The sequence below is a fragment of the Macaca nemestrina genome, chromosome 18 (genome assembly GCF_043159975.1).
Source record: "Macaca nemestrina isolate mMacNem1 chromosome 18, mMacNem.hap1, whole genome shotgun sequence".
Lineage (NCBI taxonomy): Eukaryota > Metazoa > Chordata > Mammalia > Primates > Cercopithecidae > Macaca > Macaca nemestrina.
Window position 1 is genome coordinate 700,808 of NC_092142.1, and position 276,010 is coordinate 976,817.

The 276,010-nt window shown below is 55.8% G+C and overlaps 9 protein-coding genes and 1 long non-coding RNA gene across 22 annotated transcripts; 6 read left to right on the plus strand and 4 right to left on the minus strand.

The window, feature by feature from the left end:
- The first annotated feature begins 2,138 nt into the window (after window positions 1-2,138).
- Window positions 2,139-4,471, plus strand: LOC105485920 (Rho GDP dissociation inhibitor gamma). Its single transcript, XM_011748545.3, has 6 exons — window positions 2,139-2,303; window positions 3,219-3,398; window positions 3,503-3,586; window positions 3,774-3,850; window positions 3,945-4,008; window positions 4,097-4,471. The coding sequence occupies exons 1-6, from the start codon at window positions 2,231-2,233 to the stop codon at window positions 4,294-4,296; spliced, it is 678 nt and encodes a 225-aa protein (XP_011746847.2). The 5' UTR covers window positions 2,139-2,230; the 3' UTR covers window positions 4,297-4,471.
- Window positions 4,472-4,504: 33 nt separating this feature from the next.
- Window positions 4,505-8,287, plus strand: LOC105485921 (protein disulfide isomerase family A member 2). Of its 2 annotated transcripts, XM_011748546.3 has the most exons (11): window positions 4,505-4,825; window positions 5,816-6,022; window positions 6,088-6,221; window positions 6,303-6,440; window positions 6,509-6,625; window positions 6,737-6,862; window positions 6,969-7,166; window positions 7,407-7,527; window positions 7,608-7,789; window positions 7,898-8,008; window positions 8,131-8,287. In XM_011748546.3, the coding sequence occupies exons 1-11, from the start codon at window positions 4,630-4,632 to the stop codon at window positions 8,173-8,175; spliced, it is 1,575 nt and encodes a 524-aa protein (XP_011746848.1). In that variant the 5' UTR covers window positions 4,505-4,629; the 3' UTR covers window positions 8,176-8,287. The 2 variants fall into 2 exon arrangements, with proteins under 2 accessions (XP_011746848.1, XP_011746849.1); XM_011748547.3 differs by lacking the exon at window positions 8,131-8,287 and having other exon boundaries at window positions 7,608-7,781; window positions 7,898-7,997.
- A 209-nt stretch (window positions 8,288-8,496) lies between these two features.
- On the minus strand, window positions 8,497-77,329 carry LOC105485918 (axin 1). Of its 3 annotated transcripts, XM_071083764.1 has the most exons (11): window positions 76,975-77,329; window positions 71,346-72,304; window positions 37,713-37,853; window positions 32,376-32,472; window positions 26,550-26,687; window positions 18,685-19,214; window positions 18,113-18,283; window positions 14,354-14,599; window positions 12,214-12,321; window positions 10,503-10,670; window positions 8,497-9,288 (listed from the first exon to the last, which is right to left on the minus strand). In XM_071083764.1, exons 2-11 carry the CDS (start codon window positions 72,221-72,223, stop codon window positions 9,162-9,164), a joined length of 2,604 nt encoding a protein of 867 aa, XP_070939865.1. In that variant the 5' UTR covers window positions 72,224-72,304; window positions 76,975-77,329; the 3' UTR covers window positions 8,497-9,161. The 3 variants fall into 3 exon arrangements, with proteins under 3 accessions (XP_070939865.1, XP_070939867.1, XP_070939868.1); XM_071083766.1 differs by lacking the exon at window positions 12,214-12,321; XM_071083767.1 differs by lacking the exons at window positions 8,497-9,288; window positions 10,503-10,670; window positions 12,214-12,321; window positions 76,975-77,329 and adding an exon at window positions 12,328-13,059.
- A 13,454-nt stretch (window positions 77,330-90,783) lies between these two features.
- Window positions 90,784-94,097, minus strand: LOC105485917 (mitochondrial ribosomal protein L28). Of its 2 annotated transcripts, none has more exons than XM_011748539.2 (6): window positions 93,968-94,097; window positions 93,262-93,556; window positions 92,446-92,598; window positions 91,885-92,019; window positions 91,712-91,798; window positions 90,784-91,173 (listed from the first exon to the last, which is right to left on the minus strand). In XM_011748539.2, the coding sequence occupies exons 2-6, from the start codon at window positions 93,547-93,549 to the stop codon at window positions 91,066-91,068; spliced, it is 771 nt and encodes a 256-aa protein (XP_011746841.1). In that variant the 5' UTR covers window positions 93,550-93,556; window positions 93,968-94,097; the 3' UTR covers window positions 90,784-91,065. The 2 variants fall into 2 exon arrangements, with proteins under 2 accessions (XP_011746841.1, XP_011746842.1); XM_011748540.3 differs by lacking the exon at window positions 93,968-94,097 and adding an exon at window positions 93,836-93,926.
- A 146-nt stretch (window positions 94,098-94,243) lies between these two features.
- Window positions 94,244-104,894, minus strand: PGAP6 (post-GPI attachment to proteins 6). Of its 5 annotated transcripts, none has more exons than XM_024794140.2 (14): window positions 104,622-104,894; window positions 103,961-104,026; window positions 100,984-101,161; window positions 100,692-100,899; window positions 100,351-100,478; window positions 99,888-100,156; window positions 99,480-99,799; window positions 98,701-98,791; window positions 98,490-98,613; window positions 98,114-98,250; window positions 97,582-97,760; window positions 97,368-97,514; window positions 96,033-96,104; window positions 94,244-95,709 (listed from the first exon to the last, which is right to left on the minus strand). In XM_024794140.2, exons 1-14 carry the CDS (start codon window positions 104,740-104,742, stop codon window positions 95,413-95,415), a joined length of 2,337 nt encoding a protein of 778 aa, XP_024649908.2. In that variant the 5' UTR covers window positions 104,743-104,894; the 3' UTR covers window positions 94,244-95,412. The 5 variants fall into 5 exon arrangements, with proteins under 5 accessions (XP_024649908.2, XP_024649907.2, XP_011746840.2 ...); XM_024794139.2 differs by having other exon boundaries at window positions 96,033-96,149; window positions 104,622-104,893; XM_011748538.3 differs by lacking the exon at window positions 104,622-104,894 and adding an exon at window positions 104,131-104,396 and having other exon boundaries at window positions 96,033-96,149.
- A 483-nt stretch (window positions 104,895-105,377) lies between these two features.
- LOC139359790 (uncharacterized) lies at window positions 105,378-117,675 on the minus strand. 2 transcript variants are annotated; one of them, XR_011616220.1, is made up of 3 exons: window positions 117,242-117,675; window positions 107,266-107,441; window positions 105,378-106,660 (listed from the first exon to the last, which is right to left on the minus strand). It is a non-coding gene; the product is annotated as an uncharacterized lncRNA (long non-coding RNA). The 2 variants fall into 2 exon arrangements; XR_011616221.1 differs by lacking the exon at window positions 117,242-117,675 and adding an exon at window positions 111,266-111,290.
- Window positions 116,488-120,148, plus strand: LOC105485915 (NME/NM23 nucleoside diphosphate kinase 4). The gene is made up of 5 exons (XM_011748534.3): window positions 116,488-116,639; window positions 118,396-118,529; window positions 118,790-118,891; window positions 119,021-119,133; window positions 119,617-120,148. Exons 1-5 carry the CDS (start codon window positions 116,549-116,551, stop codon window positions 119,738-119,740), a joined length of 564 nt encoding a protein of 187 aa, XP_011746836.2. The 5' UTR covers window positions 116,488-116,548; the 3' UTR covers window positions 119,741-120,148.
- Window positions 120,149-121,077: 929 nt separating this feature from the next.
- Window positions 121,078-131,687, plus strand: LOC105485914 (2,4-dienoyl-CoA reductase 2). Of its 3 annotated transcripts, none has more exons than XM_024794138.2 (9): window positions 121,078-121,272; window positions 124,352-124,420; window positions 125,856-125,907; window positions 127,117-127,252; window positions 129,329-129,453; window positions 129,633-129,726; window positions 129,908-130,099; window positions 130,595-130,812; window positions 131,158-131,687. In XM_024794138.2, the coding sequence occupies exons 1-8, from the start codon at window positions 121,193-121,195 to the stop codon at window positions 130,810-130,812; spliced, it is 966 nt and encodes a 321-aa protein (XP_024649906.2). In that variant the 5' UTR covers window positions 121,078-121,192; the 3' UTR covers window positions 131,158-131,687. The 3 variants fall into 3 exon arrangements, with proteins under 3 accessions (XP_024649906.2, XP_024649905.2, XP_011746834.2); XM_024794137.2 differs by having other exon boundaries at window positions 121,079-121,272; window positions 131,123-131,687; XM_011748532.3 differs by having other exon boundaries at window positions 121,080-121,272; window positions 129,908-130,012; window positions 131,123-131,687.
- A 6,996-nt stretch (window positions 131,688-138,683) lies between these two features.
- On the plus strand, window positions 138,684-237,822 carry LOC105485913 (RAB11 family interacting protein 3). Of its 2 annotated transcripts, XM_011748528.3 has the most exons (15): window positions 138,687-139,471; window positions 177,424-177,517; window positions 188,221-188,315; window positions 199,889-200,100; window positions 207,178-207,327; window positions 209,455-209,589; window positions 214,512-214,547; window positions 221,238-221,331; window positions 223,979-224,082; window positions 228,227-228,367; window positions 234,249-234,330; window positions 235,067-235,204; window positions 235,437-235,592; window positions 235,776-235,916; window positions 236,043-237,822. In XM_011748528.3, exons 1-15 carry the CDS (start codon window positions 138,758-138,760, stop codon window positions 236,154-236,156), a joined length of 2,406 nt encoding a protein of 801 aa, XP_011746830.2. In that variant the 5' UTR covers window positions 138,687-138,757; the 3' UTR covers window positions 236,157-237,822. The 2 variants fall into 2 exon arrangements, with proteins under 2 accessions (XP_070939877.1, XP_011746830.2); XM_071083776.1 differs by lacking the exon at window positions 209,455-209,589 and having other exon boundaries at window positions 138,684-139,471.
- A 14,510-nt stretch (window positions 237,823-252,332) lies between these two features.
- On the plus strand, window positions 252,333-274,704 carry LOC105485912 (calpain 15). Its single transcript, XM_071083777.1, is given in 13 exon segments — window positions 252,333-257,411; window positions 264,952-266,422; window positions 269,581-269,789; window positions 269,886-270,069; window positions 270,190-270,413; window positions 271,370-271,394; window positions 271,396-271,496; window positions 271,581-271,733; window positions 272,122-272,283; window positions 272,367-272,596; window positions 272,671-272,837; window positions 272,930-273,110; window positions 273,400-274,704. Coding segments are annotated over 13 exon segments (3,462 nt in total). The 5' UTR covers window positions 252,333-257,229; the 3' UTR covers window positions 273,573-274,704.
- The last annotated feature ends 1,306 nt before the right edge of the window (window positions 274,705-276,010 follow it).

Below are 276,010 nucleotides of genomic sequence, written 5' to 3' on the forward strand. Positions count from 1 at the left end.
GGGTTCACGCCATTCTCCTGCCTCAGCCTCCCGAGTAGCTGGGACTACAGGCGCCGCCACCACACCCGGCTAATTTTTTGTATTTTTAGTAGAGATGGGGTTTCACTGTGTTAGCCAGGATGGTCTCGATCTCCTGACCTTGTGATCCGCCCGTCTTGGCCTCCCAAAGTGCTGGGATTATAGGCGTGAGTCACCACGCCCGGCCTATTTCTGCTTTCTTGGAGGCAGAGTACCTCTCCCCATCCTTACCCACTCAGGGGTTGCTGGGGGCTGGGCAGGGTGGGTGGCTGGTATTGGTCTAGGAGCCCCTAACATAGTGGCCAGCGTCCATTTCCATTACTGGAGAGGCCAGGTTCAGTATGAGCTGGGGCAGGGGCTTGTGGGGTCTCTTACTCCAGGGAACCATCTCCCTTGGATCCCAGTGAGCCCTCCCATGCCCCACACACAGGTGGGGTGAGGTGGCCCAGGTCTGGCTGCCCTGTCTGCAGGGGTGGGCATCTATGGTGGCTGTGAGGCAGAATAGGGAATGAGGGTAGCCAAGGGTTGGGCAGAAGCAACAGAACAGCAGGTGCAGCCAGTTGTAGGCAGGATTGGGCAGCACACAGGCCACATCCTGGCTCCTGTGATAACGAGACAGAAGTTTCCACTTCACCTCTGATTGGTCTCGGGCCAATCCTTCATAGAGTGTAGCCAATTGGAGGCTCCTAAAGGGCATAAGGGCTGTGGCCAGGTTCCTTTGCTTGATAAAAATCCTAATTGCGGAGGCTCTGGAGCTACTTGCTGGAGCCCACGCCCATTCTGTGAATTGCCTTCCATAAATCTGTGCTTTCTTTACTCCGTTCTTCTGACTCAGTTCTTTTGTTGCTTTGTGTTTCCTTGTTCTTTTGTTACTTCGTGTGTTTGTTCATTTCTTTGTTCAACCCACCAAGAGCCTGGACAACTCATCTCAAGACCTTCTATCTGGTAACAGCTGTAGGAGCTGGAGCTGGCAGCCTGGAGACAAGCATCCTAACAAGCCCCGGCTCCCTACAGTGAAGGGTCAGCAGAGGTGGGGCTCTAGAGGGGCCTGGGCCCAAGCTCATAGGATCCTGCCCTGCTAAGCTTGTGTGCAGGTGGGGGGCCAAGGGAGACAGTCCCCACCCAAACCCCAATGCCCCCGAGCACCCAAGGTGGTCTTCTGCTCAATCAAGGAGCTCCTTGGCAAAGGCGGGTCTAATTTCTGGTGTCCCTGGAACCAGGAATAGGGGGCCAGGGGTGTCTAAGAAAAAGGGACTCAGGCTGGTGTTTCGACCTCTTCTCCCTTATTCAGACTCAGGTCTTTGGTCCAGCTGTCCCAGCCAGGGCCTGCTCACCCCTGTCCCCTGCCTGGTCCCATCCCACCCACCCACAGGTCTCAGTTTAGGTGTCAATATCAGAAGCTCCCTCTACTCCGGCCCCGGTGTCAGCGTCCTCTCCCCAAGGACAGGGGGTTCGGAAATTGGGTTTCCAAGAGCCCTGCAGGGACACCCCCTCTTGGGAACTCACACAGCCCAGCCAGGTCACTAAGCCTTTGAGGGGCCCTTGTTGCTTCTGTGGCCTCCAGACGCACCTTGGTGTGTGTGGGACTCGTGCCCACTGTGGTCCCGCCCTACGGATGACCGTGAACCTGTAGGGTGTTGGACCAGCCCCTCACCCCAAGGCTGGGCAGGCCCCAGGAGTACCCCTCGGCCCAGACAGAAGCTCCGACGGGAGCGGGGGAGGGGAAGGGGGAGCACGGTTCGGCCCCAGGTGTGGCCGCGGATAATGAGACCCTGGGGATGGGGGCGCACCTGCGCCTCGGCGCCCTGCAGAGGGTTTCCCAGGAGACCCCCACCCCCGCCAGGCTCCCGCCGCGCCGTGGGGGTGGGGCAGCGCTGCCGGCCAGAGCCGGGCACAGGCCAGGCGGGCGGCGGGGATCGTGACCGCGGCTGCGTGCGTCCGCGTCCGGGAGCTTCTGTGCGGGGTACTGGCGCGCCGGCGGGGCGACCCGGGTGCCGGCGCCGTGCGGGCAACACGCGCGTCTCTGCGGGGCTGCGCGGGGTCCGGGAAGCGGCTGGGGGCGCGCGGCGCGGGCGCGGCGCTGGGCGCGGGGGGCGCTCCCGGCCGGGATGAGCTCACCGCAGTCGCGCCGGGGCTGAGCGCCGAGCGGGGCGGCGGCGGGGCGGGCGGCGGCTCCTCGGCGGCTCCGCGGCGGCCCGGGCCGCGCGCCACCATGCTGGGCCTGGACGCGTGCGAGCTGGGGGCGCAGCTGCTGGAGCTGCTCCGGCTGGCGCTGTGCGCCCGAGGTGAGCGGGCCGGGCAGGGGCCGGCGGCCAAGTGGGCGGGGGGCTCGGCTGGGTCTTAGCCCCGGGCGGGGAGCAGCCCCTCCCCCGCGGCAACTTTGGGGGCGCGCGTGGGGATCTCGCGGCGCAGACCCCCGGCCGGGTCTGGCAGCGGTGGGGGACTTCCTCCAGGCTCCACCCCTGTGGGGAAGGGAGCCAGGTGCTGACCGGTCCGCTTGTGAAGCCGCGGGGCTGGGACCCTCTCCCCCTGGGCACCGCCGCCTGGAGCCCCTCTCCCCTGGGTGGGGCTGGGGCTCGGGCTCGGGCTCAGGCTCCGTAGGGCGTGTGTGATTCCCGAGAAGACTGGAGCGAAGTGGGCAGGGACTCAGAAACCCCTGCCCAGGGCACCAGGGAGAGGGGCTTCAGGAGACCACCAGCCCGGGGCACCATGGAAGGCGGCGCAGAGCCTGAGCCCAGGGATTTGGAGAGAGCGGCTCCCAGCCCCCCAGCACCATGGGGAGGAACTCCTAGACTGTGGGAAAGTGTTCAGAGACCCCGGCCCAGAGCAGGATGGTAGAGGGCCCCGGAGCTACTAGGGGCGGGGGCTGCTGAGGGCCGCTGCTCTCAAGCAGGTAGTCCCTGGCCCTGGGCTGCCCTCATTTGAAGTCTTATTCCCCCACCCTTTGGTCTTCGAGTCAGGGAAGGGGCCTTTGTGGACATCTGGGCCAGAGGAGCTGCAGGCTTGGTGGTTTCTGGAGGCCCCTCCTGAAGGTCTGGGTGCGGTGTGGCACCTCCCCAGGCCGCCTACCCTCTCCCAGAGGCTTCCCCTTGAGTCCCTTTGGGTAGTGGGAGGTACAGCTGGCCAGAGGGGGCTCCAGCCTGGTGCTGGAATGCCAGGGTCTGCTAGTGGCCACTGCTCATGGCCCTCCCCATCCCCAGTCCTCCTGGCTGACAAGGAGGGTGGGCCACCAGCAGTGGACGAGGTGCTGGATGAGGCTGTGCCCGAGTACCGGGCGCCAGGGAGGAAGAGCCTCTTGGAGATCCGGCAGCTGGACCCGGACGACAGGAGCCTGGCCGAGTACAAGCGGGCGCTGCTGGGGCCCCTGCCACCGGCCGTGGGTATGGCAGGGGCCTGGGCTTGGAGGGCTGGGTCTGGGGGTGCTGGTGGGAAGCCCAGCGGGGGTAAGGGGGGGGCATCCTGCAGACTTCCAGTTTCTCCTCAGACCCAAGCCTGCCCAATGTGCAGGTGACCAGGCTAACACTCTTGTCGGAGCAGGCTCCAGGGCCCGTCGTCATGGATCTCACAGGTAACTCGCAGGGTGCTGCACCCTGAACGCAGGTAGGGCCCTCCCAGGCACACTTCTGCACCCTTGAGTTCCACACCCTGGGCCATCACAATCGCAGACCTCATGGGCACCACACCGCACGTGGGGGCTCCTGGAGCAGGTCTCAGCCTGTAGGGAGTTCCGACCCTAGCTGCAGTTTCCCCAATAGGGGACCTGGCTGTTCTGAAGGACCAGGTGTTTGTCCTGAAGGAAGGTGTTGATTACAGAGTGAAGATCACCTTCAAGGTGAGAGACAGGGCAGTGGGCAGAGGGGTTGGGGATGGGGGCAACAACCAGAGGCCTGGCCCCCAGAGGGAACTCCTAATGCCTCTTTTCCCAGGTCCACAGGGAGATTGTCAGCGGCCTCAAGTGTCTGCACCACACCTACCGCCGGGGCCTGCGCGGTGAGGGCAGCGGGTGGGGGGGGAACAGGGCGGGGGGGAGAAGTGGGGGGCGGACAGAGGACAGCCCTGATGCCCTCGCCCTCCCTAGTGGACAAGACCGTCTACATGGTGGGCAGCTACGGCCCAAGCGCCCAGGAGTATGAGTTTGTGACTCCGGTGGAGGAAGCGCCGAGGGGTGCACTGGTGCGGGGCCCCTACCTGGTCGTGTCCCTCTTCACCGACGATGACAGGACGCACCACCTGTCCTGGGAGTGGGGTCTCCGCATCAGCCAGGACTGGAAGGACTGAACCCCCAGTCCTTGTCTCCCCCACCTCCCTCAGCTGCTGCACAGGGACTCCCAAGCATCCCCAGCACCCCTCGTGAGTGACCAGACCCTCCCCTGCTGCCCCTGCTCTGTCCCGGAACCCCCTGGGCCTGGCGCTGTCCCCTGAGCTGTCCCATTAAACGTGGCCCTGTCTCGGTGCCCTGCGTGTTGTCTCTTTCTGCCTCCCCTCCCCTGGGGGCTGGGGGGGCCGCACGGGCCTTATCTTTGCTGGAACCAGGCCTGTGTGCCACGTGGCAGCTGCTGCTTGGCTTCTGGCCCCCTTATCTGCCCCTGCCCCACGGGCCCTGGCAGCACCATGAGCCGCCAGCTTCTGCCTGTACTGCTGCTGCTGCTCAGGGCTTCGTGCCCCTGGGGTCAGGAGCAGGGACCCAAGAGCCCCTCAGAGGAGCCTCCAGAGGAGGAAATCCCCAAGGAGGATGGGATCTTGGTGCTGAGCCGCCACACCCTGGGCCTGGCCCTGCGGGAGCACCCTGCCTTGCTGGTGGAGTTCTGTGAGTGCTGGGGCCAGTGGAGCTGGGGACCGGAGGAGACTAGCAGGGCCCACCTGGGGGCCCCACCCTTTGCCAGCAAATGCAGGGCATGTGCCTGAGAGAGTCCTCCCCGCAGGCACTTGCCCCCGCTGTGCCCAGAAGCTCTCTAGGAGGGTCCTGGGGGTCCGGTTGGGGCAGGCAGGAGCAGTGGTAGTACTGGGGGTACCCACAGGACATGAGAGCACCTGTACCTCCCTGCTCAGCCAGCGGCCGTGGTGCCCAAGTCGCCGCCTTGTCAGCCACTCCTCCAGCTGCCAGGGCATCCCACAGACTCTGCAGAGGCCCAGGCAGTGTTCGGGCTTTGGGGGCCCACAGAGGTCCCCGATGCATGTGCTCTGTGGTCTTTCTACAACCCTTGACACAGATAGGAACCGTTCTTGCCTGGGACGTCTTCACAGGCAGCCACATGGGCCTGGGAGCCCCAGCCTTACAGGGCAGGAAAGGGAGGGTCTTTTCCTTTTTAGAAACGGAGTTCTGCTCTTGTTGCCCAGGCTGCAGTGCAATGGCACGATCTTGGCTCACTGCAACCTCCGCCTCCCAGGTTCAAGCGATTCTCCTGCCTCAGCCTCCCGAGTAGCTGGGATTACAGGCGTACGCAACCAATCCTGGCTAATTTTTTTTTGTATTTTTAGTTGAGATGGGTTTTCTCCAGGTTGGCCAGGGTGGTCTCTAACTCCCAACCTCAGGTGATCTACCCGCCTCTGCCTCCCAAAGTGCTGGGATTACAGGCGCGGCTGTAGGGAGGGGGGTCTCTCAAGCCCCCCCAAGCCTTGTTGGTCCCTGTGCCGCAGCCGGGGGGCCACAAAGAGGCGCTGGCGCTCAGCTTGGCCATGGCCAGGGCTCAGGGCAGAATGGAGGAGCACGCTTGTTCCCTGCTGGGTTGTCAGGTGTGGAGAGGAGGGTGCTCCTGGGGTTGCGGTGGCCTGGGGCACTCACGGCCCCGTCCCCCAGATGCCCCGTGGTGTGGGCACTGCAAGGCCCTGGCCCCCGAGTACAGCAAGGCAGCTGCCCTGCTCGCGGCCGAGTCAACGGCGGTCACGCTGTCCAAGGTGGACGGGCCCGCGCAGCCCGAGCTGGCTGAGGAGTTCGGTGTGACGGAGTACCCTACGCTCAAGTTCTTCCGCAACGGGAACCGCACACACCCGGAGGAGTACACAGGTGCGGGCGCAGGCCGGTCGTTGGGGGGTGGTGGCCAGGCCCAGGCTGAGGGGGACTCCCTGCAGGACCACGAGAGGCTGAGGGCATTGCCGAGTGGCTGCGACGGCGGGTGGGGCCCAGTGCCATGCGGCTGGAGGACGAGGCGGCCGCCCAGGCGCTGATCGATGGCCGGGACCTGGTGGTCATCGGCTTCTTCCAGGTGAGCCACTGGGTGTGGGGAGCTGGGCTATGGGGGCAGTGACTGTGGAACCTGGTGGCCTCACAGGGCCGGGCCCTTCAGGACCTGCAGGATGAGGACGTGGCCACCTTCTTAGCCCTGGCCCGGGACGCCCTGGACATGACCTTTGGCCTCACGGACCGGCCGCGGCTCTTTGAGCAGTTTGGCCTCACCAAGGACACCGTGGTTCTCTTCAAGAAGGTAGGTCAGGCCCAGGCGTGGGTTGGGGTCCGGCTGCAGCGCTCATTGACCCATCTGCTGCTGTCCAGTTTGATGAGGGGCGGGCAGACTTCCCAGTGGATGAGGAGCTTGGCCTGGACCTGGGGGATCTGTCGCGCTTCCTGGTCACACACAGCATGCACCTGGTCACGGAGTTCAACAGCCAGGTACGTAGGCTGCAGTGCCTGGGCTGGGGGTGTCCCAGGGTGGAGGAGTCCAGGGATGGGGGTGCCTAGGCTGGGGGTCCTGTGGAGTCATGAGCACCCTCCCTACTGTAGACATCTCCCAAGATCTTCGCGGCCAGGATCCTCAACCACCTGCTGCTGTTTGTCAACCAGACCCTGGCTGCTCACAGGGAGCTCCTAGCCGGCTTTGGGGAGGCAGCTCCCCACTTCCGGGGGCAGGTACTGGGGTCCGGGGTGAGGGGCAGCTGGATGGCGGCAGGTACTGGGGTCCGGGGAAAGGGGCAGCTGGACGGTGGCCGGTGCCAGTGTGGACTCCTGGCCTCAGGTGCTGTTCGTGGTGGTGGACGTGGCGGCTGACAATGAGCACGTGCTGCAGTACTTTGGCCTCAAGGCTGAGGCAGCCCCCACCCTGCGCTTCATCAACGTTGAGACCACTAAAAAGTACGCGCCTGTGGATGGGGGCCCTGTCACCGCAGCTTCCGTCACTGCTTTCTGCCACGCAGTCCTCAACGGCCAAGTCAAGGTCCGCTGCAGACTGCTCATAGAGGGAGGGGAACCCTGACCTCATCTACCAGCCTGGCAGGGGGTGGGAACAGCAGCTCTCAGGCCCCGACCCCTGCAGTCCCCGCAGAGGAGCCCCTAACTCTGCTGAGGAGCCCCCAACTCTGCAGAGGACCTCCCTCCCCCCCAAGCCCCACAGAAGGCCTCCCCCCTGAGCCCTGCAGAGGACCCCTAGCAAAGCGCCTGGCCTGGTCTCCCCCAGCCGTATCTCCTGAGCCAGGAGGTACCCCCTGACTGGGATCAGCGGCCAGTGAAGACCCTCGTGGGCAAGAATTTTGAGCAGGTGGCTTTTGACGAAACCAAGAATGTGTTTGTCAAGTTCTGTGAGTGCTGAGGGAGGCACGGGGTGTGTGGGCTGGGCAGGGGGTGCCCAGATGGCCGCGCTCAATGGCCCCTGTCCTAGACGCCCCATGGTGCACCCATTGCAAGGAGATGGCCCCTGCCTGGGAGGCGCTGGCTGAGAAGTACCAAGACCATGAGGACATCATCATTGCTCAGCTGGATGCCACGGCCAACGAGCTGGACGCGTTCGCCGTGCACAGCTTCCCTACCCTCAAGTACTTCCCAGCAGGGCCAGGTCGGAAGGTATGGGGGACAGGTGCCTGGGGAAGCTGGGATGCCATCCTCCTGGGCATGGGGCTGGGCATGGGGCTGGGCCTGGCCTGTCCTCCAGAGCCTCCTGCCTCTCCTCAGGTGATTGAATATAAAAGCGCCAGGGACCTGGAGACCTTGTCCAAGTTCCTGGACAACGGGGGCGCGGTGCCCACGGAGGAGCCCACGGAGGAGCCGGCAGCCCCGTTCCCGGTGGGTGTCCCTAAGCCAGGGCTCCAGGCCTCTGCACAAACCGTCTTTACACGGGGCTGGCGGGGCGGGGGCAGGGGTAGGCTGGGAGCAGAGCTCCGAGCTGTACTTGTGACCTGTTCTAGGAGCCACGGGCCAACTCAACCGTGGGGTCCAAGGAGGAGCTGTAGCTACCCCCGTGTCACTCCCCTCCTCACCGCTGGACAGGAGGGCACCTCCTTGGGTGCTGGAGGGAGCTGTGCATTGTGAATAAAGAGCTTGGTTCTGGACTGTGTGTGCCTGATCCCTCAGCAAGGCTGGCCTGATGCAGCTCTGCCCAGACGTGGGCTCCTGGGAAGGAAGGTGGAGCACGTTCATGCTCTAGCTTGGCCAGCCTCTGAGTCACAGGACGACCCCCATGCCTGCTGGAGGCCAGCATGACCTTAACCACAGGGGCTGAGGCTGGGAGACCCAGGCCAGGCCCCACTGGCAGCAGACACACCACAGCCAGGGCAGGTTCAAAAACAGTTTTATTTATTATCCAAGTACCTTTGAAAAGATAATTGTACAAGTGTCATCGCATGAAAAACAGACCTGGGCAGCCCCTGCTGGCCCTGGCCTGAGAAATGTACATATTTACATGGGCCCTCAGAAAGGAGGACCCGGGACCGCGCAGCCGGCAGCTGGAGGCAGGTGCAGTACCCCGTCGCCGGCTCACACAGTGGCAGGCAAGAGACAAGCTGTGTTGAAGGCACTCGGTGGCGAGTACAATTGACAGAGGCCCTGCAGGCCTCTGCGCCCAGGCCTGGGGCTGCGCCCAGCCAGACCAGGGTACGTGGGCAAATCCCAGAGGGAAAAACAGATCCCAGCACACGTGCCCAGGGGAGGCGCCGGGGCGTCGCTTGAAGCCGGCAGCAGGGACCCTGGCTGCCCCACTTGGGCTAGGCCCTCCAAGTATTGCTATGGGGAGTGTCCGGCTGCCTCCTTGGGGGCAGGACAGAAGCCTGTGGACCACGCGGAGGGACCCCTACCCGCCCAGAGACGGCGAGACTGCAGGGGTGGGCGGCGCCCCCACGCTGTTCTCTATCGGGCTCCTGAGTACGAGGTCATCCGCCTGGCTGTGACACCTGTGCCCACCGAGGGCCTCGCCTGGTGCAGCGGTCAGCCCGCCAGCTGGTCAGTCCACCTTCTCCACTTTGCCAATTATCTTCTCCTCAAAGACGGGCAGGACGGCCTCATCCTCTCGAACCTCCTCGAACACCACCCCACAGTCAAACTCGTCGCTCACTTTCTTGAAGTAATATCTGCAGGATGGAGGTGAGGAGCACAGTGAGCCGGCAGTGCCGCAGATGGGAGGAGGCCTGTGGCGGGGATGGCGTGTCCACACCCCCATCCCGAGGAGCCTCCTGTCCATGCCCCACCGCCCCCACCACCCCCACCACGTGCGCCCCTCCCAGGGCAACAGTGAACAGTGCAATGACCGCATGTGGGTGAAGTGGCAGCTACAGGGGGTGAGTTTACTGCCTGCTGGGAGGCACCCTACAGCCCCCTAGGAGTACCTGCCTCAGCCTCTCAGGAGGTGCAGGGGGGAAGTGGATGGGTGTGGGGTATCTGCTTCCCAAGGGCTGATCCCTGTCATGGAAGTGACCCCGACTAGGGCCCTCCCTCAGCACCACATCTGCAGACACAGTCCACGGGTGTCTGCAGTCGCTTGTGGACAGAGAGAACCACCTCTGCCAGGCTCTTGTGGTCAGGCCCCCTCTGCTCACCCCCCAGTGCTCACTCAGGAGCCTCCAAGACTGGCTGCAGGCAGGTCCTCAGGGCTGAGGGGCCCAGGCCCAATGAACGTTGGTAGGATGGGGCCTGGCTTTTCAGTTGGGCAAAAGGAGCTGAATCCAGAGCCTAGAGACAAGGCTGGCCCAGGGGAGCCCGACACAAGGTTCAGACCATTGTTATCTGCGCCTCTGGCTGTTTTCTCACCCAGAAGCTGAGGGCCCTGGAAGGAGTCCCTTAGGGACCCTCTCAGTCCTGTGGGGCCGAAGGCCTGATGCCATCCTCAGCCCAGGGCTTGGAGAACTGGCGTAGGTGCAGATGAGGGACAGGAGCTGAAACAGCCGGAAAGCCTTTTTTTTTTTTTTTTTTTTTTTTGGATAGAGACGGAGTCTCGCTCTGTCATCCAGGCTGGAGTTCTGGGGAGCAGTGGTGCGATCTCGGCTCACTGCAACCTCCGTCTCCTGAGTTCAAGCAATTCTGCCTCAGCCTCCCAAGTAAATGGGATTACAGGCACCCGCCACCATGCCTGGCTAATTTCTTTTGTATTTTTAGTAGAGAGAGGATTTCACCATGTTACCCAGGCTGGTCTCGATCTCCTGAGCTCAGGCAATCTGCCGGTCTCTGCCTCCCAAAATGCCAGGATTACAGAAGTGAGGCACCATGCCTGGCTAGAAACCCTCTTTTTCGTACTGCTGGGCACCCACGTACCCCTGCAGGGAGTGGGCACCCCAGCCCTCACACTCACCTGTAGCTGCCCTTTTTGGTCAGCAGCTCCTTGAACTGGCCCAGGGTGACAGCGCGGCCCCTCACCAGGGTGCGGTAGGGGATAGGCTCCCCACAGAAGTAGTATGCCACAACGATGCTGTCACACGGCTGGGCACTCCCGCCGCCCGCCTTCCTCTGCGATCTCGTCCTGGGGAAAGAGATGCAGCAGTGGTCCCTGGTTTTGGACTGAGGTCCCACAGGGTGCCTCCTGCTGGCCTCAGGCTGCCAGCAAAGGGTGGGGCAGGCCTGCAAACACCTGGGGCCCCAGGCCCCACTGCCCCCCCGCCGCAGCATCTCAATCTGGGGTCTACTCCACCAGCAGTGGAGTCTGACTCCACTCACTGGGAGCACAAAGGTCTCCCCGCTGCCTCACAGCCCCACCCTCGACTGGACAGGGCCTGGCCACTGGGCGCACTGCAGCTCTCACCTCTAGGATGGCAGGGCAGGCTACATGGCTCCTATGCCAGGAAGACCTACGGCCCCCAAACCTTAAAAACATCTCAAGGGCAGGGATTGGACAAACAGAACTATGCACGATTTCTGGATGAGCCTGACCCCACAGTGAAGTCTGTCCCAGGACTGTTGCGGGTGCGGCCAGCAGGCCCTTCAGAGGGGGTGGGGCTGGCACCGTCTCCTGCCCAGGCTGAGCTGGGCCCTCCTCTTACAGGGGCTGTGCTTCCACTCACACCCTCTGCTTGGCTCCCCTGCCACCACCTGTCCCTCAGATGACTCCAGAAGCTGCCCCTGGCCCACTGGGGTTCAGGCCTCGGGCCTCCTGCTGGCTGCGTGCACTAGAGGCTGCCAGAGCCGACATCATGGCAGGAAGGCCTCACGGCCACCTCAGCCAGGTGACCGTCCACTTCGCACACCAGGCCCCCACCCACCTGCATTCTTGGACTTTCTCCCAGAGCCACATCCTTGCAGCCCCCTGGAGCCAGGCCCATAGGAAAATGAGCCAACATGTGGGGGCTGCCCCAAGGACGGGTGAAGGCCCCTCCAAGACCCCCTAGAGGATGACAGCCACAACAAACCTGCATCTGGAGCAAGCCTGGTAAGGCCTGGGGGACCCCTGTTCTCAAGGCCCCTTTTGGGATATGCCCCTCCTGCCACCTTGAGCACACAAAGGCGCCACCGACACAGCCCATGTGGGATCACGTGGTATGGACACAGTAAGCCTTTCTCACGGGCTCGGAGTGGTCAGCACTGCAGGTGGGAGCAGAGCCCTGACTCACGGACTGCACGGACTGGACAGACGCACATAGTGGAGACCCACACTGCGAGCTGACGCACCTCGCACACCTCAGCACCTGCAGCCCCGACCCTGCTCCAGCCAGGTCTGCGGGGACCAGCCAGTTCCAAGCCGGGTGGGGCCAGGGGCAGGGGTAGGGCTCTGCCCCACAAGGGGCCTCCCATGACACCTGTGTGGATACAGGGCTGGCTGTGCCCAGGCCTCCAGCCGGGCCTGTTGGTCACGTATCGTCATGCTGGACAGTCAGCATCTCCTTTGATGGAGACGGGAGAAGGCTCTTGGGCAGCTTGGAGTCTGATGCCGTGGGACCCTCTCCTGCCACAGCTGCTTCTCAGCGTGGTACCTGAGCTCAGGCCCCAGGACGGCGGCTCTACCATGGGACCTGGCTTGAGACGCCTGGGCTGGGTGGGCAGGACCAGGAGGACCCTCAGGACGCACGTACTCTGTCTCGGAGAGCTCCATGTCCGACACGGCTGGTACCACGCGCAGCACTGGCGCGCACGCTGGCCTGACGCAGGCGCGTCCCCGCCGCATAACCTCCTGCACATACCTAGGGAACAACCCGCGTCAATGGTGGCTGCGCCGGCGGCCACCAGCCCTGGGGAAGGAGCCTCGACCAATGCTGCCGCGCAGGGACAGACGGAGCATGAAGGGGCTGTACAACCTGCCCCGTGAAGGCTCCAGTTTGCAGGGTGGACAAGACACCAAACCCCCTCCTAGGCCTCAGTGGTGCCAGACACTGCAGCACACTCCACACTCACGATCTGGGTACCAACCCCCCTGTTCCCCAGACCGCACTTTGGGAAGCTTCTGATCTGGGGTCCTGGGATCCTACCACCTCATCCCCTCTGGTGGGACGCCATCTCCTCCCGAGAGCCTGTCCTTGGGTCTCTGGCATGAATTCCCCACCAATGGCGTGGACACTGGCTCTGGGGTGTGGCAACTCTGTCTGCACCTCAGGGAGGCTGAGAGCCCCCCGGCGCCACAACTGAGGCCATCCTGGGGCAGCACGGCAGCTCCTCTCACGTGGACACCTCCACCGGGGTGCACTGGGCGACCCTGATGGTAGTTTCTACTCTACAGCTCGACAGGGCCCAGCACCCGACCTGCCTCTGGGCCTTCACTCCAAGTCTCCACAGCTTCTCGCAAAAACATGTGTCCCCTGGACAGACAAACCCAGCAACTCTGGGTTTCCCCACAGCATCCAAACAGGGGCAGGAAGGTCGTGTCTCAGAACGGCGGCAATGGTTCCACGGCTCAGCGGGCATCCCCTGCCATCATGTAGGGCCTGTGGGTGCCCGGGGAAAGGGCAGATGCAACTCGAGAGACCCCTGCTCAGCCCAACAAGGGGGCTCAGGAAGCCCCAGCAGGAGAGAACACACAGGCCCAGGGCCTTGAACCTGCTGCACATGATGCCCACCCCCGGCTCATCTGCCAGCCCGGTCACACGCCCCAGCTCCGAGCACCACACACCAGGCTCCTGCATGGCACGGGGCTCTGGCTCCTTGTTGGCTGAACAAGATCACAGGGTCACAGACGTTTGGCCATAAAGTGATCACCCTTTGGGTTTGAGGTAACTGTGACCCTCTCTGGCCCCAGAGCTGTCATTAGGCTGAAACTTTAATGACTTGAGACCACACAGGCTTTCGGCTGGGAAGGGTCTGAACCCTGATGCTGGTTTGGCAGAATAGGGCCCCTGGCCCCAGCCTCCCTGGAGTGGCACAGCCCCAAAGCTGGAGGCCCAGGAGGTGGGCCTGGACCCCAGGCCCCAGGTGACCCAAGGTGGACAGGAGGAGCTGGTGACCTCTGAAGGCAACCATGGCCTCTGTGACCACAGCCCCAGGGCCTGCATGAGCAACAGGCTCCCAGGACCCTCACAGAGACCCTGATGTGTGAGGAATTCCAATGACCCAGGATGGCCGAGAAAACTGGCCTCAAGAGCAAAAAGCTGAAAGTGGAGAAGGCAGGTTCTGGCCTGCAGCGAAAACGCTGCCGGAACAAAGAGGCGGCCTCGCTGCAGCCCAGGCAGAAGGCTGCCTGCTCTGGGGAGAGAACAGGGTCTGGCTACTGGGGCCCAGAAGGCCAAGGAAGGCTTAGCGAGGAGGGGCTGGGGGCTGGACGTCCAGGATGACAACTCTACATCTGCACAGGTTGCAGACCCACGTAGCTTTCCAACCGCGTAGAGCCACTCAGGGCTCGTGGGGTGCGATTGTCAAGAGGCAGCCTCCATGCCTCCAGGACCCCTGCCCAGCAGTCAGCAGCCTCTGGCTGGGACCAGTGTTCCCCACACACTGGGGCCCTGCAGACGCGGCTCAGGTTCAGGAAGGACCCCCCTCCACAAGAGCAGTGAGCACAGAGGCCTTGGGTGTGTGAAAGCTCCGGCCCCAGCCCTCCGTCCACCGCAGGGTCGCCTGCCACATGGCTCCTCAGTGGTTCTCAGTGGAAGGAAGGGCCCAGTATGGCTGGGCGACACCAGAGGGCCGTTTTTCCCTTGAAGACCTCAGGCCTTGGGGAGCTTCAGCCCCAGGAATGGTGCTGTGGTAACTCCCAAGACCCACCCCCACCCCACGATGCGGCCGTACCTCTGTTTGGAGGGTGCCCGGCTGGCTCTCTTTTCTTCCTCCTCCAGACGTCGGCGCGCCTCCTCCAGCTGGGTTAGGGGGTTGGGAGCTGGGTGGGGTGGCATCGTGGGGTCTTGGATGAAGAGGTGGGAGGGCTGCACGGAGGTCCGGAGCTGAGGGCCGGCCCAGGGGTGCACGGCCCCGGGGCGCTCAAGGGACAAGGGTCTGGAGTTCTCATGGGGCTGTGGCTTCCTTGTCCCTGAGGACCTTGGGGAACAAGAGAACAAGCTGTGGCTGTGGCCAACACCCTGGCCAGGTGGCCTGGTGGGGCTACACCCATCTCACAAGGGCAGCCTCCTTCAGGGGTAGGATAGGATGGGCTACTGGGGCCTGGCCACCAAGACACATGGATGTCCTCCTCAGACCACACAATAAAAACATCCCGGCCGGGCACAATACCTCACGCCTATAATCCCAGCAGTTTGGGAGGCTGAGGTGGGCGATCACCAGAGGTCGGGAGTTTCAGATCAGCCTAACATGGTGAAACCCCGTCCCTACTAAATATACAAAAGTAGCCGGGCGCCTGTAATCTCTGCTACTCTGGAGGCTAAGGCCAGAGAATGGCTCGAACTGGGGAACTGGAGGTTACAGTGAGCCAGGATCACGCCACTGCACTCCGACCTAGGTGACAGAGTGAGGCTCGGTCTCAGAAAAAAAAAGACAACAAAAAACCATCCCTGATTTGCCTGTAATCCCAATCCTCTGGGAGGCCAAGGTGGGCGGATCGCCTAAGGTCAGGACTTCAAGAAGAGCCTAGCCAACATGGCGAAACGATGACTCTACTCAAAAAATACAGAAAATTAGCCAGGTGTGGTGGTGGATACCAGTAATTCCAGTTACTCGAGAGGCTGAGGCAGGAGAACTGCTTGAACCTGGGAGGCAGAGGTTGCAGTGAGCTGAGATTGCACCACTGCACTCCAACCTAGGAAAGAGTGAGACTCCATCTCAAAAAAAAACAAAAAACAAAACAAACAAACAAAAAAACTGGCCAGGCACGGTAATCCCAGCACGTTGGGAGGCCGAGGCGGGTGGATCACCTGAGGTCAGGAGTTCAGGACCAGCCTGGCCAACATGGTGAAACCCTGTTTCTACAAAAATACCAAGTTTACTGGGCATGATGTTGGGCGCCTGTAATCCCAGCTACTCGGGAGACTTAGGCAGGAGAATCGTTTGAACCGGGGAGGTGGAGGGTGCAGTGAGTTGAGACCGGCCTATTGTACTCCAGCCTGAGCAACAGGAGCAAAACTCCATCTCAAGAAACAAAAAAGGCTGAGCGCAGTGGCTCACGCATGTAATCCCAGCACTTTGGGAGGCCGAATCACAAGGTCAAGAGATGGAGACATCCTGGCCAACATGGTGAAACCCCATCTCTACTAAAAATACAAAAATTAGCCGGGCGTGGTAGTGCACGTGCTGTAGTCCCAGCTACTTGAGAGGCTGAGGCAGGAGAATCGCCTGAACCCAGGAAGCGGAGGTTGCAGTGAGCCGAGGTTGTGCCACTGCACTACAGCCTGAGCAACACAGTGCAGCTCTGTCTCAAAAAAAAAAAATCCTTTCATGGTGACTTTTTTCTTTTTTTGAGACGGAGTTTTGCTCTTGTTGCCCAGGCTGGAGTGCAGTGGCGTGATTTCGGCTCACTGCAATCTCCGCCTCCTGGGTTCAAGCGATTCTACTGCCTCAGCCTCCCTAGTAGCTGTGATTACTGGCACCCGCCACCACACATGGCTAACTTTTTGTATTTTTTTTTTTAGTAGAGATGGGGTTTTGCATCCATTAACATTTGCATCCATTTAACAGCTTTACTGGGATATAAATTATATACTAATCCTAGGGGCCGAGGCTGCAGTGAACTGTGTAATTGCACCATTGCACTTCAGCCAGGGTGACAGACAGACTCTGTCTCAAAAAATAACAAAAAAAAGTCTTAATGAATAAAAATCATAAATATGTTTCAAAGTAGAACGTATTAATACTTATCCTAAAATATGGGACATGCAGTATTTAGTATATACAGCTATATAAAAAAAGGATTCGGATGGGCACAGTGGTTCATGCCTGTAATCCCAGCACTTTGGGAGGCCGAGGCGGGTGGATCACCAGAGGTCGGGAGTTCGAGATCAGCCTAACATGGTCACCCCCTCCGCTGTCTCTATTAAAAATACAAAAATCAGCCGGGCGTGGTGGCACACACCTGTAATCCCAGCTACTCAGGAGGCTGAGGCAAGAGAATCGCTTGAACCCGGGAGAGGGAGGCTGCAGTTAGCCAAGACTGCACCACTGCACTCCAGCCCAGGGGGCAGAGCTAGACTCTGTCTCAAAAAACCAAAAACAACAACAACAACAAAAAACGCCAGGCGCGGTGTCTCACGCCTGTAATCCCAGCACTTTGGGAGGCCAAAGCAGGCGGATCATGAGGTCAGGAGATCGAGACCATCCTGGCTAACACGGTGAAACCCCGTCTCTACTAAAAATACAAAAAATTAGCTGGGCGTGTGGTGGGCACCTGTAATCCCAGCTACTCGGGAGGCTGAAGCAGAAGAATGGCGTGAACCCAGGAGGCAGAGCTTGCAGTGAGCTGACATTGCACCACTGCACTCCAGCCTGGGCGACAGAGCGAGACTCCGTCTCAAAAAAAAAAAGATTCAAAGGCCAGGAGTGGTGACTCTCATGCCTGTAATCCCAGCATTTTGGGAGGCCAAGGTGGGAGGATCGCTTGAGACCCACCTGGGCAACACACTGAGACCCCTATCTCTACAAAAAATGAGCCAGGCATGGTGCTGTGCACCTCCGTTCCCTCAGGAGTCCCAGAAAAACGACGAGCCCATCCCCATCCCAGTCAGCACCGATGGGGACCCCAAGGCCTCGTGGGACGGGCTTCCAACACAGGCAGAAGCACCGCGCCCCAGGTGCTCGGCTGCCTCAAAAGTTCTCACCAAGTAATGTGGAGGGAGGTGCACCCTGGCTAGGGTCTGGGTGTGGGGGGGCAGATGAGGATCTAAGACCGAGAAAGCTGGGGCCACCTACCCACCAGGGCTGACACTTCCCAGCTGACCTGCCTCTGACTATGATGGGAAAATGGGGGGCACCACCTCTGTGGGGCCCCTGGCCCTCCTGCTGGGTTCTGGGCACAAGTGCAGGCCAAGGAGGCGAGCAGGGGCAACACCAAGACCGGCCCGGCGGGCAGCGGCAGGGGCTGGACCTGTGGTGCCAGGGCCTTGCTCCACACCTATACGAGGCCTCTGCCCTGCTGGGAGGAGAGTAGTGCTCAGGCTACACAAGAGCCTTTCCCAGCCCTCAGCAGGATGGCCAGGTGTGAGCACAGAAGGCTTCTCCATGGGTGCCCTGGGAGTGATGGCCAGCGGTGGCCTTCCCAGGTGACTTAGGTCATTCTCATGTGGGGGTCAGACTGGAAATGACCTCCCGAGAGCATCTGTGCTACCTGTGGGGTGACAGCCACGTTGGCTTCCCTCCCGCTCAGGGCTTCAGGGACAGTCCTCTCTGGGGACACGAGATTTTCCTCCTGGAGACGTGAGGCCTCTCTCCCAGGCCCAGGGAGCCTGCTGGAGGATGCCCAGGAGAGTGCCACAGTGAGAGGGGAAGTGTGAGGCATCAGAGGCGACACTCGCCGCACACACTGAAGCCGCACACACTGAAACTGTGCGGAGGCCAGAAGCGGCAAAGCAGGCCCCACGAGGCTGGCTGTGTGTGGGGGGTGCTCACCCGTGGCCGGTCCTGCGGTGCCTGCTGATCTCCTTCTCCCCCTCAATGATCCACTGCATGATCTTCTGGTTCTTCTCTGCATCCTCCGAGGCACCTGGCACCTCAGCGCTGGCGCTCTTCCCTGACTCGGCCTTCTTGGCATTTCTTTTGCACGCCATGCCCGCCTTCCCACTGCAAAGGCAACAGCAAGAGTGGCGAGTCGCCCTGGCCTCCCGTGGCTGAGGCTGTGCCCCCACCCGGCCTCTGTAAGCCTCCCGAGGCACAGCAGCTGCCTGCTGGCTGTCCTGGTGCTGCCCGGGGTGTTTCCTCTTTAAACACACAGGCGGTCACTGCTCATCCCTGAAGACTGAGGGTCAGAGTGGGAGCCAGGGTCGGGCTGTGGCCCCTGATCTTCATCTCCCACCTGGCGTGGACTCCCCTGACCCGGGGCCCAGCCCACTCCCTCCAGCAGAGAGGGCTCCTGCCTGTTGCTGGTGGTCCTGGATTTCCTGAGTTTTACAGGGAGGTTCTGGCCTTCAACAGGGACACAGCCTCACCCCGAGCCCCCTCCTCACTGACAGGCACCTGCTCACCTGTGGGCCAGGCCATCGCTAGCGTTGGGGGCAGTGCCCACACTCTCTGAGTAGCCTCGGGACTTTGCCCCATGGCTGTGTGGTTCCGGACCCCACGCGAAGCTGCTCTGGGCCCTGCGGGCAGCCTCGGCCTCCACCTGCTCCTTGGGTCGGGCTGTGCTGTGGTGGACGTGGTGGTGGACGTGTCGGTGGTGGTGCAGGCCGGCCGCGTCCAGCTTCACCCCTGACTTGGGCGCATGCTTCCCGTGCCCCGAGGCGGCACTCCCCAGTGCCACCGGCATCTTGGCCATGTGCCCACTGTCCGGGGAGCGGTGGCCAGGCCCAGGTGACTGGCGGCCAGGTGTCCTCAGCACACGCTGTACGTGCTCGTCCAGGATGCTCTCGGGGTTCTCCTCGTGTGCATCCCGGAGCCCGGCACAGCCCACGTCCACACAGCGGGGTGGGAAGTGGTGCCAAGCAGGGGCAGGAGGCAGCTTGTGACACGGCCCTGGGAGCCCTGAGGATGGATCGCCGTCCTCACCTTCCTCCTCCTGTGTGGGGACAAGCAGCACCATCACCTCTCAGCACCAGCTGCACACTTGGGGAAAACAGAAAGCATCAGGCCTGGCCCAGCAGCCCCCAGCGATGCCGTCCCAGCCCAAGGTGGCTGGGAGCCCCTCCCCGCCAGTCCTGTCCCTGAGGATGGAGAGGCAGGATGGGGCATAGACAGAAGGAGCGGAGACAGCAAGGCCTCAAGGAATGCAGTGTATGTGTCGGCTGTGGGCGGAGCTCTGCAAGGATTTAGTTTAGTTTTATTCCTTTTTTGAGACAAGTTCTTGCTCTGTTGCCCAGGCTGGAGAACAGTGGTGTGATCACAGCTCACTGCAGCCTCCGCCTCCCGGGCTCAAGCGATCCTCCCACTTCAGCCTCCAGAATAGCGGAGACCACAGCCGTATGCCACCATGCCCGGCTAATTTTTTTGTATTTTGGGAACAGATGGGATTCTCACCATATTGGCCAGGCTGGTCTTGAATGCCTGAGCTCAAGCAAATTGCGTGCCTTGGCCTGTGTGTGTGTGTATATATATACACACGTTATATGTGTATATATATGTTATACATATATATATATGTGTATATAACTTATATATACATATATAAGTTACCCAGGCTGGAGTGCAATGGTGCCATCTTGGCTCACTGCAACCTCTGCCTCCCAGGTTCAAGTGATTCTCCTACCTCAGCCTCCCAAGTAGCTGGGACTACAGGTGTGCACCACCACGCCCAGCTAATTTTTGTATTTTTAGTAGAGACAGGGTTTCACTATGTTGGCCAGGCTGGTTTCGAACTCCTGACCTCGTGATCCACCCACCTCGGCCTCCCAAAGTGTTGGGATTACAGGCGTGAGCCACTGCGCCCGGCCTCCCCTTATATTTTAAGGAGAACCTTGCCCTTATACAGAAGGGCTCTTGGGCTTTGTACATGCTGTGATGCTTCTTGACGAACTTCCACATTAAAGCCAGTGGAGTTTCACTTGATTCTCCAAGTTAACAGGTGGCGAAGCTTATCTGTCAGAGCAAACATTTGATCGCTTTAATTCCAAGTTGCATCTCATATTTATTTTCTTTTTTTTTTTTTTTTTTTTTGAGACAGAGTCTCGCTCTGTCACCCAGGCTGGAGTGCAGTGGCCAGATCTCAGCTCACTGCAAGCTCCGCCTCCCGGGTTTACGCCATTCTCCTGCCTCAGCCTCCCGAGTAGCTGGGACTACAGGCGCCCGCCAACTCACCCGGCTAGTTTTTTTGTATTTTTTAGTAGAGACGGGGTTTCACCGTGTTACCAGGATGGTCTCGATCTCCTGACCTCATGATCCACCCGTCTCGGCCTCCCAAAGTGCTGGGATTACAGGCTTGAGCCACCGCGCCCGGCCTCATATTTATTTTCTCATCTTATTGGATTGACAAACTAAAAGTGTTGAGTAAATATGGTATTAATACAATAGAAAGGGAAGGAACTAAGCTACCACGTATGTATGTATGTATTTATTTATTTAGAGTCAGAGTCTTGCTCTGTCAGCCAGGCTGGAATGCAGTGGCACGATCTAGGCTCACTGCAACCTCCACCTCCCGGGCTCAAGCAATCCTCCTGCCTCAGACTCCTGAGTAGCTGGGATTACAAGAGTGTGCCACCATGTCCAGCTAATTTTTTTGTATTTTTAGTAGAGACGCGGTTTCACCATGTAGGCCAGGCTGGTCTCCAACTCCTGACCTCAGGTAATCCACCGCCCTCGGCCTCCCAAAGTGCTGGGATTACAGGCGTGAGCCACCGCTCCCGGCCTATTTGTTTTTATTTTTTATTTTATTTTTTGAGACGAGTCTCACTGTGTCGCCCAGGCTGGAGTGTAGTGACACCATCTGAGCTCACCGCAACCTCCGTCTCCTGGGTTCACACCATTCTCCTGCCACAGCCTCCTGAGTAGCTGGGACTACAGGCACCCGCCACCATGCCCAGCTAATTTTTTTATATTTTTAGTAGAGACGGGTTTCACCACGTTAGCCAGGATGGTCTCAATCTTCTGACCTTGCAATCCGCCTGACTCGGCCTCCCAAAGTGCCAGGATTACAGGCGTCAGCCACCACGCCCGGCCTATTTTTATTTATTTATTTATTTTCATTTGAGACGGAGTTTCGCTCTTGTGACCCAGGCTGTACTGCAATGACGCAATGTTGGCTCACTGCAGTCTCCGCCTCCCAGGTTCAAGTAATTCTCCTGCCTTAGCCTCCTGGGTAGCTGGGATTACAGGCACCCACCACCATGCCCAGCTACACTTTCTGTATTTTTAGTAGAGACGGGGTTTTACCACGTTGGCCAGGCTGGTCTCGAACTCCTGACCTCAGGTGATCCACCCGCCTGGGTCTCCCAAAGTGCTAGGATTACAGGTTTGGGCCACTGCACCTGATCGCGGTGGTGCGATCACAGCTCAATGCAGCCTCAACCTCCAGGGCTCAAGCGATCCTCCTGCTTCAGCCTCCCAAGTAGCTGGGACTACAGGACACCACGCCTCATTAATTTTTTTTCTTTCTTTTTTTTTTTTTTGTAGAAATGGAGAGTCTCACTATGTTGTCCAGCCTGCTCTTAAACTCCTGGCTTCAAGTGATCCTCCCATCTTGGCCTTTCCAAGTGTTGGGATTACAGATGTGAATCACCGTGCACAGCCTACCTCTGTGTTTTAATATAAACAAACCCCCCAACGTTTAGCACCAAACTCTCACACCTGCAAAAGTGTCCAAACGCAACTGAACAGGCATGCTCCAGAGTTGCTGTGGGCTTGGCTGTGGGCATCTGCACCGGGACTGAGGGTGAAATATGGCACTACAGAGGATAGACAGACGCTGGGGCAGAGCCAGAGGACAGGCAGGTGGTGGGCATCCCCTGGTGGATGTGGCTATGCTGCCTCCCTTTCCTTGTTTTTGTAGGGCTAAAAGGCCTGGGCACTCTGGGGAGAATTCTTAACCGAAGGTCTTCCAAGGGACTAAAAGTGTTTCAAGTTTTGATGCTGTTCGCCACCTCAGTCAAGGTCTGCATTGGCAGGAATTCCATCATGGGGCTGTGAAATGTTACAGATTAACTTAACCGTTCAGCTAATGGTTTTCGTTTTCTTCTTTGTACTTTAATTTCCCAAATTTTATGATGAAAATAGGTTTTTAAAAAATCTGGAGTTCGGCCGGGCGCAGTGGCTCATGCCTGTAATCCCAGCACTTTGGGAGGCCAAGGCGGGCGGATCATGAGGTCAGGAGATCGAGACCATCATGGCTAACACTGTGAAACCCCGTCTCTACTAAAAATACAAAAAATTAGCCAGGCATGGTGGCAAGTGCCTGCAGTCCCAGCTATAGGAAGTCTGAGGCAGGAGAATGGTATGAACACGGGAGGCAGAGCTTGCAGTGAGCCGAGATCGCGCCACTGCACTCCAGCCTGGGCAACAGTGCAAGACTCCGTCAAAAAAAAAAAAAAAAAAAAAAAAGAATCTGGAGTACACGCCTGTAATCCCAGCACTTTGGGAGGCCGAGGCGGGCAGATCACGAGGTCAGGAGATCGAGACCATCCTGGCTAACACAGTGAAACCCCGTCTCTACTAAAAACACAAAAAAATTAGCTGGGCGTGGTGGCGGGCGCCTGTAGTCCCAGCTACTTGGGAGGCTGAGGCAGGAGAATGGTGTGAACCCAAGAGGCCGAGAGGCGGAGCTTGCAGTGAGTCGAGATCGCGCCACTGTACTCCAGCCTGGGTGACAGAGCAAGACTCCGTCTCGAAAAAACAAAACAAAGAAAAACAAAAATCTGGAGTTATTCCTTTTAGGGAAGGACCACCACTCCCGGGCCCTGGTGGTGCTGGACAGAGCCAGGACTCTGCCGTGCTCCCTGTTGCTGGGACAGAGCCAGGACTCCATGGGGTGGGGAAGCCTTGAGAGTCAGAGGTGAGAGCCACACACTCAACACCTGTGGCTACACCTGCCTTTAACATGTCCTGCCCAAGGCTGGGCGCAGTGGCTCATGCCTGAAATCCCAGTGCTTAGGGAGGCTGAGGTAGGAGGATCACTTGAGCCCAGGAGTTCAAGACCAGTGTCGGCAATATAGCAAGATTCCATCTCTACAAAAATTTTTTTTTTTTTTTTTTGAGACGGAGTCTCGCTCTGTCGCCCAGGCTGGAGTGCAGTGGCCGGATCTCAGCTCACTGCAAGCTCCGCCTCCTGGGTTTACGCCATTCTCCTGCCTCAGCCTCCCGAGTAGCTGGGACTACAGGCGCCTGCCACCTCGCCCGGCTAGTTTTTTGTATTTTTTAGTAGAGACAGGGTTTCACCGTGTTAGCCAGGATGGTCTGGATCTCCTGACCTCGTGATCCACCCGTCTCGGCCTCCCAAAGTGCTGGGATTACAGGCTTGAGCCACCACGCCCGGCCAAACATTTTTTTTAAAATAAGTCTCACTCGGCCGGGCGCGGTGGCTCAAGCCTGTAATCCCAGCACTTTGGGAGGCCGAGACGGGCGGATCACAAGGTCAGGAGATCGAGACCATCCTGGCTAACACGGTGAAACCCCGTCTCTACTAAAAATACAAAAAACTAGCCGGGCGAGGTGGCGGGCGCCTGTAGTCCCAGCTACTCGGGAGGCTGAGGCAGGAGAATGGCGTAAACCCAGGAGGCGGAGCTTGCAGTGAGCTGAGATCCGGCCACTGCACTCCATCCTGGGCGACAGAGCGAGACTCTGTCTCAAAAAAAAAAAAAAAAAAAAAAAAAAAAAAGTCTCACTCAAAATGTGAACCTGCCCTACCAGAAGCACACACTGCAAATGGGTCAAGGCACAAAGATCAGCAGAAAATTACAGAGGCCAACACGGCAGCAAAACAGCAAAGGCTTTCCTTTCCTACGTTTCTTTTGTGAGCATGTTTGTTTAAGGGCTGGTAACCTTCACCTGCCACCCAAATGATGATGCTGACATCACAGCCCGTGGACCCGGGTGTGGCCTGCCGACGTTTCCGTATTCGTGGCAACTCTGTTCCCAATGTTTGGTTTTCAGACAACAGCCCAGTAAGGCCCCCAGGCAGGCCCCAACGCCGCTGACCTCATGTGCGCACAGCCAGCCTCCCCAGGGCCACCCCAGGAAGCAAGGGAGCTGCTCCAGTGACCACCAGGTCTGCAAGGTGAGGCCTCACTCACCGCCACAGGAACCACGTGGCACTGATGCTGGTCCTGCCAGCCCTGGCTAGGTTCAGGATCTTGGAAGACAAATTCCCTGAGTCCTTTCTTTGGGGGACTGTGGAGAAGGTGAACTCGGCACCTGCAGAGCCCTGGAGCTGGCACCACCCACACCTGTGCCCTACCCAGATGAGAGTGACCCTCAGACCCAGGGCCAGGGGAGACGAGAGGATGCAGCTCCACATGGTGGCAGAACAATTTACTAAGGATAAAAAATTGATGTGTGTGTGTGAGACATTTTCACACAAACCCCTTCATGGAGAGCTCCACCACCTGCAGCGACCACACCTGGTCCCCGACATGAATCTCAGCTACTCATTGAGCTGTGTAAGGTCTTCCCACCATCTCAACACAGTGCCCGGCGCTTGGTTTCCAAGCTCGGTTACCAGCTGCACCCTGCATCCACCCTCATGGTGGCATCTCCAGGCTTCAGGGCACAGCTCACCCGGGCTGTGGGTGAAAGAGTGGGTGCACCAAGGGGTCTCCTGTGGTCTGAGGAGAGCTGAGGGTCTGCATTTTACATCACAGATCAGGTGAATGGAAATGCTCAGAAGCGTATACGTTTTCTAAGTATTCATATTCACGAATATTGAAAGAATGAAGGACCCCCCCCCCCAGTTGATGGTGCCCATTTACCTCCCATAGGAATTAATCTGGCTAAGAGAAAAGCAACGGCTTTTTTTTTTTGAGGCAGGTTGCTCTGTCACCCAGGCTGGAGTTCAGTGGCACAGCCTTGGCTCACTGTAGCCTTGACCTCCCGGGCTCAAGTGATCCTCCCACCTCAGCTTCCTGAATACCTGGGACCACAGGTGTGTGCTACTGTGCCCGGCTAATTTTGAAATTTTTTCTAGAGACAGGAATTTGCCACGTTGCCCAGGCTGGGTTCAAACTGCTGGGCTCAAGTGCTTCACTCGCCTCAGCCCCCCGCAGTGTTGGGGTCACTGGTGTGCACTGCCTGCCCAGCCCACAAGGGCAGCTCCGCAAGTGAGACATCCAGGTAGGAAGGGGTCTCCAGAGAAACTCCAGGCGGCCCGTGCACTGCGAGGAGCGCACACTGGGGTGGAGCCCACACTGGGGTGGAGCCACAGAAGTTTGCGCCATTTGCAGTGGGGAGGAGCCTGGCCCCGCCTCTTCCCGGGTGGAACCTGGGATTCAATTTGCCAGGCAGGAAGCATACTAGCAGAACTCTGGCTTTGTGTGAAGTTTTTTTTTGAGGTAGAGTTTCACTTGTCACCCAGGCTGGAGTACAGTGGCTCAATCTCGGCACAGTGAAGCCTCCACCTCCCAGGTTCAAGCGATTCTCCAGCCTCAGCCTCCTGAGTAGTTGAGGTTACAGGCGCCTGCCACCACACCCGGCTAATTTTTGTATTTTTCATTAGAGATGGTGTTTCGCCATGTTGGCCAGGCTGGTCTGGAACTCCTGACCTCGGGTGATCCGCCTGCCTCAGCCTCCCAGAGTGTTGGGATTACAGGTGTGAGCCACCGTGCCTGCCTGTTTCCCTTTTTACCTTTTCACCCAATAAACTCTGTCCTTCTCACCCTTCAAATTGTCTGTGAGCCTAATTTTTCGTGGCCATGTGAAAGGGACCTGTCTTTAGCTGAACTCACCAAAGAGTCCTACAACACAAGTGCCTAGAGGCTCGTGCACCATGGCCCTCAAGGAACCAAGAGTGACCAGGAGGTGGTGGAACTTCTCAGGCATCGCAGCCCCTGAGTGCACGTAGAAGAAAACTCCTGCATGCCACTAGCCCTTCCTGCTCTGCACATGCTCATCCCACTTGCCGGCCTCATGGGGTGAAGAAGTTGAGATCACCTGCTGCAGCCTCAGCTTGTGGCCCTGCTACCCACGAAGGACCAGGTACAGCAGGCAGCTGTGTCACCCCCGGCCCCTTCAATGCGGGTGACCAAGGTGTGTCTCTGGGCCTCTGAGGGTGGGATGGGGCCGCTGGACATCCCATCCTGAGCTGGGGCTCGGCTGCGGAGAAAGGGGCATGGGGGATTCAGCAGGGAGGCCTCATGGGTCAGCAGGCCTCGGCCAGCCCTGGGCATCCCCGCGAGGAATCGACGCCAAAGCTGTCCTGATCATCAGGACATCCTAGCTGTAAGAGAACAGCAGGACACCACCGAGGCCCACTCACCATGCGCACGCGCTTCAGCCGCTCCTCCAGCTTCTCCTCGGCCTCCCGTGTGCGCTGCACGGCCTCCAGGCGGTGGATGAGCTCCTCAGCGAACTTCTGAGGTTCCACACGGACTTCCTTTGGCACCCGGTACGTGCGCTGCGAGGGAGAGGACGGTGAGGCATGGGGGTTGAAAGGTCACTGCCAAAACATTTCTTTGTGAAGGGAAAGGGCGTGTGCTAGCTCTGTTGTATTTTATTTTTTTATTTTTTTGAGATGAACTCTCACTCTGTCGCCTAGGTTGGAGTGCAATGGCACGATCTCAGCTCACTGCAACCTCTGCTTCCCGGGTTCAAGCGATTCTCCTGCCTCAGTCTCCCAAGTAGCTGAGACTACAGGTGCCCGCCACCGCGCCTGGCTAATTTTTGTATTCTTAGTAGGGATGAGGTTTTATCATGTTGGCCAGGCTGGTCTCCAACTCCTGACCTCAGGTGATCCGCCCGCCTCAGCCTCCCAAAGTGTTGGGATTACAGGTGTGAGCCACCAGGCCCAGCCTTTGTTGTATTTTAAAGCAAGAGTTTACTTTTTCCTCCTTTCAGTTGGGAATCAACTTCCTCACGGCCCCCCTTTTCCTGTCCGGCTAGTCTGTCCATCATTCCCCCCCAGACCCAGGAGACAGGGCTGCTTCTTTCCAGCATCTCCCCACTACCAGATCAAGAGGCCTGAGCAGGGCAGCTTCAGGACACACAGCCAGCGCTCCCCATCCGCTTCAGAGAAACACTCGAGGAGACGCCCGCAGTGGGTGTGAGCAGAAGACCCCCGAGGCCCCAGGGCAGGGAAGGACACACAGGATTTGGAGGACAGGGGAGGTCTGGGAAAGGCGGGCTTTCCTTTTTAAAATAATGTAAAGGCCAGGTGGTGGCTCACGCCTATAGTCACAGCATTTTGGGAAGTAGAGGCGAGCAGATCACTTGAGGTCAGAAATTAGACACCAGCCTGGCCAACAAAGTGAGACCTCGTCTCTACAAAAAAAATTTTGTTTTAATTAGCCAGGTGTGGTGGCATCTGTGGTCCCGACTACTTGGGAGCTGAGGTGGGAGGATTGCGCAAGCCCTGGGAGATCAAGGCTGCAGTGAGCCGAGTTCATGCCACTGCCCTGCAGCCTGGGTGAGAGAGTGAGACCCCGTCTCAAAATAATAATAATAACAACAATATATCTGCAGTGTATTTTACAGTAATGCACCATATAGCTTTTTAAAAAAATAGAGATGGGGGTCTTGCTTCCCAGGCTAGCCTCGAACTCCTCCCACCTTGGCCTCCCAAAGCACTAGATTACAGGTGTGAGCCACCATGCCTGGCGCTGTGTAACTTTTGAGGGTACTTCATTTTAAATTTCAAACTTCAAAACAGCTGCAAAAATAGAACAAGGAATTCCCGTCCACCTTCACTCAGATTCCCCAAGGGCTGACATTCTGCCATAAGTACTTTATCATCCTCGCACCGGCAGGCACACACACACACATAGGCACACACACAGGCACACACACACGCCCACACATGGGCAGGCACACGCCCAGGCACACACACACACAGGCACACACACACACAGGCACACACACAGAGGCGCACACACATACAGGCGCACACACATACAGGCACGCTCACTGCTCTGAACCAGTTAGAGTGTATTTAACAAAAGCAAGGTCGCTCTCATACCTAACCACAGTACAAATATAGATGGTTAAAAAAACTGACCCCGATACAGTAACATCATGTGGCAGATATTATTCCAATTTTGCCAGCTGCTCCAATAACATCCTTCACGGCAAAACATGCTTTAAAATCCAGGCTACCAGTGTCTAAGCCATGGAGGGATGGAGCCAGGGACAGCTCCCCTGTGACTGCGAGCAGGGTGGCAGCTGGGAGGTGGGACCCTCCATGTGTGTGGCCTTCCTGCCCTTCCGCCATGGGCTCTGGCGCAGTCCTGGCTCTGTGCACTCCAGTTTCTCAACTACACAATGAGAGTAGAAACAGCACCTAACCCTCAGAACGATGGGGCGAGGCGGGACACGGAAGCTATACAAAGGGCCTCCTCCGGGCTCAGATGCTCCACAGTAGACGGGGCTCAGAGAGAGGCTGGGCCTGGAACCACAGGCTTCACTTCAGGGAACATGGGAGTATGAAGGGGCCAAGGGCACGCCCAGGGCACTGGGTGATGTCTCAGAGCTGGGAGAAGTCACTGCTGGAGTCTCGGCCGTGCCCAGTGTCGGGAAGGGTCTGTCCCGGAGCCAAGGATGAATATCCAGTGCTTCTAGAAGATGATGAGGAAGGCTGGGGCTGGCACCAGCAGGGACATGGGCCGATGTGTCCAGATGTGTGGACAGCAGGGCATCCATACAGATGACAAGGAACTAACAAGCCACCCTTTCCCGCTGCAGCCGGGGCCTGGAGGCTGGGGGGCCATGCCGGCTTTTCCGTGCCCAATGCTGGGCAAGGCGCAAAGGCGGGAGTGGCACACACAGGACTGGGAGCTGCCAGTACTGCAGGGACCACAGCTGCTGTGTCTGCAGATAGCCAGAGGCACAGACAGGAGCACTCATGGTCTGAACAGTCAGCACCACAGAGACCAAGAGCAGGACGAAAAGCCCATCATCAGGCCCACACAGCAGCACGGCTGAGGGGCCAAGAGGAGTGCTCAGGCCGCCACGCAAGCTCCATAAAAAGACTCCAAGGGGGGCCGGGCGCAGTGGCTCACGCCTGTAATCCCAGCACTTTGGGAGGCCGAGGTGGGCGGACCACGAGGTCAGGAGATCGAGACCATCCTGGCTAACACATTGAAACCCCGTCTCTAATAAAAATACAAAAAAATTAGCCGGGCGTGGTTGCGGGCGCCTGTAGTCCCAGCTACTCAGGAGGCTGAGGCAGGAGAATGGCGTGAACCTGGGATGCGGAGTTTGCAGTGAGCAGGGATCACACCCCTGCACTTCAGCCTGGGCAACAGAGGGAGACTCCGTCTCAAAAAATAAATAAATAAATAAATAAAAATAAAAAATAAGACTCCAGAGAGCAGCACAGCTGAGGGGCCAAGAGGAGCACTCAGGCCGCCACGCGAGTTCCATAAAAAGACTCCAGGTGGCCCTGCAGGCTGCGTCACCACGGTTCTGAGAACAGCAAAACTGTCAGAGTCATCACATTTACGAGAATGGCAACCTCTCCAGCTTTGGAGGAACAGAAAAAAATACCATAAAGGAAAAAGCCAAGTAAATGAAAACGTGAAACTTCAAAGTAATTACAAAGGCCAAAGATCACCAGGGATTCTGGGACCAGATGCGGCAAAGCCACGGCCCCCAACCTTTCGGCACCAGGGACCAGTTTCATGGAAGACAATTCTTCCACGGACAGCTGGGGCGGGGGGGTTTCGGGATGAACCCGCTCCACCTCTCATGGTCAGGTGTTAAAAAGTCTCACACGGGGCATGCAGCCTGGACATCCATGGGTGCAGCCACAACAGGGTTCTGCTCCTATGAGCATCTAAGCTGCTCCCATCCTGCTGTGCCTGCTGCAGAGCCAGGGACCCACCAGAGAAACAGCATAGCTTTCGCAAAAGCAAGGCCCTCAACAGAGCAGAAGCGGGCGGTGCAGCCATGGCACGTCCTGCTAGCCCATCGGCTTCCTGGGCCTCCCCGCCTCGGCTCACCACCATCCTCAGGTGCAATTTCCCAGTAGCAGCAGTCAGCAGGCCCCGGGCAGCTGTGCTCGTGCTGTGGGTTTCTCACTTGGGCCTCTGGCTGAGGGACTGCCCACCGAAGGTTCCAACCACAGCCCCGCCTGACAGGCCACATGGACTCGATCCAGGTTCCTACAGAGCCTCTGATGAGGTCGTTTGCTGCAGGCTGTTCACACAGAAACGCACGGTGGCCCCCACCCCACCACACAAGGGCCCTCTGGTAGTGCGGCATGTGGCAGGGCCTGCTCCTGACTGTGCCTGCCGCCTCTGATGGCTTCATCTTCCCGGTGACTCAACTGTGACCCTCCAGGACCTGAGGGCTCTGTGCTTCCCTCGGTTCTGGAAGGTTCTGATGACACCAGGGACTCGCCATCGGCCTCCTCTTTTCTCTGTGTTGCATCCTGAGAGGTCTTTCCAGGTCCACGTTCCAGGCACCAACGCACTCCTCAGCTTTTGTCCTTCCTGACCCTTCCAAGGGGAGGTTGTCTGCCTGACGCCCCCTCATTCAGAGTCCGTGACATGCACTTTCTACACATGAAGATTCTGACCAGCACCCCAAAATCGGGGCACCCCTGTGGACAGAAGCCTTCCACAGGTCTCAGCCCACTCAAGCCCCATCCTCAGGGGCACACAGGGCTGGCCTGGGCCTGTGGTCGCTCAGCTGTCTTGTCTCTCGGGCCTCCTTCATCAGGGCGGCTCTGCGGGTTCTGGACGTTTGGGATCTGTGACTTGAAAATCAGAGGCCGGTGGCTGTGCAGGAGCCGTCGACTTGGGCTGTGACCTCATGATAGCTTTCGGCCATGCCTGGCAGGCAGGGCCCCAGACCTTCCAGAGCACACGCACACACGCACGCACCCACACATGGCCTACAATATCATCTGCTTTTTGTTAAGTAGACACCATGAGCGCCTAGTTTTAGCCAAACCTGAGTCAAGGGTTGGCTGGCATCTTCTCAGAAGTGAGAACAAACCAACATCCTTTCTTTTCAACCATAAAGAAATTCCTGACTTGGAAACTGATGTCTGCAGAAAAGCTAAAAGGCTAAGAAATCCTGACCAAGATTTCAATGTCAATGTTGTCAATGCTCTCAAAATGCCTACTTCCCTGCACAGACACACATATGGTCACGTGGTTCACCCTCAGACACCGCAGCTAACAGTGGGTTGAGAACAACCCACAGTTGAGGCTGGGTGTGGTGGCTCACACCTGTAATCCCAGCCCTTTGGGAGGCCAAGATGGGCGGATCACGAGGTCAGGAGATTGAGATCACCCTGGCTAATACGATGAAACCCCATCTCTACTAAAAATACAAAAAAAGTAGCCGGGTGTGGTGGCGGGCGCCTGTAGTCCCAGCTACTCAGGAGGTTGAGGCAGGAGAATGATGTGAACCCAGGAGGCATAGCTTACAGTGAGAGCAAAACTCCCGTCTCAAAAAAAGAAACAAAAAAAACAAAAAACCACTGCTTTTCTCACCTTCTCATAAACATCCTTCCTGTTCAGTCAACCCATCAAAATAAGGACAGATCATTAATCTGTTCATCAACACAGGAGTGCTCTGGAGACAGAGTCAGGCTGTGCTGGGCTCCAGCCGGCACTCAGCTCTGTGACCTGATGACCAGCCAAGCCCCCATGCCCGAGACTGGGCAAAGGCACCATTATTCTATCCAACAGTGAAAGCCGAGGCAGCTTTAAAATCAAGACGTTCACCCAGAGGTGACCCTCGTTCAGCCACAAAAACACCAAGTTTTCCCCAAGCGCTGTGCAGGGGCCAGGTCTGGGCTCTGAGTCATGAGAAAGGCTCAGAGTTCTCCCCTTGAGGGGAAGCACCCAACTTCACAAGGCAAGACACTTCCTACCACCAGGGAGGGTGTGGCCTCAGGGCGTGGGGGCCCTCTTGAATGAACAGCTCCCTCTGGGCCCTAAATGCTGCCTGAGACTTGATGTCCCCGGCCACCCTCAGGGACTGGCCACGTGCAGATGTTTCTGGGATCACACGCTTACGCCTAGAGGTAAGCCCGGCTCGTGGGAAGTCTGGCAAGTGCCTTTCCCGCGCGCCAGTTCACCAGGCCCACGCTGAGCGGGGAGGACGATGGGCTGAGGGCCGCAGAACCAGTACTTACGGGAATGTGAGGTAGGGGCACCCGCCCGTTGACCTGCACGCTCTCCTGCATCTCCCTGCGGTGCTGCTTACGGATCCTGTACGGAGGGATCCCATCCCTGTCCAGGAGAAAGAGGCAGCCGTTAACTCAGAGAGGAGCAGGAGGGCCAGCACCGTGCCAGTAGGGCTGCCGGCCCCGACCGCCAGTCAGCAGGCAATGGTGATGACACCCGTGAGCCACCACCGAGACACGTGCACACGGGTGATGCAGGCACCCATATGTGTGCAGGGGAACACGTGCACACTCATGTACACACAAAGGTTCACATGTGACGGTAAAGCCCAGGTGCCCAGACACGCACCCTCCCAGCTGGTGTTTACTGGGCACCTCCATAAAGCCTCCTTGTGCCTGCCTGTTCTTTAGGGCCTGACAGCTGAGAGTGATTTCTACACACTTTTAAAGGGTAGGGGAAGAATCTGTGACAGGGACTGCATGTGGCTGCAAAGTCTCACATATTCACTGCCAGCCCTGCATGGGAAACGTTTGCTGGTTCCTGCTTGTGGCCTAGACCATGGTGCAGTGTGCCTGCCTTGGAGGGCATTGCTAAATGGACCAAAAACATTTCAAGGTTTGCACAGTGAGCAGCCAGGACAACCAGCGCCCCACGGAAAGGTAAGAGATGCCAAGGCTGCACACTCTGCTTCTCTCCAGGAGCTGGCAGGGCAGTGTGGTCTCTGAGGGAGGCACAAGGTAGCTCTTTCGCAACAGGTTTTTTTTTTTTTTTGAGACGGAGTCTCTCGCTCTATTGCCCAGGCTGGAATGCAGTGGCGCGATCTCGGCTCACTGCAAGCTCTGCCTCCCAGGTTCACACCATTCTCCTGCCTCAGCCTCCCGAGTAGCTGGGACTACAGGCGCCCGCCACCACGCCCGGCTAGTTTTTTGTATTTTTAGTAGAGACGGTGTTTCATTGTGTTAGCCAGGATGGTCTCGATCTCCTGACGTCGTGATTCGCCCGCCTCGGCCTCCCAAAGTGCTGGGATTACAAGCATGAGCCACCACGCCCGGCCCACAACACGTTTTCTTTATGAACCCTTTAGAAGATCATAAAAAACACATAAGTCAAATTATATATGGTCTGAAAAATGACCCCAGGGTTAAGATAACTCACTCACAACCATCCTTCAAGAAAGCCCTCGCCCTCTCCCCGCTATTAGAAAAGCTGCCTTCGGGCCAGGTGCAGTAGCTCACGCCTGTAATCCCAGCACTTTGGGAGGCTGAGATGGGCGGATCAAGAGGTCAGGAGATTGAGACCATTGTGGCTAACATGTGAAACCCTGTCTACTAAAAATACAAAAAATTAGGTGACTGTGGTGGCGGGCGCCTGTATCCCAGCACTTTGGGAGCACTACTCAGGAGGCTGAGGCAGGAGAATGGTGTGAACCAGGGAAGCAGAGCTTGCAGAGAGCTGAGATTGCGCCACTGCACTCCAGCCTGGGCGACACAGCAAGACTCCGTTTCAAAAAAGAAAAAAGAAAGGAAAGAAAGGAAAGAAAGGAAAGAAAAGAAAGAAAAGAAAGAAAAGAAAGAAAGAAAGAAAGGAAGAAAAGGAAGAAAAGAAAGAAAGGAAAAGCCGCCTTCAGAAGCATGGCAGCTCCACGGATCCGTGCCGCACCCAGGGGCCTCCCAGAGCTGCCAGGAGACACAGGGCAACGTGAGAGAGCGCCCAATCCAGGGCTGCATGGCAGACACGGCACCTCCTGAGGCATCCTCAGCTGTCACAGCACCACTAAGTGCTGTGGGCAATGGTGAGCCAAGTCCAGGTCTGGCTTGGTCACGGTGGGCGTCAGGAACAAGCGAATCTACAACTCACCTAACACTTGCCTCGGGGGTTTGTTCAAGGGCCCTGAAGCCACCACTCTACTGGTTTCCCAGATGTGACACTTGGATGGGGAAATTTCACAGGCCTCTGTGGATAAGGCACTGTCCCCACATCTGTGTCCACAGCCCACAGCCTCTGGAGCGCCATGTGGAACAGTTGTGAGCTCGCCCCCAGCACAAAAGCAGAGCCCAGCTGCCCCACCGGAATGATGCTCTTCACCTGTCCACTTTTTACCTCTGATGTACTTTCAAGTATGTGTAGCAATTTTACATGCCAAATTCTTAAACACTTCAGTACAAACCAAGATGAACAGAATATCGAGGAAAAAAAATATCTATTTATTTTAGGTCCTCCCTTTAGGAAACATATGTCCCTTTTCTTAGAGAGAATTAGGAGACTTTTTGAGAAAACTGAGTTGGCAGGTTAATTTTTGTTGTAGTAACGCAGTTTTGGGGAAGAGGGAAACCAGATGCTAGGATGCGTGGTCTGCTCAGGCGCTCTGTGGGCTGCTCTGCACCCAACCATCTGGCCCAAGGCTTCAGGGCCATGGCAGGCACTGCTTCAACTCCAATAACTTCAAGTGAGGTGCTGCTAAAAGCAAGTCAACATTTTATTTTGAAGATTCAAAATTAAAAGAGGATGAAAGAAACCAGGAGAAGCCACACAGAGTAGCTCTGCCGGGAAGGGGCAGGGAGCTGCCCCCGCACCACCACAGTTACCTGGGGAAAAACGAAGGGGCCAAGACCTATGGCAATGTGGGCTGGCTGAATTTGGTTCAGAAATAAAATCTGACAACTTGTTCTGCTCATCTGAAATTCAGGTTTTGGAAAAATGTTTAAAGATAGACAAATGAAAAGAACAAACCAGCCAGGCACAGTAGCTCATGCCTGTAATCCCAGCACTCGTGAGGCTAAACTGGGTGCACTGTTTGAGCCCAGGAGTTCGACACTGCACAGTAAGGCCTCGTCTCCACAAAAACAATAATCACGGCCGGGCGCGGTGGCTCAAGCCTGTAATCCCAGCACTTTGGGAGGCCGAGACGGGTGGATCACGAGGTCAGGAGATCGAGACCATCCTGGCTAACACGGTGAAACCCCATCTCTACTAAAAAATACAAAAAACTAGCCGGGCGAGGTGGCGGGCGCCTGTAGTCCCAGCTACTCAGGAGGCTGAGGCAGGAGAATGGCGTAAACCCGGGAGGCGGAGCTTGCAGTGAGCTGAGATCCGGCCACTGCACCCCAGCCTGGGCGACAGAGCAAGACTCCGTCTCAAAAAAAAAAAAAAAAAAAAAAACAATAATCACTAGCCGGGTGTGGTGGCGCATGCTTGTAGCCTCAGCAACTCCGAAGGGTGGGGTGTACATAGGCCCCAAAAACCCAGCTGCGAAGCACAGGGGAAGAGGTCATAAAGCAAGCACGTTCTTACACATGGGGTTTCCCTGGACAATGAAAGAATAAGCTTCCGCCTGACACCTCAAGGGTCAGACATGTGTAAGCGATTTTGTTTGTTCAGGGCCCTTGAACAAACCCTCAGGCCGTCCCTGGGCCACTGAGGCCCTGGCCTTAGTACAACCACAAAACCTTCCCTCACTCCTGCTCCCAGCCCCTTGCCAAGTGGGTGACAGGGACAAGACAGGACCCTGTACTGCCTGTGCCTGTCTTTTAAGCTGAAACCCCAGACTCTGAAAACCAAAGACCAAACTCTAGCCTGGGGAGCCTACAGACTGTCTTAGGTTCACCCTCAATCCTTCCTCGTGGGGAGGTCCCAGCAGCCCTGGTCACAGAGAGAAGCAATCGACACAAAGCTGAGCCCTCGCTTGCGCTGCTTGGAGGACAGCCTCCGCAGTGCAGCCTGCTGCGTGTCAGATGCACTCTCATCGAGACCTGGGGGGCAGGAAACGCTTTCCCTGAAGACAAAGCCCAGGCATCGCTGGGTCAGCACGAAGTCCCCTCAGCTAGCTGTGCTCTGCAGCAGGGCGGGACTTACATGCTGTCCGCGAGGAACAGGGTGTCTGGGGCGGGACTTACACGCTGCTGTCCGCGAGGAACAGGGTGTCCGGGGCGGGACTTACACACTGCTGTCCACGAGGGACAGGGGATCCGGGGCGGGACTTACACGCTGCTGTCCGCGAGGAACAGGGTGTCCGGGGCGGGACTTACACACTGCTGTCCACGAGGGACAGGGGATCCGGGGCGGGACTTACACACCGCTGTCCACGAGGGACAGGGGATCCGGGGCGGGACTTACATGCTGTCATCTGCGAGGGACAGGGGATCCGGGGCGGGACTTACACGCTGTCATCTGTGAGGGACAGGGTGTCCAGGGCGGGACTTACACGCTGTCATCTGTGAGGGACAGGGTGTCCAGGGCGGGACTTACACACCGCTGTCCACGAGGGACAGGGGATCCGGGGCGGGACTTACACGCCGCTGTCCACGAGGGACAGGGGATCCGGGGCGGGACTTACACGCCGCTGTCCACGAGGGACAGGGGATCCGGGGCGGGACTTACACGCCGCTGTCCACGAGGGACAGGGTGTCCGGGGCGGGACTTACACGCCGCTGTCCACGAGGGACAGGGTGTCCGGGGCGGGACTTACACGCTGCTGTCCACGAGGGACAGGGTGTCCGGGGCGGGACTTACACGCTGCTGTCCACGAGGGACAGGGGATCCGGGGCGGGACTTACACGCTGCTGTCCGCGAGGGACAGGGGATCCGGGGCGGGACTTACACGCTGCTGTCCGCGAGGGACAGGGGATCCGGGGCGGGACTTACACGCTGCTGTCCGCGAGGAACAGGGTGTCCGGGGCGGGACTTACACGCCGCTGTCCGCGAGGAACAGGGTGTCCGGGGCGGGACTTACACACCGCTGTCCACGAGGGACAGGGGATCCGGGGCGGGACTTACATGCTGTCATCTGCGAGGGACAGGGTGTCCAGGGCGGGACTTACACACCGCTGTCCACGAGGGACAGGGGATCTGGGGCGGGACTTACACGCCGCTGTCCACGAGGGACAGGGGATCTGGGGCGGGACTTACACGCTGCTGTCCACGAGGGACAGGGGATCCGGGGCAGGACTTACACGCTGCTGTCCACGAGGGACAGGGTGTCTGGGGCGGGACTTACACGCTGCTGTCCACGAGCGACAGGGGATCCGGGGCGGGACTTACACGCTGCTGTCCACGAGGGACAGGGTGTCCGGGGCGGGACTTACACGCTGCTGTCCACGAGGGACAGGGTGTCCGGGGCGGGACTTACACGCTGCTGTCCACGAGGGACAGGGTGTCCGGGGCGGGACTTACACGCTGCTGTCCACGAGGGACAGGGAATCCGGGGCGGGACTTACACGCTGCTGTCCACGAGGGACAGGGGATCCGGGGCGGGACTTACACGCTGCTGTCCACGAGGGACAGGGGATCCGGGGCGGGACTTACACGCTGCTGTCCACGAGGGACAGGGGATCCGGGGCGGGACTTACACGCTGCTGTCTGTGAGGGACAGGGTGTCTGCATCACTGGACAAGCTCTGCTGCTCGCTGTCGTTGGCACTGGTGGCTGGGGCCAGGGCGTAGCCGGCATTGACATAATAGGGGTTGACTGGCTCCCGCCAGGATCCATACCTGCGAACAAGCAAGCAGGGCACGTTAGTGACAGCCTGCCAAAAGTCTCTCATCTTATTCCACATTTTCATATTATCTGAATATCTCAATGTATTAATTTAAAACATGGAGCATGGATAAAAGACCAGCATCTCCACCTGTCCTCTCGTCCCTCTGTCCTTTCCAACAGGGTGCATTAAAGCCAGATCTCTCCCCTGATTTTAGGCGGAGGCTTTGGCGCACACACAGAGCATCCACACATGATCACTTGGGTTTGTTTTCCATGCACGGCACTAGAAATGGGACGCAGATGTTCTGCTCATTCCGAAGTGCACGTCAGGAGAGGACAGGACGATGATCAGGACGAGGCCCTTGGGCTTCAGCTCAGACGTCTCTGCACCTGTGCCCAAGTCCAAGCACGGCCACGGGACTGATGTCAGGGCCGATATGTGACAGTGTGTGTGGGTGGTGCCACCTCCTGTTCCCCTACCTAGAGCAGCGGTTCCTCCTCAGCTCCTGGGACAATTTACCTCATCTTGTTACCACAAAATTAGCCAGGAAATGACACCTTGTTTCAATCTGCATTTCCCTGATTAATGGTCACATTGGCAGTTTAGGGTATGTGTCATTTAAACTTCTTCCTCTTTATCTGTTCATATGGTTTGCCATTTTCTATGGAGTGGATTATGAGTTTCTTGGTGATTTAAAGAAGTCTTTAAATAGACTTGTTGTTAATCTCTGGTTATATATGTGAAAAACATTTTCTCCCTAAACATCATTTTTCTTTTCAACATTGCTCATGTTGATTTTGGTCCAACAAAAGTTTTTCATTTCTATGAAATCAGACAGGCCGGGCGCAGTGGCTAATGCCTTTAATCCCAGCACTTTGGGAGGCCGAGGCGGGTGGATCACTAGGTGAAGAGTTCAAGAACAGCCTTACCAACATAGTGAAATCCCATTTCTATTAAAAATACAAAAATTAGCTGGGCGTGGTGGCACACACCTGTAGTCCCAGCTACTCGGGAGGCTGAGGCAGGAGAATTGCTTGAACCCGGGAGGCAGAGGTTGCAGTGAGCTGAGATCACACCACTGCACTACAGCCTAGGAGACAGAGTAAGACTGTCTCAAAAATAAAAAAATAAAAATAAATTTTAAAAAATCAGATATTCCAATCTTTTTATTTATTTATTTATTTATCTATTTTTTCTATTTTGGAAACACAGTCCTTCCTTATTCCAAGATTACAAATATATTCTATTTTTCTTTGTTTTTTTTTTTTTTTTTTTTTTTTGAGACGAGTCTCGCTCTGCCACCCAGGCTGGAGTGCAGTGGCCGGATCTCAGCTCACTGCAAGCTCCGCCTCCCGGGTTCACGCCATTCTCCTGCCTCAGCCTCCCGAGTAGCTGGGACTACAGGCGCCCGCCACCTCGCCCGGCTAGTTTTTTGTATTTTTTAGTAGAGACGGGGTTTCATTGTGTTAGCCAGGATGGTCTCGACCTCCTGACCTCGTGATCCACCCGTCTCAGCCTCCCAAAGTGCTGGGATTACAGGCTTGAGCCACCGCGCCCGGCCTCTATTTTTCTTTATACGCTCCAAACAGTTTTTTTAGACCTCCACCTGAAATGTGTGTATACAAAATCTAGCCCAGTCCAGGAGAGCCTAAAGGTAAAAAATAAAATAATAAAAAATAAAATCTAGCTTACCCCTTCACATCAAAATGGAGAGCCAGCTGTTAGCATTAAATACTGAATAATCCATCTTGTCCTCAATAATTTTAAGCGCCTCTTTCCACCACATCTCACTCCTGTCACAGGCATGTGCCCCTTCCGGGTGCTCTGCTGTGCCGCCAAACAACTGGCGTGTGGAGTTTGCAGGGTCCCTAACTGCCGAGGCCCCACAGTGTGCCCTGAGGCTGCCTCTCCCTTCTAGCGGCTGCCCCCACTCGGCTTTGCTTTCCCTGGTTTCAGTTACTTGTGTTCAACCAAGGTCTAAAACTAGATGCACACAGAGCGGTAAGACTGCAAGAGAAAGAGACCAGCTTCACAGGGTATTTATCACAGTGCACCCTTACAGTCGTCAGCCTCACAATGTTTATTTATCACAGTGCACCCTTACAATCATTCCGTTTGATTCACAAATGTCTTTAGTCTCTACTGTTCCTAACTTGTAAGTTAAATTTGATCAGACATGTGTTCCCAGAGGGGAAAACAGTATATACAGGGTTCAGCACTATCGCGGTTTCAGGCATCCACTGGGGTCTTGGAATGTGTCCCACAAGAGGTGACGACGACCTCAGTTGGATCTTCACAGATCACAATCACACAAGATAACCAAGACAGCTCCCAAGGCTACCACAATGGACCGCCCTGCACGTGCATATGGCCGGAGGAACTGCCATGTCGGGGGTGCAAGCACACCTGCATTGGTGACTGGGCACCTGTGCATTAGAGTCCTTGGTGTGGAGGGAGGGACCAGCATGGCTTCCAGCTGTACACCTGATGAGCAGAACCTAGGGAAAGCCCCAGTTCTACTCACGCCAGGAAAGGCCCTTTGACAAGATGGGAGGGGGGCGGGCAGCCTGGCACCTTGGACTCTGGTGACATGAGATGCCTGGGGAGATGAGCTGGCACTGTGAGCTGGGGACAGCCTGTGGCACTGGTGGGTGGGGCCTCGTTGCACGGGGCCATTTCCCCTGGGGTTGTGGCCTCCAAGCACTCTGGAGGGCATCACATGGGGCCACACACACAAGCAGGGCCTTTCATACGGACAGTGTGGCTGACTGTGCTCAGCTGCTTGGGAGGGAGGCGCAGGGCCCCGCGCCACAATGGAAAACAGGGTTCACGATGTCAGGCCCCTGCCAGCATCAACGTCCGCGAGTCCCTCTGACCCATCCACTGTGGCCTGGTCACTCACTGCAGGCCACGGACAGTCATGGCCGGGTGACAGCAGCCTCAGGCTGACAGCAACCACAGGGCCGCTCTTGGGAAACAGGTTCTCTGGAAACACTAACCACCAGTGGCTGGGCTGCAAGTCTGGTTCACTCCTCGTCTCCTCTCTCTACCTGACATAGAGCAGATAAAATGATACCAGCCTGCAGCTTTAGGCTCTTTAAACATCATGCAGTATTTTTAAATGACACCGTTATTCCTTTGATACTTAAAGCCACAGCTGCTCAGCAGCTACTGATATTATCCCTCTAACAACCACTGCAGCCAAACTCAGATCTCAGGTTAAGTACTCAACTGTTTCCCTGTTATGAAGGAACACTGAACTTTGTTAACTTTCCATAAACATCTATTTGGCCAAATAAAAACATTTCAAATTTAAGAGAGAATGCCACTGCTGCGCAGAAGTTTAAGAAGTCTACGTCCAAAGCATACAGCGCGTCTGCAGCCCACGACACACGGGCGTGTCTGTAGCCCACGGCGCACCTGTAGCCCACGGTACACGGGCGTGTCTGTAGCTCACAGGACACGGCACATCTGTCTCAGCACGCGGGTGCGTCTGCAGCCCACGGCACACGGCGCGTCTGTCTCAGCACACAGCAGAAGCACGCGCCCTGCCCTCGTGCTGCCATGGGGCTTACACCTGTCCCATCACTTGGGAGCCACATACAGCAGAACGAAGCCTTCCGTGTTCATGTGTCCAATTCCAAATCCTTCTCCCACTTTGACTTCCCAGGTGTGCCTTTCATATTTGTGGAAAACCTGTTTGTCTTTAAAATCAGAAGCAGGAGAAACGCAGGTTTCCAATTTTCCACAAGCTCCAGCACACAGCAAGTTCCACTGCACACAAGCACCAAGGTCAGGCAGCAAAGGGGAGAGAAGCAGGAGAAGGCGGCTGGGAGGAAAGAAAAGGAAGAAGGGCAGGCTGTTTACTATTGATCTTCGTAACAATCCCGGACAACTGCCCTAGCTCCCAGATCTGCCCTCAGCGCTCAGATGGCTCCTGAATTTGAAGACACAGGCGGCCGGGCTTGGCCTTCACTACCAGTGGATGTGACCAAGAATGTTCTGGTCAAACACACGTCCAAGGGGAGGTCACATGGGAATTCCAGGATCCCCCCAGATATAGCTGGGATCCAGCGGCAGGGGGGGCATGTGCTCGTGTGCCTGCCTGTGCGTGCACCTATGGATGTGTACTTTGTGTGTGTGTGCCCATATGTCCATCTGTGTGTGCATCTGTGTGCCTATGTGTGCTCGCCCCTCACGAGCACCTCCACCTGCTCCTGCACTTCTCAGACACGTGGAGGTGCTGTGGGCGAATCTGACCCCTGGCTGTGCGGTGAGGATACAGCCGGGGCCTTGGTGAGAGCGGATCTGACCCCTGGCTGTGCGGTGAGAATACAGCCGGGGCCTTGGTGAGAGCGGATCTGACCCCTGGCTGTGCGGTGAGAATACAGCCGGGGCCTTGGTGAGAGCGGATCTGACCCCTGGCTGTGCGGAGAATGTGGCCAGAGCCTTGGTGAGAGCGGATCTGACCCCTGGCTGTGCGGAGAATGTGGCCAGAGCCTTGGTGAGAGCGGATCTGACCCCTGGCTGTGCGGTGAGAATAGAGCCGGGGCCTTGGTGAGAGCGGATCTGACCCCTGGCTGTGCGGTGAGAATACAGCCGGGGCCTTGGTGAGAGCGGATCTGACCCCTGGCTGTGCGGTGAGAATACAGCCGGGGCCTTGGTGAGAGCGGATCTGACCCCTGGCTGTGCGGTGAGAATACAGCCGGGGCCTTGGTGAGAGCGGATCTGACCCCTGGCTGTGCGGTGAGAATACAGCCGGGGCCTTGGTGAGAGCGGATCTGACCCCTGGCTGTGCGGAGAATGTGGCCGGAGCCTTAGTGAGAGCGGATCTGACCCCTGGCTGTGCGAAGAGAATGTGGCCAGAGCCTTAGTGAGAGCGGATCTGACCCCTGGCTGTGCGGTGAGAATGCGGCCAGGGCCTTGGTGAGAGCGGATCTGACCCCTGGCTGTGCGGTGAGAATACAGCCGGGGCCTTGGTGAGAGCGGATCTGACCCCTGGCTGTGCGGTGAGAATACAGCCGGGGCCTTGGTGAGAGCTGATGTGACCCCTGGCTGTGCGGAGAATGTGGCCGGAGCCTTAGTGAGAGTGGATCTGACCCCTGGCAGTGCGGTGAGAATGTGGCTGGAGCCTCGGTGAGAGCAGATCTGATCCCTCGCTATGTGGTGAGAATACAGCCAGGGCCTTGGTGAGAGCTGATCTGACCCCTGGCTGTGCGAAGAGAATGTGGCCGGAGCCTTGGTGAGAGCTGTGCCCAGCCCCCCCGCACTGATGACCTGAAACAGGAAAACGGGCACAGCTCTTCTGGAACAGGCAGAGTCCAGGGATACAGAGGCTGGCAGACCCTGCAGAGCTAGGTGGCGACAGACTCCCCGCAACTCTTCTGTGTGTTCAAAGGCTTTCTTTAGGCACCGGTGTGGTGGTGCACACCTGGAATCCCAGAGACTTGAGAAGGTAAGGCAGGAGACCCGCTGGAGCCCAGGAGTCTGAGGCTGCAGTAAGCCACGATCACGCCACTGTGTTCCAGCCTGTGCTCCAGACTCTGTCTCAAACAAAAATGTTGTGGAGAGGAGGCATGAGAAGACATGGCGACTTAGGGAAAAACGTGCCCATCACAGAAGAGAAAGTCCAGTGAAGTGGTGAGGAGGGGCTGATGGCAGAATCAATGCCCAGGAGCTGTGTCATAAACAAACACCTTGTGGGGTTTGACAGCTACAAGGACCCTATTAGCCTCAAGGCAACAGGAAATGAGAAGCTGAGAGGCGGCCAGGGCACTTCAGGATGGCCTAAGAGGGCCGAGTGTCAGGGCCACACAACAGGTCTCCCCTGCCCAGATGTTCATACATGGTGGAGAAAGGTGCTCCTCCTGCCGCAGGAAGGCACCTTGCTGGGACTCCTGCAGCTGCTCCCACATCCAGCATGGTCACGGCACCGGCTCTCTGGTCACTGTGGTACTTTCATCTTCCGTCTTTTCACATTTAACCATTCTATATTCTTGTACTTGTGTAAACAGGCTGCCTTTTTAAAAGATAGCTTGACAGTTTTTCCTTTTAATGAAGCTGTCTGGTCCGGTTACATTTAGTGTGATGTGGAGGGAGCTGGGCCACCGTCGGATCGGGTTGGTTTATCACATCTGCTCTACTTCCTTTTGCTCTTTCTTGCCTTCTTTGGGGTATTTTTTGCTTTCCATTTCCTCCCTCTGAAAAAGTAAATGTTGTACAGTTCTTTCATTGGTTCCTGTGCGTGGACATGTCTCAATCCCACACATCACACCTGCCACTTCCCAGGCCGCATGAGAACCTCAGAACTGACAGCCCCCCACACACTCATGAGCAACACATTTCCTGCACTGACATTTTCTTTTTTTCTCCCTGGGCTCCCACCTCAGCCTCCTGGGTAGCTGGGACTACAGGCGCACGCTACCGCGCCCAGCGACTTTATCATTTTTTATATAGATGAGGTCTCACTATGTCACCCAGGCTGGTCTTGAACTCCTGGGCTCAAGCAGTCTGCCTGCCTCGGTGACCTAATGTGCTGGGATTACAGGCATGAGCCACTGTGCCTGGCCACAAATCAGATCATTTTAATTATTGAACTGCAAAGGGGTAAATGCTTTAAAAGGATTCCAGCAAGGTAAGATGACAACACCAATAATGCGACATAGGGGCAGATAAAATCTAAACAGAAAAGTTACACAAAATTATGAAGCTTCACTGTGATGGTTTCATGGAGAAATTTAGGAACAGGTCAAGCCTCACACCATCCCACCACATCCCTTAACACACACGGGCAAGTTTAAGAGAGTTCCAGCTTTCCTCACAAAATACCTTTAGAATTACTGAGTACACTCAAGAATATAGAAATTAAAATGAAACAAAACAAAACAAAAACATACATATATATATATATATTTTTTTTTTTTTTTTTTTTTTTTGGAGACGGAACTTCACTCTTTCGCCCAGGCTGCAGTGCAGTGGCACGATCTCGGCTCACTACAACCTCCGCCTCCTAGGTTCAATAGATTCTCCTGCCTCAGCCTCCCGGACTAGCTGGGACTCCAGGCACGCGCCACCATGCCTGGTTAATTTTTGCATTTTTAGTAGAGACAAGGTTTCGCCATGTTGGTCAGGCTGGTCTCGAACGCCTGACCTTGTGATCCGCCCGCCTTGGCCTCCCAAAGTGCTGGGATTACAGGCCTAAGCCACCGCGCCTAGCCCCAAAAAATGTTTAATGCCAAAAGACCTCCTGGGTGTGACGGACGCCATCCAGAACATGGGAAGAGGAGACTGGAGGTAGATCTGGTCCTGGGAATCACCCGAAGCCACTGCTACAGGCCCTCCTGCCTCATGCTACCCATGCTCTGGGATGCTCTGAGCCCGCTGCTGTCTGTGCCTTCCATACCCAGGCAGGAGCCGCCACCCTCCCTGGTAGTAAGGCACCATGTGGCACCTGCTGGTGACAACCACTATGGGGAAACAGCAAACAGCAACCCCAGGAGAGCTCTGCATAGCACAGGCCCTACCCCGCCAAGACCTCTGTGTTGTTAAAAGTAAGTTCTGATGGTTTTGCTTAAGTAGCACAGATCAGTACGCCACCTAAAATAATTACAGCCATTCTGAGAGGCAAATTGCCCTTTTCTCCAACCACAGAGCGCCTCTACTCATGACAAGGCTGCATCCTGATAAACCTGTCATAGCTGGGTTGAAGTGGTGGAGGTGGAAGGTGGATTCCGACCTCAAAGGATTATCCAGACACAGCCCTGCCTTTTGCTGACGGGCACCCTGAATGCTTCAGGCTGGTCGTAAAGTTGAAAAAGCCTAAGTGGAACCATTCTAAGTTGGGGACCAGCTGTATTCTGAAAGACGGAGGCTGGAATTAGTGAAATGGCTGGGAACACACATCTGTGAGCCCTGGATGATAAGTCAGGAATGAGTCAATGAAAGCCCAACTCCAAGTGAGCTGGACATGAAGACGGAGATGGCCGCACAGACCCAAAGATGCACAACCTGAGACGCACAGAGCGCCCATCTTGTGGCCAGGGAAACCCAGGCAGTGCACGCCACAGACATAAGGCTGGGTGCTTCTCCCAGGCCTGGCTCAGAGCAGGGTGGCTGCGAACAGTGGTGCACAACCCAGGCTCCAGGAGGAGGTAACCCTGAGGGGCAGCTGGGGAACATGGCGTACACCCCAGGCTCCAGGGATGGCCCTGAGGGGCGGGCGCTGTGCGGGGCCCTGCTGGTAGTGGGGTCTAACGGGAGGCAATGACTCATGACTGAGTATGTCTCCCCTCAACCCATCACCCTGTACCTGCCTGCAGTGGAGTGTACACCTGCCCCCAGGTGTGGGGACAGGTGTGCTCCTACGGCTGTGTTTCCTCTGCACAGGTGTGGGAGGCCTGTGCAGGAGCTGAGTTAGCATGGCAGGTGCTGGTGCTGACCTGTGCCTCACCTGGGCGCAGAGGCAGAATCCGCTGGGCCGCACATCCTCATCCCTGAAGCAAGTGGGACCCGGCTGTCTGTGAGGCAAGGAATCCATGCAGACCCTGGTGGGCCTCTGCCCCTCAAGACCCCATCCACGTGTCTCCAGCCACCTCAGTCCCACAGAGCCACTGAGGATGGTGGGTGAATCCTACACACAGAATCGCTGGCTCCTGGGGACTCCCTTCATTTTCTGGAGCTGTGGACGGTGGATGGATGAGTGTATCCTTCGGAGCCCAGACAATGGCAGACACAAAAGCCTGGCAAGAAGCAACATGGGCAGAAAAGGCCTCTGTGGATGGCGGGCAGGGGCCTGGGGGAAGAGGTGGCCTGCAGCTGCGACCCAGCTCTGGTCTGCACTCATGTCCATGGAAGGGGCTCTGGCACCAGACGGCAGGGAGTGGTCATGTGGCAGAGGCCATGGATGCCAGAGCCACTTGCTTCCCAAAACTGAGAGCCAAGTGTGGCTCAGGCCTGAAATTCCAGCACTTGGGAGACTGAGGTAGGAGAGCTGCTTGAGCCCAGGATTTCGAGACCAGCCTAGGCAAGAGATCAAGACCATGTCTCAAAAAAAAAAAAAAAAAAGAAAGAAAGAAAGAAAGAAGGAAAGAAGGAAGGGAAAGAAAGGAAGAAAACCAAAATAAGGTTAAAAAAAAAAAAAACCCAGGTGAGGCACGGTGGCTCATGCCTGTAATTCCAGCATTTTGGGAGGCTGAGGTGGGAAGATCACCAGGTCAGGAGATGGAAACCATCCTGGCTAACACAGTGAAACCCTGTCTCTACTAAAAACACAAAAAATCAGCCGGGCGTGGTGGCGGGCACCTGTAGTCCCAGCTACTTGGGAGGCTGAGGCAGGAAAATTGTGTGAACCCAGAAGGTGGAGCTTGCAGTAAGCTGAGATCAAGCCACTGACTCCAGCCTGGGCGACAGAGGGAGACTCCACCTCACCAAAAACAAAACAAAACAAAACAAAAAAAAACAACACTGAGGGGTGTAACTTGCTTTCTCATCTGCATCTCTCTAGGAGCATGGGCACAGTTCTTCACCACTCTGGGTACAAAGCGAAAAGGTATAAACTGCCACAAGGGATGAAATACAGCACAAAATGAGCAACCCACCCCGAAGACACCAGCCTGTGGGAGCCCCAAAGCCCATGGGAGAGCCCCATGGCCCATGAGCCCAGCAGCCCACGGGGAACCCCACAGTCCATGGGGAGACCTGCCCATGGGAAGCCCCACAGCCCACACGGAGACCAGCCCACGGGAAACCCCGCAGACCATGGGGAGCTGAGTCGCATCTGAAATACCCAGGACCCTCCGCACTGAGGAGCAGCCTCCATGCGGGGCAGATCTGGGGCCAAGTGTCAGAGAGTGGCCTTGGCCACATTATGGGTCAGGACTGGGCTTGAGGCCACCTGCTCAAGGACATCGATTCCATAGCATGGGGGCTACATTTGCTCCACAGGTCTCCTGCTGGATCCTTTCCGAGCCCTCCTGGGAGGAGGCTGGGGGCTGGAAGCGGCGCAGGGCAGAAGCTTATGGAAAGGCAGGTCAGGCACAGGCTCCACAGGCCCACGGTCGCACGGGGAGGTTTGCAAGGACCACAGGGCCAAGGGCACCATGAGCAGCTTCCCGCCCCACCCGCCCAGTGTCCCACAGAATTTGTGGGGATAAACAGAAGCCTGACAAACACGACTGAGCAGAAGACGCCCGCAGGTGGTCAGTAGACGCTTCCAGTGTGACCACAAGACCACACGCCGCACGGTGGCACATGACACAGACACACTTACTTGATGCCTATTTTGACAAGATAAGTCGTAATTTATACCGGGAGGAGGAGGGGCACCCCAGCTGAGCGGTCCGATCCTCAGACACGGCCGGTGCCATCAGCGACCTGCATCCGGACCCACCCGAACGGCACAGCCAGCAGACGGAACCGCCCCGCAGAGGCGGCTTCCAGCAGCCGCAGGCCCTTCCCAGGCCCGGCCCCATTCGAGTCCAGCACAGGGAAAGCCTCTGCCCAAGCCTTCAGGGAGGCAGCAGCCCCTGTGCATCGTTCCTGAGGGCGGAGAACGCTGGGATGCGCGAAGGCAAGGAAAATGCTTTGTAAACATCAGCTCTACGGACGCACAGCTGGATGCTCAGTGGACCGGCACAGAATTACAGCCCTACCTAGTGCGTTCTTGTGCGCACCAGATCCCAGCCTCAGCCCCACCCCAGAAAACCATCGCCTCAGCCCCGCAGGAGCCCCCGCGCCCCAGCAAACCATCGCCTCAGCCCCACAGGAGCCCCTGCGCACCAGAAAACCATCGCCTCAGCCCCACAGGAGCCCCTGCGCACCAGGAAACCATCGCCTCAGCCCCGCGGGCGCCCACGCGCCCCAGCAAACCATCACCTCAGTCCCCACACACGCGCCCCCACGCCCCAGCAAACCATCGCCTCAGCCTCCACGCAGACACCCCCGCGCCCGAGGAAACCACTGCTTCACCCCGGCGGGCGCCCTGGCGCCTCGGGAAACCATCCCCTCAGCCTCAGCGCAGTTGCCCCCGCGCCCCGGGAAACCATCGCCTCAGCCTCCGCGGGTGCCCCCACAACCCAAGACACCATCGCCTCAGCCCTTTGGGCGGCCCCGCACCCCAGAAAACCATCGCCTCAGCCTCCGCGCAGGCGCCCCCGCACCCCAGGAAACTATCACCTCAGCCTCAGCGGATGCCCCCGCACCCCAAGAAACCATCGCCTCAGTCCTGCCTGCGGCCCCGAACCCCAGGAAACTATCGCTTCAGCCTCCACAGGTGCCCCCGCACCCCAAGAAACCATCGCCTCAGCCCCAGGGGTGCCCACGCGCCCCACGAAACCATCGCCTCAGCCTCCGCGCAGGCGCCCCTGCGCGCCAGGAAACTATCGCTTCAGCCTCAGCGGCTGCCCCCGCACCCAAAAAAACCATCGCCTTAGCCCCACGGGCGGCCCCGCGCCCCAGGAAACTATCGTCTCAGCCTCCGCGGGTGCCCCCGCACCCCAATAAACTATCGCCTCAGCCCTGCGGGCGGCCCAGCACCCCAGGAAATCATTGTCTCAGCCTCCACGCAGGCGCCCCCAGGACCCAGGAAATCATCGCCTCAGCCCTGCGGGCGCCCCTGCGTCGCAGGAAACCATCGCCTCAGCTCCGCGGGTTCCCGCGCGCCCCAAGAAACCATCGCCTCAGCCCCGCGGGCGCCCGCGCGCCCCAGGAAACCATCGCCTCAGCCCCAGCGCGGGAGGAAACTATAGCCTCAGCCTCCGCACAGGCGCCCCCGCACCCCAGGAAATCGTCGCCTTAGCCCCGCGGGAACCCCTGCGCCCCAGGAAACCATCGCCTCAGCCCCACGGGCGCCCCCGCGCCTCAGGAAATCATGGCCTCAGCCTCCGCGGGTGCCTCCGCACCCCAAGAAACCATTGCCTCAGCCCCACGAGTGGCCCAGCACCCCAGGAAACCATCGCCTCAGCCCCGCGGCGCCCCCGCGCCCCAGGAAACCATCGCCTCAGCCCACGTATTCAACCCGGTCCCCCAGGCTTCCCTTGTGAAAATCCACCTGTGGCTTGAGGTCAGTCGGCCTTTTCTAGAGTTCTGGATAAATGCAGCCTCACGGGGAGCTTGTGCCCCCTCTGCTCCGGCGCCCCATCCGCTCTGGCCTTCTTCATTGGCACAGGATCTTGAGATGCACCCCTGCCTTCATGGTTACCAGCGGCTCATCCCTTTTATGCCATGTCATGCCAGGATGCACCACGGTGTTTTTCTCCAACTGCTTGGCAGTGCCACCCGGAGTTGGGACAGCGCTTCCCAGCAGGAAGAGTTGACCCCAAGGCCAACTGCCAGGCCACAGCCAGTGCCCTCCTCACGTCTCGCCCTCCCCCAGTCCAGACACAAACCTGGTCAAGGGCGCCCAGACCAGGGCTCAACCCACTGCCCGCAGGGGCTGACTGCTGAGGAGGGGTCACCGCCACAGAGTGATGGCTGCGGCAGCTTCGTGTGTACAACTTATGGCCTGTCCCACGTGGCTGCAGGCTCCAGCCCTGAGAAGGAGAGGGCTGTTCCTCAACTAGGCACCGTGCCCTGTGTGAGCTCAATCTTCTTGGAAACACCAAGAAACGACCAAAGCACACAGGCACTGGGAGAAGCAGGGCGAGCATTTCCTCACCTCCCGTGAACTTCCATACGAATGTGACAAAGGCACAGTGCACAAAATGCAGATGCTGACCAGAGAGGGCCCTCCTTGTTCACGCTGGCCACGGAAAAGGCCCGCCCCAGTTCACACCGCCATGGAGAGGTCTTGCTTCTGTTTACTGACAATTGGCCCCCATTCATGCAGATACTGTCACTTATATACTATATATATAACAATGGCCGGGCACGGTGGCTCATGCCTGTAATCCAGCACTTTGGGAGACTGAGGTAGGCAGATCATGAGGTCAGGAGTTCAAGACCAGCCTGGCCAACATGGTGAAACCCCATCTCTACTAAAAATACAAAAAATTAACTGGGCCTGGTAACAGGCGCCTATAATCCCAGCTACTTGGGAGGCTGAGGCAGGAGAATCTCTTGAACTCGGGAGGCAGAGGTTGCAGTGAGCCACAACCACACCACTGCACTCCAGCCTGGGCAACAAGAGGGAAAAAAAAAAAAATATATATATATATATATACACACACACACACACACACACACACACACATATAAACGTATATATAAAACAAATAACCTACCTTTGCACCCAAAGGTGACAAAGTTTATACTAAAAAATGTGATTGAGAGCCGGACACAGTGGCTCACACCTGTAATCCCAGCACCATGGGAGGCCAAGGCGGGCAGATCATGAGATCAAGAGATTGAGACCATCCTGGCCAACATGGCGAAACCCCATCTCTACTAAAAATACAAAAAATTAGCTGGGCATGGTGGCACGCCTGTAGTGCCAGCGACTCAGGAGGCTGAGGCAGGAGAATCACTTGAACCTGGGAGGCAGAGGATGCAGCGATCCGAGATTGCACCACTGCACTCTGGCCTGGTGACAGACCTGGATCAAAAAAAAGTCATCAAAATCAGGCCACCGTCAGCTATAAAAATCTCTATTTTACTTCCTCCATAAAATCAGGGATGTGGTCTCTACCTGAAGGGTCAGCCAAGATTGCCAGCGCCGGCCGGGCATGGTGGCTCACGCCTATAATCCCAACACTTTGGGAGGCCCAGGCGGGTGGATTATGAGGTCAGGAGATCGAGACCATCCTGGCTAACACAGTGAAACCCTGACTACTAAAAATACAAAAAGTTAGCCGGGCATGGCGGCGGGTGCCTGTAGTCCCAGGTACTGGAGAGGCCGAGGCAGGAGAATGGCGTGAATCTGGGAGGCGGAACTTGCAGTGAGCCGAGATCGCGCCACTGCACTCCAACCTGGGCGATAGAGCAAAACTCCATCTCAAAAAAAAAAAATTGCCAGCACCCCCATCAGGTCCCAGGATGCCCCACCTATGTATCTGGTGGGTGTTCTGCATGGTGGCAAACACTTGGTGTCACCCCTAGGGGCAGGAACAGGTGATGGGCTGACCGGACAGCATCGACTGACCGTGGGGCAGGGGACTCTCACTCATTCTGCTCACATTGAATGAGCAGGTGATTTCTCGGTCACTTAGGGTGGCAAACACAAAAGGGCAAGAGAATGAGTCACCAGGCACCAGGCAGGAGCTTCCAGCTCAGCCCTGTCGCCTGTGCCTAGGTGCCTCGCTGTGGTTCCACTCTGCGGCCAGCCTTTTATTTATTTTATAATACCGTTGGTGCACCCCACCCGCCCACTGTGAATTGCACAACACATCAAAGGCCCTTTATGGTCAAAATCAAACAGTGAAGATAGAGAGGGCATGTGTTTCTGCAGACTGTCTACAGGCGCAGCACAGGCGGGATGGCCCTGGCAGCCACCCACACCTGCCATCCCAGGAGGCCAACAGCTCAAACTGTGGCCAAATGCCCCTCACCAGCACTTACTGGCTACTCACCACAGGCAGTCTGCCAATTCCTAGCTTACAAAGTGAAAATGACAATGGCCACTTCTTTATAAAGTTTCTGAGCATCTCAGCAAATAGTGTTTGGGTGAAGCCAGGCACACAATGCGGGAAGCCCTCCCCCATAGCCCAGCAACCAAAGTGTCCTGCACATTAGTTACGGGACTGGGTGGGAAAGGTTGCAGGTCACAGTTAAACCCACAATTCCAACTAACTGTCTGTGAGAGTCTAAACAAATGCTTCACCAGGCTGGGGACAGTGGCTCAAGCCTGTAATCCGAGCACTTTAGGAGGCTGAGGCAGAATGCCTTAAAGCCAGGAGTTCAAGATCCACCTCAGTGAGAAGGCAAGACCTTGTCTCTATAAAAAAATGTTGCAAAAATTAGCCAAGGGTGGGCAGGGTGGCTCACACCTGTAATCCCAGCATTTTGGGAGGCCGAGGTAGGTGGATTGCTTGAGTCCCGGAGTTCAAGACCAGCCTGGACAACGAGGTCTACAAAATATTTTAAAAGTTAGCCAGGTGTGGTGGCATGCACCTGTGGTCCCAGCTACTCAGGAGGCTGAGGCAGGAGGATCGCCTGAGCCCAGGAGGCTGAGGCTGCAGTGAGCCATGATCATGCCACTGCATTTCAGCCTGGGTAACACAGCAAGATCCTGTCACTAAAAAAAACTAATACGGCCGGGTGTGGTGGCTCACGCCTGTAATCCCAGCACTTTGGGAGGCCAAGGCGGGTGGATCACCTGAAGTTGGGAGTTCGCAACCAGCCTGACCAACATGGAGAAACCCCATCTCTACTAAAAATAAAAAATTAGCCAGACATGGTGGCACATGCCTGTAATCCCAGCTACAAGGGATGCTGAAGCAGGAGAATCACTTGAACCCTGGAGGCAGAGGTTGCAGTGTGCCAAGATCGCACCATTGCACTCCAGCCTGGGCAACAAGAGTGAAACTCCATGTCAAAAAAAAAAAAAAAAGAAGAAGAATAAACACTTAACAAGAACAGCATATTCACAGGAACCCAAACACTCATGATTTTGAAAGGCACATGGCAACAGGTGCTACAAACAGGAGAGATGGCAGGCAGGGAGAGGGTGGCCGGGCACCCTGTCCTCTCTGCACAGTCCCCCACAGACAGAAGCTGCTGCTCCGCTTCCCAGGAGAGACAGCAGGCAGGAAGGGTCTGCCAGGCACCCTGTCCTCTCTGCAAAACCCCCAGGTGCTGCCACACTGCTCACACCAGTAATTATTTAAAATGATAGTGGGCTGGGCACAGTAGCTCACGCCTGTAATCCCAGCACTTTGGAAGGCCAAGGCAGGAGGATCACGAGGTCAGGAGTTCGAGACCAGCCTGACCAACACGGTGAAACCCCGTTTCTACTCTAAAAATACAGAAATTAGCCAGGCGTGGTGGTGTGCGCCTGTAATCCCAGCTACTTAAGAGGTGGAGACAGAAGAATCACTTGAACCCGGGAGGCAGAGGTTGCAGTGAGCTGAATTGCACAACTGCACTCCAGCCTGGGTGACAGAGCGAGATTCTGTCTCAAAATAATAAAAAAAAAAGGTAGTGAAAAACATATAGAGTGGGTAACATGAATTAGGATTCCATTTTTGAGGGGAAAAAATGTGCTAAGAAAAATCTAGAGGGATCTAGATAGAATAGTAGTATCTCTGAGCAGTGGGATATCAGATCATTTCTTTGTTCTGTGTTTTCTTTCTTTTTTTTTTTTTTTTGAGATGGAATCTTACTCTGTTGCCCAAGCTGGAGTACAGTGGTGCGATCTCAGCTCACTGCACCCTCCACCTCCCCGGCTCAAGCAATTCTCCTGCCTCAGCCTTCCAAGTAGATGGGACTACAGGCGTACAACACCACGCCCAGCTAATTTTTGTATTTTTTTGTTTTTGTTTTTGAGACAGAGTCTCGCTCTGTCGCCCAGGCTAGAGTGCTGGAGTGCAGTGGCGCAATCTCGGCTCACTGCAAGCTCCACCTCCCGGGTTCACGCCATTCTCCTGCTTCAGCCTCCTGAGTAGCTGGGACTACAGGTGCCTGCCACTATGCCTGGCTAATTTTTTTTTTTTTTTTTTTTTTTTTGTATTTTTTAGTAGAGATGGGGTTACACTGTGTTAGCCAGGATGGTCTTATCTCCTGACCTTGTGATCCACCCACCTCGGCCTCCCAGAGTGCTGGGATTACAGGCGTGAGCCACCGTGCCTGGCCAATTTTTGTATTTTTGGTAGAGACAGGGTTTTACCATATTGGCCAGGATGCTCTTGATCTCTTGACCTCGTGATCCTCCCGCCTTGACCTTCCAAAGTGCTGGGATAACAGGCATGACCCACTGCGTCCGACCCTTTTTTTTTTTTTTTTTTGAGACAGGGTCTTTCTCTGTCAGCCAGGCTGGAGAACAGTGGCACAATCTCACTCACTGCAGCCTCAACCTCCCAGTCTCAGGTGACCCACCCATCTCAGCCTCCCGAGTGGCTGGAACCACAGGTGCGTGTCACCACACTCATCTCAATTTTTCTATTTTTTTGTAGAGATGGGGATCTCCCTGCGTTGCCCAGGCTGGTCTCAAAATCCTGGGCTCAAGCAATCCAACCCCCTTAGCCTCCCAAAGTGCTGGGATTACAGATGTGAGCCACTGTGCCCGCTACCAAATGTCTTTCACATAGAACTCTGACAACAATCTGTCTTTGCATTGACTGACAACTATGAAGTAATGTACATGAAGAGCACTTTGAAAATTATAACGCACCAAAGAACTCACTAATGAGTCTCGCTAGTTACTGCTCAACACGATCAGCTATGAAACTGAAGACCTCTTTCCTCTGCTCAGCATAAACACTGAACATTTAAACCAGTTCTGTGCTGCTCACTGCCAGACTTTTTTTTTTTTTTTTTTTTTTTTTTTTTGAGACGGAGTCTCGCTCTGTCGCCCAGGCTGGAGTGCAGTGGCCGGATCTCAGCTCACTGCAAGCTCCGCCTCCCGGGTTCACGCCATTCTCCTGCCTCAGCCTCCTGAGTAGCTGGGACTACAGGCGCCCGCCCCTGCGCCCGGCTAATTTTTTCTATTTTTAGTAGAGACGGGGTTTCACCGTGGTCTCGATCTCCTGACCTTGTGATCCGCCCACCTCGGCCTCCCAAAGTGCTGGGATTACAGGCGTGAGCCACCACGCCCGGCCCAGATTTCTTAAATGTCGCAAAAGTCTCTTCAGAGCCTGGAACTGTACAAATGGCTTCACATCACATTTTTAGGTTCACAAGGATCTGATGAGAAACACTTTATGTAATGAAGAGTGGTAACATTTAAAAAGTAGAACAAAAATTATTTTATGCTTTCCTCCCCAGGAGACACTAGCCCCCTCACTCCAGCCTTGACCCCTGGAGCAGAAGCCCCCAGAAATTTATCAGTTCCAAAGAAGAGCCAATGACCTTTCACAAGCTCAGATATCTACGACTGCAACAAACATTTAGAAGTGGTAATTCCCAACAAATTGCAGGCAATTTAGAGTCATTTGCCAAGATGCAATCTGCCCTATTGCTCCAGGGTCTTTACGAAGGCCAGCCAGACCACAGCCCTTGCAGACTGCAGGGTGGCAAGTCTCACGCCAGCCTCAGAGCCTCCTCAGCAGAAGTCTGAATCCATAATTTACCCAGAACCAGGCTGCCGGCTTACAGTCATGGTCCCTGAATCCTGCATAGAACTCACCCAAAGGAGACCAGTTCTCAGTGCTGAAGCTACAAGATGAAAATGATAACTTCTGAAAGCCACGTCTTATCAAAAATTAAAACACCTGATATTTATGAATCTAGTTAAGATAAAAATTTTGTACATGAAGCACTCTGATTTGTTCCCTTGAAGTAATTTAGAAACTGCAAGTTCCAAGCTGGGTCTACCCTTTTTGTGACATTGTCAGGGATCCGGGAACCCTTCCCTGGGCTGACAGCTCGTGGACGTCCCTGGCACTCCGAAGCAGCTGTGTCTAGTTTCCTTGACTCTGAGTGTGCAGCAGGAAGAAGCCTCCGTCTGGAGAGAAACACTCTGAGGCAGAAATAGAAAAGCTTTAATTTTATGAGATATTTAACTTTTTTCTACTTCTTTTAAAAGGAGTTTCACTTCACCCAAATGAACTAAACGCAACCAACTCATGAGAATCTACCAAACACTCCGATCGGCGTACAGAATGCGCAGCAGTAAGCGGACGCATAACAAAATCAAAACAAAAACGGCCTGGACTGCTTTCATTTGCAAACTTTTTTGTCGGCCATGGAAATGCTTTATCTTTATGGTATCTTCAACATAACTTCACACTGCACCATGAAGCTATAAATTCCAAAGCTAATGGAATCTCTAAGCAAAGGTGCAAGCCTGACACTGCATGAGGGGCCCTTACCCCAGTGCCTCTACTTACGTCACCCTCAGATCTCCACACAGGTGCACCTCAGCCACTGGTCTGACCCCCAGCCTCGCTGAGCCCCTGCTCAAAAGTGCCGTTTCCAGGCCTGTGGGTTCCAGAGACAGAGGTGACTAAGGGCCTGACCCTGACTACAGCAGATGGGAAGTTACTTAATCTTCCAGGGCCTCAGTTTCCACATGGATGGCATGACACTCCCACACCTCGCTAGGGGCTCACGGATGGCCTGATGCCTGAGACAGGCAGCGCGAGAATCCACAGGTTGGCAGCCTTCAGCAGCGAAAATGGTCCCTGACAGTCCTCTGTTCACAACTCCTGCAGATGGTGGTGGACCAGCAACAAACAAGGGCCCCACGGTCCAAGAACAGTTTAGAGAACTTGCGGCGGCAACGTCACAACCACAAGTAAAGCATATTTAACTTCTAGAAACAGGATATAAAACCTGTAGCCAGGCCGGGCGCGGTGGGTTATGCCTGTAATTCCAGCACTTTGAGAGGCCGAGGCGGGTGGATCACAAGGTCAGGAGATGGAGACCATCCTGGCTAACACAGTGAAACCCCATCTCTACTAAAAATGCGAAACAATTAGCCGGGCGTGGTGGGGGGCGCCTGTAGTCCCAGCTACTCGGGAGGCTGAGGCAGGAGAATGGCGTGAACCCGGGAGGCGGAGCTTGAAGTGAGCCAAGATCACGCCTCTCCACTCCAGCATGGGTGACAAAGCGAGACTCCGTCTCAAAAAAAAAAGACCTGCAGCCAGGCACCATGGCTCACACCTTTAATTCCAATGCATTGGGAGGCCAAGGCAGGAGAATTGTTTGAGGACAGGGGTTCGAGACCAGCCTAGGCAACACAAAAGAACCTATCTCTACAAAAAAAAAAAAAAAATTAGCCAGGGCCAGGAGCACTGGTTCACGCCTGTAATCCCAGCACTTTGGGAGGCAGAGGCAGGCAGATCACCTGAGGTCACGAGTTCGAGACCAGCCTGGCCAACATGGTGAAACCCCCTCTCTAGTTGAGGCTGAAGTGAACAGTGGTCACACCACTGCACTCCAGCCTGGGTGACAGAAATAATAAATAATAAATAATAATTGAATAAAAAAATAAAAAATTAAAAATAATGAAAAAAATTAAAATAATAAAAATTTAAAAAAACAGGCCAGGTGCGGTGGCTCACATGCCTATAATCCCAGCACTGTGGGAGGCTGAGGCAGGCAGATTACCTGAGGTCAGGGGTTCGAGACCAGCCTGGCCAACATAGTGAAACCCCATCTCTACTAAAAATACAAAAATTAGGCAGGCATGGTGACACACGCCTGTAATCCCAACTACTCAGAAGGCTGAGGCAAGAGAATTGCTTGAGCACAGGAGACAGAGGTTGCACTGAGCTGAGATTGTGCCACTGCACTCCAGCCTGGCTGGCCAACAGAGAGAGACTCTGTCTCAAAACAAACAAACAAACAAATAAATAAATAAATAATAAAATACCCAGGCACAGTGAGGCACACCTGTGGTCCCAGATACTCAGGAGGCTAAGGTGGGATAATTTCTTGAGCCCAAGAGGTTGAGGCTGCAGTGAGCTGAGATCACACCACTGCACTCCAGCCTGGATGACAGAGCAAGACTGTCTCAAGAAAAAAAAAAAATTACAGTTAACATCTTAACATCTCCAGAAAAATTTTTAAACGTTGATATACATATATTAAAAAAGGATAAATTTTTGAGTGTATATTCAGAAAGCAAAGGCAGAAAAAAAGTATTGAAAAGCTACGAAAACACAACAAAAAGAAATGCAAAATATGTGAAAGATTTTAAATTTAAAGGATCACTCTAAATGGTCCAAAATCTAAATAAGATCTCAAAAAAGTTCTAAAACGAGAAATGGTCAAGATGGAAGAGAAGAAATTATCAAAGAAATAACATCTCTGGTCAGATGCAATCAATGGCTCACACCTGAAATCTCAACTCTCTGAAAGCGCAAGGTAGGAGGACTGCTCAAGGCCAGGAGCTTGAGACCAGCCTGGGCAACATAGGGAGACCTTGTCTCTACAAAAAACTGTAAAAAAATTAGCAAGGTGGGCCGGGTGCGATGGCACACACCTGTAATCCCAGCACTTTGGGAGGCTGAGGCGGGCGGATCACCTGAGGTCGGGAGATTGAGACCAGCCTAACCAACGTGGAGAAACCCTATCTCTACTAAAAATACAAAATTAGCTGGGCATGGTGGTGCATGCCTGTAATCCCACCTACTCAGGAGGCTGAGGCAGGAGAATCGCTTGAACCCAGGAGGCACCAGTTGCGGTGAGCTGAGATCGCACCATTGCACCCCAGTCTGGGTAACAAGAGCAAAATTCCGTCTCGGGGGGAAAAAAAAAATTAGTGCCTGTAGTCCCAGCTACTCTGGAGGCTGATGCAGGAGGATTGCTTGAGCCTTTTTTTCCAGATCTACCTCAGAAAAAAAAGAAAAGAAACAAATAGCATTTTTAAAGTCCACAATTAAAGGACAAGTTTCTTCAACACAACGAAAGAAAAAAGCCCCAAGCAAAACACAATATTATGAAATAACACTGTTGATAAAGAAAACATCCAAAAAATGTCTGAAGAGAAGAAAAAAAGCCCCATCCACACCGTATGAAGAGAATGGAGTCAGATCTTTCCAGTGCAGCTCACAAAAACAGAAGGTGATGGTGCAATTCCTCCAGATCTCTGGGGAGGTGCCTGCCACCCAACCTAAATTGTAAACCCAACTCATCTCTCCCTCAAGTTCTTTTGGTATGAGCACATAATACCAGTACCACAGCACACCAGTACCACAGCACACCAGTACCACAGCACCCAGTACCATGGTACCATAGCACCCAGGTACCATAGCATGCCAATAACACAGCACCCAATACATACCATGCCAATAACACAGCACCCAGTACCACAGCACACCAATAACACAGCACGCAGTACCACGGCACCCAGTACCATAGCATGCCAATAACACAGCACCCAGTACCACATTACACCAATAACACAACACCCAGTACCACGGCATGCTAATAACAGCACCCAGTACTACAGCACCCAGTACCCAGTACCATGGCATGGTAATTACACAGCACCCAGTACCATGGCACACCAATAACACAGCACCCAGTACCACAGCATGCCAATAACACAGCACCCAGTACCATGGCATGCCAAAAACACAGCACCCAGTACCACAGCATGCCAATAACACAGCACCCAGTACCATGGCACACCAATGCAGCATCCAGTACCACAGCATGCTAATTACACAGCACCCAGTACCACAGCACACCAATAACACAGCACCCAGTACCATAGCATGCCAGTAACACAGCACCCAGTACCACAGCACGCCAGTAACACAGCACCCAATACCACGGCATGCCAATAACACAGCACCCAGTACCACGACATGCCAAAAACACAGCATCCAGTACGATGGCACACTAATTACACAGCACCCAGTACCATGGCACACTAATTACACAGTACCCAGTACCATAGCACGCTAATTACACACCACCCCGTACCATGGCAAACTAATAACACAGCACCCAGTACCACGGCACGCCAATAACGCAGCACTCAGTATCACGTCACGCTAATTACACAGTACCCAGTACCACGGCATGCTTATACAGCACCCAGTACCACAGCACACCAACAACACAGCACCCAGTACCACAGCACACCAGTAACACAGCACCCAGTACCACTTCATGCCAATAACACAGCACCCAGTACCACAGCACACCAACAACACAGCACCCAGTACCACAGCACACCAACAACACAGCACCCAGTACCACTGCACCCCAATAACACAGCACCCAGTACCACAGCACGCCAATAACACAGCACCCAGTACCACAGCATGCCAATAACACAGCACCCAGTACCATGGCACCCAATAACATAACACCCAGTATCACAGCACCCAATAACAGCACCCAGTACCACTGCGCCCAGTTACAAAGCATGCCAGTACCACACACACCAGTGCCACGGCACCCAGTCACCACAGGATGCCTAAAGAGTAACTGTTTCAACCAGAGTGGGAATATGGAAGGCTTCAGAACACATGTCTTCCAGAGAAAAAATACTTTATTTAACAGGTTTTACAGTGAGGAGAAGAATATTCACAACCACTCTACTGAGCTGAAGAGTATGGGAAGATTTAAGTTGGAAAGTAAAATATTTAATCAAATGAAAAAAATAGCAATTATTAACTCAAAAACAAACACACAAAATTGTATAGGAAACAAAATGGCTGGGCACAGTGGCTCACACCTATAATCCTAGCACTTTGGGAGGCCGAGGCAGGCGGATCACTTGAGGTCAAGAGTTCAAGACCAGCCTGGCCGACATGGTAAAACCTGGTCTCTGCTAAAAATACAAAAATTAGCTGGGCATGGTGACGCACGCCTGTAATCCCAGCTACCTGGGAGGCTGAGGCAGGAGAATTGCTTGAACCCAGGAGGCAGAGGTTGCAGTGAGCCAAGATCATGCCATTGCACTCCAGCCTAGGGGACAAAAGCAAAACTCTTGGCTCAGAAGTGAAAGCACCAAGCCCTGGTGCATGAACACCTCAGGGTAGGAGTGAGACAGGAGAGCAGCAGAGTTCTCAAAGAGCCAGTGGACACATAGCAGTAAGCACATTACTCAGAAAAGGCACTAAGGACCGAACCGTGTCCCCCAATTAATACGTGTCAGCCCTGACCACCACATGGCTGTGCTTGAAATAAGGAAGTGTTATTGTTAGATGAGATCGTAAAGGTAGGGCCCTGACCCAAGAGGGCTGGTGTCCCTAAAAGAACAGCTGGACGCAGTGCCTCACACCTGTAATCCCAGTACTTTGGGAGGCCAATGTGGGCAGATCATGAGGTTAGTCCAGGACCAGCCTGGCCAACATGGTGAAACCTCAGCTCTACTAAAAATACAAAAATTACCCAGGCGTGGTGGTGCATGTCTATAATCCCAGCTACTCAGGAGGCTGAGGCAGGAGAATCATTTGAACCTAGGAGGCGGAGGTTGCAGTGAGCCGAGGTTGCACCACTGCACTCCAGTCTGGGCAACAGAGCAAGACTCTGCCTCAAGAAAAAAAAAAAATAATATAATAAATAAATACAAAAACTTAACCAGGTGTGGGCTGGCGCGGTGGCTCACGCCTGTAATCCCAGCACTTTAGGAGGCCGAGGCGGGTGGATCACGAGGTCAGGAGAACAAGACCATCCTGGCCAACACGGTGAAACCCTGTCTCTACTAAAAACACAAAAAAATTAGCCGGGCATGGTGGTGGGCGCCTGCAGTCCCAGCAACTTGGGAGGCTGAGGCAGGAGAATGGCGTGAAGCCGGAAGGCAGAGCTCGCAGTGAGGGTAGATCGCGCCACTGCACTCCAGCCTGGGCGACAGAGCGAGACTCCGTCTCAAAAAAAAAAAAAACCAACCAGGTGTGGTGGTGGGCGCCTGTAATCCCAGCTACTGGGGAGGCTGAGGGAGGAGGATCTCTTGAGCCTGGCAGGGAGAGGTTGCAGTGAGCTGAGATCACACCACTGCACTCCAGCCTGGGTGACAGAGCAAGACCCCGTCTCAAAAAAAAGAAAAAAAAAAAAAAAAGACACATTTACTTGTATCCTTTTTATTTATTTATTTTATTTTTTTTGAGACGGAGTCTTGCTCTGTCGCCCAGGCCGGAGTGCAGTGGCCGGATCTCAGTTCACTGCAAGCTCCGCCTCCCGGGTTTACGCCATTCTCCTGCCTCAGCCTCCCGAGTAGCTGGGACTACAGGCGCCCGCCACCTCGCCCGGCTAGTTTTTTGTATTTTTTTAAGTAGAGATGGGGTTTCACCATGTTAGCCTGGATGGTCTCGATCTCCTGACCTTGTGATCCGCCCGTCTCGGCCTCCCAAAGTGCTGGGATTACAGGCTTGAGCCACCGCGCCCGGCCTGTATCCTTTTTAAAGAAAAAATGTGCAGCCGGGCGCAGTGGCTCATGCCTGTAATCCCAGCACTTTGGGAGGCCGAGGCGGGCGGATCACAAGGTCAGGAGATGGAGACCATCCTGGCCAACATGGGGAAACCCCGTCTCTACTAAAAATACAAAAAATTAGCCGGGTGTGGTGGTGGACGCCTGTAGTCCCAGCTACTTGGGAGGTTGAGGCAGAAGAATGGCATGAATCCAGGAGGCGGAGCTTGCAGTGAGCCAAGATCGCGCCACTACACTCCAGTGACAGAGCGAGACTCCATCTCAAAATAAAAATATGCAGCTGTTTTGAATAGCTGCATATTGTAAAGCTTTTATTCTTTTATTTATTTATTTTTTTTTTTTTTTTTGAGACGGAGTCTCGCTCTGTCGCCCAGCCCAGGCTGGAGTGCAGTGGTGCGATCTCGGCTCACTGCAAGCTCCGCCTCCCGGGTTCACGCCATTCTCCTGCCTCAGCCTCCCGAGTAGCTGGGACTACAGGCGCCCACAACCGCGCCCGGCTAATTTTTTGTAATTTTTAGTAGAGACGGGGTTTCACCGTGGTCTCGATCTCCTGACCTTGTGATCCGCCCGCCTCAGCCTCCCAAAGTGCTGGGATTACAGGCATGAGCCACCGCGCCCGGCCTCTTTTATTCTTTTAATAATATACTTTCTAATTACAAACATGGTGTTATAGGAATTTGGAAAATACAGAAAAACAAAAAGAAAAAAATTAGAAGCCCACATATCCAACTGTACAGAAAAAAACACCTGTGTAACCAACCAGCCTGCCACTGGGTATTCAAGTCATCCTATTTGCTGGAATATTACAAGCAGCACTCCTTAGGATTATTTTAAATGTTTGTTTAGGAGCAGACACCAATCCCATAGACTAACAGGTGAGTTGGTAAAGATCCAGAGTGGGTCAAAACCAAAACAAAGGGGGTAGGGGGAAGGGACAGCATTAGGAGATATACCTAATGTAAATGACGAGTCAATGGGTTCAGCACACCAACATGGCACATGTATATATAGGTAACAAACCTGCACGTTGTGCACATGTACCCCAGAACTTAAATTAAAAAAAAAAAAAAAAAAAAAAAGCACTGGAGCAACCTCAAAGGAAGCAGGAGGGTGAGTGCCACGAGCAGGGCCCAGGACCAAGCAGCCCACTGCAGCTCACAGCAAGGACAGCGCCTGCCGGGACACCCAGACGCCCAGTCACCCGGCCACCTGGCCACCCAGCCACCACCTGAGCCAAGAGCTGAGCCCATTTGCCAGGAGATGCCTCAACGGATCACGAAGGAAGCCCGTGGGCCGAGGTTGCAATCCACACAAGCCAGCGTCCAACTCCGGACAGGGCCCAGGGTCCTTGCTGGAGGAGAAGGGGCATGGAGTCTAGGCCCTATGCAAACTCAGCCTGGCGTGTGGCCTCTCCCCGGACGCCATAGCAGCATGGCAGATCTGTGTCTGCTGTAATAGAGTCCCATGACCAGTCTCCATCTCTGAGGGAGTGGAGAGACCAAACACTTTCAGGAGCTAATGGATTCTGAGAGGACCCCATGACACGGGGACACTGAGGCAAAGCTGCTTCCCTCCACACGCACAAGTAGGCAGCGGAGGGGCCCAAGAAAGAGCCAACAGGTGGCCTTCCCTCCCTGACAGCCACCATGGCCCAGCCTGGCCCCCACCTCTGATAACTGCAGGGTATGCTGCTACAAACGACGTCTGCGTTTGACAAGGACGAGCGGAACCGGAGCATGTGCATCAGTTCAGATCTGTGACACTGGTGCAAAATGTGAGAATGGGCTGGGGTGCCAGTCACGGCTACAGTTCAGTTCCAACAAGGACCACACGGGCCCACAGGGACACTTGCCCCAAGCCCTCCCAGAAACAGCTGCTGCAGGTCTACACTGGCACCAGGGCCAGGACCACAGTCTCATCAGCACGTCTGCCACTGGCTGCCTGCAAAGTGCTTCCCTTTCACAACCCACCCACACAACTCAGGACGGAGGTCTGCCCAGGCAAAGGGGCCTCTCGGTTCCAGAATCCTTTGGCCTGACAGGCAACTACAGATACTTTTGTGGACTCTGCTGAAACCTGTCAGTGACTATGGAGCTTTACATGACTGAAGAAGAGAAAAAATATGTTTGGAGTCCTCGCCTACTGACAGGTGCATACACATACAGGATGGACTGGGCACAGTGGCTCACGCCTATAATTCCAGCACTTTGGGAGGCCGAGGTGGGTGGACCACTTGAGATCAGGAGTTCGAGACCAGCCTGGCCAACATGGCGAAACCCCGTCTCTACTAAAAATACAAAAAGTAGCCAGGCATGGTGGCACGCACCTGTAATCCCAGCTACTAGGGAGGCTGAGACTGGAGAACCTGGGAGGCAGAGGTTGCAGTAAGCTGACATCACGCCATTGCACTCCAGCCTGGGCAACAAGAGTGAAACTCCATCTTGGGGAAAAAAAAAAAAAAAAAGTGGGCTGCAAGCTGGTGCTGTGGTGACAGAGTCCAGCAGAGCCCAGCAGAGTCTGGGATTACAGGCGTGAGCCACCGTGCCCGGCCAGGAATCATTTTCAAAGTTTTCCTTGGATATCCACAAACAAAAAAATTTATCTTTGGGCCAGGCATGGTGGTTCACACCTGCAACCCTTGCACTTTGGGAGGCCGAGGCGGGCAGATCACTTGAGGTCAGGAGTTCAAAACCAGCCAGCCTGGTCTCAAAAAAAAAAAACAAACAAACAAAACGCTGAGCAAGGTGGCTCACGCCTGTAATCCCAGCACTTTGGGAGGCTGAGGTGGGTGGATCACAAGGTCAAGAGATCGAGACCATCCTGGCTAACACGGTGAAACCTCGTCTCTACTAAAAAAATTAGCCGAGCGTGGTGGCGTGGGTCTGTAGTTTCAGCTACTGAGGAGGCTAAGGCAGGAAAATCTCTTGAACCCAGAAGATGGAGGTTGCAGTGAGCTGAGATCGTGCCACTCCACTCCAGCCTGGGCGACAGACCAAGACTCCCTCTCAAAAAAAAAAAAAATTAGCCGGGCGTGGTGGCAGGTGCCTGTAATCTCAGCTACTGGGGAGGTTGTGGCAGGAGAACTGCTTGAACCCCGGAGGTGGAGGCTGCAGTGAGCCGAGATGGTGCCACTACACTCCAGTCTGGGTGACAGAGCAAGACTCTGTCTTAAAAAAAACAAACAAAAAAATTCTCTTTAGATCTGCTCAAACAGGGGAAGCAAATACCCCAAAGGAGACTAGAAAGCCCCACACCCAGGCAAGCAGAGCCCACACCAGGGGCAGTATGGCTCACAAGCACCTCTGCCCCCTGCACCGCAGCAGAGGTCCCCTTAACAAGACAAGCCTGGGGCAGCCCCACCCCGGACCACCCCCTTTGCACAGGAAGCAGAGTCCACCCTTGCAACACAGCCCCTCTGAGGCCAGGCATCTTCCGCAGCACCACCGCCCGAGGTCCAGCTGACACGGAAACCCAAAACCAGTCCACCACACGCAACTCTGTACACATTTTGGTCCCTTTCTGTTTCTTTTCTTTTCTTAAACCATTTCTTCTCTTAAACTTTTACGCCATTACCAGAAACACAGTCAATAAACTAATGAGCAGGTCAGATGGTTCCTTAGGCACCACTGTGGGAACCTGAACAGCAGGGGCTGGTTGCCCACCTTGGAAAGACCCAATGGTCCTCTGAGCAGCTCCATGAACCAGGAGCCCAAGACAAGCTACCATGTTGCTCCTGCTGTGGACACATCTGTCGTCCATTCTCTGGCCACGGCCACATTGACCAGCCCTATCCACAACTGTCTCACTGGACTGGCCCAGGAAGACACACAAAAATATCTAGGAAGACCCTGTCCCCAGCCAGCAAGGAAGGTCAGGGCAGTCAACAGAAGAGGCCAGCGGCGAGGGGACTGTGAGCCTGACCAACTGGACCTGGCAGGGGCGTGCAAGGCCAGCCCTGAAGGCCACCTGGTGGGCCAAGCCACCCTGAAGGGGAGCAGAGCCTGAGCCCGCCAGCCAGGGAGTGCAGGCCCTGGGCTCCCCGCCCGACCACTCGGTCAACAGCAGAACCTGCCTGCTGATCCACACAGCTGAAATGACACGTGAACCAGTCAGCTCTGTCCAAAGTTCCACTGACAATGGGAACAAAGACCTGAGGGTGCAGAAGGTGTTCCCACAGAAGCAGAACAGGGGAGCCAGGGAAGAACCCCAGGAAACCCTGGCCCAGGAGCTCAAAATGACAGCAGGTAAGTGGGACAAACACAGAGAAGGGCTAGGAATGGAGCTCTTTCCTAGTTTGAGACAAAGACCTAAGCAAAACACATCACTTTCCTCAAATCAAGTATGTAAAACCACTACGCGGCTCACACACGGACCAACAAGAACCCACACCCAGGCCTCCCAAAGGGAAACTGGACGCCTGTGGCCGTGCTGGACCACAGCAGCCCCACCGCAGGGGATGAGGGACTGTGGCAGAGACACAGGCAAAGCAGCCCCCAGGACAGAGGGGTCAGCATCCGAGGCCTGGCCCTCCTGACACATTCCTCCACGCAGATTCCACCCCAGGACGACTAACCGGCTCTCCACGGGAAATGCAGCCCCTAACACGTGAGGCCCAAGCTTCTGGCCCTGTTGTGGTAGCTGCCCGTTCAGTACCCACTCTCCTCCTCCCTTTGCGTTACCCGCTGCCTTCCTTTGGAGGACCACCCCCGGCTCCCCACTGGGGAGCAGGCGTCTGTCTGGGTGGAGCACCCCACTTTCCTTCAGGAATGGCCCTGCTGCGCAGCCCCCCGTGCATACACCATGACTGTGCTGAGACAGACAGGACACAGCGGCACACGTGCCCTCCTCAGAGCAATGGCAGGCCCGTCCTTCAGAGCTGCGGGAAGCATCTGCAAACAAGGGAGCCCGGAGCCCAAGGTCACTGCAGCAGCCACCTCCAACACAAAAGCCCACAAAGCCGCCCACCAGGCAGGCAAAGTCAGACTGGCACAAAGCGAAGGTGCCAGGCCCTGACTGAGGCACACCCAAGGCTCTGTCCCAACAGCGCCCTTCAGGGTTGCGCCCAGGTGGGTGGCTTTCCACGACTTCCAACTTAGTGCACCCTCACCCACCCCTGGCAGGACAGAATGTTCCAAACGTGAGGAACACAGCCTGGACTTCATGCCCTGTCCGTGCTAACAGGCAACCACTCCAACATCAGAGATCTTCAAACCACAGGCTGCACCACGGGCCACCTCCCACAGGGAGGATTCAACTGCAGACAGGACTCCCAAGCTCCAGGGTCCTCTGCCACCAGCAGCCCCACAGCAGGCAAGTCAGCACCCAAACTGTGTAGACACAGCTACACAAAATTAGACAGGAAAAGCCAATGTCTTCCACTAATTTTATAGCAAAGGTTGCTTATTACAAATACAGCAAACTAAGGACAGACGGCAAAGCTACTGCTCGCAGCCAAGAACTGAGAGTGGCTGGGAGGGAAGCACTGCGGTTCTAACAGTGGAAATCAGAACGGAGCTCATCTTCTTCCTGCAGCCCAGCCCTCAACTTCAGTCCCATCTTAAAAATAACCAGCCGGGGCGCAGTGGCTCACACCTGGAATCCCAGTGCTTTGGGAGGCTGAGGCGGGCGGATCTCCTGAGGACAGGAGCTCGAGACCAGACTGGCCAACGTGGTGAAAGCCCGTCTCTACCAAAAATACAAAAAATTAGCTGGGCATGGTGGCTCACACCTGTAATCCCAGCTACTCAGGAGGCTGAGGCAGGATAATCACTTGAACCCGGGAGGCAGAGGTTTCAGTAAGCTGAGATTGCACTATTGCACTCCAGCCCGGGCGACAAAGTGAGACTCCATCTCAAACAAAAAAACAAACAAAAATAACCAGCCAGGTGCAGTGGCTCACGCCTGTAATGCCCACACTTTGGAAAGCTGAGATCACTGGAGTCCAAGAGCTCGAGACCAGCCTAGCCAACATGGCGAAACCCTATCTCTACTAAAAATACAAAAATTAGCCAGGCGTGGTAGCACACATCTGTAATCCCAGCTACTCGGGAGGCAAAAGAATCACTTAAACCCAGGAGGCAGAGGTTGCGGTGAGCCGAGATCGTGCTACTGCACTCCAGCCTGTGAGACAAAGTGAGACTCCATTTCAAAAAAAAAGAAAGAAACTCTCAGTTATACCAGCCTTATTCAACAGGATACCTTTACGGCATATTGTGTCCTAAAACGTTTGCTAAATAAATAGCACTTGGCTAAAGACAATGAACAAAAAAGAAAAAAAGGCCGGGCGTGGTGGCTCATGCCTGTAATCCCAGCACTTTGGGAGGCCGAGGTGGGTGGATCACGAGGTCAGGAGATCGAGACCATCCTGGCTAACACAGTGAAACCCCGTCTCTACTAAAAATACAAAAAATTGGCTGGGCGTGGTGCTGGGCACCCGTAGTCCCAGCTACTCAGGAGGCTGGGGGAGGAGAATGGCGTGAACCCAGGAAGCAGAGTTTGCAGTGAGACGAGATGGTGCCACTATACTCTAAGCCTGGGCGATAGAGTAAGACTCCATCTCAAAAAAAAAAAAAAAAAAAAAAAAAAAAGGAAAAAAAAATACATTAGGTGGACAGTCCATTTTTTTTTTTTTGAGATGGAGTTTCACTCTTGTCCTCTTGTCACAATCAAGACTCACCACAACCGGCCAGGCGTGGTGGCTCACGCCTGTAATCCCAGCACTTTGGGAGGCTGAGGCAGGCGGATCACCTGAGGTCAGGAGTTTGAGATTAGCCTGGCCAACATGGCGAAACCCCATCTCTACTAAAAATACAAAAATTAGTTGGGCGTGGTGGCAAGCGCCTATAATCCCAGCTACTTGGGAGGCTGAGGCGAGAGAATCTCTTGAACCTGGAAGGTGGTAGTTGCAGTGAGCCAAGATCGTGCCACTGCACTCCAGCCTGGGTGACAGAGTGAGACTCCATCTCAAAATAAAAAAAAGACTCACCACAACCTCCACCTCCCAGGTTCAAGTGATTGTCCTGCCTCAGTCTCCCGAGTAGCTGGGATTACAGGCATGCAACACTGCACCCATCTAATTGTTGTATTTTTAGTAGAGATGGGGTTTCACCACGTTGGCCAGGATGGTCTCGAACTCCCAACCTCAGGTGATCTGCCCACCTAGGCCTCCCAAAGTGCTGGGATTACAGGAGTGAGTCACCACGCCCAGTCGACAGTCCATCTTAAATCGTATCACTTAGACTAAAGGGGTTTAACCTTAGAAATGTTTAATCCTGTGTTTATGAGCCAGCAGCGATTTCTGTGTCACAGTAAGCTTGAAGAACTGATGCGAGTTTTTAATAACTCCTCGGGAGAGTCCCAGCACGTGGGGCTGTGCTTTCGGAGTCTTGATTAAATCAGCAGGGGTCGAATGAATTCCAGGCTTTCAAAGTTACACAGGCTGGAGCCTCCGGTCACCAGCTCTAGGGAAAGAGTGGGAAATGTATGTGCTCTGTTCACAAGCACAACAGATGCCAGCCCAAAAGTCAAATAAACCTCCAGGAACCACGCAGGGATCACAGGGAAGGAAGAATAAAGAAACAGGTTTCAAGGCTGAGCACCACTCTGCTCCGTCCCAGGCAGCACACACACCCCACATGCCCTGCGAGGATCGCCTCAGGGCCCACGCTGCTGTGGACTACACAACACCACCAACAGATTTTGTTGGCAGGAAAAAAGGCCCAATCCTGGAATGCCCACCACAGCCACAAGAAGTTTTCAAAGTACTATGACCATTCCCCACACATAAAACATCCCCCCTACTATTTCTCAGCCTCTAGGAAGAAGCTTAGAAGATCATTATAAAAGCAACAATCTGGCCGGACGCGGCGGCTCACGCCTGTAATCCCAGCAGTTTGGGAGGCCAAGGCGGGTGGATCACCTGAGGTCGGGAGTTCGAGACCAGTCTGGCCAACGTGGAGAAACCCCGTCTCTACTAAAAATGCAAAATTAGCCGGGTGTGGTGGCACATGCCTGTAATCCCAGCTACTTAGGAGGCTGAGGCAGGAGAATCGTTCAAACCCAGGAAGCGAAAGTTGCAGTGAGCCGAGATTGTGCCACTGCACTCCAGCCTGGGCAACAAGAGTGAAACTCTGTCTCAAAAAAAAAAAAAAAAAAAAAAGCAAGAATCCAATCATCCAAGTATTGATGCCCTGAAACGTCCACTCCTCCCTTTATTAAGCGCAAAGGACCATGTCTACCGGATAGATCCAGATCCTATTTAAGAGAGTACAGACTCTACTGATGAAGGGTAAAGTTTACATGTCATCGTGACTTTGAAGAATTCCGAGGTTCCTAATGACTCATAAGTCATCTATTTTAGTCTGGTCTGTTCTCAGTAAAAGTACTCTCAACATTACAAATATACAAAAGTATCTAATGACAAATGCAAAAGTATCACGAATAAGAACAGAACCAAAATTCAACCCCAACTGCAGCAGGACATCCAGTGTGGGTTAACGCCCGCCTCATCAGCACCTTTCTCTGGCTTGTTCTCCAGCTCTCGGAGGTGAGTACAGAAAGCAGGACGCTTGGCGTCGGACTCACCTGAACTCTCTGCCTTCGCTGTACCGTCTACTGGAGGAGGCCCTCGGGGCAGCTGTCTCCAGGAGCAGCTTCTGAGGGAGTCTTCCGGGAGGAGCAGCGTCTCTGCCATCGTCCTCGTCCATGTCCTGGTCACATTTCCATTCCTCATCTTCATTTAAAGTCGGCAGGTATCCAGATATGCCCTTCCCTGTCCCTGACCCAGAGCTCTGGTCACTACAGACTTTCGGGCTCTCCGAGCCTGTCCTCGTATATTCCAAATAAATATCAGACTTAAGGAAAGAGGGGTAGGTATTTTCCTCCATAGTGGCCTGGATTTCCGTCTGGGCCTGGTCAAACATGGCAGGATCGATCAGCTGCTTCATGATGCAGCCCTTTATGAAGCTCTTGGTGGCTGGCTTGGTCTGCCGGGACACGATGCCATTGTTATCAAGGATGTACTTTCGATAGATGGCTCTCGCCAGCTTCAGCCTCTTTTCCTCGTTCGAGTCACAGGGCTCCAGCTTCCTGAAGCCAGTGCAGGCAAACCAGAAGTCCAGCAGATCGGCACAGCCCTCCTGCTTCAGGAAAGTCCTGAATAGGCTTATCCCATCTTGGTCATCCAGCAGGGAGTGCAGTGACTCAGCCCACTTCAAGTATGGTGGGGTGGGGGAGGCACTGCCCTCAGGCTCATACCCCAGGTCCAGATCCGAGCGCCTCGGAGTGGCCGTCGAAGTCTCAGCTTTAATGCCAACACCTTTCCCAGAGCAGAAACTGTAGCTGGCGGGCCTCGGGTCTGTGGACACCAGTTCTCCCTCCTCACCAGGCACTGGGGGTCGGGGAGCATCTTCGGTGAAACTTGCTCCGAGGTCCAAGGGGAAACCCTGCTCTTGGATATTCATTTTGGGACTCTGCGTCAATGAACAATGAGCGCTGCACCCTAATACATCAGTACTTACAGCTCCAAAGTGAATCAATCTGTCCTGTTGAAACCATTAAGAGGACAAGGATTAGGAAAGGTGGGTCCATGAAACACGACCAGAGGTTTTCTCAAGACAAGACTCACGATGATGCCCTCCCGCTCAAACTCAAAGCAAGAAACTCAGTTTAAATGTTCAGTCGAGCTATATTTTGGCTACAAGCATAGTTCCACTTTAAAACAATTTCTGGAAACGTTTACAACGACAGGAATGCCTCTCATGCTAAGAAGGGATGCCCAGGACACGGGAATGCCACTCCCCACAAGTCTCACTGCATGAACATCACGGAGGCTGGCAGCTTGAGCACCTCCCACCTCAGCTGCAGAGCTGAGTGACAGGGAAGACAGGAAGGCTGGAGGCAGGAAAGCTGCCTCTAGTCCTGGCTATGTGTATAAACCGGAGTGAGGGCTGGACCGTCACAAGCAAGATGGAGACAATCACTCCACCAGCCCCAACAACACTCAGAGAGAAAGGAAGGCGCGCTGCAGCCCCGAGCATGGTGAGCGTCTTCTGAACCCCACATCCTCCAGGCTCAAGGCCACTGTTTTCCGCCTTTGCGTCACGTCACACGCGGTACACCTTGCAACACATGAGAACACACGGCACGGTGTTCCTCCAACTCTCAACACGCGCCTCAAAGAGAGATAATCATGGGTCACCTTCAGCCCCATCAACCAGGGGATCAAGGACACCACCCACGCCCAGAGGCGCTCGGACACCGCCACTGGAGACAATCTTAACACGCTCTGTCAGAATGCTGCACTTGACTCTTAAAAGCCTGTCTGATGAGGATTCAGATAGCAAATAGTAAATGGGTAACTTAAGGAACAGAGAAGGTACAGAATAAAAGGAAATGCAAATAGAGTTTGTAGCTAAGGAAGCTATAGTTCATGTGACTTCACTCCTTAAGCTGAAAACCGAACCACCCACCCTCTTAGACATCAGGGAACTATAGAATTTGCTGCTACTACTGCTGATGCTGCTACAAGCCTGCAAGGAGTATGCAAAAGAGACTAGGTAAGGGCTCCAACAGAACCCCTGCCATGGTCTGTGGTCCTTCCTGCCACGAACTATAGGAGCCCAGGAGCTCTGGCTATGCCTCTCAACCTGGCCACGCAGGTGACTGCCACACAGCCTGCCATGATGTAAGTGGTCCTGGCTAAAAGGGGCTGGAGAGAGGGCTTTAGAGAAGCATGTTGGGTTCAAAAGCCTGGAGTGCTGAACAAGCCACGGGGAACAAATAAAACCCTAAAACCCAGGACCAACTCAAGGGGGATCTCCCAGCCACCACTCCACACTGCTGTCCCTGGTCTACATGGAATCTGTCCCCCACATGAACTTCCTCACATTGCACACACTTTACCAGCCAACAGCTGCTCCTGGCTGGAAGCAAGAAGGATCCACAGAGCCAGGCATGGTGTCACGCACCTGTAGTCTCAACTACTCAGGAGGCTGAGGCTGGAGGATCCCTTGAGTCCAGGAGTTCAAGACTAACCTGGGCAACATAGTGAGACCCAATCTCTACAAAAAAACTTTCTTAATTAGCCAGGTATGGTGGTGTATGCCTGTAGTCCCAGCTACTTGGAAGGCTGGGGCAAGAGGATCCCTTGACCCCAGGACTTCAAGGGTGCAGTGAGCTATAATCGCATGCCACTGCACTCCAGCCTGGGCAACAGAGCAAGATCCTGTCTCTAAAACAATAAAATAAAATTACTAAATAAATAAGAAGTACCTATAGATGGAGGATGGGTTGCAACTATGTGCCCCCAGTGACATTTCAGCAGCTCAGGACTTTTTGGGAACGCTGCTGGGTAGTGTGTCATCTTGGTCTCAGCAGGAACACAGCTTCTAAAGGTCAAGGCCCAGTGAGCTGTGCTATCCTGCTGCTCACACACCACTTCAGCGGCAGCCACTCTGTGAGCCCTATCAGCATGGAGGGAGCACCCTGGGTGTGGACACCTCCACACTAGCTCACGGTCATCTGTCTGGGACGCCGTCACAGGAAAGAAGGCCTGCACCCTGACCACCTGAGCCTTACCGTGATAGATGCGCTGCCATTCACTAGCTTGAATATTCATCAATGAATATTTAATTCATTGATTTTTAATTCAATGATATTTAATTCCTTGATTTCATTCATTGATGTAAAAAAGACAGACATTTGTCACAGATGCCAAACACTGGCTCTCTACAGATGCTGAACTACTGTACTACAGAAAACAGCAGCAAATTCTTCCAAAACTAATGGGTTTTGTTGTTTTGTTTTTTTTGTTATTTTGAGACAGGGTCTCGCTCTGTCGCCCAGGCTGGAGTGCAGTGGGGCGAGCTCAGCTGACTGCAGCCTCAGCTTCCCAGGCTCAAGCAACTCTCCAGCCTCAGCCTCTTATATGGCGGGGACTACAAGCAGGAGCCACCAACGCCCGGCTAATTCTTGTATTTTTTGTAGAGATGGGGTTTCACCATGTTGGGCAGGCTGGTCTCAAACTCTTGAGCTCAAAGCAATCTGCCCATCTCGGCCTCCCAAAGTGTTGGGATTACAGGCCACCTTGCCTGGCCCCAAAACTAATGTTTTAATTCATGTGTGAACCAAGTCCACCTTAATTATTTTAAACTATTTTTCAGAGCCCAGGAGAAAATTTTTTTATAATCATGTGTATTTTGGGCTGTCAACTGACAGAAGACTTTTTGGTGTCCCTGGAAGCACATGAACCCCTCCACAAGTTACTGATGTTGTTAAAACATATCCCAATTCCTGAAATCTCTGGGTTTCCACATGGAAGCACACCAAGCATTTAGTGTACACACACGTAGACACCACACATAAAGCAGTTATGTTTACTCAGGTTAGCATCAAATGCCCGCAAGCACTGAAGCTGGCCTACAGCCTGTAGCTACCATCAATAAAGTGAGTCCATAAAATGGGCAGGATGCCTACAAGTCTGACACCGTATTTAAAATTCCCTTTCATCACTGCTTAGGCATATGCCCCAGGCACCATGGCAGCAAACTCAGTGCTACCTACGTGTGTAGGTATTTATTTTACCCAAACTTAACTTTTGAAATTTTGATTTACATGGAGGATGCAAGTAAAACAGCACGACTCTGACATCTTCCCAACTGTCCACTGATTTAACTCTTGAAGGTTCAGGGCTACTATTTCACATGTAATTTGTTCCCCCATCACTGAAATTCTCAGTGACTAATGTAATCCGAAAAAGTCTGCTTAGCTTTTCTGAAACTAGAAATCCAAGTCAACACCAGCTGAAAATCAAACAAAAACACTGTTTTTCATGCTTTCCCATCCTTGTCCCCGAATGGAGATCTTAAAACTGAAACTGAGGCCAGGTGTGGTGGCTGACCCTTGTAATCCCAGCACTTTGGGAGGCCGAGGTGGGCGGATCACCTGAGGTCAGGAGTTTGAGACCAGCCTGACCCACATGGAGAAACCCCAACTCTACTAAAAATACAAAATTAGTCAGGTTTGGTGGCACATGCCTATAATCCCAGCTACTTGGGAAGGCTGAAGCAGGAGAATCGCTTGAACCTGGGAGGCGGAGATTGCGGTGAGCGGAGATCACACTATTGCACTGCACCCTTTATCAATTATCTTAGAAGGGGCCAGGCACGGTGGCTCACACCTGTAATCCCAACACTTTGGTAGGCCGAGGTGGGCGGATCACCTGAGGTCAGGAGTTCCAGGCCAGCCTGGTCAATACGGTGAAACCCCGTCTCTACTAAAAATAGAAAAATGAGCCGGGCGTGGTGGCGCATGCCTGTAATCCCAGCTACTCAGGAGGCTGAGGCAGGAAAACTGCTTGAACCCAGGAGGTGGAAGTTGCAGTGAGCCAAGATCGCGCCACTGCACTCCCAGCCTGGGCGACAGTGCGAGACTCCGTCTAAAAAAAAAAAAAATTATCTTAGAGGGGGCGGTGGTCACGCATGTAGTCCCAGCACCTTGGCAGGTTGAGGCAGGTGGATCGCTTGAGGCCAAGAGTTCAACAACACTTGCTGGGCAATATAGTGACACCTCATCTCTACAAAAAAAAAAAAAAAAAAAAAATTACCTTATAGATGGGCTGAGAAAAATCCCTAGAGAACTGACATGTTTTTCTCTACTTTCTTCAATGCCAAGCCGAAAGTTTCACTGCTCGGGCAATGCAGCTCTGGTTTCACTGGGGGCTAAATTCCAAAGTGCCGGGCGGGGGGTAGAATCTAGGAACCACACCCAAGAGAGAGACGAGTGTTTGGGCAGCGAGGCATCAAACCTGGAGGGCACGAACGCCTGAGCACGCGGCTACTCAGGCCGCACCGCGACCTGGACCCGGTACGCGGCCTCGGCGAGGGCGGGCGGGAGTGCCCTCCTCCGGGGCAGCCGGACTCCTGCCGACTTCTGGGAGGCGGGGAGGGCTCCAGGCCCGGCTCTCCCGGGGTTCCCGCACGCGATGCGCGGCCCCTGCAGCTGCTCCGCGCCCCCAGACGCGCCCGAGGCCTCGGAACTCCAAGCGGCCCCCGCGCCGCCGGTCTCGCTGCCCAGGGACACCCCTGCCCCAGCTCCCCGCGCGCCCACCCCCTCGGCCCCACGCGCGTCAGCCACCCGCGCCCCCCGCCGCTTCCGGGTCCCGCCCGCCCGGCCTAGCGCGGCCTAGCCCGCCCCGGCGCCCGGCCCTACTCACCCGCGCGCGGAGGTGGCGGGGCCCCGGGCCCGGCTCCCGGAGCGGCGCGGCGCAGCCCGGCCCATGCGCTCAGCGGCAGCGCGGCGGGCGGGACTCGGCGGGGGCGCGGCCCGGGGCGGCCCCCATCTCGGCGGCTGCGGCTCGGCGGCCCGGGGGCGGACGCGGGGCAGGCCGCGGGGGCGCCGCAGGGGCCCAGCCGCCAGCTCCCACCCGCCCGCTCCGCGTGGACGCGGCTCCGGGTCGACTCCGGCCGGCTCTGGCGGCGGCAGCGGCCACGATTGCCTCCGGAGCCGGAGCCCGAGCCCAGAGCGCCGAAGCCCAGGCCCGAGCGCCCCCGCCGGCGGCGCCCGGAAGTGCGGGGGCGGGGCCGGGGCGCGGGGACGAGGTGAGAGCGCGGGGCGGGGCCTCAGCTCGGGGCGGGGCCGACAGCGAGGGGACGAGGTAAAGAGTGTGGGGCGGGGCTTCAGGCGCGGGGCGTGGCTGAAAGCGCAAGGATAAGGTGAGGAGCGTGGGGCGGGGCAGACAGCGATTGGACAGGTGAGGAGCGCGGGGCGGGGCCCAAGCACGGGCGGGGCCGGAAGCGAGAAGACGAGGTGAAGAGCGCAGGGCGGGGCCTTGGGAGTGGGGCTGCGGCCAGGGAGCAAGGCGGGGCCCGCCTCGAGCCGAAGAGGTAACGAGCGTGGGGCGGAGCCTCGTGCGCGGGGCGGGGCCGGAAGCGAGGACGAGGTGAGAAGCATGGGGCAGGGCCTCTGCGTGAGCGGGAGAGGGGTGTGGTCAGCCCCTGCCGGGGGCGGGGCGCGGCGGGGGCGTGGTCGCGCGGTCTTCCCGAGGGGCGACGCGGAAGCGGAGCCGCGGCGGCTGCGGCTTCCCGGAGTGCGGAGTGGGGGAGGCGCCGCTGCAGGTGCTTGGAATGGCTGCGACCGTGGGGAGCGCTGGGCGGACTGCCCGCCCCGACGGGCGCACGCGGGGCGCAGCCCTTTTCTGCCGCCAGTACATCGGTGGGCATCCAGGGGGCTGCAGGCCTCGGGGCTCCCTGCCCCGCCGGCCCTGGACCGGAGGCCTCCGCGGAGACCGCCACGGCCTGCCAGCCGCCGTGAGGGAAGCAGGCTCCCAGGAGTTGGGTGGTCGGCAGGCAGGGATGGCCAGGTCCCTTGGAAGGTGGCGTGGGCTCCACCCTCCTGAGTCCCCAGGCAGCCGGGACTCACAGCGCCAGGGAACACATTAGGCCCCAATATGTGCTGGCTGTCACCCGGACAGGAGCCACAACCTCCAAGGAGCCCACCGGCTAGGACCCTCTGCCTTGATTTCTCCCAGGCACCATCTAGTATCAGAGAAGGGTTCTCCTTCCCTCCGCTGCCCAGGCCAGCCTGAGAGGAAGGCCATTGGAGTGTCTGAAACCCTGCAGCCCCTCCCCTGGGCTGTCTCCACAGCGGCCCTGCCAAGGGGTGCAGTCCAATCCTGCCATCCTGGCTGCCCAGATCCGTGCCACCTGCCCTGCAGGCCACAGAGCACAAGGCCACAGCCCCAAGCATCCCACAGCAGAGAGGCACAGGACCCCAGCAGCAGCCCCCACACCAGCTCTGGCCAGCCCAACCTTGTCAGAACCAACCCTCTGCTCTCCACCCAGGCCTCAGCCGACCATCAGGCCCTGCCTCCCCCAAGGAGGAGGATGTCAGTACCAGGATCAGCCCTGTCCTTCCCAGAGCACTGTTGGGCCTGACACCTCCCAGGACGCCCCAGGCAGCCCCCTGGGGTCAGCTATACCCCCATTTAACAGAGGAGACAGCTGCAGTTCAGGTCACACAGGACCAGCTCACCTCCTGCTGGGTGAGGGCTCCCCACCTCGTCCACCCCACACCTGAGCCAACGACCCTCATCTATCTGCCCTCTGCTTTAGGCCTCCCAGGGCTCTCTGGTGCCCACAGCCCTTCAGGGCCCTTCCTAACAGCGCCTCCCCCATGCCCTCCCCTAGATGCATCTGGCCACTTGCCCGCCTCTGTGCTTCTGTGTCCATCATGTCCATACCCCCCAGCTCCCTCCAGGCACCTCTCACACCAGCCCCATGTCTTTCCCTGGGCTATGTCACCCTGGGTGCCCAGCCTCATCCTTCAGAGCTCCCAGGCAAGCGCAGAAGTCCCAGCTGCAGGCTCCCTGAGCCGCCAGCCCACCCCCCACCAGATTCCCACAGGTGGGACTGCATGGGGAACCATGTGTGGAAGCCTCCGAGCCCACGCCCCTGCCAGCCCTCGCCCCTGCCAGCACTCAGCATGGTGTCCGATGCCAGCATTGCTGTGTGGGAAAGGGAGCAGCATGGGATGAGGGCCACTAGGCTGTCCCCAGCCTGCCAAGGGCCCAGGCCCACCTTCTAGATCACCATGCTCAGAGCAGGTGAGCAGGGGCTGGGGATATGAACGAAGCTGTACTGGTAGGCCAACACTTGGTCCCGCTGGGTCCTGGCAGCAAGCACCCTGCCAGGTCCCACAATGCTGGACACTGGGTCCTCCCTGCAAGCCCCCCCAGCCCATTCAGCCTCAGAACCTTAGAGGAGACAGAGTGGGTGGCCTCCATGCTATAGCCCAGTTTCCAGGGATGAGGGAGTCCTGGATGGCCAGGCAGCAGGACCTCAGACACTGACCCATGGGCTGCCCCCCACTCCCAGCAAGGTCCCCAATGCTTGCCTTGGTTCTGCAGAGCTGCCGCTGCGGCCGGGCCAGGCTCTTGGGGCTGTGTCCATGTCCATCCTCCTCTTGGCCCTCGGTGGCATGTGTCCCCAAGCCCTGGGACCAGAACAAGGCCCTTGGGCCTCCAGCTCCTCGGGGCCCCTGCCCTGCAGGGACAGGAAAGGGGTCAGAAAACCTGGAGGAAATGCAGCAGCCCTTCTAAAGTAGGTTGGGGTGTTGGTATGGAGAGGAGCTTCTCTGAGTCTGGCACAAGGAGGGGGAGACCAGAGGCAGGCCAGGCAGGAGAGATGTAGAGGAAGGCCCTGAGGAGAGCAGGGAGGCCGTGGGGGCCTGTGGTGTGCAGGGTGAGGTTCAGCCACCTCTTCCTCACAGAAGGGGCAAACGCCCTTTGCTTCGAGTGCGAGTTTGCCACGAAGGCTTTTATTTGATTGACCATGGATGACATTTAATCAGGTTTTGTTTCTAGGCACCAAATGAAAAACTTAAGAGCAGACGTGAAGTTATTTTTTTCAATGTAGACATAGAGGGAATGCTTTTTTATTTTTGGAGATGGAGTTTCACTCTGTTGCCCAGGTTGGAGCCCAGTGGCATGATTTTGACTCACTGCAGCCTCCACCTTCCATTCTCAAGTGATCTTCCCACCTCAGCCTCCCGAGTTACTGGGATTACAGGTGTGTGCCACCACACCCCACTAATGGTTTGTGTTTTCGCTAGAGACAGTGTTTCATCATGTTGCCCAGGCTGGTCTCTAACTCCTGAGCTCAAGGGATCCACCTGCGTCAGCCTCCCAAAGTGCTGGGATTACGGGCCCAAGCCACCACACCCAGCCAGAAGGAATACTTTGAAAATAAAGTGACTGGCTGGGAGCAGTGGCTCATGCCTGTAATCCCAGCACTTTGGGAGGCCGATGCATGTGGATCACGAGGTCAGGAGTTTGAGACAGCCTGACCAACATGGTGAAACCCCGTCTCTACTAACAATAGTAAAATTAGCCGGGCATGGTGGCGGGCGCCGTTAGTCCCAGCTACTCAGGAGGCTGAGGCAGGATAATCGCTTGAACCTGGGAGGCAGAGGTTGCAGTGAGCCAATATCGCCCCATTGCACTCCAGCCTGGGTGACAGAGCGAGACTCTCTCAAAAAAATAAAAATAAAAATAAAGAAAAGGCCAGGCACAGTGGCTCACACCTGTAGTCCTAGCACTTTGGGAGGCCAAGGCCAGAGGATCATTTGAGCTTAGGCATTCAAGATCAGTCTGGGCAACACAGTAAGACCTTGTCTCTACTAAAATATGTTTAAAAATTAGCTGGGGTGGTGTTGCGCACCTATGGTCTCAGCTACTTGGGAGGCCGAGGCAGGTGGATCACTTCAACCCAGGAGTTGGAGGCTTTAGTGAGCTGTGATTGCACTATTGCACTCCAGCCTGGGCAACAGAGTAAGACCATGTCTCAAAGAAATAAAAATCAAGAAAATAATAGGCCGGGCGCAGTCGCTTATGCCTGTAATCCCAGGATTTTGGGAGGCCGAGGCAGATGGATCATGTGGTCAGGAGTTCAAGACCAGCTTGACCAATATGGTGAAACCCCGTCTCTACTAAAAATACAAAAATTAGCTGAGCACGGTGGCAGGTGCCTGTAATCTCAGCTACTCGGAGGCTGAGGCAGGAGAATTGCTTGAACCTGGGCAGCAGAGGTTGCAGTTAAGCCGAGATCATGCCATTGCACTCCAGCCTGGGTGACAGAGTGAGACTCTGCCTTAAAAAAAAAAAAAAAAGAAAATAATAAAGTTTTGATGCCTTAAATGTGTTTATCCACTTAACTGAGGAAGACTACTTATAAAAAATGACTCAAAGGAATCCTAGAAGACACGCCAAGGACATTCGTTGGGGAGCGTTTGCCGCTGTACGATGTGTGATGGAGACAGCCAGCTGCAGAGACGGATGCTGTGTAGCCAGCGTCCCTACACCAGTGTAAGGGGAGCGGGGGAAAAGGACGGACGATTCTGATCCAGGGTACCGGAGGCCGGGGGAAGCCTTGGGTTCAGCCTCTTCCTGTCTGCCGCTTCCCCACCCCTCCACCCAGTCCATAGGTGTGAGAGGTGGGAGTGGGCAGGAAGGGGAGGCCCCTGGAGGGGGAGTTCGGGTGAGGGAGGACTGCACTTTCCATCGCAGGCACAGCCACCACCACCCTCCGTGGCCTTCCAGGTGGTAAGGTGTAAGGCAAGCCCCAGCTCTCATCCCTGAGTCTTCTTTTTCTATCAGTTCTGAGCCCATGGGAGAGGCCAGATGCTGCCTGTGCCCCCATCCCAAGCCCAACAGAGAACAAGGAGATATAACACCCCGGAGAGATGCTGCAAGGCCACACACATAGAGCACCACTTTTCGTTAAAATAGAAAATGTGGGCCAGGCACGGTGGCTCACACCTGTAATCCCAGCACTTTGGGAGACTGAGGTGGGCGGATCACTTGAAGTCAGCGGTTTAAGATTAGCCTGGGCAACAATGCAAGACACCGTCTCTACAGAAGCATTGTTTTTAATTAGCTAGGCATGGTGGCGTGCGCCTGTGGTCCCAGGTACACGGAAAGCTGAGATGGGGATGGCTTGAGCCTGAGCAGTCAAGGCTGCAGTGAGCCAAGATGGTGCCACTCCACTACCAGTCTGGGTGAGAGCAAGACCTGACTCTGGGCTAGGTGTGTTGGCTCCCTGACAGGCTGGGTGGTGGGACGGAGCCCACGGCTGGCCGTGACCCAGTTCTGGTGTTCCAGGCACATCGTGAGTACAGGGCAGGGCCCACTGGCCTCCCCCAACCTCAGTGCTGTTTTCCCAAAAAAGGTGGCACCCAAGTGCAGGGGCCATGCCCCGAGGGTCCTCGGGCTGACTTCGGGAAGCAGCAGGTGAAGTCCCACCTCCCCGGGCAGCCTTGGGCTGCTTCCTGTCCTTGTTGGGGGCACTCCTGCCCCTGCCCCACGGATCCCAGTCCTTGTCCCTGCTATTCCCTCACCTGAACGCCCTTCCCTGCCCTGATGGCCTCCATCCCACAGGACTCTCTGGGCGCCGCCGCCCCCCGTTGGTGCTCATCTGTCTTTCTACCCACTCTCCCCAGCGGCCCCAATGCCTGCACACCCCAGAGCCCAGCGGTACCCCCTCGAGCTGGCAAGGGGACATTAAACGGGAGGTGAGGAAGTGCAGCCCCCAGCGGGCAGCTACCTTCACCCCGGCCCACCTGTGGCCCCGTCCACCTGTGCCCTCCACTGCCTCCCTCTGCTCGGCTGTCCGGAGACATCTCTCTCGGCTGCCTAGGAACCCTGCGGCCGCGGCCAAGTTCTGAGTGTGTGATTGTGTGTGCTGGGCCCCAGGGCCCTTTGTTGCCGCAGCGTCTGTCGTGGCAAACAAAAGTGCACTGGATTAGCCACAGTGGATTAAAAGATTTGCTTCTCAGAGTTTACCTAATAACCTAACAATCATGTCGCCGGGAGCTTTGAACCCCCAGGGCGCGCCTGCCAGGCCAAATGAGAGCTCAAGAGCTCTGTGGACAGCAGGGCGTGGTCAGGGGAGGAGACGCGGCCACGGCTGTCCTCACACCCGGCTTGGCCCCTGCAGGCTCCTCTGGGCAGAACCTGGGGAAGGGACAGCCTCTAGCAGGAGGTGGAGGTCTTCCAAAGGGTGCGGGTGTTGGGACCAGGTGTCCGGCCCAGGCCCCCAGCCACATCCACACACGTCGCACACGGCAGCAAGGACACAAGCGGCACGGAGACGGCCGTGCAGGCGACGTGTGGGTCCCACAGTGCTGTGGTGCACGACATCTCTGCTGTCACCCCACGGTGTCCTTTCCTGCCCGTACACGCATGCACGCGCACACACGTGCACATGCACACACACACAAGCACGCCCCGCTTTGATCTCCAAAGGAGACTCCATTGACAAGCTCTTAATCGCAGCTGCCCTTGCAGGGCCTGTCCCTGAAGTCCCGAGTAATGGGATTTGGCGCTTCTGATCCATCGGGCTGGCCGCTTCCCCTGTCATAGGTGGACATTTTTTTCTTTTTATCGCTTCTGTTTCTTTCTTTTTTTTTTTTTTCCCCTCGAAAAAATGCTGCTTAAATGGCACCGACTTGACATGGCTTGTCACCCTGGAGCGGTGGCCGGGACGCTGGCCTGGACCAGTCGGGGGTCTTTGATGCCGCCTCTATGTGAAACCTGACGTGGAAGACCCACCAGGGCGGTTTTGGGGTCCGAGTTCCGTCAGGATCCATCCTGCCTCACCCTGCTCCCTTTGTCTCTTCCCCTGACCCTTCCTTGGGACACCCGGAGAGGGTCTGAGGGTGAGGGTGCGGGCGCTGTGTGTGGGCTTGCGCTTGAGGGTGGGGTGGGTCGAGGGCAGGGCCGCAGCCGCGAGAACAATGGGCAGAGGAGGCGCGTCCACCTGTCCGCCCGGCCGCCTGCCCGGCTTACCTCACCTGCCTGGCTCCGTGTGCCTGCTCACGCCCCACCGTCCCGCTGTCCGCCATGATGGGCTTGGCCGTCCGTCCGAGCACTTTCAGCCACTCTGGGAAGCAGGTCCCTGCTCTTGGCCACTGTGTGGCTGGGAGGCAGAAGCGTGACTCTGGGCTGCAGCTCGGGCTCCTGCCGCCGATTGGCTGAGGCAGGGACCAGATGACGGGCCTCGGAACCCTATGGTAGCCATGGCAACCAGCCCCTTTAGACACCGCCACCCCCGAGCCACTCCTGACTGCCGAGGGAGCAGGCGGCACTGCCCGTGGGCCCATGCCAGGGTCCCCTTGGAGGAATGAGGCGGGCATGGCTGCATGGTAGCTGTCCCCACAACAGCTGTTAAGCGTTTGCATGTGTTTCATTCATGTCCAGTGTGTGGGGTCCTTGTCCCTCTCCTGGCCTGTCTGGGGCCACTCCGTGCCCTGCCTGACCCCCAGCAGAGGCAGAAGCACTGGCCTTGAAGCCCCTGCTGAGAGGAGGACTTCAGGTCAGGCTTGCCCCAGGGGCTGAAGGCCAAGCACACTCTGGTGGGAAAATAAAGGGTGGAAGCAGTGGGAGGGGGAGCAGGGAGAACTTCTTAGCCCCAGTGGGCAGAGCCAAGCTCTCATCCACCTCAGACGGCAAAGGCTGCCAGCTTTATCTCTGCCCACAGTCCACTCTACCACCCTCTCGTTAGCTGCAGTCCTTGGAATATACTCATGTGCTCACACAGTCCTGTCTCACAAGCCCCCTGAGGCCCCTCCCATGGCCTTGCTCCCTGGACCTGGGGTTCCCGCCGGGTAGGACTCTGGGTCTTTGGCCATGCTGAGCAGACCGTCTGGCCATCAGCCACACACCTGCGGCTACACCTGCTCTCCCCCTGGGCTGCAGTGCCCTCTTGCGTCCCGAGAATGCCTCTTCCCTCCAGGGTGCATTAGCATCGGCCCTGGCAGAGCTTTCCCATATGTCCGGAGACCAGGCTTCTCACCCGTCACCCATGGACATCCTGGGCATTGCAGGGCACTGAGCATCCTCAGAGCCACCCCCCACCCCCAGCCCTGTGACAGCCAGAAACAGCGTTGGCTTGTCCAAGCGCCCTGGCAGCAGCACTGCTCAGCCGAGACCCCTTCGAAGGCCTCGCCTAAGCCTAGGAAGCTAAGTCCCCCTTCCTGGCCCAGGCCCAGCACCTGATGAGCAGAATCTGGTGATGAACCGCTCCAGGACTGCAAGGAGCAAGCGAGAGCCTTGGGCTGCTGCAGCCCAGGGAGGCCACTGCCAAGGCCAGCAGAGGGACCTGGGAGCCAGGGGAGCCTGCAGTATAGTCCACGGGGATCCACCTTCAAGAGGGCAACTTCGGGGCCGGTCCCAGGGAACATGGTATGGCCTGGGCGCTGGGGGTCTTGGGCCGCGGCTGCTCCCCCAGGACCCTGGGCCTAGCTCCAGGCTTCTTCACACTGGCCTGGTGGTGAGCCACCTGTCACAGGATGGAACCCGGCCTTGAAGCACCCCCCCATGCCATGCTCAGAGCTACCAGCTTGTCTGGGGACAGGGTGTGGGTGGGGACGCCAGCCTGGGACAGCAGGCAGTGGTTGGGGAGGATGGTCCAGGGCTGGAGCCAGCCTAGGGAGGGCTGCGGGGCACTGCAACAGAAGGAGCCAGGACTGCGAGGCAGTCCAGGCTGCTGGGTGTGGCCATGTGGCCAGGGTTCCAGCTTTGGTGGCTGGTGGGTGTAGGAGGGACAGGGACTTGAGGGAGCCTGGGAGCCCCACACAACCCAGCCTGTGCCGGGGGCCGGCAGAGGGTTGGTGTTACAGATGAGCACTGGTGAGAGGGAGAGGGTGGCCAAGGACTGAAGGTGGAGGCGAAGCCCTAAGCAGGACCAAGGGACACACAGTGGTCTCCTGGCAGCTCCCTTGAGCTCCCAGCACACTGACGGGGCAGAGGACAGGAGCAGAGGTGCCAAGCGACCCAGAGGGCCCGTCTGCTCTCCACACCCTTCCCTCCACTATCCTGCTGCTTCTGTGCACCTAAGCAGGACTCAGGAAGCAGGCGAGACCCTTGGGGTCAGGGGTCAGACACGGAGTTGAGACTGGGTACCACAGACCAGCCTCACATCCATTCCACCCTACCCTTTCTGGCCTTAGCTTCCCAGTCTCTATGTGGAGTGATGGGGTCACTGACGCCCTTTCCAGGCCTCCAGTTTTCTACCCCCAAAGGACCCCTGCCCATAGCCATGGTGAGGGTCCACCCCGGAGTCCACCCTGAAGTCCACAGCCCAGTTTCTGCCCAACACCGCAGCTAACTGTTGTCATGGAGACACATGGCCTCTGCCAAGCCTGGGACACACGGTGGGGAACTCCTGGCCCCTGAGGGCTCTGACATGCTGGGGCTGGTGCAGGCTGGCCCAGGGCAGTTCTGCCTCCTGCAGGGTTCATCTTGCTCTGCACAGACCCCTCTCCCACTCCTGGTACCTGAGGGTCTGCAGGCCGCAGTGAGGGAGAACTGGCCGTTCTCACAGACCGAGTCCAACACTTCAGGAAGCAGCCTGACAGTTGCGATTGGTGAGGACGGCAGGAGGGTCCAGTGGCCCCAGCCTGACCTGGCTCTGGAAGGGGTGAGGTGGGCACAGGCAGGGCAGGAAGGTGTGGGGTGGGCACAGGGAGGACAGGGAAGGGTGGCCGGCAGTCATTCCCAGGTCGGCTCCCCAGGCTCCCAGCTCAGTTCTGGGTTCCCCATGTCCATGGCGGAACCGGTGCAGTCCCTGGGACCCCTCCCCACATCCCAGAAGGCAGAATAGTATGCTGGATCCAGCTGCTGGGCCCGTCCCAGAACTGAGTCATGGTTTGATCTTGGGAGATGGGTCCGGCATTCACGGAAGGCCTCTTGCCCTTTTCTCAGTCAAGCACTTTTGTGGCCTCTGACCAGAAAGCAGTCAGGGCCCTGGCCACACCCAGACCCCACCTCAGTCCAGCCTGGCCTCCCCTGCCGTGGGCTCCAGTGAGGTGACTGGCACAGGAGGTGACCTGCTGAGGCCAAATGCAGCTCCTCTCACTGGTCAGCTGGCAGCCTGGTCCCAGACCCACGACCCTGAGTCAACATAGATCAGGACACTGATAAGCACGTTCCACCACGGCCAACAGGGGGACCGAGGCCAACACCTGTGAGCCCGCTGCCAAGCCTGGCCCCTCACCCCTTGGGGCCCCCGGAGTCTGACCCAGGAAACCCTACTGGCCTTGACAGGAGCCCTGCTTGCCCTGGGGCCTTGGGTGGGGTGGGAAGGAGCAGGTGGTGAGTGAGGGGCAGCTGCTGAGGCCTGAGCTGGGACGTGTTGGACACACACACCATCGGGGAGCCAGGGGCAAGGTGAGGGACTAGAGGGGGCTTGGCTTAAATTCAGAGCTGAACACCAGAACTATAGGGGGCAGAGAGTGGCCAGAACATCCCAACTCTGGCTAGAGCTGGGGCCTGGAACAGCACTCATGGTGTGGGCAGCAGGGCTGAGCCTTATGGCCCCACAGAGCTGGGAAAGGGACTGGCTAAGCACTGTCTGCTTTTCATACTTTTTTTTTTTTTGAGACAGAGTCTCACTCTGTCACCCAAGCTGGAGTGCAGTGGTGCGATCTCGGCTCACCGCAACCTCTGCCTTCCAGGTTCAAGTGATTCTCCTGCCTCAGCCTCCCGAGTAGCTGGGACCACAGGCGTGTGCCACCACGCCCGGCTAATTTTTTGTATTTTTAGTAGAGATGGGGCTTCACTGTGTTAGCCAGAATGGTCTCTATCTCTTGACCTTGTGATCTGCCTGCCTCAGCCTCCCAAAGTGCTAGGATTACATGTGTGAGCCACCGCACCCATCCCAAATTTTTTTTTTTTTCAGACGGAGTCTCGCTCTGTTGCCCAGGCTGGAGTGCAGTGGCACGAGATCTCGACTCACTGCAAGCTCCGCCTCCGGGTTTACGCCATGCTCCTGCCCCAGCCTCCTGAATAGCTGGGACTACAGGCGCCCGCCACCTCGCCCGGCTACTTTTTTGTATTTTTTTAGTAGAGATGGGGTTTCACCGTGTTAGCCAGGATGGTCTCGATCTCCTGACCTCATGATCTGGCCGTCTCGGCCTCCCAAAGCGCTGGGATTACAGGCTTGAGCCACCGTGCCCGGCCTAAAATTTTTTTCAAGTTCATTCACAGAGCAGGGGCATCACGTGAGGGCGCTGGTATGGAGAGCAGCAGGACACGTGTGCAGAGGTGCCTGGTGTGGACAGAGACCTCACAGGCACTCCCAGGGCTCTGAACCAGGCAGGTCCTGACCCAGTGACCTCTTGTGGCCCCGGGAGCCATGGGCTCCTCTACAGCCCAGCAGGGCCAGCTGCTCCCTCTGGACTCTGCCACAGCCCTCTTGGGAGCTCAGGGCCCCTCAATCAGCCAGCAGGCCCACATCGGGCAGCTGCCTCCAGTTCACCCCAACCTGCCACCAGCTAGGGCTGGCTTAGGCTCAGGGGACATAAACCCCCCTTGTCATTCTGCACATGCGGCTGGGGGAGCCCTCCCTGTGCTCCCTAGGAGAACTGAATGGCTCTGGAGGATCAGGATATCCAGGTAAGGGTCAGGGGAGAGGGCCAGGCACCCCTAAACCTCAGGGCAGGAAAAGCCTTAGGGTACAAAGCCCAGCTTCCCGCTGGCCATACCTCCACCCTGCAGGTCAGGTGGGAAGTAGCAGGAGGGGACACCAAGGTCGCAGGTCCCCAAGTTCGTGTCACCCCCACCTCCTGTACCACTTGCCACGACAGTGCTGACCAGGGGAGGCTCCTGACTCAGGCAGCTGCACCAGTGGGGCCCTCTGAAGGCCCCTCCTGGTTCCTTCCAGTCCCTGAAGAGCCAGGCCACAGCCTCCCTAGCCCTGCTCTGGAGAATGTTCAGGAAGGGCAAGAATGTGCAATGGAGAGGGAACGGGCATCAGCCGGCTACACCCCTGGATGCCCCCAGCTACACCAGACCCTCTACCAGAGGAAAGAAAGACACGGAATCCGGCCAGGGTGGTGGCTCGCACCTGTAATCCCAGCACTTTGGGAGGTCGAGGCAGGTGGATCACCTGAGCTCAGGAGTTCAAGCCCAGCCTGGCCAAAAAGGTGAAACCCCTTCTCTACTAAAATACAATTAGTCATGCATGACAGCAGGTGCCTGCGATCCCGCTACTCAGGAGGCTGAGGTGGGAGAATCGCTTGAACCCAGGAGTTGGAGGCTGCAGTGACCTGAGATCACATAGATGCACTCTAGCCTGGATGACAGAATGAGACTTCATTAAACAAAAAAAAAAAAAAGGCCGGGCGCGGTGGCTCAAGCCTGTAATCCCAGCACTTTGGGAGGCCGAGACGGGCGGATCACGAGGTCAGGAGATCGAGACCATCCTGGCTAACACAGTGAAACCCCGTCTCTACTAAAAATACAAAAAAAACTAGCCGGGCGTGGTGGCGGGTGCCTGTAGTCCCAGCTACTCGGGAGGCTGAGGCCGGAGAATGGCGTAAACCCGGGAGGCGGAGCTTGCAGTGAGCTGAGATCCGGCCACTGCACTCCAACCTGGGCGGCAGAGCGAGACTCCATCTCAAAAAAAAAAAAAAAAAGGCCGGGCGCGGTGGCTCAAGCCTGTAATCCCAGCACTTTGGGAGGCCGAGACGGGCGGATCACGAGTTCAGGAGGTCGAGACCATCCTGGCTAACACGGTGAAACCCCGTCTCTACTAATACAAAAAAAAAAAAAAATTAGCCGGGCGAGGTGGCGGGCGCCTGTACTCCCAGCTACTCGGGAGGCTGAGGCAGGAGAATGGCGTGAACCCGGGAGGCGGGGCTTGCAGTGAGCTGAGATCCGGCCACTGCACTCCAGCCTGGGCAACAGAGCTAGACTCCGTCTCAAAAAAAAAAAATAAAGGCCGGGCGCGGTGGCTCAAGCCTGTAATCCCAGCACTTTGGGAGGCCGAGACGGGTGGATCACAAGGTCAGGAGATCGAGACCATCCTGGCTAACCCGGTGAAACCCCGTCTCTACTAAAAAATACAAAAAACTAGCCGGGCGAGGTGGCGGGCGCCTGTAGTCCCAGCTACTCGGGAGGCTGAGGCAGGAGAATGGCGTGAACCCGGGAGGCGGAGCTTGCAGTGAGCTGAGATCCGGCCACTGCACTCCAGCCTGGGCGGCAGAGCGAGACTCCGTCTCAAAAAAAAAAAAAAAAAAAAAAAAAAAAAAAAAAAAAAATGGTGACAGGCCGAGGTAGGCGGATCACAAGATCAGGAGTTCAAGACTTGACCAACACGGTGAAACCCCACGCCTACTAAAAATACAAAAATTAGCTGGGCGTGGTGGTGGGCACCTGTAATCCCAGCTACTCAGGAGGCTGAGACAGGAGAATCACTTACTTGAACCCAGGAGGCGGAGGTTGCAGTGAGTTGAAATTGCGCCACTGCACTCCAGTGTGGGTGACAGAGCAAGACTCCGTCTCAAAAAAAAAAACAAAAAAACCACAAAACACAGAATCAAACCTCGCTCTCTGCAGCTCAGCTGGGGACAGGCAGCCAGAGTCAATGCCCACGGCTCATCCAAGGTCTCAGGGACAGCAGGGGCAGGGGTGACAGGATCAGGGTCCCCAAAGAGAACGCCGGTCCTCAAAGCAAAGACGCACACACACAGCCTGGCCCAGACTTTACTCGCTCCCGGCCCCACGGGCACAAGCAGCACTGCCCCGAGCATGGGGGCCCCCGCCTGCGAGGAACTGGGTGGCCCCAGGCCTCCTGGGGATCCCTGCCAAGCTGGCCCCAGGCTGGAAGGTACATGGGCAGCACACAAAACCAGGATCCACTCACTGCCCACGAGTGGCCCTCACAGCTCCCCAGGATCTGTGTCCTCGGAGCAAAGGGCCTGGCAGGGAAGGCTGGGCCTGGCGGTCAGGCACGGAGGAGCTGTGTGGTCACTGGCCACTGGCTGTCTTCTGCACCACCACCGGCTCTGACAGTGCCTGCTGCTGCAGCCGCTGGATCAGCTCCGCCACGTAGATCTTGAACAGGGGTACAGGGTCCTAAAGGGAAGAGGGGCTCATGGTGAGGCCAGGGAAGTCCAAGGCAGCTGGAGTTCTGGTGGGGATGGGACCAGCAGCTGCCGCCCAGAGGAACTGGGGCATGAGAGGCCCTGGAGGGCAGAGCCCTGTCAGTGAGATGAGAAACCCCCTCCCTTGGGGACACTGGAGGCACACACCTGCCCCTGTCCCATCCCTGTGGTTGTGGATAAACAGAGGGAATGGGGGCAGCCAACTGCCATGCCATCAGGGGCTCCCGGTCCCGACAGCTACCACAGGCTCCAGACCCTGGGATGCTGGTGGCCGAGCAAACCCTTGGTGCAGGAACCCAATCCTCCTACTGAGGGTCCTGTGGCAGGACAGGGTGGGGACTTGGAGGGGAGGGAGCGGGCCATGCTCCTCTGTGGGGGCAATGCAGAGCAGCAGCTCCTCCCCTAGCCCACCCAGTGCAGCAGCCCCTCATGCAGGCTCTCTCCAAGGCAGCACACTCCCAGACCCCGCACACCAGGCCCTGGGCAGGCAGCGGTGCTCACACCCTCACCTTTTCCTCCAGAAGTCTCTGCTTCTCAATGGCCTCCTCCAGTGTGAGGCCCACCCACTCTGCCTCCTCCTCTGGGATGGCAAATTCCTAGGCAGACAGAGATGGAAAGGGTGGTGAGGCCCAGGGCCGAGCCAGGAGGCCCCAGGGGCAGGGAGCGGGATGGAAACCCTCACCTTGTATTTGTCGTAGATGGCCGCCCGCCGCTCGGGGTCCTCGGGGTGCAGCTGGGGGTCCTGCCGGGCAAGCCGCAGCAGCATCCCTCGCTTCAGGTCCATCCCGAACTTTGAGCACAGGTCTTCCTTCGGGGTCTGGCAGGAGGCTCACATGGGGCCAGGTGCTGGTGGCAGGGCCCCGCCTACCCTTCCAGCCAACCCACCCGGCTCCTCTCTAGCCGCTGGTGGTCCCAGGACAGGACAGAGAAGGCCCAGGTGGGGCCGCCTGATCCCACGGGGGTGGGATCAGAACAGAAGCAAGTCCAAGAGCAGGGAAGGGATCAGCTGTGCTCACTCAGGTCCCACCGGAAAGTCAGCCACCCACAGAGCAACGGCCTCTCCTGCAGGCAGGAGACCCCACAGGCGCTGGCCAGAAAGGGGCACGGCCCCATTCACGCTTTCCCAGTGATTCTCCTGCACAGATGCCAGCGCGCCCCGGTGTGATGCTGACCTGGGGCTCCCTTGAGTCTGACTGGCCCATCCCAGACCCTGCTGTGCACTGACTCGCCCCACCCCGCTTGCCTTGAGGATGTAAAAGTCGAACCCGTAAGCCTCATCGATGAGGTCCAGGGTCCGCATGGTCACGGTCACCGTGAACTTCTTGTCCAGGATCTCACTGTAGAGCTCTCGCTCAAACAGCTGTGGCTTCCACACCTTCTTCAGCCTCTTGGAGAGCTGAGGGTGCAACAGAGCCTCTGTGAGTACTGCTGCTTCCTCCTACAGACCAAGGGGGACCCAGGGCAACTGCCCTCACCCTCCCCTGGGAGACTCCATCACAGACCCACAGCTGTCAGACTGGGGACTTGGAGCTGAGTGGGCCGGCCCCCAGCCCACTGCTGCCCTAGCCCAACCGCTGGTCCTGGCTGTGTACCCAGAAGTCAGCTGCTCCCCAGCAAGCTGGGCGTTCCCGCCCTTGTCACATGGTTGCTGGATGTGTTTCAGAAACATGTGCAACCCCACAGTTTACAGGTCGTCACATTCCAGGCTGGAGGTGACACAAGTCTCCCCAGAGGCTTCAGCAGTCCCGCCAGGAAGTCCATCATAAGCAGCCTCGAAGCTCTGCTCGCCTCCCGGACCTGCTCTGCTCCTCCTCATCCTAACGTTACCCCGACTCCCCACGGCCTCTGGTTGCTCCCCGGCCTGAATCACCCCACCTCACCCCTAGTTTATCAGTCCTGTTTGCCAGAACTGCGGTTCTTGCTCTGCATGCCCCTTTGCTGGAGCTGTGTCTCCGCCAGGCTGTAATCCCCAGAGCCCATCCACATCTCTCCAGGTACCCCGGGCGTTCCGCACAGCCAAGCCCTGGGAGGAGCCCCTGAAGCCCGCCTGCCGACCCACCTTGTCGTCGTTGGCGTATCTTTGGCCCAGGATCCAGCCCTCGCCGCCCCACAACCCCCGCTGGGACTCGGGGGGAAAGTAGATGGGGATAGGCACGTCCTCCACACGCTCCCGCTGCCCGTTCTTGGGGTTGATCTTGAACTTGACCCCATGAGGCCTATAGTGCACGGGAGTGGGCGTCCGCTCCTCCTCCAGGGAGCGCAGGTAGTGGCCAGGCAGGCGGGCACAGATGCCCTCTCGCAGCCGCAGCCGCTTCCAGAGCCACACGGGATACTTGTGTAGAGGCATCGCGGGCCTGGCGGGACGTGAGGGCTCGCAGTCACCTGCAGCCTGGCCCGGCCCCCGGTTTTCACCACCTACCCCCTACCCCGGCCCCGGGCTCCTACCCTGACCCCCGGGCTCTGACCTCCTACCCCTACCCCCTACCCCGGCCCCCGGCTCTCACCCCCTACCCCTACTCCGGCCCCCGGCTCTCACCCCCTACCCGCTACCCCGGCCCCCGGCTCTCACCCCCCACCCCTACTCCGGCCGTCGGCTCTCACCCCCTACCCCTACCCCGGCCCCCGGTTCTCACCTCCTACCCCTGCCTCCACTCTCACCTCCTACTCCTGCCCCCGGGCTCTCACCTCCTACCCCCGCCCCGCACCCACCTGCCCCTCCCCTTCTGCCGCGGTCCCCCCGCCGCACCCCACCAGCCCGCGCCCACCTTTCAGAGCTCTAAACCCGGCGCCCCACCGGAACCGGAAGCCGGTCCGCCGCGCCTGGACCTCCTCCCACCGCTGACTGGCTGCAAAGGCCATCCGTCTACCCCTCGTTCCGCCCCCTTTAGGGACCGTAAAAAACACCCTGCAGAGACAGCAGCAGCAGCTCAAGGCACCGTTGGCAATGTGCGGCCCAGGCGTTTCCGCAAAAGGGCGACGCGGGCGGGGCGGGGGTTGTTCTCCCGGGGCCCGCTTACCCTACCAGGGAACGAGCGCAGAAAAAATGTAAAAACTCGTTTAGTTTGAAATATTAAATTCACCAATCACAGATAAATCAGATCTACATAAAAATATGTCTTAATGTCTTAGAATTTCCTTTTACTCCAAAACACCCCATATATACATATTTCTCTTTTATAAGCTTAGAGATTGCTTTGGTGGTCAAAGGCAGGGTGGCTGGGGGAGGTAAGACCCTCAGGAAAGCCACACCCCGGACAAGACCCAGAAAGGAAGCCCCCAGAGCCAAGTGTAGGAGGACCCCACCCGGGTCTCAGCCGCCCACTTCCCCAGGGTGGATCCAACACTCACAGGCCTCAGGGAGGGGCCAGGTGCTGCTCCTAGTCATTGCTTCCCCCACAAGGCTTGCATGAGGAGCAGAGACAGCCCAGTCTCCTGAACACCCGCAGGGCACAGACAGCCCAGTGCAGGGGGCAGACACAACCACAGCTCCTGGGACCCAGAGAAAGCTCCCAGAGGGAGGCCCAGGAACGCTGGGGTGGGTGGACTGGGCTGGGTAGGGGTTCCTTGTGGGCCAAATCCCCAGAGCAGCAGAGCACACCAGTCCCAGGAGACTCTTCTCAGGGACCCAAGGCTCCAGAGCCAAGAAAAAGGGAAGGGCGGGGCGGAAGCCTGCATCCCCAGAGCCCATCAGCTTTGGTGGAGACCTTGGTCTCCAGTCCCTATGATGACCACAGCAGCAGAGGGGGATCCTCCATGCCTCAGGCAGGCTGGCATCAGGGCCACATAGGGGCCAGGAGCAGGGGTCTCGGAGTTCACAGCTCCCAGCTCCAGTGGTGGGCTCAGGGTTCCTGGGCTCCATGGGTCTCTTACCACAGCCTCACCAGGGAACAGGACCATAGGGAGTCCTTCACCCCATCTCTAGCCACCCTCAGGCCAGTAGAGCACACAGCCCCATCCTCGCACAGGCACCTGTGGTCTCCAGGTAACCAAGCCCAGGCCCCAGGGGCCACTGCAGCCAGCAGGCAGCTGGCGGGGAGAGGTGCGTGTGAGGGGGGGTGGCCCTCTCCTCAGCAGGAGGAAGTGAGAGGGTACCCAGGCCAATTTTATTCAGCTGGAAATCAATCTGTCCAGGACTGAACCAGGTTCCCCCCCCTCGATGCAGCTCCTGGCTGAAGAGGTCATCAGAGCAGCAGCTGTCCCCAGGCTGGTGTCATGTCACCGTGTACAGTTCCTCCCGATCGTTCTTACAGATCTGATAGTGGCAGGGGAATTTCTGCGAGCAGGCCCAGGGCTCAGCGTGCTCATCAGGTGGCGGCAGCAGCAAGGCTGCGCTCCCGGCCAGCAGGACGTGCCAGATGCTGTGGGTGTAATAGTAGTTGTCGCTGGTCATCATGGAGGTATAGATGGCAACGCCCACGGACGCCATGGAGATGCCGGGCAGGAGGTAGAAGGCCCAGCGCTGCCACGAGGTGGGGTAGCACTGGCGCCGGTGCCCGCAGCGGTAAGTCTAGAGAAAACAGCCACGCAGGCATCAGTGCAGCCGCAGCTCCCAGGGCCCGGAAACAGCGGTTACTGGGGGCCTGCCCAGGTCTGGGCAGCAGAACGACAAGGGTGGGCTGCTTCAAGGGGGCTCAAGGGCACAAGGCCACTGGTCCTCAGGCCCAGGCCTCAGGGACACAGCCATGCTGGGCCTCCGTGGGTGCCATGGCAACCCCCAGCAGATACGGGCATTCACTGGTTGGAGCAAGACCGGGAACGTGGCCAGAGCAAGGGGCCAGGCTCTCTTCTGCGAGCATCTGGGCAGCAGTGCCAGCCAGCCCGGCTCCTTACCCACATGGAGGCCATGATCACGAAGGCAAAGAGGCAGGGCCCCAGCATGTTCCAGATGCCCCTGCGGTCCAGCTGCAAGGACATGGCGATGACCAGTGTGCCCAGAAGAAACAGCACCTGGGCAAGACACAGGGATGACTGCAGGGACACCTCTGAGGGCTGAAGGCCCAGCAGGAGCAAGTGTACCCCAGGGCCCCGCAGCACCTCTGCCTGCCCCCTCGGAGCTGCTGCCACCCTCTGACCAGCTCTGCCAGCCTCTGACCAGCTCTGCCAGCCGGCAGGGACACGCCCCTCCTTCAGCTTCTGCATTGCATCCACAGGTGAATGTGGCCAGGCGGGCACCTCTGGGGGACTAGAGGGTGGTCAAACTGGACAGCCACATATGGCAGCTCTGCACCCACACACTCACTAGCCCTCTGTACCCCTGGGTTTCCAGGAATCCCCCATCAGGGTGGCTTCAGTCTCCCGCCCACTGTTCCATAGGGAGGGGCTCCTACCCCCCAGTCTCCATCAGACACTTCTGCCCACAACCTACAGTTCTCTGCCTATCTGCAGGTTCAGGCCCTGCACTCAGCCCTGCAGGACCCTGGTGTTTCCCAGCCTCCCCCTGCCCTGGCTGTGGGGCTCCCATGGGTACCCCCTTGGGGCAGCACCCAGCATGTAGTTCCCAGAGCAGACAGGAGGGCAGAGCATGCAGCTCACAAACCTAGGGCACGAGTCTCCCCATGCCAGGGCCAGCTGCCACAGAGTCCCCAAAGCATCCTTGGCACCAAGGACCCAGGGAGCATGGGTAGGGGCTTCTCGAGGGTAGGGGGCCTGGCCTCCCCTGCCTACCACCTTCCTTCCTGGCATCCTCCAAACAGCTGGCATTGCCCCCTCACAACTGCCTGCAGGTCTCAGACCCGCATCTCCGTGTGGCATCACAGAAGACATGAGCTTTCTTTTCTTTTGTCACCCAGGCTGGAGTGCAGTGCCGTGACCTCGGTTCACTCCAACACCTCCAACGCCTGGGATCAAGCGATCTTCCCACCTTAGTCTCCCGAGTGGCCGGGACCACAGGCATGCACCCACTATGCTCACCTAACGTTTCGATTTTTTGTACAGCCCAGGCTGCTCTTGAACCCCTGGCCTAATGGGATCCTCCCCCAGGTGTTGGGATTACAGGTGTGATTACAGGTGTGAGCCACCAGAGCCACCGTGCTCGGGCGAGATGTGAGGTTTCCAGGGGCTGTGCCCAACGCCAGGTCCGGCCTCTCCCACGGTACTGCCTTTTGCAGGCTGCACTTGGGGGCCCTGCTCCCCCAGAGCCCACACCCCACGTCGAGGGCCACTCACGTATTTCAGGACTGCCTTGAGCCGCGCCATGCACAGGATGGTGACCCAGATGGCTGCCCCGGAGCCCAGGAAGTCGCAGTACTGCAGCGTGTCGTAGTTGAGGATACACAGCACCGCCTCCCCGGGCTGGTCGCAGGCGTGGTAGAACTGTGGAGAGGCTCCGTGAGCGCCATCCCGCCCTCCCACCCCAAGTCCCTGCAGGAGGGCAGCCTACCGTGGAGAAGAACATGGTGTAGGCGTAGACGGAGGCCTCAACCAGGAAGAATCGCTGCACTGAGACGGTGATGGGGGCCAGGAACATGAGGTTGCTGAGCGTGAGCAGCAGTGCGGCTGCCCTCTGCTGGGCCACCGTCTGGGCTGTGCTGTTGTCCGTGCAGCTCCACCCACGCCAGCCTGGGGGCACAAAACCCACGGCGGAGGCTGGGGGCACTGCTGAAACTCAGGGCCCACCCCTCACCCAGGACCCTGCAGAGAAGCCCCTTCATCACCCAGGGGCAAGCTGGGTAGGCACAGTGGGCGGGGCCGAGGTCAGGAGGCAGTATCACCCGCGGGGATACCTGGTGCCTGTGCCAGGCAGACAGATTGTTGGTGGGGAACAGGGGAGTGGGGAGGAGGCTTTGCCCCTGCATTGCTTTGCAGGGGTCTCTCTCCAGCCCCTTGTGGCGCTTCCCCAGGGGAGAGGCATGGCACAGCACTGGAAGCCAAGAGCAGCAGCGTCTCGGGGCGGGCGGGGCCCTGGCCCTCACCTGCCTTGCAGCTGCAGCCGGCATACAGGTAGCTATGTCTGCGGAGCAGGAGGCACTGGCCGTAGGGTCCACAATCGTTCAGACAGGGCACCAGGTACAAGGTGGTCTCCACATGGACCACAGCCTGCTCACACTCCCTTTGAGGAAGGGGCCACAGGAAAGCTGGTGCAGTGGTCTGACAGCCCAGCTGCCACCAGCACACCCAAGAGGCTGACGGACATGAGAACCCAGCATTGAGGCCCCCAGCTTTCAGTAGCCCTGGAAGAAGCACCCCTCTAGCTGGGTCACTCAGAATGCCAACCTCAGGCAGCCCGCCTGTGATCCTGAGTGAAATGACAGGGTGCCTGACCCCCGTCCCTGCCCTAGATTTACTTACTCAGCGTTCTCAGGACACATGAGCTGTAGAGAGAGGTACCAGTTGTCTGTCTCTGGGTAGGGGATGATGAGGTTGGCCCTGAGAGACCAGGCGCTCAGAGACAAGGGGTAGCCCTGGAAGAAGGCTGCAGGGGAGCCAGAGGGCCCCATCAGAGGAGGCCGGGTCGGGAGCTGGCAGGGGCCACGCTGATGGTGACGCCTGCCCATCATACCTGTGGTGCAGTTGAGCGAACTGTTGAAGCCAAGGAAGGGTGAGGCAGCGTTCACACAGGCCACTATGACGGTCTCATTCCGCATCTCTGTCTGAAAAGGGAGGCAGTGCCGGCTCGGCCCCAGCAGCCCCTGGCCACAGTGGGGTCATCCGCCCCACATGCCAGCTCAGCCTGGTGCTGGTGCCTTTTTTTTTCTGAGACGGAGTCTCGCTCTGTCACCCAGGCTGGAGTGCAGTGGCGCGATCTCGGCTCACTGCAAGCTCCGCCTCCCAGGTTCACACCATTCTCCTGCCTCAGCCTCCTGAGTAGCTGGGACTACAGGTGCCCACCACCACGCCCAGCTGATATTTTTGTATTTTTACTAGAGATAGGATTTCACTGTGTTAGTCAGGATGGTCTCAATCTCCTGACCTCGTGATCTGTCCGCCTTGGCCTCCCAAAGTGCTGGGATTACAGGTGTGAGTCATTGTGCCCGGTCAGTGCTGGTGCCTTTCTCTGAGACTCCTGCAGGCCCAGGGCCCACCGGGACCCTTCCTCCCCGGGCCCTGGGACATCCTGCCTCCACCCCACCTCTGACCCTAGCTACCCTGGGCCCTGCTGACAGGAGCAAGGCTGCCCAGCAGGGTAGGCGCCCCCAACATGGGCCCCTGTCCTGGCCCATGCCTGCTGGTGTCACTGTGTTGCCTGTCCCAGTGCCAAGGTAAATGAGGAGGCCCTGCAGGGGCCACCCGACGCCCTGCCCGAGCCCAGGCCACAGGCCGCTTGCAGACAGCAGGTACCTTGTTGGCCCGCAGGGAGATGGTGAGGGAGCCCCCGCTGTCCATGCCGGTGTTCAGGCGCAGTCGCATCATGGACGGTGTGTTTGGACACACCCTCACCGAGACCCTGTCCAGGAGCTGGAAGTGCACGGACACCACGTCCAAGTCCTCCCGCATGACTGGGTAGTTTATGAGGCAGAAGGGGCTGCGGTCCACGCTGCCACTCCTGCCCAGATACTGGTGGCCGGGGCTCAGGGAGGGCAGACCAGTGGAGGCATTGAAGCTCTGGTTTTGGCTGCTCTGCAGAAGGGGCTGGATGGTTACACTCTGTGGCCTGCAAGCTGCCGAGAGGACAAGGGGTTTGGTTGGAGGAATGTCTAGGGATCTGGGGAGGGGCAGGGCCATCCCTCCAGCCCTTGTGCGGCCCACCTGTGAGGGCAGCTACAGCACTGAAAGTCACTGTCCCGAGGGGCCCCACCAGGCTCTCAGCTGTCACTTGCAGCCACCGGTCCCAGGGCGGTGAGGGCAGCAGCAGGCGACAGGGCCAGGGGGCACTGGTGCAGGTGAGCACCTTCTGGAAGTTGCTAGGCAGGGTGACCGGGCCCACGGTGAGACGCACAGGGCAACCCAGGCTCCCGCTGGACACACAGTCCCGCAGCTCCAGCAGAAGCTCCCGCGTGTAATCGGGGACAAAGACCCTGCAGCAAGGGGACACAGCTGGCTCAGGCTCTGCCATTCCTCAGCCCACCTCGTGGGGACCCAAGGAGGCCAGGCATCTGGACTACTTCCCAGCCCACCCCCAGGGCTCAGGGCCAGGCTCTCGCACCCACTCCACCAAATCTGAGGTGGGGCCGGAGGCCAGAGCTGGGCTGCCCCACCAGGCCCCGCTCACTTGAGGTAGCTGGGGTGGGAGAGGAGAGTGTGTGGAAGGGGCACATCCGGCTCCATGACTGAAATCTCGACCACCCGTGTGACCAGCAGGTCAGGCTGGAAGACGTAGGCACAGGTGGGAGCCAAGCCCTAGGGAGAGAACAGGTGTGGGCAGGGGTGGTGTCAGAGAATGCAGGCATGAGGGCAGGGTCCCACCAGAAACCCCAGGCATGCAGGGAGCAGGGCTGGCCCCAGAATGCAGCGTGGAGCCTAGAGCAAGGACCACCCCAAAGAGGTGAACGGCAGGGACTGGCCATCGCCGCGAGGTTCTCTGCCTCCATCCCGGAGGGCAGCCCCTCTCACCTTCAACTCGATCTTCTGGGATGACGGGGGCAGGTGGGCGGCCACGAACCAGTCCCCGGGGGCTGGGTGGGAAACGTTGACAGAGGCATTGCTTAGCGGTGCAGCGCTCAGTGGCACCCTGACCTGGAAGGAGGGCTGCACCGAGGTGTCATCTGGGAAGCTGGTGCCCAGTGGGTTGATGACGGGAGGAGCGCCGGAACGGAAGTGCCTGGAGACGGGAGGGCAGCACAGGGCTCAGGCACAGGGCTTGGCCAGGCGCGGGGGGTGGGCAGGCAGGCGGGCGGCCACCTACACGGTGATCTCTGCGTCGGTGCAGGCGGTGCCGCCCTCCCGGGAGACCTGCAGCAGCCAGCGCAGAAGCACAGTGTCCGGGGGCACGCGGAAGCGGAAGAGCCTGGCACTGCCGTACCAGCTGTAGAAGGACAGCCTCTGCGGGGCCTGCGAGAAGTGCTCGGACACCAGCCCCACCTCTGTGAGGAGAAGGAGGTGTCAGCCAGGCTGGGAGCCCTCCTCCAGGGCCGCAGATGGGGAGGATGAGGTCCCCAGAAGGAAAGGGCTGGAAGCCCCAGGGGACCCACCTGCAGCCCTTGGCACACCAACTCTGACCTTGGTAAAGGTCACGGCCACCCTCTGGCCCCTCAGCCAGTCCTCTGCCATCCCTCCCCAAATGACCTACATCCCACCCTCCTGGCATCTGGGTCTTTTCACAGCTGCCATCTCACTGCAGCAGCTTCCAAACAAGTCCCAGGGCACCTCAGCACCCGTCGCCACCCTAACTGCCTCCAACCTTAGAAGACCCCACTCCCCACGGCCAACCCAGGTTGAAGCTGAAGGACCCAGCAGGTGTCAGGAAGGAGCCCCCGCCCCTTATCACAGATGCCCTGGCTACCAAGGCCAAGGCATGGCCCTCCCACCTCCTCTCAGCCTTCCACATCCCCCATCTCTGGATGGGTTGGCTGCCTGCTTGGGCTATGATGTCTTCGGACACAGCCAGACCAGAGCCCAAATTCCCCCTTACCCAGAGGGAGACCCCGCGTGCGGGAGGGACCCAGGCCAGAAGCCTGGCCAGCCATGAGAACAAGCGGACAGCTGCCCCCTGCATTCCAAGCGGGCAAGGCTCCTAACTGTCCTCAGGGAATGCGCCCATGCCTGGTGCGGGGATGGAGAAGGGCCCGTGGGAGACATCCTGCTCATGGCCCCAGGCGAGGACTCACAGGCTCTCACCCCCAGCCCCCGTGCCAGTTCCGACCTCGTGCCCTTGTGACCTTGGGCATCCTTCCCTCCCTGGGTCCCAGCCTTCTCCTGGGTAGGTCAGGGTGGAGGGCACGTCCCTTTGGGGGCCCCTCCCTCTGAGGTTAATTAATGACAAAGGCTTCACGAGGAAATGCACAGTGGACACAGCAGGGTGTGGCATCCTCCCCTCCGCTGCAGTTCCCCACTGCAGTTCCCCATCCTGCACTCAGGAACCCTGCCTAGGTCTCACTGGAGAGTGGCTGGCTCAGGCCCAGGCCCAGGCCCCTCCTGAGGAGGAAGACAGGTGAGCAGCAGGCTCTCCTGCCAGCCTGGTGACCCTCCCATAGAGGCACCCGAAGAAATGATATACCTGCCAACAGCAGCCTGTCGGAAAAGCCAGGCCAAGCTCCAGGGGAGCCTGGCCTGGGGGCTGGGCAGGGGCAGGGGCAGGCTCCACCCACGACGCACTCCAGGCTTTCCAGGTGTCTGCTGGCCACCAGGTCCCACCCACCAGGCTGTGGCCTGATAATGTGGGCAGAGGAAACTCAAGCCCCGGGGGCCACGGTGTCCTGGAGAGAGCCGGCCTCTGTGGGGACAGGCAGGGGAGGCCACCAGCAGCACACAGCCCCTGGGCCTGCTGGGGCAAAGCCCTCAGCCCCTCTGGCCCTGGAGCGCCAGCCTGAGGGCGCCTAGAACCCAGCTGGTGGCTGTGAAGTTTCAGCAGGTGCACAGAGATAAGAGATCTGTTCAAGGTTGTCCTAACACCCAGTTCCCGACTCCCAGGGCTCACAGGCCCTCAGGGCCTCTCCCAGGGCTCTGTAGCCCAAGCTCCCTGCCCAAATCGCCCACGCTACCAGGCTGTTAGCGGTGCTCTGAGCCCGAGGTGACCACAGGGTGAGGAGGGCCAGCCACACACCCCCCCTGCCTGCCCCACAGCCCCTCCACGGACACAGGGCCGGGTGAGGAAGGTGGGAATGCAAGTCCCTGTCCCTGTCCTGGGAACCTGAGTGAAGACCCCTGACCCATATCCTCCAAACCAGGACACGCACCCATGGGAGACCCTGACCACCCACAGATGCCACAGAGAAATTACTCCACAGTAGGCTGGGAGGAATGAGAGGCTGAGCCAGCCCATCAGGCCTCTACACTGCCCACACCCAGGTGTTCCATCTCCCAGGGACCCCTCACCAGGCCTGAGTTCTGGAACAGGAGAATTTCCTTTGCCAGTTTCCTAAGGAATAAGGTTTTGGTTTTTTTGAGGGTCTCATTCTGTCACCCAGGCTAGAGTACAGTGCCATGTACACGGCTCATGGTAGCCTCAGCCTCCCATGTAACTGGAACCACAGGCTCACATTACCACACCCAGGTGATTTTTTTTTCTTTTTTTCTTTTTTTTTTTTTTCAGACGGAGTCTCGCTCTTTCGTCCAGGCTGGAGTGCAATGGAGCGACCTCAGCTCACCACAACCTCCGCCTCCTGGGTTCAAGGGATGCTCCTACCTCAGCCTCCTGAGTAGCTGAGATTACAGGCGCCGGCCACCACACCCAGCTAATTTTTGTATTTTTAGTAGGGATGGGGTTTCTCCATGTTGGTCAGGCTGGTCTCGAACCCCCGACCTCAGGTGATCCACCCACCTCAGCCTCCCAAAGTGCTGGGATTACAGGTGTGAGCTTTGCGCCCAGCCATGGAGCAATTTAATCCCGGGCACCGTCCTCGGGGAAAACTGCTTTTCATCTCTAGCTGTGCCAAGCTCAGAAAGCAGGAGGCACAGCCCCCAGAAGAAACAGGAGCTCAAAGGAGCAATATTTCAGGGGCGGGGGAGAGGCTGGGGGCCGAGAAGTCAGGGAACAGCACCGGATCAGCTGCAGGGAACCTGGGCACCCGAGTGACTGGGGACGTGTGGGCCCTTCCAGCCAGCCGGCAAGGACACGACCCTTCGAGCGAGTTCCAGGCCACAGAGGCCAGGGCAAGTCCTCAGCATCTCCGGGTGGCCAAGGCCTGGCGGTCTCCACACACACGTCCCTACCCTGTACAGACCTTGGAAGGGCAACACCTTCTCCCTGGTCCAGCCGGCTCCTTGGACCTCAGTCAGGGACGGCGACCCTCAGGGAACAGAAATGCAAAGTTTCCAAACAAGAGGGGAGAGGGGCGCCCTTTCCTCAGTCCCTCCTCCCAGAAGCCGGGCGGGCGGTGGGAAGTGGCTGTACCAGGGCTGGTGGTCGCTGTGGAAGGGCTGGAGCCATGACGCCCACGGGCCCCGCTCCAGTGTCTAACAACTTTCTCCTGGCTCTGCCCCTCTCCCAGGCCGGACGGGGCCGGTGAGTTCACGGCCCAGACACTCCTCCCATCTGGAGTCCCGGGCAGTCCCCTGGGCCCCTCAACTTCCCCGCGCCGAGTGCGCCGGGCACGCCGGCCCCGAGCGCTCTGGAGGGAGGAGGGAGAGGAGAGGACGCTCCAGGGGCCGATGTGGCCCAACCCAGTTCAGGGAAACCAGGAGGAAGAGCGGGGTCCCGCCCGCCTCGACCCCTCGGACACGAAGCGCCGCAAAGGGCCACCCTGAGCCCCCAACCCGCGGCGGGGACCCCAGCCCCGCGCCGGCGCCAGATGAGCGCACAGGTGCGCCGGGGGTGAGTCACAATCCCGCCCCGCCCGCGGCCCCAGCCCCACTCCCCCGATGGCGCCCGCGCCCCCCGCTCACCGCTTTTCCCGCTGTCGCGGGCGGAGGCAGGCGGGGGCCGGGCGAGCAGCAGCAGCAGTAGCGGCCCCGCCACCACCGCGGCCACTGCCTCGCCCCCGGTCCCGGTGCCAGCCCGGCCCATGGCTCCGCGCTCGGCCCAGCGCTACCCGGCCCGCGTCCCGCGCCGCCAGCCCCCGCCGCCGCCCGGGCAGCCTCTGCCGCCTCCGCGGCCGCTGCCGCCTCTGCCCCCGGCGCCCATGGCCCGGCCGGTCTCCGCCACCGTCGCCCCGGGCACTTCCGCCCGCAGGCCCCGCCCCGCAGGCCCAGCTGGGAGGGCGCGGGCGGGGTCGGGGGGCGGGACCGGGGGGGTCGCAGACGCCGGGCGCGGGGGGAGGGTTCACGTGGGACGCGCGGGGGACAGAGCGGGGGACGCGGGGTCTGGGGGACGCCGGAGGGGGCTCGCGGGACGGAGGGTCGCGCGGGACGGAGGGATCGCGGGGGTCCCAGGACGGAGAGGTCGCGCCGGGCGCGCTTGGAACACGCAGGAAATTCTCCCCGAGGCGTGGGCTTCGCGGGGCTTCCCCGCCGGTTCGGTGAGTCCCAGCTCTGCTCGGCCGGGACGTCCGTGGCGGGCTCGGGGAGCCCGCGGGGTGCAGAGGCGCCGACCTCCGCCTGGGACCTAGAGGGGCCCGCGCCCTGCCCTGCCCGGCGCGCGTGGGCCTGAGCCAGGCGCCTCAACACGGCGACCCCTGGGCCGGCCTTCACGCCGCAGAGCCGCTGCAGGTGCGTGTCAGATCCACGCTTTTATGCACAGACGAGAAGGCTGCTTGTGCTTAGGGACTGTAGTACCCGATTGGGATGGCGATTCAGACGGGTGCGTGGTCAAGTCGTGGTACTTTTTTACACCGGGATGGAGTCCCATCGTGTAAGATTTAAGCCGAAAAAAGGAAGCGATAAAGCCTAGAAGAAAACTCAGGGAAGCTTTTTCTGTCTTGGGGCCAAGGCGGCTTTTCCAAGCGTGGCACAGAATCCAGAAGTTCCACCGCGTCGTAGGTAGGAGGGGGGTAGGGGGCGTCTGCAGAGCCAAACTACATAAGCGAAGTAAAAAAGACGAGCCCCCAACTGTGAGGTGGGGCACACAACTTGCAACTCACATCACAGAGCTCACCTTAATAAGACTAGTAACAGTGTAGTAATAAACAGCTCTAAATCAACCATACAAAGGCTCCCGGAGAAGATCCTGAAGGACAGCTGCCAGAGATACGGGGATCCTCCCCCCTCAGCGCAGAAGTGCAAATTAAAAACCTCTCCACGCCGGGCGCGGTGGCTCACGCTTGTAATCCCAGCACTTTGGGAGGCCGAGGCGGGCGGATCACGAGGTCAGGACATCGAGACCACGGTGAAACCCCGTCTCTACTAGAAATACAAAAAGTTAGCCGGGCGCGGTGGTGGGCGCCTGTAGTCCCAGCTACTCAGGAGGCTGAGGCAGGAGAATGGCGGGAACCCGGGAGGCGGAGCTTGCAGTGAGCCGAGGTGGAGATCGCGCCACTGCACTCCAGCCTGGGCTACAGAGATAGACTCCGTCTCAAAACAAAAACAAAAACAAAAACAAAACACTAAAGTGTCCTTCCCAGGATGTGAGGGTAAAAAAGTAAAACATAAAAGGAAAACCCCGTTGAAGTGACTTTTTTTTCCTTTCACCTAACACATTGGCAAATAAAAACTGTACTGACAGGTGAGACTGCGGCCCACAGACACTGCTTCCAGCAGGCAGAGGATGTGGGAGCCTAGTGGGAACTCCGGACTTGTCCACTGAAGTAACAGCAGCAATGACCTTCCCTCGGGAATTGCACCTCTGGATTTTCCCTGCAGATACGTTCACGGAAGTGGGACACTGCATACGTCCAGTGACTTAACGTGGCACCGCCTACATGCGTGTCACTGGCCGGTGGGGCATTCAAGTCATTCATACGGGGTCCAGATGCGACAGAGCGTGGCCGAAACAGGAAAGACAGGAAGCGCTGTGCTGCTTAGAAATGGTCTACCAGATGCAGCAGTAGCTGTAAGAAAGGAACAGGCAGAACAGTGTGTTCAGAGCGCTACCATTTGTGTAGAAAAGGGAGAAAAACACGTTTCATTTGTGTGTATCAAAGGCATAGAATGTCTGGAATGATCCAGCACCGGCTACACTGGTTGACCTTGGGGGCCGGAGAGGCAGGGGTGGGGGTGGGGGTGGCCGCAGGGACTATACCCGTTTGTACCTTTTGAACGCCGCAGCGGGGGGTGAGGGTTTACGGAGCGGGGGAAGGGAAGCTGACTCCACGAGCCCACACCCCTGAAGGCCAAAGCAGCGGAGGTGGAGGTGTTGGCCGGGGAGGAAGGAAGCCTCGGCTGAGCCTTAAAGAAACCCTTTGTTTCCCGGGAATGCCAGCTGGCCGTCCTCTGCCCTGCTGAGGGGTGAGGGGGCTCCTAGGCGGTTCTCAATTTAAAGGCACAGAAGTCAGATCGTGGATTTTGCTGAGCCATGATTTGAGTGTGCTGTGCCGGGCTGCACCCAGCAGCCATGGTCAGCACCAGCACCCAGGACTGCTCCATCAGACCCAGTCCCTGCCCCAGGCTGGGGCCAAGCCCCGCTCCTCCCACTGCCCTCCCCTGAGTGAGTCACCTTAGTTTGAGGTTCCTGTGCCCCAAGTTCCCCACCAGAGAGGGAGAGAAGCAGCAGAGTCCCCATTTCCAGTGCTCCAGCTGAGGGTTGGTGAACTTGAAGATGGATAAGAATCCCCACACAGAAGTCCACAGACATCTGCTAAGTCACAGAGCGCTGGCATTGGAGAGACTCTTCTGTAACAGGAGACACAGCTCAGTCACACCAGTGGTCAGGGAAACAAATTAAAACAAGTCATTTTGTCAAAAAGCAGCCACGCAGCCCTCGCCACAACAGGCGCTCACGCTTTGCTGGCAGGAATGTGAACCCCCTCAACCTTTTGAAAATTATTGTGGCAACATTAAAATGTAATGGAGAGGCCGGACACGGTGGCTCATGCCTGTAATCCCAGCACTTTGGGAGGCTGAGGTGGGGGGGGGGTCACCTGAGGTCAGGAGTTCAAGATCAGCCTGGCCAACATGGCAAATTATTTTTGTCTCTGCTAAAAATACAAAAATTAGCCAGGCATGGTGACATGCGCCTGTAATCCCAGCTACTCAGGAGGCTGAGGCAGGAGAATCACTTGAACCCGGGAGGCGGAGGTTGCAGTGAGTAGGGATCAGGCCACTGCACTCCAGCCTGGGCAAAGAGAAAGACTCCATCTTTTAAAATTATTATTATTAAAATAATAATATTAATTTAAAAAATAATTTTTATTATTAAAATAATAATAATAATAATGTACTGGAGAACACTAGGGCCTAGGGACAGACACACAAGGATGTTTGCAGCAGAACTGTTTGTAGTTGCAAAAACCTGGGAGCTCCATGAGGGCAGTGGGTAAACAAATTATGCTATAATACACTCTGAATTTTTTTTTTTTTTTTTTTTTTGGACATGGAGCCTCACTCTGTTGCCCAGGCTGGAGTGCAGTGGTGTGATCTGGGCTCACTGCAAGCTCTGCCTCCCGGGTTCACGTCTTTCTCCTGCCTCAGCCTCCCGAGTAGCTGGGACTACAGGCGCCCGCCACCATTCCCAGCTAATTTTTTGTGTTTTCAGTAGAGATGGGATTTCACTGTGTTAGCCAGGATGGCCTCGATCTCCTGACCTCATGATCCGTCCACCTCAGCCTCCCAAAATGCTGGGATTACAGGCGTGAGCCACCACGCCCAGCCTACTCTGAATTTTTATGCAACTTTTAGATAGGTCTATAAATGTGTCTTCTGAAGGAATGTCGGTAAAGTGGAAAAATTCAGCTGCTGGATAACATGGACGCATCGTATTTCCAAATAAACAGGAAGACCCTCAAGCCCCCTCCCCAGGTCCCCCTCTAGTGAGCCTGGGTGAGGGTGAACTCCAGCTGCCTGTGGCCTGGCCAGAGGGGAGGCTTGCTGGGTGTGGGAGCTGCTTTCCACAGTGGGTGTGCTCTTCGCCCAGCAGCAATAAGCATTATTATAGTTGCCTTGGATAAAAATATCAAAAGTTAAATAAAAGCAAAAAAAAAGCTGTAATCCGGTTTTCTCCAAATAACCACCCTGTGCACCTCCTCCAAATGCTTCTCGTGTGTGAGACTGCATGAGGACCGCTCTCTCGCGCAGACACTCTCCCATGCTCTGCAGGCTGACAGGAGTTTCCCTCTGTCTGTTCATGGCCACCTGGTAGACATGGCAGACCTGTCTCCCCACTCTGCCGCGAGTTTCCTGAGGGCAGGAGATGGGTCTCTCTCACTCTGTGGCCAGGCAGGAGGGGTGCAGACAGTAACCCCGTCTTTCTGACCCAGTGCCCCAACCTGTCAGCATGAACCACACCAGAGGTGCCCAGACGTCAGAGTTTCATCAGAGTTTCACAGACAGAAATAGTTTTCCCAGAGTTTGGGTTTTTTTTTTTTTTTTTTTTTTTTTTTTTGAGGCGGAGTTTCGCTCTGTCTCCCAGGCTGGAGTGCAGTGGCCGGATCTCAGCTCACTGCAAGCTCCGCCTCCCGGGTTTACGCCATTCTCCTGCCTCAGCCTCCCGAGTAGCTGGGACTACAGGCGCCCGCCACCTCGCCCGGCTAGTTTTTTTTGTATTTTTTAGTAGAGACGGGGTTTCACCATGTTAGCCAGGATGGTCTCGATCTCCTGACCTCGTGATCCGCCCGTCTCGGCCTCCCAAAGTGCTGGGATTACAGGCTTGAGCCACCGCGCCCGGCCGGGTTTTTTTTTAAGGCTCAACTACCATACATTATTATTCTTTCATTAAAAAAAAGGTCATTTTCCCAGCCTAGGCAACATAGTGAAACCGTCTCTACAAACAAACAAACAAATTGTACCCAGGCATGGTGGCATGTGTGTCTATAGTCCCAGCTACTCCAGAGGCTGAGGCAGGAAGATCCCTTGAGCCCAGCAGGTCAAGGCTGCAGTGAGCCAAGATCGCACCACTGCACTCCAGCCTAGGTGACTGAGACCCCATCTCAAAAATTAATTAATTAATTAATTAATTAAATCATCCAAGGGCTGGGGACGGTGGCTCACACCTGTAATCCCAACACTTTGGGAGGCAGAGGTGGGCAGGTCACGAGGTCAGGAGTTCAAGACCAGCCTGGCTAATATGGTGAAACCTGTCTCTACTAAAAATACAAAAAACTGGCATGCCCTGTAGTCCCAGCTACTTGGGAGGCTGAGGCAGGAGAATGGCTTGAACCCGGGAGGCAGAGGTTGCAGTGAGCTGAGATCGCACCACTGCACTCCAGCCCCGGTGACAGAGACAGAGCAAGACTCCATCTCAAAAAAAAAAGAAAAAAGTCATTTTCCAACCAAAAAAGTAGGAAGTACATACCATTTTTGAGGGGGGCCTGCCCCTCTATATCTGTGGATATTTCTTGTCAGGTGGGACGAGAGACTGAGAAAAGAACTAAGACACAGAGACAAAGTATAGAGAAAAAACAGTGGGCCCGGGGGCATGCGAGGACCTGCACTGGCGCTGGTCTCTGAGTTCCTTTGGTATTTATTGATCGTTATTTTTACTATCTTGGTGAGGGGAGTGTAGCAGAGCAACAGGTGGGAAGAAGGTCAGCTGAGAAACATGTGAGCAAAGGAATCTGTTCAAGGAAAGGTACTGTGCCTGGATGTGCACATAGGCCAGATTGATGTTTCACTTTACACAAACATCTCAGTGTAGCAAAGAGTAACAGAGCAGTATTGCTGCCAGCATATCTCGCCACCAGCCACAGGGTGATTTTCTCCTATCTCAGAATAGAACGAATGGTCGGCTTTATACTGAGACGTTCCATTCTCAGGGACGAGCAGGAGACCGAAGCCTTCCTCTTATCTCAACTGCAAAGAGGCCTGTCTCTTTCACTACTTCTCAGCACAGACCCTTTACTGGTGTCGAGCTGGGGGATGGTAAGCTCTTTACTTTCCCACGAGGCCATATCTCAGGCTGTCTCAGTTGGGGAAAACCTTGGACAATACCCAGGCTTTCTTGGGCAGAGGTCCCTGCGGCCTTCCGCAGTGCATTGTGTCCCTGGTTGATCGAGAATGGAGAATGGCGAGGGCTTTTGCCAGGCACACTGCCTGCAAACATATTGTTTTTCTTTGTTTTTTTTTTTGAGATGGAGTCTTGCTCTGTCGCCCAGGCTGGGGTGCAGTGGCCGGATCTCAGCTCACTGCAAGCTCCGCCTCCCGGGTTCTCGCCATTCTCCTGCCTCAGCCTCCCAAGTAGCTGGGACTACAGGCGCCCGCCAACCCGCCCGGCTAGTTTTTTTTGCATTTTTTAGTAGAGACGGGGTTTCACCGTGTTAGCGAGGATGGTCTCGATCTCCTGACCTTGTGATCCGCCCGTCTCGGCCTCCCAAAGTGCTGGGATTACAGGCTTGAGCCACCGCGCCCGGCCGCAAACATATTGTTAACAAGGCATATCCTACACAGCCCTCATCCCTTAAACCTTGGTTCCACACAGCACATGTTTCTGTGAGCACAGGGCTGGGGCTAAAGTTACAGGTGAACAGCATCTCAAAGCAGAAACAATTTTTCTTAGTACATACCAAAATGGAGTTTCTTTCTTTTTTTTTTTTTGAGATGGAGTCTCGCTCGGTTGCCCAGGCTGGAGTGCAGTGACGCGATCTTGCCTCACTGCAACCTCCACCTCCTGGGTTCACACCATTCTCCTGCCTCAGCCTCCCGAGTAGCTGGGACTACAGGCGCCCGTCACCAAGCCCAGCTAAATTTTTTGTATTTTTAGTAGAGACGGGGGTCTCACTGTGTTAGCCAGGATGTTCTTGATCTCCTGACCTCGTGATCCGCCCGTCTCGGCCTCCCAAAGTGTTAGGATTACAGGCTTGAGCCACCGCGCCCAGCCCACAATGGAGTTTCTTATGTCTTCCTTTTCTACATAGACACAGTAACAATCTGATCTCTCTTTCTTTTCCCTACACTTTTTTTTTTTGAGACAAAGTCTCGCTCTTGTCCCCCTGGCTGGAGTGTAATGGCAGGATGTTAGCTCACAGCAACCTCTGCCTCCCAGGTTCAAGTGATTCTCCTGCCTCAGTCTCCCGATTAGCTGGGATTTCAGGTGTGCACCACCACGCCTGGCTAACTTTTGTATTTTCAGTAGAGACGGGGTTTCACCATGTTGGCCAGGCTGGTCTCAAACTCCTGACCTCAGGTGATGCGCCCGCCTCAGCCTCCCAAAGTGCTGGGATTACAGGCATGAGCGACTACACCTGGCCGGAAGTACATACTCTTAGAATTTGAATGAAGTTTCAGTTTTTTTTTTTGTTTTATGTTCAGTACAGTGTTTTGTTGTTGTTTTACATTCAGTAGATGGCAGTAGATGGGTTTTTCTTTTTTCTTTCTTTCTTTTTTTTTTTTTTTTAATTGAGACAGGGCCTTGCTCTGTCACTCAGGCTGGAGTGCAGTGGGAAGATAGTGGCTCCCTGCAGCGTTGGCCTCTTGGGATCAAAGGATCCTCCTGCCTCAGTCTCCCAGGTGGCTGCAATTACAGGCCAGTACCAGCACGCCCAGCAGTGGTTCTTATTTATCCCTATTTTGTCTGAGCAAATGAACGCCTGTCCTGGGTGTGGGTGCTAGTGAGTTGGAAGATGAAGGGCATGGGCAGTGACCGTACAGCGCTCAGCCTGCAGGGAGCCTGGGGTGAGTCCAGCAGTACTGGAGCACGGAACCACAGCAGATGTCCTTGTCCCTACCAAGGGGTGGGAACAAAAGGTGACAGGGACAGAGATGACTGCTGGGGCAGGAGGCCCAAGAGTTGCTTTCTGCTTGGAGGGCTCCCCTTGCATCCCTCAGCAGTGTACCTGGGCTGGCCGATGGGACTGAGGCTGTGCTGGGCCCCTCCTTGTTGGAGGAACCCACTCTTCCTGGATCCTCCCTGCAGTGACCTGAGCAGAGGTGAAAGAGGTCTAGCTGGATGCGGTGGCTCACACCTGTAATCCCAGCACTTTGGGAGGCCCAGGGAGGTGGATCATGAGGTCAGGAAATTGAGACCACACTGAAACCCTGTCTCTACTTAAAATACAAAAAAAATTAGCCAGGCGCAGTGGTAGATGCCTGTAGTCCCAACTACTCGGGAGGCTGAGGCACGAGAACGGTGTGAACCCGGGAGGCGGAGCTTGCAGTGAGCTGAGATCGCGCCACTGCACTCCAACCTGGACAACGGAGTGAGACTCCGTCTCGAAAGAAAGAAAGAAAGACAGAAGGAAAGAAGGAAGGAAGGAAGGAAGGAAGGAAAGAAGGAAAGAAGGAAAGAAAGAAAGAAAGAAAGAAAGAAGTCTAGCGTGTGTACACATGGAACTCCAAGAGGACAGGAAAGAAACTGAGACAGAAAAAGATATGTGAAGAAATACCCCAAATTCTAAAATTTGGTGAAAGGTGTTAATTTACAGATTCAAGCAGCTTAGTGAACCTTAACAAGAATCAATGCAAAGAAAACCATAACCAATTACATCATAGTCAAACTGCTGGAAAACGAACTTAAAGAGAAAATATTGAAAGCAGACAGAGAAAGATGACACATTATAGTCCAGGGAACAACTGAATGGCATAACTTCCCGTTAGAAACAACGGAGGCCAGGGCCGGGCGCTGTGGCCACGCCTGTAATCCCAGCACTGTGGGAAGCCAAGATGGGAGGATCAACAACAGCTTGATGGTTTCTAACAAGAGTTCTGGCGCGCACCACTACACCCACCTAATTTTTGAATTTTTTTTGTAGAGACAGGGTTTCGCCATTTTGCTAAGCTGGTCTCCAAGTGCTGGCCTCAAGGGATCTGCCTGCCTCGGCCTCCCAAAGTGCTGGGATTACATGCATGAGCCACTGAGCCCGGCCAGCATGTTTTTAATGTGCAAAATAAAATACACGGAAATAAAAAGAAAAAAATGCCAGGCACAGTGGCTCACGCCTGTAATCCCAGCACTTTGGAAGGCCAAGGTGGGCGGATCACGAGGTCAGGAGATCGAGACCATCCTAGCTAACACGGTGAAACCCCGTCTCCACTAAAAATACAAAAAATTATCCGGGCATGGTGGCAGGCGTCTGTGGTCCCAGCTACTCCAGAGGCTGAGGCTGGGGAATGGCGTGAGCCCGGGAGGCAGAGGTTGCAGTCAGCCAAGATCGTGCCACTGCACTCCAGCCTGGGCGACAGAGCGAGACTCCGTCTCAAAAAAAGAAAAAAGAAAAAAGAAAAAAACTATACTGAAATACCATTATGAAAATATTGTAGGCCAGGCCGGGCACAGTGGCTCACACCTATAATCCCAGCACTTTAGGAAGCTGCGGTGGGTGGATTGCCTGAGGTCAGGAGTTCAAGACCAGACTGGCCAACATGGCGAAACCCTGTCTACACTAAAAATACAAAAAATTAGCTGGGTGTGGTGGCGAGCACCTGTAATCCCAGCTACTTGGGAGTCTGAGGCAGGAGAATTGCTTGAAACAGGAGGTGGGGGTTGCAGTGAGCCAAGATCATGGCATTGCACTCCAGCCTAGGCGACAGAGTGAGACTATGTCTCATTAACAAACAAACAAACAAACAAAATATTTTAGGCCAAGTGCGGTGGCTCAGGCCTGTTTTCCTAGTTACTGGGGAGGCTGAGGCAGGATTGCTTGAGGCTGGGAGGTGAAGGCTGCAGTGAGCTATGACTGTACCACTGCCCTCCAGCACAGGCGACAGAACGAGACTCTTGCTAAAAAAACAAAAACAAAACATTAAACAATGTACGATATAATAATAACTGCTTTTTCCTTTTTGCAATAGATTTATTGGGATACAATTGACATATTATACACTTCACTCATATATTTTTTATTTATTTTTATTATTTTTTTGAAGAGACAGGGTCTTGCTATATTGCCCTGGCTAGCCTCAAACTCCTGGGCTCATGTGATTCTCCAGTCTCAGCTTCCCAAATTGTTGGGATAATAGGCCTGAGCCATAGAGTCCAGCCTCTAAAAAGAAACAAAGCCACTTCTTTATACCATAGTACTGCAAATTTTAGCCAGAGCAACTAGACAAGAAAATAAAAGCATTCAGATTGGAAAGAAAGAACTGAAACCATCTCTATTCCCATATGACATGACTTTTTTTGAGGCAGAGTCTTGCTCTGTCACCCAGGCTGGAATACAATGGCACGATCTCGGCTCACTGCAACCTCCACCTCCTGGGTTCAAGCCATTCTCCTGCCTCAGCATCCCCAGTAGCTGGGATTACAGGCATGCACCACCGTGCCCAGCTAATTTTTGTATTTTTAGTACAGACGGGGTTTCACCACATTGGCCAGGCTGGTCTTGAACTCTTGACCTTGTGATCTGCTCGCCTTGGCTTCTCAAAGTGCTGGGATTACAGACACGAGCCACTGTGCCCCGCTCCATATGACACAATCTTATACAAATAAATTCCCAAGGAATTCATTAAAAAAACTAGTAGAACTAATAAATGCATTCCGCAGGTTTGCAGGATACAAGACCAATGCACAAAGCTCAATTGTTGGCCGGGCGCGGTGGCTCACGCCTGTAATCCCAGCACTTTGGGAGGCCAAGGCGGGTGGATCACCTGAGGCCACGAGTTTGAGACCAGCCTGGCCAACATGACAAAAACCCGTCTCTACTAAAAATACAAAAAACACCAGCCAGGTGTGGTGGCAAACACCTGTAGGAGCCTGAGGCAGGAGAATTGCTTGAACCTGGGAGGCAGAGGCTGCAGTGAGCAGACATCATGCCATTACTGCACTCCAGCCTGGGCAGCAAGAGCGACACTCCGTCTAAAAACAAACCAACCAGCCTCAATTGTACATTATACACTTGCAACGGACAATTTTAATAAGAAAACAATTCCATTCACATAGCAGCAAAAAGAATACAAGCTTTTTCAAGATTCATTAAGTTCTAGGAGTGGGAGACCTAACCATTTCAAAGAGTAGCACCCTGTGGTATCTACCCAATATTACCATACCTGTGAATTCTGTTGGTGACAAAGTCACAGGCCCTGCAACTATGCCTGTGCCTTGTTCCTCATATCCACAACTGAATGAATTAGAGGAATGCAGCCACATCAGCGGCCATTTGAGAATAAAGGTCGGATTTTTCCCCATTCACATTCACAGACCAGGCTCACATCTGTAATCCCAGCACCTTGGGAAGCCAAGGCAGGAGGATTTCTTGATCCCAGGAGTTTGAGACCAGCATAGGCAACAGGGAGGCCCCATCTCTACAAAAAATTAAAATATTAGCTGGTTGTGGTGGCGCGGGTCTGTAGTCCCGCCTACTCGTCCTGGCCGCAGGGCCAGCGTCTCCGGAGCGCATGCCTCCGCCCGCCCTGGGGCTCCCGTGGGAATTTCACCCTCCATTGGAGGCAGCTCAGGCCAGGGCTTCCAGACAGACTTCCTTTTGGTCCGTGAATTTATTTATTTTTGAGACAGAGTCTTGCTCTATTGCCCAGGCTGGAGTGCAGCGGTGCAGTCACAGCTCACTGCAGCCTCAACCTCCTGGGCTCAAGCGATCCTCCCGCCTCAGCCTCCCGAGTGGGCCTTCCTCCGCGGGAAAGCGTTAAAATGATAGTTAACAGTTGCGTCCGTATAAAGACGAATGCAATTCGAGAGGGATTCATTATTATTTTCTGTTTTTTCTTCAATTTTAACAGAAATTGGCGTTGAACATTTCCACGCGCCCCGTGAGCGCCAGGCCACGGGGGTCTGGGGCGGCGGGGGGCTGCGGATAGCATCGGCGCGGGGGCTCCGGGGCGGGCGGGGGCGGGTCTGTGGTTGGCACCGCCCTCCGCGCCCGCTCCTCGCGCTCGCAGCGGCCCGCGGGCCGGGCGTCATGGGCGGCCTCTTCTGGCGCTCCGCACTGCGGGGGCTGCGCTGCGGCCCGCGGGCCCCGGACCCGAGCCTGCTCGTGCGCCCCAGCTCGGGTGAGTGGGGCCGCGCTTCCCGGCGGGTACGCGGGGGACGGAGGGGGCGCGCGCCGCTCGGCCTTTGTCCGCGCACGTGCGGATCGGGGTCCGACTCCCCCAGAGGCCTCGGGGCGCGGGCTGCGGGGTCCGCCCGAGTTGGGGAAGGCGCCGGCTTGCACCCCCGCGCCCCTCCAGGGCCCGCCCGGCTCTGCGGCCCCTTCTCGCCTCCCAGGCCCCAGGCTGCAGGCGCCCGGCGAGTTGGCAGCCTGGGCGGATCCGGGGCGACCGAGGGCCCAGGAGCCCAAGGAAGGCAGAGGCCGGCGGCAGCACTGGGCGGTGAGGGGGCTCCCGGCTGGGGTGGGGGTGGGGAGCCGCTCCGCTGGGTCGTTCGCTGAAGGCCAAGTTAGGCCAGAATCTGACTGGGACGCCAGGCGCTAAGTCCCCGGCCCCGCCGCCACCCGGCCCCCCCAGCTGCCACCTCACAGGACGATCCATGTCCCAGGGCTCCCTCCATCGGCTCTGAAAAGTGAGCCGCCGCCTCCAATGCCCTCACCAGCCGCAGCAGAGCCCCAGGCTACACAGGGCGCCCTGTGAACTGGGTTTTGGGGGAACAAACCAACCAGGGGGTCTTCCTCCCATGGGCCTCAGCCGCCTGCTGGGGTTAACTTTTCCTCTTGGCCTGGCGGGGCCCCTTTGGCTCTTTCCAGCCTCTTTGTGGGACATACAGGGTCTGGGCTCGTCTGGAAACCAGGGACCCGCTGCGGAGGGTAGCTTGGCTCTGGAGCAGCCTGGGACTGTGGGAGGGTGGGGACGTCTTCTGTCTCCCTGGCAGCGTCCCCTCCAGTGGAGGACGGCTGGGGCGGAGCTCAGTGCTGACCCTGGGTCTGGAAGCCGCAGGCCTTGAAACTCCACAGCAGCACAGACCCCGTCTCCTGGCTCGGGCAGGAACCCTGCTACCTTCCCTCTTCAATCTTCAGGCCCCCTTTGTCCGTGTTTCCAGGGCTCACCGGTGGGGAAAGTGTGTTTCTCCCTGGTTTCCTGCCACTCCTTCACCTCAAACACAGGGTGGGCTCTGGGTTCCTCTTCACGTGGAAAGTCTGGGCTTCAGACCATGTCTGTCGTCATCCAGAAGGGCTGGAGTCAAAAGTGAGGCTGGAGCTTTGCCAGATCTCCAGACTTCCCTGCGGCCACTGAGCTGGGCTGTGCCTCTGGGGACCCCGGGTGGTCCCTGAGCTGGGCTGTGCCTCCGTGGACCTCGGGGTAGTCCCTGAGCTGGGCTGTGCCTCCCTGGACCTTGGGGTGGTCCCTGAGCTGGGCTGTGCCTCCGGGGACCTCGGGTGGTCCCGGAGCTGGGCTGTGCCTCCCTGGACCTCGAGTGGTCCCTGAGCTGGGCTGTGCCTCCGTGGACCTTGGGGTGGTCCCTGAGCTGGGCTGTGCCTCTATGGACCTTGGGGTGGTGATCCCTGAGCTGAGGCAGTATCTCCCTGAACCTCCGGGTGATCGCACATCTCAGGCAGCCTCTGCCTCTGCTGGGAGAAGCCATGGCCCCTGGGAGAGGCTAGAAGCCCTAGGGACACATTGTCTTGGGTGTCCCTGACAGGGACTATCGTGGGAGCATTTCTGGCTATGGGCACCATCCTTGTCCATTCCAGAGTGCTCTGCATAGTGGCAGACACCCTGAAGCCTGGTGACCCCTGGGCTCTGGCAGGGAAACCCGGGTCGTGGGGATGTGAAAGGCTGAGGTGTCAGTGCCCCGACCCCTTGCCTTTTAAAGGAGGGCCCTCCTGGACCCGGGAACGGACCCTGGTGGCGGTGAAGCCAGATGGGGTGCAACGGCGGCTCGTTGGGGACGTGATCCAGCGCTTTGAGAGGCGGGGCTTCACACTGGTGGGGATGAAGATGCTGCAGGTAGTGGGGCTCTGGGCTTGTGGGTGTCCCCGTGGGGACAGGGTTGGGGGATCCTTCTCAGCCTTTTCACATCCCAACCAGTGCTGGGGTAGGGCCCGGCTTTGGCAGTTGAAGGGGCAGGAGGGATCTGTTCTGCAGTGGGGGTGCTGCCCATGCTGGTGTTATCTGCAAGGTGCCTGAGGTCAGGGCATCACAGCTTGCTGCGCTAGTGCCCAGGTTTACTCTCTGTGGCTCCTCCTCCTTCCCTCAATGCCACCCAGGCACCAGAGAGCGTCCTTGCCGAGCACTACCAGGACCTGCAGAGGAAGCCCTTCTACCCTGCCCTCATCCGCTACATGAGCTCTGGGCCCATGGTGGCCATGGTACGGCAGGGCAGGGGTGGTGGAAGGGCCTGGGGGTGTGTCTTCCCCCCAGCAAAGGGAGGGGCCCTGGATTGAGTGCAGGGGCCTTGGTGTTCCCCACTTCTTCCCAACCATTATCTCGCGCTGCAGGTCTGGGAAGGGTACAATGTCGTCCGCGCCTCCAGGGCCATGATTGGACACACTGATTCGGCTGAGGCTGCCCCAGGAACCATAAGGGGTGACTTCAGCGTGCACATCAGCAGGTACGGGGGTCCTGACACACCGGGCTGCTGCTGGGGACGAAGAGGGCCAGCACTTGGGGTGGTGGCAGATCCACGAGACCTGGGTGTCTTGCTGTGCTGGGCTGAAGCCAGGTGGAACATGACAGCTCACGTTGGTGACAGCGGTGTTCTTCCAGACCCTCCTGCACACAGGGCAATGAGGCGTTCCCTTTGTGTTGTATGTACCGTGCCATCATTGCCTGACACCCCAAGGGGTTGGCACGGGGCAACTTGGCGGGAAATGAGGCTCCCAAAAGCTGGGGTCTGGGGGGGGTCCACGAGGCTGTAAAAGGCTGAGGCCAGGCTGGAACCCGGTTTCCCAGCTCCACTGTTACTCCTTCCCTGTCTGCAGTCACAGGCTTGCTCCCCTAGACAGAGGGCAACAGGGGAGCAACAGATGGTCCCTGGGACTCCTCAGGGTGCACATGAAGCCTGAGCCTCACCTTGCTCCTGTCACTGGCACAGGAACGTCATCCACGCCAGCGACTCTGTGGAGGGGGCCCAGCGGGAGATCCAGCTGTGGTTCCAGAGCAGTGAGCTGGTGAGCTGGGCAGACGGGGGCCAGCACAGCAGCATCCACTCAGCCTGAGGCTCAAGCTGCCCTTACCACCCCAGCCTCCACGCAGGAACAACTACCTCTGTCAGCAAGAACCCAAGCCCACATCCATCCCTGCCTATCCCAAACCACTTACTTCCCTGTTCACCTCTGCCCCAGCCCAGCCCAGAGGAGTTTCAGCCACCAACTTCAGTGCCTTTCTGTACCCCAAGCCAGCACAAGATTGGACCAATCCGTTTTGCACCAAAGTGCCGGACAGCCTTTGTGGTGGGGGGGTCTTCGAAAGTTATCCTAACCTTTCCTCCAAAGGGGAGGCATTAAAATTCACCATGCCCAGCACATGGGTGGTACATTAATTATGACTTCCGCCAACTCTGAGGTAGAAATGACGCTTTTATGCAAGTTGTAAAGAGTTGAAGAGTAAAGATGAAGTTTTGCACACCTAGTTCTATAACGTTGTTGGATGTATGAGCCAGGCGGGGGTCCAGAGACCACCAACCTGCAATCCGGGGGAACCCAAGCTGGGCAGGAGCCGGTGCTGTCTGATGCTGCCAAAGGAGGAGCTGCCTTCCCTGGGAAGGGGCAGAAAGGGGCCGGCGCGCTGACACCATCCGGCGCAAAAAGGGCCTGGCAGCCTTTACTGTGGCGGTGGCGGCTCCATCGCGCCCCTGAAGCCGCTGGCCCGCGGGTATGTCCAGTCCAGGAACGGCCCAGCGTGTTTTTCCCCCGTGACCGTGGCGGGCTCCCCTCTTCCAACAGTGGTACAGGCGGGGCGCCCCGTCCTGAGTTCGTGGCATAGCCCCGCCGGGGCCGCCTCCCGGGTTCAAGGTATTCTCCTGCCTGAGCCTTCCGAGTAGCCCAGATTACAGGCACCTGCCACAACGCCCGGCTAATTTTTGTATTTTGATAGTAGAGACGGGGTTTCACCATGTTGTCCAGGATGGTCTCGAACTCCCGACCTCGTGATCCGCCCGCCTCGGCCTCCCAATGTGCTGGGATTACAGGCGTGAGCCACCGCGCCCGGCCCCGGACCATTATTTATTGGCCTCAAAACGGGTCATTTTGGGAAGCGGCGCGGGGCAGGCCGCGCTCCCCATGGTGTTTACGGGGATGCGAACGGGGGCCCAGAGGCTGCGAGCCCGGCCTGGACCCAGGAGCCAGGGGTATCCCACAAGTTCCGCAGGCTCCGAACGCGGCGCTCACGCCGAATACCTGTGAAAAAGACTCCGGGAAGGGACCGCAGAACACCGGACTTCCGCCGCGGGAACCGCCCCCACCCCACTGCGCCTGCACCTCGCGCGCTGACTTCCAGTCCCAGCAGCCCCCGCGGGGGGCGGGGCCTCCGGGGAGAAATCAGAGGAGGGGCGGGGCGTCCGGGGAGTGGGGCGGGGCTCCCGGTTCCAGGAGCGTTCGCCGCTTCGCGCGGGGTCCCGGAGGTCAAGGCAGCTCCCGCCCGCTGTCCCCGCAGTCCTCGCCGCGAGCGTCATGGCCCAGCCGCCGCCCGACGTGGAGGGGGACGACTGTCTCCCCGCGTACCGTCACCTCTTCTGCCCGGACCTGCTGCGGTGAGCGGGGCCCGGGAAGCGGGCGCAGCCTGGGTGCGGCGTCCGGTCCGCGGGCGCGGGCGCCCCCACGTGGTTCCCGTAGCGCCGAGAGGGCCGGCGGGGTCCCCACGGAGGGCTCGTGTGTTAGGAAACCTGTCTCGCCTGGCTCCTTTCTTTTTTTTTTCTTTTTTCTTTTTTTTTGAGACGGAGTCTCGCTCTGTCGCCCAGGCTGGAGTGCAGTGGCGCGATCTTGGCTCACTGCAACCTCCGCCTCCTGGGTTCAAGCGATTCTCCTGCCTCAGCCCGCCTAATTTTTTGTATTTTTAGTAGAGGTGGGGTCTCACTATGTTGGTCAGGCTTGTCTTGAACTCCTGACCTCAGGTGATCCACCCGCCTCGGCTTCCCAAAGTGCTGGGATTTACAGGCGTGAGCCACCGTGCCTGGCCCAACCTGGCTTCGTCTTTCTTAACATAAAATTTTAGGTTGAAATCATTTTTCCGAAGACCCAGAAGGCCCAGGAATGCCGGGTTTTGCCCAGCAGCTCTTCATTTTCCTGCAAACGCCTTGGTGTTCACATGGGAAGGCAGCCCGGGTAAAGGTCGAAGTCCTCCCTCACTCGGCCAATGGGCGGATCCTTTTTTTTCTTTCCTTTTCTTTTTTTCAATTTGCAACATGTTCAAGTTTTTATTACAAATGTGATCTTTTGCCAGGAGCAGTGGCTCACGCCTGTAATCCCAGCGCTTTGGGAGGCCGAGGTGGGCAGATCACCTGAGGTCAGGAGTTCGAGAACAGCCTGGCCAACATGGTGAAACCCAGCCTCTGCTAAAAATACAAAAAATTAGCCGGGTGTGGTGGTGCACACCTGTAATCCCAGCTACTTGGGAGGCTGAGGCAGGATAATCGCTTGAACCCAGGAGGTGGAGGTTGCAGTGAGCCAAGATCGCGCCATTGCACTCCAGCCTGGGCAACAAGAGTAAAACTCCATCTCAAAAAAAAAACAAGAAAAAAGTTTTAAGTTATGTTCTCCAAGGAAAGGTATTGACAATTCTTTTTGAGTGTTCTGCAAAGTAAAAAAAAAAAATTGTTTTGAAACGGAGTCTCACTCTGGGTTCAAGCAATTCTCCTGCCTCAGCCTCCCAATTCTGCTTCAGTCTCAGTGTGCCCAAGTGGGACTATAGGCACACGCCACCACGCTGGGCTAATTGTATTTCTAGTAGAGATGAAGTTTCACCATATTGATCAGGCTGGTCTGGAACTCCTGACTTCAGATGATCCACCTGCCTCAACCTCCCAAAGTGCTGGGATTACAGGAGTGAGACACTGCGCCTGGCCCAAAATTAATCTTTAATCATTAAGAATAGGAAAGGCAACTTAGAGCTCTGCCCATCCATCTGGTACAATTTGTGCCAGTCATACCGATTAGTACACATTTAATATGTACAAGAAAATCTCTAATAAGGCCGTGTGCGGTGGCTCAAGCCTGTAATCCCAGCACTTTGGGAGGCCGAGACGGGCGGATCACGAGGTCAGAAGATCGAGACCATCCTGGCTAACACGGTGAAACCCCGTCTCTACTAAAAAATACAAAAAACTAGCCAGGCGAGGTGGCAGGCGCCTGTAGTCCCAGCTACTCGGGAGGCTGAGGCAGGAGAATGGCGAGCTGAGATCCGGCCACAGCACTCCAGCCTGGGCGACAGAGTGAGACTCCGTCTGAAAAAAAAAAAAAAAAGAAAAAGAAAATCTCTAATAAATAAAAAAGCCATATTATCCTGACCTAGCTCACTGAATCTCAGGAATCATCTTTGACATTCATGCCATGCAGGGCTTAGGAGAGAGGAAACTATAACCTCTATCTTGTTTAAACCAGGGTTATTTTTTCTATCTTGTATCTACTTCTGTCAGTTTCTGTCGAAATACTCACTGCAACCTCCGCCTCCCAGGTTCAAGCAATTCTGCTGCCTCAGCCCGGCTAATTTTTTGTATTTTTAGTAGAGGTGGGGTCTCACCATGTTGGTCAGGCTGGTCTTGAACTCCTGACCTCAGGTGATCCACCCGCCTCGGCTTCCCAAAGTGCTGGGATTTACAGGCATGAGCCTGTGCACCAAAATACTCTTTCCCCCACTGCACTTTGCAAGTTTGTGTCAGCACAAGTTCAAGACCAGCCTGGGCAACAAAACAATACCCCTCTCTAGAAAAAGTAGAAGAAAAATCAGCTGGGCATGATGGCGTACACCTGTAGTCCCTGAAGCAGGAGGATCCTTCTAGCCTGGGAGGTCAAGGCAGCAGTGAGCTGTGATGGTGCCACTGCACTCCAGCCTGGATGATGTAGCAAGAATTTCTCTCAAAATAAATATATAAAATACTATAATTTTATGGATTTTCATTTTATTTATTTATTTTGAGACTGTGTTTCGTTCTTGTTGCCCAGGCTGGAGTATAATGGTATGATTTCGGCTCACCACAACCTCTGCCTCCCAGGTTCAAGCGATTCTCCTGCCTCAGCCTCCCGAGTAGCTGGGATTACAGGCATCCGCCAGCACGCCTGGCTAATTTTTTGTATTTTTAGTAGAGACGGGGTTTCTCCATGTTGGTCAGGCTAGTCTCAAACTCCCGACCTCAGGTGATCCGCCCGCCTTGGCCTGCTAAAGTTCTGTGATTATAGGCATTAGCCATGGTGCCCGGCCGAATTTTCATTTTAAATCATTGCCATGTAGCAATATGGGGGGTGTATTTTAACAGGGCTCTTTTATTTTTTACTTATTTTAATTTAATTTTATTTATATATATTTTTTGAGACAGAGTCTCACTCTTTTGCCCATGCTGGAGTGCAGTGGCATGATCTCTGCTCACTGCAACCTCCGCCTCCTGGGTTCAAACGATTCCCCTGCTTCAGCCTCCCAAGTAGCTGGGACTACAGGCACCCACTACCATGCCCAGCTAATTTTTCTATTTTTAGTAGAGACAGGGTTTCACCATATTGACCAAGCTGGTCTCGAACTCCTGACCTTGTGGCCCACCCACCTTGGCCTTCCAAAGTGCTGGGAGCCACCGGCCTGGCCCAATAGGGCTCTTCTAACGGAGCCTCCTTTTTTAATCTCAGGGACAAAGTGGCCTTCATCACAGGTGGCGGCTCTGGGATTGGGTTCCGGATTGCTGAGATTTTCATGCGGTGAGACTGCTTTGAGTCCCCTCCCTGCTCCCCGCTTCTCCCTGCCTGGGCCCTGCTGGATGCTGGACCCCTGGAAAGATGCTGGTGGGAAGTAGAAGTCCCCTGCTCATCCACCTGACAGGATCCAGGTGCCTGCCAGAGTGACTGGGGAGGGGTTGAGGATTGCCCTGGGGGGAGTCAGGACTTCGGAGCTCCTACAGGTCAATGGAGATTGTGTGGCTCTGGTCTGGGGCCTGCTGGGACCTCGAGAGTCAGGGCTGTGTCAGGCCCCAGTGCTGGCGCCCGGCAGGGCACATTTTTTCTTGGGACACAATTCTGTGGCTTCAGGCCGGGGTCAGCAACGTATCCCACCTGACAGCGGCTAGAGTTAGGCTGAGGTGGGAGAGAGGGACTCCTTTTCGGTTCCCCTGAGGCTCCTGCTTTTCAGACCAGAAAGGTGAGTCCCACAGGAAGAGATCTGGCCTTTCCACTGGTGGCTCTGTGCTCGGGGCGTCTGAGGACCGAACGGGACATTGCAGCTCCAGTGGGGCCTGCCTGGCAGGGGGAGCTGCCTTTGTGGCTGAGGACCGAATGGGACATTGTGGCTCCAGTGGGGTCTGCCTAGCAGGAGGGTAGCTGCCTTTGTGGCTGTTGTGGGGAAGCAACTCCCAAACCAGAAGAGTGGAGAAATCAAAGAACAAGGCAGACAGATCCCGTTTGTCCCTGTGAGGTGATTTTATTGGGGAATTTATGGGCAGAAGCATAGTCGGGTGGCTGCGAGACAGGCGGGTGGCTGCGAGACAGGCGGGTGGCTGCGAGACAGGTGTCTCCAAGCTGTTACCCCCAGGCCCAGGGCTTCTGTACCACAGGGAAAGGGTCTTGCTTCAGAGGGAGTGTGTAGGAATTTCTTGAAGATAACATCAAGATTGTTTTGACCTAAAGGCAGGACTTACCTTTGTGCTCTTCTGCAAGAACAGTAGATAAGCTGGACATTGGAAATCATAGCGGCCTTCCTGGAACCGAGGTCCCTAGAGGCCAACGTGGTGGATTTGCATCCATGTGGTCAGGAAGGGGAGCAGGGAGCACCCCGCTTCAGAACGGCCTTCCACGCCAGCCCCACAGGGAGAAGAGGGTGGAGGATGTGGGCCCAGCAGGCCCCAGGCAGATGTGTGGGCTGGGCTCTGTGGCTCACAGCAGTCTCTGTACCTGGTGTTTGGGACAGGGCTGGCAGGCCTGTGCGGCGGGATGTCCCATGCCAGAAACCCCAGGGTGGGCACCACCTGAGGTCCCTCCAGAGTTGCTCAGTCCTGTTCACGCCCCTGTGCCCTCTGCCAGCTGGGCCTTCAGCCCTGGACTGGTACTTCCGCCCGAGAGACTCCTGCCCAGGAGCCGGGCAGATGCCCCCTGGGAGTGCCGCTCGCCTGCACTGTCCTCACACCTGCTTCTGGTTTTGCAGGCACGGCTGCCACACGGTGATCGCCAGCAGGAGCCTGCCACGAGTGCTGATGGTGAGAGGACCTCTCCCGTGGTCCCCTGTGCGGGTGGCTGTGGGGGTGCTGGGCCTGGGCCTGGAGGGTCCAGAGGCTAAGGGGATGTTGGCACCAACATTTTTTTTGTTTTTGAGACGGGAGTCTCGCTCTGTCGCCCAGGCTGGAGTGTGGTGGTGCGATCTCGGCTCACTGCAGCCTCTGCCTCCCAGGTTCACGCCATTCTCCTGCCTCAGCCTCTGGAGTAGCTGGGACTACAGACGCCCGCCACCACACCTGGCTAAATTTTGTATTTTTTTGGTAGAGATGGGGTTTCACCATGTTGACCACCATGGTCTCGAACTCCTGACCTCAGGTGATCCGCCCACCTCAGCCTCCCAAAGTGCTGGGATCACAGGCGTGCGCCACCGTGCCCAGCCGGCACCAAAACTTGCACTTCTAAATATGGAGCTTCAGTGTAAGTGGCCAACCAGAGGCATCTTCGACTTTTTTTTTTTTTTTTTTGAGACGGAGTCTCGCTCTGTCTCCCAGGCTGGAGTGCGGTGGCCGGATCTCAGCTCACTGCAAGCTCCGCCTCCCGGGTTCCCGCCATTCTCCTGCCTCAGCCTCCCGAGTAGCTGGGACTACAGGCGCCTGCCACCTCGCCCGGCTAGTTTTTTGTATTTTTTAGTAGAGACGGGGTTTCACCCTGTTAGCCAGGATAGTCTCAGTCTCCTGACCTCATGATCTGCCCGTCTAGGCCTCCCAAAGTGCTGGGATTACTTGAGCCACCGCGCCCGGCCTTCTTTGACTTTTTAAAAATCTAGTTATTGGGTCCTGGGAGGAACCTTCCTGTTTGGGGGTAATGTGGCCCCAAGAAAGATCTCTGGGCTCACCTGGGTTATTTAGGTGGTCCATGCATCCCACCTACCGGAGCCCTCAACCTGTGAGGAGAGTCTCACCTGTGCCACTGGTCTGCGGCAGGGGCAGGACATGGGTGACAGTGGCCTGGAGGGCGATGCAGAGAGAGGATTCTAGGACGGGTGGCGGTGCGGGGAGAGTGTGGCAGGTCCCCACAAACATCTACCAGGGTCATGGGTACTTGCAGGCTGTGCTTCCCCAGAGTGGGGCCCCGCAGCAAACCCAGGGTTCCAGTGGAACCCGGACGCATTGTCCTCTGCAGACTCCAAAGGCCTTTTCTCCAGGCCGGGGCTGCAGGGCTGCTGTCTGCCTCTTTACCTGGGCTTCTAGGCCGCCAGGAAGCTGGCTGGGGCCACTGGCCGGCGCTGCCTCCCTCTCTGTATGGATGTGCGAGCACCCCCAGCTGTGATGGCTGCCGTGGACCAGGCTCTGAAGGAGTTTGGCAGAATTGACATTCTCATTAACTGTGAGTCGGTGCTGAGTGAGGGTGGTGGCTTCTCACAGGTTGGTGGTACCGATTGGAGGCCCTAGAACTCTGGTCCTGGGGTGGGGACTGTGCCAGGGAACCTAGCTGCCTGCCCTGGGGTGGGCTGTAACCCATCCATGTACCTGAGGCCCAGACTCAGGCTCCGGGCCTCTGTCTCCGGGCCTCTGTCTCCCGGCCTCTGTCTCCGGGCCTCTGTCTCCCGGCCTCTGTCTCCCAGCCTCTGTCTCCGACCCTCTGCCTCCGGCCCTCTGCCTCCGGGCCTCTGTCTCCGGGCCTCTGTCTCTCGGCCTCTGTCTCCCGGCCTCTGTCTCTGGCCCTCTGTCTCCGGCCCTCTGCCTCTGGGCCTCTGTCTCCCGATCTCTGTCTCCGGCCCTCTGTCTCCGGCCCTCTGTCTCCCGGTCTCTGTCTCCGGCTCTCTGTCTCCCGGCCTCTGTCTCCCGATCTCTGTCTCTGGCCCTCTGTCTCCAGCCCTCTGTCTCCAGGCCTCTGTCTCTGGGCCTCTGTTTCCCGATCTCTGTCTCCAGGCCTCTGTCTCCGGCCTGACTCCGCTTCTCTGGGAGGCAGCAGGTCAGCACAGCTGCAGTCCAGGTGGACTCCATGATCACGGCTAAATGGCAGAGTCGGGTGCCCTTGTGTCCTGAAATTCCCTCCTGAAAAAAAAGTAATAGCCGTTTTTTTTTTTTTTTTGAGACAGCGTCTTACTCTGTCACCCAGGCTGGTGTGATCATGGCTCACTTCAGCCTCCACCTCCTGGGCTCAAGCCATCCTCCTGCCCCAGCCTCCTAAGCAGCTGGGACTACAGATGTGTGCCACCACGCCTGGGTAATTTTTGAATTTTTTGTTTTTCGTAGAGATAGGGTCTTACTGTGTGTTGCCCAGACTGGTCTCAAACTCCTGGGCTCAAGCAATCTTCTTTCCTTGACCTCCCAAAATGCTGAGATTACAGGCAAGAGTTACCAATAAAATAAAAGCTAGCCCGGTCTAGCTTTTTTTTTTGAGACGGAGTTTCACTCTTGTTGCCCAGGCTGGAGTACCGTGGTGCAATCTCAGTTTACTGCAACCTCCGCCTCCTCGGTTCAAGTGATTCTCCCATCTCAGCCTCCTGAGTAGCTGGGATTACATGCACCCGCCACCATACCTGGCTAATTTTTGTATTTTTAGTAGAGATGGGGTTACATCACATTGGTTAGGCTGGTCTCGAACTCCTGACCTCAGGTGATCCGCCCACCTTGGCCTCCAAAAGTGCTGGGATTACAGGCATGAGCCGCCGCGCCCGGCCCCCAGCTTTTATTTTTTATCACAGTTTTAGGTTTATAGAATAATTAATAGTACATGGAATTCCATATTCCCACCCACAGTTTTCCCTGTTAACATCTTGCATTTGTTACAATTGATGAACCAACACTGGGTTCACTCTGCAAAAATTCCTTTTGAAAAACATCCTGTGTATTAGTTTCCTGGGCTAACAGAGTACTACAACCTGCGTGGCTGAAACAACCGAAATATAATCTCCCAGTTCTGGAGGTCAGAACGTCCAAGGGGAAGGTGTTGGCAAAGCTGTGCTCCCTGAAGGCCCCGGGGAGAGCCTGTTCCTGCCTTCTGCGTGGCTTCTGGTACTGCCACAGTCCTTGGCCCTCCTGGGCTTGAAGACTGTCGCTCTGCTGTCTGCCACTGTCTTCACGTGGCGTGTGTGTGTGTGTGTGTGTCCTCTTCCCTTGTTATACGGATGCTAGTCATTGGATTTAGGGCTCACCCTAATTCGTTGTGACTTCAATGTAATTCGATTATCTCTGCAACCTGCCCCATTTCCAAACAAGGCCACAGTCGCAAATACGGGGTCAGGGCTTCAGCATGTCTCTTCTCGGGGACGTAGTGCAGCCAGGACACCCATCTTGCTCCGGTCATTTTGGAATTTATCCTAGGGCATGGGTCTCCTCCCTATGCCACAGGGCATCTGGGCTCCCTCCTGCACCCTCCCCTTCACCCACCTGGCCACGCCCACCTGGTATCCCTCTCCCCAGGCTCCAGCAGCTCCTGCGGTCTCCCACTCTGCAGGTGCGGCTGGGAACTTCCTGTGCCCCGCCGGCGCCTTGTCCTTCAACGCCTTCAAGACCGTGATGGACATCGACACCGGCGGCACCTTCAATGTGTCTCGCGTGCTCTATGAGAAGTTCTTCCGGGTGGGCATCCTCCCGGCGGGGGCCTCCGCCTTATGACCGCCATCCACCGCCCCGCGGCCTCCCCTTTATGGCCGCCCACCCACCGCCCCGCAGCCTCCCCCTTACGGCCGCCCGCCCACCGCCCTACCGCCTCCCCCTTATGGCCGCCCACTCACTGCCTCAGGCCTTGTGTGTTGCAGGACCACGGAGGGGTGATCGTGAACATCACTGCCACCCTGGGGAACCGGGGGCAGGCGCTCCAGGTGCATGCAGGCTCTGCCAAGGCTGCTGTGGGTATGACCCCCCTGCCCAGGTCTGCCCACCTGGGTTCCCACTGGGCCCTCTGCTTCCATCCCAGGAAGCCAGCAGTCTCCACGTGAAGCTGAGCCCAGCTTCAGGCAGCGAGGCCTGGCCTTGGCCCTGACCCCTGCAGAGAGCAGAGCGGCCCCTTCATATCCAACTTTCTCCCGTGCAGACGCGATGACACGGCACTTGGCTGTGGAGTGGGGTCCCCAGAACATCCGCGTCAACAGCCTCGCCCCTGGCCCCATCAGTGGCACGGAGGGGCTCCGGCGACTGGGTACGGCTCTCAGGGAGCCCAGGCCTCCCGCAGATCCTCCCCTGGGGCACAGGGTACCCATGGAAGCTTCCAGAACCTTGGCAGGGGGTATGTTGAAAAGCCCTCACGCCTGTAATCCCAGCACTTTGGGAGGCCGAGACGGGTGGATCACAAGGTCAGGAGATCGAGACTATCCTGGCTGACACGGTGAAACCCCGTCTCTACTAAAAATACAAAAATTAGCCAGGCGCAAAGGCGGGCGCCTGTAGTCCCAGCTACTAGGGAGGCTGAGGCAGGAGAATGGCATGAACCCAGGAGGCGGAGCTTGCAGTGAGTGGAGATAGCACCACTGTGCTCCAGCCTGGGCGGCAGAGCGAGACTCCATCTCAAAAAAAAAAAAAAAGAAAAAAAAAAGAAAAGCCCTGTGCTGATTCCATGGTGGCAACTATGTTCGGTGCCTGACCTGATCCTGCTCCATGCTAGGCCTTGGGGACACTGACTGTGCCCTTGCTGTTCCCAGATGCTTCTCGGAATGAGCTGGGGGAGAGGGGAGGGTGCTGGGTCTTGGGGCCCATGGGGCCTAAACCTTCTGCTGCCCTCCAGGTGGCCCCCAGGCCAGCCTGAGCACCAAGGTCACTGTGAGCCCGCTGCAGAGGCTGGGGAACAAGACCGAGATTGCCCACAGCGTGCTCTACCTGGCCAGCCCTCTGGCTTCCTATGTGACGGGGGCTGTGCTGGTGGCCGATGGCGGGGCATGGTTGACGTTCCCAAACGATGTCAAAGGGCTGGCGGATTTCGCATCCTTCTCTTCTAAGCTCTAGGTGAGGTGCCGCTCTCGCTTCTTGGGGTCACCTGTGTCCTTGGATGTTGGTCACTGCATGGGCAGGTCTCTGCGGGACCCATGGGGCTGGCGTCTCCTTGGTCCCCATCCTGCCGGCCCTGCACCAGCCTGGCCACACGTTGGTGCTGCCCCGTGGGGCTGGGCAGGAGGCGGGCGCTAGGGCACTTGCTCTTCTGTAGTGGCCTCGGCCTCTGCCGGCATTTCTGGCAGGTGCTGGGTGGCCAAGGCAGCCGAGGTGTTTTAGGGGGAAGCCGTCCTCAGCCGGCTCCTAAGTTCTGGAACTTCTGCAGGATTCTTCCGGTCACTGCTTCCCTCTGCCTCACAGCCAGGTGGAGAGCACCAGTCTGAACCAGCAATGCCCGCAGCCCAGCCCCTCCTCCGGACACTCAGCTATTTCTGCACTCTCCCTCCCCATGGTCCCAACTCCAGGGCAGGAGCAACTGGACAGTGGGCCTGGCCCGTGGAGCTGCCATGCCGGTGTCTGAGGGCCAGGTGCCACGCAGGTGGTGCAGGTGCAGACAAGATACTGAGATGTCCCCTGCCCCGTGGTCAAGGCTGTCCTGCCTGCCTGGGTCCAGGGCCTGAGGGAGCCACATGGATCCTGAGACTTGTGTTCTCTTGGCTGAAAACACTGAGGTGCTCCCGTCCGTGCGTGGCCCATGAGCTGGGACGGGCCTCAGGCTGCCCACAAGGTCCGCCCCTCTGTCTCTGCACCACCTGTTTGCATAAACACACTTTGCTACAATCTTGCTAGATGGTACATTTTCTTAAAAGATAATCTATTTACTGTAAAAATAAACTGGACTTTGCAAAAGCTTTTAGAAGGAAAAGAGCATTAAAGAGAATTGCTGGTAACCCTGTCGTTTGTGGGTTGTGTTTTCTTCCTGTCTTTTCTGTGATGTTTAATTATTATTATTATTATTATTACTATTTTTGAGATGGAGTCTCGCTCTGTCACCCAGGCTGGAGTGCAGTGGCGTGATCTTAGCTCACTGCAAGCTCTGCCTCCCGGGTTCATGCCATTCTCCTGCCTCAGCCTCCCGAGTAGCTGGGACTACAGGCACCTGCCACCACGCCCAGCTAATTTTTTGTATTTTTAGTAGAGATGGGGTTTCACCATGTTAACCAGGATGGTCTCCATCTCCTGACCTCGTGATCCACCCGCCTCGGCCTCCCAAAGTGCTGGGATTATAGGCATGAGCCACTTGCACCCGGCCTTTTTTTTTTTTTTTTTTTTGAGATGGAATCTCCCTCTGTTGCCCAGGCTAGAGTGCAGTGGTGTGATCTTGGCTCACCGCAACCTCCATCTCTGGGGTTCTAGCGATTCTCCTGACTCAGCCTCCCCAGTAGCTGGGATTTCAGGCATCTGCCACCACGCCTGGCTAATTTTTTGTATCTTTGTAGAGAGAGGTTTCACCATGCTGGCCAGGCTGGTCTTGAACTCCTGACCTCAAGTGATCCACCCCACTGGGCCTCCCAAAGTGCTGGGATTACAGGCGTGAGCCACCGCACTGGCCTCAATATAATTCTCAAGTATGTTTTGGTATTTTTACTACAAATGAAAGCATTTGAAAACAAGATAGGTCATTGATTATGTGTTTTTAAACTTAACAAAAATTGGCTGGGCATGTTGGCTCACGCCTGTGATTCCAGCACTTTGGGAGGCTGAGGTGGGAGGATCACCTGAGGTCAGGAGTTCCAGATCAGCCTGGCCAAGATGGTGCAACCCCGTCTCTACTAAAAAATAGAAAAATTAGCCAGGTGCGGTGGCGGGCACCTGTAATCCCAGCTACTTGGGAGGCTGAGGCAGGAGAATCGCTTGAACCAGGATATAGAGGTTGCCGTGAGCCGAAACCGTGCCATTGCACTCCAGCCTGGGCAACAAGAACAAAACTCTGTCTAAAAAATAAAAATAAAAAATATATGATATAGCATGTATTATTCTGTAAGTTGCTTTTTCACCCAGCTTGTCTAGAAGTCTGCCGTGTCAGTTGTGCAGATGTGGTGTACTCACTTAAACTGCTACACTTCACAACAGACAACAGGCTCCACTGAAGCCGTTCGGTTCTTCTTCCAGAGAAATACAAACACCTGAGGGAAACAAGTCTTTCCATCGCCCTGGGAACATGTGCAGTTTCTCTGACAGGCACCGGAAGGCGGATCCCACACTGGAGTACTCCGACCTCTAGCTGCATGCGTAGCGCCAAATTCCCACTCGCTGGTGTCCTCAGACTTACTCTGATTGGTATCCAGGGCTATTTTCACACATTTTCCTGGTTACCTGTGAGGATGAGGATCTTTTTTATGTGTTTACCGGCCACTTGAATTTCCTCTTCTGGAGCTGCTTATTAATATTCTTTCCTCGTTTTTCTACCGGGTTGCTGTTCTTTTACTGTTTTTTGAGAAATTCTTTTGTGTATTCTAGAAATGAATATTTTGTCTGTTAAATCCTTTCTAACTATCTCTTTTCCTAGTTGCTACCCCAACATTTATATATTGGAGTCCTAATGCCAATGGATGGTATTTGGAGATGAGGTCTTTGGAAGGCATAATAATTTAGGGTTAGGGCCGGGCGTGGTGGCTCACGCTTGTAATCCCAGTACTTTGGGAGGCCAAGGCAGGTGGATCACAAGGTCAGGAGATTGAGACCATTCTGGCCAACATGGTGAAACCCCATCTCTACTAAAAATACAAAAAATCAACTGGGCATGGTGGCGGGCGCCTGTAGTCCCAGGTACTCAGGAGGCTGAAGCAGGAGAATGGCTTGAACCCGGGAGGTGGAGCTTGCGGTGAGCCGAGATCATGCCACTGCACTCCAGCCTGGGTGACAGAGCGAGACTCTGTCTCAAAAATAATAATAATAATAATTAGGGTTAGATGCGGTGAGCAAGGTGGGGCCCCCATGATATGCGAACAGTGCCCTTATGAGAAGAGACAGTCTTTTTTTTTTTTTTTTTTTGAGATGGGAGTCTCGCTCTGTCGCCCAGGCTGGAGTGCAGTGGCCGGATCTCAGCTCACTGCAAGCTCCGCCTCCCGGGTTTACGTCATTCTCCTGCCTCAGCCTCCCGAGTAGCTGGGACTACAGACGCCGGCCACCTTGCCCGGCTAGTTTTTTGTATTTTTTAGTAGAGATGGGGTTTCACCGTGTTAGCCAGGATGGTCTCGATCTCCTGACCTCATGATCCGCCCGTCTCGGCCTCCCAAAGTGCTGGGATTACAGGCTTGAGCCACCGCGCCCAGCCTCTTTTTTTTTTTTTGAGATGGAGTTTCACTGTTGCTGCCCAGGCTGGAGTGTAGTGATATGATCTTGGTTCACTGCAACCTCTGCCTCCCGTGTTCTAGCGATTCTCTTGCCTCAGCCTCCCAAGTAGCTGGGATTACAAGTGTGCACCACCACGCCCGGCTAATTTTTTGTATTTTTAGTAGAGATAGGGTTTCACCATGGCCAGGCTGGTCTTGAACTCCTGACCTCAGGTGATCCACCCGCCTCGGCCTCCCAGAGTGCTGGGATTATAGGCATGAGCCACCACACCCAGCCTTTTTTTTTTTTTTTCTTGAGATGGAATTTCCCTCTTGTTGCCCAGGCTGGAGTGTAGTGGTGTGTTCTCAGCTCACTGCAACCTCCACCTCCCGGGTTCAAGTGATTCTCCTGCCTCAGCCTCTCGAGTAGCTGGGATTACAGGACACGCCACCACACTCAGTTTTTGTTTTGGTTTATTTTTTTTTTTTTGAGATGGAGTCTCGCTATGTTGCCCAGGCTGGAGTGCAGTGGCGCAGTCTCGGCTCACTGCAAGCACTGTCTCCCGGGTTCACACCATTCTCCTGCCTCAGCCTCCTGAGTAGCTGAGATTATAGGCGCCTGCCACCACGCCTGGCTAAGTTTTTGTATTTTTAGTAGAGACAGGGTTTCATCGTGTTAGCCAGGATGGTCTTGATCTCCTGACCTCGTGATCCACCCGCCTCGGCCTCCCAAAGTGCTGGGATTACAAGCATGAGCTACCGCGCCCGGCCTAGTTTCTGTATTTTTAGTGGAGACGGGGTTTCACCATGTTGGCCAGGCTAGTCTCGAACTCCTGACCTCAGGTTATCCACCCGCCTCAGCCTCCCAAAATGTTGGGATTACAGGCATAAGCCACCATGCCTGCCTTTTTTCTTTTTTTGAGACAGTCTCGCTCTGTTGCCCAGGCTGGAGTGCAGTGGCTTGATCTCAGCTCACTGCAACTTCTGCCTCCCGGCTCCAGTGATTTCCCTGCTCACCCTCCTTAGTAGCTGGGATTACAGGCACCCGCCACCGCCCCCACCTAATTTTTTTTTCTGAGACACAGTCTTACTCTGTCGGCCATGCTGGAGTGCAGTGCTGTGATCTCGACTCACTGCAACCTTCACCTCCTGTGTTCAAGCAATTATCTGCCTCAGCCTCCCGAGTAGCTGGGATTACAGGCGCCGGCCACCATACCCAGCTAATATATACATAAATTTTTTAGATGGAGTCTCGCTCTGTCGCCAGGCTGGAGTGCAGTGGTGCAATCTTGTCTCACTGCAACCTCTGTCTCCCAGGTTCAAGTGATTCTCCTCCCTCAGGCTCCTGAGTAGCTGGAACTACAGGCATGTGCCACCACACCCAGCTAATTTTTGTATTTTTATTTTTATTTTTATTTTTTTTTTGAGACGGAGTCTCGCTCTGTCACCCAGGCTGGAGTGCAGTGGCCGGATCTCAGCTCACTGCAAGCTCCGCCTCCCGGGTTCACGCCATTCTCCTGCCTCAGCCTCCCGAGTAGCTGGGACTACAGGCGCCTGCCACCTCGCCCGGCTAAGTTTTTTTTTGTATTTTTAGTAGAGACGGGGTTTCACTGTGTTAGCCAGGATGGTCTCGATCTCCTGACCTCGTGATCCGCCCGTCTCGGCCTCCCAAAGTGCTGGGATTACATGCTTGAGCCACCGCGCCCGGCTTTTGTATTTTTAGTAGAGACGGAGTTTCACCATGTTTGCCAGGATGTTCTGAATCTCTTGACCTCGTGATCCGCCCGCCTTGGCCTCCCAAAGTGCTGGGATTATAGACGTGAGCAACCGCGACCAGCCTAAATTTTGTATTTTTAGTAGAGACAGGGTTTCAGCATCTTGGCCAGGCTGGTCTTGAACTCCTGACCTCATGATCCACCCGCCTCGGCCTCCCAAAGTGCTGGAATTACAGGCATGAGCCACCACGCCCGGCCCAGAAGAGACAATCTTTCTCTAACACGTGACAACAGAGAAGATGGTGGCTATGGTTTGAATATTTATACCCTCCAAAACGCATGTTGAGGCCAGGGCAGATCACTTGAGGTCAGGAGTTTAAGACCAGCTTGACCAACACGGTGAAACCCTGTCGCTATGAAAAATACAAAAAATTAGTCGGCCTTGGTGGCACACGCCTGTAATCCCAGCTATACAGGAGGCTGAGGCAGGAGAATCACTTGAACCCGGGAGACGGAGGTTGCAGTGAGCCGAGATCGCGCCACTGTACTCCCGCCTGGGTGATAGAGTGAGACTCCATCTCAACAAAAAAAAAAAAAAAAAAAAAAATTAGCCAGGGGTGGTGGCAGGTGGTGGCTAATTTCTATTTTTTTTTTTTTGTATTTTTAGTAGCGATGGGGTTTCACCATTTCTGTCTTCTGATCTCGTGATCTGCCTGCCTCAGTCTCCCAGAGTGCTGGGATTACAGGTGTGAGCCACTGCCCCTGGCCTAAGGTGGGAAGATCTCTTGAGCCTAGGAGGTTGAGGCTGCCGTCAGTTATGGTCGCACCACTGCACTGCAGCCTGGGCAACAGGGCAAAACCCTGTCTGAAAAAAAAAAAAAGGGAACTGCCACAGCTCACAGCCTACCAAGGGGCACAGATAGTAGGTCTGAACAGCAGACGGATAGATGGGAACTTGTCTCTTTAGTTTTTCATGAACAGCTTCTAACTGGTCCAGGCAGGGAGGTGCAGGCTTCCAGGCTGTGGTTCCATGGAAGACACCAGCCGGGCACGCAATGGACGTTTTCCAGCCCTGGCACAGACAGAGCGTGCGCGCCCCTGCTCTCAGAAAGCCAGCCTTCTGCCTCTGGCAGCGCCGGCACATAAAAGCAGAGGCAGCCTGCTGTCTCTGCCTCACCCACACTAACACCCCTATTTAGAAAGGTTGACACATCACTATCACTGCTTCTGAAAATTTTATCTGGCCAAAGGCATCAGCCCAAACTTGAATTCTTGCCAAAGCTGGAGGTGATTTCGTTCTTTGAATGCAGTATCTTCCTCATGAACACATATAGCTCTTACAAGAAAATGAGAATATAGTTTGGGGAGGGGGACCTCTCACCTTCCTTTTCCCAATGCCAGCCTCACAAAGTCTGGTCCCATGTCCCCTGAGATTTTGCCACGGGAGATGACTCACTCAATTAATACGCTGCTCCTGACCGTACACTTGGAAGCAGAGGTTCCGTTCCTTTGATTTTTGCCAAAGCTGCTTACGAAACCGTATCTTGTGTTGGTGCCCAAGGTGTGTAAAAATACAAGTTCATCATTTCCCTGATACAAATCACGACAGGCTAAATTTAGTGCCTCACCTGCTCCTAACTAGTCTGTCCCACCGTCATGCCTGCCGCCAGGCTGTGGTCCTGTCTGAGGTTCTGTGTCCCTCTGAGGACAGGGACACCTAGACACAGAGGTCAGTTGTCAAACGCGGCCACGGGGCTCGTGAGGCTGGCTGCAGACGGGCGATTAACGCTGGGTGTCTTCTTTAGTCTTATTTTCTTGTAAAGACGAGGTCTCGCTTTGGTGCCCAGGTTGGTCTCGAACTCTTGGGCGCAAGCGATCCTCCTGCTTGGGCGTGGGCCACCGCGCCCGTCCCAACGCTGGGCGTCTTGGAGACCTTGGTCACAGGCTTAAGGCAAAGGCCTAGCGCGTGGCCGCGCGTGCCTCTGGTTTCGAGGGACATGGACTGCGTGTCTGCGGCCCCTCCGCACTCCGTGTCAGACCCTGCGTCCGCCGGGTCAGCGCGGGGCCTGGGTTGGGCCTCGCCCTCTGCAGCGTCTGCGCCTCGCAACCCCTGAGGCACCTGCGACCCCTGGGCCGCGGAGCCAGGAGTGCGCCGCCTCCTGGTCTCATCAACGTGAGAACGCTTTACCCCGGAAGGGCTCAGCTCCCAGGGGGCTATGTCCCTGTGCGTCTCTCGCTCGCCGCGCGGTGCCGTTTACTCGTCCGCACCATGCGTGGGTCGCGGTCTCGGTTGCGCCCGCTAGTAGCTGTACGTCGGGAACCGTTCTAAGTAAGGTTTGACTCCGCGCGCCCCTTGCCAGGGACGTCACGTCACGCCACGCCTCCACTCGCAGCCTTGGAGCACCCCGGCGTCCGGCGCCTGAAGCTCGAGACCCCAGCTCCGGCGAGACGAGGCATACAAGACAGCGGAACACCCCCCGCAGCCGCCGCACTGCCGCGACACTCCCGGCGCCTGCCTTTATAGGAAGCCGGCGAGGGGCTGGGGCACCGCCGGGACGTGCTGACGTCAAGCCCGACGGAGGGCGGGGCCGGGGCAGCGGCGGCGGCGTTAGTTCTCCGGGTACCTCAGGAGCCTCAGCCCCCTTAGTCTCCTCATCCTGCTTCACAGGCTGCGCGGCCTCCGGTGTCCTCGGTCCCCGTCCGCTGTCGCCCGCCGCCCGGCCCCTCGCCGCCCTTCCTAGGCCGCCCCGCCGCCATGGGCCTGCGCCCGCCTCGCCGCCGGGCCGAGGGCAGCTGAGGCGCGGCGCGAAGATGGGCGAGGACGGAGCAGGGCCCGAGCGCCAGCCCCAGCAGCCCGGGCGCCCCGCGCGCGCCCGCCCGCGCCGCCGAGGGGATGCCCGCGCCCGTCGCCGCGCCCTGAGCGCCTTTGTCTGCCGCCCGCGCCCTCCGCACCACTAGCCTCTGAGGAGCATGGCGTCGGCCCCGCCGGCCTCGCCCCCGGGCTCGGAGCCGCCGGGGCCCGACCCGGAGCCGGGCGGGCCGGACGGGCCGGGGGCGACGCAGCCGGCGCCGGGCCCTGCGGAGCTACGCCTCGGAGCGCTCGCCGCCGGCTCCGATCCGGAGCCCCCGGGCCTGGATGAGCCTGCGCCCGGAGCCGCTGCGGATGGCGGGGCGCGCTGGAGCGCCGGGCCGGCCCCGGGGCTGGAGGGAGGCCCGGGGGACCCCGGGGCGCCCGCCCCGCCGCCACGCTCCGGCCCGCTGGGGCAGCTCGAGAGCCCGGAAGCCCCGGGCCCAGGGCCCCGCTCCGAGGCGCCGCTTCCAGAACTCGACCCGTTGTTCTCCTGGACTGAGAAGCCCGAGGAGTGTGGCCCCCTGGGCTGCCCGCAGAGCGCGCCTTACCGCTTGCAGGGGTCCAGCAGCAGCCACCGAGCGCGGGGCGAGGTCGACCTCTTCTCTCCCTTCCCCGCGCCCACGGCGGGCGAGCTGGCGCTGGATGAGGGTCCCGGGTCCCCGCCGCAGCCCTCGGATCTCAGCCAGACCCACCCCCTTCCGAGCGAGCCCGCGGGGAGTCAGGAGGACGGCCCCCGCCTCCGAGCCGTGTTCGATGCCCTGGACGGGGATGGGGACGGTTTCGTCCGCATCGAGGACTTCGTCCAGTTTGCCACGGTCTACGGGGCAGAGCAGGTATGGAGCGGCCCGGGCCGGGGCGTGGGAACCGGGCAGGTGCGCGTCTGGCCTGCGGGGTTGATGTGGGACCGGTCGACGCGGCCCATGGAGTCGGGAAAGGCATTGTCAAGACCTGCGAGTCCTGCTTTTGCTGCTTATTCACCACTTCGGCCCTGGTTTTCTGGTTGAATTTCACTGGAGTCCCTATTCCCTTCTTAAAAGGAGGTTCTATTCTGGGGAGTCAGTTTTTTCCCATCCCCCCATCGCCCCGTCAGCTGGATCTTACAGAGGTCAGCTCCTGGCCTGGGGACACCCCCCCAGGGTGCCTGATCGACGTGCCCCTGAATGAAAAAGTTCCCCGCGATTCCCTCGCCCGAGGGCCCAGATACTGCTTGGCTGAATTTACCCAAGTTCGAGCCGCAGAGGCCAGGCTGCCCAGACACCTTGAGATCCTACTGATAGATACCTATTTTGAGCACAATTACTTTACTGTGCGTGGTTGACATCTTTTCTACTTAGATTTCATCTTTTATTGTTTGGGAGACAGTCGATGCTTGTAGAAGGTCCTGGAATTAAGAATTTTTACTTTGGTGCCTTTGGGGAGGAAGGGAATGAGCCTCTGAGCTTGTTGGCAAATACAGAAGTCTAGCAGAACTCCATTAGGGCCACCTCCACTCTAGCAGGAGAGGTGAAATGCGTGGACAGGCACTGCGCACAATACAGTGTGGCAGGGGTCCACGCGGTCCTCAGGGCGCCTGCTCCTGGGGGGAAGGTGGGCCGGAAGATGCAGTCATTCCTATCTACCTCAGCACTTAATAAGTTTAAGTGGAGATAACAGCAGGGCAGTGTGTGTTCTGCCAATAACCCGGTGGACATCAAATAATACCAGCGCTCACTTTTAAATAGTTTACTTTGTAGGAAATGCCTAAGGTGCATCTGTCAATTTTTTGTATTTTGTTGACTTCTCACACATGCAGGCATCTGGTAAGTGGGTGTTCAAGTACATATGCATGTTTAAGCCAAAGGTCTGTAAGAAAAGAGGTAAAATTGGCACACTGCTATTTAGGGTGTCAGTCATAACATTAAGAACCTTGATGGCCAGGCGCGGTGGCTCACGCCTGTAATCCCAGCACTTTGGGAGGCCGAGGCGGGCGGATCACGAGGTCAGGAGATCGAGACCATCCTGGCTAACATGGTGAAACCCCGTCTCTACTAAAAAATACAAAAAAAAAAATAGGCCGGGCGCGGTGGCTCAAGCCTGTAATCCCAGCACTTTGGGAGGCCGAGACGGGTGGATCACAAGGTCAGGAGATCGAGACCATCCTGGCTAACACGGTGAAACCCCGTCTCTACTAAAAAATACAAAAAACTACCCGGGCGAGGTGGCGGGCGCCTGTAGTCCCAGCTACTCGGGAGGCTGAGGCAGGAGAATGGCGTGAACCCGGGAGGCGGAGCTTGCAGTGAGCTGAGATCCGGCCACTGCACTCCAGCCTGGGCGACAGAGCGAGACTCCGTCTCAAAAAAAAAAAAAAAAAAAAAAAAAAAAAAAAAAAAAATTAGCCGGTGTGGTGGTAGGCACCTGTAGTCCCTGCTATTTGGGAGGCTGAGGCAGGAGAATGGCCTGAGCCCAGGAGGCGGAGCTTGCAGTGAGCTGAGATTGTGCCACTGCCCTCCAGCCTGGGCGAGAGCGAGACTTGCATCTCAAAAAAAAAAACAAAAAAAAAAAAGAAAAAACAGGGGCCTGATAAATCAGGGTTCCTTACTGAGTTCACACTAAGAAGGTATACAGACAGGTGCCTGTGGGGCAGCCTGCACTGCTCACGTGCTTAGCTCCAGTTGGGATATTGTCAGGATAGTTTTCCACCTACTCTAATGGGCAGTAAAATATGTGACTGATACTTTCCGGTATCGTCAGTGTGGGTGGTGGTTGCTGGTCTAGGTGTTTTGCTGTGTTTCCTTCTTGCCTCTGACCTGGAGAGCACCTTGAGCTCCCTTGGTTGCTGTTGGCTAGTGCACTGTGTCTTCTCTCAAACATACTCTTGCTTTAGTACAGCAAAGAAGGCAGGAGAGTACCACCTTTGCTCCTTGTTACCATAACCCAGCTTTGATAGAGAGCTTCTGTGAGGCTCAGGTATGTTTCCACTGGATTATACCACAGTTCTCTGAGATGGTAGGCAAGCATGATTCATCCCCACTTTGCAGGTAAGAAACCAGAAACTCAGAAAGGTTAATGTAGCTCTCCCAAGGCCTCACAGGGGTAGAACTAGATCTTTTGGCTCTTAGACCTTAGATGCCTCTTCTTAAATGTGGTGGCTCACAATATCCCTATTGTGATAATAACTTTTTGACTTTCATACAATTATTTTTATTTGAGAAACAGCTTTTGTCATAACCTCCCTTAATGATCACAATGGGAAAAACTTCGGGTTGCTATTTGGGGTGAGCTTTCTTGTCATCACAAAGTACAAGTGAGACAAAATTCTTCACTCTGACAGCTCTTGGAGGAATTCGAAGGTTGGGGGCAAGGACTGGATGACTTGGGGTTTGATGAGGATGGGAAAGTGGAAGGGATCTCCTGTGGTATTACTCCTTCTGTCTGTTCTTCTGGATGGCTGAGGAAGAAGCAATGTTGGGTATGATCTGAGTGCCTGGACTTGGACCAGGTTCCTGGGATGGAGGAGAGCTCTTGATTTCTTCAAGCTAAGTTACTGTTCGGCAGCAGATAATTTACAGGGTAAAGAAAGGTTGATTTTCATGTTATGTAACCCTGTAGCCATTCCTCAGTTTCAGCAGGCTTGGTTCATCTGTAAACTACCCACTTACTACCCCCAGATGATTTTTGAAGTGGGTTCCTGACATTATATCATTTCTTCCATAAATGCTTCAGTATGTATTTCCAAAATATATCGATTCTTTTGAAAACATTAATGATTTTTTAAAAAAAACCCTAGGGAACAGTTCAGATAAACTGGATAACAGCAATAAAGATCATAAGTTTTTGTACTTTCTACCTTGAGATTTCAAAATACTGAGCACATGAGAGACTCTTAGTCCAGTCACATTACCGTCCTTGATGATAACAACTGGATTATCTTATTTTATTTTATTTTTTTTTTGAGGTAGAGTCTTGCTCGCTCTGTTGCCCAGGCTGGAGTGCAATGGTTTGATCTCAGCTCACTGCAACCTCTGCCTCCTAGGTTCAAGCGATTCTCCTGCTTCATGCAACTTCCTGTGTAGCTGGGATTATAGGCGCCTGACACCACACCTGGCTATTTTTTGTATTTTAGTAGAGAAGGGGTTTCTTCATGTTGGCCAGGCTGGTCTTGAACTCTTGACCTTAGGTGATCCACCCACCACTTTGTAATCCCAAAGTGCTGGGATTACAGGCATGAGCCACCGCATCCGGCCAAGTATCTTAATTTTTATCAAATTTTCAGAGGTATCATATTCAATGTCTTCTGTGTAATCTGTTTATGAAGGTAGCATTTTAAATTATTTAAATGGATTATCTGAATTTTTAATAGAAGCAGCTCCTGTTTATAATACAGGTGGCTTTTGTGTCCCTCTTTCTTTAGCAATGTCATGGTGTGTTTGGATCTAATTACATCATCTGGTGATAGATCAGGTGTGGTGTAATGTAACACAGTGTTATGTTAGCAGGAATCAGCAGATGAAAGGAGCAAGTGGAGCTTTCTGGTTATATTTTCTTGAAACAGGAATTTATAGTCAGATGCATCCAGAAATTAGCTATGAAGTTGGAATAGGTGATTTTTAAGGCTTCAACCATCTCTGGAGATTGACATGACCCTTTCATGCTGCGAGGGCTGATGCTTTTGTATTTACTACCACCCATCATGAAGCAGAGATTGTAAAATAAATTCTAGGAGTGTTGTGAGAAAGGATTACTTTAATTTTGTTTTGTTTTTAAGGATTATGACTTTACATGTTATTTTTACAGTCACTTAAGCATTTGTATTTTAATAGCCACTGATTCTTTCCAGAGAATGTCCTTCAGTAACCTTGGTAGGCATTGTCTGTCTTCAGTACTTGCAGAAATAGGCTGCTGAAGGAAGTGTGGATGCTCAGATCTCCCTATGTTTTTTTATTCCGGCACCGCCGCTGGTGGCAGTAGGAAGTTCCTAGGGACATTTGACTGCACCTTTTTGTTTGTTTGTTTTGAGACAGGATCTCACTCTGTCACCCAGTCTGGAGTGCAGTGGCAAGATCTCAGCTCACTGCAACCTCCACCTCCTGGGCTCAAGCAGTCCTCCCATCTTAGCCTCCTGAGTAGCTGGGACCATAGGCAGGCATGACCATGCTCTGCTAATTTAAAAAAATTGGCTGGGCACGGTGGCTCACGCCTGTAATCCCAGCACTTTGGGAGATTGAGGCGGGTGGATCACGCGGTCAGGAGATCAAGACCATCCTGGCTAACATGGTGAAACCCTGTCTCTACTAAAAATACAAAAATTAAAAAAAATTATTTTTGTAGAGACGATGTATAGTATAGTGATATTGCTCAGGCATATTATTGAACTCCTAGGCTCTAGCGACCCTCCTCAGGCCTCAGCTTCCCAAGGTGCTGGGATTGCAGGCATGAGCCATAGCGCCCGGCCTGGCATCACCTTTTATTTGCTCTGTATCATTTCCAGTCTGTTAGCCTTGAATTTGAGTGAAAGTGTGTGTGAATGAGAGTGAGCGTGTGTGTGTGAGCAGTTATGTATGTGATGTGTGTAATATGTGTGTGTGTAATATATGTGTGGTGAGATGTGTGGGAGCATGTGTCTGCAGGAGAGGGATGTGTATGTAGGAGTGAGATATCTGTGTGGACGTGGCTTGTCATGTATGTGTGTGAGCAGGTGAGTGTATGTGTTCTGGGTCTGCATGTTGACTGAATTGCTAAAAGACAGATGAAGCTTGGGTTATATAAAGCAGAAAATGACCAATAATCCCACTATCCTAAGAAAAATAACATTACCATTATTTTAGTACATTTCTTTTCAGACTTTTTTTTTTTTTAAATAGAGTCTCGCCCTCTCCCCCAGGCTGGAGTGCAGTGGCACAATCTCAGCTCACTGCAGCCTCCACCACCTGGGTTCAAGTGATTGTCCTGCCTGAGCCTCCTGAGTAGCTTGGACTACAGGCGTGCAACGCCTGACTAATTTTTTTTTTTTTTTTTTTGAGACGGAGTCTCGCTGTGTCTCCCAGGCTGGAGTGCAGTAGCGTGATCTCGGCTCACTGCAAGCTCCGCCTCCCGGGTTCACGCCATTCTCCTGCCTCAGCCTCCCAAGTAGCTGAGACTACAGGCGCCCGCCACCACGCCCGGCTAGTTTTTTCTATTTTTAGTAGAGACGGGGTTTCACCATGTTAGCCAGGATAGTCTTGATCTCCTGACCTCGTGATCCACCCGCCTCGGCCTCCCAAAGTGCTGGGATTACAGGCTTGAGCCACCGCGCCCGGCCTACGCCTGACTAATTTTTATATTTTTAGTAGAGACGAGGTTTCACCATGTTGACCAGGCTGGTCTCGAACCCCTGACCTCAAGTGATCCACCTGCCTCGGCCTCCCAAAGTGTTGGGATTACAGGTGTGAGCCACTGTGCCCGGCTTAGACCTTCTTTGTACATAGACACAGACACACAGGTGACTGTCCACAAAGGTACACAATTGAGATCATATTGGGGTAGAAGCTAAATTTTTTTATTTTTTATTTTTTGAGATGGAGTCTAGCTCTGTCGCCCAGGCTGGAGTGCAGTGGCGCAGTCTTGGCTCACTGCAGGCTCCGTCTCCTGGGTTCATGCCATTCTCCTGCCTCAGCCTCTTGAGTAGCTGGGACTACAGGCACATGCTACCACACCTGGCTAATTTATTGTATTTTTAGTAGAGACAGGGTTTCACCATGTTAGCCAGGATGGTCTTGATCTCCTGACTTCGTGATCCGCCCACCTTGGCCTCCCAAAGTGCTGGGATTACAGGCGTGGGCCACTGGCCTGGCAGGTGTATATGTTAATGGAAACCTAAGGTTTACTTGTCCCTAGGAAAATTCAGAGTTGTTAAGGATGGCCTGAGCAGTGGCTAATACCGGTAATCCCAGCACTCTGGGAGGCTGAGGTGGGCAGATCACCTGAGGTCATGAGTTTAAGACCAGCCTGGCCAACATGGCAAAACCTAAACTGTACTGTCTACTAAAAATACAAAAATTAGACGAGGCGCGGTGGCTCCCGCCTGTAATCCCAGCACTTTGGGAGGCCGAGGCAGGTGTATCACGAGGTCAAGAGATCAAGACTAGCCTAAGCAACATGGTGAAACCGTGTCTCTACTAAAAATACAAAAAATTAGCCGGACGTGGTGCATGTGCCTGTAATCCCAGCTACTTGGGAGGCTGAGGCAGGAGAATTGCTTGAGCCTGGGAGGTGGAGGTTGCAGTGAGCTGAGGTCTCACCACTGCACTCCAGCTCGGGCGACAGATCAAGACTCTGTCTTAAAAAACAAAAACAGGCTGGGTGCGGTGGCTCACGCCTGTAATCCCAGCACTTTGGGAGGCCGAGATGGGCAGATCATGAGGTCAGGATATCGAGACTATCCTGGCTAACACGGTGAAACCCTGTCTCTACTAAAAATACAAAAATTAGCCGGGCGTGGTGGTGGGTGCCTGTAGTTCCAGCTACATGGGAGGCTGAAGCAGGAGAATGGCGTGAACCCGGGAGACGGAGCTTGCAGTGAGTAGAGATCGCGCCACTGCACTCCAGCCTGGGCGACAGAGCAAGACTCCGTCTCAAAACAAAAACAAAAACAAAAATTAGCTGGGCTTGGTGGTGGGCGCCTGTAATCCTAGCTACTTGGGAGACTGAGGCGGGAGACTGAGGCAGGAGAATTGCTTGAACCCTGGAGGTGGAGGTTGCAGTGAGCTGAGATTGTGCCACTGCACTCCAGCCTGGGTGACAGAGCGAGACTCCGTCTCAAAAAAAAAAAAAAAAAGGTGCTGGGCACGGTGGCTCAAGCCTGTAATCCCAGCACTTTGGGAGACCAAGACGGGTGGATCACGAGGTCAGGAGATCAAGACCATCCTGGCTAACACGGTGAAACCCCATCTCTACTAAAAAACAAAAAAACTAGCCGGGCGAGGTGGTGGGCGCCTGTAGTCCCAGCTGCTTGGGAGGCTGAGGCAGGATAATGGCGTCAACCCAGAAGGCGGAGCTTGCAGTGAGCCGAGATCCGGCCACTGCACTCCAGCTTGGGCGACAGAGCCAGACTCCGTCTCAAAAAAAAAAAAAAAAAAAAAAAAAAAAAAGGTTAAGGACTATTCTAGTTCCAGTTTAGGATCTAACATACAGGAAGAGTTTAATTATATGTAGATGGTGCAGACAAGGTTGTTAAGGGCACCAGGCTTATGAATTGCTTCTCTTCCAAGCACTTATTTTGTTTAAATTCTGGAAACATTCAATCTAAACATTAGTTATATCAGACAAAAGGATTAGGCATCCATTTAAGTCTATTATGTAGCTCGTCAAAGTGATAATTATAAAGGCTCCAAACTTACTTAGATTAGCACTTGTAAGTTATTATGATCGAGTGATGTACTAAATATATACCACACTTACAACCATGTAGAATTGTTACAGGTGAAAGAAGTTTTGAAGATGTATTAAAAGTACTTTTAGTTTTGTGTTGAGAGGTGTGAGTGTGTAGGACAGGGTGTATGGTGGGAATGGTTTTATGTGAGGTATTGTCTATATTTCCTGTTACGTTACTGATTTTAATTATTTTGAAAAGTAGTGCCTTTGCACATAGCATAGAGTTCAAACAGAATAGAAGGGAATCTAGTAAAAAAAAATCATTACAGTTGGTAGAAATAAAAAAAATTAAGTACACCCTAAAGATAAAATATTTACATACTTTGAGTTCATTAAGGTTCGTACAAAATATACAAAATGCATCTAAAGAAACTTGGATTTTCTAGTAAATTAAAGAACTAGATGGAACATTGAATTTGCATCTGCAGATGCTTTATGAAGATGGGCTATTTTTATTGATACTTGGAAAAATGCATATTAGAAAATGCCTGTAGGCCGGGCGCGGTGGCTCACGCCTGTAATCCCAGCACTTTGGGAGGCCGAGACGGGCGGATCACAAGGTCAGGAGATGGAGACCATCCTGGCTAACACGGTAAAACCCCGTCTCTACTAAAAGTACAAAAAACTAGCCGGGCGAGGTGGCGGGCGTCTGTAGTCCCAGCTACTCGGGAGGCTGAGGCAGGAGAATGGCGTAAACAGGAGGCGGAGCTTGTAGTGAGCCGAGTTCGCGCCACTGCACTCCAGCCTGGGCGACAGAGCAAAGACTCCGTCTCAAAAAAAAAAAAAAAAAAAAAAAAAAGAAAATGCCTGTAATTCCTGCTTCTTGGAGAAGGAAAAAAAAATGCTTGTAATCCTTTTGTAGTTTTTTTTCTTTTTTTCTTTTTTAAGAGATGGGATCATTGGCAAGGTGCGGTGGCTCACACCTGTAATCCCAGCAATTTGGGAGGCCGACGCGGGCAACTCACAAGGTCAGGAGTTCGAGACCAGCCTGACCAATGTGGTGAAACCCCGTCTCTGCTAAAAATACAAAAAATTAACCAGGCATGGTGGCAGGCACCTGTAATCCCAGCTACTCAGGGACTGAGGCAGAAGAATCGCTTGAACCCGGGAGGCAGAGGTTACAGTGAGCCAAGATCACGTCCCTGCCCTCCAGCCCAGGCGAAAATGCAAGACTCCATCTCTTTTTTTTTTTTTTTGAGACGGAGTCTCGCTCTGTCGCCCAGGCTGGAGTGCAGTGGCCGGATCTCAGCTCACTGCAAGCTCCGCCTCCCCGGTTCCCGCCATTCTCCTGCCTCAGCCTCCCGAGTAGCTGGGACTACAGGCGCCCGCCACCTCGCCCAGCTAGTTTTTTTTTTGTATTTTTTAGTAGAGACGGGGTTTCACCGTGTTAGCCAGGATGGTCTCGATCTCCTGACCTCATGATCCGCCCGTCTCGGCCTCCCAAAGTGCTGGGATTACAGGCTTGAGCCACCGTGCCCGGCAAGACTCCATCTCAAAAAAAAAAAAAAAGAGACGGGGTCTCCCTTTGTCGTCTGGGCTGGAGTGCAGTGGTGTGATCATGTATAGTTCACTGCAGCCTTGAACTCCTGGGCTGGGTTCAAGGGATTCTCCCACCTCAGCGTCCAGGGACATGCCCCCACACCCAGCCAATTTTTTTTTTTTTTTTTTTTTTTTTTTTTTTTTTTCGAGACGGAGTCTTGCTCTGTCCCCCTGGCTGGAGTGCAGTGGCACTATCTCGGCTCACTGCAAGCTCCGCCTCCCGGGATCATGCCATTCTCCTGCCTGAGCCTCCCGAGTAGCTGGGACTACAGGCGCCCGCCACCGCGCCCGGCTAATTTTTTTGTATTTTTAGTAGAGACGGGGTTTCACCATGTTAGCCAGGATGGTCTCGATCTCCTGACCTTGTGATCCGCCTGCCTCGGCCTCCCAAAGTGCTGGGATTACAAGCGTGAGCCACCGCGCCCAGCCTGTTTTGTTTGTTTATTTATTTGTTTATTTATTTATTTTTGAGACACGGTTTGGCCCTGTTGCCCAGGGTGGAGTGCAGTGGCATGATCTCAGCTTACTGCAAGCTCCAACTCCCAGGTTCAAGGGATCCTTCTGCCTCAGCCTCCTGAGTAGCTGGGACTATAGGTGCGTGCCAGCACACACAGCCAACTTTTGTGTTTTTTGTAGAGATGAGGTTTTGCCATGTTGCTAGTCTGCTAAGCTCAAGGGATCTGCCCACCTTGGCGTCTGAAAGTGCTGGGATTATAGGTATGAGCTACTGTGCCCAGCCTTATTTTTATTTTTTGTAGAGACAGTTCTCACTATGTTACCTGGGTGAACTCCTGGCCTCAAGCAATCCTCCTAATTTGGCCTCCCAAAGTATTGAGATTATGGGCGTGACCTCCTTGCTAGGCCAGCAAATTCTTAGTGACAGAATTACAGCGAGATAGGAAGAATAAGTCCTAGTGTTCTGCCACTGTAGGATGACGGTAGTTAAAAATCTGTTTTTCCAAATAGCTAGAAGGGAGGAGTCAGGTGCAGTGGCTCACACTTGTAATCCCAGCACTTTGGGAGGCCAGGGAGGGTGAATCACTTGAGGTCAGGAGTTGGAGACCAGCCTGGATAACATGGCATGATACCCCGTCTCTACTAAAAGTACAAAAATTAGCTGAATGTGGTGGTGGGCACCTGTAGTCCCAGCTACTGGGGAGGCTAAGGCAGGAGAATCGTTGGAACACGGGAGGCAGAGGTTACAGTGAGGCGAGATTGCGCCACTGCACTCCAGCCTGGGTGACAGAGGGAGACTCCGTCTCAGAAAAAAAGGCTAGGTGCGATGGCTCATGCCTGTAATCCTAGCACTTTGGGAGGCTGAGGCAGGAGGATCACCTGAGGTCAGGATTTCTAGACCAGTGTGGCCAACATGGTGAAACCCCATCGCTAATAGAAATACAAAAACCGAGCCAGGTGTGGTGGTGCACGCCTGTAATCCCAGTGAGCTGAGATAGTGCCATTGCACTCCAGCCTGGACAACAAGAATGAAACGCCATCTCAAAAAAAAAAAAAACTAGTAGGAGGATATTGAATCTCCTCGACCCAAAGAAGTGATAAATGTTGAAGATGAGAGATGTGCTAAGTACGCGGAACTGATAACTGTACGTTATAGACATCGGAACATCACTGTGCAGCCACGAGCATGCAAGACTGTTATGTCAGTTAATCAAATAAAGGGGAAAAATTCTTAGTGAAAAGAATTGTACTAATTGCAATGTAATTATTACTATTTTTTTTTTGAGACGGAGTCTTACTCTGTCGCCCAGGCTGGAGTGCAGTGGCCGGATCTCGGCTCACTGCATGCTCCGCCTCCGGGGTTTACGCCATTCTCCTGCCTCAGCCTCCCGAGTAGCTGGCACTACAGGCGCCCGCCACCTCGCCCGGCTAGTTTTTTTTTGTATTTTTTAGTAGAGACGGGGTTTCACCGTGTTAGCCAGGATGGTGTCAGTCTCCTGACCTTGTGATCCGTCCGTCTTAGCCTCCCAAAGTGCTGGGATTACAGACTTGAGCTACCACGCCCGGCCCACTGTAATTATTATTATTATTTTTTGAGACAGTGTGTCAGTCTGTTGCCCAGGCTGGAGTGCAGTGGTGTAATCACGGCTCACTGCAACCTCCGCCTCCTGGGTTCAAGTGATTCTCCTGCCTTATTCTCCCAAGTAGCTGGGATTAGAGGCTCATGCTAGCACACCTGGTTAATTTTTATATTTTTAGTAGAGATGATGTTTCACCATATTGGCCAGGCTGGCTTTGAACTCCTGATCTTAAGTGATCCACTCACCTTGGCCTCCCAAAGTGCTGAGATTACAGGCATGAGCCACTGCACCTGGCCTTCCCTCACCTCCTGAGATGGAGTCTTGCTCTGTCACCCAGGCTGGAGTGCAGTGGTGCATTCTCCACTCACTGCAACCTCCACCTCTCAGGCTCAAGTGATTCTCCTGCCTGAACCTCCTGAGTAGCTAGGATTACAGGCACGCACCACCATGCCCGGCTAATTTTTGTATTCTTAGTAGAGATGGGGTTTCGCTGTGTTGGCCAGGCTAGTCTTGAACTGTTGACCTAGTGATACGCCCACCTTGGCCTCCCAGAGGGCTGGGATTATAGGCATGAGCCACTGCATCCAACTCTTTTTTTGTTTCTGTTTTTTTTTTTTTTTTGAGACAAAGTCTCGCTCTGTTGCCCAGGCTGGAGTGCAGTGGCCGGATCTCAGCTCACTGCAAGCTCTGCCTCCCGGGTTCACGCCATTCTCCTGCCTCAGCCTCCCGAGTAGCTGGGACTACAGGCACCTGCCACCTCGCCCGGCTAGTTTTTTGTGTTTTTTAGTAGAGACGGGGTTTCACCGTGTTCGCCAGGATGGTCGCGATCTCCCGACCTCGTGATCCGCCCGTCTCGGCCTCCCAAAGTGCTGGGATTACAGGCTTGAGCCACCGCGCCCAGCTTGTTTCTGTTTTTGAGACAGAGTCTTGGTCTGTCACCCAGGTTGGAGTCCAGTGGCACCATCTCAGCTCACTGCAGCTTCCGCCTCCAGGGTTAAAGCGATTCTCCTGCCTCAGCCTTGTGAGTAGCTGAGACTACAGGTGCACGCCACCATGCCTGGCTAATTTTCGTATGTTCACATTGGCCAGGCTGGTTTGGAACACCTGACCTTGGGATCCGCCTGCCTTGGGCTTCCAAAATATTGGGATTACCGGCATAAGCTAATGTGTCCGGCCTTTTAAATTTTTTTTTTTTTTTTTTCCTGAGACGGAATTTTGCCCTATCTCCAGGCTGGAGTGCAGTGGCACGATCTCAGCTCACTGCAACCTCTGCCTCCCAGGTTCAAGTGATTTGCCTGTCTTTTTTTTTTTTTTTTTTTTTTTTTTTTTGAGACGGAGTCTCGCTCTGTCGCCCGGGCTGGAGTGCAGTGGCCGGATCTTAGCTCACTGCAAGCTCCGCCTCCCGGGTTCACGCCATTCTCCTGCCTCAGCCTCCCAAGTAGCTGGGACTACAGGCGCCCGCCACCTCGCCCAGCTAGTTTTTTTTTGTATTTTTTAGTAGAGACGGGGTTTCACCGTGTTAGCCAGGATAGTCTCGATCTCCTGACCTCGTGATCCACCCGTCTTGGCCTCCCAAAGTGCTGGGATTACAGGTTTGAGCCACCGCGCCCGGCCTGATTTGCCTGTCTTAACCTCCCAAGTAGCTGGGACACCTGGCATGCGCCACCACGCCCAGCTAATTTTTGTATTTTTAGTAGAGACGGGGTTTCACTATATTGGCCAGGATGGTCTGCATCTCTTGACCCTGTGATCCGCCTGCCTTGGCACCCAAAGTGCTCGGATTTATAGGCGTGAACTGCCATGCCCGGCTAAAACATTTTTTATTATTTATTTATTTATTTATTTATTTATTTATTTATTTTTTGAGATGGACTCTTGCCGTATCGCCCAGGCTGGAGTGCAGTGGCCCATCTCCACTTACTGCAAGCTCCGCCTCCCGGGTTCCCACCATTCTCCTGCCTCAGCCTCTCGATTAGCTGGGACTACAGGTGCCTGCCACCACACCTGGCTAATTTTTTTTTGTATTTTTAGTAGAGACAGGGTTTTACCATGTTAGCTAGGATGGTCTCGATCTGCTGACCTTGTGATCTGCCTGCCTCGGCCTCCCAAAGTGCTGGGATTACAGGCGTGAGCCACCGTGCCCGGCCAAAACATTTTTTAAAGAGATAGGGCTTTGCTCTGTCACCCAGGTAGGAGTACACTGGCGCCATCACAACTCACTGCAGCCTTGAACTCCTGGTCTCAAGTGATCCTCCCACCTTAGCCTCCTCTTTGTAGCTGGCACTACAGGTGTGCACCACTGCACCTGGCTTTCAGAAGTTCTTGAGACTATAACAGACTAGGAAAAATGGATTCAGTGTCATGATTAGGGAGGAAAATAAATTCTTTAAGTAGGTAGTTTTATTTTTCTCTCCAGATACTTCATGCTTGTATCTGTCTGTCTGTCTGTCTGTCTATGGCTAGTCAAGTGAAACAGTGGGAATGGAGAAGGACCAAAGCAACCCGTAACTGATTGTGGTCAGTCAGTCGTAAACACCACTGCACTCGGACCAGCTCAGTTTGTTTGAGCAAATTGGTATTACTCTGGTTACCATCTTGTGATATTCTTGTGTTTTTCATAAGTTTCAAAACAGAGCTCATGTTGAGCCAGTGTTCTGTGTATGCGACTAAAACAGGCGTCCTGGCTCTTCAGCCTTCAAGTCTCCCGATGGGTGTGGACCCACAAAATCTAAGACAGATCTCAATTAATTTAGAATGTTTATTTTGCCAGGGTTGAGGACGCATGCCCATGACACATCCTCAGGTACTCCTGATGACATGTGGCCAAGGTGATCGGGGCACAGCTTGATTTTATGCATTTTAGGGAGACATGCGACATCAGTCAATATATGAAAGAAGTACATTGGTTCATTCTGGAAAGGTGGGACAACGCCAAGCAAAGGTAGGAAGACATGAAGCAGGGAGGGGCTTCCAGGTCACAGATAGGTGAGAGACAAAGGGTTGCATTTTGTTTGTTTTTGTTTTTGAGACGGGGTCTTGCTCTGTTGCTCAGCTGGAGTGCGGTGGCGCAATCTCAGATCAATGCAACCTCTGCCTCCTGGTTTCAAGCGATTCTCCTGCCTCAGTCTTCTGAGTGGCTAGGACTACAGGTGCATGCCACCTCATCCGGCTAGTTTTTTGTATTTTTAGTAGACAAGGGGTTTCACTGTGTTAGCCAGGATGGTCTCGATCTCCTGACCTCGTGATCCGCCCCCCCTTGGCCTCCCAAAATGCTGGGATTACAGGCGTGAGCCACCGCGCCCAGCCTTCTTGGTTGATTAATATTTATTTCTTTTTTTTTTGAGATGGAGTCTCGCTCTGTCACCCAGGCTGGAGTGCAGTGGCCGGATCTCAGCTCACTGCAAGCTCCGCCTCCCGGGTTTACGCCATTCTCCTGCCTCAGCCTCCCTAGTAGCTGAGACTACAGGCGCCTGCCACCTCGCCTGGCTAGTTTTTTGTATTTTTTAGTAGAGACGGGGTTTCACTGTTTAGCCAGAATGGTCTCGGTCTCCTGACCTCGTAATCCGCCCGTCTCGGCCTCCCAAAGTGCTGGGATTACAGGCTTGAGCCACCGCGCCCGGCCAATATTTATTTCTTTACTTTTATTGTCTTTTGAGATAGGGTCTCATTCTGTCACTTACAGTTGCATAAAATGGAAATGCTCTGGACTACAATAAATTTCTGTGTTCCTTTTTTTTTTTATTAAAGATTTACTAATTTTTGTATTTTTAGTAGAGATGGGATTTCGCCATGTTTCCCAGGTTGGTCTTCAACTCCTGAGCTCAAGTGATCCACCTACCTTGGCCTCCCAAAGTGCTGGGATGACAGGCATGAGCTACCTCGCTCAGCCCCTCTGCTGTTGTCCCTTCTCTGGGATCAGTGGCCCAAAGTCCAAGGGAGGCTTTTGCTCTGCCTACCTTCCCCCCTTTCTCCTACCTGGTGGGCATTCTCAGCTAGGCCTGGCCAGCTGGCATCTTAATTTCCTGAAGGATTTTCTCTTTGCTGAATGATCGATCCCCTTGCTTTGCTGGCCGTGTCCTGCCTACTGTTTCTTAGGTCAGTGATGCGTCTTCCTCACAAAGATGTTCAAAATACACAGATTTTTTTTATCCCTTATGGGAAGAAAGACTTCTGAAAATGCTGTGTGATGAATCCGGGAATGTTAGTTCTGGAGACCAGCCATGCTGGGGGATCAGGAAGGCGTCCCTGCCATCCCTGCTGGTTCAGCTGGAGCTGTGCGTGCAGCAGGAAGTGAGGAGGTGAGAACAGGTGCTGGCACAGGCCCGCCTAGCTGCCCTTGTCCCATCCTCTTCCTCCTCCAGCCGTCCTCCAGAACACAGGATGGTCAGCTGGGACCATTTTTCTTTTCTTTTCTTTTTTTTTTTGAGACGGAGTCTCACTCCGTCACCCAGGCTGGAGAGTGCAGTGGTGCGATCTCGGCTCACCACAACCTCCAGCTCCCAGGTTCAAGTGATTCTCCTGCATCTGCCTCCTGAGTAGCTGGGATGACAGGCGCCTGCCACCATGTCCAGCTAATTTTTTTTGTATTTTTATTAGAGGTGGGGTTTCACCATGTTGGTCAGGCTGGTCTTTATCTTCTGACCTCAGGTAATCTACCCGCCTCAGCCTCCCAGAGTGCTGGGATTATAGGCCACTGTAGCCACCGTGCCCGGCCCTATTTTTCTTTTTCTTTTTTTTTTTTTTTTGAGACGGAGTCTCGCTCTGTCGCCCAGGCTGGAGTGCAGTGGCCGGATCTCAGCTCACTGCAAGCTCCGCCTCCCGGGTTCCCGCCATTCTCCTGCCTCAGCCTCCCGAGTAGCTGGGACAACAGGCGCCTGCCACCACGCCCGTCTAGTTTTTTGTATTTTTTAGTAGAGACGGGGTTTCACTGTGTTCGCCAGGATGGTCTCGATCTCCTGACCTCGTGATCCGCCCGTCTCGGCCTCCCAAAGTGCTGGGATTACAGGCTTGAGCCACCGCGCCCGGCCCCTATTTTTCTTTAAGCCTGTTCTGATCACTCAGTAACCTGGTATTCCCAGTCACTCAGTGGCCTGATGTTCCTGATCCCTAAGTCATGTGTAGCCGTGATTAGACAAACGCATGCTCTAGGAGTGCACAGCAGGGGACGCGAGGTCTTCCCGTCACTGTTAGCACGCTGGCCTATTCTCACGGGGGGTGAGTTTTCCCCCCCTGTGTCACTCTCCAGTAAGTCCTGCTGATTCATTCGAAGGCCCACCTGTAGACGAGTGATGAGAATTAATTATTTGAAATATCCTGTAATGGTAATAAAATAATTGCTATGCCGGGTACTCCGTTGTTGCCTCCCTAAATTGATTTCACACACACAAGCCCTAATGTGCACAGAGACTGGCCTGGAGTCGGTGCCAGCTGCCCCTCTGGCTGGAGCCCTCTGCTCCATGCTGCTCCTTTCTTGGCCATGCAGCAAACACATATTTGTGTTCCCACACCAGGCACCCTTCCTTCTATGACATAGTAACAGTGTCTGAGTGACTGATCCTTTTGATCTGTCTCCCTAGAGAAGGAATTCCACAACTCTTGAACTATGGAGTTCTCTAATCATGCTGGGTTTTTTTGTTTTTGATTTTGTTTTTGAGACGGGGTCTCGCTCTGTCGCCCAGGCTGGAGTGCAGTGACTGCAGTGGTGCGATTTCAGCTCACTGCAGGCTCCGCCTCCCAGTTTCACACCATTCTCCTGCCTCAGCCTCCCGAATAGCTGGGACTACAGGCGCCGCCACCGTGCCCGGCTAAGTTTTTGTATTTTTAGTAGAGACGGGGTTTCACCATGTTAGCCAGGATGGTCTCCATCTCCTGACCTCCTGATCCACCCACTTCAGCCTCCCAAAGTGCTGGAATTATAGGCGTGAGCCACCACGCCTGGCCTCATGCTGCTTTCTAAGAACGGGGTCTCACTGTGTTGCCCAGGCCTGAGTGCAGTGGCTGTTTACAGGCTCCATCACAGGCACTGCAGCCTCCAGCTCCTGGGCAGTCCTCCCGCCTCAGCTTCCCGAGTAGGTGGGACTCCTGGCCCATGCCACTGCACCCAGCTTATGATGCTGGTTTTTGAAATGGGGTTACTATTCCCACGGTGAGTGTCTTGGGGGAGTTTGGGGATGGTAGTTGGAGTTATAAATTCAACGGAGGTCTTTCCTTTCATTCTGGAGGGTTATTAGAACCCTCGTGAAGGGGGTTGCTATTTCAGGAGGAGCTGCTGTGGCCAACCAGGAGTGCGCTAGGTCACATTTCTGGTTTTCCTCCTGCTCAGCTGGGCTGCTGCTTCTGGTGTCTGGATGCTTCCACAGTTCTCTACTTCTGAAGTGGCAGTCCAGGGCGGTCAGGCAGGGGTGAATCGCTTTTCTGTGTCACACTGCTTTTTTTCTGACATAGTGGCAGTGTCTGCTGAGTCGTCCCAAAGCACGGAGTTTTGTATCTTCGTGGGCAGGAGCTGGAGTCCACCCTGTTGCTTTAGTGGGTGGCCTTTGAACGAGAAAGAGAGCCGGTCTTACTTGTTGGGCGTAATTCTCCTGAGAATCAGAACAGGCTCCATGCTAGAGCGGTTATCTCTGCAAATGTTTCTTCCTCTCTTCTTCCATCACTCTCAGCCCTTCTTTTTTTTTTTTCCCACTTGTCTGCAAAGTTTTATTTCATTCCAACATTGGGTGGGTTGGTTTACTTTACTAAAATCCAAGAAAAACAAGGCTGAGGTTTTTGCTGTTGGAAATGAAAAGCCCTTTCATGAAAACGTCCATCCCGGTCAGCATGGCTTATTCTGTCTGGTGAGGAGAGAAGAAGCCTTGAAGACATTTCCTCTTGGTGATTTAATTTTTAAGAACCCCCTTCAGGAAGCCTGCCCTGTGATGCGTTTTAAGAGAAACACCAGTTAGTGAGGTTTCATCAGCGCTGAGGAACACTTGGCTCTCTCTTGCCGACTAAGAAATACCAAGCAGGAGGAGTCTTGGCATTTGGAACAGGTAAATCAAGAACCTGCTCTCGTTGGTTTGCGAGTGCCTTTAAAGCGAAAGCAAGAAACTTAGAAGAAAAACATCACAGATCATGCACACTTAAAATGAAAACGTGCAAAAGAAATAAATAAAAATAATAAAAACATGCAAATAAAGGAGAAAATAAAAACCCCATTCAGCACTGTGAATCTTTTCAGCCTTCTAGCTTTTAAATTTTTCTTTGTATAGGACAGTTAAACAAAACCAGAGTCATAATTGACCATTTTAACCCAGTTTAAGTCAACATATTGTTACCACCTCTTGACATCAGTGCATCTGCTTCTGCAGCACGATCTTTGGTGGTAGTGGTGGTGGTTGTTGAGAGGGAGTCTCGCTCTTTCGCCCAGGCTGGAGTACATTGGCGCGATCTCGGCTCACTGCAACCTCCGTCTCCCGGGTTCAAGCGATTCTCCTGTCTCAGCATCCCGAGTAGCTGGGACTACAGGTGTCCCCCCACCACGCGTGGCTAATTTTTGTACTTTTAGTAGAGACGGGGTTTCACCGTGTTAGCCAGGATGATCTCGATCTCCTGACCTCGTGATCCACCCGCCTCAGCCTCCCAAAGTGCTGGGATTAGAGGCGTGAGCCACCGCGCCCGGCCCTGCAGCATGATCTTAATGGCTCATAGCTTTTCTGCTGTGTAAATGAATATGCTACAATTTGAGTACTTCTCTGTCTTTGGTATTTTAGGTTTTAACTTTTTTACCATTATAAGCTTTCTTGTAGCTGAATCTTGCTGCACAATTTATTATTTTTTTAGGTTAAAGTCTTAAAAATGGAATTGCTGGGGGAATGAATATGTAGGTTTTAAAGCATTTAAGAAAATGTTTTCCGTCACCAAATTGTCCTCCAGAAAAGTATTGCCAATCTGACACAGGAAGAATGGCATATCAGCGGAGTTTTAGTTTGTATTTCCTGGAGTGTATTTGAGCTGATGTTCCTCTGTGTGTTAATAAAGAAATATTTTTGTGCATGTGTGTGTCTGTGTTGTGGTGTAGGTGTTCTCCAGCCTGAGGCGCCTGTTTCTCAACCTGCGCGTGGAGGTCGGCCGAGGCAGCCTCTGAAGTCCGTGGAGCCCTGGACAGTGCCCAGAGTTTCTGTAGGGTTTCTTTCTTTGTGGTATTATCCTTTCTTACAAGTTTCAGATATAGGCCATCAGTCTGCGTCATTCAGCAAGGAATAAAGAACATGGAAATGCCTACTTTTCACTACCTTTGTTCTGATGTAACATTCTCCTTGTAAAGGGCAGAGGGTAGTAGGCTAAGGCAGACAGCAGCAGGACGGTGCTGAGAGCGGCTCTGAAGAGTCTCCATTTTGTGCTGACTTAAAAGTTTTCTGTACTGTTGGATGATCTCTTGATAATTAAAAAAGAAATTATGATAGTCATAGCTGTTCAACCAGATCTGCAGTTACTTTATTCAGCAAGGTCTCAGGCTCCTAATTTTAGAACTCCTAGAATTTTGTAGTCCTCTCAAGATCGGGTTCTGGCCGGGTGCCATGGCTTACGCCTATAATCCCAGCACTCTGGGAGGCTGAGGCAGGTGGCTTACTTGAGGTCAGGAGTTCGAGACCAGCCTGGGCAACATAGCGAGACCCTGTCTCTATTGAAAAAGATTGGGTTCAGGCCGGACGCGGTGGCTCATGCATGTAATCCAAGCACTTTGGGAGGCTGGGGCGGGTGGATCACTTGAGGTCAGGAGTTTGAGACCAGCCTGGCCAACATAGCGAGATTGTCTCTATTAAAAAAGATTGGGGCCTGGTGTGGTGGCTCACGCCTGTAATCCCAGCACTTTGGGAGGCTGAGGCAGGTGGATCATGAGGTCAGGAGATGGAGACCATCCTGGCTAACATGGTGAAACCCCGTCTGTACTAAAAATACAAAAAATTAGCCGGGCATGGTGGCAGCCTCCTGTAGTCCCAGCTAATCGGGAGGCTGAGGCAGGAGAAGGGCATGAACCCGGGAGGCGGAGCTTGCAATGAGCCAAGATCACGCCACTGCACTTAAGCCTGGGCGACAGAGTGAGACTTCCTCTCAAAAAAAAAAAAAAAGATTGGGTTCAGGCCGGGCACGGTGGCTCACACATGTAATCCAAGCACTTTGGGAGGCCAAGGCAGGCGGATCACTTGAGGTCAGGAGTTGGAGACCAGCCTGGCCAACATGATGAAACCCATCTCTACTAAAAATGCAAAAAAAAATCAGCCAGGCCTGGTGGCAAGCGCCTGTAGTCCCAGCTACTCGGGAGGCTGAGGCATGAGAATTGCTTGAATCTAGGAGGCGGAGGTTGCAGTGAGCTGAGATCTTGCCACTGTACTCCAGCCTGGGTGACAGAGCAAGACTCTGTCTCAAAAAAAAAAAAAAAAGATTGGGTTTTAGGTACTATGCCAGTATAGGAGCTCTTACTTTTAAATTTAAACCAAATTTCAAAAGAAAAAAATAGGTGTTCTATAATCTTCCCCTTGCCCACCCAAGGAGGTGACTCTGGTCTGGTGTTGTGGAATGAGAATCTGAGCCCGACAGCCTCAGTCCGGTGGCTGAATCTCAGGCCCGCAGAGACTGGGTTACTGTTGGTTCCTGTAGTGGCTCCACTGTGGAGAGAGCGATACTGCCAGAAAATCTGGGAGCCACAGAGTAGAATCTTCCTCCAGGCACTTGCCATTTCTCCCCATCTGTGCTCTCGGCGGGGGCTGCTTTGTGCCCACCTGGCCCAGGTGTAGGGACTCAACAAGAATGGGACAGACCTGGCTGCTCCCTGGGGGAGGCAGATGGGCAAGAGGACATTATGGCCTGAGCACCTAGAAGCCTGCAGGTACAGGTGTCCTCTGGATGCAGTCCTGTGGCTCAGGTGTAGGCCCCATGTGAGGTGGTGGGTAGGTGGGGCTGGGAAGTGTTCTAGACACAGAGACGAGGGTGCATCGTAGAATTTGGGGACGTTGGGTCCTATTTGGGGAATGGGAGCTTTGCATCCTGTCATCTTTGTTTCCCTAAAGATCACCCTGGGTGCTGGGCATGGGGGTGCTGGGCATGGGGGTGCATGTCTCAGCTACTCGGGAGGCTGACGTGGGACGATTACTGGAGCCCAAGAGTTTGAAGCTGCAGTGAGCCATGATCACTCCTGTGACTAACCACTGCACTCCAGCCTGGGCAGCATAGTGAAACCCCGTGTCTTTAAAATATAAAATAAAGATCATCCTGGCCTCTTTCTGACCCGTATCTGAAGTTGGTTGTCTACGCAAAGCAGAACAGTGGTACCCAGAGGCAGGGGCACTGAGGCTTATTTTATTTTAGGGAATGACTTTGCAGGTGGACTTTCCTTGGAAGCGGATATTTCCTTCAGAGGGACATAAAGAATGCCCCTTGCCAGGCTGTCTTCCAGGTGGCCCTTGGCACTGCCTGCAGACCGGGTGGGCACTGTGGCTGCAGAGCTCTGTGCACTGGCAGGGTCACATGGTCTCATCCTTCACGGTAGAAGTCTGTGGCGTCTGCTGCTCTAGGCCGGTGTCCAGATGTGTCTTATAGGGACATCTTGATATATTTTCCAAGCACACTTCAGTGTGAGGACTTATTTCCATATAGTCCTTTTTATTCATAGATCTCAAACTTTTTTTTTTTTTTTTTGAGACGCAGTCTCGCTCTGTCGCCCAGGCTGGGGTGCAGTGGTGTGATCTCAGCTCACTGTAACCTCCGCCTCCTAGTCCTGGTTCAAGCAATTCTCCTGCCTCAGCCTCCCGAGTAGCTTGGATTACAGGCACGTGCCACCATGCCCAGCTAATTTTTGTATTTTTAGTAGATTTGGGGTTTCACCGTGTTGGCCAGGCTGGTCTTGAACTCCTGACCTCATGATCTGCCTGCCTTGGCCTCCCAAAGTGCTGGGATTACAGGTGTGAGTGATCATGCCCAGCTTTAAAAACATTTTCTTAAGAGACGGGCTGGGTGTGGTGGCTCACAACTATAATCCCAACACTTTGAGAGGCTGAGGCAGGAGGATCACTTGAGGCCAGGAGTTCAAGACCAGCCTGAGCAATATAATGAGACTCTGTTTCTATAGAAAATATAAAAATTAGTCAGGTGTGATGGTATACCCCTGTAATTCCAGCTACTTGGGAGGCTGAGGCAGGAGGATCACTTGAGCCCAGGAATTTGAGGCTGCACTGAGCTATGATTGTGCCAGTGTCCTCTAGCCTGGGCAGTAGAGTAAGACCCTGTCTCCAAAAAGGAAAAAAGAGAGTCAGAGAGACAGATGGGGTCTCACTGTGTCACTCAGGCTGGAGTTCAGTGGCACGGTGGCAGCCCCCCGAGTAGCTGGCACTACAGGTGTGCACCACTGCATTTCTTATTGTAGAAACAATTTCTGGGCGCCTATTTACTGAGTACCTGCTGTAGGCATTTTGCTTAGCTCACATTACAGTGAGCAAGATGGACCACAATTTCAGCTTTTTCTCAAGCGTTTTAGATAACTGTATTTACAGCATTCCAAAGTATTGAATAACAAAATAGATATGTTCCTAGAGATTGTTTCATAGAATGAATTATTTTGCCCATGAATTCTGTTATATTTTCAGAAACATTATTCTAGAGAAAAGGAAATTTGCCACTTGAAGATTAGCCTCAGGAAAAAGTAAACACATTTATGACATCAAATGGAAGTTAACATGACTGATGTTCATGGAAGACTAAACTAGGCCAGGTTGGGTGGCTAACGCCTCTAGTCCCAGCTGCTTAGGAGGCTGAGGTGGGAGGACTGCTTGAGCCCAGGAGGTGGAGACGAGCCTGGGCAACATGGTGCAACCCTATCTCTACAAAAAAATTAAAAATTTAGCTGCACCTGATGCTGTGTACCTGTAGTCCCAGCTACTGGGGAGGCTGAGGCATGGGAGGATCGCTTTAGCTGGGCAGGTCAGGGCTGCAGTGGGTGGTGATTGCACCACTGCCATCCAGCCTGGGTGACAGAGGAGACCCTGTCTCAAAAAGAAAAAAGGCCGGCCGGGCGCGGTGGCTCAAGCCTGTAATCCCAGCACTTTGGGAGGCCGAGATGGGCGGATCACGAGGTCAGGAGATCGAGACCATGCTGGTTAACACGGTGAAACCCCGTCTCTACTAAAAAAAAATACAAAAAATTAGCCAGGCAAGGTGGCGGGCGCCTGTAGTCCCAGCTACTCGGGAGGCTGAGGCAGGAGAATGGCGTGAACCCGGGAGGCGGAGCTTGCAGTGAGCTGAGATCCGGCCACTGCACTCCAGCCTGGGTGACAGAGCGAGACTCCGTCTCAAAAAAAAAAAAAAAAAAAAAAAAAAAGGCCAAGCGCGGTGGTTCATGCCTGTAATCCTAGCGCTTTGGGAGGTGGAGGTGGTTGGATCACCTGAGGTCAGGAGTTTGAGACCAGCCTGGCCAACATGGTGAAACTGCGTGTCTACTGAAAATACAAAAAAAATTTGCTGGGCATGGTGGTGTCTGCCTGTAATCCCAGCCACTTGAGAGGCTGAGGCGGGAGAATCGCTTGTACCCAGGATGTGGAGGTTGCAATGAGCCATGGTCGTGCCATTGTACACCAGCCTAGGCGATAAGAGCGAAATTCTGTCTCAAAAAAACAAAAAAGACTAAGGGCCGGGCACGGTGGCTCACGCGTGTAATCCCAGCATTTGGGAGGCCGAGGCGGGTGGATCACGAGGTCAGGAGATCGAGACTATCCTGGCTAACACGGTGAAATCCCATCTCTACTAAAAATACAAAAAATTAGCCGGGCATGGTGGCAGGTGCCTGTAGTCCCAGCTACTTGGAAGGCTGAGACAGGAGAATGGCGTGAACCCGGGAGGCAGAGGTTGCAGTGAGCCGAGATTGCACCACTGCACTCCAGCCTGGGCAACAGCGCGAGACTCTTTCTCCAAAAAAAAAAAAAAAAAGACTAAAAACGTATAAATGATACCTGTCTCACTACAAAAACTCATTAAGAGAATCATGCTCAGACCGTTGTCTGGTTAATGTGAACGCATCTGAAAAAAGGGTGAGAACAAAGGGTTAAATTCAGCTTTCAGGTAGACTAATTTAAAACCACAGGCCAGGCTGGGCACAGTGAATTGTGAAAAATAACGACAATGTAAAATAGTAGAACAAAATTAAAAAAGGAAAAAGAAAAAAACTATAAAGAAGATTTGACATATGAAAAAGCGTATTGGCCAGGCATGGTGGCTCACACCTGTAATCCTAGCATTTTGGGAGGCCGAGGTGGGCAGATCACATGAGGTCAGGAGTTTGAGACCAGCCTGGCCAACATGGTGAAACCAGTCTCTACTAAAAATACAAAAATTAGCCGAATGTGGTGGCGGGCACCTGTAGTCCCAGCTGCTTGGGAGGCTGAGGCAGGAGAATCGCTTGAACCCTGGAGGCAGAGGTTGCAGTGAGTTGAGATTGCGCTGGCAATGAGGGAAACTTTGTCTCAAAAAAGTAGCCGGGAGTGGTGGCTCATGCCTGTAATCCCAGCGCTTTGGGAGGCCGAGGTGGGCAGATGACGTGAGGTCAGGAGTTTGAGACCAGCCTGGCCAACATGGTGAAACCAATCTCTACTAAAAATACAAAAATTAGCCGAATGTGGTGGCGGGCACCTGTAGTCCCAGCTACTTGGGAGGCTGAGGCAGGAGAATCGCTTGAACCCTGGAGGCAGAGGTTGCAGTGAGTTGAGATTGCGCTGGCAATGAGGGAAACTTTGTCTCAGAAAAGTAGCCGGGAGTGGTGGCTCATGCCTGTAATCCCAGCGCTTTGGGAGGCCGAGGTGGGCAGATCACCTGTGGTTAGGAGTTTGAGGCCAGCCTGATCAACATGGAGAAACCCTGTCTACTAAAAATACAAAACCAGCTGGGTGTGGTGGCGCATGCCTATAATCCCAGTTACTCGGGAGGCTGAAGCAGGAGAATTGCTTGAACCCGAGAGGCGGAGGTTGCGGTGAGCCGAGATCACGCCACTGCACTCCAGCCTGGGCAACAAGAATGAAACGCTGTCTCAAAGAAAAAAATCAATAACATACATAAATAAATAAACAAACAAACAACAGGATGGAAATTATACCTCAAATTTAAAAAGTAAGATGGCTATGGTAGGCCAAATAATGGCTGCCAAAGACGACCAGGTCCTGCTCTGTCCGCTCAGACTACCACACTCTACCAAAGTCCTCGTCACAGTGCGCTCTGGCCCTCTTGCCCCTGCAGCCTCACTTCCTGCTGCCGGCCCCCTGCTCATTCTGCTTCTGACACTCCACAGGCACACATCCTCCTCCAGGCCTGTGCAGTAGCTGTTCCCTCTGTCTGGAACACGCAGTCCTGTACATCTCCGCTCAGTGTCTTACAGGACTGTCACCAGGCAGGACAGAGTTCAGGCTCGTTCAGGTGCTCAGCAGAATTCAGCTCCTTGAGGCTGTAGAACTGAGGACCCTGTTTTCTGGTTGGTTGTTGGCCAGAAGTGGCTCTTAGGTCCTGGAGAACCCTCAGGTTCACCACGTGGTCCTCCCAGGTATGGCAGCTTAATTCTTTGAGACCAGCAGGCTGCTACAGTGGTGTCTTAAGTTAACATAATCAAAACCAGGCATGGCGGCTCACACCTGTAGTCCCAGCTACTCAGGAGGCTGAGGTGGGAGGATCGCTTGAGCCTAGTATCTTGAGGCTGCAATGAGCTGTGTTTACCACACCACTGCACTCCAGCCTGGGTGACAGGGAGACTCTGTCTCAAAAAGAAAAAAAAAGTTTTAGGCCAGGTGCAGTGGCTCACAGCTATAATCACAGCACTTTGGGAGGCTGAGTTGGGTGGATCACTTGAGGTCAGGAGTTTGAGACCTGCCTGGCCAACATTGTGAAACCCTATCTCTACTAAAAATACAAAATTAGCCGTACGTGGTGGCGGGCGTAAGTAATCCTAGCTGTTGGCGTAGACTGAGGCAGGAGAATTGTTTGAACCCGGGAGGCAGAGGTTGCAGTGAGCCAAGATCGTGCCACTGCACTCTAGCCTGGGCGACAGAGTGAGACTGCATCTCAAAAAAAAATTTTGTTTTAAGGATTAAGTGAGCCTCATCACAGTGACTGTCCCACCATATGCACAGACCTTGCCAACACTGAAGAGAGGGAGTCTTAGAATTCTGCCTGCTGCCATGGTCTAGTCCTGGCACACCTTCCTTGACAACATGGAAGCCAGGTCACTACCCAGGCCACCAACAAGGAAGTTCACCATTTGACCTCCTGAACGTGCAGAACAAACCTTTTTTCTCTTTCTTGAGACAGGGTCTTACTCTCGCCTAGGCTGGAATGCAGTGGCACAATCTTGGTTTACTGCAACCTCTGCCTCCCAGGCTCAAGCGATCCTCCTGTGTCACCCTCCTAAGTAGCTGGGACCACAAAATATGCACCACCATGCCCAGCTCTGGCTAATTTTTTGTATTTTTGGCAGATATTTTTGTATTTTTGTTTCACTGTGTTGCCCAGGCCAGTTTCAGACTCCTGACCTCAAGTGATCCCCTGGTGTCCAAAAGTGCTGGGATGAGGCGTGAGCCGCCATGCCCAACCAAGTATTGGATAACTTTTTAATTTACTTTTCTTCCTCCTTTACTTCCGCTCAGGGGTCTAGGTCTGAGCCAGGACTTGAGGGTGTCCCCATGGGGGCTGGTGTTACCCAGGACACTGTAGCGGCTAGCAGGGCTTGGCTGGGCTGGCGAGTGAGGGCCCCACTTCTCTGTTGCGTACAGGGGAGGGACCGAGGATCTGAGTGGCATCTGTAGGTCAGAGGGCATGCTGACCTTGAAAGCAAGGCAGGAACGGAGTTCTATGAGCTGAGGAGTCCCAGCTGACTGGCATTCTAGAGAAGAGCCATAAAGGGAGCGTATTCATTAGCCCCAGGGAGAGAGTCCCCCCAGGAGCTGCTCACCTTCCCCTTGCCTGGGGCACACACCTGCTTCTCCAGGGACCAGACCTGAAGTGCAGGAAGGAGCCTTCTGCTTCCCGCAGCGCTGCGCCTGCCATCATTCAATGTGTGGATTCTTTGGTTGCTTTCATCAATTCTGTTTTATTTCCTCAGCGTGTTTGCTGAAAGCTTGAATGTATTCCCTTGGCTGTTTTCCAAGTATTCTCATGTGCATTTTAAGAGTCTCCTGTCTTTAAAATAATGTGGAGACAGCTCTGAATATACTAAAACCATTGAATTGTACCCTTCAAATGGGTGATTTTGTGGTATGTGAATTTTATTTCAATAAAGCTGTTAACAGAAATAGTACGGAGTCCGTACTGCTGTGTTTTCTGGAGCACCCGGAGTCCCCTCTGTCCCTGGCCATCCCTCCCTCCCCCCGCCTCACCCCTGCACCTCACCCTCCCCACCCTTCCCGTACCAGGGAGCTTCTCAAACACAGAGTGGGGTGTTGAGATTATTGGAGGGCTGCAGCCTATTGGAATCCCGACGAAGGTGGAAAGGTGTCAGGGAGGGGTGCCCGTGGTGTGGAGGAGCCCCACATTCTCGTCCCTGGCCTGTCACGAAGAAGGAGACCATCAGAGTGATTAGAAGGACTTAGGCCGGGCGCAGTGGCTCATGCCTGTAATCCCAGCACTTTGGCAGGCTGAGGCGGGTGGATTACCTGAGGTCAGGAGTTCAAGACCAGCCTGGCCAACATGGAGAAACCCTGTCTCTACTAAAAATACAAAAAATTAGCCAGGCATGGTGCTGTGTGCTTGTAAATCCCAGCTACTTGGGAGGCTGAGGCAGGAGAATTGTTTGAACCTAGGAGGTGGAGGTTGCAGTGACCCGAGATCACACCACTGCACTCCAGTCTGGGCGACAGAGCAAGACTCTGTCTCAAAAACAAACAAATGAAAAAAACAAAAAAAAAAGGCTGGGCTCAGTGACTCATGCCTGTAATCCCTGCACTGTGGGAGGCTGAGGCGGTGGATCGCTTGAGGTCAGGAGTTCGAGACCAGCCTGGCTAACATAGTGAAACCCCATCTTTACTAAAAATACAAAAATTAGCGGGGCATGGTGGCAGGCATCTGTAATCCCAGCTACTTGGGAGGCTGGTGAAGGAGAATCACTTGAACCCTGGGAGGCAGAGGCTGCAGTTAGCTGAGATCGCGCCACTGCACCGCAGCCTGGGCGACAAGAGTGAAACTCCGTCTCAAAAAAACAAAAAGGAAACAAACAAAAAATCAGCTGGGCGTAGTAGTGGGGGCCTCTAGTCCCAGCTACTTGAGAGGCTGAGGCAGGAGAATCGCTTGAACCTGGGTGGCTGAGATTGCAGTGAGCCAAGATCACGCCACTGCTCTCCAGCTTGGGTGATAGAGTGAGACTCCATTTCAGAAAAGAAAACAAAGAAAAAGCCACAAAGAAGGACTTAGAGCTGGGTGCTAAGCAGGCCTCCTCCTGCTGTTAGGTGGACATGTCTATTTCTTTTTTTTTTTGAGACGGAGTCTTGCTCTGTCGTTGAGTCTGGAGTGCAGTGGCACGACCTCGGCTCACTGCAAGCTCTGCCTTCCCCGTTCACACCATTCTCCTGCTTCAGCCTCCCGAGTAGCTGGGACTACAGGCGCCCGCCACCACGCCTGGCTAACTTTTTGTATTTTTAGTAGAGACGGGGTTTCACTGTGTTAGCCAGGATGGTCTCAATTGGCCTACAAAAGTGCTGGGATTACAGGCGTGAGCCACCGCGCCCGGCCTATTTCTTTATTTTGTTTATTTTATTTTATTTATTTCTTTTTTTGAGACGGAGTCTAACTCTGTTGCCCAGGCTGGAATGCAGTAGTGTGATCTCGGCTCACTGCAACCTCCGCCTCCCTTGTCCAAGTGATTCTCCTGCCTCAGCTTCCTGAGTAGCTGGGATTTCAGGCACACATCACTATGCCCGGCTAATTTTTGTATTTTTAGTAGAGATGGGGTTTCATCAAGTTGGTCAGGATGATCTTGAACTCCTGAGCTCGTGATCTGCCTGCTTTGGCCTCGTAAAGTGTTGGGATTACAGGCATGAGCCACCGCGGCTGGCCTCTTTTTTTTTTATTTTTATTTTTTATTTTTGAGATGAAGTCTCGCTCTGTTGCCTAGGTTGGAGTGCAGTGAGCGATCTCAGCTCACCACAACCTCCGCCTCCCGGGTTCAAGTGATTCTTGTACCTCAGCCTCCCAAGTAGCAGGGACTACAGGCGCCCGCCACCATGCCTGGCTAAAGTTTTGTATTTTTAGTACAGATGGGGTTTCACCATGTTAGCCTGGCTGGTCTCGATCTCCTGACTCTGTGATCCGCCCACCTCGGCCTCCTGAAGTGTTGGGATTACAGGAGTGAGCCACCGTGCGCGGCCTGGCCACATCTATTTCTGATGGATGAAAGTGGATTCCTGAATATGTGGTATGACTCTCTGGGCACATACGGAGTAACCTTTTCCATGTCAGACCAGCACAATGCTTTTATTCTAGACTTTTCTCCTCTAAACCAGGGAAAGCAAGTCGGTTCCTCAGTTCCTCGTCATGGGTAATCAGAACAGATCTCTGATTTAGGAAGCCTTTTTTTTTTTTTTTTTTTTTTGAGACAGAGTTTTGCTCTTGTTGCCTAGGCTGGAGTGCAGTGGTGTGATCTTGGCTCATTGCAACTTCCGCCTTCTGGGTTCAAGTGATTCTTCTGCCTCAGCCTTCCGAGTAGCTGGGATTACAGGCGCCTGCCACCAGGTCCAGCTAATTTTGTTTTTTGTTTTTTTTTTTTTTGAGATGGAGCCTTGCTCTGTCGCCCAGGCTGGAGTGCAGTGGTGAGATCTCGGCTCACTGCAAGCTCCGCCTCCTGGGTTCATGCCATTCTCCTGCCTCAGCCTCCCGAGTAGCTGGAACTACAGGCACCTGCCACCACGCCTGGCTAATTTTTTGTATTTTTAGTAGAGACGGGGTTTTACCATGTAAGCCAGGATGGTCTCGATCTCCTGACCTTGTGATCCGCCTGCCTTGGCCTCCCAAAGTGCTGGGGTTACAGGCGTGAGCCAGCCCGCCTGGCCCAAGGAAGCTATTTTTGTACTTCACACAGAGAAACTGAGCTGCCACTGAGCACATTCAGAGTAGGAAAACTCATGTGATTTAACCTACCTGTCTTTCTTCCAAATTTCAGTTTAGAGGTATACACACCATAGCTTTTAAGTTGCCAAGAAAAGAGACATGGATTTACTCAGATGCGTTCATTTTCCCAGCAGGACCTCATCATTCCAGGTGGTTGAGGCATCCAGTAGGCGGGTCTTTGTTCCTTGCTCGCACACCCGATTAAAAGCAAAGACCTCCCCTCATCTAGGGCAGACTCTGAGCAGGGTCTTTAAGCATCAGTTGCCAGGCATAACCCCCCATAAAGTTACTTGCTATAGTAGTTGGTGCAAAACTGACTAAATGGGAATTGAAAACTCTCTAGCCAGGTGCCGTGGCTCATCCCTGTAGTTCCAGCTACTCTGGAGGTCAGTTGGGAGGATTGCTGGAGTCCAGGAGTTTCAGACCAGCCTGAGCAACATAGTGAGAGCCCCTCCCTACAAACAATACAAAAATTAGCTGGGTGTGGTGGCATGCACCTCTAGTCCCAGCTACTCAGGAGGTTGAGGTGAGAGGATTGGCTGAGTCTAGGTGTTCACATCTAGCCTGGAAAACATATTGTAGACCTCATCTCTCATACTGTAGACCTCCTCAAAACCAAAACGAAAAAAGCGCAAAAACAAAAACCAACAAAACCCCACAAAACCAACCCTCAAAACACCCCTGTCTCTGGAACTCTTTGTCCAGGTCCCTGAGCCTAACGTGATTTGCAACAGAAGCCAACCTTCCTGCAGGTTTAGGAAATGTCACATACAGGCTCTTTCTCATTCAAGCTTTCTTGGCCGGGTGTAGAGGCTCACGCCTGCAATCCCAGCACTTTGGGAGGCTGAGGCGGTAGGCAGATCACCTGAGGTCAGGAGTTCAAGACCAGCTTGGCTAACATGGCGAAACCCCATCTCTACTAAAAGTACAAAAGTTAGCAAGGCATGGTGGTGCATGCCTGTAATCTCAGCTACTTTCAAGGCTGAGGCACGAGAATCGCTTGAACCCGGGAGGTGGAGGCTGCAGTGAGCTGAGATCGCGCTGATGCACTCCGGCCTGGGTGACAGAGTGAGACTCCATCTCAAAAAAAAAAAAAAAAAAAAAAGAAATAGGCTTTCTTTCTTTTTTCTTTCTTTTTTCTTGACCACATGCACCAGATTGAAGAATAAGCTTTCTTGTCTGTTCTCTATACAGTGATATGTAAAAATCACCACTCAGATCAAAGAATTGAGAACCACGCAGTGGGGGTGCGGTGGCTCACAACTGTAATCCCAGCACTTTGGGAGGCCGAGGCTGGTGGATCACCTGAGGTCAGGAGTTCGATACCAGTTCTGCCCAGGTGGAATGCAGTGGCGCAATCATGGCTCACTGTAGCCTCAACCTCCCAGGCTTAGGCAATCCTCCCACCTCAGCCTTCCAAGTAGCTGGAACTTTTTGGTATTTTTTGTAGAGATGAGGTTTCACCATGTTGCCCAGGCTAGTCTCGAACTCTTGGGCTCAAGTGATCCACCCGCCTTGGTATCCGAAAGTGCTGGAAATCCAGGTGTGAGCCACCACGCCTGGCCTTAGTTTGGTTTAGGCTTTATAGTAAGTGCATCTCTAAAATATTTTATTGAACATCTTTTCATTTGTGTTTTTTTTTTTTTTTTTTTTTGAGAGAGAGTCTCGCGCTGTCGCCCGGGCTGGAGTGCAGTGGCAGGATCTCAGCTCACTGCAAGCTCCGCCTCCTGGGTTTGCACCATTCTCCTGCCTCAGCCTCCCGAGTAGCTGGGACTACAGGCGCCCGCCACCTCGCCCGGCTATTTTTTTGTATTTTTTAGTAGAGACGGGGTTTCACCATGTTAGCCAGGATGGTCTCGGTCTCCTGACCTTGTGATCCGCCCGTCTCGGCCTCCCAAAGTGCTGGGATTACAGGCTTGAGCCACCGCGCCTGGCACATCTTTTCATTTCTAAGAGTACTTCAGTTATCTCTGTTAAAATGAACCAACCAGAAAGATTCCCACTTCAGTGCAGGACAACAGGTATTAGTATCAAGAATTAAGTCTGGGCACGGTGGCTCGCGCCTGCAACCCCAGCACTTTGGGAGGCCAAGGTGGGTGCATCACCTGAGATCAGGAGTTCAAGACCAATCTGGCCAACATGGTGAAACCCCGTCTCTAAGGTGGGCTGAGTGGCTCACCTGTAATTCCAGCACTTTGGGAGGCCGAGGTGGGTGGATCACTTGAAGTCAGGAGTTCGAGACCAGCCTGGGCAACATGGCAAAACCTTGTCTCTACCTAAAATACAAAAATTAGCCAACTATGGCGGCACACGCAGCTATTCCGGAGGCTGAGGTAGGAAAATCGGTTGAACCTGGGAGGCAGAGGTTGTAGTGAGTTGAGATTATGTCACTGCACCCTAGTCTGAGTGACAGAGTGAGACCCTGTCTCAAAAAAAAAAAAAGAGAAAAAGAAAAACAAGGCTGGGTGCAGTGGCTCATGCCTGTAATCCCAGCACTTTGGGAGGCTGAGGTGGGCAGATCACCTGAGGTCGGGAGTTCGAGACCAGCCTGCCTAGCATAGCGAAACGCTGTCTCTACTAAAAATACAAAAAAAATTAGTTGACTTTGGTGGAAGGTAGCTGTAATCGCAGCTACTTGGGAGGCTGAGGCAGGAGAATCATCTGAACCAGAAGGTGGAGGCTGTAGTGAGCTGAGATCGCACGACTGCACTCCATCCTGGGCGAGACTCTATCTCAACAACAAACAAACAAAAACAACAGAAAAGAAAAGTCAAAACAAAAAAGCAAGCACTTGTTGGGAACAGCAGGGAAAACCCTTTGTGTATATATATATGTTTAGCTGCTTGGCGTTTGCTTTTAGAAAGAAGCGTCCGTGCCGTCGGCAGGTGAACCACAGGCTTCAGTGCTGTTGGGAGATACTGCATAGCCAGGCTTTCAGAGCCGCCTCTCTCCCTGCCCACGCTGGCCCACGTACTGATCTAGTGTGACGTTTACAAATAGCTAAGGGAGCGCCTCGGAACATTTTGCTTATTATTGCCATGGTTTCTGATAAGATAAGCTTTGTTGAAAACATTCAAGTATGATAGTAACAACAGGATGTAGAAAGGTGGTGTTTCTCCTTTGAAAGGTGCTTTGATGTGAAGCCATAACACAGTGTGTTATTCGAGAATCCTGGGAGGAGTCTCTGGGATCCTAGTTGACTGTGGTGGGAGAACTCGTTCTGCTTTCCTTTCTTTCAGATCAGTGGATCATGTTTCTATATCCATAGCAGGAACAATGCCGTTTGTCAGTAAGTTTTTCATACTGCAGTCACCCTGGAGCCAGTGACTGAGTGGATTCTGCCTCTGGTGTTTCTGTAACTTACTGTCCGTCTGCTGGAGCGGTGCTGGCTGGCTTTGGCCATTCTGGTTTGTGTCTCTTGGCTCAGTTTTCTGCCACTACTGGATTTTGCAGGGAAGGGTAGACTGTCTTATTTTTCACAGTTTCACCTTTTTTTTTTTTTCGAAGCCTCTGAATTGAGTATTTTGGGCTTGGAGAATTAGAACTATCCCCAAATCATCAGTTACATGAAGCTCGTCTGTTCTACAAATTATAAAGAAAATACAATTAAAATGGAGTTTTAAAAATGTATACTTTGATTCACTCTTATTCATTCTAACATGGTAACACGTAAAGGGGCCTATTGTAGTTAATGATTTGTTTAAAAAATGTTTGGTGAATGTTTCAGAATGAACAACTTGGTACTTTGTGTTCAATTAGTAACCTCAGTGTTGAAATCCTTAGGAATCTTCAGGACAGATTGGCCAGTCTGGACTCTGGATTAGGTAACTCTCAGGTACCCAGCAAGACTCTCACATTCTTAGGAAGGAGGACTTTTGTGAGATAAGTGGGTAGACGTTTTATAAACTCCGGTTGTCTCCGGGAAGTTGGCTGATGATGGACTTCCGAGCCCAGAGTCGCACTGGCACACGGGGCCCTAGGATTGAGGCGATGGCCCCAGCCTCTTCCATTGTGGAGGGGAAGTGGAAACTCAGTCTCTGGCTCAGGAATTCCGCACTGTGGGGTCCGTTAGCTGGGGCTGGCCCTGTTTGAGCCTGACTTTATGGGGTATGTTGGCCGACAGTGGCAAGAGGGCCAGCCGCAGGGGTCCTGGCCTGCATGCTTCGGGCTTTCTGGATTGCCTCCTGGGCGCATCCCATGCGATGGCCTTGCTGACCACATGCTGCACCCCCTATCCTTGTCCTGAAACAGAGCAGCTGTGTCCTGGCGTCTCCAGCGGGGTTGCCCTTGAGGGTTCCGTGCTTGCTGCTTGTTGGCAGCCGGGGCATCTGGACTTCACTGCAGGGCCTAGGGTTTTGTCAGTTAATGGATGTGGCTGCAGCCAGGGCTCTTGCCAGCCTGTTGCCTCTCCCTGTCCCTGAGCATTTTCACAGCCCAGCCCCCCACCCAAGAGGGGCTTCCTTCAGGAGTCTGCTCCCTCTGTGGCTGAATGCTGCCTCCTTTTTCCTTTCTCCCTGGCCCACACTTCTTTCTTCTTTGCTCTCTTTTTCCTCTTTTGCTGTTCTTGAAGTTTTCATTATGGAAGAGTTCAAACCCATATGAAAGTGGAGAGTAGTGAAACGGTGCACTGGTACTCAGCCCCAGTCGCAGCAACGTGCAGGCATGCCTCTGGTGACATCTGTGCCTCACCCCAGATTCTTGAGGTATTTCTAAGTTTTTCAGTACATGTGTCTAAAAAGCAGTGCTCTTTGAAAAATTATGAAAATATAACCACACCTGCAAAAACGAACAGTTCCTTAATATCATCAAATATTTATCAATGTTCAAACCTCTTTTTTTTGAGACAGAGTTTCACTGTTTTTGCCCAGGCTGGAGTGCAGTGGCATGATCTCTCTCAGCTCACAACAACATCCGCCTCCCAGGTTTGAGCAATTCTCCTGCCTCAGCCTCCCGAGTAACTGGGGTTACAGGTGCCCGCCACCACGCCCAGCTAATTTTATATTTTTAGTAGAGACGGGGTTTCTCCATGTTGGTCAGGCTGGTCTCGAACTCCTGACCTCAGGTGATCCGCCTGCTTCAGCCTCCCAAAGTGCTGGGATTATAGGCATGAACCACCACACCCAGCCTCAAACTTTTTTTTTTTTTTTTTTTTTTTTTGAGACAGACTCTCACTATGTAGCCCAGGCTGGAGTGCAGTGGCGTAATCTTGGCTCACTGCAAGCTCCGCCTCCCAGGTTCAAGCAATTCTCCAGCCTCAGCCTCCCGAGTAGCTGGGATTACAGGCGAGTGCCACCACATCTGGTTAATTTTTGTTTTTTTAGTAGAGATGGGGTTTTGCCATGTTGGCCGGGCTGGTCTGGAACCCCTGACCTTCGGTGACCCGCCCATCCCAGCCTCCCAAAGTGCTGGGAATACAGGCGTGAGCCACAAGGCACCCAGCCACATTATGGTTTTAATTTGCATTTCTTTGAGGACTAATTGAGCATTTTTTCATGTGTTTATCAACCATTCATACATATTTTCTGATGAAATTTCTATTTAAGTATTTTGCTCACTTAAAAAAAATTCAGTTGTCTTTTTTTTTTTTTTTTTTTGAGACAGAGTCTCATTCAGTCACCTGGGCTGGAGTGCAATGGCACAGTCTCCGCTCACTGCAACTTCTGCCTCCTGGGTTTAAGCAATTCTCCTGTCTCAGCCTCCTGAGTAGCTGGGATTACAGGCATGCACCACCACGCCTGGCTGATTTTGTGTTTTTAGTAGACATGGGGTTTCTCCACTTCGGTCAGGATGGTCTCGAACTCCCGACCTCAGGTGATCCACTCACCTTGGCCTTCCACAGTGCTGGGATTACAGGCGTGAGCCACCGCGCCCGGCCTGAGTTGTCTTCTTAATTGTAAGATTTCCTTATATATTCTGGACATAAGTCATTTAACAGATATATGATTTGCAAATACTTTCTCCCAGTGTCATTTTTTTGCTTTTATTGTTATTTTTTGAGCATAAAAGTTTTAAATTTTTATTTTTTATTTTTTAAGTTTTGGGGTGCATGTGTAGGATGTACAGGTTTGTTACATAGGCAAACATGTGCCATGGTGGTTTGCTGTACCTGTCAGCCCGTCACCTGGGTATTAAGCCCAGGTATTTTTCCTAATGCTCTCCCCGCTTCCAACCCATCCCCTGAATTTTCTTTTTTTTTTTATTGAGACGGAGTCTCACTCTGTTGCCCAGGCTGGAGTGCAGTGGCCAGATCTCAGCTCACTGCAAGCTCCGCCTCCTGGGTTTACGCCATTCTCCTGCCTCAGCCTCCTGAGTAGCTGGGACTACAGGCACCCGCTACCTTGCCCGGCTAGTTTTTGTGTATTTTTCAGTAGAGACGGGGTTTCACGGGGTTAGCCAGGATGGTCTCAATCTCCTGACCTCGTGATCCACCCTTCTCGGTCTCCCAAAGTGCTGGGATTACAGGCTTGAGCCACCGCGCTCGGCCTGAAATTTTTTTAAATTTTTGTGAAATCCAGTTTACACTTGGCAGAATAAACCTGCATTCTTTCTGAAGAGTTTCATTTTATGTTATATCTGTGTGTGAGTTAACCTACTTAGCGTTTATGATTTTTGATATCTAGGGTCTCTTTTCCTCAGTTATTTTCTGCCAAGGACTCTGCAGAGCCAGGAAGGCATTTCTGAATGGGCGGTGTGTGCTTATCTATGTTATCTTTTTTTTTTTTTTGGAGACGGAGTCTCACTCTGTCGCCCAGGCTGGAGTGCAGTGGTGCAATCTCAGCTCACTGCAAGCTCCGCCTCCCGGGTTCACGCCATTCTCCTACCTCAGCCTCCCGAATAGCTGGGACTACAGGCGCCTGCCACCACGCCCGGCTAATTTTTTGTATTTTTAGTAGAGATGGGGTTTCACCGTGTTCGCCAGGATGGTCTCGATCTCCTGACCTCGTGATCCACCCGCCTCGGCTTCCCAAAGTGCTGGGATTACAGGCATGAGCTACGGCGCCCGGCCGCTTATCTATGTTATCTATGTAACATATCTATGTTCGCCTGCTGGATCCTTGCCAGAACAATATCTAAAACTTCAGAACTGATCTCCCCACATAAGACCCTGGCTGCTTTCAGTGGCCAGGGTCCCACTCCCGTGGTTCATCACACCAGGTGCTGCTGGTAGCCCATTTACAGGGTGCTGCCTGTCCTGTGGCTGTGGCCGTCCGCAGTGGCCTGTGAAGGCTGTGCTGCCTCTTGTATGTGCGGAGTCAGACGTTGTCGCTGTCAGCACCACCACGTTGGCGGCTTCTGTGCTTTTGGTGAAAAAGCCAAGCACGTGATACAACCTAATCCTGATTCCCTAAAGTGGCCCCCAGCCTTCCTGGCACCAGGGATTGGTTTCATAGAAGACACTTTTCCACAGACGGGTCTGGGGTCAGGGTGGTGTCAGGATGAAACTGTTCAGGTCATCAGGCGTTAGATTCTCATAAGGAGCGCACAGCCTGGACCCCTCGCATGCGGAGCCCACGGGAGGCTTTGCACTCCTGTGAGACCCTGATACCCTGCCCCTGCTGATCTGACAGGAGGGGAGCTCAGGCGGTAGTGCTCCCTCACCTCCTGCTGTGCCTCCCCGTTCCCAGCAGGCCATAGACCAGATCTGTCCCAGTCCGAGGTCCAGGGTTGGGGACCCCTGCTGTAAAGGCTTAGGGTAACCTGGTCTCATTTGGCAATTACAGGTGAAGGACTTAACTAAGTACTTGGATCCCAGTGGGCTCGGCGTGATCAGCTTTGAAGACTTCTACCAAGGGATCACAGCCATCAGAAACGGAGGTCAGTCGTCCCCGCCATGAGCTCCCACCTCCTCTCCCCTTCCTCAGCCATCCTCTCAGCCACCTGCATGTCACTGGGCTCCTCGTGCCGACTCTGTCATTGTTCCTTCTCCATGAAGCCCCCAACATACCCCAGGTTTCCAGGTGGTCTCCTTCCTTTCTTGTTACTTTCTCCTCACACACCCTGTCTTCCAGAATTGGCTGAGTCAACTACTTTTCCATAATGCTAGAAAGCAATTGCCCCTTTCCTCAAAGATTTCATGATGGAAATTTGAGAATTTTCAAAGTACTGAAGGAATGATTCCATGGCCACCCACGTGGGTGTTCACCACCGTGCTCTGCAGGCAGCACTTTGTTGCACTCTCTCCACGTCTCTGTCCATCTCGTCTGTCCCCCAGACCCTCTCGAACGGGATGTGTTTGCAGTCAGCATGCTTCCACGCACACCGCCCTGAACACTGCAGCCCATACCACCATCGTTCCCTAGAGCTCAGTGTTTGTTTCCAGTCTTCCTTTGAGTAAAAATTTACCTGTAGTGAAATGTACAGCTCACGCCTGCTCCTCTGTGAGCTCCGACAGAGTCCCGTGCCTGGCAGTGCGGAGCCTGTCACACGCATCACTGTCCCCATGTGGGTCCCGCATACCCCTTGCCCTCAGGCAGTGCCTTCCCTCCTGCTGGCACCGTTGCTGATTTCTGTCACCGTGGATTAGTTTTGCCTATCTCTCTCTCTTTTTTTTTTTGAGACTGAGTTTCACTCTCATTGCCCAGGCTTGAGTGCAATGGCCCGATTTCAGCTCACTGCACCCTCCACCTCCCGGGTTCAAGCAGTTCTCCTGCCTGAGCCTCCCGAGTAGCTGGGATTATAGGCACCCGCCACCATGCTCGGCTAATTTTTGTATTTTTAGTAGAGACGGGGTTTCACCATGTTGGCGGGGCTGGTCTTGAACTCCTGACGTCAGGTGATCCACTCGCTTCAGCTTCCCAAAGCTGAGGTGCTGGGATTACAGGCGTGAACCACCATGCCTGGCCAGTTTCACCTGCCTTGAGGGTCGTGTGCTCTCACCTGGCTTCTTTCTCCAGCACGACCCCTTCCCCAGCACGATCCCTTCCCCAGCACGATGCCTCTGAGATTCATCTGTGTGGTTTGCATGTTTCAGACTCTGTGCTGTCCATTGTGGGGGCAGCGTCCATTGTGTGCTTGTTCCGTATTTCATTTCTTCATTCTCCTGGTGATGGGCATGTTTGTGTACAAGTCTTTGTGTAGACGCGTGTCGTCAAGTCATTGGGGCCTGTATCTAGGAGTGGGTCATGTGCTGGGATAAAGTCAGTTCTTCACAGTGGCCGTGCCGTTTCACACTCTCACCAGTCCCTATGCACTGTCCATCTTACGTCAAGTTCTGAAGCTCTGAACAGGCCTTCTTATTTCTCATGTTTGGCCAGGCGGTGTAGGGGTGACAGTGGCGGGCCCTTCCCTCCTTCCTGCACGTGCAGGGTAAGTCAGACCTTGGCTGGGTCCTGCAGAGTTGACAGGTGCAGTCAGGTTGATGGATGCCCTTGGGCCTCGACCTCAGGTCTTGTCTGTCTCCTCCACAAAATTATTGCCTGACAGTGTCTCTAAGGTACTGGGTTTTATCAGATGCCAAGTCCTTTGATGGCTCTGGGGAATGTGCTGTGTGTTGTTCCCTGTTTTTTTTTTTTTTTTTTTTTTTTTTTCTTTTTGAGACGGAGTTTTGCTCTTGTTGCCCAGGCTGGAGTGCAGTGGCACGATTTCATATCACTGCAACCTCCGCCTTCCAGGTTCAAGCAATTCTCCTGCCTCAGCCTCCTGAGTAGCTGGTGGGATTACAGGTATGCACCACTGTGCCTGGCTAATTTTGTATTTTTAGTAGAGACGGGGTTTCAACATGTTGGTCAGGCTGGTCTCAAACTCGTGACCTCAGGTGATTCGCCCACCTTGGCCTCCCAAGTTGCTGGAATTACAGGCATGAGCTACCATGCCCAGTCTGTTCTCCATTTGTTACTCTGTATTCCACTGTCTGTTCTTTCACCCATGAATGTATTGTGGGACCATCATGGCCTCTGCGCTGGGCTTGGCCCAGGGCCTTTGTGGTGAACCAGCACCAGAGCAAGGCCAGTGGGTGGCGGCAGGAGGACAAATGGGTGAGGTGCTGCCGCTGTCAGTGTAGCAGGCCGGGGGTGAGATGGGAACTAGGCAGGCAGCCTTCTCTGAGGAGGGGTTGAGGGGAGAAAGGACACCCTGACAACCAGGTAAAGACCACCTGGCCCAGGTGAGGAAGCAGTCCTTAGGTGGGGCGAGGATGGAGAGAGACTGCAGGCCCTGGAGGCTGAGAGGAGGGTGCAGGCAAGCTCTGGGTCAAGGGGCCTGCAGAGCAATGGGCAGAGCAGGTAGCCACAGATCCTCAGGAGGCAGCATTGGCAGGAGAAGGGGGAGGAAGAGGACAGTCAGGAGGCCTTAGAGTCTGCAGGCTGAGCACCAGCAGGTTGAGGCTGATGGGGCCGTGTCTCAGTCTAACTGATAGGCTGCAACCCTTAAGTAACGTCTTGAGGATAGATGTATACTTGATAAATTTATTTAACCTTTGTCCTTCTGCACAAAGCTTTCAGTAGCAGCTTTGTGAGAATTTTGGCTCTCGCATCCTGTGCCTTGAGGCTTGCTGCATGGTGTGCTGCAGGTCCTCCCTCCAGGCCTTCTGGAAAGTCTGGTTCTCCTCAGGTTACTCATGACATGGCAGTCCTGCCCATGACCCTCGGGATGAGTTTGTCCTCTAACTGATTCACTGGTTAGCTCAGGGGAGATTCTAGGTGTAAACTTTTTCATCTTAGTTTGAAAAATCCATTATGGGCCAGGCACAGTGGCTCATTCCTGTAATGCCAGCACTTTGGGAGGCTGAGGTGAGAGGATCAGTAGATCCCAGGAGGGTAAGACCAGCCTGGGCAACATAGCGAGACCTTGGCTGTGCAAAAAAAATAAAAAAAGGAGCTGAGATTGTGGCGCATGCTGTGGGCCCAGCTACCTGGGAGGTTGAGGCGGGAGCATCCCTTGACCCCAGGAGGTGGAGGCTGCAGTGAGCTGTGTTTGTGCCACTGCACTCCATGCACTCCAGCCTGGGTGACAGACCCTGTCTCAAAAAACAAAACAAAACAAAGCAAAACAAAAAACTTGCCATTAATTCCAAATCGAATTTTGTGTGTAATAGAGAATGCGCTCTTCATGACACTGATGCTTTGGTATTTGTTGGGCTGGCTGGGTGGTTTTTATGCATGGGGTGGTATGCCCGAGAGGATGCTTCTTTTCTTTTCTTTTCTTTTTTTTTCTTTTTTTTTTTGAGATGGAGTCTCGCTCTGTCGCCCAGGCTGGAATGCAGTGACCGGATCTCAGCTCACTGCAAGCTCCGCCTCCCGGGTTCACGCCATTCTCCTGCCTCAGCCTCCGGAGTAGCTGGGACTACAGGCGCCCGCCACCTCACCCGGCTAGTTTTTTGTATTTTTTAGTAGAGACGGGGTTTCACCGTGTTCGCCAGGATGGTCTCGATCTCCTGACCTCGTGATCCGCCCGTCTCAGCCTCCCAAAGTGCTGGGATTACAGGCTTGAGCCACCGCGCCCGGCCAGGATGCTTCTTTTCTAGCCATTGGTCCCCTGAGTTCATGGAGGTGCCAGCTGGAGGCTCACGTCTGCTTGGTCTCAGTCGCAGGGAGGAGAAAAGCCCCTCATGAAGCTGGTAGCTTTGTCATTTTTGTTTTGTATGGCTGTGTTTCATCTTCACTCTTAAGTCAAGGATTACTGGATGCAGGCTTCTAGGTTGATGGTGAGGGAGCCTGGGGACCCCCAGAACTTGCTGTTATCAGAGAGGCTTCAGTGTTTGGGGCTGAGATGGGGGTGCATGGAGGCCAAGCACAAGACCCCAGGCGGCAGTTACCACTTCCATGAAAAACAAGAAGTGGAATAAGAGAGCCTGTACTTCTTGGTCCAGTAACAAGCCATATTTTTTTTTTTTTTGAAACGGAGTCTTGCTCTGTCCCCCAGGCTGGAGTGCAGTGGCGCAGTCTCGGCTCACTGCAAGCTCTGCCTCCTGGGTTCACGCCGTTCTCCTGCCTCAGCCTCCCAAGTAGCTGGGACTACAGGCGCCCGCCACCACGGCCGGCTAATTTTTTTGTATTTTTAGTAGAGACGGGGTTTCACCATGTTAGCCAGGATGGTCTCGATCTCTGACCTCATGATCCGCCCACCTCGGCCTCCCAAAGTGCTGGGATTACAGGCTTGAGCCACCGCGCCTGGCCAACAAGCCATATTTTACATAGTCATAATAATTAAATTGAATATTGATGTAACCGAAGATGGTGATGTAACCATTTTGGAAGATTGGAGGATGGAAAATGGGGCAAGGTGCAGTGTGGCAGGGCATCTCATGGGGACTGTTTGGAAAATACAGAGGAAGTAGATGCGAGCTTAGAGGGGAGTGTCGGTGGCCTGTCGGTAGTCACAACCTGTCAGCACTGGCTCCTTTTTCTTTTGAGATGGAGTCTTGCTCTGTCATCCAGGCTAGAGTGCAGTGGCGTGATCTGGCTCACTGCAACTTCCGCCTCCAAGGTTCAAGCGATTCTCCTGCCTCAGCCTCCCAAGTAGCTGAGACCACAGGCTCGCGCCACTGCTCCCAGCTAATTTTTTGTGTTAGAGACGAGGTTTTGCCATGTTGACCAGGCTGGTCTCGAACTCCTGACCTCAGGTGATCCACCCACCTCGGCCTCCCAAAGTGCTGGGATTACAGACGTGAGCCACCGCGCCCGGCCTGCATTCATTTTCTAGTGACAGGCACGTGTATGAAATCACAGGAAACAGGACTGTAACTCTATGCATTTTGTATAAAACCAGAAATTATTTGTTGTGACTGCTGGTCTTGTTATAAATGTTACAACCCATTTCCTTGGTGCCACAAAGACTCAGAGTACTCAGGGCCCTCGCCAGTCACTGGGTGCTGGTCTTGGCTTGTCATAGGGTAAACTTGCTCTGCACAATGTGGCTGGCAGAGCGTGTTCCTGGGCCTGTAACTGAGGGCGGACTGCAGGCGATTTGGGCCAGAGATGTGTTCCCTCGGGGTCAGGGACACAGCCTGTCATGGAGAGTTAAGACGGCTTTTTGTAGGTTTGGGCAGGTGAGGTGCTCAGATCCCTCTGCAGAGTCAAGGCTGGGAACAGCAGTGGCCCTGGGTACCATGGTATGGGCAGGAGGGAGCCACCTGGGTCCATGATTCTGTCCTCAGGGTGAGGATTGGTTTGCTCCTGTGAACCATGGCTAACACGAAATGGGGCAAGCTCAGCTCTAGGGGTTCCTGGGAGGCCTTGGCTTGGAAGGTGCCCACTCTCAGCTCAGGAGTCAGGGTATCCTCCTGGCAGGCCCATGCCCTGGGGTGGGCTTTGCCCACTGAGCAGAATGAAGCCTCCAGCCTGGCTTGCTGCCCTTGGAGGAGCCTGATGCTCTGTCCGGGAAGCCTGGGGGCTGCCAGCTGTGGACTGTGGCTGCCTGTGGTTGCCAGCATCTTGGCTTAGTGACTGAAGGGGTGAGAGAGTGATGGCCCAAGGACAGCCTGTCTCCAGATGTTTCTTAGTGGTTGCCCAGCAACCTGACATGACAAGGTGGGGCCTTCTCCCAGACACCGTTCCCTTCTCTCCTTGCCTTCACCTGGGTCAATCCCACAACAGCTGGGTCACCCCTCTCTCCTTCCCAGCAGCTGACAGGTGGGCCTGGGGCGCTCCTGTGGCTGTCTACTTGAGAGGGCGGTGAACTAGACATCGTGAGCCAGCCAGGGCTCTCCTATCTCACTGCAGGAGAGCTTGAGCCAGGCTGGTGGAGGTGGCTGCAGCCGAGGGAGAGCACAGCTGGGACCTGTGAGGACCATGGACGGGGACAAATGGGGCAACGGTCCCATGAGTGCCGTCAAACCAGCCTGTTCCAGGCTCTGGGACGTAGCACGAAACAGAAGTGCAGAACCGCTGCCCTTGGGAGCTTTCCAGTGGGAGACAGACCACAAACAGGCGGGAACTAGGGAGGCAGAGGGGCGGGGAGGCCTCCCTGAGAACGTGCAGGATGGGAAGGCAGCATCCCACGAGGGCTGCACCTGGCACGTTTGGAGGCCACGGGTAGGCAGGGTCACAAGGAGGAGGTGAGAGGCAGGCCTCACAATTCTGTCTCCAGCCTCAGGCTCCTGAAGAGGCTGGTGGGACATCCCTGAGAGCTGGTGTGAGGGGTGGGACACCGAGCCGACTGCAGAGCTGACAGCAGAGTGGAGTGGGCGTCAGGGAGGAGGTTCTGGGGCCTCAGGGAGGAGGTGCTGGGGTGTCAGGGAGGAGGCCCTGGGCCATCAGGGAGGAGGTGCTGAGTTGTCAGGGAGGAGGTGTCGGGGGGTCAGGGAGGAGGTGCTGGGGTTTCAGGGAGGAGGTGCTGGGGGGTCAGGGAGGAGGTGCTGGGGGGTCAGGGAGGAGGTGCTGGGGCGTCAGGGAGGAGGTGCTGGGGCATCAGGGAGGAGGTGCTGGGGTTTCAAGGAGGAGGTCCTGGGCCTTCTGGGAGGAGGTGCTGGGGCGTCAGGGAGGAGGTGCTGGGGCATCAGGGAGGAGGTCCTGGGCCTTCTTGGAGGAGGTGCTGGGGCGTCAGGGAGGTGGTGCTGGGGTTTCAAGGAGGAGGTGCTGGGGGGTCAGGGAGGAGGTGCTGGGGCGTCAGGGAGGAGGTCCTGGGCCGTCTGGGAGGGGGTCCTGGGCCTTCTGGGAGGGGGTGCTGGGCCGTCTGGGAGGAGGTGCTGGGGCGTCAGGGAGGAGGTGCCACCATGGCATTGGACACATGGCCTCTGGGGCTGCGGGCTCTGCTTTGCTGTTGTGTAATTTGATGTCATGATTTACGTTCCATTAGGAAGGAGAGTGAGAGTAGAATAAAATGAAATCGAATGGAATTATTTCATAGCACTTAGAAGAAAGAAAAATGTGATCACCCAAACCGCACTTCAGCCGAGGTTCACTTCAGGTGTTGTTACCTCTGTTGTGGCTGCGGCAACCTGTGTTGTCTGTCAGCCCCGCTGCGTCAAGGAGTGGCCAGCAGGATGTGCTGGCCTAGTTTGCAGGGAAGCACAAGGAGGCTTTACCGTCACAGCCACAGGCCTTGTTTCAGGAATAGAATGAGATAGAGAGGGAATTGTTCCAAATAGGCCATTGCTGTGTCTCACACACCCCTCACACTCTAGAAGAATAAGAGAAACGCACACGAAAAATTCCCAGCTAATTGAAAATTGTTTTCGTTGTTATAGAGAAAACTGATATGAGGATGGTATTTAGGTCCTACCAAGAATATTAAAATGCCATCTGTGTTCATATCTTCGCTCTGCCCTCTGGGGCAAGACCCTCAGATTGTTTGCCCACTGTCAGAACCTGAGCTCTCATGCACTGTGTCCAAAACGCTTTGCTGTGTTTTGAAAGTTTTTAATTCTATGTTTCAGTGTTTGGAAGTGCAGGCAAGACTGTTAGCATTTTACTTTTTATTTTATTTTATTTTTTGAGACGGAGTCGCGCTCTGTCGCCCAGGCTGGAGTACAGTGGCGCAATCCCAACTGACTGCAAGCTCCACCTCCTGAGTTCACGCCATTCTCCTGCCTCAGCCTCCCAAGTAGCTGGGACTACAGGCGCCCGCCACCACACCCGGCTAATTTTTTGTATTTTTTAGTAGAGACGGGGTTTCACCATGTTAGCTGGGATGGTCTCCATCTCCTGACCTTGTGATCTGCCCGCCTCGGCCTCCCAAAGTACTGGGATTACAGGCATGAGCTACCGCGCCCGGCCAACTGTTAGCATTTTAAAATGTAATTTAATTTTTTAATTTTTAATTTATTATTATTATTATTATTATTTTGAGACAGTCTGTCTGTAGCCCAGGCTGGAGTGCAGTGGTGTGATCTTGGCTCACTGCAACCTCCACCTCCTGGATCCTGGTTCAAGCGATTCTCCTGCCTCAGCCTCCCAAGTAGCTGGGATTACAGGCACGTGCCACCATGCCCAGCTAATTTTTATATGTTTAGTAGAGACAGGGTTTCACCATGTTGGCCACTATGGTCTCGAACTCCTGACTTCGTGATCTGCCCACCGCAGCCTCCCAAAGTACTGGGATTACAGGCGTGAGCCACCGCACCTGCCTATTTTTTATTATTTTTATTTATTTTTTTTTTTGGAGACGGAGTCTCGCTCTGTCACCCAGGCTGGAGTGCCGTGGCCGGATCTCAGCTCACTGCAAGCTCCGCCTCCTGGGTCTACACCATTCTCCTGCCTCAGCCTCCCGAGTAGCTGGGACTACAGGCGCCCGCCACCTCGCCCGGCTAGTTTTTTGTATTTTTTAGTAGAGACGGGGTTTCACTGTGTTAGCCGGGATGGTCTCGATCTCCTGACCTCGTGATCCACCCTTCTCGGCCTCCCAAAGTGTTGGGATTACAGGCTTGAGCCACCGCGCCCGGCCATATTATTTTTAATTTATTATTTATGTGTGTATTTATGAGCCAGGGTCTCACTTTGTCACCCAGGCTGAGTGCAGTGGCGCGATTTCAGCTCACTGCAGCCTCCACCTCCCAGGCTCAAGTGATTCTTGTGCCTCAGCCTCCCGAGTAGCTGGAACTACAGGCACCCACCACACCTGGTTAATTGTTTTAGTGGAGACGGGGTTTCACTATGTTGGCCAGGCTGGTCTGGAACTCCTGATCTCAAGTGATCTGCCCGCCTCAGCCTCCCAAAGGGCTAGGATTATAGGCATTAGCCACCATGCCTTGCCTTATCTTTATTTTTTGTAGACACAGGATCTTTGCTGTATTGCCCAGGCCAGTCTTGAACTCCTGGACTTAAGCAGTCCTCTAGCATCAGTCTTCCAAAGTGCTGGGATTACAGGTGTGAGTCACCATGCCTGGTCTCCACTTTTATTTTTTCTTTGCAACAGGGTCTTGCTCTGTCACCCAGGCTGGAATGCAGTGGTGCAGTCTTGGCCAGCTGCATCCTCTGCCTGCCTGGCTCAAGCCTCCAGAGTAGCTGAGACTACAGGTGTGTGCCACCATGCCCAGCTAATTTTTTTCTTGTCTTTTTTTTTTTTTGAGACAGAGTCTTGCTCTGTCACCCAGGCTGGAGTGCAGAGTGGTGCGATTTCGGCTCCCTGAAACATCCAACTCCCAGGTTCAAGTGATTCTCCTGCCTCAGTCTCCCAATTAGCTGAGATTATAGGTGTTCACCACCATGCCCAGCTAATTTTTACTATTTTTAGTAGAGATGGGGTTTCACCATGTTGGTCAGGCTGGTCTTGAACTCCTGACCTCAAATGATCCTCCCACCTCAGCCTGCCAAAGTTCTGGGATTACCAGTGTGAGCCACTGCACCCGACCTAATTTTTGTATTTTTTGTGGAGATGGGATTTCACCATGTTGCCCAGGCTGGTCTCAATTGCCTGGGCTGAAGCAATCCACCTGCCTCAGCCTCCCAAAGTGCTGGGATTACAGGTATAAGCCACCATGCCTGGCCCCAACCTTCACTTTTAAAATAAGTGATTGACATTAGAATAGATTGTGTTAAAGATATTGAGTAAGTACTGCTATGTTGTAAGTAGCTGGTATATTTTAAGCAAGTAGTTGAATTAATAGTGAGACAGTGTGAGGACACCTAAGTGTCTTCTGTCACTCACAGGCCCTGGAAGGTGCTTTGACCTGTGAATATCACTGAGAGGCTGGAAGCCACTGCGTTTTCCTACAGGAGGAGACGCAGGTGCTGCGGGATGGGTTGTGTTTGCAAAGTGATGACTGTAGCTAACGTAAGAATTATAGCTTCTCACGAGAGGATAGCTTTTCCTTTAAAGTTTTTCTCATAAAACACTGATTATAGAAGATAAGCAAAAAAAAAAAAAAAAAAAGAAAGAAAAGAAAATGAAAATTGCGCGTGAGCCCAGCACCCAGGAAAAGATGTTTTCATATTATTTCATCATACCTACACCTTCTCATGTAAATGTTTTTAAAGGTTTAAATCTGACTGGTTTTGGGAGGCGGAGGCAGGTGGATCATGAGGTCAGGAGATCAAGACCATCCTGGCTAACACAGTGAAACCCCGTCTCTACTAAAAATACAAAAAATTAGCCGGGCTTGGCGGCGGGCGCCTGTGGTCCCAGCTACTGGGGAGGCCAAGGCAGGAGAATGGCGTGAACCCGGGAGGCGGAGCTTGCAGTGAGATTGTACCACTGCACTCCAGCCTGGGCGACAGAGCGAGACTCCGTCTCAAAAAAAAAAAAAAAAAAAAAAATCTGAGTGGTACCTAACATTTATTAAAGGCAATGAGCAGTTTTACAGAGCTCAACATCTTGCTCTCTCTCTTTTTTTTTTTTTTGCAGCGCTGTCTGCTTCTTTTAAGAAATAAAAAGTTTTCCTCCTACCTCCGCACCTCCTCCTCAGAATTCTCTCCAGAAGCCTTGTTCCCATGGGGAGTGCATCTCTGACCCGTCCACAAGGCTGTTTTCTCTCCCTGAATTTCTCACATTCACTCCCTTGCTTGTCTTGACCCCCGCAGGGTCCCCAACTCCCACACATCTGTCCCTGGGGGCCTCCTTCCCTGGGAGCCCTGAGGCCACCAGGGGTCCTGTCACTGGGTGGCTGTGGGTGACGTGCTGAGCACGAGGTCTTCTCCCTGCAGATCCCGATGGCCAGTGCTACGGTGGCGTCGCTTCTGCCCAAGACGAGGAGCCCCTGGCCTGCCCGGATGAGTTCGATGACTTCGTTACCTACGAGGCAAGTGGTTTTCACCCAGGAGCTTGGGGGAAGTCTGGCATCCACCTCTTCCTTTATGCCCTGCGGCTTGTGCCTCCTGCTCCCGGGCTGTCTTCTGTAGAAGCTGGCGTGAGGCCTCCTGCCCTGTGTGCACCGTGGGGATGTGTGGCTGTGACAGGAGGCCCACAGTTGTCTGTCCCACACGTCCTCTCAGCCTGGGCAGGCGTCCTCCCCCAGGGCCTGTCAGCCAGCAGAGGCGGGGTGGGCAGCGACGTCACGACCACCCGCTGCCGGGCTCCAGGCACAGGTGGAGCAGAGGGCTTGGGAGGATTCCTTTTGTCAACTTGCAGATGATTTTCTGTGTTTGGGGATGCCTGACTAACGCCTGCCCCTGCTTGGCTGTCCTCCACCCTGCTCCCAGATGCAGCCAGGGTTGTCACAGTGACGTGGTATCTCCTGTCACTGTGGGTCCCTTGTTCTCAACATAGCTGGGGAGAGGGTCTTCGAGCATAGTCGTGGTGGACAGAGTGTAACCGTGTCCACCGGTCTGGAGGGTGGGATTCCAGGAGAGCCATGTGGCTGCCGCAGAAAATGCATGAAGTTGAACCTGAGCCCTTGGGAACCGTGGGGAAGGTGGAGGTGGCAGCCGCCAGTCCTGGTCAGCCTGCTGCCGAGCAAGGGCACCAGAAGGGCTGAGCTGCCGGCCAGTGGGGCCTGAGCTTCTCAGGTCAGTCCTCTGTGCCCTGACTTCTCGAAAGCTGAGGCTGGCACCAGGTAGTTTTTGAGTTGCTTCTGGATGCCACTGGACAGTGGGAGCCATGGGATTGTACTCCGTTCCCTGCTCCAAGAAGCTGCCCCAGGGATTAGTCACCCTCAGGTGGGCAGCTTCCCTTCTGCCCACATAGACCCCAGGAGTGGTCCTCCCTTAGAGCGGAGTCCTGGTTATCAGCTGGGCTGCAGCTTCCGGGGCCAGGGTGCCCACTGTGGGTCCCACGTTTGGCTGTGCCTTTCTGCATACGAGGCAGCGGTGAGGTGCTGGCTGAGAGGGCGTGTAGTTGGAGTTGGGCCCTCTCGCATGGCTGCAGTGTGTGGAACATGCTGGGAGACCCCAAGACTGCAGACGGCAGCTCCTGGGCCTTGAGAAGGACCCGGCTTCTTCACGAGGAGACACCCAAGGTCCTGCAGGGTAACCCAGAGGCCTTGGTCTGCAGCATCCGGGGAACTGTGTTCCTGGGCGTTCATGTGCCTGGGCACTCTTTCTCACTTGTGTCTGTCTTTTTATCCCCCTCTCATGTTTGTTAGGGCATTGTTGATTTTTTATGTCCTATGTATGGTGCAGTGGCTGAAGAGTGGCCTCTCAAAAGATACATCCACCCAGAAGCTGTGGGTGTGACCTTATTTGGAAAAAGGGTCTTTGTAGATGTAGTTCATTAAGGATCTCAAGATGACATCATGCTGGTTTGGGCCCTAAATCTAGTGACAGGTATCCCTGGAAGACGAGAGACACACAGGGAGAAGGCAATAGGAAGATGGGGCAGAGACTGAGCCAGGGAACTCCGGGGGCTCCCAGAAGCCAGCAGAGGCAAGGATGCGTCCTCTCCGAGAGCCTTAGGCAGGAGCCAGCCCTGCTCACACCTTGGCTTTGGACTTCCAGCCTCCAGAACTGAGAAAGGATAAACTGGTGTTTCTTCAAGCCCCGTGGTCTGTGTTAGTTTGTTACGGCAGCCCTGGGCGTGGATACCTTGAGTTACATTACTCGAGGCACTGAAGGCACCAATGCATTTTGTCCTTAAAGGCCTGTGTGGTCTGAAGGGCGTGGCCGAGCCTCACGCTGGTCACTTCAGAAGGGTGGGAACCTGACGTGTCAGAGTGAATCTCATAGTTTTAGATCCTGATTTCTTTTTTAGAATGGAAGGGCAGGTCTAGCCCCATAGGGTCGGTGGTTTTTTCTAAAACAGCTCATGCCCTCAGTCTCTTGCCTCAGCACCTGGGTGGCTTGCCGCCCACAGGAAGAAAGTTTTTTTACTTAAAAAAAATGAATATACTTCATGTTTTAGAGCAATTTTAGGTTTACAGAAAATGGAACATAGTGTAGAGCATTCCGGGACCAAATACTGATACATTATTATTTGTTTTGTTTTGTTTGAGACAATCTGCTCTATTACCCAGGCTGGAGTGTAGTGGTATGATCTTGATCTTGGCTCACTGCAACCTCAGCCTCCTGTGCTCAAGTGTTCCTTCTTTCTCAGCCTCTCCAGTGGCTGGGACCACACCCAGTAACCACCACGCCTGGCTAATTTTTTGTATTTTTTTTTTGTAGAGATGGGGTTTCACCATGTTGCCTAGACTGGTCTCAAACTCCTGAGTTCAAGTGATCCACCCACCTTGGCCTCCTAAAGTGCTGGGATTACAGGCGTGAGCCACTGCACCCGGCCTGATACATTATTATTAACTGAAGTCCATAGTTTAGGGTTCACTCTTGGTGGTGTATATTCCGTGTTTTGACAAATGTAGAATGACAGGTCCAGCATTATAGTGTCACAGAGTCGTTTCGGTGCCAGCTCATCCCCCATACCAGCCCCCACAACCACCGATCCTCAGTGTCTCCACAGCTCTGCCTTTTCCAGAACGTCACGGAGCTAGAACCATCTGGCATGCAGCCTTTTCAGATGGGCTTCTTCCCCTTAGTCAATGTGCAGTTACAGTTCCTCCATGTCTTGCTTTGCTTTTTAAGGGTGGGATATAATTTTCCACAAAGTGGAATTCGATACTGTGAAACTTATGGAAAGACTGCTCTTTTAAAAAACAGCTTGTACATCACATCATCTTTAAAAAAAAAGTCTAATAAAGATATGAGTGGGGAGTATGTGTGTTCCATCCAGATACCCTATTCAGGGACCCTCCACTGGTGATCTTCAGGCAAATAAACCTTTAATTGATTGATATTCTGAATGGTTCCAGTCAGACCCATTTCTTTTTACTGGGAACTCGCACCGTGGTGGTCGACTGAAGTGTGCAGTTAGTCATGGCCGAGCTGGTGGGTCTGTGGCTCGCAGTGTCTTCCCAACGATCCTCTCGGCAGGCAGCTTGTAACGGAAAGTTGCTGCTGTGATGTCTGAGTAAGCGGGGGGAGTGGAAGGGGATGGACTGTGGTGCCGCTGAGTTCCTGGGCATGGTGATGTCTGAGGATCTGAGCAGGTGGAGCCCAGGGGGTGGTGCTGTTTGTCAGGGTTTCTGGAAGAGCGAAGGGAAAGTCAGGGAGTGTAAGGCACATCTCCCAGAATCGTCGGGCTGTGCTCTCTCCCATCCTCCCTCCTTCTCCCACTACCGGTGGTGTCTGGAGCAAAGAGCTGCCTTAGTGAAATGACGGGGAAATGTGTCTTTTGTACAAACCATTATCAGCTTAGGAAGCCAAAAACAAAAGCCACTCTGTTTTGAGCCCTGACTAACTAACTGTTTGTTAAACCAGCAAGGACACTTCCTGAACTTTGCCTCCCGCTGCCTGGGCAGCACCAGCAGGAGGGTTATTAGAGTGTGTCTGGGAGCAGGTTAAACTTTCTCCTAGGTGGTGGTGTGCCTCCTGGTGAGCACACAGGCTTTGCAGAAACCCCAGCATGACAAGCAAGTAGGAAGGTGACGTTGTTTGAGAAAAGCCAGTGACCCGGTTGGGACGGAGACACGATGGGGAGCCCAGAGCCCATCTCCAACAGCATGCGCTCCCTGGAAGCTGTGTACAGAGCCAGGCGCAGCCTGTGAGGCCACCCAGGCCAGCATCTGAGGGTAAGAGGAGGCAGTAGTGTGCACTGTGCCCAGTGTTCCTATTTCTGTGGTGGAGAAAGGCTCAGGGAAGAAGGAACTGTGACGGGGACAGTGTTGGCCCCACTCGAGTTATTGATGGCTCTGAAAGTTATTGATTTTCTCTACCCGCTGGTGATTTGGGTGGAGGACTTGTTAACTAGTGAATGTAACGTTTAGACATAGCGACGTTTTCTAACATGCACTTTGATTTTCAACTGAGTTCCTCTGAACATTGGTAATTTGTAAAAATGTTAAAAAGTTGGTAGCATAGACTCGATGGCTTCTGGGCAAGGCCAGGTCCTGGCTGGCTGGCAGATAAGATAAACTGCCGGGGCCGGTGTGAGCTGTTACTGCGTTTTATCCAGGAGGCTGGGAGTGAGCAGGCACCGTGCTCTGAGGTACGTTTTTGTCTCTGGAAAGGCAGGTGACGGCTGCCCTGGAAAACTCCATACAGGGAGGCCTTGAACCACAGAAATCAACCCGCAGGCCTCAATTTGGGAGTGAGCAGGTACGGGCGGCTCCTGTGAGCTGAGCTCTCCGGAACCCCCAGGGCATCCAGCCAGCCAGGGGCTCTGAGTGTCAATGGTGATGGCGTGGAAGTGGACGTCCGCAACCCCAGAGCAAATAAAGGGGTGGGTGTAGTGACCAAAGTCGCTGAGGAGTGGAACTGTTCATCTCTGTGGGATCTACAGTGCATGGAGCCACTCTGCAATAGCAGGGAGGCCCGGCTTACTTTATTTTTTGTTTTTTATTTTTTATTTATTTATTTATTTATTTATTTTTTTTATTTTTTTTTTTTTGAGACAGAGTCTCGCTCTGTCGCCCGGGCTGGAGTGCAGTGGCCGGATCTCAGCTCACTGCAAGCTCCGCCTCCCGGGTTCACGCCATTCTCCTGCCTCAGCCTCCCGAGTAGCTGGGACTACAGGCGCCCACCACCGCGCCCGGCTAATTTTTTGTATTTTTTAGTAGAGACGGGGTTTCACCGTGTTAGCCAGGATGGTCTCGATCTCCTGACCTCGTGATCCGCCCGTCTCGGCCTCCCAAAGTGCTGGGATTACAGGCTTGAGCCACCGCGCCCGGCCTATTTATTTATTTTTTTGGAGACGGAGTCTCGCTCTGTCGCCCAGGCTGGAGTGCAGTGGCGCGATCTCGGCTCACTGCAAGCTCCGTCTCCTGGGTTCACTCCATTCTCCTGCCTCAGCCTCCCGAGTAGCTGGGACTACAGGCGCCGCCACCTCTCCCGGCTAGTTTTTTGTATTTTTTAGTAGAGACGGGGTTTCACCGTGTTAGCCGGGATCGTCTCTCGATCTCCTGACCTCGTGATCCGCCCGTCTCGGCCTCCCAAAGTGCTGGGATTACAGGCTTGAGCCACCGCGCCCGGCCCTTGTTTTTTATTTTTATTTTTATTTTTTTTAATTTTTTTTTTTTGAGACAGAGTCTCGCTCTGTCGCCCAGGCTGGAGTGCAGTGGCGCAATCTCGGCTCACTGCAAGCTCCGCCTCCCGGGTTCACGCCATTCTCCTGCCTCAGCCTCCTGAGTAGCTGGGACTACAGGCGCCCGCCACCGCGCCCGGCTAATTTTTTGTATTTTTAGTAGAAACGGGGTTTCACCGTGGTCTCGATCTCCTGACCTTGTGATCCGCCCGCCTTGGCCTCCCAAAGTGCTGGGATTACAGGCGTGAGCCACCGCGCCCGGCCCGTTTTTTATTTTTTAAATTCTTTTTTGAGATGGAGTCTCACTCTGTCACCCAGGCTGGAATGCAGTGGTACGATCTTGGCTCACTGCAACCTCCACCTCTCAGGTTTAGGTGATTCCCGTGCCTCAGCCTCCTGAGTAGCTAGGATTACAGGCGCCTGCCACCACACCCAGCTAATTTTTGTATTTTTAGTAGAAACGGGGTTTCACCATGTTGACCAGACTGGTCTTGAACTCCTGGCCTCAAGTGATTCACCCACCTTGGCCTCCCAAAGTGTTGAGATTACAGACGTGAGCCACTGTGTCCGGCCCTCAGGCTTACTTTAGAAATGAGGAGGTGAAGGTGGGCCCAGAACGGAGTGTGTGAGTCCTAGGCTTGGCAGGGAGTCCGAGTTTGTGCAGCGTCTGCCTCGTTATTCCTGTGTCTGTGGAGAATTATTTCCGTTCCAAACCATCCTTTCTAAGCTCTAAGGAAGTACAGGTGCCTCTAAGGAGGCACTGGCTTTTCCTGCAGGGGCATCTTCCTCAGCTACAGGTCTGATAGGAACTCGGTGAAATAAGTAGGCCCCACTGCCCGACCTCCCTCCCTTCCTAGGAGGACAGACGCTCTGCTCAGGGCTCCATGAGCTGTTTGAGAGAAAGTGTGGGTTTGTTCTTAGAAACGTCAAGCTTCCTGTTGGGGACTCAGGGTCCACTCTGTCTAGGGAAGGGCATCGGGCATCCGTCAGAAGTACCAGTCCGTTGGCTTTTTAAAAGCTGGTCCAAGGTCACGTGCGGTGGCTCATGCCTGTAATCCCAGCACTTTGGGAGGCTGAGGCAAGACAATTGCTTGAACCCGGGAGGCAGAGTTTGCAGTGAGCTGAGATTGCACCACTGCATTCCAGCCTGGGTGACAGAGCAAGACTCTGTCTGAAAAAAAAAAAAAAAAAAAAAAAGAAATAAATTTTAAGCTGGGCATGGTGGCTCATGCCTGTAATCCCAGTACTTTGGGAGGCCAAGGTGGGCAGATCACGAAGTCAGGAGTTCGAGACCAGGTTGACCAACATGGTGAAACCCTGTCTCTACTAAAAATACAAAAATTAGCTGGATGTGGTGACTCCTGCCTGTAATCCCAGCTACTCAGGAGGCTGAGACAGAATCGCTTGAACCTGGGAGGTGGAGGTTGCAGTGAGCCGAAATTGCGCCACTGCACTGCACTCCAGCCTGGGTGACAGAGCAAGACTCCGTCTCAAAAAAAAAAAAAAAAATTAGGCGTTGTGGCAGGCGCCTGTAATCCCTGCTACTTGGGAGGCTGAGGCAGGCGAATCAATTGGACCTGGGAGGCAGAGGTTGCAGTGAGCCGGGATCATGCCACTGTACTCCAGCCTCGGCGACAAGAGCAAGCCTCTATCAAAAAAAAAAGAAAAAAGAAATTTTAGGCTACATACTGAACCACTGAACGTGATGTTGTAATAACCACACTTTTCAGAGTCGACGGCAGGTCTTCCTGGTGCCTCTGGGGTGAGTCTTTGTCACTGACAACTCTGGGGCAGTGTGGCCCCTGTGAGTGTGCAGTCCTGTTGGGGTAGCTGGCAGCTGCCCTCAAACCATCTCGGACCTGTGCGCTGGGCCTCGCATCCCGCCCGGTCATGCCTTCCCCACAGACCCAGCCTCTGACAGACATCCTGGGCCTGCCTGCTTTTCTGGCCACTCCCGCCTTTTCCTGCCTGGCGTCCTGCAGGCCCAGCACAGGCCAGCCCTGTCCTGAGTGGACCCTGGGCCCTGCCTTCCTGCAGGAGCCGGAGCTGCCTGGGGACGGTGAGTAACATGAGAGCTGGAGTCTCTTACAGTGCTCTCCTGGTTCTGGATTTTACAGGGGATGCTTTTGAGGAATGACTTAGTTTTTATGAATTACTTCCTTAGATCCTAGGGGAGATTGGATTTTCCCCTGGAAGTGTAAGTCCCATAATTGGACACCCAGAGTAAGTACACTCCACAGCACTCCCTGTTCCCTCATGGCTCTAGAAGCAGCTGGCAGGGATTTTCCACCCACCAGTGACACTTGCACCCTGTTTCTGTGCTTTGAAAAGCACCTTCCTGGGTTGTCTTTCTTGGTGCCACGAGGTGGCCACCTTGTGAGACGAGAATTTATAACCCCGTTTGCGGCAGGGCTCCAAGTGGTTGAGTCATGCGTCTGAGGTCACATGGCTTTTAATAAAGGGACCAAAGATGGAACTGGGGCCTCCTGCAAGCACGCCAGGCTCCTGGCAGCTCGGCCTAGCCCTTCATGTCTCTTCAGTGAGGCTCAGGTGGGTGCAACCTGGGGTGGGACCCTCTGGTAGCCCTTGCAGGTCTTAGCACACTTTGTCTACTTTTTTTTTTTTTTTTGAGACGGAGTCTCGCTCTGTTGCCAGGCTGGAGTGCAGTGGTATGATCTTGGCTCACTGAAACCTCTGCCTCCTGGGTTCAAACAATTCTGTCTCAGCCTCCTGAGTAGCTGGGACTACAGGCGCACACCACCACACCCAGCTAATTTTTGTATTTTCAGCAGAGACAGGGTTTTACCATATTGGCCAGGCTGGTCTCGAACTCCTGACCTTGTGATCCACCTGCTTTGGCCTCCCAAAGTGTTGGGATTATAGGCATTAACCACCGCACCCAGCCACTTTGTCTGCTTCTTACGATACTAGAACCAGAGTGCAAAGGGCATCTTTTTCTGCTGGGACTGCAGCTTTTCTGAGATCTTGTTTATTTGCAAATTGTTAACCTCAGAGTCTTCTGAGCATGAAATGTTGGCCACTTTTCCTAACCAGCAATTTCATTTTCATTAAGGTTGAAATTATAAATTGAAAATGTTGGCTGGGCACGGTGGGTCACGCCTGTAATCCCAGCACTTTGGGAGGCTGAGGTGGGCAGATCTCTCGAGGCCAGGAGTTCAAGACCAGCCTGGGCAACATAGCAAAACCTCATCTCTACAAAAAATACAAAAATTAGCTGGGCACAGTGGTGCATGCCTATAATCCCAGCTACTTGGGTGGCTGAGACACAAGAATCACTTGAACCTGGGAGGCAAAGGTTGCAGTGAGCTGAGATGGTGCCACTGCATTCCAGCCTGGGTGACAAAGTGAGATCCTATCTCAAAAAACAAAAACAATTAGAAAAAGAAAAAAATAAAATGTTCTGTTTAATAGTTCTTTAGTTTTATGTTCATTTGTACAATTCATAAATATTTACTATCTACCTATGCCTGGTCCTATGTTAGGTGCTAGACACTTAAGAGTAAAAACAAGTTGGGTGTGGTGGCTTATGCCTATAATCCCAGCACTTTGGGAGGCTAAGGCAGGCAGATAGATCACTTGAGTTCAGGAGTTTGGGACTAGCTTGAGCAATGTGGCAAAACCCCATCTCTACAAAAAATACAAAAATTAGCCGGGTGTGGTGGCTCGCACCTATAGTCCCAGCTACTCAGGAGGCTGAGGCAGGAGGATTGCTTGAGCCCAGGAGTTTGAAGCTGCTGTGAGCCGAGATTGCACTACTGCACTCCAGCCTGGGTGTCAGAGTGAGACTCTATCCCAGAAAACCAAAAACCAAGACACACAGCAGTAAAAACAATTGGTTGCGATGGCTCATGCCTGTCATCTGAGCAGCGTGGAGGATCACTTGAGGTGAGGAGTGGGAGACCAGCCTGGGCAACAGAGTGAGACCCTGATTCAAAATTAAACAAATAAACAAAGAACTGAGCCAGGTGTGGTGGCACCGATAATTCCCAGCTACCGCTAGATCCTGTCTATTTTATTAAAGTAAAAAGAAAAAAAATGACTCTGCCAGCCTCAGTAGCTCACACCTGTAGTCCTAGCACTTCGAGAGGCCAAGGCTGGTGGATCACTTGAGCACAGTTCAAGACCAGCCTGGAAAATATGGCAAAATGCCATCTCGACAGAATTTCAAAAAATTAGGCATGGTGGCTTCTGCCTGTGGTCCCAGCCACTCGGGCGGCTGAGGTGGGAGGATAGATTGAGCCCAGGAGACCAAGGCCGCAGACCAAGGCCGTGAGCTGAGGTTACACTGTTGCACTCCAGCCTGGGCCACACAGAGAGACACCATCTCAAACAACAATCAAAATTACTCAGAGTGCCTTGTTTTCTGCTTTCAGACATGTACCTACTTTTCATTTAAAAAAATGTTGAATTTGGCCGGGCACGGTGGCTCACGCCTGTAATCCCAGCACTTTGGGAGGCCGACGCAGGTGGATCACCTGAGGTCAGGAGTTCCAGACCAGCCTGGCCAACATGGTGAAACCCTATCTCTACTAAAAACCCAAAAATTAGCCAGGCGTGGTGGTGCACACCTGTAATCCCAGCTACTCAGGAGCCTGAGGCAGGAGAATCTTTTCAACCTGGGAGGTGTAGGTTGCAGTGAGTGGAGATTGTGCCACTGCACTCCCGCCTGGGCAATAAGAGTGAAACTCTGTCTCAAAAAAAAAAAAAAAAAAAAAAAAAAAAAAAAGATTTGTGTTTTACTCATTTTATTTTCATTTTTGAAATAGAGGCTCACTCTATCGCCCAGGCTGGAGCTTAATGGCGCAATCTCGGCTCACTGCAGCCCCTGCCTCCCAGGTTCAAGCCGTTCTGCTTCAGCCTCCTGAGTAGCTGGGATTACAGGCACGTGCCACCACACTTGGCTAATTACATTTTATTTATTTATTTATTTTTGAGACAGAGTCTCGCTCTGTCGCCCAGGCTGGAGTACAGTGACACAATCTAGGTTCACTGCAACCTCCACCTCCTGGGTTCAACCGATTCTCCTGCCTCAGCCTCATGAGTAGCTGGGACTGCAGGCACTTGCCACCACGCCTGGCTAGTTTTTGTATTTTTAGTAGAGATGGGGTTTCATCGCTTTGGCCAGACTGGTCTTGAACTCCTGACCTTGTGATCCGTCTGCCTCAGCCTACCAAAGTGCTGGGATTACAGGCGTGAGCCACCATGCCCGCCTATATTTATTTATTTTAATGTAATTATTTTTTTTTTTGGAGACAGAGTTTTGCTCTTGTTGCCCAGGCTCGAGTGCAGTGGCGTGATCTCAGCTCACCACAACATCTGCCTCCCTGGTTCAAGCAATTCTCATTCAAGCAAATACTCAGCCTCCTGAGTAGCTGGGATTACAGGCATTCACCACCATGCCCGGCTAATTTTGTATTTTTAGTAGAGACGGGGTTTCTCCATGTTGGTCAGGCTGGTCTTGAACTCCTGACCTCAGTTGATCCTTCTGCCTCGGCCTCCCAAAGTGCTGGGATTACAAGTGTGAGCCACTGCGGCCAGCCATTATGTTTATTTTTAATTAATTAATTTTTTTGAGATGGGTCTCTATCACTCAGGTTGGAGTACAGTGGTGTGATCACAGCTCACTGCAGCCTCGACCTTTTGGGCTGAAATGGTCCTCCTGGCTGGGCATGGTGGCTCACTCCTGTAATCCTAGCACTTTGGAAGGCTCAGGTGGGTGGATCACCTGAGGTCAGGAATTTGAGACCATCCTGGCCAACATGGTGAAACCCCATCTCTACTAAAAGTACAAAACTTAGGCATGATGGTGCATGCTTGTCTTCCCAGCTACTCGGAAGGCTGAGGCAGGAGAATCACTTGAACACAGGACTCGTATGTTGCAGTGAGCTGAGATCATGCCACTACGCTCCAGTCTGGGTGATAGAGTGAGACCCGGTCTCCAAAAAAAAAAAAAAAAAAAACCCCAAAAAACAAAAAGCAAGCTCCTCCATCAGCCTCTGCAGTAGCTGGGACTTACAGGCAGGTGCCACCACACCTGGCTAATTTTTGTATTTTTGGTAGAGACAGGTTTCACTTTGTTGGCCAGGCTGGTCTTGAGCTCCTGGGTTCAAGGGATCCACCCACCGGAGCCTCCCAAAGTCCTGGGATTACAGGCGTGAGTCACTGCGCCCGGCCTGAATTGTGTTTTCTAAGTAATGTCCCTGCTTAGAGACGGTTGGGACTTCAGCGTCAGACCCCTCCCTCCACACTGCGCTCTCCAGGGCCTTGCAGCAGTGAGGTGTGGGGCATTGGCAGTTCCCCTCCCAGCTGGTGCCTGCTGACTGCTGGCGCACTCTCTCCTAGGCCAACGAGGTGACGGACAGCGCGTACATGGGCTCCGAGAGCACCTACAGTGAGTGTGAGACCTTCACGGACGAGGACACCAGCACCCTGGTGCACCCTGAGCTGCAACCTGAAGGGGACGCAGACAGTGCCGGCGGCTCGGCAGTGCCCTCCGAGTGCCTGGACGCCATGGAGGAGCCCGACCATGGTGCCCTGCTGCTGCTCCCAGGCAGGTCTGTACCCCGCCACCAGCCTCCTGGAGAGGCCTTTGGGATGTGGCACCTGTGGAGGTGTCTAATGGGCAGACTGGGATCTTGGAGGAGTGCGTGCTGGCTAGTATCCATTACATGGGGGTGGGGCTTGGCCCTGCAGTAGCTCCTGACCTTCCTGGGATGAGCCCACATCACCTTGCCCACCTTGCCCGAGCGGTCTCCCTGTTCCAGCTGGCTTTCCTGTGGTTTCCAGTGTTGCTCAACATCTTTAGCTGTAGAGAGAGAACTTATAGGAGAAGTGGATGTCTCAGCAGGGTTTTGGAACCCATTCACCTTTGCAGCACCCCTGTGGAGGCCATGTTCTCTCCCCACCTGTCCCCCACCCTCAGGATTTCTGTAGCCCCCTGTATTTCGAGCTAGTTGGGGCTGGAGTAGAGGGAAGGGCAGAGTCTGGGAGAAGGTCAGATCAGGGAGGTGTCCGGTGGCTCACGTGGACCTGAATCAGTGCTTTCAGTGTTGCCCCTGCTACTGGAAAGCCCGCTCAGCATGCTTAAGTGTAATTGTGAAGCAAAAATTAAATTCTCAGCCCCCCAACCAACTGATGGACCCCTCTCTCAGCCTCAGACATTGCTCAGCCAACCTGAAAATCTAGTTCAGGCCATCGTTAGGGAGGTCAGGCAGGCCTCATTAGGCCCCTCCCTTTGGAATTCAGGCCCAGCTGACCAGCATTCACATTAAACAGAGACTGACAAAGGTGGACTTTTTATAGCAGCCACAGCACACCACATTCCAGTCTGACTCTAGTGCAGCATCACAAGACAGGTGGCAGGCCCTGAAAGAAATCCAAGTATTTTACCCCAAAATATCTATTTATTTGACATATTTCAGAACGGTCCTATAGGACTGTCTCTTGTGGGGAAAGTCTGCACCCTGTAGAGAATCTCCTCCCTTCCCAGGTCTTTTCCCTGATGCAGGAGGGAATGAACTTGGAGTCTGGCACCTTCTCAGGTCTGCTGCCTGCTGTCTGGAGGCCTCATCTGCTTGATAAAGCCTTGGTCTCCATAGCCCCTTATCTTAAGCGGAGGCATTCCTTGCTATTGATTCCAAGTCTTTAGAGAATAACTCTTTCAAACAGTTGACAATCAGAAGATCTTGGCATCTGCTTATGACCTGGAAGCCCTCCTGTCCCCCACTTAGAGTTGTCCCGTGTTTCCTGACTGAACCAGCATCTTGCATGTAGGGTTGATGTCTTATGTCTCCCCAAGATGTATAAACCAGGCTGTAGCGTGATCCTCTTGGACATGTGCTCTCAGGGCTTCCTAGGGCAGCATCACGGGCTGTTAGTCACTCTTATTTGGCTCAGAATAAACCTCTTCAAATATTTTACAGAGTTTAAGTCTTTTTGCCAACATAATATACCCACAAGTGCATGCCCATGTTGTAAGTGCAGAGCCAGCAGGTTTTTCAAACTGACCATTCCCACGGCCCTTTTCTCAGGTCCTCCCAGGCCCCTGACAGCAGCCAGCTCTCCACCGGCCCCGCATCTTCCTTAAGTTCCCCACACGGCGAGGTCCTTCCTGTGCCTGGCTTCTTCCACTTGCTGTTGTGCTTGTGGATTTAGCCCTTTTTTTTTTTTTTTTTTTTGAGACGAAGTCTTGCTCTGTTGCCCAGGCTGGAGTGCAGTGGTGCGATCTCAGCTCACTGCAGCCTCTGCCTTCTGAGTTCCAGCGATTCTCCTGACTCAGCCTCCTGGGTAGCTGGGATTACAGGTGCACCCTACCAGGCCTGGCTAATTTTTGTATTTTTTAGTAGAGACGGGGTTTCACCATGTTGGTCAGGCTGGTCTCAAACTCCTGACCTGGTGATCTGCCCGCCTCGGCCTCCCAAAGTGTTGGGATTACAGGTGTGAGCCACTGCATCTGGCCGTATTCAGCCCTATCTTTGTGCTTCACTGTAAATTGTTTACTTTTATTATTCTATTGCAAGAACATGCTGTGACTTTAAAATTTATTCTCCTGTTGATGGCAGTGGGTAGTTTACCATTTTTGGTTTTGAGGGTGAAGCTGCTATAGGAGTTCCTTGTCTTTGGGAGCATGGTACGGCCCTGAGCAGGATGGTCATCGGGAGCACGTCCCTTCAGCCTTGGAAGTTCCTGCAGGGGCTGCAGGGTCACCTGCTTCCAGCATCTGTGGCCCCTGGGCTGCCTGACCTCAGCAGCACACGGCCGTGTCTGCTCTCCTGCTCGCCTTGTGGGAGGCGTGCAGAGACGGCTTCTCACTTGCGCTTCCCGGGTGACTAATAAGGTGTGCACCTTTCATTAGGGTTGGGAGCTCTTCTGGCTGCTTGCTGATCACAGGAGGGGTCTGCAGACTTTTTCTCTAAAAGAGTTGCAGGCCACATGGCCCCCGTGGCAACTGCTCACCTCTGCTGTTGTGCTGCAGAAGCAGCCAAAGGCACGTGGGTCAGCGAGCACGGCTGTGTTCCCGTGAAACAATTTTCAGAAATGGGCCGTGGCAGGATTGGCAGAGTTGGCCTGCCCCGGTCTGTTGGGTCCTCAGTCTTTTTCTCACTGATTATAGGAGTCCTTTAGATATGAGTCCCATATGGGGTGTGTGTATCACAGATCCTTTGTCCTCTCTCTGGGTCTCCTTTTCACCTTTTGAGGCACAGATTTTTGTTTTTATTTTTGTTTTCCAATACAGAGTCTCGCTCTGTTGCCCAGGCTGGAGTGCAGTGGTGCCATCTTGGCCCACTGCAACCTCTGCCTCCCGGGCTCAAGTGATTCTCCTGCCTCAGCCTCCCAAGTAGCTGGGATTACAGGTGCCTGCCACGGCGCCCGGCTAATTTTTATAGTTTTGGTAGAGATGGGGTTTCAGCATCTTGGCCAGGCTGGTCTTGAACTCCTGACCTTGGGATCCACCCGCATTGGCCTCCCAAAGTGCTGGGATTACGGGCGTGAGCCACCGCCCTGGACCAGAACAGATGTTTTAAATTTTGCTATAGTTGAGTTAATCCATTTTTCTTTTATGTTTATTAGCACTTTTGTGTCCCACTCAATAAATCTTTGCTTACTACACAGTCACTATGATGTTTACTTATGCTTTCCTTTAAAAATGTTATTGTTTTACCTTCATATTCATATCTGTGATCGCTATATAATTTTTTTGTTATGTTTTCTTTTGAGACAGTCTTGCTGTGTCGCCCAGGCTGCAGGGCAGTGACACAATCTTGGGTCACTGCAATCTCTGCCTCCCGGATTCAAGTGATTCTCTTGCCTTAGCCTCCTGATTATTGGGACTACTGGCGCCCGCCACCACGCCTGGCTAATTTTTTTGTATTTTTGGTAGAGACAGGGTTTCGCCATATTGGCCCGGCTGACCTCAAACTGCCAGCCTCAAGTGATCCGCCCTCCTTGACCTCCCAAAGTGCTGGGATTACAGGCATTTATTTTCTCACTAGTTTTTAAGCAGTATAACTCTTGGTGGGGCGTGGTGTCTCATTCCTATAATTCCAGCTCTTTGTGGGGCTGAGGCAGGTGGATCACAAGGTCAGGAGTTTGAGACCAGCCTGGCCAACGTGGTAAAACCCTGTCTCTACTAAAAATAACTAGCTGGGCACGGTGGCATGCGCCTGTAATCCCAGCTACTCGGGAGGCTGAGGCAGGAGAGTCGCTTGAATCCAGAGAGGCAGAGTTTGCAGTGAGTCGAGACTGCACCACTGCATTTCAGCCTGGGCGACAGAGCGAGACTCTGTCTCAAAAATATATATATATAAAAAACTCTTTTAGGGGACACATATTTTGAAAAGCTCATTTGTGACCGGATCTGATTGCTAGCTAGTGTTACCCATCTTCTGTGGACCTGGCATGGAAAGCGCGTTGGGCGTCTGCGTGCAGACCGTCTGGTTTCTACAGCCTCTGCCGTGCAGCGTGGGCCTCTTGGTCCCCAGCATGACCTTGCACGTGGGCCTTCTCTGTTCCCGTCACGCATCAGGAAAAGCTGTGCTGAGGAGGGGAGGAGATGGGGTGGGGAGGGGTGCCGAGCCCCTCGTCATTGCTTCTGAGGGAGTAGCAGGTTTCACCACAGTGGCCCGGGGAGGGGGAAGGGCCTCCTGGCTGATGGACCAGTGTGTGTTTTCCTCTTGCTGATTCTCCTCCCCTCAGAGGGCAGTTTTCTGTCACAGTATCTGAGCCTGTTGGTAAAACAAGCACCCAATCATAAGAAACAGAAAATAGAGTCTTCCTGTAACGTAGCCTAATTTTAGATGGTGGCTGTGGAAGGGAGCCACGCCTGCCTGTCACTGTGTAGGAAGGGGACTGATGCAGACAGGCAGACCAAGTTGAAGACCCTATCGGGAGGCTATGAAGTGGCGCACGCCTCCCGGTTTTGGTTTCTTTTTCGTTTTTCTTTTCCTTTTTTTTTTTTTTTGAGATGGAGTCTCGCTCTGTCACCCAGGCTGGAGTGCAGTGGTGCAATCTCAGCTCACTGCAAGCTCCGCCTCGCGAGTTCACGCTATTCTCCTGCCTCAGCCTCCCTAGTAGCTGGGACTACAGGTGCCCACCACTGCGCCCGGCTAATTTTTTTTTGTATTTTTAGTAGAGACGGGGTTTCACCTTCTTTTTTTTTTTTTTTTTTTTTTTTTTTGAGACGGAGTCTCTCTCTGTCGCCCAGGCTGGAGTGCAGTGGCCGGATCTCAGCTCACTGCAAGCTCCGCCTCCCGGGTTCTCGCCATTCTCCTGCCTCAGCCTCCCGAGTAGCTGGGACTACAGGCGCCTGCCACCTCGCCCGGCTAGTTTTTTGTATTTTTAGTAGAGACGGGGTTTCACCGTGTTAACCAGGATGGTCTCGATCTCCTGACCTCGTGATCCGCCCGTCTCGGCCTCCCAAAGTGCTGGGATTACAGGCGTGCGCCACCGCGCCCAGCCAGGGGTTTCACCTTCTTAGCCAGGATGACCTCAATCTCCTGACCTTGCGATCCTCCCGTCTCGGCCTCCCAAAGTGTTGGGATTACAGGCGTGAGCCACCAAGCCTGGCCTCTTTTTTTTTTTTTTTTTTTTGAGACCCTGTCTCGCTCTGTTGCCCAGGCTGGAGTGCAGTGGTGCGATCTTGGCTCACTGCCAGCTCCGCCTCCCGGGTTCAAGTGATTCTCCTGTCTCAGCCTCCTGGGTAGCTGGGACTACATGCGCCTGCCACTATGCCCGGCTAATTTTTTGTCTTTTTAGTAGAGATGGGGTTTCACCGTGTTAGCCAGAATGGTATAGATCTCCTGACCTCGTGATCCGCCCGCCTCGGCCTCCCAAAGTGCTGGGATTACAGGCGTGAGCCACAGTGCCCGGCCCTGGTTTGGTTTCTGTATCATTTTTACTGAAAGCCTGCGTATTTAAGGCCATGGGATTCATCTTGAGCTGTCCCAGGAGTGGTGCGTGGTGGGCATTTCTGTGGGTGTGAAACTGGAACTTCTCACGGCTGAGCACAGCAGGTCTGGACAGAGCAGAGTACATGGTCCTCCTGACTCTGCCCCCTTCTCCTGGGCACGAGGAGTCGCCTCACTCTCCCAGGCCCCTTTCTTTCCTGGAACGAAGCAGCACCTGGCCTGCACGGCAGGTTCTCCTGAGGACTTCTGGGGAAGGGTGGGAGTGGGGAGCGCTGGAGCACAGGAGCCGCTGGAGGCACAGCTGTTTCCCGTTGCCTCCAGCCACTGTGTTTTCCAGAACTTGGCTGTGGGGGAGTCACTCTCTTCAGAAGGAGAACGGGTACTTGGAAACCCCTTCCTTTTCCCCATTGCGATTTGCTGTTAAGTTTTAGATTAAAGTAGAAGTTTGAATTCCATCGCCCAGTGGTTGCGTGAGGACAGCAGCTCCCTAGAGAAGAGGCGAAGGTGCTTGAACCCAGATGTTTGTCTGTGTGGACCTGCGCTGTCCCGTGTGGGGCTGCGGGACTCGTGATGTGGGAGGACACACTTGCTGCAGAGTGAGGAGAGTGAAGAGGCTGGAGTGTTTGAAACGACTGCATGTTGGGCTAAGTAAAATGTTTTATTAAAATATATTTGGGCCGGGCGCAGTGGCTCACACCTGTCATCCCAGCACTTCGGGAGGCCAAGGCGGGCAGATCACGAGGTGAGGAGATCGAGACCATCTTGACTAACACGGTGAAACCCCGTCTCTACTAAAAATACAAAAAATTATCCGTGTGTGGTGGCGGGCGCCTGTGGTCCCAGCTGCTTGGAGACTGAAGCAGGAGAATGGCATGAACCCTGGAGGCGGAGCTTGCAGTGAGCTGAGATCGCTCCATAGACTCCAGCCTGGGCGACACAGCAAGACTCCATCTCAAAAAAAGAAAAAGAAAAAAAAACTGTTTCTTTACTTGTTTTTTTTTTTTTTTGAGACAGGGCCTTGCTCTGTCACCCAGGCTGGAGTGCAGTGGCATCATCACCGCTCACTGTAGCCTCGACCTCCCAGGCTCAAGCAACCTTCCCACTTCAGCCTCCCGAGTACCTGGGACTACAGGCGTGTGCTTCCACACCTGGCTGATTTAGAAATTTTTTTTTGCAGTTGAGGCCTCCCTCTGTTGCCCGGGCTGGTCTCAAACTCCTGAGCTCAAGCCATCTGCTCGCCTTGGCCTCCCAAAATGTTGGGATTACAGGTGTGAGCCATCGCACCCAGCCCACCTTTTTTTTTTTTTTGAGACGAGTCTCACTCGTTGCCCAGTCTGGAATGCAGCAGCGCCATCTCGGCTCATTGCAAGCCCTGCCTCCTGGGTTCATGCCATTCTTCTGCCTCAGCCACTCGAGTAGCTGGGACTACAGGCGCCCGCTACCAAGCCCGGCTAATTTTTTATATTTTTATAGAGACAGCGTTTCACTGTGTTAGCCAGGATGGTCTCGATCTCCTGACCTCATGATCCACCTGCCTCGGCCTCCCAAAGTGCTGGGATTACAGGTGTGAGCCACCGCACCTGGCCTTTTGTTTTTTTTTAAACGTGACTCCCAGGACTCACGTGTGGCTTGTAGCACACCCTGTGGAAAGCACCTTCCACACCCTCAGCTTGGGGATGCCTATGGCCTTCAGTCAGAAGACATCATTTCTGTTTTACTTTGTAGGTCTCACCCCCATGGCCAGTCTGTCATCACGGTGATTGGGGGTGAGGAGCACTTTGAGGACTACGGTGAAGGCAGTGAGGCAGAGCTGTCCCCAGAGACCCTGTGCAACGGGCAGCTCGGCTGCAGCGACCCCGCTTTCCTCACGCCCAGGTAATGACACCTTGCACCAGCACACCCTCCTCCCTCTTCTTCCCGTGGTTGATTATAGGAAGTTTCCCTTTTTGGTTCGTACGTTGGTAAGAGAGAACTTGCTTTCCTTGATGTAATGTGATTAAGTAAACCATATTCAAAAATTTAAAATTTATACCTGGATTTAGGAAAGCTGGGTGAAGTCCCTCTTATCCAGCTACATCCCCAGATCACTGCATTTCTGAGGCTTCAGCAGAATCATGTGGCACAGAGCTGTGTTTGGACACTCGGCTTGCAGGCTCCTTAGCTGTGGGCCATGGATCACATGGTGGGCTGTGCAGGCTTTTGAGGGAGGCCTCAAGATCACAAGTGAGTCTTCAGATTCATTTCCTTGTAAATATCTGACATCCCAACTGGAAAGCTGTGACTAAATAAATAGAAGCATGACACGCAGTGGGTGAGATGCCTACTCACAAACGTCCAGAGTCCTCTTGGCTTGGATCCAAACATGGGGTCTGGGTACGCACGTCTGAGGGCTTAGGGCTCCCGCGTGGGAGTCAGTCCCTCGAGGACGCTCCTGAGTTCAGGGAGACCCTCGCCTGGCTGATGGGGTTGTTACTTCAATCCCTTCTCCCCTTTGCTGCTAGGTTCTTGTTGTCCATCTTTGCCAGCATTCAAGGCCGAGTCTCTTTAAGCAGCCACGAGTCTTCCCTTGCCCGCCACCTGCCCGCTGTTACCGAGGCCCAGGGAACCTGGGTGGAGGGCGGTGCAGGGGGGCCATCCCTTGAGCTGAGCAGCTCATCTGTCCATAGGGTCCCCCTCCTTTTGTTTCCTATGTGCCCTCCCTGAAGCCACCCATCAGCCCTGGGTGTGGGGACCCTGCACGGATGTCCCGTGTGCTGGTTGGTCCCGGCGAGCGTCCTGGGAGAGCTGTGCGTGAGTGAGGCGTCGCAGGCGTCCTCAGAGCCAGTGTGCTTGTCTTCGGCACTGTCCTCTCCCAGCGGGTGGTGGTGTCAAGACAAGGGCCAGAGGACTGGGCGTTTCTAAACTTGTGTCTCTGGGCTTGGTAATCACCTCTTCCTACCTGTGTAGTTCCTCCCTGTCTCCTGTGCAGTGTTTTCATTGTTACCTGTTTCAAGTGTCATCTATGCTACATTGTATGTTTCACTTTTCACCTTTCTTTACTTGAGCTTCCACAGCCTGTGGGTCCCAGTGCCCAAGATGAGGCTGCCTTTGCTCCTCTGCCTTCGCGTCGCAGACACAGCACCCCCTGCCAGTGCCCCAGAAGCCCTTGGAGGTGAAGTCACAGGGAGGTTAGCTAGCACCACCACGATACAGAACACTGAGTTTTAACGCAGGTCGGTTTTTCGGTTTTTTTTTTTTTTTTGAGACATGATCTCACTTTATTGGCCAGGCTGGAGTGGTGCCATCATGGCTCACTGCAGCCTCAACCTTCCTCAGCTTCCTGAATAGCTGGGACTACAGGTGTGAGCTACTACACCTGACTAATTTTTGTATTTTTTGTAGAAACAGGGTTTCACCATGTTGCCTAGGCTGGTCTCAAACACCTGAGCTCAAGCGATCCACCCACCTCAGCCCCCCCAAAGTGCTGGAATTACAAGCATGAGCCACCATGCCCGGCTTTAATGCACATCTTAAAAATCAGAAAACTATTGTAGATTTATCATTCATGCATAGTTTTTGCTAGAGGTGATTTTTGGAGTAATCATAAATATAGTACAGTAAGTAAAGTTTACCTGGAGATATGGTTTGCTATCACGTTGATGTGTTTTTGGCAAAAGAGAAAGCAGTGTGGTTTTTTTACCTTCTTTTTAAAGAAGGGCTTTTGCTTTGCAAGGAAGCTCTCAGGCTGCCCCTGCTTTCTTCTGGGCACCTGACCCAGAGGAGCAGGTGTGTGCGGGGCCCCCTGATGCTCGAGCTGGTGCCTGTCCGGGGCTCCTGGAGGCAGCTGAGGGGTGTGGGCTCACTGCGGTCTAAAGGCAAGAGCCAGAACATTGCACAGCTCATTCTCCACGTGCTTTTGTTCCACACCATGTCCCGTCCTGTCCCCCTCAGCCCCTTGTGCGGAGTCACAGATGACCCCACGGGTCCCCATCCTCTCCTGAACGGATGCTTCTGTCTCTCTAGCACTGACCCTCTTGCCGCAAAGCTGCACAGCATCCTCACTGATGAGGCGTTTGAGTTTTACTGTAGCCAGTGCCACAAACAAATCAACCGCCTTGAGGATCTTTCCGCCCGCCTGAGTGATCTTGAAATGAATAGGTAACTGACGAGCGCCTGGCCTTGCTGTCTGTTCCCAGGGTGTGGGGGACTCCCGATACCCACAGCCCCGTTGAGGGCCTGACCTGACTCCGGTGCTTCCTGAGGCCTGGCCTGGTTGCCGCGAGGCCAGCGGGACTCTCCCTGGGGCCCCGCCTCCTCCCCTGCACGCCGCGGGCCGCCGGCGCCCCGCCTCCTCCCCTGCACGCCGCGGCCGCCGGCGCCCCGCCTCCTCCCCTGCATGCGCAGCTCAGGCCAGCGCTTGTGTTGCTGGAGAAAGTGATCAGTCTTTGCAAGCTGTGCTGTCTGTCCTGTGTGTGAAAGAGGATTCTTTCTGCATTTTACTAAAAGATTTCTTTCATTGAGCTCATGAGACAGAATTGGGAAAGTTAAAAGATTTGGTCTTTAAGAACAAATGTGTGTAAACAGCTTTCAGGATTGTTGGTTTCAGTGGAGTTTTGTGTACTCACAGTGAGCCTGTAAGGGAGCTGACTGTGTCTCGGCAGGGGAGCTTCTGTGGCTGGCCCCGTGTCTAACCCCCAGTTACAGAAGACAGTTTTGGGTGGTTTGCACTTATTGACGTGCCTATTAGGCATCTGTGTTGATTTCGCCTGCAGTAAAGCCCATGGGGAAGCCCCTGGGTGGACAGCCCTCGAGGAGGGTCTGGTGAAGAAATGGGCCCCTTTGGAGCTTTCCACAGCAGCCCTAGCCTAGCAGAAGAGGTGAGTGAGCATGCAGGCTCATGCTGGCAATCCGGGATGGCTTCCCGAAAAACGAGCCCTGGCCTGTTGGGAGGGTTTGTAAAGGTGGCGGAAAGGTGAGCTACCGTTATGGTTCTAGCATGTTTAGAGGTCTTTGTGAAACTGCTTACTGTCTTGGGCCTGCTTCTGTCCCTGCCCCCAGGGGGCTTCTGCCAAGGCCAACCCATCCTTGCTGGTGGGTGCTCACTGCTCACAGCCTTGTTGAGGCTTCTGTCCTGCCTCTAGTTCCATTTCCAGGGCACTTAACTCTTCTTAGGTTCCATGAAATGCTGTGAAACACAGGGCCTCCAGCCAGTGCCCATTCAGGTGGAGAGGATGCCGGTGAGGCCCGGCACTGATGGCCATTCTGGAGCATCAGGGGGTCTTGGCAGCACTGATGAGAAAGCAGAAGTGCTCTTTGAAGAGGGCCTTCCTGGGAGACTGGAGGCCATCCAGAATCCGGTGATTCCAAAGATCCGCTAGCCTCTGTTTGAGGGGAAATCGGTTTTCGCCTGCTGTATTTGTTCAGCTGAGGGTTCAGGGCTCGGTGACGATGGCTCATCCTGCCTGGGGAGGGGTGATTTGTTCTTCCCACGCAGAGACTTGCCCTCCCACCCACCGGTAAGTTGAGTGCAAGCATATCATCTCCGTATGTGAAAGTAAAGCCTGAAGACTCAGGTCTCGTCTCATTCTCTGAAGATTTTTGACATAGAAGGGATTTTTTCCCACATTGAGAACTAGCTCCAGGATGGCCATGGTCACCCCTGCTGGGCTTTGTGGGTTAGAGAAGGGACTAGGATGTAGCTAAGTACAACCAGCAAGTCCTGTGGAGCCTCACGTCCAGGTTCTGCCACCCCTTTTCCTAAGACTCTACGAAGCGGGCCAGGCGCAGTGACTCACATCTGTAATCCTAGCATTTTGGGAGGCTGAGGCAGGCAGATCATTTGAGGCCAGGAGTTTGAGACCAGCCTGGCCAACATGGTGAAACCCTGTCTCTACTAAAAATATAAAAATTAGCCAGGAGTGGTAGTGCACGCCTGTAGTTCCAGCTACTTGGGAGGCTGAGATGGGAGGTTCACTTGAACCCAGGAAGTTGAGGCTGCAGTGAGCCAAAATTGTGCCACTGCACTCCAACCTGGGCGACAGAGCCAGACTCTGACTCCAAAAAAAAAGACTCTGCCAAGTGGTTAATATGCTATTCAGTTCAACACAATCAGGGCACACAGCTGCCAGTGAGAACATTCTCCCCAGAACCCTCAGTGGAGGAGATCTGAATCTTGCCTTTTAGTTTCCATGGACTTGCCCGAAAGTAAGCTTATTTGGTCATGCTTTGTGGGTGACAAGAGGTGATTAGTCCAGACCACCTCTGGAAGCTTTGATATCGGATATGATGTCCAGTCACCTCGGAACAGGCCAACAGCTATTGCATTTTCCAGGTATCCTGGAGCCTCTAAATACATTTCATTTTGTAGAAACTAAGAAGTGTGCTTTACATGGAGGTATATTTTCTTTTTTCTTTTTTTTGAGACAGAGTCTCGCTTTGTTGCCCAGGCTGGAGTGCAGTGGTGCGATCTCTGCTCACTGTAACCTCTGTCTCCCGGATTCAGGCGATTCTCCTGTCTCAGCCTCCCAAGTAGCTGGGACTACAGGTGCCTGCCACTGCACCCGGCTAATTTTTGTATTTTTAGTGGAGACAGGGTTTCACTGTGTCTCAATCTCCGGACCTCGTGATCCTCCCGCTTCAACCTCCCAGAGTGCTGGGATTACAGGCTGAGCCACTGCGCCTGGCCTGCCTGGAGGTATATTTTCAAATTACAAACGCTGTTGCTGGTCTGCCAGTCCAGGCCCTGAGAGGTAAACTGAACGATGAGTCTGTCCTGTCTTATTAGTTCTAGGGAGTCTCAACAATAATAGGATAAAATTAGATTTGTATTCAGCCTGGGTGTGGTGGCTCATGCCTGTAATCCTAGCACTTTGGGAGACCGAGGTGGCGGATCACGAGGTCAGGAGATCGAGACTATCCTGACTAACACGGTGAAACCCAGTCTCTACTAAAAATACAAAAAATAAGCCAGGCGTGGTGGCGGGCGCCTGTAGTCCCAGCTACTTGGGAGGCTGAGGCAGGAGAATGGCGTGAACCCGGGAGGCGGAGCTTGCGGTGAGCCGAGATTGCACCACCGCACTCCAGCCTGGGCGACAGAGTGAGACTCCGTCTAAAAAAAAATAGAGCTGTATTAAAATACACATTATTAGTCTCCAATCAGGAAAGGAGAGCCACACAGTAATTTGAACAAGGAAAGTTTAATACAAAGAATGGACTGGGTGTGGGCTGAAATCCCAGTGCTTTGGGAGGCTGAGGCAGGAGGATCCCATGAGCTTGGGAGGTTGAGGCTGCAGTGAACTGTGGTTGCACCACTGCACTTCAGCCTGAGCGATAGAGTCAGACCCTGCCTATAAAAAAAGGTAATACAAACAAACAAAAAATTTTTTAAATCATTAGGGAAAGAAAAATAATGACTGCCACAGGCTATGGGAGTAATGAGGCACTGGTTGGGATGAGTAAAAAGAACCCTGCAGAGCATAGGGATAGCAGCCACAGGAGCAGCCGCCACCCAGGGCCCAGGCAGAGCCCCCTAGCTGCAGCCACTGCTACCCAAGGCTGAGGTCTGCAGCAGCTGCAAACCGGGTGGTGGGGACACCACCGTGCTGTCAGGGCTTGTGGGGAACCTGCCTCCTGGCTGCCAGGAAAGCTATTCTGTTGCAGGATGCGTGGCAGAGTCACCCCCTAGAGAACAGCTACCCGAATGGGGTCGGGGAAGCCCCTGGTTCTGGCTACAGTGGGCAGGATGCTCCCTAGAGTGGGGGCTAGGGAGGCTGCGTGTGTTAGAGGGCCCTGCAGAGAGTGGTCAGAACCAGGAGGCAAACCTCTTCCTGCTGTGTTTGCTCCACGGCTCCCTCTGCTGATGACACGCAGCATCATGGAGGAGGAGCCTGCTAAGGGCCCAGCGCTGTTTCTGCAGGGCCAGTAAAAAGGATGGACTTGGAGCTGAGGGGCTCTACATTAATACCTGGCACAGCAGCTGATTCTCCTCCAGCAGATTTTTTTTTTTTTTTTTTTTTTTTTTTTTTTTAAGACAGAGTTTTGCTCTTTGTTGCCCAGGCTGGACAGTGGCGTGATCTTGGCTCACTGCAACCTCCATCTCCCGGGTTGAAGCGATTCTCCTGTCCCAGCTTCCCGAGTAGCTGAGATTACAGGCACGTGCCATCACACCCGATTATTTTTGTATTTTTAGTGGAGACAGGGCTTTTCCACGTTGCTAGGCTGGTCTTGAACTCCCGACCTCTGGTGATCCGCCCGCCTTGGCCTCCCAGAGTGCTCGGATTATAGGCATGAGCCACCATGCCCGGCCCCTCCAGCAGATTTTTCTGCCTGACCCTGGAAAGAAAATCATGGGTGTTTCTGAGACAGGTAGGCTGAAGAGAGATGTGGCTTTGCGAGTTCCAGGATCTTGATGGTTTCCAGGCCCTGGGGGTGAGGGTGTCTTCTTGCAGGCTGAGGCTAATAGTTTAGCAGCTATACTGTAAGATACAACTTTGGACCTCAGAAATGAGAGAGAAGGTAAGTTTGGCTCATGTGCCACTGCAGATGGTTAAATCAAACAGTTGATGTATAATTGGCTACATTTACTGCCCTGAAATGGCAACGGGAAAGGTGTCCAAACTGATGCCTAGGCAGGCGTTCTGAGCATGATGCATCAGTGCCTAAGTCGAAGTCAGCGGCAAACTCTCCTGTCATAGCGGGATCTGGGGTCACTTTTCACTTGGGGGTCTCCGAAGGCCAAGCGTTTGGGGGTAATTTGGCTTCAGAAGCATTGGGACAGTGCAGCCAGCTGATGGGACCAGGTGTGGCGCTGGCCCCTCAGTCGCAGTCTGGGGTGGCTGCATCTGGAAGCCTCTTCGGGGGCTGGAGTAACGAGACGTATGCGGCCTCACCCCAGCACCCCCGTGTCCTTGCTGTTTTGCTGAGTGAGCGTTTGTGCATGGGCTTGCCTGGGGGGCCCTGCATGCCGGGAGCACCGCTGAAAGGCCGCCCACCCCGTATCTCCACAGCCTGAGTTTCCTGCTTCCTCCTGCTCCTCTCTGTCTGTTCTAACAATTTTCCTGTTTATTTTGTTTTCTGCACAGTCCAACAAAGCGGCTCTCCAGCAAGAAGGTGGCAAGGTAGGTGGGTCTCTGGTTCCTGCTGAAAAACGTTCTGAAGTGGATAATTAATCATAGTTTTTAAAAAAAGTTTTAGAAAATGTTCTTTTCCGAGGTATTTTTTAAACTCCTGCAAGTTACTTTACATGGTTTGGGGCTGAAGGTATCCTGAGGGAGTGTTGGGAAAGGGGTTTCCAGGGCTGTGAATTTGGACCCGGATTTGTGACCAGGAGGTAGGTGTCAGAGCTTTTGGTGCTGGGCCTGTTGAGTGTTCACTAAGGTCTGGAAGGGGCCACCATCCCCACGTCTGCTCTACGTTAGTTCTGAGGTACCGAGACCCGGTGAGGAGCCTGACTTCTCAGAGCCGGGTCTGGGCAGCTCCCCAAGGTGAGTTGAAGGTGAGGGGTGGGTCTGACTCCAATTCCTAAAGACCATTTCTTCATTTTTCAGCTTTGCATAGATCTGTTGGCTTCCTGCTGTGAAAGATGGCAACATACACTTTTATCTTCCTCCCCTGCCAGTTCTTACCGAAATAAGCATGCAGGGTTAAGGCCTTTCTCAGGGAGCCACGCAGTGTGGCTGCTGGGTGGCCTCTGTTGCCATCAGAGACTGGCTTCGCGTCTTTATCTGCTTTGCCTTCCCTGTCCCCATCCTGCTTCGTGGCCCAGCCTCTGGCAGGGCCGGGAGACGCCTCTCCGGCTTCCTCTGGAACATCCCCCCCCCCGGAGCCTCCTCTCTGCCCCATTGTGCTGGGCATTCTCCAGGCCTTGTGGCTGTGGTCCTGGACGGGTCTCCCCACACCAGTGAGTTCCTTTGTTTCAGGGGTTGGATCCTCTAGCTCCCTGGCTCTGTCTTCCTTCTTGTTTGTTTTCTCCATTTTTTGTCCAGCACATCTTCCTGTAGCTTCTTGAGAAAAGGGGTGCTCAGGAGATAGACTTGAGCCTCGGTTGGTTTGGACTGTGAGAGTGTGGATAGTTTTCCTGTAAGATGTTTGACGGCATTGCTTATGTTCTAGAGCTAGACTTGCTACCCTGAGGTTTAACCTTTCTGACTCGGTTTCTTTGTGACCAGCCTGGGCAACATAGTGAAACCCTGTCTCTACAAAAAAAATAAATAAATAAAAGAAAAATAGGCAAGGTCTTGCTACGTTGCCCAGGCTGTCGTGCAGTGGCTGTTCACAGGTGCAGGCATAGGTCTGACAGCCCCAGACTCCCTGGGCTCAAGTGATCTTCCCAGCTTGGCCTCCCAAAATTCTGGGATTGCAGGTGTAAGCCACCACACCGGGCCAGGGACAGAAACCTTTTGTTTTCTGTTTTCTTTTATTTTGAGACATGGTCTTGCTCTGTCACCTGGGCTGCAGTACTGTGGCACAATCACAGCTCGCTGCAGCCTGTACCTCTCAGGCTCACTCCATCCTCTCACCTCCTCCCCCTGAGTTCCTGGGACTACAGGTGTGCATTGCCATGCCCAGCTAGTCTTTTAATTTTTTTTTTTTTTTTTTTTTTGAGACGGAGTCTCGCTCTGTCACCCAGGCTGGAGTGCAGTGGCCAGATCTCAGCTCACTGCAAGCTCCGCCTCCCGGGTTTACGCCATTCTCCTGCCTCAGCCTCCCGAGTAGCTAGGACTACAGGCGCCCGCCACCTCGCCTGGCTAATTTTTTGTATTTTTTAGTAGAGACAGGGTTTCACCGTGTTAGCCAGGATGGTCTTGATCTCCTGACCTCGTGATCCGCCCGTCTCGGCCTCCCAAAGTGCTGGGATTACAGGCTTGAGTTACTGCGCCCGACCGTCTTTTAATTTTTAATAGAGATGGAGTTTCAGTATGTTGCCCAGCCTGGTCTTGAACTCCTGGGCTTAAGGGAGACTCCCACCTTGGCCTACCGAAGTACTGGGATCACAGACCTGAGTCGTCACACCTGGCCATGGATGGAAACTTTTTTCTTTTTGTTTCTCTTCTCTTTTCTTGGCTTTCTTTTCTTTTTGAGACAGTCTTGCTCTTCCTTGCTCTGCCTTGCTCTGTGCAGTGAAGTGATCACAGCTCACAACAGTCTTCACTTCCCAGACCTCCCAAGCTCAAGCGATCCTCCCTCCTCAGCCTCCCGAGCAGCTGAGACCACAGGTGCATGCCACCATGCCCAGATAATTTTTAAATTTTTTGTAGAGACAGGCCCCGACTGGTCTTGAACTCCTGGGCTCTAGCAGTCCTCCCACCTCGGTCTTCCAGAATGTTGGGATTACAGGGATGAGCCACCGTGTCCCACTTGTTTTCCATCATTTTAGGGGCGAGGGGCTAGAGGAAGCAGAGGTGAATGTCATCATGCATTTTTTTCTGTCTTCTTGCTCACCCCTTTCAGAAAAGCATTGAGCTGGCCAGGCGCGGTAGCTCACATCTGTAATCCCAGCACTTTGGGAGGCCGAGGCGGGTGGATCACCTGAGGTTGGGAGTTCAAGACCAGCCTGGCCAACATGGAGAAACCCCATCTCTACTAAAAATACAAGATTAGCCAGGTGTGGTGGCATGTGCCTGTAGTCCCAGCTACTCGGGGCTGAGGCAGGAGAATCGCCTGAACCCTGGAGGCAGAGGTTGCAGTGAGCCGAGATCGTGTCACTGCACTCCAGCCTGGGCAACAAGAGCGAAACTGTGTCTCAAAAAAAAAAGAAAGAAAGAAAAGCATTGAGCTCTTAGGAATGTGAAGAGAATCCCCAGCCAGCTACACTTCTGTTAACCAGTTCAGCATCACCTTCCTCCCCACTTCATCGTCTTTTACTCCAGACAGGCTGCAGCTGGTGACATGAAAGGCCAGTCAAGGCCAGCTGAGGCATCTCCTTGAGGCTTCCTGTGCCTAGGATGGGGCGCAGCCTGCAGCTGGCTGTCACAGCCTCGTGTCAGAAACACCCTTTGAAATTTAATGTTTCCTTCATGGGTACCCTTTGGTATAAAAAAAGCCCAATCTGGTCCAGGCACAGTGGCTGACGCCTGTAATCCCAGCACATTGGGAAGCCGAGGTGGGCGGATCATGAGGTCATGGGCCCGTCAAGAGCAGCCTGACCAACATGGTGAAACCCCATCTGTACTAAAAATACAAAAATTAGTCAGGCGTGGTGGTGCGCACATGTAATCCCAGCTACTCAGGAGCCTGAGGCAGGTGAACTGCTTGAACCCAGGAGGCAGAGCTTGGAGTGAGCCAAGATCGCACCATTGCACTCCAGCCTGGGCAACACAGTGAGACTCCATCTCAAAAAAAAAAAAAACCCGATCTGCAGTTATCTGAGTTATCTGTCGTTAGAGTTTACAAAACAGAGGTATGTTCGCAATATATCTATCCACATGTAAATATATACACGCAACATTTAATCTGCTGTTTTGCCCCAAATATGCCACAAGAGGCTAAGGAAGCGCAAAATAACTGTCGTGATTCGCTTCTCACAGTTCTCAGCCCTTCGCGCTGCACTGTTGCTGAGATGGTGGGTTTTGCCGGCAGCCATTGTAGCCCCTGGGCTTGGCTGCCTTGTCACCTCCCTCAGCCTTGTTCCGTCCTTGTCCATGAGATGGAAGTGATTTTCTCCAGTCAGCTGTGCGTGTGCAGGGACAGGGGCTCCAGGCAGAGCCGAGTCCATCAGGACAGGAAGAAGTGCTCACAGCAGGCAGGCTCCTAGGGCCCTGGGTGGGAGGCCTCAGGGATCCCTGTACCTCCTTGCTCACCAGCCAGGCTTGACCTACTGCCCTTCGGGGCAGATCAGGCTTTTTCCACAGCTCCCTCTCTGAGGGGAGGGTTCTCCCAAGTGAGGGTGTGGTGTAGCTGGAGAATCCCTCTTTCTGGGGGATTTAAATAAGCAGCCCGGCCGGACACAGTGGTTCACGCCTGTAACCCCAACACTTTGGGAGGCCGAGGTGTGCAGATCATGAGGTCAGGAGTTTGAGACCAGCCCGGCCAACATAGTGAAACTCCATCTCTACTAAAAAATAAAAAAATTAAAAAGTTAGCTGGGCGTGGTGGCGGGTGCCTGTAATCCCAGCTACCTGGGAGACTGAGGCAGGAGAATCGCTTGAACCCGGGAGGCAGAGGTTGCAGTAAACTGAGATAGCACCGCTGCACTCCAGCCCAGGCGACAGTGCAAGACTCTGTCTCAAAAAAAAAAAAAAAATTAAATAAATAAACAAGCAGCCCCACACGCCATGCTGAGGACCCTCTGCCTCACACGGGTGGCCGTGTGTGGTGGCTGCACGCTGGGTGCCTGGGGATGGCCGTGCCTCCTGTCCCCAAGTCAGCCCCAGAAGTGCCTAAGCCTCTAGGACAGCTCAGAAGTACTGACAGGCCCCAGGCCATGGCCTCTCCTCAGGGTAGGCTCTGGGTTGCAGCTTCCTGCCTGGAGTGGCTCATATTTGGGGGCAAGGTCATGGGCGTTTAAGGGTAGCGACTGGCCAAGAACATGATCCGCGTCAGCAGCAGCTTTTGAGAATCTGATGAAATTCCCAGGGCCCTGGAAGGGCGCTGGTGTGTTCCAGCTGGTGCACGTTCTCAGGGCTTGTCTCCAGGGGCAAAGATACCTTCTTTTTTCCTCCTCAGAGCGTTTATGGGGAAAAAGATGGAAATGTTCAAGCCCAGTCCATACTAAGAAGCAAATCAAACTTCATACACTTGGTAGACATTTTCAGTGGAAAAACACTAACATTTTATGGAATTCTTACCCTGCTATGTCCCTAGCCAAGCTGTTTGTATGCAGGACCTTGGTCCAACCTCAATTGCCTGTATACCCCGATTTCATAGGCAAGGAAGCTGGGAGAAAGTCCCCCCATTTCACAAGCAAGGAAGCTGGGAGAGGGTCCCCCCATTTCATAGGCAAGGAAGCTGGGAGAGGGTCCCCCCCTTCATAGGCAAGGAAGCTGGGAGAGGGTCCCCCCACTTCATAGGCTAGGAAGCTGGGAGAGGATCCCCCCATTTTACAGGCAAGGAAGCTGGGAGAGGGTCCTCCCACTTCATAGGCAAGGAAGCTGAGAGAGGATCCCCCCATTTTACAGGCAAGGAAGCTGGGAGAGGGTCCCCCCATTTCATAGGCAAGGAAGCTGGGAGAGGGTCCCCCCATTTCATAGGCAAGGAGGCAAGGAAGCTGGGAGAGGGTCCCCCCGTTTCATAGGCAAGGAAGCTGGGAGAGGATCCCCCCATTTCATAAGCAAGGAAGCTGGGAGAGGGTCCCCCCATTTCATAGGCAAGGAGGCAAGGAAGCTGGGAGAGGGTCCCCCCGTTTCATAGGCAAGGAAGCTGGGAGAGGATCCCCCCATTTCACAGGCAAGGAAGCAGGGAGGGGGTTCCCCCATTTCATAGGCAAGGAAGCTGAGAGAGGATCCCCCCGTTTTACAGGCAAGGAAGCTAGGAGAGGGTCCCCCCGTTTCATAGGCAAGGAAGCTGGGAGAGGATCCCCCCATTTCACAGGCAAGGAAGCTGGGAGAGGATCCCCCCATTTCATAGGCAAGGAAGCTGAGAGAGGATCCCCCCGTTTTACAGGCAAGGAAGCTGGGAGAGGGTCCCATTTTACAGGCAAGGAAGCTGGGAGAGGGTCCCCCCATTTCACAGGCTTGGAAGCTGGGAGAGGGTCCCCCCATTTCACAGGCAAGGAAGCTGAGAGAGGGTCCCCCCATTTCACAGGCAAGCTGGGAGAGGGTCCCCCCATTTCACAGGCAAGGAAGCTCAGAGAGGGTCCCCCCATTTCACAGGCAAGGAAGCTGGGAGAGGGCCAGTGCTTTTTTACAGTCACGCAGTTGTGAGCATCAGGCTATCAGCCCGGAGCCTGGCTCGGTACTGAGGCTCCCAGGATGTATAAAGAACTGAACACGCGCCTTTGCTGTTGGCTCTTCTGTGCGAGTGCTCTGAGAGTTTTCTGTGCTCCCAGCAAGTTGGGGTTGGTGTAGATTCACCACAGCGAATCTGGCCCAGTGGTGACCACGAGCACGCGCTGACTGCGCGCCGAAGTTCACGCTCCCTGGAGCAGCTCCTGCCCCGAGGCGGCAGCCTATGGGCTGGCTGCATCCACGCAGGACCACGGGGCTGTGTCCCGGAGCCTGGCCCAGGTAGTAACCTGGCATGGCCTGCAGGGCTGGGGACGCATCCACAGGAGCTGGTGCCCCAGAGGACACGTGTGTCTGGTGTCTTCCTGGACTTGGTTGGACCGGTTTCCCAGTGTGTCCGTGAGGTTGACACTGAGTGAGACTTCCGGGATCGACACTTTTCCTGGGACCCTCACTGTTCCTGCCGCAGAGAGCACCTGTGAAAGTCCGAGATGAAGAATGTGTACAGGGGAGGTGTATGCAGGTCGAGGTCCTGAGCTGATGTCTCACAGGCTTCTGGTAGAGACGAGATTGTTCGTGTCTCTGTGAAGAAGGACACGTTTTATTGCTGCCAAGTACAAAGTCCTCTGCCACTCGCTGGCCAGGACTGAGGTCGTGTTCTGTCAGGTTCCAAAGAGCGCCAGGAGGACTCTGAGACCACAGAGCACGGCCTGCTTTCTCCCAGCCCCTGGTAAAGATGTCCAGCCTGGGACCTCCCCCTGTATATAATGCTTTAAGTGGGAGAAGACCACCACCCAGATCAGGGGAGGACCTGTCCCCTACAATGCTGCCGCCTGCTTTTCAGATTGACTTGGGAGTGCTTGTGCTGACGGAGCTTGTCCTGTGGTTTTTCCCTTTCTTCCCTCTGTTACTGTTCCTTTTCCATAGGTACCTGCACCAGTCAGGGGCCCTGACTATGGAGGCCCTGGAGGACCCTTCCCCCGAGCTCATGGAGGGCCCAGAGGAGGACATTGCTGACAAGGTAGGTCCTGCAGGGCTGGGTAGCAGCAAGTAGGGGATTTAGACACAGCCATGTCTGAGGGCCTCTGCAGACATCCCGGGAGGTGGGGACAGCACAGCCGGAGGTGACCCCATGTCATCCAGGGCTCCCAGACCCTCTGCTCTTTGGCAAGTTTCCCCAAGGGATCTTGTGGGCATGTGATAAAAAGGAGTCTTCCTGTTGTGCACAAAGGGCCAGCTGGGAGGGGTGGACTGGGCAGTGAATGAGAGCCCTCAGGGATCCCACCCCCACTGTGTCTGAGTTGGGTTGGGGGACACCCAGACATTCAGTCCACCAGGCCCATGGAGACGTGACCTGGGGCACCCATGATTTGGGAGAAGAAGGCTGCCCCTGCAGTGACTGCAGAGCCAGCAACCTGAGGAACAGGCTTCTCCTGGGGACTTAAATGGAATGGGTGGCAGCAGCCAGGGCAAGGCAGCCTTGCCGTGGTCAAGACCCGCTTTTCAGCCGGATGTGGTGGCTCATGCCTGTAATCCCAGCACATTAGGAGGCCCAGGTGGGCCGATCACTTGAGGTCAGGAGTTTTGAGATTAGCCTGGCCAACACAGTGAAAGCCCGTCTTTACTAAAAATACACATGGTAGCCAGGTGTGGTGGCGGGCACCTGTAATCCCAGCTACTCGGGAGGCTGAGGCAGGAGAATCGCTTGAACCTGGGAGGCGGAGATTGCAGTGAGCTGAGATTGTGCCACTGCACTGCAGCCTGGGTGACAGAGCGAGACTCTGTCTTACCTCCTGCACCCCCTCACCTCCTGTGACCTCTTCACTTCCTCCTGTACCCCCTCAATTCCTCCTGTACCCCTCATCTCCTGTACCCCCTCACCACCTCCTATACCCCCTCACCTCTTCTTGCATCGCCCTCACCTCTTCCTGTACTCCCTCACCTCCTGCATCCCCCTCACCTCCTCCTGTACCCCCCACCTCCTCCTGTACCCCCCACCTCCTCCTGTACCCCACCACCTCCTGCACCCCCACCACCTCCTGCACCCCCACCACCTCCTGTACCCCCAACCTTCTCTTGTACCCCCCACCTCTTCCTGTACCCCCATCTTCTCCCGTACTCCCTCACCTCCTCTTGTACCCCCTTACCTCCTCCTGTACCCCTTACCTCCTCCTGTACCCCACCTCCTCCTGTACCCCACCACCTCCTGCACCCCCACCACCTCCTGTACCCCCACCACCTCCTGTACCCCCAACATCCTCTTGTACCTCCTACCTCTTCCTGTACCCCCATCTTCTCCTGTACTCCCTCACCTCCTCTTGTACCCCCTTACCTCCTCCTGTACCCCTTACCTCCTCCTGTACCCCACCTCCTCTTGTACCTCCCACCTCCTGTACCCCCATCTGCTGTTCCCCCTCACCACCTGCACCCCCCACTTTCTACTGTACCTCCCACCTCCTCCTGTACCCCATCTTCTGTACCACCTCACGTCCTCCCGTACCCCTCACCTCCTCCTGTACCCCCTCACCTCCTGCACCCCCCACCTTCTCCTGTACCCCATCTTCTGTACCCCCTCACCTCCTCCCATACTGCTCACCTCCTCATGTACCCCCTCACCTCCTCCTGTACCCCCTCACCTGCTCCCACACCCCTTACCTCCTCCCGTACCCCTCACCTCATGTACCCCCTCACCTCCTCCTGTACCCCCTCATCTCCTTCTGTACCCCCTCACCTTCTCCTGCACTCCCCTCACCTCCTCCTGCACCCTCTCACCTCCTCCTGCACTCCCCTCACCTCCTCCTGCACCCTCTCACCTCCTGCAGCCCTCATCTCCTCCTGAACCCCCTCACCTCCTGTGTCCCCTCACCTCCTCTCCTGCACTCCCATGTCCTCCTGTACCCCCTCACCTCCTCCTGTACCCCCTCACCTCCTGCACCCTCTCACCTCTATCCCCCTCACATTCTCCTGAACCCCCCTCACCTCCTATACCCCCTCATTTCTTCCTGCACTCCCTCACCTCCTGTATCCCCTCATCTCCTGTACCCCCTTACCTCCTCCTGCACCCCACCTCCTCCTGTACCCCATCACCTTCTGTACCTCACCTCCTCTTGCACCCCCACCTCCTCCTCCCTACAACTTCTCTAGCATCTCAAGTCTGCTGACCCAGGCTGAGTCCTCCTCTGCTCCCTTTACTCCTTCTCCTACCTCTGCAGGTGTCTGACTTTATCTTGATGTGAACTCTCTGAGGGAGGGAGGGACCGAGACATGAGTCTGTTCGTCCCTTGCATCCATGGGCACCTGGGCTGCCTCTGTGAGCTGCATCTGGCTGAGCAGAGACCCAACTGTGTGGTGGGGGCAGAGTCTTGCTGCCCATGAGCCAGCCAGTCCAAAGGCACCCCTGGGCCTCTAGCTCTCGGAGCTGCGGCAATGTGTGCATTTGTGGTGTCGAGATGACAGTACTTCCCAAGCCCCCGGCCCCATTAGGAGCTGCATCTTCTTGGGTTTATGGGACAAGTTCCAAGGGTAAGTTGGATCCGACACCAGCCTAGCTAGGTGGATCTGATTCTGTGCTGAGAAAATCCCCAGGCGGCCTCCCAGGTAGTTCCCTTGGGGGTGCAGGCCCTTCTGCTTCTGACTACCTGACCCTGAAGCCTGGTCTCATTGCCAAGGTCGTCTTCCTGGAAAGGCGTGTGCTGGAGCTGGAAAAGGACACGGCAGCCACTGGCGAGCAACACAGCCGCCTGAGGCAGGAGAACCTGCAGCTGGTGCACAGGTGAGCCTGGGCCAGGAGACCTGGGCCTCTGCGTAGTGCCTCCTGTGCCCACCTGTCAGCCCCCGTTTACTTCTCTTTACCTCACACAGCAGGGGCTTGGCCACCGGTCCATCCCAGGGTGGAAGCCGGCTGAGGGGGTGGTGCCGGGTGGTCATCTGAGCCTACCCATTGGGCTGCAGGCAGGAGACTTGAGGCTCTGACTGGTGCTCTCGTGGGGAGTTGTCCATGAACCCTAGACACACAGAGGGCCAGAGGAGGGCACTGCCTCCCTCTCGGGAGTGTGAGACCTGACCCACCCAGAGGAGGAGCTGACTGCAAACCCACGCAGTGCCCAGCCTCGCCAGCAGGCCTGGAGGTGCAGCTCTCCCACTCTGGTCCATACGAGGTGTGCCCATCCTGGAAGAATGCAGGTTAGGGAAGTTGCTCAGCCGCAGAAAGCGAAATGAGCAGAGACTGCTGAGTACGTGACAGGATGCACAGTCTCATCACTGTGGGCAGGAGTGCTAGGGAGGAAGCGAAGTGTGACGCCGTGTTTGCAGAGAAAGAGTGGGAGCTGCTTACCCCACTCTCGTTTGCAGACTTTTCTTAGAATACTGTGTAATTCTCAGTGTTTTTCAAACGAGGCACGCCATGTTGTCTCATGGCCGATTTGCAGTACTGTTTCTCATGCAAAGTAAGATGAGCTTGGCCCAGGAGTCATCTACCCAGGCTGTGCCACCTGGAGCTGGGCACCGGCAGCCTCTTGGGGGCAGAGGAGGCAGCCAGGAGGCCTGTGAGGCACCTGGGGAATCTGCAGAAGAGGTTCTTCCTGTGAGCTTCTGCTCCCTGCCCAGCTGCCCGGGCACATCCCTGCCCTTCCACATATTCTCAGCTCAGCCAAGGGCCCTGTCCCTTGAAGCTTCAGTGTCTTCATTACCACTGACCAGGTAGATTCAGGGCTCTGAGCAGCCTGCACACACGTGTGTTGGCAGCAGGGCATTTGCAGTCAGCACTCCCAAAGCCCCCAAGCCCTCACCCTGCACCGTACTAACATGCGTGACCCGCCCTTCAGCTTCAGATCCATCTGCCCTGTGAGCGCTGAAAATGTCTCATGGGATCGTGGGCGTAACTTGCACATCATTTTAATTCTAACAAAGCAAAGCACATTCTCTTGTGGAGTGAAGACCCTGGGCTCTGCGGCTGCCCGTTCTCCAGGATTCTCAGCAGAGGAGGGCCTGCCGCCGGCCCCTGCTGCCTTGTGGAGAGGGGCCAGGCATGCTGGCGAAGGGGCTGGGCTCCAGTAGTGTGCTACACATATGCTGCGCCTCCAGAGACCACTGTCTCCTCCTTGTCAAGGAGAATCTGGAGGGGCCGCCAGACATGCTTGTTTTTTGTTTTTTTAAGAGACAGGGCCTCCCTCTGTTGCTCAGGCTGAGTGCTGACTACAGCCTCTACCTCCCAGACACAAGCGACCTGCCTACCTCTCAGCCTTCGATGTAGCTGGGACTACAGGTGTGCGCCACCACGCCCAGCCTTTTTTTTTTTTTTTGAGACGCGGCCTCGCTCTGTCTCCAGGCTGGCGTGCAGTGGCGCAATCTTGGCTCACCGCAACCTCCACATCCTGGATTCAAGCGATTCTTCTGCCTCAGCTTCCTGAGTAGCTGGGACTACAGGCATGCACCACCATGCTGGGCTAATTTTTTTATTTTTAGTAGAGACAGGGTTTCACCATATTGACCAGGCTGGTCTCGAACTCCTGACCTTGTGATCTGCCATCCTCAGCCTCCCAAAGTGCTGGGATTACAGGCATGAGCCACCGTGCGCGGCCTACTTTTTAAATTTTTTGTAGAGATGAGGTCGCACCATGTTGCCCATGCTGGTCTCAAATGCCTGGCCTCAAGCGATCCTCCTACCTTGGCCCCCCAAAGTGCTGAAATCAGAGGCGTGAGCCACTGTGTCCAGCCTAGATGCCTTTGTTGAGCTGACTGTCAAGGTTTCATTTGAGTCTGGAGTATGTTCATCAGTTTTCCGTGTGTGTGGTGTGAAGTCCACCCTGCTGCCTTGCTCCGCCCACTGACCATCTGCAGCGCAGCCCCGGCCACATTCAGTTCCTGTGGCTGTTCCCTGTGGTGCTCACCTCCACTGTCCTAAACAACACGTTACCCGTTTTCAGTATCATCTGCCCGTCCTGAGCCATTTGCTCTCTAGCCGTGCCGTACAGCTGCCATCCTGGGAATTCCGAGTGCTTCCCCTGGGTTTGAGTCCTTATTTTCTGGGTCCCACGTTTTCTTCTTTTTGCCAACTCGTTTTCTGAGGACGTCACTGATAGTTGCCTGGAAGAGGGAGCACAGGAGCCAGATGCTCTGAGAACTGCTTGTGTGGAAGTACTTAGTCCTCCCACCCCTGCTCCAGTCCATAGCGTAGCTGGGCATAAAATTCTAGGTCAGAAATTGAATTCCCTGAGAATTTGAAGACCTCTGACCCCGTGCTGTGACTGAGGACCCGCTGTTGCCGCAGGGCCTTGCTATTCTCCGTAACTTCTGTTTCCCACCCTACATACTTGGATGAGGATCTTGTATTATTTGCCGTGCCATGCACCTGGTTTTCAGCCTTCAGTTTGTTGTTTTGTGTTTTGAGACAGAGCCTTGCTGTATCGCCCAGGCTGGAGTGCAATGGTGCAATCTCTGCTCACTGCAACCTCTGCCTCCCGGGTTCAAGCAATTCTGCTTCAGCCTCCCAAGTAGCTGGGATTATAGGCATGTGCCACTGCGCCTGGCTAATTTTTGTATTTTTAGTAGATTCGGGATTTCACCACATTGGTCACGATGGTCTCGAACTCCCGATCTCAGGTGATCCGCCCACCTCGGCCTCCCAGAGTGCTGGGATTACAGGCGTGAGCCCAACATCTTGATCGGAGGTTTAGATCGTCCTTCCCACACTTTCAGTTCCCGGGAGCTGTTCCTTGTTGTCTGTCTGTTCTGCAGCGGCCCGCCCTGACCCTGCAGCTGTGGCTCTTGGCTCGAGGAGGGCACTGGCTCAGGGACCTTTCCTCACTGTCTCCTGCATCATGTGTCTCCCTGGGGTCCTCGCTTGGTGTTTGCTTTGGCCAGTTCCTGTTGAAAGCTTGCCTGTTGTGTCTGGTGATCTTTGGCCATCCGTCCACTCCTGCGTGTGAGGCACCACAAGGATAAGAGGCTCTGTGCAAGGCAGGGCTTCAGGGCCTGGGCTGTGCTGTGTCAGTGGGCAGGGCCTGTGCCCTTCTCTTTGGGACAGTCCAGTCCTGTCTCCTGCAGGTGGTTGTGAAGATCTAGGGAAGGCCAGGGTCTCCCCGCCCCGTGGGAATGTCGTCTTTTCCCTGTGGTCTAGCTGACACCTGCCCTGCCTCTGCTCTGAGGTGACCTGGATGGGACTGGTCTCTATACCCACTTCCCCAGCCTGGAGGGGACTGGGAGCAGAGTGGGCCCCCCTCCACTTGTGGCCCCTCACAGCCTCTGGGGCCCAGATGTGCCCAGCAGCCAGAGGTAGACTCGTCCTGGCTCCCATGTGGACCTGGCAACTCAGGAAGCCTCGTGAGCACCTTTGGGAGATGTGCCATGAACCTACTATACTGCAGCTGAAGGCAGACACCGCCCGCACACTCAGTTCCCCGGTGTTCAGTTGCCACGGGCCATGTGCTTCATCAGACTCACTTCCTGGAAATGCTGTGGCCCTTGGACCCTGGTACCTTCACGTTCCTTCCCGAGGCTCCGAGGCTCCGAGGCTCCGTGCCTCTGGGCCCTGAGCTCACTCACTGTGTGTAGTGGCCGCAGGTGGAGCAGCTGCATGAACAGAGTGCACCAGGGGCGGTCACCTGGCGGGCTTGGGCCCTCGGGGTGCTGCAGTCCACACAGCACAAGCGGGCAGTGCCTGTGGGTATCAGCTGGGCCGGGGTGCAGTGGACACTGCTCTGGCCACCCCTAGCTGCCTTTAGTGTGGGAGGCGAGGCTATCTGGGGGTGTGTGCGCTGCTTCAGAACTGCCTTGACCAGAGCTCGGGGATGCCCTTCTCGGCCCTCCTCCCTGGTGGCGGCAGGTTCTCTGGAGGTCCTGAGGCAGCTTCTGGGCATGGGTGGAGCCACTGCACACCCTGCCTGGAGACAGCTCAGCTCCTCCTTTTGCCTTTCAAGAGCAAACGCCCTGGAGGAGCAGCTGAAGGAGCAGGAGCTGAGAGCCTGCGAGATGGTCCTGGAAGAGACCCGGCGGCAGAAGGAGCTCCTGTGCAAGATGGAGAGGGAGAAGAGCATCGAGATCGAGAACCTGCAGGCCAGGTAGGCGGTTCCCAACAGCCCGCCCATCCCAGAATGCTGCAGGCCAGGTAGGAGAGGTTCCCTGACAGCCTGTCCACCCCAGAACGCTGCAGTGGCTAGGAATAACCTGAATTTTAGAAAAAGGGGAAAAGCTATGTGGTGAAGACCTTAAAACTCCCCAAAAAGCCACAAGAAATCAGTTCAAAGACTGACCCTGTGTGGGTGTTGGTTTCTCTAAATCTACGTCTACAATATATCCAGTCTGTTTAAAACACTAATTTTTTTTTGTTTTTTTTTTTTTGTTTTTTGGGGTTGTTTTTTTTGAGACAGAGTCTTGCTCTCTCCCCCAGGCTGGAGTGCAGTGGCGCGATTACAGCCCACTGCAAGCTCTGCCTCCCGGGTTCACATCATTCTTCTGCCTCAGCCTCTCAAGTAGCTGGGACTACAGGTGCCCACCACCACACCCAGCTAATTTTTTTGCATAAAATACCAATCTTTTTTTAAGGGAACTTGACAAAATTACTTTTACATTCATCTGGAGACATAGCCTTGGATGAGTCAGAAAAAGTGGGAAAACAATAAGGAAGAAGATTAACGATACTATATTAAAATATATCATAAAGGAGGCAGGGCACAGTGGCTCACGCCTGTAATCCCAGCACTTTGGGAGGCCGAGGTGGGTGGATCACTTGAGGTCAGGAGTACAAGACCAGCCTGGCCAACAAGGTAAAACCCTGTCTCTACTAAACAACAAAAAAAAGTCAGGCATGGTGGCACGCGCCTGTAATCTCAGCTACTTGGGAGGCCGAGGCATGAGAATCACTTAAACCCAGAGGCAGAGGTTGCAGTGAGCTGAGATTGTGCCACTGAACTCTAACCTGGATGACAGAGTGAGACTCCATCTCCAAAAACAATTTAATTAAAAAATATATATATATATAAAATAAAGGGAAAAATTATTTTTTATTTTTTAATTATTATTTTTTTTTATGGAGTCTTGCTCTGTCACCCAGGCTGGAGTGCAGTGGTGCAATCTCGACTCACTGCAAGCTCCGCCTCCCAGGTTCACGTCATTCTTCTGTCTCAGGCTCCCAAGTAGCTAGGACTACAGGCGCCTGCCATCACACCTGCCTAAATTTTTGTATTTTTAGTAGAGACAGGTTTCACAGTATTAGCCAGGATGGTCTCGATCTCCTGACCTCATGATCCAGCCGCCTTGGCCTCCCAAAGTGCTGGGATTATAGGCGTGAAACACGGCACCTGGCCTTTTTTTTTTTTTGAGACCAAGTGTCGCCCTGTCTTCCAGGCTGGAGTGCAGGGAGCGATCTCAGCTCACCACAACCTCCATCTCCTTGGTTCAAGCAATTCTCCTGCCTCAGCCTCCCTAGTAGCTGGGACTACAGGCTCGCACCACTGCACCCGGCTATTTTTTGTATTTTTAGCAGAGATGGTGTTTCACCATGTTGGCCAGGATGGTCTTGAACTCTTGTGATCCACCTGCCTCGGCCTCCCAAAGTGCTGGGATTACAGGTGTGAGCCACTGTGCCCAGCCAAAACATCATTATTTTTAATAGCGATGGGGGTTCTTGCTGTGTTGCCCAGGCTGGTCTTGAACTGCTGGGCTCAAGCAATCCTCTCACCTCGCCCTCCCAAAGTGCTGGGATTACAGGCGTGAGCCACCGTGCCAGCCGAGGCACAAACTAATATTAAAGCAGCACAGTGCCTCGCGTACTTCTCCATCTGGGAACTCATGCTGTGGATTCCTGGTGTGTGTTTACAAATACATTTGCAAGGAACGGTTCTGTAAAGGTAAAAAGCATCAGGTAACTTAAAATACCTATAATCAGAGGAATCTAGAGTTGTCTATCCTTCTTGTGTGTCTGGGTAGTGAGAGTGGAGGAAGTTGTTTTATACAGTTTTTTGTTTGTCTGTCTGTTTTGAGATGGGGTCTTGCTCTGTGCCCTGGCTGGAGTGCAGTGGCTCTGTCATGGCTCACTGCAGACTTGAACTCCTGGGCTCAAGCAATCCTCCTGCCTCAGCCCCCGAGTCACTGGGGCTGTAAGTGTGCTCTATCATACCCGGCTAACTTTTCCTTTTTGGTAGAGATGAGGTCTTGCTATGTTGCCCAGGCTGGTCTCGAACTCTTAGCTTTAAGCAGTTCTCCCACCTTGGCCTCGTTTTGTTGCTGTTGTTGGGGTTTTTGGTTGTCGTTTTTTTTCCTTCCCCATACTCTCAGCAGAGCCACCTCAGCCTCTTAAAGTGCTGGGATTATGGGCCTGAACCACCTCATGTGGCTTCTTTAAACTGAGCATGTACTACTTTTAGATTTTGAAATACAGTTGCTTTAAATATTCATAAAGGGATTTCAGGTTCTTTTGCTTGTGTTCCTTCCAGCTCTTAAAGCTAAGATACTTGCCTTATCTAAGAAGAGCTCCTAGGCATTTTCAAAAGTGGGTGGCAGGAAGGAGCCTGCACGCAGAGAGCTGTGCGGGATGCCCTGCACAGGGAGGCCTCCGTGCCTGCCATCGCAGTGGGGCGCCGTCTTCTGGGGAGCAAGGTCAGGGCAGCCAGGACAGTGTTCTCCCCTGGCTTTGGCACAGTACAGTTGAGTGGGCTCCAAATTAAAGTACGTTTCTCGTCTGTGAGCACCAGGGAGCACCTCCCGTGGGACCTGTCCACTGGGGCTGAGGTTGAGGCACAGCTGTGTGGACATCCTGCCTCCTCTGTGTGCTCTGGTGTGGAGGGGCACAAGATAGGGGTCTCACGAGGCCCTCAGGGAGCAAGCAGGGCCCAGTGTCACTGCCACTTGTGAGCAAGCTGCCTACCCGCCCTAAGCCCTTGGGGACAGTGCCACCGTGTTCTGGACCTTGTCAGTCTCCTGCAGCTTCTTGGAGTGGCCACCAGCAACTTTGTGGTTCTCAGGGCTGCTCAGGCCCTCAGAGGCCCCTGCAGTCAACCCAGCACCGAAGCCTCTGGCATCTTGGGGACTTCCCCAGCCTCTGCCCGTCTGGTGTACAGGAAGACCCTGGTCAGTGCAATGACAGTCTCAGTCCGGGGTCCCTCAGGAACAGAGGGCCAGGAGGCAGGACCCCCAGCACCTGCATCGGAACCTCCTGGGAGCAGCAGGGCTGGCCGTCTTTGCAGTTGCAGTGCCTAGAAAACAGCTGGATTTCAGGCGCGGGGCCTCAGTAGAGATGAAAGTTAAAGCTGAAAGGGCATAGAGAAGATGGAGGAGTGGAGAGACCGGAACTTTGGACATCCTTGTTTAGGGACCGGGAAAGAAGAATATGTGTCATCAGCAGAATGGGGCTGTACGAAGGTCACAGGCAGAGATCTGAATCTCAGGACACAGGGCCTGGAAGAGGTTCTAGGAAAGGCCAGGTACCTCTGGGAGTGGGGCCCCCAGGGGCCTCCAGAAAGTATGGGAGCCCCTGGCAGGCTACAGAGAGCTGAAGTGAAGGCTGATGGGGCCACAGTGGCATGTCCACAGAGGCCAGGGCCTGATTTGCAGGTTATGGCACCTGCTGAACCCCTGGCGTTGGGGTACATGACCCATCATCAGGCAGAGTGAACTGGGTGAACGTGGCCCTGGTGTGTGGTGCTTTCTAGCAGCATGTGAGCCAAGGAAGCCCAGGGAAGCCTTCGCTTTTGCCACGTAGCATAGCTCGTCCTTCCAAAAAATGTGAGTAGACTCCCCCGAGCCTGATACTGAAAGGAAAGAAGGCAGAAAGACTGACCCCAGCGCTGGGCAGAGCTGAGTGTGTCTGATGGACAGTGAGAGACTGGGGCAAGGAGGAAAGAAAGAGGGGCCAGGCTTCGGGAGGGCAGCGCTGCTGTGCGTGAAGCTGTGCAGCTCTGTGTTTTCTTCTCTTTGCATGTCTGTAGTTTTGAAATTCAATAGAATTAAAACATAATTTGCTTTCAATAATTATGAACAAAACATGCAAGTGTTACTCTGAAAGGAGAAAACAACTGCAGGTAGAGCCATCTGGACTCCAGGGTTAGAGGTGGAGAATGGAACTTACTATGCTCTGGTCAGCAAAACAACAGGAAAGGCAGATGGCAAAGGTGTAGCCCAGAAAGCACAGCTGCACACACTCCTAACACACACAACACCCTGCGCCAGCAGCTACACCGGGGTTTGCATCTCGGGGCAGCCACGCAGGCGACACGTACCGGGGTTTGCATCTTGGTACATGAAGGCTCAGAAGTGGGTAGCACCAGGAACTGTGGAAGTTGGGTGAAGGCAAGGCTCACACAGGAGGGTCCCCCCCCACATACAGCTGGGTCACACCCATCCCCACCCTAGAGGAGGAGTCTGGACTGCAGAGCACCAACACACACCGGAGTGACACCAGTGAGTGCCCTTGTCCTCCTGACGAACGCCTGTGGCCAAGGGTCTGACCAGCCCCAGACAAGTCCCTGGGAGCGCGCCTGTCCTGGGCACCCCGTGGCCTCCCTGGTGGTGCAGAGGCCAGCAGGTGCTCTTGGGAAGGGGTTGCATCTGCTTTGCCCCTGGTCTCAATCATCAGTTCTGCAAAGCAAGAGCAAGTCCCCTCCTGGGTAGAGGACACCTGAAGCCCTTCCCGCCCAGCCCTGTGCTTTTCCATCTTATACCCTCCTGGGTAGAGGACACTTGAAGCCCTTCCCGCCCAGCCCTGTGCTGCCCCTGGGTTTCCATCTTACACCAAATTCTGGGTGTGGGTGCAGGTTAGGTTGAATTAGAAGGGATGGCAGGGTAACAGGATAGTGAGGACAACTGGATTATGGAGAAGATCCAGGGTTCCTTGGAGAAATGGCCAGTTCTGAGGCTGGGACGGGAAAAGGCAGGCTGAGCCTGCAGCAGTGTGTAGTATCTGAAAATGAGGAAGTGCTTACACTAAACCCCCCCCCTGCCATGAGCACAGACACAGGGTATGTCAGAGGGACACGGGCCAGCTGAAGGAGTTGCCAGACGCCAAAGCTGGAACAGTTCAAGTAACAAACTCATAGTGATAGCATTGGATTACAATCCAAAACATAAAGTTCATGAGTCCATCGTGACACAAATAAATGACTATTAATAAACAGAGAAGAGGGCCGGGTGCGGTGGCTCACACCTGTAACCGCAGCACTTTGGGAGGCTGAGGTGGGTGGATCACCTGAAGTCAGGAGTTCAAGACCAGCCTGGCCAACATGGCAAAATCCCGTCTCTACTGAAAATACAAAAATTAGTCAGGCGTGATGGCGGGCGCCTGTAATCCCAGCTACTCAGGAGGCTGAGGGCAGGAGAATTGCTTGAACCCCAGGAGGTGGAGGTTGCAGTGAGCCAAGATTGCGCCACTGCACTCCAGCCTGGTGACAGAGTGAGACTCCTCCTCAAAAAAAATAAATAAAATAAAAAATAAGGCCGGGCACGGTGGCTCACGCCTGTAATCCCAGCACTTTGGGAGGCCGAGACGGGCGGATCCTGAGGTCAGGAGATCAAGACCATCCTGGCTAACACGGTGAAACCCCGTCTCTAATAAAAATACAAAAAAAAATTAGCCCGGTGCGGTGGCGGGCGCCTGTAGTCCAGCTACATGGGAGGCTGAGGCAGGAGAATGGCGTGAACCCGGGAGGCGGAGCTTGCAGTGAGCCGAGATCGCGCCACTGAACTCCAGCCTGGGCAACAGAGCGAGACTCCTTCTCAAAATAAATAAATAAATACAATAAAATAATAAAAAATAAAATCCTTCAAAGATTACAGAAAAGCTCTGCCCGGAGCACTTGGGTGGGCACCTAAGGACTGGCCCTGGTCATTTGGGGGCGTCTGTGTGTCACAGGGCAGCCCCAGCAGGGTTTCCCTGAGACACGGGGTGCCCTGGTCCTGCAGAGGCACATGCTTCCCAGAGTGAGTTTCAGCCTTGCTCTCGTGTCCCAGGCTGCAGCAACTGGACGAGGAGAACAGTGAGCTCCGGTCCTGCACGCCCTGTCTGAAGGCCAACATTGAGCGCCTGGAGGAGGTGAGCTGCCTACATCCTGGAGCTGTGGCTAGTGGGCCCAGCCCGTGCCCTGCCTGTGGGGCAGCCGAGGTAGCCCTGAGCTCTGTGCTGAGCAGGATGCTGTGCTGTGTGTGAGGGAACAGGGCCAGCTCAGGGCCCAGGCCACTGGAAGGCACCGGACCTGAAGGCACTGTTCCACCCACAGGAGCAGGGCCCAGAGGCTCACTCCTAGATGGACCCAGGGCTCTGAATCTGGGAATTGTCCTCCAAGGGGAAGGCATCAGCCAGCCACTCACGCCCCGACCCCTGCAGACGTGGAGGCAGAGGCTGCATGTGGGGTTCCCACACCCCAGCTCATCACTGTGAGACCTCCCTCCCCCCACCTCACCAGCTGTGCTCTGGGAAGCTCCCAGGAAGGATATTCTCAGAGCACTTGGGCCCTGGCTCCCGTGAACCAGAGGAGCCCGGCTGGAGCTGCCCACAGCCACTGAGTCAGGTCCTGTCCACACAAAGGTCCTTCCTGCCCCTCATGAGAAATGGCCCTCGTGGCCTGTGTGTGTGAGGCGCCCAGAGGCAGGTGGCCTTGACCTCCACTGAGAGGCAGGAAGGCTCAGACCCAGCCCTGTCGCGCTCCAACACGGGGGCTACCATGCTGCTGTTTGGGAGACTCAGAGACTGGAGGGACAGATGACCGGGGCAAGCTGCATGCACAGGTGGGAGGGCGACGCACATCCAGGGCAGGTGTCCACCCCTGCAGGAGAAGCAGAAGCTGTTGGATGAGATAGAGTCGCTGACGTTGCGGCTCAGCGAAGAGCAGGAGAACAAGAGGAGGATGGGGGACAGGCTGAGTCACGAGAGGCACCAGTTCCAGAGGGACAAGGAGGCCACACAGGAGGTGAGCTGGCACCCACCCTGCCCCATGCCAGTCCTGCCCCCAGCCTGCCCCAGGGGAAGCCTTTGTTTCCTAAGATGCTAGCTTTTGGCTGTGAGCTTTGGACATAGCTGCTGGTGTGTGTCGTCTTCCCGAGAGACGGCCAGATCAACCCTGAGGTTCTACAGCCAAGTGATGGCTGATGGTGTCCCCTGGGAGCCCAGGCCCCCCGGCTCACCCAGCGGTTGCCCTGCAGCTGATCGAGGACCTCCGAAAGCAGCTGGAGCACCTGCAGCTCCTGAAGCTGGAAGCTGAGCAGCGGCGGGGCCGCAGCAGCAGCATGGGCCTGCAGGAGTACCACAGCCGCGCCCGGGAGAGCGAGCTGGAGCAGGAGGTCCGCAGGCTGAAGCAGGTGGGCAGGCCTGGGCCTCCCTCCCTCACATTCCTGCAGAATGTTCCACAAGGCTGGTTGGGAAGGTTGGGACATGGAGGGTCAGCATCTGAGCTGGAGGCCTTTTTCCCTGGGCAGTCCTTGTCCCTGCTCAGCCATCTGCAGGGGCCACAGCCCAGTAGTGATGTTGCTGTGCCCTCCCAGGACAACCGCAACCTTAAGGAGCAGAACGAGGAGCTGAACGGGCAGATCATTACCCTCAGCATCCAGGGCGCCAAGAGCCTCTTCTCCACAGCCTTCTCTGAGTCCCTGGCTGCAGAGATCAGCTCTGTCTCCCGAGATGAGGTAACACATCCCATGCCTGCACAGTGCGGCCTGGGGTTTACAGCCCGCACGGTCTGTGCGCTGTGGTTTATGCACTGTGGCCTGTGGCCCGTGCGCCTCAGCTCTGACTGCCTGCTCTCCCTACAGCTCATGGAGGCAATTCAGAAGCAGGAGGAGATCAACTTCCGCCTGCAGGACTACATCGACAGGATCATCGTGGCCATCATGGAGACCAACCCGTCCATCCTGGAGGTCAAGTAGAGGCAGGAAGGCCCAGCCTGGGCTGGATTCGGGACTCCAGCACCCTGGAGTGGTCCCGTCACACCGTGAGGAGCCAAGACCAGCAGGTCCCACAGCCGACGGTGCCCAGAGCATGCAGGGAGTCCTCATGCAGCTGGGCTGGGGCCGCCAAAGACAGGGGCTGCCAAAGGGGCAGAGGGTGGTGGAGAGGAGAGGGAGAAAGGGAAGTCCCAGGGCCCGGGGTCCATAGAGGGTGAGGGTTGTGGCGGGGCCATCCATCAGCGCTGACCTTTCGGGGGGCCCAGAGCTTTCCAGCCCTAAGTCACCCTGGCCGTGAACGCCTATACTTCAGTTCAGCAGGATGGGTTGGAGAGCCTCTCTGTGCAGAGGTGTGGGGTGAGCCCCGCTGTGGCCTCCTTGTGGTGGTCCCTTTCCACATGCAGCCCTATTGGGAAGAAAGGAAGAAAACGGGTCCTTCCAGGGGTGCTGCTGCCTAAGCCACCCACACAAGTACCCTGGTGCCGTTTCACCCATGCTGAGCCGTTGCTGATGGCTGACGGGCTCCCGGACCCTCACCTCAGACATGGTGGTGCGGGAAGGACGGGTGGGCAAGGCTGGTGCATTTCCCCAGCTCTACCTACGCTGCTTGGGCCATTGCCCAGTCAGATGTGGTCACCTCAGTCCAGCTCTGGGGCCTCCAGGCCATGTGGCTGTTCCCATGGCCCATTCCTCGCTGCAGTAACCCCTGGGGGCTCTGACCACCTATGGGGGTCGGGCAGGAGCCACTGGGGCCCTCTACTCCGACATCAGGACCTGAGATTACAGCTGTGTGGCGCTCTCTCCCTGGGTGGGGTGGATGCTGCAGGCTCCTCTGGCTCCCAGGTGCTGCTTCTCCACAGGTGCGGCCTGACCTGGCCTCCTAAAGGCCACACCCTCCCCACGCACTTCCCAGGCCAGAGTCCAAACATCAGGAACCCTGTTTTCTTGTTTGTGTCTCACTTAGAAATCGTGGTTCTTCCCCGAGGGTGCGTGTTATAGGAGGGAGAGGGCAGGGAAGACTCACAGCAGAGCGGGAGGGGCTGCGCTTCTCGGGTCCGCACCCCAGGCGCAGCGGTGTCACCCCGCAGGGCTGCAGGCCCGCCCCTGACCCCCCAGCATTCCCGGGTGGGCCCAGACCCCATCACCAAGACTGGCCACCTGCTGCGTGTGAGTGCGCGCATGTGTGCGTGCGTGCGTGCGTGCGTGCACCTGTGTGGCCCCGCATCCACCGCCTTCCATGCTAGGATGTAAGAGGTCGCCTCCTATTGTACATTTGGGGAAAGCCTTGGGTGTAAATCAGTGTAAACTTGGAGGAGAAATTTTTCTATCATGTAGAGTAGGTATTTTTTATAGATTGAAGGTTGATCAATTTTTTAATACTTTCAAGAGAGAAAACTATCTGTGTATACACATGAAATATATATATATATATATATGTATAATATATAAAGACTGGCACCCTGCCTCTCTGTGCCCAGGCCCAGCCCTGGTGACACGGCACCACTCAGCAGTGCTGTCGCTATAAGCATGGACTCCCAGGAGACAGTGTGGGAAACGCTCCTGCTTTAATTCCTCAAGAAACGGCTCTTCCTGCCTGGATGCAGGAGGGCAGGGGCCACCACAGATTAAAGCTGTTACTGCACACGCAGAGGCCGGCTCCTTCCTCCGGGGGGCCACAGGGTGGGGTGGGAGTCTTGTGGGCCGGGCCCAGCTTCCCTCAAGGCGTCCGGGGCCATCAGTTGTCTGAGCTCAGAACCCAGGAGACGTGCCTGGCTCTGCAGCTTGGTCAGACCAAGACCCTTCCAAGGCTGCAGGATTGCACCTCCAGGTCCAGCAGAGCCTGGCAGCTTTCTGGCTAGGTTCTGGATCCTCACGAGTTGCTGAGACAGCATCAAGGTGGGGCCAGGGAAAGGGGGCAGCACAGGGCTGTGTGGGGCTCAGGAGGGCGGGGGGCCGGGCAAAGGGGGCAGCACAGGGCTGTGTGGGCATCACAGCTCTGGGTCAGTATCCCCGCCTCTGGGGATGTACGTCCCTTGTCGGGAGAGCTGTCAGCATGTCCCCAGGATGAAGAGAAGAAGCGGGGGGCAGGGCACAGAGGCTCACGCTATAATCTCAGCACTTTGGGAGGCCAAGGCAGGAGGATCGCTTGAACCCAGGAGTTTAAGACCAGCTTGGGCAACATAGCAAGGCCCCATCTCTAAAAAATAAATTAGCCAGGCTTGGTGGTGCACACTTGTAGTCCCAGTTCCTTGGGAGGCTGAGGTGGGAGAACTGCTTGAGCCCAGGAGATGGAGGTTACAGTGAGCTGTGATCACACCGCTACACTCCAGCCTGGGCGACAGAGCAAGACCCCATTTCAAAAAGAATTTAAAAGGGCAGTGATGTGCAGGGTGGTGGGAGAACATACCTCAGAAGAGGGGGCAGACACAGGACCAGCACCAGAGGCATAGGAAGGAGGGAAGGCAGGGCCCGATGGGAGTGGGCTCCTGAGGTCACAGGGGCAGCCAGGCAGTCTGAGAGCTTAGTGCCACTGCAGCCACAAGGAACGGCCTGTGGGGAGTGGTCCCATCTGATCAAGAGTCCCCCAAAAACACAAGCCTTGAAAACTAGACCACTTGGTCTGGCATCCAGGAAGCAGACTGCATCTGCATCTCTCTCTCCTCCTGTCCCCGCCCGGGATGCCCGCCTGCCCATCACTCTCAGATGCAGATGGAGAAACCAAGCCCAGGGAGGCTGAGGACCCAGGTCTGTCATCCCCTCAGCCCAGCTGCTGCCTGTGGGCTGGTGACCGGAAGAGGACCAGGCGTGGCCTACAGTGAGGAGTGCTTGAACCCTCAGTGCAGGTGCAGCAGAATGATTCCAGGTCACAGAGCCCAGGAACCCTGGTTGCTTCATGAGTTAGAACTGAGGAGTGATATGGGTGGTGTGGGCATGTCCAAGGCCAAGTTCCTGCTCCCAGGAAAAGGGCCTGCTCTCTCACCTACGTAGGGGTCTCTGTGTGGTGCCAGCAGGGCCCATTCCTGCTTAGAGGGAGAAGCTGGAGGTGGGGAGAGGGACTCATTACACGCTTCCAGGCCAGAGCCAGGGAGGGGAAGGGGAGCAGCTTCCTTCTTATACCCCACTGTGGTCTAGGAGCACCTCAGTTTCATTTCCATGCTAGATTTTAAACGTGAAGCCTGTACACAGTCCAGCTGGCCCCACCTCGATGACCCATTGGGGTCTCTAGCCCAAAGGAGTTTAAGACAGGAGGACACGCCGGGCGCGGTGGCTCACGCCTGTAATCCTAGCGCTTTGGGAGGCCGAGGCGGGCGGATCACAAGGTCAGGAGATCGAGACCACGGTGAAACCCCGTCTCTACTAAAAATACAAAAAATTAGCCGGGCACGGTTGTGGGCGCCTGTAGTCCTAGCTACTTGGGAGGCTGAGGCAGGAGAATGGCGTGAACCCGGGAGGCGGAGCTTGCAGTGAGCCGAGATCGCGCCACTGCACTCCAGCCTGGGCGACAGAGCGAGACTCCGTCTCAAAAAAAAAAAAAAAAAAAGACAGGAGGACACAGGATGAAATGGAAACATTCCCGTAAGGGCTGCCAGAGACCTTGTCGGTGAGCGAGAGCAGGGTGGGGTGGCCAGTGTGCATGCCTGGTGGACGTGCCCAGAAGCCCGCAACCCCCAGGAGGCCTGAACGTGTCCCTCTGGAGTGTTGCCCCCCCCCACCCTCAACTGTGCAGGCAGATCCTGTCCCCAGCTGGCTCCTGACATTGAATGTTCTGAGTCTTGGTCAGTTCTGCCCAACGGAAGAGCACTAAGGAGTCTTGCCTGGCAGAATGGAGAGGAGCGGCTCTGCCCCTGCCCTGGAACAAGAGCCCCTCACATGAGGACCGCCCCAGCCTGCCTCTGCTAAAGGGCAGGTATAGGAAGGTTGGACCCCCTCAGCAGGCCCCCCGGACGGCATCCTGGCCCCTCTACCTGCTGGCAGTCCAGGAACCGGGAGGCAGCGGTGCAGAGAAGGGCAGGGACTTCTCCCGGGGCCTCGTCCATTGTTTTCACCTGTTGGGCCACCCGTTCTTTTTTTGAGACAGGCTCACTCTGTTACCCAGGCTGGAGCGCCATGTGCCATCCCAGCTCACTGCAACCTCAACCTCCCAGACTCAAGCGATGCTCCTGCCTCTGCCTCCCGAGTAGCAGGAACCACAAGCATGCACCACCACACCTGCCTAATTATCTTTTAAGTGGAGACGGGTCTCACTATCTGTGTTGCCCAGGCTGGTGGTCCATAGTCTTTGACGCAGGCCTGTGTGGCTCACAAAGCAGGTGATAGCAGGGTCATCCCATCAAATCTGAGCATGGCACCAGAGCACACAAGTCAGCCACCTGCAGGCCTTGGCACCCTCGTGCTCCACGCCAAGGTCCCTGTGTGCTCAAGTCTGGGCTCCATGATGGCACTGGGGTCTGTTCTATTTGCTGCTATGTCCAAGTGAGACTTTCTCTGGGTGCCTAAACCGATGCCTCCAGTCTCAGTTCTGTTTGGCCCTCCCCATCCTCTTCTCCTCAAGGGGGGATCACGGCTCGCCTCTTGGCTCTTCTGCGCACGTGCATTAGCTGCTCAGGTCTGTCTGGATGTGAGGGTTGTGTCCTCAGGCCAGAGCCTGAGGCATGGAGCACTGGCATGGAGCAGGGCTCGGTCAATGGTTTGGATAATCCAGAGTCACTTACCTTCTGCTGTGCAGGCTTTTACAATTCACGCCTGTGTGCCTCATGTCTTGTGACTCAGAATCTTCAAGACAATCACAGGCTGGCCTCACGGATGCACGAGAGACTCTTCTCTCTCATCGCACCCATTCCCTCCAGCGCTCTCCTTGTGCAGGGCAACTTCAGTCATCTTGAAGATGCCTCCTGAGGCCCTCTTCTGGGTGAATGGGCTTCCTCCTCCACCATGACAAGCTACTGGGGAGGGCTGGGGTGCTCCCACCCTCTCCTCACCCCAAATGGGCCTGGCTTGGCAAAACTGGCCAGAACTGACCACTCTGCAGTGAGCTGGCAGGGCCCTCAGCATCAGATCCACAGGCTCAACTGCAGCTGCTTCTCTGGTTGGGAGGTTATGATGCCATGAACCTTCTGCCGGCTAGATCACCGGCCCCTGGCCAGGGAGCCACCTAGGCAGTGCCAGGGAAGGACTGGGAAGGGGAGGGAACCTGCAGTCCCTGAGTCAACCCTTGACTGCACCCTCTCCTGTGGTTCGAAAGCCCCATTTGGCCAGTAATCTGCCAGAGGAGAGCCAGCTCTCACTCTGCAGCCCTCTGTGCCCCCAGACCCCCACTGGCCCCCGAGGACGCATTTCCTGCCCTTGGGATGCCTTTGCATGGATATAGGCTGGGAACGGCGCATCCAGCTGCCCTGCCTGTCTTCACAGAGGGGGCAGCAGACCTAGAGGGGGGTGTCCAAGACACAGGAATGAAGTGTCCTTATCAAAAGCTTCCAAGGACAGAAGTAAACCCCTCCTGCCAGCTTCTGCCCTGACTGCAGCTAGAAGCCGAGCTCCAGGTGGGACACAGGTGTCCCTACTGCACCATGTAGAGCATGATGGAGGCCCATCCTTGGCTTTCCTGGAGCATGAATATCCTCTGAGGGGCACTGGCCCTGGCCTTGTAGGTCTTGCTGAGACTGGCTTAGAGTTTCTGGCCCCGGAGCAATCGTCACCCAACCTCCTACTTGTAAATCTCGCCACAGAACCGGACCACAACCAAACCGTCTCTCCGGACTCTCAGCTGACCAGCCCTGCTCCTGTGTCTCCCTCTCCTGCAGGGCCATTGCCTTCTCAGGCTCCTCATCTGCGCCTAAGAGCGGGAGTCTGGCTGCCCTCAGCACTCGCGTCCCACCCCGCAGCCTGATAAGCTTGACGCCAAGGCACTTTCCCGAGAGCCGGCCCAGCAGCTGCTGGCCCGAGAGTGGCCTCAGGGCAGCGGGAAGGGGACCTCCGGGGAGGGAATGAGGCCTGCGCAAGGGGCCTGGGAGGACCCAGGAGTCGCCCCGGCTTCCCTCCCCCAGGCCCTGGCTGGGCGCCGGCGTGGCCATTTAATGGCGTCCCTCCGCGACCGAGAAGGAAGGGGCCTAGAGAGGCTGTGCCCAAGCGACGCTACGAGGCCAGGTCGCGTCTCGGGCCAGGGCGGTCCCGTTGCCACTGCCGCTCTTGGCCGCCGGGACCAAGCACAGCACGCGGTGTCGCGAGGGGTGCCCTGGGAGGAGCGAAGGGGTCTCCGGTTCTCGCGAACACGGCGGGGTCGGGGCGGAGTCGTGGGTCCCCAATAGGGCGGCCGCCCAGAGCCCCGCGGGACACGGACGCCCGCGGGACACGGACGCCCCCGGCCCGGCCACCCCCGGCCCGGCCACCCCCGAGCCCCACGGGACTGAGACGCCCCGGACGCGCCGACGCCGCGGCGGAAGGCCGCGCCCCTCCGTGCCCCTCGCAGGGCCCTCTGGGAGCTGTAGTCCCAGCACCTCGGGCCGTCCCACTCCCTGATAAGCCTGGAGCGCGGCGCCTCCCGGGGACCGAGGCCCGGCCGTCTCCAGCAGCACGGGCAGGCGGAGTGGCCCAGGCGGTCTGCAGGCTAGGAGGCCGCCACCCGAGGATTACAACTCCCGGCCTGCCTCGCGCAGGCACCGCCCCGAGCTTCCGCCCCGGAGGCGCCGCGCAGCCCTGTGGGAGCCGTAGTCCGGACGCGCGATTCACAGCGCCGCGTGCGCCCCGGGCGCGCCGTAGCCGCGGGGCCCGGGCCGGGCGCTACGCTACGAAGGAAGCGTAAGGCGGGCGCCGGACGCGGGCAGGGACCGGGGCCGGGGCCGGGTCGGGGCGCTCCGCGGCTGAGGAGCGGGAGGCCGTCCGGGCAGCGCGGCCGGCGGCGAGAGGGGCCCCGCCGCTCTCCGGAGGCAGAAGTTGTGGATCGGCCGGCGGGGGCGAGCGGGCCCGGGGGCCGGGGCCGCGCTGCCCGGGCCGCGAGAACTGAGGCGGCGCCGCCGGGCTGTGGAGGTGAGTCCCGTCGGCCGGGCCGGGCCGGGCGCGCAGCCGGGGAGCGCGGGCTCGGAGGACGGCGGAAAGCGCGGGCCTGGCGGGACGCGGGAGGCCTCGGGGGCTGGGAGCGCCGGGCTCCGAGCCAGGGCAGGGACGGCAGGACCCTCCGAGTGGGGTCAGCCCGCCGCCCGCTAGCGCCTCCAGGCCGGTGGGGGCCCGGGCTGGGCTTGGGCGATGCTTCGGAGAGGAGCCCAGAGGAAGGCGGGAAGTCGGCAGGGACCTGGGCCATGTGGGTCACTCGAGGCCAGCCGCGGGGGCCGCGCACACAGGAGGCGGCCTCGGTCCTGCCTGCCCCGGCCCTGCCTGCCCTTGAGTGCCCTTATATCCGGGTCCATCGTGCGGTCTCGGCCGCGTTAGGGATGTGGTGCTTGGTGCGGGCACGGCTCCCCTCTCACTTGGGGAACGGCCTGGGGGCGGCCACCTGGCGTGGAGGGGCTGGCAGGAGCCCCGTCTGTGCCAGCCATGGCAGTGTTCTCTTCCGCGTTCCTCTGGGGCTGCTGCGGCACCAACTGGGAAGTTGCAGATCCGTTCTCTGACAAGCCAGCTGTTCCTGCTGGTTGCAAAAGGGACCGCTCTAGTCCTGACGGGGGGAACTCTTGTGTAGTCCGTGGCCCTGGCCAGGTGAGCTCTCGGGGGCCCCCTTACCGCCCTGGAGTTTGTTACCAGACTGTAGGTAACAGGACCCGGAAAGCAATGGTGAGACCCAGAACCTGAGGCGGGGCCTGGGTGTAAGGGGCCAGTGGGGAAGACTGGGACTCCGTTGGGTGCTGAAGAGTTTGGTGCTTCTCCTTTGGGAAACCCGGGTCTCTTCCTCGGCCCAGGTCTGAGGGATGCGGAAACGTGAGTCACAGTTCAGTGTGGGAGTGTCCCGTAACTGCCTCCGCGTTCCCAGAGTCTGGGGCTGGGTGAGGATATAGGGGTGATCTGCCTTCCGGTTCTAAGTGACTTCTCGACTGTGAAGTGGGGCAAGAGAGATTGTTTTTCTGGTCTTTCCGGGGGAGGCAGATCCTGCAGGAACCAGCTTGGCCTGGCCTTGGGTTAGGTGTGCCTTGCCTCCTCTGAGTCCTCCTGCTTGCGGGAGCAGCACCCCTCTTTTTCCTGCTTCTGTCTCTGCGTCTGAGGCTCTCCAGAGCTCATTGATTGGCAGACGAGCCAGTGACCTCTGAGGCCCCAGGAGAGCCCCAGGCTCAGTGACTGCGTAACTGCACAGGGCCTCCTGTCTGGGCCTCCACAGACCGTGGTCTCTGAGAGCAGGAAGCGGCTGGTTCCCTGTAATCCTGCATCTGTGTAAGAGCCTCAAGCTCTGCTGGCCCTCTCTCCGGGCACCCCTCACTTTATCCTTGTCCTGGCCTTGGGCAGCACTCTGGTAACCCCAATGCCACAGGTGAGGAACCAAAGCTGGAGACAGCTGTTGATGGCAAGGGAGGGGCCAAGGGAGGCTGAGTGCCTGGTCTCTACCTCCTGCTCTTTCCACCAGCTCATACAAGGCAATTGAAGGGAAGGATTCTGCTGCTCAGAAAATCCTCCAAAACCATGCGTGTTGTTCATGGGCCTGAACCGGTCAGTGAAGAACCTGAGAGGGGCCGGCCACCTACGTGGCCGTTGGTGGCCAAGCAGCCCCTGGTCCAGCCCTCTGGCCCACAGTGTGATGCCTCTATTCACTGCACTAGGTGTGGAAAGGTGCTGAGAAGGCAGATGACATCGTTAAACAAAACAGCTTGGGGTCTTTGAAAAACAGTGGCGGAAACCCAGGAAAGCTGGTGACTTGTCCGGTCTGCATCTGTCCTGGGCGACCGCCCAGCCCTGGACTGTGAGGCTGAAATGACAGCAGACGGGGGGCTGTGCTTGGGTGGTTTCCTCATCAGACACCCAGAAAAGAGACCCCCAGCCCAGGGGCTGCCTCGTGCGCTCTGCCCTCCTGTTCTGCTCTGCCCCTCTGGTCCTGCCCTAGACCCCGGCCCAGCAGGAGTGCCCAGAAGCCCAGTTGGGCTTGTTCTCTGCCTAAAGCTCTTCCGCATCCCTGGTAACCTCTCAGTGTGGATGTGGGGTTCCTCACCACCGGGCTGTGCCTCAGCTTCGTGGAGCTACTGGACTCTCATGCCCCACACTGGCGAGAACGCTCAAGTCTGTGCAGTTCTCATGTTGCCCTGCAGCTGGTCCCTGGCTCCCCTCCGTGGGATCTGCCTGCAGCTCTTACACTGTGACCGCCCTGTCTCCCTGCTGGATGTGGTGCTGCGAGGGCAGGGCCCGTTTCTGTTTCTTGGCAGGCCCAGTGCCAAGCACCGTCCAGCCGTGTGTGGCGCAGGTGGTCAGTGAGCACCTGGGGTCGGCTCTCACCACAGGCAGCTCTGGATACCTGGGTTCTGGCGGCCAAGGGGGACTCCTGGGTGCTCCAGGAGAGCAGCACAGCAGCCCCTATGGCGTGGACGCGGCCACACCTGAGCTCGGCTTGTTTCTGAGTCTGAGAGAACAGGCTTGCTGGCCTGTGACCCTTACATGTGTGTCTCGCTGCAGGGAGGCTGTGGGTTGAAGCTGGGCCTGGAGACCTGTTCAGCCACACCCTGTCACTATGTGGGTCACACACAGCTGGGTGGAGACCTCATGGTGCGTGGCCCGGGGAGGTGTCTGGGCATGGAGTCTGTGGACAGCTACATTGTACCACTAGGACAGGGGCTGCTGCTGGGCCCACAGGGTGCAAGGAATGGGGACTGTGAGAGGATAGGGGCATCCTAGCCCAGGGCAGGGACCCCAGGAGGGACCGTGCGAGCCCCCCAAGATGAGCTGCGTCAGGCTGTTGCTTTGCACACTTCGAGGGGCCTGCCCGAGTGCTGCATGGGAAGCCAGCATCGTGGCCGCCCTCCCCAGAACTCATCTAGGGCACCAGGGTGGACCCTTGAGTCCCATCGGATCATGGGCATCACCCTCACCGTCCTGGCCTCCAGATCCCACGATTTCTCAGATTCCCTGACATCAAAGGGAAGCTTCCAGGGTTGCCATCCCCTTCTCCCTGGAGGTCCGAGACGGGACGTCAGGACGCAGGGCCATCGCTGCTTGTTGAAATGTCACAGTGATTGCAGCGTCCTTTCCTCTGTGGAAGGAGCTCGCTCTGCCAACGAGGGGATTCCTCCTCATGCCCTTCCCCTCACTTTTCTTCAAAAAGTTGCCGTTTATTTTTTAAATTTTTTAAGTTTTATTTTTTTGAGCCAGGGTCTCACTCTGTTGCCCACGCTAGAGTGCGGTTTCTGTCATAGTCACTGTCTCCTGGGCTCCAGTGATCCTCCTGCCTCAGCCTCCCAGAGCACTGTAGGACTACAGGTGGGCGCCACCACACCCAGCCTCTGCCCTGTGTAAGTAAAGTCCCCCAGGCAGGTTGAACCTCTTACACCTTCTGCCGCCTGCCTGATCCCCACTCCCTACCCCCCCACCTCCCTGCCCCCTGTAATGAGAAAGGCAACACGTTTTGGAGCTTTCTGGAGTTCCTGCCCCTCCTGAAAAGGTGGCTGCAGAGAGGCCGGAGCTGGTGGGGAAAGAGGTGCCAAGAGGCCTACTCTGGGGCCCAGGGCCACACGGCTCCCAAGGCCCCAGTCTCCCTCTCTGCGGTGACAGGTGCCCCCTGTGTCCCAGCGGCTTCTGCTTGGCCACCAGTGAGGTCGCCGGGCTGCCCAGACCAGGGCTGCTCCTGCCACCACTTGGCAAGCACAGAAATAGAGAAGTGCCAAAAACCACGAGTGCTTGTCTGGTCCTTTTTTTCCTGTTAAAAATAGAATTTGGGGCTGGGTGTGGTGGCTCACACCTGTAATCCTAGCCCTTTCAGAGGCCGAGGCAGCTGGGTCACCTGAGGTCAGGAGTTCGAGACCAGCCTGACCAACATGGCGAAACCCCATCTCTACTAAAAGTAGAAAAATTAGCTGGGTGTCATGGTGTGCGCCTGTAATCCCAGATACTCAGGAGGCTGAGACTGTAGAATTGCTTGAACCTGGGAGGCGGAGGTTGTAGTGAGCCGAGATGGCGCCACTGCGCTCCAGCCTAGGCGACAGAGCGATACTCTGTCTCAGGAAAAAAAAAAAAAAAAAGGTAGAATTCGGTTGGGCTCAGTGGCTCACACCTGTAATCCTAGCACTTTGGGAGGCCACGGCGGGTGAATCACATGAGGTCAGGAGTTAGAGACCAGCCTGGCCAACATGACAAAACCCCCGTCTCTACTAAAAATACAAAATTTAGCCAGGCGTGGTGGCGTGTGCCTATAACCCAGATACTTGGGAGGCTGAGACAGTACAATTGCTTGAACTATGAGAATTGCTTGAACCCGGGAGGCAGAGGTTACAGTGAGTCGAGATGGCGCTACTGCACTCCAGCCTGGGTGACAGAGCGATACCCTGTCTCAAAAAAAAAAAAAAAGGCCGGGCGCGGTGGCTCAAGCCTGTAATCCCAGCACTTTGGGAGGCTGAGACGGGCGGATCACGAGGACAGGAGATCAAGACCATCCTGGCTAACACGGTGAAACCCCGTCTCTACTAAAAAATACAAAAAACTAGCCGGGCGAGGTGGCGGGCGCCTATAGTCCCAGCTACTCGGGAGGCTGAGGCAGGAGAATGGCGTGAACCCGGGCGGCGGAGCTTGCAGTGAGCTGAGATCGGGCCACTGCACTCCAGCTTGGGCAACAGAGCGAGACTCCGTCTCAAAAAAAAAAAAAAAAAAAAGGCCGGGCGTGGTGGCTCACACCTGTCATCCCAGCACTTTGGGAGGCCGAGGCGGGCAGATCACCTGAGATCAGGAGTTCGAGACCAGCCTGACCAACATGGAGAAATCCTGTCTCTACTAAAAATACAAAAAATTAGCTGGGTGTGGTGGCGGGCACCTGTAGTCCCAGCTACTCGGAGGCTGAGGCAGGAGAATGGCGTAAGCCTGGGAGGCAGAGCTTGCAGTGAGCCGAGATTGCGCCACTGCACTCCAGCCTGGGCGACAGAGTGAGACTCTGTCTCAAAAAACAAATAAAAAAAAAAAAAGGCCGGGCGCGGTGGCTTAAGCCTGTAATCCCAGCACTTTGGGAGGCCGAGACGGGCAGATCACGAGGTCAGGAGATCGAGACCATCCTGGCTAACATGGTGAAACCCCGTCTCTACTAAAAATACAAAAAACTAGCCGGGCGTAGTGGCAGGCGCCTGTAGTCCCAGCTACTCGGGAGGCTGAGGCAGGAGAATGGCGTGAACCTGGGAGGCGGAGCTTGCAGTGAGCTGAGATCCGGCCACTGCACTCCACCCTGGGCGACAGAGTAAGACTCCGTCTCAAAAAAAAAAAAAGAAAGAAAAAAAGAAAAAAGGAAAAAAGGCCGGGCGCGGTGGCTCAAGCCTGTAATCCCAGTACTTTGGGAGGCCGAGGCGGGTGGATCACGAAGTCAGCAGATCGAGACCATCCTGGCTAACATGGTGAAACCCCGTCTCTACTAAAAATACAAAAAACTAGCCGGGCGTGGTGGCGGGCTCCTGTAGTCCCAGCTACTCGGAGGCTGAGGCAGGAGAATGGCGTAAACCCGGGAGGCGGAGCTTGCAGTGAGCCGAGATCGCACCAGCCTGGGTGACACAGCGAGACTCCGTCTCAAAAAAAAAAAAAAAAAAAAAAAAGAAAAAAGGAAAAAAAAAGTTGATGCTTGTGCCACTGGACACACCCGCACACCATCCTCATGCTGATCACAAAGAGGATGAGGGGCCGGGCACAGTGGCTCATGCCTGTAATCCCAGCACTGTGGGAGGCCAAGGCGGGCAGATCATTTGAGGTCAGGAGTTCGAGACCAGCCTGACCAATATGGTGAAACCCTACTAAAAATACAAAAATTAGCTGGGCGTGGTGGCAGGCGCCTGTAATCCCAGCTACTTGGGAGGCTGAGGCAGAATAGCTTGAACCTGGGAGGTGGAGGCTGCAGTGAGCTGAAATTGTGCCACTGCACTCCAGCCTGGGTGACAGAATGAGACTGTATCTCAAAAAATAGAATGAAACAAAAATTTAAAACCAAAAAAAAGAAGGTGATGGCTGAGTGAGGAGGCCACCGTGGGCCGCACACAGGGCCCAGGAAGGACAGGGCGCAGGGAGTATGAGCGTCCTGTCCACTGCAGTCGCTCCACCACGGAAAGCAGGACCTGAGAGAAGCAAAGCTGCCTGGCTCAAAGCAGTGGCCGCCCTGCTGGCAGTTGTAGTGGCCGGGTAGCACTCGGGCCGGGATCCAGGGGAGTGTAGGTGGCCACCTGGCCGTGTGCCTGAGCCCTGCCCAAGCTGGGCACCTTTCCCTGGCAGTGCCTGGTAAGCTCGGCTGCCCTACTCATGGACTCTTGCCCATGGCCTGTTCCTTGTAGCAGGGCCGGGCTGTGGGAGGTCCGGACAGGATCTTGAATGGCCCTGTCTGCGGTCCTGGCTGGCCGGAGGTTGACTGCACTGGACAGGTCAGGGGCCTTAAACCAGGGTAGTGAGGAAGCAGGCGAGCCCATGATGCTCCCCAGGCTGCCTTTGGCTCTCGGACAGACAAGCTTCTAAGGCGAAAGGTCTCCTGGGGCTGATTTCCAGGGACTTTGGCTCCTGCAGAGCGGCCTGGAGGCGGGGCTTGGTGTTCCAGGGCCAGAGTCCTCCCGGTGGAAGCTGAGGGGCCTGATTAAATGCCTCCCTTCCTAGGCAGCAGCCCAGACGCGGCAGAGAGAGGGCTCGGGAGCTTGCGGCAGCTTCAGGTGAGTTTGCTCCCAAGCACCGCGGCTCATTTATGGGTTTGTTTGGGCTGCAGAACTGTTTGTGGAGCAGCGGGGTTGGAGTGCCCATGGCTGGGGGCCTCTCCTCAGAGCCCTTGATTCACAGAGCCCCTCGAAGCCCGCAGTCCTGCCTGCCCTGAAGAGCCTGGTTCTCCCAGCCGTTTGGGCTGTGGTCCTGTCGTGGGAGGTGACAGTGAGGGCGCACTGCCTGGGGTCCTGACAGGGGTGTTTGACCCTTTGGTGGCCTCCCCTGTGCTGTGGTCCCGGCCCCCAGATGGAGCCCCCCGTCCCCACGGCAGCACTGGGGCGGGGCTGGTGAGGAGCATGTGCATGGCCCCCGCCGCTGTCCTCAGCCAGGAGGGTGCCTGGTCCCTGGGGAGCGGCCTCCACCTGTTTCTGGAGAATGCTGTCCTGCCAGTTGTCACTGGGGATGGGCGGTCGTAGTCCACGTCCTCCCCCAGGGCGGGGTCCTGGCCTGGTTTCTTGTAGGGACGATGGGAAGCCCTGTCCTCAGCCCTCCCACCTCATGGATGAGCTTCACGTCCTTGGGGCCGTCTCCTCCACAGGGGGCCTTAGCGTCAGTGGGGACACAGGCAGAGGTGCCTGTCTTCGGGTTGTGGGGACCGACTGAGCTTTGTCCCAGTAGTGGCTGGCTCTTGTTTTCTGTCTGGACCAGCAGCCTCTGGTCTGGTGGGTGCAGTTCTAGGGCGCAGTGGGTTTGCCGTGGGGCCAGGCCGGGCCACCAGCTGCCTGGACACAGGGGCCTCCGCTTTCTGTCTGCTGCCCCACACACCCCCAACTCAGGCAGGGGTGACAGTGGGGTATCTTTGTTGGGGTCGCTGTGGTTCCCATGGTGGTGAGATGGCTCTGGTGAAAGACTGATCGAGATGCAGGGCCCGGGAGCAGGTGCTGTGTGAGTGGTACACGCCTGTGTCACCTGCGGGGCAGGGGAGGGCCCAGGGTATACAGCCGTGTACGTCATTAGTTAGCAAGACAGTGAGGAGTGTGTGTGGAGTGGATGCAGCTGTGGGTGCCACCCGCGCAAGGCTGGGGGTTGCTGTGCCAGCCCTGCTCCCATGTGGGCTCCTAGCTCCCCAGGTGGGGATGCTGACCCAGGGAGGTGCCTTTGCCTGCACCCACTGGAGTCTCAGGAACATGCGTCACATCCCCACATCATGCCCACTGAGCCCACCAGCTACTGAGAGGCACCCTGAGACCCTGTCCTGCCACAGGTGGGCTGTCAAGGCCAGCACCAGAGACCCCCAGCAGACCTCAGTGGCCGCAGATGGAGTGGGGCGGCAACGGTCACCTCCAGGACTCAGCCCTGTGCTGAGTCGTGGACAGTGTGGTCATACTGGCCCTTCTCATGCGCATCCCCTGGCTGGACACTCCTTGCTGCCCTCACGGGGTATGTGTGTGGCATGCCTCATACAGGACAGGGACTAGCCAGTTGGCCCTGCTCATTAACCACTTGTCCCCACAGGGCAGTGGCAGCCTCACCTCTGCAATTCTCCAAGGCTGGATCTAGGCCACCGCCCCATTTAAAACTAGGGCAGCGGTTCCCAGGGAGGGTGGGGAGCTGCACGGTTGGACTTGTGGGGGGCAGGCATGGGTCCACACAGCCCAGGGCCCTCAGCACCCTGCCCCTCCAGGAAGCCCGGAGGTGGGCGTGGCTGCAGCCTGGCTCTGTGACAGTGCTAAGTCCTGGCCACTCTCGAGGTGCCGCCCTGAGAGTGAGCCCCTGCCGGCACGGCTCCTGCTGGTTCCCATTCGCAAGCACCTAAAACAGCCTGGCCCACAGCAGAGGCCCCGGGGGTGTTTGCTAAACCAGCGGGGGGCACATGCGGCTCACAGGAGCGGCACAGATGCTCCACCAGCAGCAGGCCCTGCAGGAGCAGCAGCGGCCCAGGGCGTGTCCCGGGGGTCAGGGCTCGACATGCTCTGCGGGTCCTCACCGTGTCCCTGGGGGACCAGTCTGGGCGCACTCCTTGGTGACAGTGTCTCCCCCTCACCCCCAGTTATTCGGACAGGAACTTGGTGACGGTGCCCCCCACTCCTCCCCCGGTTATTCGGACAGGAACTTGGTGACGGTGCCCCCCACTCCTCCCCCGGTTATTCGGACAGGAACTTGGTGACGGTGCCCCAGCCCACCCCCAGTTATTCGGACAGGAACTTGGTGATGGTGCCCCAGCCCACCCCCTCACCCCACCACCAGTTATTGGGACAGGAACTTGGTGACAGTGTCTCCCCCCCACCCCCACTTATTCCGACAGGAACTTGGTGACGGTGCCCCCCCACTCCCCCCCCCCGGTTATTCGGACAGGAACTTGGTGACGGTGCCCCCCCCACCCCCAGTTATTCGGACAGGAACTTGGTGATGGTGCCCCAGCCCACCCCCTCACCCCACCACCAGTTATTCGGACAGGAACTTGGTGACGGTGCCCACCCCCCCGGTTATTCAGACAGGAACTTGGTGACGGTGCCCCAGCCCACCCCCAGTTATTCGGACAGGAACTTGGTGACGGTGCCCCAGCCCACCCCCAGTTATTCAGACAGGAACTTGGTGACGGTGCCCCCCACTCCCCCCTCGGTTATTCGAACAGGAACTTGGTGACGGTGCCTCCCCTCCCCGGTTATTCAGACAGGAACTTGGTGACGGTGACAGTGCCCCCCCAATCGCCCCTCCCACCCAGTTATTCGGACAGGGAGCCAGGAGGGGAACCACGGATTGACCTGACCTGCGTCCAGCCCTCCTCAGGGTCACTGCACTGGGTGATTCACATGTGCCCAGGCCCTGAAGTGGGCTGGACCTGGGAGTGGCAAGCGAGCCTTCCTCCTGAGAGCCTCTGGCTGGCTGCAGCAGGCCCTGTCCCCGCTGTCCTCAGGCGAGTGGCCCTGGACATGATAACCCCCTGCCAAGGTCTGGCCGGAGCCAGCACCCACGGCTGAGATACAATCAGCCCTGGCTGGGCGCTGTCCCTGGAGGTGGCTGCTGGTTCTGCCCTCCCTCCTTCTCACCACTCCTTGCCCCTCTTTCCTGGGGTTCCCTCCCATCGAAGTCTTCCTCCTAAATGCAGTTCTCTCCCTGTAGGGGAACGCCGGCTGGGAGCCTTGGTTTTTTTTTTTGCCCAGGCTGGAGCGCAGTGGCGCGATCTCGGCTCACTGCAACCTCCGCCTCCCGGGTTCAAGCAATTCTCTGCCTCAGCCTTCCGAGTAGCTGGCATTACAGGCGCGTGCCACCACCCCCAGCTAATTTTTGTATTTTTAGTAGAGATGTGGTTTCACCATCTTGGCCAGGCTGGTCTCGAACTGCTGACCTCATGATCCGCCCCCCTCAGCCTCCCAAAGTGCTGGGATTACAGGCGGGAGCCCCCACACCCGGCCTGGGAGTCTTCTCCGTAGCTGCTCGTCCTGTACTAGCATTTGTCCATCCATGAGTGGATGGGGACGCAGGGGGACCCAGGACCCACACCTGCAGTCGGGAAGGCTGGCAGGGTGGATTTCCGGAAGAGCATCAGTGCCAGCTTCCCACAGTCACCCCTGTGATGGGACCCTCAGGTTGGCACGTGGCTGGCAGCTGTGTCCCGGGAGTCCCAACTGCTTGCAGCCCTTGCTCCTTAGTGGGCCTTGCCAGCCAGGGCAGGGCCCCCGCCACCCACACAGGGCTCTCGACTCCTCTGGCAGCAGGTCAGGGGCGGTTCAGTGATGCCATCTCTGGAGATCCCCTGGCGTGCGCTGGAAAACTCCAGAGAGGCCTTAACAGCGCCGGCTGTTCCGCCTCCGTGACAGGGATGTTTACTCTTCTGGGCAGGCGCCTCTCCTCCGAGCACCCACGAGAGGGCGCTGTGTTGTCCCTGCTCTCCTAGGACAGGCCTCGCTCCTGTCCAGATGGGGCCCGCAGGGTCGGGTGGCTGAGACTGGCTCCAGCTCAGGGAGGGTTTTCTGAGCGAGCACAGGGGAGCAGGAGGCCGGCAAGCAGCTCACTTCCTGCCCTGGGTGCAGCTGGGCACCATGTCTGCCCTGGGCCTGCTAAAGGCATCGGTGAGGAGCAGGCAGGACCTCGTATGAGCCTGTGTTTCTAGCAGCGCGCGTGACCCCAGGTGCCACGTGCGTGAGTGCATGGGTGGGTGAGTGCGTGGGTGGGTGAGTGGCGAAGGCGCTGAGGCTGGCCCCGGCGGGCACACAGTCCTCACACACAACAGGGGCAGGGCTCCTGTCAGAGCCAAACCAGCTCAGGGCCCAGTGCAAGCGCTTTCTGTCCCATGGCACCTCCGCTAGTCACAGCTCCCACCCAAGCCCTGCCCCACTTAGGGTTTGGCTGCAGAAGGGGAGTGTCGGAAATGCCCAGCCCGTCTCCCATGAGGGACTCCTGCGTGGCATGGGCTGGGGAGTGCAGGGGTCGTTTGGGTGGTTCCAGTGTCTGTCGTAGCCACACAAGAGGCCCTGAGTTGATGTGGGCTCCCTGCTGGGGAGCCTGCTCCATGCGTGCTGGGCTCCCAGCATTGCATCCAGTGGCATTCAGGGCCCTGTGGACCTCGCCTGTGTCCTGCGCGTTTAAACGCTGCCCCTTGTGGAGGCCGCCAGCACTACAGGGCCTGTAGTGTGGCGCATCCACGTGAGATGAGTGGCCAGGCCCAGTTGTGTCCAGAGACGAAGCCTGGAGAACGGGCCTGGATGTCTCCGTCATGGTTTTACGTTCGTTTCACACGGATGCAGCGATGTCTCAGATACCTCGGATCGTGCAGGGCGCGTGGCCAAGGCTTGTTTTGTCTGTTCCTTTTCTCCTGTCTTACGTGGCTACCAGGAGGTCTGCCACAACTCCCGTGGCCCCTGTCCACACTGCGTGGCGCTTTCCAGCCTGGCTGCCAGCTGCCCCTTCGAGCGCAGATGTGAGCACAGGGTGGTCCCTGGGGAGAAGCACCGGCAGGCGACTGAGCCAGGCTGTGCCCAGTCAGACCCCTGCAGACCCCGAGGCTTGAATTTCATGGAACTCTCACCTGTCACGGAGTATTGTTTTTCTTTTGATTTTTTCCCAACCATTTAAAAATTTAAAAGCCATTGTTGACTTGAGGGCTGGACCAGGCTTAGGGCTGGGCTCTGGTCCGCACCCCACACTGGCCCTGTGTGTCCTGTGCCCTTTCTGCCTGCGGGGCAGGCCTGAGCCACCCCACAGGATTGCGGGGTCCTCAGGGTGCAGGGCCCGCGATGCTTCACCCCTCCCACGACCCCAGCACCTTCAGAGAAAACGGACCCTCGAGTCGAGTGCAGTGGTTCAGGCGAACGTTATCACCACACGGGGGACTTGGCGGCTTCTGCCCCAGGCTTCAAAGGAGAGGGGATCCAGAATTGTCTGTCCCACCCCCTCAGCCCCTGCCCTTGAAGCTTCTGTCCCCAAGGCTGTGGGGAAGAACCAGGGAAGGGCTAGCGTGTCTGCTGTGCCATCCCAGGTGCTCGCGCCTCACTGAGCTCAACTCCTGCGGTCTCAGAGCTGCAGGTCCCTCCCGGGTGTCAGAGCCGCAGGCCCCTCCCGGGTGTCAGAGCCGCAGTTCCCTCCCGGGTGTCAGAGCCGCAGGTCCCTCCCGGGTGTCAGAGCCGCAGGTCCCTCCCGGGTGTCAGAGCCGCAGTTCCCTCCCGGGTGTCAGAGCCGCAGGTCCCTCCCGGGTGTCAGAGCCGCAGGTCCCTCCCGGGTGTCAGAGCCGCAGGTCCCTCCCGGGTGTCAGAGCCGCAGGTCCCTCCCGGGTGTCAGAGCCGCAGGCCCCTCCCGGGTGTCAGAGCCGCAGGCCCCTCCGTGGTGTCAGAGCTACAGGTCCCTCCTGGGTGTCAGAGCTACAGGCCCCTCCCGGGTGTCACAGCTGCAGTTCCCTCCCGGGTGTCACAGCTGCAGGCCCCTCCCGGGTGTCAGAGCTGCAGGCCCCTCCCGGGTGTCAGAGCTGCAGGCCCCTCCCGGGTGTCAGGACACTGACTGGAAAGGCCCCCCCACATCCCTGAACTCCAAAGGGTATGTCCTTTGGTGCTTTTTTTTTGGCTCTGTCTGCCAGGCTGGAGTGCAGTTGTGGTACTCAAGCCATCCTCCCACGTCAGCCTTCTGAGTAGCTCGGTCTACAGGTGCACACCACCGTGCCCAGAGAGTTTAGTTTTCTGTAAAGACAGGGTCTCACTGTGTTGTCCAGGCTGGTCTGGAACTCTTGGGCTCAGGTGATCCCCCACACATGGCAGCTTTGACACTTGACCATTTCCTCCCAAGCTCTACCCCGACACTGGCTCTGTGTCCCAGAGACTTAATCAGAAGCTGGTAGAAGGGCTGTGAAGTGTGTCGCAGTGGGAACTGCCAGTCAGCCCACAGCTGGCCTGCCTGCCTGCACGCCCACTTTGGCCCCGATCTTGGCAGGGAGAGGGGGGTGTATTGGACTCTGAGGAGAGCAGCTGCCTGCGCTGGCAGGGTCCTCCCGTCTCAGGGTTAACGTTCTCAGCTGTATTTGATTTCTCCTCAGCCAGAGGGGGTAAGATGGCCTTCCCAGAAGCACAGGTGGGCTGTGTGTCAGAGGCCCTGGACAGCCTGTGCCTCTCCCGGGCCTCCCAGCAGGGGTGGCTCTCGCCTCTCTGGAGGGGAGACCCCAGGAACCGGCCCCGCCCTTGGCCACAGCCTCACAGGTTCCTTGTGTTTCTCGGGGTCTGGGGCGGGCACAGGCTCTGTGGGTGCACACGGCACGGTCAGGCTCCCATCCTTCTAGAAGGCTGCAGAGTGGCGTGTGGGCAACTGTGTGACGTGGCCCCAGATCTCCATCTGGCCTGGCCTGCAGCAGCTCCCTAGGCCCTCTGCTACCTCCCCTGCCTACCTTTGGGTAGACGTCCTCTTGACCTTTTCTTCTGTGATAAAGCAAAAGCGTGTGATCTCTTTTCTCACCAAGGAATAAAACGTGTCTGAATACCACAGATGTGATGCCGGGCTTTTGGGGGCTGGGGGGCATCCTAGGGCCCTGAGGGAGGAGCCCCGTGGGTGCCGACGTCGGGCCCCGGGCCCTGCACCGAGACATCCCCTCAGCTCACCCCAGGCGGCTGGGCATGCTGGGAAGTGCTCCCAGGCTGTGTGTGTGAATCATGCTGTTTCTTCTCTATTTTCTCTCTCTGTCTGTTTATTTTTGTTGTGTGTCACTCTGACCAGCCGGCCGCCCTGTCTCTTCCCTCCATGCTCCGCTTCGCCCGCTGCCGGCCAGAGGTGACCAGGTCCGGCTCTCAGCACGGCCGCCGGCCGGGGGGCCATGGGGAGCTCCGCCTCCTCCCTGGCCGCAGAGACCGAGTCGGACCACAGCTTCCCCCGGGGGCCGCCCTACCCAGGTCCCCCGGCAGCGGCTGGCTGGTGTAGGAGCGGCCCAGGGGGACCCGTCTGGGGAGGTGCCCTGGTCAGCCGGCAGCACCAGCCCCCACGGCCCCGGGCCCGCAGGTAAGAGGTGGGGAGGGGTGGCCCCGGAGGGGTCCCGGGGGCAGAGGGCCTCTTTGTCGGGGTGCCCCCTCCTTGGCAGAGGTGCTTGCAGAGAAGTGGGTCCCTGCTCCTACCAGTTGTAGCAGCTCTTCCCAGGGTACAGAAGCTAAGCAGGTCTGGGACCCCGGCCTCGGCCTGGCTGGCCGTGGGTGGGAACTGGGGGACCCCGGCCTCGGCCTGGCTGGCCGTGGGTGGGAACTGGGGGACCCCGGCCTCGGCCTGGCTGGCCGTGGGTGGGAACTGGGGGACCCCGGCCTCGGCCTGGCTGGCCGTGGGTGGGAACTGGGGGACCCCGGCCTCGGCCTGGCTGGCCGTGGGTGGGAACTGGGGCTTGTGCGCCCAATCCCGGCGGCCCTGTGTTTCTCACAGGCTGTGCTGCTACACGCAGAGAAGCTGTTCCTGAACCTTCTCTTTGGGCTGGGATCGCTGGCGGCTGCATGCTCTGGGCATGCTGCCTGCTGCCCACGGTTTCAGAGCTGCCAGCACTCGCTGGGCTCCACCTGCTGCCCCTCCGGGGGTCACGGGCCGCATGGCTTGGTGGCCGAACTCCACGTGCTGGCTTCTCACAACTGTTACCGCGGCCTTGGCTACCCGCTGCGTCCCTTGGGAGCCCCCACTGGGTTCTGGGGTGCCTGGTGTGGAGGCAGCCCAGGCGGCGAGGTCTGGACTAGCTGGACACCACCGATGCTCCAGCCGTCACCCCATCCTGGCCCTCACTGGAGGCAGGGACTCAGGGGCCCGAGGCCTCACGGCCAGTGCTACAGTGGCAGCTCTTGCTCTCTCAGAGGGTCCAGGCCTGGCCTCTGCAGACAACGTGCCTGCATCTCACACTGGAAAGGGCCTGTCAGGCTGCACCCGGCAGCAGCTTCCTGCAGACCCAGCTCCCACGTGGGACGGCATCCTGCTGTCTGCTGGCCCCCAGGTGGGGGGGATGGGTGTGGAGCTGCAGGCAGTGGGCAAGGCCATGACAGGTGGCCAGGCCTGGGGACCAGCCTCCAGGTGGCATCCAAGCTGAGGCCTGAGCTCCGGCCGACAGGGCTGAGGATGCAGGGGATGAGCCAGGGGCCGTGTGGGAGAGCCCTGGATCCCCATCTGAGAGTGACCCCGATGGACAGGGAGGAGCCCCATCTGAGTTACCCCGATGGACAGGGAGATGTGGCAGAGGTGGGGCCGTGTGGGGCCTGGTGCTCCTCCTGCATGTGGTGGCACCGGAGCGCCTCCTAGTTCCTGGTGTTACTGCCCCAGCCGCCTCCCAGTGAGCGTCTCCACGTGCGCCAACAACGGCTTTATTGAGGTAGAACTTACCAGATTCACCTGTTACAAGACTGCAGTTTGGTCACTCTCAGCCGTTTGTAGAGTTGTACAGCCGTCCTTGCAGTCCAGCATTACAGCATCTCGCAGCCCAGAGAGACCCCCGCATCCCCACACTCCAGCGTTACAGCATCCCGCAACCCAGAGACCACCACATCCCCACACTCCAGCGTTACAGCATCCCGCAACCCAGAGACCACCACATCCCCACACTCCAGCGTTACAGCATCCCGCAGCCCAGAGACCCCCGCATCCCCACACTCCAGCGTTACAGCATCCCGCAACCCAGAGAGTCCTCCAGCCCCACACTCCAGCGTTACAGCATCCCGCAACCCAGAGAGACCTCCAGCCCCACACTCCAGCGTTACAGCATCCCGCAACCCAGAGAGACCCCCAGCCCCACAGTCCAGCGTTATAGCATCCCACAGCCCAGAGAGACCCCCACATCCCCACACTCCAGCATTACAGCATCCCGCAGCCCAGAGACCACCACATCCCCACAGTCCAGCGTTACAGCATCCCGCAGCCCAGAGAGACCCCCAGCCCCACAGTCCAGCGTTACAGCATCCCGCAACCCAGAGACCACCACATCCCCACAGTCCAGCGTTACAGCATCCCGCAGCCCAGAGAGACCCCCAGCCCCACAGTCCAGCGTTACAGCATCCCACAACCCAGAGACCACCACATCCCCACAGTCCAGCGTTACAGCATCCCACAGCCCAGAGGGACCCCCGCATCCCCACAGTCCAGCGTTACAGCATCCCGCAACCCAGAGACCACCACATCCCCACAGTCCAGCGTTACAGCATCCCACAGCCCAGAGAGACCCCCAGCCCCACAGTCCAGCGTTACAGCATCCCGCAGCCCAGAGGGACCCCCGCATCCCCACACTCCAGCGTTACAGCATCCCGCAACCCAGAGACCACCACATCCCCACAGTCCAGCGTTACAGTATCCCGCAGCCCAGAGAGACCCCCAGCCCCACAGTCCAGCATTACAGCATCCCACAGCCCAGAGGGACCCCCAGCCCCACAGTCCAGCGTTATAGCATCCCACAGCCCAGAGAGACCCCCACATCCCCACACTCCAGCGTTACAGCATCCCGCAACCCAGAGACCACCACATCCCCACAGTCCAGCGTTACAGCATCCCGCAGCCCAGAGAGACCCCCAGCCCCACAGTCCAGCGTTACAGCATCCCACAGCCCAGAGGGACCCCCGCATCCCCACACTCCAGCGTTACAGCATCCCGCAGCCCAGAGAGACCCCCAGCCCCACAGTCCAGCGTTACAGCATCCCGCAACCCAGAGAGACCCCCCCATCCCCACAGTCCAGCATTACAGCATCCCGCAGCCCAGAGAGACCCCCACATCCCCACACTCCAGCGTTACAGCATCCCACAACCCAGAGGGACCCCCCCGCATCCCCACAGTCCAGCATTACAGCATCCCGCAGCCCAGAGAGACCCCCAGCCCCACAGTCCAGCGTTACAGCATCCCGCAGCCCAGAGAGACCCCCAGCCCCACAGTCCAGCATCACAGCATCCCACAGCCCAGAGGGACCCCCAGCCCCACAGTCCAGCATCACAGCATCCCACAGCCCAGAGGGACCCCCCGCATCCCCACAGTCCAGCATTACAGCATCCCGCAGCCCAGAGGGACCCCCAGCCCCGGACGGCCACTGACCGGCTTCCTGTCTGGGTTTGCCTTGTGCAGAAGGTGCGTGGATGTGGGGCCCCGTGTCTGGCCTCTTCACTTGGCACTGTGCCCTCCAGGTTCATGCACGTGCAGCCCGAGGCAGTTTCATTCACTGCTCCGTTGCAGGACGAGCCACATTTTATCTGTTCCTGGACACGGGGACTGCTTCCACGTGGTTTCTGTGGACAATGCTGTGAACATTCTTGATGAGGTTTTGCGTGGACCTGTTTTCACTTACCTTGCGTAGATACCTAGGAGTGGGATTGCTGGGGCGTGTGGTGAACTTCTGTGACGTCCTGAGGAACTGCCAAGCGGTCTTCCACAGCGGCTGCCTCACCTGGTTCCCACCCGCAAGGCCCTTGACAGCTCCTGCTGTTGTCTGTCCTTGTGATTCTGGCCATCCCAGGGGGTGGCAGCTGGATCTGCTTGGCTTTGATCTGTGTTTCCCTGGTGGCCAGCCTTGTGGGGCCTCTCTCCCTGTCTCATCCACCTATGCCTGTCTTCTTTTCATTCATTCACTTATTTATTCATTCAGAGACAGGGTCTCACTCTGTCACCCAGGCTGGAGTACAGTGGTGTGATGACAGCTTGCTGCAGCTTCTACTTCCTGGGTTCAAGGGAACCTCCCATCTCAGCCTCCCAAGTAGCTGGAACTACAGGCGTGCACCACCACAGCTGGTTAATTTAAAAAAAAAAAATTTGGCCGGTGGATCACCTGAGGTCAGGAGTTCGAGACCAGCCTGGCCAACATGGTGAAACCCCATCTCTACTAAAACAAAAATTAGCTGGGCATGGTGGCGGGCACCTATAATCCTAGCTACTAGGGAGGCAGAAGCAGGAGAATCCTTTGAACTCGGGAGGCAGAGGTTGCAGTGAGCCAGGATTGCACCACCGCACTCCAGCGTGGGTAACAGAGTGAGACTCTGTCTCAAAATAAAATAAAATAAAAATACAAACCCTGAGCTTGAGGGTCGAGACTGCAGTGAGCTGTGATCGCACCACCGCAGCCCAGCTTGGGCGACACAGTGAGACGCTGTCTCAAAAAAACTTACAGAAAAATGTAGAAAGAATTGTTCCCTTTCATTTCCAGAGGGCAGAGGACTTTCGGCCCCTGCTTTTTGAGCGTCGGGCGGAGTTTCAGACCTCAGGAGGGCCTCTCCGGTCTACAGTTCCCAGCGGCCTCAGGCCACGCTCCCAGGATCCCCTGGGACTGGCCTAGGGCTATTGGGGGGTGGCTGCAGTGATTCTGGCTACGGGGAGGGAGGCGGGGCAGCGGGGCAGGTGCGGGGTCTGCTGTGCCGGGCGTGTAGGGCGTGTGTCAGACTTTAGATCTGGCCTGCAGGGTCAGGCCGTGGCGTCTGGTGACACCACATTGCTCTTTCTCTTTCACCCTTGCCTCCTGCTGGGCCCTCCCCTGGGTCGGCATCCCTGGGGCCACTCCTGCCACGGCCCGCTGCCGTGGGGCCTGAGCTCCAGGCAGCTCCTGTCTGCTGCTGCAAGCAGGCCCCCAAGGTGCATGGTGAGGAGACCCCCAGGCTAGAGATGAGCGAGAGCGGTGGGAGAGCAGACTGTGGGAAGGCAGATGGGGTCCACACACGGAGCCCTCCCCACCACATGTATGCACAGGCGACCCCTGCTCTGCTCTGACAGAGGGCGCTGGGACTGGGGAAGGTCAGCCACAGCAGCCCTGGCATTGACTGAAGAGCTGCCTGCCCGGCTCGCTGCCCTGGTGGCCACTGAATTCTCCCAACGCCCCAGGAGAGCAGGTGCTGTGGTCCCATGACTGCTCCCCCGTATGGATGAAGGGGTGGTGCACAGGCCGGCGGAGCCTGGGAGAGCCAGGTGCAGTCTGTGTCTCCCCCGCAGCATGTGGCCGGCGCGGGGCTGAGGTCCTGTACAGCTGCCAGGGCCTGACTCAATCAGTAAACCAGTAGTCTACGGGCCAGCGGCTTCAGACACAGAGGAACAAGCGCAGGTGCTGTCCCTCAATCAGTAAGCAACGGGCCAGGCACTGGCGGCTTAGGACAGAGAGGCAACAAGGGTAGACCCCACCTGGAAGGCTGACCAGCGGCTGGGCTGTGGCCAGCCTAGGAGAGTGCAGCCCAGCTCGAGGGAGGCACCACTTCTGCCCCTTAGAGCACTGAGCAGAGCCCCCATGGCATCACCCACCCTGGCACAGCAGGAGGACCTTCCAACCAAGTCTGGCACCCCGGCGTGTCCCGAGAGCTGTCTGGGCACAGGTCGCAGGGCTGCCCGGGCCAGACGGGGCATCTGTTTCTCATTGTGGCCTCAGGGGCTCCGGTGGCTTTGACCAAGGCCCTGGGGGACAGAATGCAGCTTCCTGCTCCTCGCTTTTCCTAAGAAAGAGGCTGCCTCCCAGGACTGGGATGGCACCAGTCACAGACCCGTGGCCTTCATGCTCCGGGGGCTGCTGTCCCGGCTGCTTCGGGGTGGGCTCCGTCTTGCACACGGCGAGCGGCTTCATCACCTCCCTTTCCAATTGGAGCTGAGTGTTGGCAACACCCAGATAACTGGGGCACACAGGTCTTGCGTGTTGGATTTTCTGGACACTTGCCTCAGTTTTCCATTCAACTTGGCCTTTGTACAGTAAGGAGCGGCCCATTGTCTCCCCTGAGCCGTCCCCTTCAAAGGTGCCCATCCCGCGATGGTGGGGCCTCCTCACTGAGCATGTGTGGCTGTGACTTTAGGAGGGTACTGGGTTGAGAATTCCGAAAGGGCTTTGCTTAGGCCTAGCTTTGGGTCTTTGGGCTCCTGGCGTAAGCATTTTACTTCCAGGCATTGGTGGTCTGGCCTCAGGAGGTCAAGGCTGCAGTGAGCCGTGCGTGAGCCACTGCACCATCCTGGGCAACAGAGTCAGACCCCATCTCTAAAGGTCAAAAAAAATTATTGTAAGGGTTTCAGGTGTCTGAGCCCGTGAACCTGCCCAGGCCCTGCAGAGGTGAGGGTGGCCCTGGAGTGGCTGGGGGGTTGTGGAGACCAGAACCAGTGCTGAAGGGAAGGGAGGGTGGGGGCCCCACCAAGGTCTCCTGCCACTGACACCTGACCCCTGACCCTTGACCCCCTTCCACCTCAGCCCACCGAGAGAGGGCGGCACAGTGCAGACTGCGGGGTTGGTGACACTCCACTCAGAGTCTCCATCCACAGAAGGGCTGTGCCCTGCCTTCACCCTCCTCACCCGTGTTCCAGGGCCATGTTTGAACTTTAGGCCTTGTTCTTGCTTCTTGGAAACCCTCCTGAACTGCAGACCGTCTTCCTGACTCACCTGGGTTTTGCCAGGACGGCTCCAAAAGGTGTCTCCCAGCAGACACACCCCACTGGCGATTTTTTGGTCATGGGGACCTGGGTTCTCTTTCTCCTCTCTGGAGCCTGTGACACTGTCCTTGCTAGTCAGTGACAACCACAGACCCAAAGGGAGGGTGTGTCTCAGGAGGCCCAGCCCACCTCTGCCTGCACCTGCGGTCAGAGGGGCGCAGAGTCTGTGAAGGCATCTCCCGGAGTCAGGGCTGCAAAGGTTGTGGCCACTCTGCAACCCACAGGGGCGGTGGGGCCAGACGTCAGGGAAGGTGCAGGTGCGGCCGGGAGCCCGCCAGCCACAGCTGCATCCATGCCCTTCTCCGAGTGAGTGATGGTGGGGAGAGGCCTGGCTGTCTGCAGGCGGATTGCTTGGGCTTTTCACAGAAGTCCACTGTGAGAGCCTTGGTCTCTGTGCTCCAGCTGGACGCCCTGAGCCTCTCCGGGCACAGTCCACTCCCATCCACTCTGCCAGGGGCAGCTCAGGGCCCTCGCCTTGCGAGGCTGAGCGCAGGGAAGGTAGCATCAGAGTTCACTCGGCTCCACAAAACAATCGTGTTGCTTGCGGAGACTTTTTGTTTTTTTGTTTCTTATGAAGAGGCAAGTTTTCTTTCTTCCTGAACCAAAAGGTTTTAGATGGAGCACAAGATTCATGCCATATTTACAAGAACAATTGATTTTTCTGCCAGGCAGAGCAGCCAGTCTGTCTCAGAGGCTGTGCTATGGAGTGGGGAGGACCCTTGCTCAGATCAGCCCATGCCTTCCCCAGGTCCCTGCCCGTCCACCCACCCTTCTGTCTGAGTACCTGTTCCATGCCCGGGACGACCTGGTCCTGAGCCTGGCCGGGCCCCCCCGCCATCTGCCATCCACAGGCCTGGTGACAGAGAAAGCAGTGCCCTTGAACAGCAGCCCGGCTTTGGGGTGCTCAGCCCTCTCTGTAGGATCCTGTGTGGCTCAAGGGGTCTGCCAGGCCTCCAATGGGCAACAGGGGCCCTGAGCCGTGCGTGGATCCATTCCAGGCAGAGGCAGCTGCCACCACCGCCTGCCTCGAATGCTCAGCCCTAGGCTCTCGGCCCCGTAGCTCTGCAGCCACAGACGGTGCCTTCCCCAGGCTGAGAGAAGGGTGGGGTCCAGCCGCTCAGGACCTCACAGGGTGGCCCTGATGAGCCCCTTCCCTTGCAGCCACACCCACTCGCCCGGGTCTATGGCCACGGCCGGAGAGTGGTCCTGTGCGCGCTGCACCTTCCTGAACCCGGCCGGCCAGCGCCAGTGCTCCATCTGCGAGGCCCCCCGGCACAAGCCCGACCTCAACCACATCCTGCGGCTCAGCGTGGAGGAGCAGAAATGGCCCTGTGCCCGCTGCACCTTCCGCAACTTCCTGGGCAAGGAGGCCTGCGAGGTGTGCGGCTTCACCCCAGAGCCTGCACCTGGAGCTGCCCTCCTGCCAGTCCTCAACGGAGTCCTCCCCAAGCCACCCGCCATCCTTGGGGAGCCCAAGGGCAACTGCCAGGAGGAAGCAGGTCCAGTGAGGACTGCGGGGCTGGTGGCCACGGAGCCCGCCAGGGGGCAACACAAGGACAAGGACGAGGAGGAGCAGGAGGAACAGGAGGAGGAGGAGGGGGCGGCGGAGCCCAGAGGGGGCTGGGCCTGCCCGCGTTGCACGCTGCACAACACACCCGTGGCCAGCTCCTGCTCCGTCTGTGGGGGCCCACGCAGGCTCTCGCTGCCACGGATCCCTCCTGAAGCCCTGGTGGTCCCGGAAGTGGTGGCCCCGGCCGGCTTCCACGTTGTGCCTGCCGCGCCTCCACCCGGCCTCCCTGCGGAAGGCGCCGAGGCCAACCCCCCAGCCACCAGCCAGGGTCCCGCTGCTGAGCCAGAGCCGCCCAGGGTCCCGCCCTTCAGCCCCTTCTCGTCCACCCTGCAGAACAACCCCGTGCCACGGAGCCGACGCGAGGTTCCGCCCCAGCCGCAGCCGCCGGTGCCTGAGGCTGCCCAGCCGTCGCCCTCTGCCGGCTGCAGGGGGCCCCCCCAGGGCTCGGGCTGGGCTGCGGCCGCCCGCCTAGCAGAGTTGCTGTCTGGCAAGCGGCTGAGTGTGCTGGAGGAAGAGGCCATGGAGGGCGGCTCCAGCCGCGTAGAGGCCAGCAGCTCCGCCTCGGGCAGCGACGTCATCGACCTGGCTGGAGACACCGTGCGTTACACGCCCGCCAGCCCCTCCAGCCCTGACTTCACCACCTGGTCGTGTGCCAAGTGCACACTCAGGAACCCCACGGCGGCCCCCAGGTGCTCGGCCTGTGGCTGCTCCAAACTGCACGGCTTCCAAGAGCATGGCGAGCCCCCCACCCACTGCCCCGACTGCGGGGCGGACAAGCCCGGCCCCTGTGGCAGAGGCTGCGGACGGGTCTCCTCGACCCAGAAGGCCACCCGCGTGCTGCCCGAGCGCCCGGGCCAGTGGGCCTGCCCTGCCTGTACCCTGCTCAACGCACCACGGGCCAAGCACTGCGCTGCCTGCCACACGCCTCAGCTCCTGGTGACCCAGCGGCGGGGGGCCGCGCCCCTGAGGCGCAGGGAGAGCATGCACGTGGAGCAGCGGCGGCAGACAGATGAGGGCGAGGCCAAGGCGCTCTGGGAGAACATCGTGGCCTTCTGCCGGGAGGTGAGGCGCCCCTCCCTCACCCTCTCCCTGCTCCTCAGCCTCCTGCTTCTGCCCTCCCCGTCCTAGGCTTTGGGCTCTGGCCGTGGGCTGGGGAGCAGCCCGCAAGGCCTAAGACGTGATGGGGTGGGCAGCACCCTCCACCCCGAGGCTCCAAGCTCCCGACGGCCCTGGGGTCTGGCTTGGTCTCCTGACCTTGGTCCTTGCTCATGACCAAGATGCACGACCTTCACCCACCTCAGCCCTCCTCCTTGGCCAGGAGGGCGCCAGAGCCCCGTCTGATGTTCGGGCTGCAGGGAGGCGAGGGCTTCCCAGGGGCAGTGTGGAGACCCCGCTGAAGTCTGAGGTTGGGATGTGAAGTGTGAGGTCAGGATGTGAAGTGTGAGGTCGGGATGTGCCCATGCCCCACCCTCGGGGGCAACGTGGAGACCCCACTGAAGTTTGAGGTCGGGATGTGAAGTGCGAGGTCAGGATGTGAAGTGTGAGGTCGGGATGTGAAGTGTGAGGTGGAGATGTGCCCGTGCCCCACCCTCAGGGGCAGCGTAGAGACCCCACTGAAGTGTGAGGTTGGGATGTGAAGTATGAAGTTGGGATGTGAAGCGTGAGGTTGGGATGTGAAGCGCGAGGTCAGGATATGAAGTGTGAGGTTGGGATGTGAAGTGTGAAGTCGGGATGTGAAGCGTGAGGTCAGGATATGAAGTGTGAGGTTGGGATGTGAAGTGTGAAGTCGGGATGTGAAGTGTGAGGTCGGGATGTGAAGTGCGAGGTCGGGATGTGAAGTGCGAGGTCGGGATGTGAAGTGCGAGGTCAGGATGTGAAGTGTGAGGTCGGGATGTGAAGTGTGAGGTCAGGATGTGCCCGTGCCCCACCCTCAGGGGCAGCGTGGAGACCCCGCTGAAGTTTGAGGTCGGGATGTGAAGTGCGAGGTCAGGATGTGAAGTGCGAGGTCGGGATGTGAAGTGCGAGGTCGGGATGTGAAGTGTGAGGTCAGGATGTGAAGTGTGAGGTGGAGATGTGCCCATGCCCCACCCTCAGGGGCAGCGTGGAGACCCCACTGAAGTGTGAGGTTGGGATGTGAAGTATGAAGTTGGGATGTGAAGTGCAAGGTTGGGATGTGAAGTGTGAAGTTGGGATGTGAAGTGCAAGGTTGGGATGTGAAGTGTGAAGTCGGGATGTGAAGTGCGAGGTCGGGATGTGAAGTGTGAGGTCAGGATGTGAAGCGCGAAGTCAGGATATGAAGTGTGAGGTTGGGATGTGAAGTGTGAAGTCGGGATGTGAAGCGTGAGGTCAGGATATGAAGTGTGAGGTTGGGATGTGAAGTGTGAAGTCAGGATGTGAAGTGTGAGGTCGGGATGTGAAGTGCGAGGTCGGGATGTGAAGTGCGAGGTCGGGATGTGAAGTGCGAGGTCGGGATGTGAAGTGTGAGGTCAGGATGTGAAGTGTGAGGTGGAGATGTGCCCATGCCCCACCCTCAGGGGCAGCGTGGAGACCCCACTGAAGTGTGAGGTTGGGATGTGAAGTATGAAGTTGGGATGTGAAGTGCAAGGTTGGGATGTGAAGTGTGAAGTTGGGATGTGAAGTGCAAGGTTGGGATGTGAAGTGTGAAGTCGGGATGTGAAGTGCGAGGTCGGGATGTGAAGTGTGAGGTCGGGATGTGAAGTGCGAAGTTGGGATGTGAAGTGCGAGGTCGGGATGTGAAGTGCGAGGTCGGGATGTGAAGTGCGAGGTCGGGATGTGAAGTGCGAGGTCGGGATGTGAAGTGTGAGGTCGGGATGTGAAGTGCGAGGTCGGGATCTGAAGTGCGAGGTCGGGATGTGAAGTGTGAGGTTGGGATGTACCCATGCCCCACCCTCGGGGGCAACGTGGAGACCCCACTGAAGTTTGAGGTCGGGATGTGAAGTGCGAGGTCAGGATGTGAAGTGTGAGGTCGGGATGTGAAGTGTGAGGTGGAGATGTGCCCGTGCCCCACCCTCAGGGGCAGCGTAGAGACCCCACTGAAGTGTGAGGTTGGGATGTGAAGTATGAAGTTGGGATGTGAAGTGTGAGGTTGGGATGTGAAGCGCGAGGTCAGGATATGAAGTGTGAGGTTGGGATGTGAAGTGTGAAGTCGGGATGTGAAGCGTGAGGTCAGGATATGAAGTTTGAGGTTGGGATGTGAAGTCGGGATGTGAAGTGCAAGGTCGGGATGTGAAGTGCGAGGTCGGGATGTGAAGTGCGAGGTCGGGATATGAAGTGTGAGGTCGGGATATGAAGTGTGAGGTCGGGATGTGAAGTGCGAGGTCGGGATGTGAAGTGCGAGGTCGGGATGTGAAGTGCGAGGTCGGGATGTGAAGGGCGAGGTCGGGATGTGAAAAGTGTGAGGTCGGGATGTGAAGTGTGAGGTGGAGATGTGCCCGTGCCCCACCCTCAGGGGCAGCGTGGAGACGCCACTGAAGTGTGAGGTTGGGATGTGAAGTATGAAGTTGGGATGTGAAGTGCAAGGTTGGGATGTGAAGTGTGAGGTTGGGATGTGAAGTGCGAAGTTGGGATGTGAAGTGCAAGGTTGGGATGTGAAGTGTGAAGTCGGGATGTGAAGTGTGAAGTCGGGATGTGAAGTGCGAGGTCGGGATGTGAAGTGCGAGGTCGGCATGTGAAGTGCGAGGTCGGGATGTGAAGTGCGAGGTCGGGATGTGAAGTTTGAGGTCGGGATGTGAAGTGTGAGGTCGGGATGTGAAGTGCGAGGTCGGGATGTGAAGTGCGAGGTCGGGATCTGAAGTGCGAGGTCGGGATCTGAAGTGTGAGGTTGGGATGTGAAGTGTGAGGTCGGGATGTGCCCATGCTCCACCCTCAAATCCAGCATGGAGTCACCCACAGTCAACTGGGGAACGGCCTGCATCCTTCCCAGCAGGGTCAGGGCCAGAGCCATGCTGCCACCCCTGTCCCTGCAGCCTCCCACTGGGGGCTGAGCTGTCCCCCTGGGCCCACACGTCCCCTGCTCCTCACCAGGGCCTCTCCACACAGGGCAGGGCGGCCAAGCGCCAGGTCTATGGCTGTCCATACTCCACCCGTCCCTTTGGGGCCCAGGCAGTGCTTTCGGGTGCTCTCCTGGGTGGGGTCTTGTCCCTGCCAGGTGGAGTGAGGCCGCCTTGCCCAGCCTGAGCACGTGGCCGTGGTCTCTGCAGAACAACGTGAGCTTTGTGGATGACAGCTTCCCTCCCGGGCCTGAGTCTGTGGGCTTCCCCGCGGGCGACAGCGTGCAGCAGCGCGTGAGGCAGTGGCTGCGGCCCCAGGAGATCAACTGCTCCGTCTTCAGGGACCACAGGACCACGTGGTCTGTGTTCCACACGCTGCGACCCTCAGACATCCTGCAGGGGCTACTGGGGAACTGCTGGTGAGGTCCTCTCCAAGGCCGGGTTGGGGCTGTGGGCAGGTGTCCAGCCGTGGTCCCCCCGAAGCTGCCCCGAGGTCACCCTGAGGCTCTGCACAGGTTCCTAAGCGCCCTGGCGGTGCTGGCAGAGCGGCCGGACCTGGTGGAGCGGGTGATGGTCACGCGCAGCCTGTGTGCAGAGGGTGCCTACCAGGTGCGGCTGTGTAAGGATGGCACGTGGACCACGGTGCTGGTGGACGACATGCTGCCCTGCGATGAGGCCGGCTGCCTCCTCTTCTCACAGGTGGGGCGGCCTCTGACCCCGGCCCCCGTGCCCCACAAACAAGGCCGGCTGCCTCCTCTTCTCACAGGGCGGGTAGTGTGGGGGCAGGCGGGGGTGGCCTCTGACCCCGGCCCTCTGCAGGCACAGCGGAAGCAGCTGTGGGTGGCCCTCATCGAGAAGGCGCTGGCCAAGCTGCATGGCTCCTACTTCGCGCTCCAGGCGGGCCGCGCCATCGAAGGCCTGGCCACGCTCACCGGCGCCCCCTGCGAGAGCCTGGCGCTGCAGGTCAGCTCCACTAACCCCCGCGAGGAGCCCGTTGACACTGACCTCATCTGGGCCAAAATGCTGAGTTCTAAGGAGGCTGGGTAAGAGGGGGGGCACTGCATGGTCAGCTGCGTTGGGAGGAGAGGCGAGGCGGAGTGGTGGGAGACGTGGGGCTGGCGGCCGCTCCTTGACCCGGTTCTGCATCCATGAGGTGCCCCGGTGTGGGCTGACCCGTGTGGCCAGGCCACAGCCCCCATCACCTCCCCTTCCCTGGGCGGGTCTGGAGCTGGCGTTCTCATGCCAGGAAGGCCACATCCTGGCCCAGGCTGTGGGGCGAGCCCGATGCTATCACCCCCTCAGGGCAGGCGTGAGGGGTGTGTTAAGTTTGGCCACACCCTGGTCAGCGGGTCTGTGCCTTGACCCCTGGAGGCCTGCTGGGAGTGGCCCGGTGCGAGCACCTCAAAGCTCCCAGAGCCCTCCTCAGCTGTCCCTGGGCAGTGCCGCTGTCCGCCCGCCTGGGAGCCACAGAGCCCAGAGCCAGCCCCACAAGGCCTCCAGGGGACCCAGGCCTGCCACCCCTAATTCAGGCCCTGTGTGCCTCAGGCACGGTGGAGGGGGCTGGTCCAGACCCTCCTGAACACACTTCACATGCTCCCTACAGGCAGGAGTGGGCCCCGGTCAGTGACGGCCCCGGTCAGGGAGGGCACCAGTCAGCAAGGCCCCCCGGTCAGTGAGGGCCCCTCTCAGCCATGTCCCCAGTTGGTGAGGGCCCCAGTCAGCTATGCCCCTGGTCAGTGAGGGCCCCGATCAGTGAGGCCCCCAGTCGGTGAGGGTCCCGGTCAGTGAAGTCCCCGGTCGGTGAGGGTCCCGGTCAGTGAGGGTCCCGGTCGGTGAGGGCCCCGGTCAGTGAAGTCCCCGGTCGGTGAGGGTCCCGGTCAGTGAGGGTCCCCGTCGGTGAGGGTCCCGGTCAGTGAGGGCCCCGGTCGGTGAGGGCCCCAGTCGGTGAGGGCCCCGGTCGGTGAGGCCCCTGTTCAGTGAGGGCCGCTCTGCCACGCAGGTTCCTCATGGGTGCCTCCTGTGGCGGGGGGCAACATGAAGGTGGACGATTCGGCCTACGAGAGCCTGGGCCTGCGCCCCCGCCATGCCTACTCCGTCCTGGATGTTCGAGATGTCCAGGGCACCAGGTAGGGCCGGGCTGGCTGAGGGTGGGCAGGGTGCCGGTGAGCCACGGGCAGTGCTGTTCTGATCCTCACCCCTGTGGTCTGCAGGCTTCTGCGGCTCCGAAACCCATGGGGCCGTTTCTCCTGGAATGGCAGCTGGTCTGACGAGTGGCCACACTGGCCGGGGCACCTGCGTGGCGAGCTCATGCCACACGGCAGCAGTGAGGGGGTCTTCTGGATGGAGTATGGCGACTTTGTCAGGTATCAGCGCCACGGGGCAGTGTGCGCTGCCGCCGCCCTCCAGGGCCAGGTCCTTCTCTGTAGAACAAGCCTGACCCGCCTGCTGAACTGGGGTGGGGACGGCCGGTCTGTGGCCCAACGCAAATGGGAGCTGGGGCTACAGCTCCAGGGTGCCGACCTCAGAATCCAGGTCCACCCAGGTCAGCAGAGCCCAGAGCCCTGAAGAGCCACCCCTGGACGGCTTCCAGTGTAGGCCTCAGGGATGGGCCCCCAGGGGCTGGGCTGCAAGAGGACGGTGACAGAGCAGCTGGCACCTGCTGGGGTCACCGGCCTGTGGTTGCGCCAGGAGCGGAGCCACGGCGGTGTCGGCTGCGGTGGGCTCAGGGCCCCATCCTCCCGCTGCCCCCAGGTACTTCGACTCTGTGGACATCTGTAAGGTGCACTCGGATTGGCAGGAGGCACGGGTGCAGGGCTGCTTTCCCAGCTCGGCCAGCGCGCCCGTGGGGGTGACAGCGCTCACGGTGCTGGAGCGGGCCTCGCTGGAGTTCGCTCTCTTCCAGGAGGGCAGCAGGTGTGTGCTGTGGGGCCGCACTGGGCTGGGCTGGGCTGGCGGCCACGGCCACGCGTGACCCCAGCCCGCGGTGTCTGACGCAGGCGCTCGGACGCAGTGGACAGCCACCTGCTGGACCTGTGCATCCTGGTGTTCCGGGCCACGTTCGGCAGCGGTGGCCACCTCAGCCTGGGCCGCCTCCTGGCCCACAGTAAGCGCGCGGTCAAGAAGTTTGTCAGCTGCGACGTCATGCTGGAGCCTGGCGAGTACGCTGTGGTGTGCTGCGCCTTCAACCACTGGGGGCCGCCCCCCCCGGGCGCCCCTGCCCCCCAGGGTACGTGCCCCCTACCCCAGGCTCATGCCCCAGGCCCGCAGGGAGGGCTGTGGCTCACACGCCCCTCCTTGTAGCCTCCAGCCCCTCGGCAGGGGTCCCAAGAGCCTCCCCAGAGCCGCCGGGCCACGTGCTGGCTGTGTACAGCTCCAGGCTGGTCATGGTGGAGCCTGTGGAAGCTCAGCCCACCACGCTGGCTGACGCCATCATCCTGCTCACCGAGAGCCGGGGAGAGCGGCACGAGGTGGGTGGGGGGTCCTAGGGACAGGTGGCGTGGGGCAGGGGGAGTCTGCCCCAGCCCCTGCCCTGCCCCACAACTGCTGTGCCTGTGCCCAGGGCCGTGAGGGCATGACCTGCTACTACCTGACACACGGCTGGGCAGGGCTCATTGTGGTGGTGGAGAATCGGCACCCCAAGGCCTACCTGCACGTGCAGTGTGACTGCACCGACAGCTTCAATGTGGTGTCCACGCGCGGCAGCCTGCGCACCCAGGATAGCGTGCCACCCCTGCACAGGTGCGCCCCCGCCCCGCCCCCACACCTGCCCCACACCTGCATGGTGCACCCCCACCCCCACCCCACTGCACCCACACCCATCCCATACCCCCACCCCCACCCCACTGCACCCACACCCAACCCATACCCCCACCCCTGCTCGGGGGTGCCCATACCCCTGCCCCCACCCCTGTACGGGTGTTTGTCACCCCACTCCTGCCCCTGCCCTTGCACGGGTGGGTGCAGTCCTGTCCCCATCCCCCCCTGCCCTCCCCTGGTCCTCACCGGTCACCGGTCCCCTCCCCTAGGCAGGTCCTGTGATCCTATCCCAGCTGGAGGGCAACGCGGGCTTCTCCATCACCCACCGCCTGGCACATCGCAAGGCAGCCCAGGCCTTTCTCAGTGACTGGACAGCCTCCAAGGGGACCCACAGCCCCCCACTCACGCCAGAGGTCGCTGGTCTGCATGGGCCCCGGCCGTTGTGACCACGATGCCGGGGCAGGGGCTGTGTGCAGACGGACCCCCACCCCCTACACGCACTTTATGAGGGAGACCCCGACAGAGGACGCTTGAACCAGAATCTCAGGACCCTGCCCAGGGAGCTGCCAGCCCAGTGTGCAGCTTCCCATGGCCTCCCGCCCCCTCCCTCCCCTCCCTGAGCACCCACAGCCCGCCTGGCCAGGCCTCCCGGCCACCACGCAGAATACCTCGAACCAGACGGGCTGTGAGCCAGCCCCACTCACCTGCCAGCCCCAACAACCCGACGGGGGCTGAGGCCAGTCTGCCCCTCCCTGTGGGCTCAGAGTCTCCTGTGGGGAGGCAGCCAAGAGCTCTGTCCACAAAACCAAATCTGGGTGTCAGAGGCCAAGACCCCAGGTGGGATCAGGGACCACTCCTCCTCCGGGGCATAATATCAGTTTTCCCCCCAGAGCCCGGGTCCCTGTTCGCCACGGGGGCAAGCGGGGTCCCTGGGAGCCCTGGTGTGGGAGCGGAAAGTCCCAGGGCGGTCCCTGTCTTAGAAGGAGGGGCCCTTGGCCAGCCACCCCCCAGCGACACTATGCAATTGCGCCCGCCAGGATCGAAGCCATGACCGGGTGCAGGCGGGCGCCAGGCCCGCTGTGGGTGGGCACCAGTTCTCAGCACCGCTCACTGCTGCCGGGCAGGCCAGGACCAGCAGGCTCCTCAGCCAACCCTGTCCCTCAGCTCGGCCCTGCCACAGAGAGGGACCCCAGCCCATCGTGGACGTTGGCAGGGCTCAGCCGCTCCCACCTCCCCACAGAAGCCCAGGAGCGTGTGGACGTCTGAGTCCAGCTTCCTGCGTCCCCACCCGGCCCTCCTGGTCCCTCACCCCCAGGCAGCGAGCCAGCCCCACCCCCACGCCCCCTCGTACCCTGGCAGGGGCTTCCGGGGCTGTTACACCTGGAGAAACATTCCCACTCCCCTTTGGCCTCCCTGTACTCCGAGCTGTGAATATTTTTAACCCTGTAAATACGGCCAGCTCTTGTGACACAGAGACTATTTTATCAACCGTCAGCACCGTTCCTTTACGATAGGATTCTCCACAGTGGCTTCTGACTCAGGCTCCAATGGACCAAATAAAAGCGTTTTGTTTTGTAATCACGCCTCCTCCTCCGGCTGTTGCTCTGTCCAGGGCCCTGTGGAAGGGCAGAGAGGTTGCAGGTCCGAGGGATAGGCCCTGCCCAGGCATCCCGGGCAGGTGGACAGATGGGGGCCCCTGGAGATGGCCGTGGTGGGGTGACTCACAAGCTTGTAAGGGGCAGCCAGGAAGGACGGAGTGACTGGGCGGGGGCAGGGGCCGCAGCCCCAGGGCCAGGAAGGACTGGGCAGACAGGACAGCAGCACATGCAGCTTCTCCCAGAGAGGCATCCGCACTGGGGGCCCTTTCTGAACCCATCAGTCACCCGACAGGAAAAGATGGAGTGAGGGGCTTGTGGGGAGAAAAGTTTCCTGTCCCCTCCCAGTCTCGTCCCAGGATGGCCTCTGCCCCCACGCAGGTGCCGCTGATCAAAGCGCCCAGTCAGAGGCTCTGCTGTCTCCCTGGACGGAGTTGGGGGCTGGGGTGCGGCCGGTGCAGGGTAAGAGGCTGTCACGGGCAGCGTATCGAATGTGAAAGCAATTAAAGCCACCAGCAGTGTTGGCTCCAGGCGGGCCTGGGGCGGCGGGGAGCTGCCAGAACGCATCTCGCCTCGGTGCCAGCGGACGCCTGCCCTGCTGTCCGCGCCTGCGTGGCCACGCCGCGCTCCTCCTGGGGGTGGGGGCCAGGCTCGCACCCACTCTCTTCTGACACAGAGCGGGCTCTGTCCAGCCCTGGGGTATCTGGGACCCCCGCTCCTCCCGAGAGCTCCTCTGCCCCTGGCCCCACTCCCGCCGCCACCCACCTCTCTGGTTTCTGCCGCCCCAGCCCTGTGGTGACCCAGGACAGAGGCCCATGAGAAGGACCCTCGTGGGCAGGAGTCTCCATAGCAGGCAAGGGGTCCGTGCCCACCCTCTTAGCTGCCCGGAGTCCCCACTGGCCCAGCCAGCAGCCTCCTCTCCGCTTGAAACCCCCCGGGGGCAGCTCCAACAGGGAGGTGGTGAGGGAAAGGGGGGGCATCTGCAGAGGACTTGGGCTCCCACAGCCCAGACCCTGCCAGGTGTTGGGCCGGGGCCACTGTGGGGACCTGGAGGAGGTGGCTGGCAGCAGGTAAGGGGAACAGGTGCGAGCGTCCTGCAGGCAGCAGGGAGGACTGGCTGGGCAGAACACACAGCCCTGGTGCAGGGCAGACCCCGGGGGCAGCTGTCGGGGCTGCCTCCTCCTTACTGACACGGCCCGGCCCCTGCTCAGCCCTCCCCTCCCTTCTCTGTGCAGGCCTCTCCCCTCCCCCGCATTTCCTCCTGGGTCTCACCCCCACCAACAGCATCA

Excerpts from the sequence above, each read along its gene's own strand:
- LOC105485920 (XM_011748545.3), top strand. The coding sequence starts at position 2,231 with ATGCTGGGCCTGGACGCGTGCGAGCTGGGGGCGCAGCTGCTGGAGCTG. Across the intron at positions 3,399-3,502 it reads GCCCCTGCCACCGGCCGTGG|ACCCAAGCCTGCCCAATGTG; the intron begins GTATGGCAGGGG and ends GTTTCTCCTCAG. Across the intron at positions 3,851-3,944 it reads GAGTGAAGATCACCTTCAAG|GTCCACAGGGAGATTGTCAG; the intron begins GTGAGAGACAGG and ends CTCTTTTCCCAG.
- LOC105485921 (XM_011748546.3), top strand. The coding sequence starts at position 4,630 with ATGAGCCGCCAGCTTCTGCCTGTACTGCTGCTGCTGCTCAGGGCTTCG. Across the intron at positions 6,626-6,736 it reads TCACGGAGTTCAACAGCCAG|ACATCTCCCAAGATCTTCGC; the intron begins GTACGTAGGCTG and ends TCCCTACTGTAG. Across the intron at positions 6,863-6,968 it reads CTCCCCACTTCCGGGGGCAG|GTGCTGTTCGTGGTGGTGGA; the intron begins GTACTGGGGTCC and ends TCCTGGCCTCAG.
- LOC105485918 (XM_071083764.1), bottom strand. The coding sequence starts at position 72,223 with ATGAATATCCAAGAGCAGGGTTTCCCCTTGGACCTCGGAGCAAGTTTC. Across the intron at positions 26,688-32,375 it reads TGCCCCTACCTCACATTCCC|CGCACGTACCGGGTGCCAAA; the intron begins GTAAGTACTGGT and ends TCTCCCTCGCAG. Across the intron at positions 12,322-14,353 it reads CGGGCACCCTCCAAACAGAG|GTATGTGCAGGAGGTTATGC; the intron begins GTACGGCCGCAT and ends GTTGTTCCCTAG.
- LOC105485917 (XM_011748539.2), bottom strand. The coding sequence starts at position 93,549 with ATGCCTCTACACAAGTATCCCGTGTGGCTCTGGAAGCGGCTGCGGCTG. Across the intron at positions 92,599-93,261 it reads GATACGCCAACGACGACAAG|CTCTCCAAGAGGCTGAAGAA; the intron begins GTGGGTCGGCAG and ends TTGCACCCTCAG. Across the intron at positions 91,174-91,711 it reads AGAGACTTCTGGAGGAAAAG|GACCCTGTACCCCTGTTCAA; the intron begins GTGAGGGTGTGA and ends TCTTCCCTTTAG.
- PGAP6 (XM_024794139.2), bottom strand. The coding sequence starts at position 104,742 with ATGGGCCGGGCTGGCACCGGGACCGGGGGCGAGGCAGTGGCCGCGGTG. Across the intron at positions 104,027-104,621 it reads CCGCGACAGCGGGAAAAGCG|GGTCGCCGTCCCTGACTGAG; the intron begins GTGAGCGGGGGG and ends CTGTTCCCTGAG. Across the intron at positions 101,162-103,960 it reads GAAGGTGTTGCCCTTCCAAG|AGGTGGGGCTGGTGTCCGAG; the intron begins GTCTGTACAGGG and ends TTCTCCTCACAG.
- LOC105485915 (XM_011748534.3), top strand. The coding sequence starts at position 116,549 with ATGGGCGGCCTCTTCTGGCGCTCCGCACTGCGGGGGCTGCGCTGCGGC. Across the intron at positions 116,640-118,395 it reads GCTCGTGCGCCCCAGCTCGG|GAGGGCCCTCCTGGACCCGG; the intron begins GTGAGTGGGGCC and ends TGCCTTTTAAAG. Across the intron at positions 118,530-118,789 it reads TGGGGATGAAGATGCTGCAG|GCACCAGAGAGCGTCCTTGC; the intron begins GTAGTGGGGCTC and ends AATGCCACCCAG.
- LOC105485914 (XM_024794138.2), top strand. The coding sequence starts at position 121,193 with ATGGCCCAGCCGCCGCCCGACGTGGAGGGGGACGACTGTCTCCCCGCG. Across the intron at positions 121,273-124,351 it reads TTCTGCCCGGACCTGCTGCG|GGACAAAGTGGCCTTCATCA; the intron begins GTGAGCGGGGCC and ends TTTTAATCTCAG. Across the intron at positions 125,908-127,116 it reads GCCTGCCACGAGTGCTGATG|GCCGCCAGGAAGCTGGCTGG; the intron begins GTGAGAGGACCT and ends CTGGGCTTCTAG.
- LOC105485913 (XM_011748528.3), top strand. The coding sequence starts at position 138,758 with ATGGCGTCGGCCCCGCCGGCCTCGCCCCCGGGCTCGGAGCCGCCGGGG. Across the intron at positions 200,101-207,177 it reads CTGCTGCTGCTCCCAGGCAG|GTCTCACCCCCATGGCCAGT; the intron begins GTCTGTACCCCG and ends TTTACTTTGTAG. Across the intron at positions 235,917-236,042 it reads GCTCTGTCTCCCGAGATGAG|CTCATGGAGGCAATTCAGAA; the intron begins GTAACACATCCC and ends CTCTCCCTACAG.